The following is a 288,358-nucleotide window of genomic DNA, read 5'->3' as shown; positions in this document are numbered from 1 at the left end:
CGCTACCGATGACGTCCCCGTTATGTGGGTGGGAGATATAAACATGGGAGCATCATGGCTCAATGCGCCCTGTGGGTTGTTCTCCGCAATTGAACGGTTTGGGTCTGGGTCGGTGTGTTGCACAGACAAGGAGTTGCGTACGACTGGGCAGCGGAAAGGGCACCCACGTGTGTGTCCGCTAGAATAAAGGTATATGCCTTCGCTATGGGACGGACGCATGTCGTTCGCTCAGAGGAAGAAGAGCGGAAACTGAAAAAGCGTGAACCCGAACAGAAGCGTGAATGGGCGCAAAAACAACGCAAAGTTGCGGCCGCCGTCGTTGCGTCTCAAGTTCCAGCTGGTCCAGTAGCTGCGAATCCCTCCAGGATGAATAGCAACTGTCCCGCTCGAAATGCGGACCGGGGCCAATATCACTTGTTCAGCTGAACGGCTCCTGAGAGTGACAAGTTCGGCAGTGTCTTTCACTTTTAAATGCCCGCTCATGACGGGTTGCCGATTTATGTGTGCACGGGTTGGTTGGGGGTGGAGGGAGGGAGGGAGGGGGGCACGCGCAGCTAAAGGTTCCGTGCCATGACTGCGTCGTTGTGTTGGCGTGAGGTTTAAACGTGGCTGTCAAGCAGCCCAATGCGACCGTTCGGTTTCCTCAGTGGTAGAGTGGATTGTGTTGGCGTGTTACACAAACAGTAAGATGCCTACGACGCGGTAGGGAAATAGACAGCTTTCCAAATTTCATTCAAGTAGTTGGCTGAGAAGTATTCTCAGTCGTATATTACAAACAGACCTCCTTTGTTTCGTGTATTCCGTGGAGGGTATGCAGCTTTGCAGGCCATCCGTTATCGCAGAGCGGAAGGGCACTAATTTTTATCTCCCCGTATGAAGCAACTAGCTCGCTCAGCAACAAGTTCTGTGAAACAGTAGCTGATGGTCGGTGCACCGCTGCACTCCGAAGGCGACGTTTTCGTAGGCACGCTCAAAAACATTTCCAAGCTTTTCAAACGATTTATTATTTGAAATAATGGTAAAATAAAAATAATAAGTTTCCCCTAAATTTTAACATTGTTGTTAACCATCAGCTTGGTCTGCAGAATAATAGGCACAACAGTTCAGCGAAAATACGCTTTACGTCCTTTTTTCTTAGCTTTAAAACAGGCTGTTTTATTTTCCGGTTATATAATGACACACCATTCGCTGCAATTTTGTGGCACTGTGTTCGAATATACGGCCACTAAAACTTTTCCATCCAAGCCAATGACGAAACCAAGGCGAGCGCATGGTATAATGAAGGCCCATGATGACTCAGGCGGCCTTGATATGAGCCGCATAGACGCCACGGCCAGATTCCTCAGTAGTATATATTGTGAGAAACTATGGAGGCTGGTACGCCGAAAAAAAGCACCAGTTTTGGGTGGTGCCGCCTGCAAACTTGAGAGACTCGAGCTGAACGACGACCGGCCACAGCCTGTCCGAGATCCACGCACGCGCAATGGCAAGATATCTCTAGAGAACCCAGCAGCTATCAGCAGATGTCGCCAGCATGCTCCGAAGCCGCGCGCTTGCTGCCTGACGGGCACCGTGCGTTCAGTCGTTGCGTACACCTGATTAGCCTCCAATGCCTAGCTGGGGAAGAAGCAATGGATTGCGCCTTTTCGGACTCTTGAAGGCCATACTTAGGCTTAACTGGCGCTCCCATCGATGATTGACATCGGACAAGCGTTTAGAATTGAGACGCCTCTATGTACTCGTCTTTTACGTGCTTCGCCTCCGTTCGGGGGCTGTAGCTCAGTGGTAGAGCGCTCGCTTCGCATGTGAGAGGCCCCGGGTTCGAACCCCGGCAGCTCCATTTCTTTTAATTTACTCAGTTGTTAGACAAACGAGCACACATCATCCCATGTTGTCTTTTGCCTTTCATGCAACGCATTCTTTGTTTCAGAACGGAGTATTTCGCTCTTTTACCACTCGATCTCTAACTCAGTTGTTAGACAAACGAGCACACGTCATCCCATGTTGTCTTTTGCCTCTCATGCAACGCATTCTTTGTTTCAGAACGGAGTATTTCGCTCTTTTACCACTCGATCGTTCCATTTGAGCTTCTAAGGGGCTGATTTCTGAGGCGGCGCCCGTATCTGCACTTGTGCTTACCCTCAGTGTAAGCACAGGGTAGTATTTTGAGATGAAATTACTTTATCCAGCATGCAAAGTCCGGTCTTTACTACGAGTTTTCATACAGGGTGCGCCCGATAATGAACTAACATAAAGTACGCGTCCCTCATCAAATAACGGTGACGTTTTTCCCGGTGTACATAGGCCAGAATGCTGTACAGCGCAACCTTATATTTTGCGACCTTTCCGACAGACTGTTGCAAAAACCGTAATTTTCCTTGCCACCGTCCCTCTTGTCGCATCTCCCTCGACTCTAGGTAACATGAAGCTACGGCCCTGCACGAGCATTGCTGTCGAGGCTAAACAAATGCTACTGAACATTTGTAACTAAGGTGACGCAGGGGGCGGAGGGGTTGCTAGTAGCATTGAAAAACAAAGCGAACAATACAGAATGTTAGGGAAATAGTGATAAATGCGTAACACGCGGCACACCTTGAAGGTTCCTTTGGTAGCAAAACCTTGCATAATTTTAGATGCGAAGCATCTGATGCTCGGGGCTGTGTCCCTCCCTCCCTCGTTGTACGCAATCCGCACTCTACTGCGCATGCGCGTCTCTTCAGCCCCGCCAGCGTTTGGACTTACGTCAGCGCAGTCCACTATAAAAAGAAATAGTTAGGCGGTGCCCGGTTTCGATCCCACGACTGTCTGGCCGCAACGGGAAGTACGTGGCGCTCTTTCCACTGCGCTACAAAACGAGACGGGGGCATGTGCTACGAACGCGCCTTATGTCCTTCACTCATTCAAACTACGTCAAGAAGCTACTGAAGCAACGAACCCACGTAAAGCTGAACGTCAACGGAAACAACGAACTGAAAACAAATGGGAACTTCAGTCGACCCCATTGCTGCTTCGCATACTACTCAGGGTTCCCCTACGGGAAGATGGTGTATTTTTTTTTTATCAACTGCTGGCGTGAAATATCGTCTTCATTAGTTCTTAAGATATATATTCTTCACTCGATCGTGCCTTACCCGATAAATGATGTCTTCTTCCTGCCCCGGTGAACCGAAGCCGTCCATGCGCAGTTGCTGCAGGCAGTAACAACAAAGTGAAGAAATCGGGATTAGTATTCGATAGGACTGGACGCCGATTAAACTATTCCGGTGTCACGTCGGCGACGGCCCAGGAGGGTTGACAGAACATGCGTGCGCTCAGGTTGAAGACAAAAGCCAAAGAGTAATTTATTCAGGCTGACGCCACATATACAACCCTGGGGTTAGCCCCCTGGTGGTAGAACACCCGAAATCGAACCCGAAACTGAAAGCGAAATCCCAGATACTACAATGGTCGTCCACCGATAGTACTAGATAAAAACACTTGTTCATGGTATATTAATACGCTCCGTACACACGGCTCTCAATACGCATAAAATCGTACATTTTCACATATGCAGTCGGCTTCAGTTTCCTGGACGAGAACGGCCAGGCAGCAGCAGACTGCTGCGCAGGGCAATTGAACCTCAAGTTCAGTGTCGAAGAGGGCACCTGTGAGGAAGACTCCATCCGCCTTCTAAGGGAACCCAACTTCAAATTTTACAAGCACCAAAGAGATGGAACTCACCTGAACAAGTCTGCTCAGCGGTGAATGGCATCCGCCATCGTTCTCTCGGACGGTGTCAAGAGCTTCGTATTTTACGGAGCACACCACTTCGGCTCCCTTCTGAAAGTGCTGCCGGGGAAGGGCATGCCGCAGAAGGAGTATGAATGCTTCGAGCGGCTTGGAATGCATTTCGCAGCCATGTGCGGTATAAAGTGCATCATGAACTTCCCCGGTCTCTGGCAAGGCCTGTAAATTCTGGCGAACACCTTGGAAGTTGACAGATTCCTTAGCCAGCAACAAACACACAGTGACAGGATGCTTTTTTGTGCGGTCCTCTTCATCGTGCGACAAATGTTTTTCAGGCGTAATGGAGGACAAATACTTCGGGCAGGTATACGGCCCTGTTGACGTCAATTGTGGGCTGCACGGAAGCCGCATGTATGCGGCACTCCCCAATTGAGTGGCCTGGACTTGGGTTGGCCGCTAGGAGGCCGGCGAGTGCGGACGCGCTTCACGTCGGCTCCCGCTAATATGCCAATTATCGCCGCGCTAATTATCCTATACCGAAGTTTCATTGTTACCACAGTGGGCGGTACCATCTCCGGCACCGACTGACACCACAGTCGACCAAGTGGTACGTGAATTACTCGAGTTACGAACGATTTTCTTGTGCACAGCGTGGACGCCCCGTTAAGCCTAGCCGAGGCCTAGCGCGAGTACGGCCCCCGGGAGCGCCGGCACCGGCCGTTAGGCCTAACCGCTGCTCGGTATGGCCCACGCGGACACGGCGATGGATATTAGCACGGCACCGAAGGAAGATAGGAGCTCGGATCTGCAGCTCGGCAGCCACGACGGCCGCACGAGCATCGGAGTTCAAGGCAGCGACATAACTCCCAGAGATACGGCGGGATGGACGACAGTGGGCAAGCGCACAAAGCCCGCCGCTGCCGCCGACGACGCTTCGAAAGCCGGTGAGTCCCCATCGATTGAACATACGTCGAGAGCGCGAGAGCGAGCTAGTTACGCCAGGAGAGCCACGGCAGCGGCCACGAAAGCAGCACGCATGCCACCGATACTGCCAAAGGACGATATCAAGATAATAGTGCGGCCACGTGGAGGCCTGAACATAGCGAGGACCGAGGCGACGATTATCATGTCCGCCGTAGTCTCAGCGGCAGGAATCCCGAAACAAGAAGCAAACGCGGACACAATCTGCACTAACGTGGCCCAAAATATCATCGTGGTGAGCACCCCCGATCCCCGCCGAGCGGGGCTATATGTCAGCATGCAAGGCCTCTTCATAGGAGGCAGGAATTACAAGGTCAGCGCGTATCAAGCGGCACACGAAGACACCGTGAAGGGTGTGATCAGAGGAATCGCGATCGAGGACTCCCCCGCCGAGATCAATGCCAATATCCTAAATGAGGCGAACCCTCTGGCATTACAAGCACACAGAATCGGCAACACGACAGCGGTAATCGTCCTGTTTGAGGGGCCCAAGGTCCCCAACTATGTGAAATACGGCCCGATTCTCCTGCGGTGCGGCCTATATAGGAAGCACTTCGATGTATGCAGACAATGCGGAAAAGTCGGCCATCGAAGCGACGTATGCCCCTTCCCTGACACCCGAGTATGCATTGCATGCGGCGAGGCTACCCCTAACGCGGACCACGACCGCCATTGCACGCCTAAATGCAAGCTGTGCGGCGGCCGTCACGTGACCGGAGCTCGCGAGTGCACAAACAAGTTCAAGGTGCCCTATGTTGTCAAGCGCCGGCAGTGGAACCGCAAGATGGATGCTCTAGGCAGCCAACGCTTCCCGGAATACAACACAGCTGCCGATTTCCCGCCATTGCGTCCTGCATCGCCCGAGAACACACGAAGAAGATCGCGGTCGCAAACGCGTGGCAACAGTGGACACCGCTCTACCAGCAAGCGCAGCACAAGTCGCGCCCGACAGCCGTCCGTAACCCGTGAACGAGTCGCCTGGGCCGATACCCTCAAAACACCCAAGACGCCTGTACGACCATCCCAAACGGAGGACACCGCAATGAAGGCTCTCCAGAACGAAAACGCCCAACTACGCCAGAAGATCACTGAACTTGAACGCATGAACGCGGACATCAACACGAAGCTGGACCGACTCCTCGCCCTACAGCAGCAAGCGCCCTCCGAACGGCACTCATCACCATCGGGCAACCCGCCGCCCGCAGAGGCAGCCACCTTGGAGGCACGACCAGAACAGGACCCACGAAGTCAACAGCGGGAAGCGGAGCCGACACCTAAGCGCAGGGCACTCGAGGCCGCCAAGGAACGGAAGCTACTAGTACGGCTTGAGAACTTGGAGGAACGCACCGACGCCTTCATTAAAATGTCAAACGAGCGCAGCGCGCAGTTAGAACAAACGTGCTGTAACATGCAAACCATGATCATGCAAATGCAAACCCAACTCCAAATGCTAATGTCGCACCTAGGCTTAGGTGGGGACCCTCAGCAGTTCCAGCCGGTTAATCAGCAACAAACGCACGGGCACTTTTCGCAATGAGCTCACCCGCACGAGACTTCTTGGTATGGCACTGGAACTGCAATGGATACGTTGGCAAGAAAGCCATACTACAGCAATACCTCCGACATCTCAACCGTAAGCCCGATGTTATTATGCTACAGGAAACGCTCAGCGAGTCCCCGCCGCAGCTCTCTGGGTATCGGGCGCACGCGCGTCCACCCAGTGCGCGTGCGACGTCCTCGGGGGCCGGCCGAGGGGTGTGCATTCTCGTGCGCAAAGACCTCATGTTCATAGAACACAGTCTCATCGAAAGCAGTGCGATCGAACACTGCGCGCTGGAAGTGATTGTTGGCAAGAAACGCAAAGAACGCATCCTTCTCGTCACGGTGTACAGCAATCCGACCCATCGCAAGCAGCGGTTTCGGGCGCTCCTCCATCGAGCGAACCGACTAGCCGCGGGTAGTACACTTCTGATCGGGGGAGACTTCAACGCGCCACACCAAGACTGGGGTTACCCGAAAACGACCGTCAAAGGCCGTAACTTGCTGGAGGACGCAACTGAGGCCGGGCTGCAGCTGCTCACGGACCCGGCGTACCCCACGCGTATCGGTACATCAGTCACCCGTGATACTACCACGGATCTCACCTTCATTAAGACGGCAGCGCCCACCCCGGGGGCGCGGTGGCAGAACACGGGCGAGGAACTCGGGAGCGACCACTACGTTCTCGAAGTGCGCGTTCCACTCCTGAACCCCAAGAGTGTGCAGAGCACCCGCACACATGAGCTCACGGACTGGAATAAGCTCAGGCGATGTCTACCTGAGGAAAGTGCGGAAATCGAAGACATCGAGGCGTGGACGGCAGCAGTCATGCAGGCCACGGCCGAGGCGACCCGAATGATCGAGACTGACGAAAGCGTTAGCCAAATGGACAGCCGACTCGCCCACTTGCTCGAGGCCAAGCGTTCCATACAAGCGCGCTGGAGGAAGCAACGCACCAACAGGCGCCTCCGCAAGAAAGTCGCCATTCTCAACCAAGAGATCCAGGCGCATTGCAAATCGCTCAGCGCTCAACAGTGGCACGAGGTATGCAGCGAAGCCGATGGCCAGATACATAAGGGTAGGACATGGCGACTGCTCCGGCACTTGCTCGATGAGACTAAGACAAAAGGCTACCAACAGAACACCCTCGCTCGCATCCTTCACAAAGCCATCGCAGAGCGGGGCGAGTCCGAGGTGAGCAAACACCTAGAGGACAAATATCTCCCCGATTCCCCTATTGATCAGCACCCCGAATATGGCGGCGCTGCCAACGACGTCCTAGACCGGGACATCGAGGTCTGGGAAGTGCGGGCAGCCCTGCAAACTCTCAACTGCAAATCGGCGGCGGGCCCCGACCGAGTGACGAACAAGGCCCTTAAGAACCTCAATGATCAGGCTATCGTTGCGCTAACGCGCTATTATAACAAGTGCTGGCATGCAGGTCGCCTCCCGAGACAGTGGAAGACGGCCAGAACAGTCCTAATTCCGAAGCCGGGCAAACCGCCAAGTATCGACCATCTCCGGCCGATTTCGCTCACTTCGTGTGTGGGCAAAGTCTTAGAACATGTCCTCCTCAACCGATGGCAGCGCTATCTCGAAGACAACGAACTCTACCCCGACTCACTCATAGGGTTTCGGAGTCACCTGAGTACTCAAGATGCCATGCTCCTCCTTAAGCACGAGGTCATCGACGACATGGTCAACGCCCGGGACAACAAGGCGGTGTTGGGCCTCGACCTCCAAAGTGCCTTCGATAGGGTGCGGCACTCTGCGATTCTGGCGCAAGTCTCTCACTTGAACATGGGGCGGCGGACGTACGCATACATACGGGACTTCCTCACAGGCCGCTACACGCAAATGTGCGCCGGTGAGCTCCAATTACCCGAGAAGCAACTTGGCAGCAGAGGTACCCCCCAGGGATCCGTGGTATCGCCGCTGCTTTTCAACCTGGTTATGATTGGCGTCGCCAACCGCCTCGGGTAGGTGCCGGACGTTCGGCACACCATCTATGCCGACGACATTACACTGTGGGTCACCGGAGGGAGCGACGGCCACATCGAAGATACTCTCCAAGCAGCAGTCGACGCTATCGAAGACCAGCTTGATGGCACGGGCCTCATATGCTCCCCCTCTAAATCAGAGCTGCTCATCCTCCCCCCGAGGGGCAGGCGCAAGCCGCAATCACCAATTCCCATTACGGTGTGTACGACAGGGGGCCAGGCGATTCCAGAAGTCGCACAGATACGGGTTTTGGGCCTCCTGATCGAGCGGAACCGAACCAACGGGTCCACGGTCAGCAAGATAGCAACGAAGGCGGCAGCGGCGGTCCATCTCATCCGGCGCATCTCCACGCGACATGCGGGCATGAAAGAATCAATCCTCACTCGACTGGTACAATCGTTTGCCGTCAGCCACATCGCATATGTGGCCGCCTTCCACAACTGGCGGCAGTGCGACCGGGAAAAGGTGGACGCCACTATCCGCAAGACCTACAAGACAGCTTTGGGACTTCTCCAGAGTACCAGCACTGCAAAGTTGCTCGCTCTAGGTGTCCATAATACCCTGGATGAGATTTCCGAAGCCCAGCGCACCGCCCAAATAGAACGCCTATCTAGAACACGGACGGGCCGCTACATCCTCCACCAAGTGGGCCTCCTCCCCCGAGGCGGCCTGCAGGGGTCCAAGGAGCAGATACCGGCAGACGTACGCAACCGTCTCATCGTATGTCCTATCCCCAGGAACATGAACCCCGAGCACAACCACGACCGCAGAGTTGCTAGAGCGCGAGCTCTGGTGGACTTACATGCACAAGACACCGGCGCAGTCTTCGTCGACGCGGCCGAGCATCAGAGTCAGCACGCCACCTTTGCGGCCACAGTGGTGACGGCTACAACGGGCGAAATCAGGTCTTCCACATGCTTCCGGGCTAGCAAGGCCTCACACGCCGAAGAGGTGGCCATTGCCCTGGCCATAGTGAATCCCCAGTGGACTACGGTGCTCAGCGATTCAAGAACAGCAGTGCTAAACTACGCTCAGAACAGGGTGTGCAGTGTCGCGGCGCGTGTCCTCCGTACAGCAGGAGTGCGTGACAGTGCGGTGTGTGTGAAGTGGTTCCCGGCACATATGGGCCCCAGTGTATCCCGCCGGGGCAATGACAACCACAACGAGACGGCCCATGCCGCCGCGCGAGGACTGGCCGACCGCGCGGTGGCTAGTGGTGTCGAAATCTCGGAGTGGCAACCCCCAGAAGGTAACCAGGACCCCCTGACCACCTACAACGAAGTGCTACAGTGGTACCGATTCAACAGGAGGACTATGCCGCCCCCGCATCCGGGACTTACTCGAGCGGAGGCGGTGCTATATAGACAGCTGCAAACTGATTCAATACTGACTCCAGTGCTAGCCAGACATGTGTGCCCGGAGGTATATGAAAGTGACATTTGTAGACTGTGCGAGCGGGAGCGAGCCACTACGGCTCATCTCCTCTGGAACTGTCAACTACGACCGCGTGAGGCCAGCGAGACCACTACGCTCCCACCGCAGTACAATGCGGCGAAGAAGAGCAAGGACTACAACACCCAGCTACAGGCCGTCCAGCAGGTTGCGGCGGCCCTCGAACGGCAGCGGCCGGAGTGCGACGCGCGGAAGGGGGTACGATCCCCCCGACCTCGTAGAGCGCGCCCGGGTGCGGCTCAAGAGGTGCTATCGTAACGACGTCGCGGCCGCGTCACGGCACCTGGGCCCCTGTTAAGGGCGCCCCACCGTCTGCAGGCCCAAATAAAGTTTATTCTCTCTCTCTCTCTGGCCTGGACTTGCCACAGGGACCCGACCGTGAGAAGTTACACTAACCAGATCATCACTGGGACGGCGAGCCCAATTGTAATGACTGTTCGCAGTAATAGTACCTTTCCCTCTCGGAGCATCTGCGCCACAATTGTGAGGTTCAAACTGTGTGCTCGGTCAGTGGTGCACTCTGCAACTGTATCTCCTAAAAACAGCAACTTTTTTTTTGTCTTCATTGAAAGTTTCCTTCCTCGTTTAGCGTTCTCTTTAGGGGACATTCGTTTTGCAGTATTTTTAGATGCGGAGCAGCTTATGGTCGCACCTGTTCCACCGCTCTTGTGCGGCCGCCGTTGTGCGGCGTCCACACCCCCACTGCGCATGCACATCCTCCACCCCCTCCTCTCCTCTCCTTGTCTCATCTCCTCTCTTCTCCGACGCTTCTCTCCTCTCCGGGATTGAGCAACGAATGGCAACATCTGCGGCTCCGCGCGCGATAATGCGAAGCAGCTTAGGGTTAGAGGCGCGATGGTAGCCGCTGCATACTCCGCTGGGGGAGCCACTGTAGCTCCGCGCTAGAAGTGACGCGCGCGCGCTCCGCTTCCCTCATTCTCCTCCCTCCCCACCCCTCATTCTCGGCGACCCCATGGCTACTTCGCATACTACTCAGGGCTATTGTCTGGAATCCTACATATTTACTTTCCCCCGGGCGAAGGCCTGTTGAAGGTCCCACGCGAAGAGATCTTATTTAAGCATTCGCGCAAGGATGCCGCCGTGTGTTATCTTTAGGTTTTTGGGCAAAACGAGTCACTATGACACGGCCGGGTTCAAGTAAGTTTCCACTCGCCTCAGCTGTCATTTGCGCTATTCCGGACAAAGCGGATGATCCCGCCCCAAAACTGCACGCGGGGTAACGAACAGAGCGGCAGTTGCGAGAATTTTTTTTCGCTCGTATCTTTTCTCTTTTTTGTTTTTTCTTTCTGTTTTTTTTTTCTCAGGGAGCCGAATAGTGGTCGATTGCCTCTCCCTCTGAATCAGAGGAAGCGGTTGTATAGGTTCCTTGAAAATGGGGCGAGTTCAATTGATTATACGAGTTTTATGATTTTGTATTCTTTACGGCGACGATTCCGGTCCCTCTTTGTATGCGGAAAGGCTAAATTAACTTTACATAAAAAGCTAAAACATTACTTCATACATTACAACCCTTTTTTATTAAGAATTACTTAGCACGAACGGCTTAGTTGGTGCCGGCGCTCTGTTATGCTATGAGGTTTTTGGGAGGGGATAGATGGATGGAAAGGTCCGAAATTGTCTGACGCCGTCACTTACTTAACAGGCTGACTCTCCCCCACCCCCTCCATAATGTCTCCTCCGGCATCGGTCTGTCACGTTCCACACAAGTTATGGTCTACTACATAACTTCCTACACTGCTTCCCACCACCCCGTCTTGATTTCGGCGGACACAAATGTTCAGCGCAAGCTTTGGCTGTGGGAAGCCGCACCATAAGCCAATGTGTTTCCCGCGTGGTCGACGCAGACATGAATTTGAGACAGAGATATAAAAGCAGAAAAAGATGAACCTCATGTCGTAACACGATGTGTCCAAGTGGTGTCAAAACAGGCATATCAGGGTCAAGCTCAAAAGGCAGACTTCTACGCGTGTTAGACTTCATGAGGGTTTGGGGGCAGGTGTAGCAAGATTGTTACGCGCGGTCAGAATCTCTGATCGTTCTCAGGGTGTGACCTTCACCTCTTGTAAACCACAAGTGAAGTAGATAGACATCTTTATAAGGCTCAATTTTGTGTAAAAGGTAGCTTGTAAGACTTGGGAACGCGCTTTTATGTCGTGGTTTTCGCTGTTCATGTGAAGTTATCTTCAATGCATAAACTGCAGGTAAGTGTGACCGCTCAGGCAAACTTTGCAGTGCAAGCTATCTTAAATTCCTCAGTGAAGTTTCGAAATATGCTCAATAGTGTGTGAAACTTAACGTTGCTAAGAAAAACGGAACTACAAAGTTTTGTATACAATGTTTTGTGTACTATTCTTTACAGCTTCGAGATATCGGAGCCGGCATCGTACTGTTTTACCACCCTTCCACAGCTCTAGGAGTAATCGGCAAGACCACTTGCAGCACTCGCCTCTTCGACAGAGTGGCATTCACGAAGCAAGAGTCCCCCATTTGAAACAAACGGGACACACAAAGTTGTGTTCATGCACAACCATTTTCAGAGTTTCGTAACTCTTTGTTGGCACGCTAATGAGGGCCCTGCAGATAACGTAACGACAAAAAAAGAGCAGAGAAGAGCGAAAACACCGGAAACGAAAGGGATATTACTGGATTACATCCTCTGAACAAGTTCGAGCACATCTCAAATTTTGCGGATAATACATTCTTTTCTCATAGGGGGTTGTAACGCAACATAGGCTCACATGGCTCACCACACGAATTTACATCGCCGTACAAAAATTCGCGTATTATGTATTGTGAAAATATAAATCTGCACAGAAATTCGAATTTTCTCGCGGGAAAGACACGCCACGCGTCTTCTCGGCGGCCCCACTGCCTCCGTTCAGCGGCTGGCCGTCGGTCGGTTGTCCCACCGGGAGGGAAACCGCTGGTGGGCTGGTGTCGGGTACAGCAGAACTGCGAACTGCAAATAAAATTCACTGTACTTAATCAGAACACAGTGACGTAAACTGGAACGCAAAAACAAAAGAAAAACAGGAGGGTTGCAATAAAGCGTGCTGTTTCCAGGCGCATAGGCGCTCAGATGGGCCATGAAGACACACCATCGTTATGTTAAAAAGGCTAGCCTTGGGTGACACGTCCACCATTGTTCCAAATGGTCTCGTTATCTATGTCATCGGTGGGGTACCAAAAACGGAGCCATCATGCTGTTTATTCCAGGCAAGCGTTAAACAGTGCGATCAAACGGAACCTGAATGACAACAACAATTACGCAAACGTGCTTACAGGCAGTAGTTGTTGGCGGCGGCGAATCGCTCAGCGTCCCATGGCGAGTGAGAAAAAGTGGCTTGTGAGTCGTCACTTCTTTATCTGTTTTCTTTGTTGTTTAGATTCATTGTTCCAAGTTCTTCTTAAAATTGATGTAACCGTCGCTCCCACGTTGCGAAATTTCGAATAAAGAGACCTGCGTTTCGTCCCGATGGCTGATTTACGTGAACATTGACACTGAGTATGCACACGTTTGTTTTCACTTGGTTATGGCATTATTTCTCACTTCACTTACAAAAATAATACAGTAGATGGAAAGCGCACAAAGTAAACAGGCAAGGTATGTCATGCTGAGGGGTCAAACTGCGGATGTACTTCTTCGAACTGCTGATTGATTAAATATGAAGTTTAACACGCCGACGCTACACCGGCGATGACGCGCCCCCTAGTGGAGGGCTCCGCATTAATCTTGACCACCTGGGGATCCTTAACGCACGTGCAACAAAATCTCGAACGTACGATGACAAAGGCGCAAGGTAAATCTGAGGCTGGCTTAACTCCGATTCCTAGAATCATCTACCAATTCCAGCTGACCGATCTCTCACACCTTTTCATGCACCAATGCAAGGTGCATGAAAAGCAGTTGCAAGGTGCACAGATAAATTAAAAACACCAAGCATATCCAGTACTACGGCCAATCGTCACCTCGGAGTAAACGCTTCGTTGGCTAATGCAGCGAAAGGAGAACATCCTTCCGGCGCATTGGCGCAGAATTTCTCATGTCCTTGCGGGACTACATGGTGACAGTGCAGCAATACCGGCTCGTTACTCTGATCCCTTTATTGGACCCAGAAGCCGTAGGCATGACCAAGACTCTCCAGTTTTTTCACGCCCACTTGCCTTGCGTTCTCTCCCGCTAACATAAACTCAGACCTGCCCATTGTCACAGCCTTCGATAACCCAACCCATCAGTCAATCTTCAGTCACTCATCAACTGAAACCTAACACCATTTCGCTTGCAAACACGTGCCGGGACATTCAATTAACCAATGACGTCGTATGGAATTTGTATGATATGGTATGGTATAGTATGGTATGGTATGGTCTGGTATGGTATGGTATGGTATGGTATAGTATGGCAAGATGTTCACAGGTGAAAAGCACCTTCTAGTAATGAACAGCTTGTCACTTCTGCTATTAAATAAAACCGATGAGCATTTCGGGTGCAACTTAAGTAGGGCCCCTGTACTTGGGGCCATCCCGGATTAACACGCAGAGTAAGATGACAGGTGCAGGCTGATGACGAATGGCGACAGCAAGAAGGATGATGGGGGTAAGATGATGATTCTGATAACGATGATGATGGCAGCGGACATGCCCATCAGTGGAGCTGTCCACGTATCCATCCGCAGCCACGAGACTCGGCGAGAGCGCGCACGGGAGGCTGCGCTGGTTGCGCAGCTCAGACAACCGTGTCAGCTCACCAGGTTCACTCGCTCCCACCCTCGTCACGGTCAACGAGCCGGGCATCTGCTGGCCACGGCGCAGCAGCGCCCACGTGGGCTTCTCGTGCACAACAATGGCACCGGGGGCTGGTGCGGGGTCGCAGTAGCGTATGTCCCCGAAGTACAGCTCGTCGCCCTCCAAGCCGTGCCTTCTAAGGCACACGTCAAGCGGCACCTGCCTGAGCATGAACCCAGTTAGGACAACAGCTGACACACGAAATGTACAAAAGCAATCAGCATAAAACATATGCACAATGTTCATCGCTTAGGGGGCAATGAATAGCATGTTCCTGGAACTTAATGGGGAAGTGGTGGCTCAGTTATTGCCAACGAGTCAATTTATGTACAAAAACGCATATAGACCTTTTGGAAACGCTGCTTAGAGAACGTTTGGTGCATGTTAGTTATTTCACCGGCTAAAAACACTGAACTGAATAAACGTTCCACTTGCGCAATATTTAATCCTCACCATGTTAGATAAAGCCGAGAGATTTGATACTATAACCATGTTAGATAAAGCCGACAGATAGTTGTTCCAAATGGCACGTAATGGTAACATTAGAAAGTAGTGAGACAAACCGACAATTGGTGGAATATGAAGGTAAGAGAGTCAATACCAAGAGTTGGGTCTGAAAGAAGGGGAAGGCCAATGAGATGATGGAGGGATGAAACAGGTGAATTCGGTGGCCAACAGTTGACGCGAGAGGAGACAGGAGTGAAGTCAATGGGAGAGACCTTCGCTCTGCAGTGGACCTGTATAGGCTGTTGATGATGACGATGACGATGACGATGACGATGACGATGATGAGATACAACACTTGCCAGATTGAACACTCGGAGGAAGACGTGCCGGTGGAGATAATTCACCCGCATCTCTGATTCTGGAACCAGAGCATCATTTTTCAGGTAACAAGCACGACGGCACAGTCTCTGTATCTTCTTGTTCCTACCTCCGTTCAGAGCCCGGAATCACCGCACGAGCCCCAGCGCTGTCTTCTTCTGGAGTTAGAACAATTTTAACTAGCGTAGGAAAGGGGGGGGGGGGTAGAGGTGGCCCCTTATAATGAACGATATTTTTCATCCACATACTTTTATCTACATCCGGCGTGGCAATTCAGGCGGCTGGTATGGTTGACTTCCCCGGTGCATCAAAGAGTTTGCACCCCCGCTTCCCAAAATATTGCGGGGTAAAATAATGGCAACACGTATAAATCTCCCACGCTCGCTAACCAACTTGGGACTCCAGTTTCTACCGGCAAGGTCGTCAGTTTCCGGTGCTATTTTTACCCCCCTTTTCCACTTTGAGTAATTTTTTTTTCTCTTTTCATTTTTTTTGCTCGGCCGCAAACGATCGCCGAACAGAGAAAAATACTCGTGTTGCCTTTAAAGATAAAATCAACTTGAAGTAAGGGTAAGTTGGTTTGTTTATCCCCTCTACACAACCTCCTCTACTTAGGGAAAGAATCACCCCGACACCTGCTCATTCATCTAGTGAAAGGTACGAGGCGGTTAATCATGCAGCCTGTGCTCGTGCATTCCGGGTGTATCCTTCAGACATAGCAGCAGCACTCCCATGAAACATCGCCGTCTTCCATTAAATTTATTCTTTCTCTCTTTCTCTCTCTCCCTGATGAGCCCGCAACACGAAGTTATCCCCAAAAGACACTGCGACATCATGGCCCGTTACCGCTTGGAACGTACGAAGAACATTTCGACTTTCATATCTCAACATGACTTGCGAAGACATGGTCATCTAGCGAAAGGTCTAGAAAAACTTTTAAGTGCGAATGCACTTCTTAAGCGACCCTGAATCAAGCGTCCACCGCCGTCCGTCCATCCGCACCACATACCCACTTAGGGCGCTTGGCCAAGAAGAGTTTTTAAGTGCGAAAGCGACCCCACCACATACCCACTTAGGGCGATTGGCCAAGAAGAGTTCCTTCGCTACCCATTCGGCATATCTTGGTGATACTAACCACTTCCTACGGGAAATTAACAACATAAAAATCCCTGATGGCGCCTTCCTTGTAACTATAGATGTAACTTCTCTGTACACAAATATACCTCACCGAGATGGGATTGAAGCCCTGGTTGAATCCTATAGCATACATCGGGATCACGAGGCGCCAAGCCCACAAGTCATTGAAACTTTGACCAGGCTAGTGGGGAATTAAATAGCTTTTAATTCCACAATCAGTATTATCTTAAGCGACCCTGAATCACGCGTCCACCGCCGTCCGTCCGTCCGCACCACATACCCACTTAGGGCGATTGGCCAAGAAGAGTTTTTAAGTGCGAAAGCGACCCCACCACATACCCACTTAGGGCGATTGGCCAAGAAGAGTTCCTTCGCATCACCCGTGCATTCGCACTTCCCCATGCTCGCCTTCGGGGAAATGCGGGTGAATTTTTTCCCGCATGCCACTGCCATGATCGAGTTAATAATATATAATAAGCGTGTTTTTGTTGCCAGCGACCGATTCGGCTTGTGACGTAGACGACGTCTTATTCATTCAAGGCAGAATACGCGCTATTGAAGAGAGTTCGTCTACCATGCGTCAATCCTGCACCTGCAACTGTCTGAATGAAAGACCACGGGCAGCGTAGTAAAGAAGGTAACTTCCCCAGCGCTGACCGTGGAATGGGTAATCGTCGAGATACATGTCTCAAACACTCAGGTGTGCCCCGCGCTCGGACAAAACTGTCTTCACGTCGGAGAGGTGCCAACACCTTCTCGTCCTCATTGTCATGTGGGCAAGCATCCAGGACTATTTCGAGCATGGTCGGGGCCTATGTGTCTTGAAGTGTGGGTTCCGGATTGAACCAGACTTTTGTAGCTGAATTCCATAGGGTAACTTTATAGTTCATTCCAGAAGATGCATCCACCACTGTGTAGGCTACAGTGTTCTTAACATTCCGCCCACCGAGCACGCCTAACTCATCATAAAGGGGCCCTTGAAAGGACCTTTCCTTCTCCCCTTTCGACAGGTGGAACCGCAAGACCCCGGCGCCTTTCGTCGCTTCCCTCACGGTAAGTTGGGCGCCCTCAAAGGGCGGACTGTTGACAAAAATGTAGCCTCTACAGTGCGGCACGTAGCTTGTGGAATGTACAACAGGGAGTTTGCTGTGAAGAAAAAGGCTATGTTGTGCGGCGCCGAGTGTTGCTCGTTGAGCCATTCCATTCTATACTCGGCCTTCACACCTGTATATTCAGCACGTAAATAATTGTATAAAGTTTTCTCCTTCATCAGCACGCTTCAGTCCCCTCATTACATTTCGGAACACGAGTTACGCTCCTGAAATGGAATCCCGATCACGGATACACAACACTACATTACTACGCCCCATATTCCCGGTTTTGCGACATTCCGTTCCCAAATGGGAGATAGCATTCCCGAGTGAGTACACGCCCTTGGATACAAACCGGGCCCTTTTTTTATACACACCCGGTTCCATCTACGGCTTTGCGTTGACCACTCCTATTGTTATGAGCAAATGCCTAAACAGCCCCGCTGTTCGGCCTCATCAGCCTGGGGATTAATTGTGGGTTTGGTGGTGGTTGTGGTTTGAGACGGGAAAAGGAAAGGAATTCTTTGGAGCGAACTATCTGAGGTCGAGCCACAGGAGGGCTGAAATTTTCGCAAGACCCGTGATTTTATTTTAGTTACTGCAAAATGTTATTTTGGCTCAGTTCTGCACATTCTTTTCGCAATCGAGGATGGTTTGATAGCTATTAGGTCGACGCGCGGTATGTCGCTACGTATAATTAACTTTCTCCATCGTATACCGGAAGTGTCTGGCTCGTATCTATCTCGCAATGCAACACCCCACCTCGTCTACATGACACATACCACATGTCCACGCGGGGAGTGACCAAAAACTGCACGGCTATTTGTGACACCAAGAGGCCAGACCCACAAGTACACACATTGAAAATGCCGAGACTGGAGATTTCTCCCCAGATTAAAAATGACCATTATTAAGCGCGCCGTAAGAGATATCGTCGATTGGAGGATCAATATAACCACATAGCGGTACACCAGCTGGAGCTGGAAGGTACATCACCGTGGAGTCCTTTTATTTTTTGCTTTTCGCTGCATCGAGGACGCTGTGCTTATGGCGAGTGCTGCTATAAAGCAGAAACACCGCCATTACGCATCTGCTGTTTGCTTTATGAGTTTTTGTATGTCTATGAATTCGCGTTCTCACCTGCGATGTAGGAAACTGTCAAATTAAAGAGGCCAAGTCGAAGAGAAAGACGACGGTGCTATTTGCACGCACGGAAAACCGCTGCCTGGCGTTCGCTGACGCTGACGTGTCTTTGGCTACTCGCCCCTGTTCTCTGCTTCCCCTTGCGGGTTTTGGCCAAGATTTTTAGATTTAGGATTGCTTTTCATTTCGTTTAGAGTGCACATTCTAACGCTGGAGCATTTCCTAAATTGTAGGTTCGGGAAGCAGGCGAGCTGATATCGTTCAGCTCTCCCCGCCAGGGGCCATCGCCCTGGTCAACTTCCCTTTCTGCGCAGGAGCTGCCTCTGAATTTATTCTCCAGTGGTGGCGTGAACAGGGATCCTGTGGCTCTAGTTCCGGCTAATGGGGCGTCCATTCGCATCAACCAACCCGAGGCAGTCCAGTCGGCCCTGCTGGGTGCCACACAGCACTACCCGTCGGTGACCGAGGTACGGCCATTCGGCAAGGGTGGCATAGTGTGTAGGTCCTCAGATCTGTTCTGCATTTCGGACCTGCTAAACTGTCGCATTTTCGGCTCCATTCCGGTGAGTGCGTTCATCCCTCATCATTTTGCGTGCTCAAAGGGCGTCATACGGGGTGTTAGCGCAGAGTTCAGTGCCACGGGAGTGCTCCACAAATTTGCAGACACTGGGGTGATTGCGGTGGATCGCTGTAGCCGAGAGGCCAACAACACCAGGGTCCCCACTGAATCAGTCATCGCCACATTTGAAGGTCTCACTTGCCCCTCCGGAATTAAGGTCTGGCCACTCGTTTTCAGAGTTGGTCGTTTAAATCCGCGTCCTCTGCAGTGCAAACGGTGCTGGTGATTTGGGCACTCTTTGAGGGGATGCAAATCATCCCTTCGTTGCTGCTCGTGTGGGAGCGCGCACTCAGCTTGCGAATGCAACGCAGATGAGGTAAAGTGGTGCCTCTGTAAGTAAGGACACCCAGTGGATTACTCAAACTGTCCTGCACGAGCTCAGGAAGTCAGTGTGCTCGAAGTTCCAGAAAAACGTCGCTGTTCACGGGCGGAAGCCGCAGCCATTGTCAAAGAGTGGGCTTTCGGATACGCGAGTGTTGCCTCTCGTCAGGTGGCTTCTACGGACCCTTCTTTGCTTTCGCTTGTAGATGCTGCTATCGCAAAAGCCATCTCTGCAGCGGTTGAACGTATGTCAGGTATATTTTCAGAAGGCTTCCAGCAAATGCAAGTGCAAATGCAGATGATGTCGTCGCAGTTTTGTCAACTGCTCCAAGCATTCCAGGGCATGCTCGCTTTCATGCAGCAGTTCAACTCCAACTCCACTAATACATTGTTCAGTCTTCCTGAGGCCGTCACAGCCCTTCCTCAGAGCTCCCCAGTAGCCCCACCAATGACAACTTCCTTGGTAAACCCACTCTGCACCAACACCTTGGCAAATAATGCAACAGTGCTTGCACCAGCGCAGTCTCAGAGCGCTGCATCTGTACCTGCTGTTTTGCGTTCTTCTACAAACCAGATCACACCGAACAGCTTCCCAGTCCGCTTGTCACCCACCAATTGATTGCTCCACAGTCCCGCTACCTCTAGATTCATGTGACGAAACATCGACTGAGGACATGATTGTTACCTTTTCCAACAAGAGAGGCACATCCCCTCCTCCCGCTCCCTCTGCGAAGTCAAAAAATAGGAACGCCCAGTTACGCAACACCACGCCAGAGGATATCCTAACCAAAGCGGTGACTGAGGCTAACATAAAACTAATCATGGCGTCTCTTAAAGTGTTACAATGGAATTGCCACTCGATTCGATCCTCTTCTTCCTACCTTTACTCTTTAATTGCTAAATTTCCCCCTGAAATTATCATTCTACAAGAAACTTGGTTGGACCCCGGCACATTTTTTACGTTTCATAACTACAAAGCTTTTCGACCGGACCTTCAAGGTCGCGGGGGGGGGGGGGTTTAGTAATAATAATATCTAATAATTCCTGCCGTAATGCCTTTAGGACTTTTAACTTCTTGTCCTCTCAATGTGAGATTCTCGATATTAATTTGCTTCTGCCGGGTTGCAAGCCTTTTTCATTGGTAAACGTGTATTTCCCCCCTGGAGTTTTCGAAGTGAGACCTTTAGATTCGGCTACCGCGGTGTGCCAGAAAGCTGTGGTAGTGGCGGGAGACTTCAACTCGCATCATGTATCTTGGGGATTTAGGACAGACACCTCAGGGAAACGTCTGCGGGAATGGGCAGGCGATAATGACCTTCACTGTCTAAATGTAGGCAATGCTATTTTTATTAGTGGTCCGTCGCGGTCTGTCCTTGGCCTCACTTTTGCAACATCAGGACTGGTATCCTCGTGGTCAAGAGTTGATTGTGAGACGAACAGTGATCATATCCCTAATCTTTTCGAAATAGGTTGCTCCGCGAAAATACCTAGCTACCGAGTACATTCATTCATCAATATAACTAAATTTTCCTGGGCGTTGGGCAATGCACTCTCTACTTTTCTACCTATGGAACAAACCTGCAGGGCTGAAAGCGTGATCACAGCTATTAATGATTCCATACGTAAAGCAAAATTTACTGTTGCATCAGTCCACAACACCTCGTGTTGTCCTTGGTGGAATGAGGAATTTACCAGAGATTTACGACTTAGAAAAGCCGCTTGGAAGCAGTTTCTAAACAATCAGAGTCCGGCTAACTGGGTTAATTTTAAATTTTACCGCGCAAATGTCAAGCGAACTGTATTACGTGCAAAGGAATCCTTTACATTGGCCGATTTTCAGCCCTATGAGAACCACATCGTAAAAAAGCATTATTCAAGTTTATGAGGTCTAGGAAATCCTCTCGCCCCTCTCTGAACGCACCCTCACTCGTTCGTACGCCGGAAAAAATCGTAGACTTCCTAAAGAATATTGCTGGTGACCTACAGCTGCGATTTGCGAAGAGGATTCCTCCTACAAGCCGTCGTACTGTAGGCTCAGATGAGTTTGAAGAGGTCACTATAGGCGAACTGGGTAAAGTGATTTCTTGCCTCCCAGCGTCTGCGCCAGGCCCGGATGGTATTACCTCCGCAATGATCAAATTGTTGTATAATGAAGCTCCGAGAGATTTGCTCAATGTAGTTAACGTTTCACTTAGAAACGCATCTATACTACCTGAATGGCGTTTGGCCAAGATTTTGGCTTTCCCCAAGAAGCCGGAGCTCAGTTATTCGATTGATAACATTAGGCCGATAGCTGTAACATTTACTCTAGTTAAAGTGATTGAGCGCGTTTTGCTTCCCCGGATTAACAAGTTTGTGATTGATAAGAACATCTTAAACTGCTGAGAAATTGGTTTTAGAGAAGGATGCAAGCTTTGGTGGGCACATATAGACTTAGAAAGTTGCGTCCATATGGCACGACGGATTAAGCAGGTTGCAGCGTTGGTCACTCTGGATATCTCAAAAGCTTACGACAGCGAGGAATATGGCGTCCTCCTAGATTCCTGGCTTATTATTCGTCCCCGGAGAACATCACTGCGTGGATAGCGGCTTTTCTAAAAAACAGAGAGTTCTTTTGTTACCAACATGGCTACGCCTCTTCTGGTTATAAGAAGACGCGTGGAGTCCCCCAGGGGTCTGTCTTCTCCCCAGTGTTATTTAATGTGCTCTTGAGCTCCATACTATAGTCAACCTGATGTACAAACGTACGTTTATGCAGATGACATTGCCTTTTTCTCTTCTTCACAGGATGTTCATTCCCTGTTTCATTCTCTTCAGTCGTATCTGAACGCTCTGGAATTAAGGCTGGACACTCTGCAATTTTCGTTAAATATTAACAAGTGTGCCATTCTTGTGTTCGCCCTTACGGACCCAATATCGATTTCGTTATCCTATCGCCAACAATCCCTTCGGCAGGTTGATTCACTAGAATACCTTGGAGTTATATATGACAGTAAATTGAATTGGTGCCTCCACATTAAATTTCGCCTCTCCACCTTCTTGGTGACTGGTTAAGACGAAATAATGAGGTTCTTGAAGAAGCTCGAGCCGATATGACGATCTCGACTCGCACCGATGACCGACGTCCGATGCTTGAAGCAGGGGACGGATGAAGACTGCCTTTCTTGCTGGATATTAGGTTTATTTACACTATATACATTACTCCAAGTATTTACATCAGGACAGAATGACGGTTACATTCTCACTCTGCCCGCAGCAGCCTGTTGGGCTAACATCTATACTGAACTAGATCCCTCTCGACGGACCCCCGACAAAACCCGACACTCTGGTTTTGATCCCAAAATCCACGCCTCTAAAGAGGGCGTTCATGGAAGAGTGAAAACCTCTTTCAAACTTAATAATATGAACCATTGATTGGCCACAAGAACCAACCAATCCTACACATGTCCCCACCTAAAGTCACGTGACCCAACACTATCTCATGCACTCATAGTACGTTTCCCGCGCACGTTATTGTAACCGACAAGCAAGTACAAGACATCTGCTACCTAAAATCACTGACAGCGCGGAGTGGTAGAACCATTACATTAATCGGGTGGCGCCTGCTCAAAGTTAAAGCCGAATGCTTAGAGCGGTCTTCGCGCGGCTACCATCTTACAGCGTCCTCGCCTTGCCGCCTTGCACTTGTCCGCGCGCGCGCCGGCACAAAGAGAGTCGCAAGCTAATCCCTTCTTCAGACTAAGGGACCGTGGCCCGCCGTCTGACTACCGGGAAGCGCTCCTTCAGCCCCACGCGAATATTCCCGAGGCAAATTACCCATCAACGAACAGCGCCGACGCCGGCTTCGCAAATCATCAAAAACTACGCCGCGGAGACACCATCCTTTCGCTTCACGTCAGCTCGTCAACAAACGACCGCATACCAACAGAGGTACTTGGGCTAAGTACCCCCGTCTTTTGCCACACAAAAGCAAGGGACACAAAGCATGCACTCAGTGGCCCCCAACTTCACGTCCCTGCGGTTGCACGGAAGGAACCCAGCATGACAGCTACAAGCGGAGGCGACGCTGATACATGACACACCGGCGGCTTTCATTATTTAAATTAGGAGCCCGAACTTAACGCGGTGGGTGGAGGGCGAGGATCGCTGACGTGGCCTTGGCTGAACTGCGCAACTATCTGACCTTTCACTACATGGTACCTTCACGTAAATTGTACTTTTGGAGTACGTCGACGTACGCTTGCGGTCGACCCCGAGCCAGAGGCATCTCACCTTTTTATCATCTTCTAACATCGGTCGACCGATCACTATCGGGCCACACTTAAACTGAACTGGTGCCGTTTCAAGGATATTCAGTTTCAACTCCGGCCTTCATGGAAGACATGTCAACTGCGTGCGTCTTCTCACTTGTCCCTCTTCCCCCTCATCCCTACACACGTCAAAAACTGGTGATGCGGTGACCAAGGGCATTGAGACTGAACATTCATCGTTACGTCTCGTATCTCTCGACAAACTTGCCATACTATCGTTTTGCGCTGGTTCCCACCTGTGCCCGGGATACGTCATTTTTATATTCTGTACATTAGCCCATTCCGGGATGTGTCGCACAAGACTTGTAAGCTGGAATGAGGACGCCTTTCTCAAGCATTTTCTGGATTAATTAAAGTTTATTCTCTCTCTTTCTGCTTATGGACAGGGGATCCACCTGTAGAGGGTGTCAACTGTAGCCTCGCTAGCACAGTTCTAGAGGAAAGCTGCTCCTGGAACTCCTGTTCACCACATTTTTCTAGCGGGCTACGCAATTGGTGTTCGAAATGGATTATGCGATTGACGGAGCTTGCCTATAGTTGCAAGACGGCTGCGCGGTGGAGAGGCGACAACGGGCAATTGAAGTCGACGCATCTCAACCCGCAGTTATACCTCGGCGTTGTCGAAGCGGTACTCGAGACGCTGCTTGCTCCAGGGTGAGTTGAACGTAGTGAAGGCCACGTGCGAGTCGAGCCGCGAGCCCGTCCAACCCGGGAACAGTGCCTTGGCCAGGGGCGTCACGTAGCGATCGCGTAGAGGGGCCACGAACCCCTCGTCGAAGCCCAGGCGGCTGAGAACCGTCTGCGTAGAAACGCGTGGACCGTTCCTCATGACGGCAAGAACTTACGCCGGCATGCGGTCGGATGAATCGAGGAGTTCACTTGTCCTGTCCTCGCAGCACTTTTATTTAGAAAAATATAATTTGACCAGACCATTACACAGTCAAAATAAGCAATTATTGGCCGTTGTTGGCAGTGCAGCCTGCTCTGCAGTAAATGCATCCGTCAGCGCAGTTTGATATACGTTCCCGGCTCAAAACAACAAAACCAATATGGCTCTCATGGTGAGAATCTTTATTGTCTGTGAAGGTCTTAGGGTGTGGCCAGGGAACTGCCCGCAACGTGTGGGGCATGGATTACTTTATCATAAATTGTTATGAGTCAATACTGGCATAGTGAACAGCCGACAGCTTCCCCACAACAGCGTATACGCTGCAGTAATCTGCTTGCTCCACGGGGTGGTCCGTTCACGCGTATTGAGACTTCCGGAAGTTTAGGGACTATATTGTTGAGATGGTATGCAGAGATGCCGCCATATGCTACCTTAATCAACAGTTCTTCGTAAATAACGCTTCACTTCTTTATTTAACTGGGAATTTAAGCTTTCATTATATTCTACGTTGTAGTCGTCCGTGTCTACTGCAGGACAAAGTCCTCTTTTGAAGATGTTTCAGACGAATACTCATCCAGAGTGGGCAAATCCAGTAGAGGATATTGTGCACTGTTTGTGTCCCACTAAACGTTCCTAGTATGGTTACATCTGCCTAGTTTAGCTTCACTGCAAACGTGAAAACATTTTCTTTTATGTGTGAATACAAAGGAACGATTAAGAAGAACATTTAGGGCAAACACTAGCTCTTAAGTTAAATCCTTCATTCACATGTTTCAGCCAATTTCAGACATGTTCCTTGCCAGCACAGTTGGGATGGGTGCACTGAGAAACAATTTTTCAATTATGCAGCATAGGGGTTAAAACTCGCTCATATATATAAAGTAAAATACCACCACTGTGTCGGCCCTCACAGCCATAATAGCCCTACGTTTAATCAGGCTCTGATACCACAGCTGAGAGTGCACGTCATGCTAAAACGCAAGATAGCCATAGACGCACCTGTGTGAATGTATACCCCGTGAATGTACATGGATGAAAGAGGCTATACTATGGTGTGTACCTCGTAGTTGCTGAGGACGTTCGGCCTGATCCTGGGCATGTCGGAGCGCTCGAAGTGGTCCAGTTCGCGCAGAAGCTTGTCGGCGAACTCTTGGGTCAGCAGGGGGATCTGATAAACCTCCTTCTCTGGACGCCGGGCAATTGAATAATCAATTAGGAAATAATACAATAACTACAATCAATAACTACAATACAATCACTAAATATTCTTTCTTGCCAGGATAACTCTATGCTTACCTTTCGAAAAAACGCACGAAGCAGGCAGCTCGTCCTGTGTAGAGACCTTCTACACCATATCCAGGAAGTCGGGATGCAGATAGGCGTCCTGCATGGACAACGAAAAAAATGATATCTCGATGGCTTGCTTCCAGATCCCGGGCATATTTCGCTTTACAGTAATATATATGTTCATAAGTCGGCATACACATACATACGCAAACATACACATACATACGTACATACACTGTTGCAACCTTGAGGACGCACCCGAGCCGGGCTCTGTCGCTTCCGGCATACGTGTGGTAGCGTGTTGTAGAGCGAGCGGCCAGCCGCTGTTTGAGCCGTGAAGAAGTCCAGAAGCCGTAGGCTAACGTACCTGTTTACTTCATAGTGAGAGGTGAGCCGAAGCCAAAGAACAATGCCTTGACGGCCGTAGTAACAGTACAGGACTCGAGCAGAGTGACAGCATACTGCTCTAACAGGAATGGGTTACAGCGCTTGGGCAGCTCTATTTATACCCAAAAGCGGTAACGGTCAAAACGTCAACAAGCGGCAACACGCCACGAACGTCACAGACACCCACAACGCTCTTTCCAGAGTTCGTGAGCAGCCGGTAGCATCGGCGCACGTTGTGTCAGGGAGAGGGGGAGAGGAGGACTCCGCTGTGATTGCGGGGCCTCTCTGTCCTTGAAGAGCGTCGAAACGAGCCTCGCCGGCAGCCGCCGAAGATTTGAAACGGGTCGAAAGCGAAGCGTCTGGCCCAGTCTTGTCGAGGCATGAAAATATGAATCACTGACAAGAAGGGACCTGTTTCAAAGGCGCACGCAGTGGCTTCGCCGCACAGCCGAGGAGTGAAGCGGGAAACTATGGCGGCAGGCCGATTCGTAACAACATACATACATACATACATACATACATAAATACATACATACATACGTACATACATACATACATACATACATACATACATACATACATACATACATACATACATACATACATACATACATACATACATACATACATACATACATACGTGTATACATGCATGCTTGCTATATGTGTGTGCGTATTGAAGCGAGAACGCACGAGAATGCATACCTTGACGTCGTAGACGTGCGTGTCGAGGGGACTGTTACACCTGTTGTCGTCCTCCTCTTTGCATTTGGTCGCATCTGTCAGTTCCCTGTTTCGAGAGTTCACGACAGCCTTGATCTGCCCAGGAGATGCATGCAGGTGAGGGGACGGAATTTACGCACAGGGGATAAACCTGTGCCCAGGTGCTAACGTGAGCAGGCATACAATACCTCCCGCGATGGAGAATACCTTTAGCTACACAGCTGTGATTACAGCATTATCCGATTACTATTCTTGAACAGTTAACATGGCAGTTTTAGGGTTGTTCGCGTGCGGTGCACGTTTGGAAAAATTATTCTACTACTCAAGCTACAGTGGAGACAAAAAGACACACAAGGAAAAGAAAGGGACATACGCAGCGCCGACAGCCAAATTAATGTTTACACGGAAAACCTTAATACACATCTAAGATATGGAACAACCTAGTCCGCTTTAGTAATTTCTCTGGTTGTCCTATAGACACTCCTGCCCAACACAGTGCGTTGTTCAAACTTCGTGCGTACCCATGCTGCTTACAGTGAGCTGCCAAATGCCCTGTCCGCCCCCCTCTCACATTGCAATCATCTTCCCGCAAGTGATCTTCTATGCTGCATTCTGGTACATTCTAGAAGGACATAGAAACCAAGTTTTAAAGGCAACCGCCTAAACATGTGCCGCGCTAGTTTGTACATCTGTTTTTTTTTCTAGCTCCCTTCTTTGCGTTGGACTTTCTTCTATTACAGCAAAGCTGTATACTTGTACAGTCAAAAGGTTCCATCTCCGATGGCAAAAACGCCAAGGCGCCAAGGCCTAAGACGCCGAGCGCATGTGTCAGGCTAATCAGGCATACAACATTTAGCTAATTCATTTTAGGAAACCACAAAACAAGCATCGAAACAGCATTATGGATCATACGGCACTTGTGAAAAATGCGTCCCCCCCCCCACCATATGTTCCTGGTAAATATTATGTTTGCCGATTATCTTTGAAGGCTAGGCAGGACTGGTGTCAATAAATAAAGCAGTTTTTGCGCCACACGCCGAGCGCATGGCATGACCCATCTTTTGCCACCAGAGAAGCCGAGCATAGTGTCAGTAGATAAGGTGTTATAGTAGCGCTTCCGAGGCACACAAATTAGCAACGGCGGCCAGTATCAGTGTTGCGTGATTGCCGCTTCTACTGCCTCGCCGTAGAGTTCGACGGGGTCGTTTGTTAACAACGCTACTGAAGATGCAGCAAAACGGCATCTTAGTACCCACTTCTGCTGCTTAAATGCTGTTGTACGCGTTATCTTTGATTCGCATGCGGAACGACGGCAGTCGCGCTCAGCCGCAGAGCTGCAGGGAGGACAAGCAAAGTCTACCAGAGTTGACTGAAAAAAAACGCATAAACAAAATGGCGACGCCCATGAACCGCCACAGTGTGAACAAATGTCACGTAAAGCGAACTGACCTATGATCACGGCGGCGGCACGGGAAAATAGGAAAAAAGAGTGCGGATATTCTGTACGCTTATCTAGTGACACTAGCCGAGCGCAAGCGAAAAGCCCGTCGAGACGACGAGAAACATTACGTACCCTCCTCCAGCACTATTTGTACTGATTGACAACAGGTTTTCTGGAAAGCCACTTTCGCAGGGCGGGGTGGCGAACAATTTTCTTTGCCTTCATTTATCCCTGTCTTTCTTTCTTTACATGTTTGTTCATTTCCATCTTGATTCATTCCTTCCGTCCTGTATTTATCGCGCATTTAAAGCCCTTAATCAATGAAGCACAAAAAGAACCACAGAAAAATCGCGCGACCCTACAAGAATCACCACTCAATTTTCGTCTATCTGTGACGCATAAGCAGTCAAAAAACTCCTCTTAGCACCTTCGAGCACCCTTCGTCCTCACAGAGCTTCGTCCTCACATAATGCAATCGTCCTTACCGAAACTTGGCTATCCTCAGAAATTCCGTCATGCGATTATTTTAGGGATAATTATGTTGTTTTCCGAAGTGACCGTACTGGCCCCACTTCTAAAAGTTGCGGTGGTGGAGTGCTCATTGCGGTGGACAAGTCGTTGAACTGCCGTCGTCGCTCAGACCTCGAAACTGCTGCAGAATCAGTCTGGGTGGAGCTTCTCGGCGGTAGAAAAAATAGTATCCTAATTACCACCTTTTATATACGTCCATCCATAAACTCCGCCAAATTTCAGCCCTGTGTCACATCAATAGATATGTTGTTAATGCGTACCCAGACATTAAATTTCTTATATACGGGGACTTCAACGTTCCCGGTGTAGACTGGGATGATGGCACGGTCAGACACGATCATCATTACATTTCCCAGAAGGGCTACTGTCTGTTATACTTTATTTCTTTCACTGGTCTGGAACAAAGTAATAGGTGCAAAAACATTTGTGGTAATGTTTTAGACCTTTGCTTTTCCAACCAGGCGAGCATTACCATTTCTCTGTCGGATACCTTGCTGGTCCGTCCCGACAAATTTCATTCTGTCCTTCATATCTCACTGCCGTATGTGTCGGGGCAATCGAGGTGCTCCGGCCATTCTGCACATCCGACGTACAATTATGCTGCTGGAGATTACGTTGCTTTTTATAACTACTTATGTAACACTGACTGGTCTCTCCTCGTCAAACTTCCCTCTGTTGATGACCAAGTCGAGAAACGTTCTACAATTATTCATCAAGGAATGCAAATGTTTATACCAAGAACGTACGGAAAGAAATCTAAATTTCCCAACTGGTTTTCTGCGGAACTGCGAAAGGCTTTAAAATGTGAAGCCCGTGCTCACAAGAAAATTCGCGGGCTACAATCCGAAGCTTGGAAAAAGGAGTTTAAGTATTTGAGAGCCCTGTGAAAAGAGCTGTATGATCGCGATCGGTCAGACTACATAGCCAAGGTAGAAATCAGTGTGTTCGCTATCGACCTGCTGGCAAGGTTGTCGAAATCGTTAACCTTCTAGACGACAATGGAAACCCGATTGGAGACGTTGGTAATGCCTTTGCGGATCATTTCAGCTCAGTATTTCCAAAGGGTGAAGTTAACATGTTGTCCAACTCTTCCTCTGCCTCGTCTAATTTCTGCGTTCCCAGAATAAGTGAGGGCGACGTTCGGAAAGCCCTGAAGCGCCTCAAACCGTCATTTTCCTGTGGCCCTGACGGCATTCCTCCCCCAATATTAAAAACCTATGGGGAGCTTCTGATTCCCATACTAACCGCTATATTTAATAATTCAATTCAGTCTGCTACTTTTCCAGCAGCCTGGAAGTTAGCACGCTTGGTCCCTGTCTTCAAAACTGGTGCTAAAGGTAGTGCTAGAAACTATCGGCCTATTTTGCTACTGTGTGCGGCGTCTAAGCTTTTTGAGACTGTGTTGCACGATGTTTTAACTTCCAGTGTTAAGGGCATACTAATTTCCGAACAGCACGGGTTTATGTCCGGACGTTCCACAACCACTAACCTCGTTTCTTTCATGCAGCGAGCGTCCGAAGCGGTTCATCATAGGAGGCAGCTTGATACTGCGTACTTTGACCTGAGCAAGGCTTTTGATGTGGTCAGTCACCCATTGTTAATTTCTAAACTGTCACTCCTAAACATAGATAATTTGATTCTTGACCTCCTAATTAGTTACTTGCGTGGGCGGACCTGCTACGTAAATGTTAACGGCCAGCAATCCTATCGTTACTGCGTTTGAAGTGGTGTGCCACAGGGGTCTGTTCTAGGCCCTCTTTTGTTTTCTTTATTTGTCAATGATGTTTCAGCTGCTATAAGGCATTCTTCTTTTTTACTTTATGCTGATGACATCAAGATTTTTATGAAAGTTTCGTCTCTTAGCGGCTGCGGGCATTTGCAAAGAAACGTGGATGCATTTACACTCTGGTGTAAAGAGAACGAACTGATAGTGAACGCCGCGAAAACCAAAGTGTTGTCATACACGCGTAAAACAGACTGCCGGCTTTATCACTACTTAGTTCACGATGTTACTTTGCCTCGAATCTCGACGACAACTGATCTTGGTGTGCAATTTGATAACCAGCTGACTTTTATACCGCACGTTCGATTCAACAAACAGCGAGCTCTCCGCCGCTTGGGCATGGTCTGCCGGATGTCTAAAGAATTCCGTAGTGCAAAGTCCTTCCTGAAACTGTACTCCACTGTCTGTCGTGCCGTGCTGGAATATGCCTCGGTTGTCTGGAATGGTACATGCAAATCGAACAGCAGGGCCATTGATAAAGTGCAGAATAAGCTGCTGTCCATACTTAGACATCGCTTCCCTCACGAGTATCACCGTCTTGACTCTGGACCACGGTGCTTGCAAGTGCTGCCTGAGCTAAAGGCTAGGCGCAATACAGCTGACCTCTTATTTCTTTTTAAGCTCATACATGGACAAATTAGCAGTGCGGAAGTGCTTTCGGAGCTCCAGCTAACAGTGCCTATTAAAACCACAACAAAATGTCATCCTTTTCGTACTCTCAGCTCCTGTAACCGACATTGCCCGCTGTTCAGGCTGCAGAGCACGTGTAACTTCTACTTTGCAGACGTAGATATTTTTAACAGCTCCCTCAATCAGTTCAGTTCAGACACATACAGAATTGTCATTCGCTAATATGCTCCCTCTTATTCTCTTACATGGAACTATATGGAATATTCCTTTGCTCCGTCATACTGAATGGATCTTGTTCTTGTTATAGTAACTTCTTTTTACCTGCTTACCTTACTGTATAGAGAGTATGCTGTTTATATGACTCTTTTGTTGTTTTCCATTTTATGGATTGCTGTTATAAGGTTATACGATTATCTGTAGTGTGCAGATGTTCTGTTTCATCGGTACGATGTAATTACGAATTCTGTTGTATCCTGTCAGTTTTGTTTGTGTTCATTGCATGTAGTGTATACGCTATCTACGTTTTGTAGTGGTTTGTACGGTATACTTTGTAATATACATTCTAAAAGTTATTTTTTTCCTACTCTATTTTAACGCTGTCAAAGTGTTCGTTGCTTTCACTTTTTGTTTTCCTTTTTTTTCAGCTTTATCCATTTGTGTACCAGCACCAAGCCCTCACGGCTGTTCCTGGGCACAATAAAGATACATGATTGATTGATTGATTATTATTATTATTATTATTATTATTATTATTATTATTATTATTATTATTATTTCAAGATGGCGCCTAGCAAGGATTGTTGTGTTCTTTGCTCTTGCGTTTTTTATGGCAAACAAAAGTTTTTCCGCTGCATTGCCTGTAAAAAACGCGTGCACGCGAAGTGTGTTGTGTGGCCGGACGCTGAGCTTCAACTCCTGAGATCTGGCGCTCGGCCGTTCAAATGCAACATCTGTCAAACGGTTGAGGTGGCGGCTAGGCCTAGTGGAGCCAGCGACGACTTCGGCGCGCCCGCAAGCAGGGCTTCTTCCCCCTGCTCCCTTCGTCAAGACTCACCGACAGTCGTCAAGAAGGCACCGGCGCCCCCGCTCCAACCGGGTGACCTTGGTGCCGAACCTGCCGGTCTTCGCGCGCTCCTCGCTGACGTGCTGGAGGGAATTTCCTTTCTCAGCGACCAAGTGGCCGGGCTGCGCGAGGACAACGACCTTCTGCGCCGGGAAAACGCGCGGGCTTTTGCCTGCCTCCGTCAGGAGAGGGAGGGAGACCGCGCCCATTATGCGAAGTTGGTCACTTCCCTGCGTGCAGAGGTTTGCTCCCTGCGAGCTGAATTGCTTCGCCGTCCCGCTGCTTTGCAGAATGGAATGCGCGGCAGCTCGGGGAAGCCTTCTTTCACCCAAGCTGTTTACAATGAAGTGCCATCCTCGTCGGCTACGTCGGCTCCGCTGCAGGCGGTGTCTCCGGCGTCTCCTACACTGCACACAACTCCGTCCACCCCTTTCCCAGTGCTTTCCGTGTCTGTGCCTGACTGTCACCCTCCCAGTTTTGAGAAGAAGCGCCGAAGCCGGGCATGTGTGGGTGCGTCAGACACATCTGGACTGGTCGTCGTTTCGCAGCCGAAGCGCCCCAAAGCTATGTTTGTTTCCAAGCTTTCTCCGACCACCACCCCTGCCAGTCTCAATGCTCATCTGTCAACTTTAGGTGTCTCGCCCTTGAGCTGCCGACGACTGAAGACTAAATTCGACACCTATGCATCCTTTTATATTTCCTTGAATGAAGAGTGTCTCGAGCGCCTAAATGACCCCGCTGTTTGGCCGAAAGACTGCCTCTTTAAGGAGTTTCGAGGCATGTTTCGCGAAGGCATGCTTCACAGCTCTGAGCGCATCACGTAAGAAAAACAACCATGACTAGTTTAGATGTTTTTTATCAGAATGTGCGAGGTCTTCGAACTAAGGCGACTGAATTTTTTGGTAACGTTCTGGCATCTTGCTTTCCGTTAATAGCTATATCTGAAACTTGGTTGTGCCCTGATATCCTATCCAGAGATTATTTTCCTCAAAATTACCATGTATATCGTAATGATCGTGCTTTAACGGGATGCAAACAAAAAGGGGGCGGGGTCCTTCTCGCCGTTGACAAATCTCTCCCGTGTGTGCTACGTAGCGATATTGATAACGCAGATGAGTCTTTATGGGTCGAAATTCATTTCTCTAAAACTGAAAAACTTCTATTTGGTGTTTTTTACATTCCTCCTGATGTAGCTCCTGAGGCGTTCAATAAGTTAATCTCCTCCATTGAACAGGTGCTTATCACTCATGGCAACCGCAAAGTCCTCCTGCTTGGAGATTTTAATGCTCCTGGCGTGGAGTGGAGCCAGCTAACTTGTTCCCACTACAACCACCACATTGAACAGAAGGGTAATAGGTTGCTAGATTTTTTGGCTTTCACTTCTATGGCACAGTGTAATCGCATAAAAAATTGCAGTGGAAATATTCTGGACCTGTGCTTTTCGAACTTTGATGGCGTTAGTGTGTTGCACTCTGATTGTTCTTTAGTAATACCGGACAGATTTCATCCTCCTCTTTCTATTTCCTGTTGCCTCCCTTCATTGCTCCACCGTTCCGTAAATTCCAACAACACGCAACCTCATTACGCTGTCGCCAGGGGAGATTATGCTGGGCTGTATGGCTATTTTTCCGCTGCCCCTTGGTCGACCGTCATTGACCACACTGATGTCAATGAACAAGTCGACCGTTTCACAGAGATTGTGCTTTCGGGTATGAAGGAATACATCCCGCAATATTTACCGAGGAGGTTCAAGTTTCCACACTGGTTTTCTTCTGAATTGCGGGATGCCCTGAAACTCAAGGAACGTGCGCACAGAAAGATGAAGCGCTCTGGTGCCAACCAGTTTGCTCAGGAATTCCGGCGCCTACGTGCCCTATGTAAAATATTGCACAAACGTGATCATACTTCGTACCTGGCGTCGGTAGAAACTAAAGCAACTCACCAACCGGGAGCCTTCTGGAAATACATTCATTCTAGATCTAGTACAACTAAAGATTCTATTCGTCTTCTAGACTCCAACGGCGATGAGGTTGTCAAGGTGGCCGACTGCATTGCTCGTCAATTTTCTTCTTTTTTTGGGATTAGCGGTGGTAGTGACAACAGCAGCGCCCCTTGTCACCAGGGCGAGAACTCCGGTTGTTTACAACTGGACGAGAACATCATTCGGACCAGCATCAAGCGGCTCAAGCCCTCGCTTTCTTGTGGGCCAGATGGTATTCCTGCTGCAATCCTAAAAACATATGCAAATATATTCGTTCCTGTGTTCACTTCAATATTTAATAACTGTCTCCGGTCGGGAACGTTTCCTCGCTCATGGAAAATCTCTCGCGTATTCCCTGTTTTCAAGTCAGGCCTAAAAACTGATGCTATAAACTATAGGCCTGTCTCGCTGCTTTGTTCTGACTCTAAAATTTTCGAGTTATCTCTTCATACGGTCTTGTCTTTCTCATTTAAACATGTCCTCATTCCTAATCAACATGGATTTATGCGTGGTCGTTCAACTTCCACGAACCTTGTATGCTTCATGGAGAAGGCTGTCCCAGCAATCGTTGGTAGAAGCCAACTGGATGTGGTCTACTGTGACATGAGCAAAGCCTTTGATGTTGTCAACCACTCGTTATTGCTTGCAAAGCTCACTCTGTTAGATGTACACGCTTCTTTGGTGGGTCTTATACGTTGTTATCTCAAGGAGCGATATGTAAGTGTTAACGGTCAAACATCATTTAGGTACAAAGCAACCAGTGGTGTACCCCAAGGCTCCGTCCTGGGTCCCCTTCTTTTTTCCATTTTCATTAACGATGTTGCTTCTGCCATTCAAAATTCTTCTTTTTTGTTGTACGCTGATGATATAAAAATCTTTAGAGAAGTGCGTAGTGTTCAGGACTGTAATTCTCTTCAGGTTGATATTGTGTCATTCCATCGTTGGTGCACCAAAAACGACCTTATTTTGAACCCTTCAAAAACTAAAGTTGTCTCCTATAGTAGAAAAACTCAACAACTGCAATACCCTTATGAAATTGCAGGCACCACACTGCCGAGGGTGACCGAAATTCGGGACTTGGGAGTACTGTTTGATTCTTCTCTGACTTTCTCTTCCCACATTGCACAAATTACCCGTCGGTCTCTTCGTTGTCTGGGTGCTGTTTGCAGGTATTCTAGAGAGTTTAAAGGTCCGCTTCCTTTCTTAAAGTTGTATTCGGCTCTCTGCTTACCTCTTCTTGAATACGGGTCTGTTGTCTGGAATGGAACTTGCAAGTCCAATAGTGACCGTATCGAAAGGGTTCAAAATAAGTTCCTTTCTATCTTTAAGCACCGCTTCCGTCATGTGCAAGACGACGCAAACGGCATCATGTCTCTTCTGAAAAGCATTCCTTCCCTTCGGTGTCGACGAATGCGAGCTGATATTATCTTTCTCTATAAACTTCTTCATGGTAATATTTTGTGTGACGATTTGGTTACACTTATCAATGTCAATTTGCCAAATAAACTTTTCAGAAAATTTCCAGCTTTCAGACCAGTTGCTTTAAATAGCCGACGCTCGTCCATCTGCCGAATACAATGCGCATATAATGAATATTCCGTTCGGCTTGATATATTCCAGAGCTCCTTTACTTTGTTCTCTAATGAGTTGAAAACTGTTGTAGCTTAAGTCCTTTATGTCATTCCAAATTTATGTACCCTATGTATTATGTGCAAACTGTTCTTGCTTGCTTTTCACTTTTTCTTGTTTTGTGTTGCTTGAATATTTGTACGTTTTTAGTGTCAGTGTTGGTAATGCTGAAGCTTTTCCCCCTTTTTTTTTGGAACTTTCTAATATGTTGTTAGAAAACCTTGGCTATATACGTATACTCTATGTCATGTTGATTGAATATTTGCTTGTATAGTTCCTATTTTTCACATCTACTGAACGTTTTGCTGGCCGAGTGGCATGGCTTGCAACACTAAGCCTGCCTTTTCTTTTTTGACTGTCTGTTCTTTTTTTTCCTTTTTTGCTTTCTAAGATTTCTGTAACTATTTTTACTTTATTGTTTATGTCATACATATAGTTTGTGTATGTTGTCTTGTCTTAATTGTAGTGTTTTTTTTTTTTTGTATGGTATACCAGTACCAAGACCCTAGGGTTGTTCCTGGGCACCGAAAATAAAGGTTGATTGATTGATTGATTGATTATTATTATTACGCAAGGGTATTGATGATGACGGCAAGTAAGAGCTTTGATTCCTTTTGTCAGAATCTCCATGGACTTCGCACTAAGCGAGCGGAATTTTCTTAAATGTCATTTCTTTTTTCTTGCCTGTTATTATTCTGACCGCAATGTGGTTGTGTCCGGACATAATTTCTAATTCTTTGTTCCATCCGCTCAAACCATGTAAAAAAACGCAAGCATTGGAAGTTTTTCCAACAGATTACCCGTAGTATGCCCCACATATGTTTGAGGATTTCACCTCCCGTTACCCTACCTGTGCATCGTATTTATTCCTTTCGTGAGATAGGGCGCACGTTAGAGGCGCTCGAAATGTGACGAAAACCCGCTTTTTGGGATTGTTGTTAGCTTCAGTCATCGATAACGTCCTTTAGTATTTATTTGAAAATTTTAAAATCCCTGCAGTAGTTATTTTTGCCAAAAAAACTTGGCAAATACTTGAAGCCTCCCGCACTAGTATTTTTCAAACTCACGTAAACGCCTCACATCCTTTACAACTTCGAAGTCTAATCTGTGCCGCATTTAGTTTTCTTAGGTTAGCGGCAGCTAAGCACTGCATGTGCTTCACATAACGCGCCAAAATCGAGCGAGAGCGCACATTATTTCCTCGCAGAGCCGCAACATGTTCAGTCGTCAATACTATTAACAACAAAGAAGCCGGTGCCAGTCTACGCAGAGCCGCAGCTTCCGGTACCACCGGCGCATTTTCGCGGGCTGTGTCCACGAGGCTGTCGCTGTGTGCGTAGAGTGGCACGTACACGCGAGGTGGAAAAACAAGACAAAGTACACAAGGGAGCCCCTGTGTACGTTAAGATTGTTACCACGTCCGGCTTTATCTATGAAACCGGTGGTGGTAGTACATTTGATAAGGCTCCCATACCTTCGCTGGGAAACAAGCGATCGATTGCGACTTCCTGGACTCTGGAAGGTCATATTTAGGTTTAATTGGCGCTCCTTAGAATGATTAACACCGTACAAGTGTGTAGAATCGAGACGCCTCTATGTAGTCGGCTTTTACATGGCAGGTCGCCGTCCTGGGGGTGTAGCTCAGTGGTAGAGCGCTCGCTTCGCATGTGAGAGGCCCCGGGTTCGAACCCCGGCACCTCCAGTTTCTTTTTTGTAGTTACTACGTTGTTATAAAAAGGAGCACACGTAGTCTCATGTTGTCTTTTGTATTTCCCGTAACGTATTCTTAGTTTCAGAACGGAGTACTTCGCTCTTTTACCACTCGATCGTTCCCTTTGAAGGGACGGCACGGACCCACTCCAAAACCTATTTTAATATGAGTGGGATGGCGCCCATACTGGCACTTGGGCTTATCGTCTGTGTAGACTCTTGCACGATATTTTGGAATGAAATTATTGTGTCCAGCCTGCACAGTCTGGTCTTAACTACGACTTTTCCTACAGGGCGCGCCCTGTTAATAATGGACGACTACGCGAAGGACGCGTCGCTCAGCACATAATGGTGATGTTTTTTGCGGTGTATACGTATATGACGGAATGCTTTACAGCGCCACCTGATATTTTGCCACCTTCAGCGATCGATCGCTGCAAAAAGCCATAATTTTCGTTTTCACAGTCACTGTTGTCGCGTCTTCGGTAACTCTCGGTAAATACACCGATGATGATGATGATTATGATGATTGCTATTGGTTTCCCCTTTGAAGCGGGGTGATGACATGTCATCTCCCCAAAAAGGACTAATATAACCATGTTTTACACTCTTGGTTTAATACTAGCGCTGCTTAGGGCAGGCACTAAAGTTTATTAGGCCCGAAATACTTTCTTTTCCCTGTTACAGGTGGTAACTGTCCTAGGCAATATTCCCCTATTTGCTTTTCGTCCACCAGCATTCTAATCTTCTTTTCGTCCCCACGAAAGCCTTGAAGTTAACTTCCTCTCTGATACCCTTAAATCCTAGGGCTTATGGAAGCCCAATATTCCCTTCATGTAGATTTGGATGGGTACCCTCACATTCTAACACTATGTGCCGCATAGTTTCTGTTTCTTTTCCGCAGACCACACATACCCCATCATTTTGTGAATACTTCCCCACAAAACTCTTAGTTCGCAGGCAACCTGCTCTAGCCTCAAAAAGCAAAGCACTGCCCTGGGAATTATCGTAGAAATTTTCCTTTCTGATGTTCATTTTCTCAGCCTTGTGCATCTCGAACGACGTTTTAGCTTCCATTTTTTCCCTCCATTTATTCGTTTCAATCTGCCTTGCTTTTTTTTGGTTAACTTGGCTGTTTTCGATTCTCCACTGTTGTTTCCGTATTTAATCGTTAGCCTTCTAGTCTTTCTTAACCACTGCGTGTCCACGTTTTTCAAGTATAGGTACCTAAAAACCTTAGCTGCCCACCTTCGTTGATTCATTGCCCTCAACCTCATCTCAAAGCATATTTTACTCTGAGCTTCTCTAACTTCAAACGACGCCCAGCCCGTATCTCCCTGAACTGCTTCGTTAGTGCTTTTTCCATGCGCGCCTAAGACCAAACGTCCTACCGTTCTCTGGTTTACTTCAAGGCCTGATAGAACGTCTGATTTTAAGCACAGTACAGCATTCGCAAACGTGAGACCCGGAACCATTACTCCTTTCCACATTCCTCTTACTATTTCATATTTGTTATACCGCCACAGAGCTCTATGCTTCATTATAGCTGCGTTTTGCTTTCCCTTAACCTTAAGTTGCTCCTCGTGAGTACTTAAGTAGTTATCTCCTGCGTTTATCCACACTCCCAAATATTTATATCCCTTCACTCTAGGTAATTCGCCTTGCTGGATAGACACTACGTCGGTAGTAGCGTCGTTGAAAACCATTATTCCTGATTTTTCTGCACTGAAATTTAACTCGTGGTCAGTGGCTTCCTGGCCGCTAATATTTATTAGCCGCTGCACACATCCCACGACCCCCCCCCCCCTCCCCGAAAAATAGACTCCCCAACCACGAGAACCTTTCCCGGGATTCAGTGGTTTATACAAAATTTCGATTTTGTGGCGGTGTCGAAATCCTTCTGGGGTTGTGTGTGTGTGTGTGTGTGTGGGGGGGGGGGTGTATAAATCTCTGCCGGGATTTATGCACCAGGAGAATTTCAGCACCCCTCCAGAATAGAAATCCTAGATAATCCCCTGACATGAAGCTACGGCGGTACGCGAGCATTAATCAATTGCTGTCAACACTGCGGCATTGCTTGACGCTAAATCCAGTAATCTCAAGTTAACTCGAACTCCGATATGTCGAAGTATAGGTTACGTCAAAACTTTTTTTTTTTGATGTACATTTACCTCCAATAGGTGTCATGCACGTATTTTCCCCACTTTATCTAGAAACGGTTTCGGGGGGACTACGGATATTTCGAAATGTTGATACAGATTACACAAGGCAAGGTCCTCTACAGGCAGCTGACATACGGTCTCTGTTCAAACGCTGCTCCCACTGTATACGCACCGAACGCGGCCGTGAATGGCAAATTTGAAATTCACGATGCACAGGGCCGATGTTCCCATTACCGGAATGCTGACCGACGCCTACATCATTGAGAGAGCTGTGGGCGATGCAGCTGATTATGAGGACGAAGAGCTAGGAGCCTGGGGAAAGTGCCTATAATGACAGAAACAACAAAGATGCTGCTGCTGCTTCGCAACAAGGTAGAATGTAGCGGTGGCTGCCAACAATTGATGCGATGCATTGAGCAGCTGGTGGACGCTTTTCTTGGACCGGAGGCGAACACGAAAACAGGCGAGCATAACGCAGTTCTTTCTACCGCAATAATGAACACTCGTTTTCCCCGCGAACTTTTTTGCCTTTGTTACGAAAGCTCCCGTGCGCAATTGAGTTTTACCAGCATTAGCTCTTATTTCAATTACGTGCCGCAAATTTCCGGCGTTTCGCTTAACTCGAAACTCCACCTGTCTAGAAATTTTCAGCGTATTTTACGACGCCGAGGTAACGAGGGATTACAGTAAATGTGACGTGCATAAGGCGATGGTCGGGAGGGGGGTGCGACTAGTCAGAAGCATTGAAAAACAAATCCAACAATAAACAAACACAAACACCGTCTAGGAAAATAGTGATAAATGCGTAAAACTCTGTGCAGCTTGAAGGTTTAGTAACAAAACTTCGCATATTTTTTTCAAGAACTGCAGTCATCAAAGCTCGTCTTCAGCGGTTCAGTCGATCGTGCCTTACCCCATCAAGGATGCCTTCTTTCTGCTCCGGGGAGCCGAAGCCGTACCAGCGCAGCTGCTGCAGGACGTAAAACAAAGCGAACAAATCATGCATTAGGGGTCTGCAGGGACGGGTGCCGATTATACAGTTTAACGGATTATTCGGCACGAATCAACCAATTCTCAAATTAATTCAACGTATTTATTCAAAGAAACAAAAAGCTTTCAACCCAGTCTCCAGCAAGACGGATGTTTTCACTGCAGCGTCTCTGTCATCAACACGCCGACACGGTGACGGCGAAATAATTTTAGACATAACCGAAAATATAGTAGAGCAGTTGAGGAAAGCAAAAACGTTTTCGGTTGGAGCGTGTTTCCAGCCCTCTACAATACCATTCCAGTTGCGCTAAACCTAACCCGCATGGCGCCGACGTTACCACGAGGCCAGCACGAGGCTTAACACGAAAGCACCATTACCGTAATGTATAAGCCTGGATCTTGCTACAATTGAAAGGGAACTCGCCACCATGGCCGTTTATCGGTTCTATAGGGTTTTTTTTGCATTACCACCGGTTATTTATACGTTTAAGATTAATTCGCGTATACCACACCGAAGGCAGCGCGCTTATGCGTGTGTGTAGTTATTTTCATGAAGTTTTACATGACGAAAAAAAAGACAGCTTCCACCTTTTTTTTTCGCTGAATTTGAATGACTTGTTTTCACGAATAAAACCTATGAGCACGCTGTAGTTTCGTGAAGTTATTTGAAGGCGGATTATTTGAACAAATGAATGATATACAACAAGCTCACGCAGAAGTTGGAGGGGAAACTGTTGAACCGAGTAACAGAAAATTCGCATAAAAATAATTTAAATTAGTGAAACGATTAGAATGCGGCGTAGGAAAAAATTTTGCACTTGTTAAAATATTGTAGCCCGGCCCGGGCTATAAATCAGCTAGCTGTTCCAAAGGACACGTAACCGATATCAGGGAGAGCTATTCCAAACGACACGTAGTTGATATTGCAGAGTAGATAGCCGTAGACTTACTGTGCTGAACTCCCGCAGGATGGCATCGCGGCCGACATAATTCACTCTCATGTCCAATTCTGGAACCACGGTGTCAATTTTCGGGTAACAGGCACAACGGTAGAACCTCTGCCGCTTCGTGCTCCTGCCTACGTGGTAGGGGTGGTAGTGCCAGGACGCGTATTCCCAAACCATATCCCGTAGGGGCCCAGGGCGACCACACCCCCTAAGCAGGGGCGCAGCCAAGGATATTAAAAAAAATTGCAATTTTTTAGCGTCCTTGGACGCAGCACCGTGACGTCTCTACCTATATGTGCGCGACTTCATGCGAGGTGGATTCTTCTTTTTTCCCCCTCCCCTCGTTTCGACTGCTTGGCAGGCAGCCGATGGTTTCGCTCCGTGGGCGGGGCTGGCCTGCGGCGCTGGGGAAGCTGACGCACATGTGGTAGAAGCTAACCTTTTGTACGTGAGCCCCTGATCTCTCCGCGCTCTTCTTGCGCACCTGCAAGTTGACGCTGACCTCCGATCGTGTTCCTAAATAGGCGCTCGACTCTGTGCTCGAAGTGCACGCGCGCGCGGATTGGCGCTTTCACGCGCATGTGGCAATTATACACGGTCCGGAAAGCAAACACCCTCATTGAAAGCTCATTCTACAGCACACAGAAGGGTATACAATTGAGTTGGGTGCTCTTTCAGTATATACACAGCTCAAAACACGATTCGGTGCTGTAGGCAAGGATTACAAGAAAGGCAGCCAATTACCCATGACTACATTTACAAACTGTCCTACTCTTGCGAAATATTACAGCTGCATGAGCTGCTACATTTTGGCACTTTCATAAGCACTATTACATTGAATTTCGTTAACATTAACTTCATTGCATTATTCTTTATCAGGAACAGTGCCACTAAGGAAAACATTGACATTTTGTTAACAGCAATGGAAGGTGTGAATCGTTCTTGCAAGGGTGATACATTGATAAGAAAGACACCAGCTCAAACGCACACGTTTCACACTCGGTCATCAATTCTGCATAATTTACAATGCTGGTCATAACAATTTAGGGAAACAATATCGAAAATATATACCAACCAAGGGCTAAGTAATAGTTGGATTGTACAGCAACTGAAGTACTCCAGGAGTTTGATATATGTCTTCTGTACAGGGCTATTGACCACAGTCCCTTCACTGAAGCCACCAAGCCGAGTTTGATATCAGTAATCATGCGTGCTACCACTCACGCCGTTGCCAATGTCGATTAGTTATTTTTAACAATTTCTGCTTCATGCACACAAGGATTTTGCTGTATAAGATACGTTATTTACAAATAGACAGCTCCAGCATGATCCGAATGGCGCTGATGCCTCCCCCTGTAATCGGGAAGGCACACCAAATCGTTACCACTAAATTTGGCTCTGTCCATTATTCGACCGTAATCGCCACCAGCTTTTAACTCTAGGTCCCGCCCCTGCGACTGAACAGGAACATGTTAGTCGGGTCCGTGACGATCCCACCGCAATAGAAGCAATTACCGAGTACGCCCTTGAAAACAGACTCTACAAATTGGTGTAGCAGCCTGGCCGACTTTCCCGTTCGGTATACAATGTGAACTGTCTGCAGCGTGCACTGTTTTCAGTGTGAACCGCATTGTCCACAGTGTGAACTGTGCGTTTTGCTGCCACTGACTGACTTTCATGTGTTCATTTTGCGATTAGGACCCCAAGACTGCAACTGTGTTCATTGTGCGAGTTGTGACCTTCCCCTTTTCTTCTCATCCTTGCTCCCCAGGGCCCCATGGCCTCTCACTTAATGCATTGTTACACTCACTGAGATACGTATATTCTTTTCGCTGGGACTAATGAGTAGTTGCCCGTGAGCTTGAAGTCACGGTAGTCGCAGCAGAGATAAAACTAAGTAAAAAAGTTATTTCCTACCGTTGTCAGATGGTTGGGGGATTGGCCCAACCAATGTGCCGCACCCCGGAGCAGCAAAACTCAACCAACCATCATCATTCAACTCCGATAACGCCACTCAGGGTAGGGTCTCCTTGGCGCACTATTTTTACGATAGTGATCTCGGAGTCCAAATAGCGGCAAAAAATTGTCACTTTTAGAGATTCACTGATGGGTATAGATGAGCAGTTTGTGTCTGTTTCCTGCGACGCATTTGTAGTTTCCACATATATTTCTGTAATGTCTGGCCTTTTAATTCGCCAGCATTGTGTAACAGCTCGTGCCTCAACTGTAAGCCACACACAGGCAAAAAAGTATACAAATGTATAAACAAGAAATAGCAGGAATAAAAATATAAATAGTACAACACAAGTTGCCAGCGGAGCGAAACCATCGGCCACCCGCAAAGCAGCCGAAACGAGGGGAGGGGGAAAAAAGAAAAAATCCACCTCGCATGAAGTCGCGCACATATAGGTAGAGACGTCACGGTGCTGCGTCAAAGGCGATTAAAAAATTGCAATTTTTTAACCTCATTGGCTGCGCCCCTGCTTAAGGGGTGTGGTCGGCCTGGGCCCCTACGGGATATGGTTTGGGAATACGCTGCCAGGACGTGCGCCTCCCGTGATCACAGCACGTGCGGTAGCGCTGTCTTTTTTTTCTTCAGTATGAGCCTGGGTGAGGGATTCAAAGGACACGAACACAGAAGACTAACGAATGCGCGGCGCTGACTTACGACATGTGCTTATTGCTCGAAAAGATTGTTACAAAAGTGAAAGTCCACAGAAACACGTTAAGGAAATGGTATTGGGGAAAAATAACAACTTAAAGGAACAGGAAGAAAAGAATGCGTGTATTGAATAGACGCCAAGGTCTTCTGCACAAGCGTAAAAGCAAGTTCTTAAAGTGGAAAACGGCGCAAGGAGGGTACCAATGCAATTTTTCGCCTCATTGAGCTTCATATTAGCAGATTCTTTCAATTGAAGGTGCCGAATATTAGTAAGAAGCTGTATGGTTCCCTCCTTGTACCGGTCTTGCGATGTTCAGAACTTAGAACCGAAACCGAAAAGAAGCACATTAAGACTTCAAGTGGTAAAGTATTACGCTTGAATACTTATTTTTTGGCTAATTATTTTAAGTAAAAACTACTGACATTATTATTGCGAAAACATAGTTCAGGTTTTGCTGAAGCCAGAGTCGCAGCTTTTGAAGCAACATGGCGGCGCTCAGTAGAGCACGGAAACATCTAGGGTCTCACCAGAAAATGCAGAAAATGTTGCTCGAAATTCTTGGATGGTAAGTACTATGTCGCGATAGAAGCTAAAGACACCATTTGTTGCTGTTAGAAATGATCCGGCTGTGCCTGCATGGCATGCAGAAGGAACGAAAAAAGCCGCGTGGCTCGACATGTGACCGCAGGTGATACGCATGTCGATCCGGTGCGGTCGGATGCTTTCCTGCTGATGTTTCTCTTCGTTTGTTTTGATATTCTTCTTCGTTCTGTGTACCCTGCCGTGGGGTTGCTTTCGTGGAATTTGAGCAAACGACGCAATACATTTCGTAATCGCTTTCCGCCCTACTGCATCACGCCCGTACGGTTGTTCCTTTTCGGGTGCAGGACGTTCGGTGCGGACGTTTCGGTGCACGGACATATCGGTGTACGGACATTTCGGAGCACGGACATTTCGGTCCGCCAACATTTAGGCTACTGAATTATCGGTGCTTGCTTGTTTGAAACAGCCGTTATATTTTTATTTCCGCATAACGTGAGTGCTGAAGCATATTATAGCACAGTGATTGCATCTTTACATTTATGGCGTGTTTGATTCTTGCTAGAAATTCACATTTGTATATTTTTGTTTACTACCTTGTTCATAGAATACTTGTTATGCAGCCAAGTGATTGAATTCTTTTGCACAAGTTTTTTTTTTTTTTTACGACAAGGAGTTAATTTATATTCCCTCTCTTCTGCGGCATACAAATCAGCCAAGACAATTAGCCGGTGTTTACGATGGTGTAATGCATTTTTATGACATTTTCTCTAAATGCAAGGCACACTCTCACTCAGTCATGGTCACGTTACCAGTAAAAAGTATGAGTGTTACAGTTACAGTTACCCACGCCGAGAAATAACTGTTATAGTTACAATTACAAAGTTTCCAAAAGCCACTTCCCAGGCAGCACAGGACTGTTCGGCCTAAAACAGGCCGGTGTACTTTGGCCGGTGATTTTCTGTCCGGCCGTTTTCCGGCAGCCATGTTCGGCCCATGTCCAAATGTGGGCCTTTTGGCCGTATACGGCCGTACTCCCATGGCTGTCCAACGGCCAGTGTCCGTCGGCCAGTCGACCGGCTTACGGTCATACGGCCAGATTCCAGCCGTAGGGCTCCGGCCATTCTAAAGCCACCCGTGTACGGCCGAAGTACGTCCGCCGGAGGACAGCCGAGATGCGGTCGTCGGACTCCAGCCGGACTACAGCTACCGGAAATACGGCCGTGCTACGGGCATTGGAATTCGGCCACAGTACGTTAGCTGTACTGGGGCCGGTCACTGCATGTCGCGCAAGGAGATGACTCATTCGCGCAGTGCAGAAGCAGCACAAACCCAGCATTTTGGGTCCAATGCTGCCACATCAAAGTGAGCTCACGCGCAACCACCAGCCGTCAAGCTTTCAGCCAAGCCTTGCTTAATTACCAGCCTCAGTTGACAGCAAAATTCATTTATTAAACAGTGCTCACAAATTGTCGTTCCTTTAATTGCTGTGCCTCATTTACTGCCGAACACAGAAAATATTCAGTTCTTTGTAGAGCTTGAATAGATGTATTGTCCAGGTCCTGATATCTTCTGTGGGGCGGCTTACCTGTAATAAACGGGGAAAGAGGAGGGGGGGGGGAGGCGGCGGAGGGCGCATACTTTAGTGGGTTGAATTTCAGAGAGATAAATTGCGCCGCTTTTAGCCAATTTCTTTTAGGGCAATATTCCGGAACACTTTCATGCTATGACTACATAACTATTTTTATAACAGTTGCTTGACCAATTTTGATGTATATAAAACCGGCGTGAATGCCTTTACGAAGCGTTTTGGTTCTCAACAAAACACTCAGGAGCATTTAATATAACTCCTTCACAAAAAAGTATGTCCAGTTTTTGCCTATTTTTCTTGCAAAGACATTTTCTACTCGATCAACTTTTCTGATGACCTTGCGCAGGGCTGATCCTAAGAAGGAGCGAACAGGTACTTTCATTTTCAATCTATTTTAATGTTGTTTTCATGAGTATACGTCCACACCACTTAATAGTCCAAAAGAGCTTAATTTTCTTCTGATGTCATACTACGTTAAAAAAATTCTAGACGCGTCGCGAATGACGCCCTGCTTCAGGTGGCTGCAGTTGTATCCCTTTGTGTTCACGCAAGGAAAGGCGTAAAATTAGAGTTACATAATTTGTTTCAAACCAATAACATAGCAATGGTAGCATGCATACAGGAAACCTTGCATACTGCAACGAATAGGGCAATCAATATTTTATTGGTGAAGGTTGAATGCGTAGGGTTCTCAACCCGTCGGAGGCAAACTTGCGCCTCTAGAAGTTTATTTATTTATTTATTTATTATCTATTTATTTATTTATTTATTTGATGCCTGCTTGCCTTTGCATGCATTACAGAAGGGAGATAAATAACACTAAGCATTAAATATGAGACAAAATAACAAAATAATTCTACAAAGCGCGCTGAAAATCGTCAATATAAACAGTTAATGGAATCATACGTCGAAGATAATTACACTGCAGTATTGATGTAAAATAAAATGAATCGCGCAAGGCGTCACCTTTAAAGGAAAGTTAATAGTAATTTGCTTTAAGCTAGCTGTCCCACTTTGCGATATGTAGAATGGAGCTTGGACATACTTCTCCCCTTCTACAACAGTTTTCGAATCATAGATATTACGAAAAAAGTTCAACCTGTGGTTTCGTCTGTGATCTTTCACGTCCTGCCATTTCAGTTTACTTTTACTTTCTCCCATGCTAAGTTCAGAGTGCCAAATACCTAATACGAATCGCACTGACATATTCTGTATGTTTTCGAGCGTATCAACGAGCTCTTTGGTGTAGGGATACACGAAAACACATGCGTACTCCAAGACTGAGCGCACATGAGTGAAATACGGTTGTTCTTTTCAGTTAGATGGAGGTTCACTGAAATTTCGTCTCAGAAAGCCAAAAACATACGCAGCCGTAATTTTTATGGTGTGAACCTGCCTATTTAACCTCTAACCACTCCATAAATAAACTCCTAGGTATTAATATTCCTCGGCCGTTGTCACAGCAGCATAATTTACGGTATACGTATCCAATTGGAATGAAGGTTTTCTTGTAAAAGTGATGTTAACACACTGTTTAACATCCAAAAACTTTTCTGAATCAGCACACCAGTATGTTATTAAATTCGAATAAAGCTGCAGGTATACGGAATCACGTTCATTCGCTATAGTCCGGTTAACTACACAGTACTTTTGAACAAAGCTATAGGGCCAATAGTAATAACAATTCAAAAACCGATTCATTCAGTTCATAGGATGAAATGTACTACGCAGAAGGTGATATGCAACACCATCATTTGCTTTTTTGCAGTCCAAGAATATACAGTCAACCACTTTAAGCTTATCTATTGCAAGAGCCAAATCGTGCGGGAACTCAACAATCAGCGTTGAGCAAGAAAATCCTGACAAAATGCGTGTTTGCTAAATTAACAGCTAGGCTTCGTCAGTGACAAGGCTCTGTTGTTATCGCAAATTTAAAATAATTTGTTTTTCTAAATAGGCAGTCTTAAAATCCCCTGAAGTAACATAGTGCAGGGCATGAAGTTGATCCTAACAATGCACGAGCGAGTCTCTTCTACGTTTATCACCAACAACATAGTGCAAAATTTCTTGTCGCAGTTTAATTGTAAGCAGAATAACTTGCGCTTTTGCTCGCACTTGCCTTTCTTTGGTGGGGAGTCCTTGACATGGTGGCGGTTTAGCTCCTGCGTGGTGGCCGCTTGCTCGACGCCCTTGAAGGCCAGTTATTTTGGTGAACCATCTCCATCTCGGATCGGACATCTCTGGCGGGTCGATGTCTCCAACGCTCTCCATTTCTTGAGCGGGCGAATAGCCTCGAGCTGATGCGTCGACGAAGCCGGCGGCAGAGGCGTGGTAGCGGCGATGACTGGCGAGGCTTAGCTCACCCATCGGTGTGGCACAGTCTTCTTGTGGCAATAAATGACATTTCGATGGCCTAAAAGGTTCCCTGCTAATGTCCAGTGAGTCCTTGCACCTTGCCCGTTCACCGAGAACACTCAATACTGTTTGACAAACGATGTTCGGTAATTTAAATAAAAAGTAGAAACACGGAGCGGATGAAAAACGCGTCCCCGTCGTTCGGCTCCCTAACGGCTTTTTGTCCCCCCAGGAAAAAACCGGTCGGCCTCCTTCCAAACACGTCTGTGCATGAATTCTCGGCGCCCAGGCGCGAGCCGTTGTTCGGCTGTATGCCGTTTGCCGAAAAAATGACGTATAACCAGATACCTTACGTAGGCCGGTCTCCTCTTGAACACCGGTTGCCAAATATTCTGTGGCCATTCGCTTGCCCTAATTCGGCCGAGGATAGCTAACCGAATGAAAAACGTATATTCTGGGGCCGTACGTCCGCCGGACGCGCGGTTCACCGTTGAAACAACGAATGCACGGCAGGCGCGCTCCGGCCGGTGTCCTTTCGAACACCAACTGCCGCAAGAATACGCATATTCTGTGGCCGGTCGCTTGCCGTGCTTCGGCCGATTACCGCTTCCCGAAGAAAAAACGGATGCCCTAAGGCCGTACTTCGGCCGTTCTCTTTCTCAACATCGGCAGCCGTAAGAGAACTGAATATCTGGCAGCCGCTTAGCTGCCGTTGTGCGTCCGGACACGGGCGGACGGAAAAATGCCGAAGCGCTGGTTGGCGAATGTTGGCCGTTCAACGCATGATCAGTGGCTGCCAGAACCTGGATGCTGGCCGGACATGCCAGAAAGCGGCCATAGACTGGCCGGTCTTGGGGCACACTTTCTGTGCCGCCTGGGTTGTTACAGTTACAGAGAGTTACTATAAAAAGTAACATAGTTACTTTTCCGTTATACTGTACAAAACTACTAGTGCAAACTAAACGACAGAATCAATTTGCTACAAGCGTACGAGGCAGGCGGGCGCTCAAAATTGCACGTGGTAAAACTCTAGACGAAGGGAACCTAAATAGGGGCACAGACAAGCCCAATGCTCACAATCGGTGTTTACGCCTCATTTTGTTACATTGACTTTTTTATTGATTCCCCCTTGATATAATTATGGGTGCCCCGTCATCGGTGTGCCCCTCTGCGGTGGTCTTTCTTTACAAGGATAGCCCAGCTTCCTTTTCGGCTGAGGTCTAATTGCCATTTTTTTCAAGATGAAGGAAAATTTTTAAGAAATCGCCTTAAAGCCCGACCGACACTCTCGGTCTTCTGGAAGACAGATGATCCGCTTAGTGACATTCTTTTCTGAACATGTGAAAAGTGAACAGCATATGGCGAAGAAGAAACTCCTAAAAAGTGCAAAGCCAGAACTGATCGGCCGCTAACCAGTGTTGCCGATGCATAATTCTTCAATAAAAAGGAAAGTAACTGCAATGGTATTTCCTCTTACGGGTACTGCATAAAAAAGTAACAGTGTTGCAGTTACAAGTTACTCTATGTTAAAGTAAGTAGTTACAGTTACAAGTTACTGACAAAAGGGACTAGTTACCAGTAACGCGTCAATAGGGACTAGTTACTACCCAAGACTGCTCTCACTATCCAAAGAAAGCACCTTTACTAAAATTCGGATGTCCCCCAAAATGCAGAAAACCCTATGAAAATTTTTATGTAGGCTTGGTGTCACGCCAAAATGAATTTGGAAACACTGTTGTCGCTAGCTTTTTTGCAGACAAGCCTATAGGATATTGTCGCCGAGGAAGGACGGGCCTTTCTGAAAACAGCTGTCGCTTCTATAGCCTCTGAATTAGTCAATGCTGATAAAGTTCGTATGGGTTTTGCGTACTAATACCACTCATTGCCGTATTTGGGCAAACATACCTTCGCTTTATGTTTGCACGTGTACTTAATCTCATTTTAATTCTTTGTCCAGCCTCCACCGATTCCCCCCACCCCCTTCTTTAGGTTTCAGGCTCCCCCAGATTTCTTTTTCAGTCATATTATTTCCGGTTTCCCTTGAAAACCTTATACAGGCCTCCGAAGCATCACAGCATTCATGCAAGAAAAAGCTATACATTCGCCATGAGCTCCCACAACATCTCTGACGTGCAAAAAATCCACGCGAAGAGCCCCTGAGGACACAATGACAAGTATCGTTGGTGCCTGTCACCCCCATCGGGGAACGAGCTTGCTGGCTACACCTTTCCGCGCGTTGTGGTCATACCAATGGTGTCCCCCTCCAGGAATCGCTCTTTCTTCGCCTTTGGTCGCCCCATCAGCAATTAACTCTTCAAGTTGCGCATATCATGGGCACCGCAGACATTATAAGAGAAAAAAAAATTGAATGGGCTGTTTTGGCGAGAGCTGTGACAGTCGTCTTCAAGTTTCCGACATACAGTTTGCACTGTGGAGAAGCACAAGTGCCACCCATCATGTATCTACCAGGGGGGCTGGTAGCCGGCGGTGCTCAGCCCTCCTCTCCCCCTCTTTAGTAACGCCACTGTAAGTGTGATCATGGGTTGGTTTTTCAGTACAACCGTCGCCGAATGCAACGAAGGCGGCATTGACAGAGACAATAATTAAACGGGAATGCATACGGGCTTAAACTAGTTCATTTCCTGTCTGTTTTTTGTGGCGGTTTCGCTGGCATTGGGGGGGGGGGGGGGTGGATTTGAGAGAGAGGAATGGACTAAAAGCAGCAGCGTCATGCAGCGTTGGGTGAAGTGAAATCGAAGGCTTCGGTAACCCTTAAAGTGTTAGGCTTGTTCACATGAATGTTATAATAAAAAAAAAGCTTGAATGGAAGTAAATTAACAACGTTAATTTTTGACATTTACTACCGAAATTGGGCTTTACGTGTTGGTGCTCCTCCTCAGCTTTGCGTTCGTTTCCGTGCGCTGCAGCGCAAACACAACTCTTGATCGTAAAATTATATTAACTGATGAAATTGCAATATTAAAGCTAAACTGTTAGAAGAATTCCAGGGACATTCCGTGCACCAAAGGTTCCGCACCGAGACATCCTGCACCAAAATGTCCGTGCACCGAAATGTCCGCACCGAAACGTCCTGCATGGAAGTGCCCTACACCGAAATACCGAAATCTCCGGATCCCATCTTGCCGGCATGCTGCTACAAGACGTTCTCCATGTCTGTAAATTTTATCCCTATTGGAAGGAAGACATACGAGTCAAGTTCGACACACTTTTCATAGCTTTGCAAGCTGAACAATTGGCTTGTTACGATCAAAGTCACTGAAAAAGAACTGAAGAGTAAAAAAATGAAATTGTGGCTGGGCTTTATGTACCTGTAGATATTGTAATGTGTATAAGCATTCTTCAGCCCCCCCAACACACACACATACACACACGCACACACACACGCACACACACGCACACACTCACACACTCACACTCACACACTCACACTCACACACGCACATGCACACGCACACGCGCGCGCACGCACGCACACGCACGCACACGCACACGCACACGCACACGCACACACACGCACACGCACACACACACACGCACACGCATACGCTTACGCATACGCTTACGCATACGCTTACGCACACGCACACACACACACGCACACGCACACGCGCGCGCGCACACGCACACGCACACGTACACACACACACACACACACGCGCGCGCACGCGCACGCACACGCACACGCACACGCGCACACACGCACACGCACACGCACACGCGCGCACACGCACACGCACGCACACACACACACGCACGCACGCGCGCACACACACACACAACACACACACACACGCACACGCACACACACACAACACGCACACACACGCGCACGCACGCACGCACGCACACGCACACACACCCACGCACCCACGCACGCATACGCACGCACGCACGCACGCTCACGCGCACGCACACGCACACGCACACACGCACACACACACACAAGATCCGTCCTTATGTCCGCAATGCGCGACATAGCTCCAGGGTCCTCCGAAACAAACAAACGGTTTCGTTTCCCCCTTCCCTCCCTGGTGTTATTTCCCCCCGCCCTCCCCTCCCCCCAAAAAAGCTTTGGATATGTGGCTTCCACCTGCTTCATAATTCGAACTGTTCGAATGACACCCTTCGTAATATGCACGCACTAATTCATGCACCGAGAACAAATAATGGTCGTTGTATCGAGGCTTGCGCTTTTCAAGAAACACAAGTGCTGGTCGCAGGCCCATTATGTTCTGTGTTACGTATCCTACTTTTCCTGAGTTTGCCGCACCATAATTTATATGCCTGGAGTTGATCCCACGCTTTGCCTTCGGAGTCGTGCCTTATAATTCTGTTGCATCTCTGCGTTTTGCTGCAGGTGAGGCCATGTGAATGGTACAGTGAAGAGCATTCTGACTGCAAAAGTGAGTATGAAGGCCTGTGGTGCGACTTTTGTCGCTCGTGATTTACTGTGTTCAGCAGTTAGTAATTTTGCTGCTTTGTTGACTTGCCTCCAAGGTATCAGGTGCTACTTACGTCCGTCAAAGAAGTGCTATATTCAAACTGAGAAAGGCTAATTTAAAGGACATGCTTTAAAGGCTCTTGTCATTGTTCATAATAACACGAACGAGTACTTTAAAGTGCTGCTGTCTTACTACCACATCGTAACCGATAGTATTCCTTAAAATTTCCAGTGTTTGGCATGTTTTGACTTACGCCCACTCATTTTCACTCTAGTATGCTTGAAGTTATGTGTATGCATTTTGTACGTAGAACGGCATGATGTATTAGTGCAGTGGATCCTGTGGTCCTTGCTTCCTTTGCAGTAGTCCCCTGCGTGGATTGGCCGGCCTTCAAGATAGGAAGCAGTAATGTTTTATCCTACTCCTCAGTATCTAGTAGCGGAAAGGGCCGGGAAGACAAAATACAAATTCGTTCAATTTGAAACAACTAGCGTTTATCTCACTCAGTTTCAATCCATCCACGGAAGACGGAAAAAAATGCATGAAATATAGAAAACCTTTTTTAACTTCGTAGATCAGTGATATAATACGGGCAGAATTCACGGAGGGGTCTATTTCCGGTCTGGGGCCACAAAAAATCAGGCATAGCTGCCTGCTGCCAAGTGCACGCTCAGGCTGGTAGGGTGTTTTTGAAGCAAATAACGTTTGCTGTAGAGTGGTATCATTGGAAGGGGAGTATGGATTTCGTCATTCAAATTCCACGCGCACTCAAAACACAAAATAAACACCAAAACTGTGCGCACAGGTTCAGGTATAGAAGAGCTTGGTACACCGCGCCGACGATGGCGGATCGTCATAGGAAATGCGAGAACTAAGCCGCGAAGTTGACCAGTGGCAGCCAATCCGACAGCTATGGCCTCAATGACATCGTTTAGGCCATGCCAGGAGTACGTAATGAGGAAAATTGAAAAGAGCGCGGTTGGTTTTTCCGCGTCTTTCACAACGATTTTCGCCCTCACCACTTCACGTGCGCGTGTAATATTTGGCTCAGGTATTGCTGGCAGTGTAATCTAAACGTCATGCAGGTTTACTTCCACTGCTCAAATAGGGTTGCAGGGCCCCTTTAACTGCACACTGGCATTCAAGTGATGCGGTCAAAAAGAACTAGAGGCCCTGCTACAATAGTCCAGTTGTGTTTCTTTACGGGGCCCTAGGTCGGCGTTCACCGATGGCGGAAATTAAGATGCTGTGACGTCGTAGAGAAATCGCCTGAAAGTGTCGGGGGAGTCACGACTGCTTCGTATGTCTTTAATATCATGGTTACTCGCTTCGAGTTTGTGGCAAAATTGTTGTCATCCTCATTGGGATAAACCAGAGTTTTTAATGAATCAAACTTGTATTTCGTCCTTCTTTAAAGGGGCCACGCAGACAAAATACAGGCTTGTTTTGTTCGAAAGATTTCGCGTTTTATAGTGCCGCCAGCGCTTGTCCAGCAGCAAACGATGCCGTATTCACCGAGAAGTTAATCAATTTTGGATAAAAGTTTGATTCTACCGCCAAATCGTGTGTTTTCGTGACGTCTGTCACGAAGTCATGACAGCGGGTATTCAAACGAAATTCCAGTGGTAATGGTGGTAACACGCATTTATTTTATGTACAAGGGATACAAAGACGCCATGTTACGCTTTAGCGAATTTTGATGTCTAGGGGAGAGGGATTAGGTAATGGGAGTTGGGGAAAAAGTAGGATACATCCAATGGTGCATCCAATTGGGTGTGGAATTAAAGGAAATGGTGAAGACCAGAGTCCTCAACGAAGTTTCGTAGAGCGACGAGCAGGCGCCGTTCTTGGCTCTTATTGGAACTGCCTGGATAAAGCCAATCATTCAAGTGAGTCATTTGGATCTGCAGCCTTGCTTACCGTCAGTACTCCCAGATGGTGCTACCGTAGTCAGCCACAGACCGTTGTCCGCCGTTCGTTCCTGACCGAATTTGCACGTGGCTTGTTTTTTTTACGGCAGAAAATAATTGTTTCGTGAAACATAGGGTATGCTCCACAAAGAAGGTAACTTAAGACAACGTCACTTGCGCCAATTGGCCAGTCTCGTGTAAAACAACTCCAAGGCGAAAGACTGGTGTGCAGCTAAAACTAACATAGTGCACCCAGTACCAACAGAAGGGCGCATCGATACTTCTGTGTTTACGTGTAGTTTCGTAACTTTCATTGTTACCTCACCATTCTTACTGCTGTAAAATGAATATGCATTACATTTAAGCACGAATAGCTCTTTCGGCAAGCTTATAATCCCTGACTAATTTGCGTTTGCTTTTGCCGCCCTCAGCCAATCGCACAGCTGAATGCATATGACATCATACGTTCTGTGGCGGGAAATGGGCTAGTGGGTCGCATGGCCATTTCCTTTTTTTCCTAATTATACAGCTCATTTGGGCAAAGTGTGCGTTAAAGGTGGTGTTAATATGATTCTAACGAGGCAATCTTTCGAACAAAACAAACTTGTGTTTTGTCTGCATGGCCCCCTTAAGGTGAAGGACTAAAGTAATTTTTATTTTTTTCCTGTTTTCTTTCGTTGGTCAACAGAGGGCCGTGGTTCAAAGCGAAGAGAAGCAAAAGGAAGACCGTCGTAAGTCCAGCCTCGAGAACAACGTGTGGGAATTGAGGGAGAAGCCACCCGAGAACTGGAACGCGCCCTTGCCCGACCGGCTGGCCAAGAAATTCGAGTACAGCTACATCTCCCAGGTGGCCAAGGCAGAGGCGGAAAGCGGCGGCAAGAGTTTCTGCTGCATTTCGTGACACATCCTATTTAAACTGTGAGTGATGAAAAAAAACTAAATTGGAAGCTCTCAAAATCTCGCATTTGAAGATGAAGTTCAAAATTACGAACCGCAAAGTGGGTGACGTCGTTCGTTACCCCTTGGTACACATTATTATGTGGTGTTTGTCCTTCCGATGAAACGTCCAGCTCAGTATTTGTGGTGAACTGTTCAAGCAAGAGCCCTTACACCTTCATCTCCTGGCCACTGATAGATAGAAAGTTTAAGTTTTTGGTGCTAATTGTGCCGGGCAAGAACGAGCGGGTCTTTAATAGTGAAGAGGCCTACTAATATTCGAGCCGCTCTCCTCTTCCCCATCCAACTACATTAGGCTCGTCTATGTGATATGTCGCTATGCACCTGAGGAAGGTCACTTCAAGGGACCTCAAGATGAGTACTGTTCCGTCGAAAGTGCCTGCGACCGCACTGCCCTTGGAATGCAGGCGCTCCAAACGACGATATCCGAAAGTCCGCCGCCTCGGAAATGTCCCGGAAGTCGTTCCGTTTGGGGCACAGCAAGGACTATTGCAAGTCATTTGTGTATCTCTTCATAAGTAAGATTTTCTAGAATGAGCCCATTGCGATGACAGCAGAAGACATATGGAGCTACGTTGCGACAGAGCTGATGAACTCAGAGTTCAGAGTTCGTGACCGGTGCAAGTTTGGGTCCTTCCTGTCTTGGACTCGTTACCAGGTCGGTGTGGAAGCAAAGACTCATGGTAAGGTGTTGAGTCAAACGTCAGGCGATGTAATGATAGGTGCGGGTGGACTGGCGCTTTGTGGGACAGGTTGCCTGTACACCTGGGCACGTAGTGTTGAAGAGCTTCCGCGAAGACTGTGCGACTCGCGGCCGGTGGATCGTCTTCTATTTATGGACGAAAGCAACTACAGGTGAGAGGGAGGATGGTCTTTTGCGCTAGACTTAGCTTGTAGAACACATCTTTTTTTTTTTTTTTGGGGGGGGGGGGGGGGGGGCTTTGTTTGTCTTGTTATGATCCCACCCTAAGCAAGAGGAGCTGAGTGTTAAAAGCCAGCTAGGTGTAGCAGGAAAGTAGGCCTGTAGTAAAAAAACGTTCTTGCAAGAAACTAAAAGACTTTGGCAGCTGTGAAGAGGGGCGCATATAGGGCATCGAATACCACCTTAAGTGGACTTATTAAACTAATTCATTTCCTTTATTGACCTTTTTTATTATGCATTGAAGCGAAATATTGATCTTTCTTTAGATAAAGATCAATGGTTTGCTCTAATGCATAATGCATCGTCAAGCATGGCGATACGAATATTGACATGCATGCTTGCAGACACAAACGCACCGAGTGACTTCCATTATACCATAAATAAACGTGGTCTAAGTAATTTAACAAAAATCTTCATACGATTTACGATAGGCCGATCTCTACTCGATGTGTTTTTGCTAAAATCCGAAACAACGTATGGCCGATGTGGTGCATACAGATATTAGTGGTCACCTTGAGGTAAAATGCTCACTGAAAAAATAATAACCTAATAAAAAGTCATGCCAACAAATTATCTACAGAATATTACCCCAGCAGATCTAGAAATTCAGAAACATCCTTCTGAAAAAATACACGTGTAGAGTCGATAGCATCGCGGAAAGCCGTAACATCTTCACTGCCAGAAAATAATTTGGCAGCGCGATTGCAGTAGGAACTTGGGAAACATAAGCATATTAAAACAAAACGCAAAAAAAATTTCATTCGTACCCGTGGAAGCGTAACTGAGACCTTTTGACTATCGCAGTCACCTGTCTACAGACAATGCACAAAAGCTTATCGCTTACATTGTTTTCGCGCACGCGCACACAAACGCATGCACGTGCGATAAAACCCTGAGCTTTTGAAACAACTTCAAAGACAAAAAAAGCATATTTTCGCGCTGTGATATTGCGCAAAAATACTGTAAATGCGAAAAAAGAATTCAGCACGCTGGCATTCACTCAGGCCGAAATGTGACAGAACATTTGGCTTTCAAACAAAGACCACTAAAGCTGCGTGCAAAGGCAATCGTGGCTGCTAAAACGTTAAACAACCTTGTACTTGTAGGAATGAGTCAAAACACATTTCGCGCATATTGAGAGTTTTGTGGCATGAAAACGTGACAATGAAGGCTGATTTACAACTAAAAGCGCAGGCAGAGTCGCCCAGACGAGCATGTCTTCATGATGATGATGATTAGAGCCCCCCCCCCCTTTGTTTCGGGAAGTCGGTTGTTACCATCCGGCTTGCCTCTGTTATTCTACTTATTTGCCTTACCTTAACAATCCTAATGGGTTAGCCCCCTTCCCCCCGGTTTTAAACTCCTATTACTTGCCCCTTCCCGCCTTTGCACACCTGTTTACCTCCCCCCCCTTCGGTTCTAAACTCTAATTCGGTATACTGCTCTTCCTACGTCCAACTCTCTTCCCTACTTTTCTTCCACCACCACTCCAGCGGCCTGTTCGTCACGTGTATGGCCCTGAAGTTGAGGCTCCCCCTCACACAAAATCCAAAGCCTCCGGGAACGTTGTTTCCCCATCGTTCTGCCGCGCTCGTATCTCTGTGCAGTCTATGAAAGTATGCTCTACGGTCTCCCGATTCCTGACGCAGCATACACAAGTTTCGTCGTGTTGCCTGTAGTTAGCCGTGTATTCCCGTGTTCTCAGACATCCCGCCCGTGCTTCAAAGAGCAATGCACTGCCTCGCGTGTTGCCATGGAAACCTTCCTTCCTCATTTCTAGTTTCTCGGTTCTTTAATTCTCCAGGGTTTTTTACCTTTCATTCTCTGAACCCAATTCGTAATCTGTGCTTCTTTTACCTGCTTTTAGATGCGACGGCATCTCATTCACTCGCCTTGTCCCTCCATACGGCATTGTCGTTGTCCGTCCACACCCGTCCCCCATTCTACTCGCCGCGCGAGATGCGCTCTCTGCCGCTCACCCCCTCTCCTTTCCGATAGTGAACACTCTCTCGCGAGGGGCATTGGATTGGATTGGATTCGATTCGATTCGATTGGCTTGAATTGGATTGGATTTGGATTGGATTGCATTAAAGTGGATTGTGTTGGATTGTGTTGCGTCATAGCCGCGCCACGTTGCGTCATAGCTGCGGCAGGGGGTTCACGGTACGTTTCACGCGATGGGAGAATCAACCTAACGGAAACAACAACGGAACCCCCTATGCGTCGCATCTACACAGGGGTTCCCTCGAGGGGAGGTGGGAGTAATTTTTAACTGTTGTGCATGCCCCACCTGTTGTGGATGCCCCACTCCACGGACTGTCCATGCTCCTCATATACAGGTACCTAAACACACTCGCGGCACATTTTTATTCTTCCATGTCCCGTAGTCTCTACTCAAATTGTATCTTGCTCTGCGCCTCCCTTGACTCAAAAGACGCCCAGCCCATATCCCCCTGTACCGCTTCATTCGTAGATCTGCTATGGGCCCCTAGGGCCAGCCTGCCTACCACCCTCTTATTTACCTCCAAACCCGCTTGGGTCTCTGACTTCAAGCATAAAGCCGGATTTCGGAAAGTCAATCCTGGTACCATGACCCCCTTCCAGACTGCCCTCACCACCTCGTATTTGTTGTAGCCCAACAGTGCTCTATGTTTCCTTATAGCCGCGTTCCGGCTCCGTATTCTTTTAAGGTGGGCCTCATGTGCATGCGCGTAATCTGCGCCGTCATTAAGCCACACTCCTAAATATTTATACTCCTTTACCCTTGGTATTTTCGCTTGTTGAACTGATACCGATTTGTGCTCCGTGTCGTCGTAGAAGACCATGATGCTCGATTTTTTTCTGCTGAAGGACAGCCCAAGGGGAGTTACTTCCTCTCCGCAGATACCCATCAGACCCTGCATGCCTATCCGGTCATCCTCCATCAGCAATATGTCGTCTGCATAGATTAATCCTTTGATTCGCTGTTCCACCACCTGCCCGTTTTTAATGTATGATAAATCGAATCCCATCCTACTGCCCTCTAGCGTCCTTTTTAAACCCGCCTTGTAGATCATGAACAGCAGTGGAGATAGAGGACATCCTTGTTTAAAACCCTTGCAGGTGTATACATGCCTATTGTATGTTGTCGTTTTCTATTGTGTCTGCTGGTAACATGTATTGCAGAAAAATGTTTTTACGCATATTGTATAACTTTGGGTTCTCATTATTGGAAATTAAGAGGCAAATACACCAACCAGGGGCGTTTATTCAAAGCGGTCCCAACCAAGGGCGCTTATTCAAAGCGGTCCCAACGTTTCGGAGCCAACTCGGCTCCTTCATCAGGGGTGACTATGTACGACAAGAAGCAGCGGTTATATAGGTGTCTTCTTCTTTTTCTTTTTTCTTACTGGATTCTTGCCCTTGCGCGTCGGAGGCCGTGGGCGTAGATGGTGGGAAGGGCTCCGAGGGATCTGTTGAGGCCTTGCCGGTTCCCTTGTATGTGCCAGGTCTCAAGCAGTAATCTTTGTGAGTAATTGGCTTCGGTGCCAATCACTTGCTCGCCGTCAAAGTTAATCCTGTGGTCAGCTTTTTCGCAGTGCTCGGCCAATGCACTGCGCTGAGTGTCGGCCTTGCGAACGCCGTTGCGAACACTCAGCGCAGTGCATTGGCCGAGCACTGCGAAAAAGCTGACCACAGGATTAACTTTGACGGCGCGCAGGTGGTTGGCACCAAAAGCAATTACTCACAAAGATTACTGCTTGAGTCCTGGCACATACAAGGGAACCGGCAAGGCCTGAACAGATCCCTCGGAGCCCTTCCCACCATCTACGCCCATGGCCTCCGACGCGCAAGGGCAAAAGTCCAGTAAGAAAAAAGAAAAAGAAGAAGACACCTATATAACCGCTGTTCTTGTCGTACATAGTCACCCCTGATGAAGGAGCCGAGTTGGCTCCGAAACGTTGGGACCGCTTTGAATAAACGCCCTTTGTTGGGACCGCTTTGAATAGACGCCCTTGGTTGGTGTATTTGCCTCTTACATTTAACTCAACCAGACAGAGTTCTGTCGAAGATGTTCACATTAATTATTGGAAATGTACATTTTTTTGCATTTTTCCTAATTTTCTTATTTTTTTCTCTCTGTATTGCTGGATCTTATTTCTAAGCACGCATATTTAATTTGAACATGTCCTCTGCTGTGAACTCCTCTGTTGTGAACTCCACAGGGTCAGGAGCCCTCGTCAGGCACTCAATGCCTTTAGCTCCTGCCCCTTCAACAGGAATTGTAACAACGTTGGTTGGTTGGTTGGTTGGTTCCTTATGTTATGGCGCGTACTCACGCGGGGGATTGGCCAAGAAGCTGCCAGTAATAATTAGGCTGTGACCCGGTTTATTTTAGAGAAGAAAAAAAAAGAAGTACGAGAAAAAACATTGAGAGTAGAAAAAAAAAAATCTTTGGATTGAACAGGATTGTCTGCTGAAAAATAAAGCCTTCTTCTTCTTCGTCTTCTTCTTCTTCTTCTTCTTCTTATCCCCTCCCACACTATTTTCATTTGGTTCTCCCGGTATAGCTCTCTGAGTAAGTTAATAAATTCTGCCGCTACCCCCTCGTGCTCCAGCACCAAGGAGAAGTGCAAACGTATGCCTTTAGTTTTATTAAGAGTGCATTAGTATATTTCATAAACACGTATCGGTAACATTTTGATTGTTCGTCGTAGCGTTTACTTAGTGCTTCAAAATGTTTGAGCTTCATGTTTGTGCTTCATGTGCAATTTGGGTCTTTGAAGGTTTGCGATCGATTAGACACACTTTAGGAGTAGATTGGACGCCCTTTTAGGGAAGGTTTTCATGTACTTCTGACGCAGTTTTGATCTTAGAAAGCTTTTGTGCGTCTCTCAACTTTTTGTAGGAAGGGAGGGTAAATTTTTTCAACTGTTTTCGATCGGTTTATTTAGTTTTTCACAGGGTCTCTGCCATGTAATATTGTGCTGCAGTAAGCAGGTAATTCTGAGTCCCTAGGACCCTTCTGAAGCCTACTATCTTGGTAATGGCAGCAACGTTTCCTGTCGAATAGAGTTGCAGTGAGATGTGGTCTGCCCAAGCTTTTGAATAATGCAAACTTGCATGTTGGGTTCCTGGTTTCTTTATGGAATTGCAGCCGTGGAGTTGCTAGCATTCTCATACCCCATGACAGTGAGTCTTGAGACATATAGCAACAACTGGACTTTCCAGTTAACAGAGTGGGTGTCTAGATTATATATTTAAGGTCACTGTATTCGTTGTGGCTTTTCCTCAAAATTATATCCTTCCTGTCCACTGGTGGCTGGTAAATCTTCCCTTGGGCACACTGTCGGCATTCTACTCGAGCAGCCTGGGAGGCGTGCTCCACGAAATGGGCCACACCTTTGGCTTGGGTCACACGGCCGAGGGCATCATGGGGCACGGGTTCCACGACATCGCCCACGTCTACATGGTCTCTGACCGTAACGTGGAAGACGTAAGTGGGCCTCAACTTTTTCAGAGCCCTCTGTATCCATGTCTGAGTGGAAACCGTATTTTGGCTAAGGTAGAGCTTATTATGACATTGTCTCAGACGGTTGCCATTCTTGGAATATAACACTGCCTGAAGTGTTTGTGGGAGTCAGGCATAAACCTGAGGTTTATGCGGAAAAGAGCTTAATAGAGTGGCTTCAAGTTGCCCCATGAAAATGTTGGCATAGGTCGGCGGGAATGGAGTACCCATGCTGGTTCCAAAAACTTGCAAAAAGTAAGAAGAGTCGAATTTAAAATATTTGAGAGTTAAAACTAGTTTTAACAAAGTTATGTACACTTCTGGCACATGTTGGTGCGGGTTCTCTGATAGAGATTTTGAAATAGCTTCAATTCCTTCGACGAAAGGGATGTTTGTATACAATGCGGCAACGTCAAGAGTAACAAGGAGGGTTCGACTGGGTAGGCGCCCACCCTTATTTATCTCTTCTATTATGCGGAGGAAGTGGGGGGTGTCCTGAACGAATGAAGGAAGAAGAGTCGGAATGTCAGATAGGTATTGATTCAGAAACAGGTAATGCTTCTGTTGGGGTATTGTTATTCGAGACTATGGGTCTGCCGGGAATGTCGGCAGTGAACAATAATTCTATGGAGACTTTGTGGACTTTTGGGAGCAGGTAAAAACGGTCTGCATGCTTATTATTCAGTTTCATGAAATTTAAGTCCGTGGTCGCTATTAATTCTCTAGATCGCAGATCTGTGAGGCTCTGATGGATTTTTAGGCTGTATTCCTGGCTCGGATCGTTATGTAAGGGCTTGTAGTAGCAAGGGTTATTGAGCTGCCTATAAGCTTCATCTTTGTATTTTCCCATAGGTAAAACAACTACGCTACCACCTTTGTCGGCTGGCTTTATGACTATGTCGGTTCTGGCTGATAGGCTATTCAGGGTAACTTCTTCCGACGGAGTTAGGTTCTTGCGCTTGTTTGATCGCTTGGTTGTTGCCAATATTTCTCTTGATACTGATTTTATGTACAGATCTAATTCTGGAAATTGATCTACATCTGGAGTCCAAGTGCTAGGAGGGTGGAGGGTGCATTCGTTAATGTCAGGTTGGTCCTTTTTTTCCGAAAAAAACTCGCTTAGTCTCATTCTCCGAGAAAAACCAGTGAGATCTTTATGTTACTCGTATTCATTCACACGGTTATCTGTGGGACAGAAAGTTAGACCTCGTTCTAGGATACCTTTTTCGTCGGCCGGAAGTGGTTTGGAAATGTCAATGACGTTGCTGGGGCCGGTAGTGAGGGAGCTCGTTTTTTATATAGGATTATTGGCTGGGGAATGAGGTTCTACTAAAGCAATCTCTGTAGCGGGGGCAACATTGCATGACCTAATACTTCATTGTCAGGGCTATCGAGATGCTGATTTTCTATAGTGCAAGCTGTAATTCGCGAGGGAAGCTGGTCACGTTGAAACTTAACCGCTTGCCTATTACTAAGATCATTTTCCTTACGATTTATAAAAATATTGAGATGTATTTTTTCCTGCTCAGTTAGCGAAAGAGCTTCAATCTGGTCGTTGAAGAGGCTGAGTTGGCTAGTACAGTGATCTCTAAGAATTTCTAGGAGGGAAAGCGAAGCATTATTGAGAATGCCTTACCACCAGGCAGCTAGTTCAGGAGGGAGCAAAATGCAGATTTTGCGGAATTTACATCTTGAATCGTTATTATAGCATAAATGGAGATAATTCATCGAACAGAATGTTGAAAACAAAAAAAAGAAAAAATATAAAAAGATAGCGAAAATGGCGAACCGTGTTACGCCCTTCATTTATTCAAAAATGAAGAGTTAGCGGAAGTAACTCCTGCAATTGTTATAATAGTGTAAATAAAGATAATGGATCACACAATGTTTAGAAATAAAAAAAAATTGGATTAAAGAACTCAAACTCTAGACAAGCAGCATAAGTTGCTACTCATTAGTAGACAATTCTCGGACTTTCTGCAGATTTTTTTCAAGATAATTTATTTGTTTTTTGGTAATGTTTTTTATACTTCATTCACCATTTTGGCACTTTAACGTCCTTTGCCCCACGAGTGAGTTCCCAGAACGCGTGCTGATTGACACTGACGCGCTTGCGAGTTCTCGTTGGCGTGGTGTTGCCGTATGCACCGACTGCTTGCGGGCACCGTCCCCAATCAGCCGACCCTTGGCCTTGTGCGAACGCGCCTTTTACTATACGGGCACGAGCCAGACAAGCTCCAAATATGGGGGGAAAGCGCATCGCATTTGAGCTTATATAGGGACGCGGAGGGCGTGCATTCACTGCGTACGCGCCGGCTAGTTATTGTTACGATTCCAAGCCGAGCTGGTAGGCCTATCTGACGCATTGCAGCCGACAACATGACAGGTATGGTGATTACTGAGATATCGAGAATGCCCATCCAACAATAACGTCGGATGCCAAGCACGTTGTTTCACAGAACCGAAACCAAAACTGGTCTGAATTCTGATCTTCGACATCGTCCAATCACAGTAGCAGCTCGTATGGGCGCACAGCTCTAGTTGGTGCGGCCACTGGAGACCGTGCATGGTACTTTTTCTTCTTTCAGGTTTTATAACGTAGATATCACCTTGTCGACCGGATAAACTATGAAAAGTATGTCTATTTGTGCCGCTCTACGCAATGCAAGCAAAAACCGAATCTTGACAAATTCACTTCAGTGTTCTAAACAAGCGTCTTTCGCGGGTGGGAGGGAGCTGAATAAGTTACGAAAAGCTAGTTCTTTCAACTTTAACAAAGTTTTTTTTTGTATTCATGGCCCCTTTGAGATAACATGATTAAAACTCGAAGCTGTATCCCACGCACCTAAGTGAAAGTCCGTAATGTAAGGTACATCGACCATGTCGGAATGGCGCCTTGCGTGCATATCGCGAGACACCCAGGTTTCTATTCCGATCACGGGAAGCGTTTTTTTCTCAAGGTACCTGATGTGCCTGTGTGGAATCCCATTGTGTAAGTCGGTTTTCCTGAGGTGCGTTTTGGTCGTCACGATTTGGATTTTTGACTGTTGCTTTGGACGTTCAAGACATTCGCTTTCCGCAATAGAAACCTTCGCGTTTCAACCATTTTTCACTTCACTCCGCACTGATCATCATCGTCAATGAAAGTTGGCTTTTCTGCGGTGCGTTTTTCAGGAACGTCGCCATGCGCGAGCCATTGAAACATCGTTTTAATAAATGGGCACGCTGCTTCGCCAGAACGAGTTTACAGCGCATTGGTTGGCCAATTGGCCAGCCCGTCGGTCGGTCAGTCGGTGGCTCAGTCAGCTGCTTGGTAGGTAGTTGGGTCAGTCGGTTACTCAGTCAGTCCGCCAGTCAGTCGGTTGGTTGGTGGGTCAGTCAGTCAGTTTATTTCTTGATACACAGAGATCGCGAGTTTTCCTGATTCGATTTCAACGAAACATTAAAGTGCCTACGCTTGTACTAAAGAATGCATTCACAATGTACATCACACTAATGCAGACGATAAGTGTGAAATTTCAAATAATATTTTACTCTCCATCCACGTCACCACCTTTTCTATAGTCAGAGTTTGCGTAAAGGCGGTCGCCGTCTCTTCGCACACCCATGATCACTGAGAACCTCGCTGTTTTGTTGGTTACATTATGACCCATGCTCCTCAGTTGTTCCGTTTCGTTCTGTAAATTGAACAAAAAAGATAGTATTATTGATGTGTCTGGGTTGTCATTCTAATATGTCAAATTAAAACACAGGGAAATTTGCACCGCTTCAGCATGGTCTGTTTCATTCCAGCATAGATGCTTGGAATTTCGCCGACAACTGGCCAGTGATAATCTATGGGCAGTAAGGCCACCTTTCAAGACACTTGCAAGAGCAGGACGTAGATTATACCGTGAAAGGAAACGAGCAGTTGAGGCAGTTCTGGCAGCAGCACTGAGCACCCCTTCCAGCTATTTGGTTCGTTCTTCTAGTAGCTTGTGGAAACTTGATTGCAGAAGAAGCAACATTCGTACACATTTAACATGTAATACGTCAACAAATGTTCTTCAGGGGCAGTTAAGTGCGCGTGGTATTATGACGCAAGCTATACAGCAGCCCGAGATCATAATAGTCGAACAAGTGCACAGGGGTGTATATGATGTGCTTGACAACCTTTACGCAAATTATGCCTTCGTTTGAAGTACCATTTGTTTGCTTCATGATGTTGTATTTTCCTGCACGGTAAAAGTGGGGAGCCGACAAGTAAGGCGGAGGCCTGGAAGCGCTACAGTTTTAAAGCAAAGCTTTCTACCTCTAACAGCCGACCGCTCTTTCGTGGCGTGCGGAACAACAAACTCCCAACGCCGAGGAGGCGTAGGCGGGGGGAGGGAGGGGGAGGGAGAGGGTTTCACTAACGGAGCACACTGTAGATGGCACGGCGAATTTACCCAGCGTTCCCCGCGCGGTACGGCTTCGTCGTCTGCTTTAGTGACGGTTGCTTTGGGCCTGTTTTGGGACAGCTTCGCGTTCATTGCGCGCTGCCTTCCCATGGCTTGATTAACTTGTTCGACCGAACCGCCAGGTTAACCTGCACCCGACGTAATTAAGTGGTCGTAGGGCAAACCTACGTTAAGGATTGATTTGCAGGGCGGGAAAACAAAATGTACAAACCACATACAAATGATACCTTTTTTTTACGTACTGCTTGCCACGACTGGCAAGCAATGTGCAATGGCAAGCAGCTGCTTCCCCATCGAAACACGCTATTGCACTTGCTTGAGGTCATCTTATCCTTTATTTAAAATGTACCCTACTCAGTATGCCACATGTGAATTCTATCCATATTTGGGAAGCCAGGGATAGCATTCCTCTTTGGTGGCGTAAGGAAAAGCACAATAACTGCCTACAGGGATGTATTCCGACGTATTGCAGCCCAAGACTGCTCAAAAACTTTACAGAGACAGTACTTTTTATCTTTCTGCAAGCAGCTTCAAGGTACGCTAAGCACAAAGAAAACATGGCACGTATTGCGCTCTCTAATGGGCAAAGAACAGACGCGCACCGTTACTTCCAACCAAATTTACCGACTGATACAAACCTCAGACTTGTTCCCTGAGGAACTTGTACAGTCAGTTAGGCGGAAAATATTTGGTCACGTATCCCAATACCCACCACCAAATGGTTCTAAGCATGATACTGCAGACCACAATACATAGCTAGACTCCCCATCCACCACTGAAGAACTTCATCGGGTGCTATAAATGTAAAAACGGAACAGCGTCATAGGACACGGTCGAATAAGCAACCGACTGTTCAACCTTTCTGCGTGCTGCCTATCACGACCACGAAAACGACGATACAGTAGCGCATAACGGGATCGAGTTCATCGAGCCCGTCAGGCCGCTGTTCGCAAGCTGGCTGCATCACCATTAAATAGTTATCTTCCTCCTTGAGTTTGGCTTTTCGGCATTCGTTGCTCAACAATTTTGGTGCCGAAACCCGGGAAAATGGCCGGGGTCTGCTCAGGGCTTCGAGGAGATCGAGCGTCATGGAAAAAGCAAGTGGAAGCGTGCATCTTGTCGGGCAGGGCGCTGTTCGGTCTGGTCGCCATGCCAATACATAGTTTTCTTCCGCCTTGAGTTGCGTCTTTCGGCACTTGTTGCTCAACACGACTACTACGCCGCCTCGACGACAAAACGATACACACCCTGCTTGACCTGTTCGATCAACACTGAGAAGTCAGACTTCTGCCTGAACACTAGAAAAGAGCAGCATGTCAAACGCATACCGAAACGCCCCCACCCCTAGGGCTAAAAAATATCTTGTGTTGGCTAACTTTTTGAGCACATGGTACATAGACGTCTTACCAAGCACCTCGAAACAACCGCACAGTATCCCAACAGCGTGTTTTGGTTTCGTACCAGACTTTCCACTCAAGACGTGCTGTTACAACTAAAAGAGTAAGTAATCCAAACCCTCAGCCGCAGTCATCAGAAATGATCATGACTCTCAATTTGCAGGGAGCTTTCGATAACGTTTATCATTCTGCAAACCTGGAGAATCTTGCCTCTACACACTGCGGCCATCGAAAGTTCAACTACGTCAAGGCTTTCCTCTTCAACCGAACGGCCACACTTCCACTCGGCCCTCACTCGACCCCCCTCACTCTACTGGGCCCTCACTTTACCCTAAGCCTCGGTTTCCTCTTTAATAGTGCTTTTCTTCATCTACCCGTAGAACTCGACTACATCCCACACCCTTACAATGCTTTCTACACCGACGGCATCACGTTGTGGAGAACTCAAGGGTCAGTTGAAGCCCAACGAGACACCCTGCAACAAGCCATAAACACCATTAATACTTATCTCATACCGCAAGGGCTACGCTGTCAAGCCGAGAAGTCTGCAGTACTGATGTGTCGACCGCGCACACGTGTGACCCCCTAGGCCCCCATTGAATCCTAATCTGAAGATAAAAAAAAATCAGGGAAACTCGCACTCACGCGCAAGGCTTGAATGTGGAATCTGTTGTAGGTTATCACTGACGGACACGAAGTTGACATTTAGTATCGTTGTGGTGGCGTGGTTGACGTCGGCTGCATGACATTTTAATGGACGTTTGTTGAGCAAGGCCAGAGTGAGCTCATCTTTGTCGCACGCCGCTCTGCATGCGCGACTTATCGTCTCTAGTGAAGGCTTCGCACACCGAGCCCCTCGAAGCGCGGCTTTTTCCTCGGCCGTCCGAACTATCCGACGCCCGGCCATGTGGACAGACTGATTGATCACCTGCAGCAGCTTTGACATTCAAGTCGCGGTTCGTCTACGGTACGCAGCGCATTCAAACAACACGAGGACGAACGTACGACGGGCCTACGTTATGACGTGTCTTTCTCGTTCCGAGCAAGTGTTGCCATGATACGACGAACGCTAGTTTGTTTGTGGCCAACACTGGCCAATCTCCCTAAGTGGGTATGCTTGGCTTGATGAACGCGAGCACCTTCTACTAGACGCAGGGGAGGCCAGAAATCTTAGGAAAATCCAGAACAATACCTACCCAGATAAGTCCAGATTAGCATTGATGTTTCCGGATAAGTATAACTAAGAATACCATAAATGCCATCAGAAGGCAGACCTCTTCCACACTATGTGAAGCTGCCCGACCATATGGCAGCTTAGCACGAGGGACGTGTGCTTGAGGCACGCGTCCACAAACGCTTGGCCTTTTCTTAGTATTTTTAACTGGGGACACCATACACAAATGGTTTGCTCAACAGCTTCGCTGTGAAAACACTCTTATCCCACAAGTGCATACTTTACGTATTCTTGGCGTGCCTTTCCATCATCGGGGCTCGGAAGCTGCCTTTATCCTTCAACTGAACAGAACATGCGTCCATCTTACTCATGTGATACAAACTGTAATCACCCAACACGGGGGGTGGGGGGGAAGAGAGAATGAATTCTGCAAGCTCAGACAAATACTGCTACTTAGTCGCATTACCTACGGACGCCGTATGCTGCAGCCAAACCCACCGAGTTGACAAAACGTGACATTGTAGGGAAAGCTTATAAAACAGCCCTTGATCTTCCCACCTTCATGCACACACAAAACGTCCTTGAACTGGGTACTCGCAAAACCGTTATGGGGCTTCTTGAAGCACAACACACGACTGAAATCTATCGCCTGAAACTTACTCCAATAGGATGACACCTGATCGGTCCTCTGGGACATGACACCCCGAACATTTACTACATGCCCCCAAGATCCCCATTTTCATGCATCAACGAATTCACATCGCCCCTATCCCGAGGCACATGCACCCAACTCACAACAGGGGCCGAAGGCTAGCTCGTGTGGGAACGCTACAAAGAAGACAACAGAAACTCAAGCTTCCGATATACAGACATTGCGCGCACTGAACATGATCGGCGCACCACAATTGTGGCTCTCGACTTCATGGGTACCACGATGACTACTCCCACGTACCGCGGAATCTCTCCCGCTACCCGCTGAATCCCTCGCCATAGCTCACAACGCTACCACGCCTCGCAGTCAACCTCCCCCCTTCCGATTGTTACCAAATCTCCCTAGGCGCGCCTTCACTACTGTCATGGAAAGCTCTTCTCGTAGCAATTTACGTTCTACATGAACTTCTCATCAACTATTCATCACAATATAAACCCCTGCTCACACCGGCCTGCTTGGGAATGAAGCAGCCCATGCTGCAGCCCGCGAGATACACAACCGGGTATCCTCAGCATCCGAATCGGCAGCCACGGAAGACATCGCCATCAATCTATGACAACCCCTGAAGTCATTCTCACCAACTACAAGTACCTCCACTACAAATATCCTCCATCACACCGGTGCCTCACTCACTCCGAAGCGTACACCATGGGAAGCCTACAAACAGATAACTACCGCTAAGTTCCGAGAGAACGCCCTCCTCTAACAAATCGCCGCTCCCTTTTAGGGGTGAAATATTCAATTTACTTAACGATCCCAAAGATCGCCCACACACTACAATTGGTGGCTTTATCGCCGAGTGAGTGAGGGAAAAACATTTTATTGAGCCGGTGAAGTGGGAGTGGTTCCTTATTCCAGGAAGCCATTTGACGAGCGGGCAGCCTTCGCTCTGGAGGCCAAACGTGTCTGGACGTCCAGATCGCTGCTGGTCACCAAGTTCTCCCATAGCTCAGGGGTGTGAAGGGGGATGGAAGAGGAAGGAGGTTGGGATTGTACTTGCACTCTAATATGATGTGAGTAAGAGTACCGGGTTGTAAGCAAAATTTGCATTCGGCCGGCAATTTCGTTGGAAATATAGGATGGAGGCGGGCTGGGTGAGGGAAGGTATTGCTCTGCAGTCGGCGAAGTAGGGATTCTTCTTCTTGTGAGAGTTTAGGATGTGGAGGAGGGAAGTGCTGTCGTTCGAACCGGTAATATTGAGTGATATTTTGAAAATGAGTGAACAAAATAAACACGAATCATATATTCATTTGTTGATACGGTCACTTGTTTGGCTTACCGCACTTGACCCGAAAGTTTGTCCTTATCGTATTTTTTCTTAATATCTCCGCAGTTGGGGTTGGCGGTGCGGCCACTTTTTTGTAGTTTCTCTCACCTGACCCGAAAGTTCTCTCATCCACTATTTTTCACTTTATATCACTGCATAATGGGTGGACGTTCTTTCGGAACTTTACGGCACTACGACTGTACACGGCTTCCGCACACTGCTCCTACGCTCTACCCGAACACCTATCAGCCATGTAATGCCCCACTGAAAACTTTCCACCTTGTCCTTGAATGTCCGCACTGTACAACTTTACCTCTCCTACCTCCCCGACTGAACCCTACCCCTTCCCATGAGCAGTGGGGGAGGCTGCTGGTTAGTTCCGACCGGGAACATCGAGCTATGCTGCTCGCCCGGCGGTGACGGCGGCGTCCTCACGCAGCCTCCTGAGCACACCCCTTTCCCTTACCCCTTTTCTCTATAATAAGCCTTTGTTTATCATCGCCCCCCATGTACCCTAATCAATATTATCTTCGTGTGCGCATATATTGCCGCCCTCTCGCCTACGTATACACACTCCCTTCACGTTCTCGGGCTGTGGAAGACCTTTCCCCCGGACTCCCTTCCTGGTACACGACATCCACTCTTAGCGAGAAATATCATGCCCACACGTGCGTTGTATAAATCCTCGAAGAGTCCCATGTTCCTCTGCTCCAGAGTTTCTAAAACTGTCTCGCTTCCAGTAACGAGAGAGGCTCACCGCTGTCTTCTTACGGTGTTGGTGTTTACTGACGTTGTGTCCTCATCATGCCTGACCACCTTTCTAACAGGAAATTTCTAAGCCTTTTTACCAAGCGTTGTCGTTCTAGTACATTATCTGCATATGTCATCCCACTCCGTTTTCTAACGCCTTGGAGGCGAAAAGCAAAAACGCCCGTGTGTGCGAGATTTCGGTGCATGTTAAACATCGCCAGGTGGTCAAAATTAATCCGGAACCCTCCACTGCGGTGCGCCTCATCGCCTTCGTTGCATGGGTGCGTTAAACCCTAAAACCAATCAATCAATCAATCAATCAATCAATCAATCAATCAATCAATCAATCAATCAATCAATCAATCAATCAATCAATCAATCAATCAATCAATCAATCAATCAATCAATCAACTTATAATGCTTTAAAACTAGTTCTGAATAAAAGGCTTTTTTCGGGACATTTATATGCCACCACGTAGCGAGGTCTACTGTACCACCCAGATTTCTGCATTACAGTGTTGATGGACTGAGTGTGATCCACTGCTGAGTTCCCTTTCCTAAGTAGAGCCTGTTCCCTCGGTTGTTTAATATCTAGGGTGCCATTCATACTGTTAAATCATATTTGGTAAACAGCTTGTATAGAACAGCTTGTATAGGCTGACAGGTATATTTAGGTTGACAGATTTATTTGGCTAACGTATAATATTGCCATAGCATTTTTCCCGAAATAGAATTACGCTGGAATTTTCCTAGTACAGTGGCTCCTACAACTTTTACCTGCTACCTGCTACTTAAACATCAACTTTTGGCGTTGCCAGTGGCCTGGCGAGCATGATTTAGTGGGCGTCTACCTCCCTCCCTATTCCCCCTCTTCCCCCTCCAGCGACCTTCGGTCCTCCCCTTCCTAATAAAAGAATTTATCATCATCATCATCTATCACAAAATTTGTGTTTATTCTATCTTCAGCTGAGGCTTTCCCCTTCATTCCGCGAAGGGCCATTTCAAGCGCTTCTATTGTTCGAACTTCGATAGAACCTCATGAGCCAAGCTAGCCTTCTCATGACTGATTCCTCGTACCATGTTTATAGAGTATAGCTAGCCGTTCATAAGTTCCACTACTTCCACTTCCATTATCTCGTCCACGTTGTTCCTAAAGTTTTCAGTTTGATCTCTTAGTGCGTACGTTTTCTTTCTGCCAATAACATGTTTCTCTGCTTCCCTTATATAGGGACCACGAAGACAAATTGCAAATTTGGTTCTTTCGAAAGATTGTCTCGTTAGAGTAACACTGACAACACGTTTAACACAAACTTCACTAAAATAAGCGATATAATTGAGAGAAAGGGAATGGCCATTCAATGCACTACTTCATTTGCCGCCCTAGAAACTATGACGTACTCTGGGCAGCTGTGTGGTCGGCTGAGGCCAGCAAGAGTGAACGCAAGCTACTCAGGGCTTACAGGTTTACAGAATGCCCTATTTGCGCTTAAATTTAATGCATATTCTTTCCATAGGAGTAAGAACGCAAAGATTAACAATGAAAGTAACGAACGCGCACGTAAGCAGCGAAGCACCATTTCGTACTGCGCGCACTGTGTTTGTTATGGCAGCATAGAATTCCGGCGCTTTGAGGTTGTCTGACATGATACTGGCCAATTGGTATAAGCAGCTTGGTATTAGGTGCCGCCCTTTTTCGATCACACCCAACGTTTCACAAAATTATTACTCTCAACAGTAGCAAAAATAAGCCAGATGCAAATCCGGTCAAAACCAAAGTGAGTGCGGGCAACGGGAGAGGGTAGTACAGTAAATTCTCGTTGATACGATTCGGCATATCACGTTTCTCGGTCAAATGCGCTTTTTTTTCGTTCCCGGCCAACGTTCCTTAGAAATGCATTTTTGTACGTTTATTACAATCACATTTTTTTTGGAAAATTGGATAATACGATCGTGAAAGAGGATCTCGATCGACATTTCTAGTAATCTTACGTTTATTTTTCGGCATACTCTCTCAAACCGCATTGCAACAAGTCACGACCTGCCCCTTCCAGAGACATCGAGGGGGCGGAAGCGCCGGTTCTGCGGCAAAAACATCACTGCAATGTGTTGCCATTCCGTGCAAAGCTTACGATAAGTATGGCGATGCACCCCGCCATGTAGCAAATCGTATCATAATCAAGGAAGAAGGCGCGCAATGCTTGCGGCACGTGCGACTATCGTTCCCTAATTCTCCCATGGACCGTGCTTCCGGCGCAGTGATTTGTCCTTTTTGCCTTGTTGCTATGCGCAGCCGTGTTTCCGTGCTTGTGACAACGTCAAAGAAATGCACGGCGCAAGTGGAAATTGTGCGTTAATTAGAAGAGAACCCGAAGAGGAAGTGCGTGGAATTGGCAAGCGAGCTCACTTTACCAGTGTCAACGCTCAACACTATTGCCGGTCACCAAGAGTAACTTCTAAAGAAGCTGCAAGTTTTTGGCCCTTGTAAAAACAAACGTGGGTTGCGAAGCATGAGTAAAAGGAAAGCATACTGTTTACATGGCTCAAGGAAGTTGGGCGACAGGAGTGAACTTCGACGGGTCAGTCCTACTGAAACAGTTGAGAACGTCGCGCTCTCCTTGGGTATTCAAAATTTTGAAGCATCCGGAGGCTGCCTTCACCGATTTACGGCATGACACGGATCGTCGTACAAGGCAGTGTCCGCTAAAGCAACAAATAACGGCAGCTTCTTTTTGAACCGTTTTAGAAGAATTTTTAAGGGTAACCCAAATTGAGCAGTTACATCAATACTGCTCCATAAAAGTGGCTTGCTGACGGAGCATGCATATTTCGCATCTTTTTTAAAAATTTATTTGTATAATTTATACGTTTTATTTTCCGGTTCCCGTAAAAAACGTCTCAACAAGATTTCACTATATTGTGGCGCTATCTAGGGGAAGGACAGTTAACGAAGCAACAAAAGACGTTTTTTGTTCTCTGCAGCCTAGTAAACGTACTTAACATTCGTTTAAAATACCTCCCCTGGATACGTCATCACTGAAGTAACGAAACACACGACGTAGGGGTGAATTGAAATGTTGGCTTAAATTATGTAGTTCTCAGTCAGTAAAGCATTGTTTGCTGCCGTACAATACTTGAGAGCACTATAAAACCCCTAATCTATGGAATATAACAAACTTGTATGTTGCGTTCACGGCCCTTACAAACTGCCTCCTTTTATTAATATTTCTTCAACACTTGCAGCATTGTACACAGGGATAACTCTGTTCTAGCTCTGTAAACCAATTTTGACAACTCCGCGAATCCCATTCGGTCTTTCATTCTTGACTTTTTAGTGTGTTTTTTTTTTGCTTTTCAATAAGCTCCTTAATTTTCTAAGACGTTTTACCATGTTTGTTGTCCAGCTTGCTGTCCTCCTACGGCTACTTCTGAATCTTTCATTATCTCGCTGAATTCTTTCTCGTTGGTTAGAAGCACGAATTCATTGCGTTCTGGTGTGTTGTGCGAAACTTCCGAGCAATGCCTTTTGTGGGTCGAACGCTTGGTTTCATTCTTTTTTTTAATTTCGTCATTTCTCTGCTTAAACAGAGCCCCATTCTGCGTCTATCTAGCCTGTAATTATTGCACTTGGCTTTGTCTGGCACCTCAACAATCTGCACAAGTCTTCGGTTGACGCTCTTGGTGGAATGAGGAAAATTTATTTTCTCTTCATGACTCCTCTTCTGCCGTGAATCCCCTTCAAGTGCACAGCTAAACTATCATCGCTTGGCAGAGTCATAGTATTAAGCACTTCCAGGGGCTAGTTCGAGAGGCGGGTTGCCCGGATCTTGAGATTCTTACTGCTATATCGAAGACCTGACCGCCACTTGGGTAAGGAAGTATAGAGGATAATATAACCTAAACAAAATACATCCCCTGAAAATAGTCTCTTTCCTTTTTCTGAAAAGCGAGCCTTGTCAGCTGTAACCTCTAGCACTCTGGACTGAAGCAAAGGTTGACGCATTTGGACTGAAACTCTCCCGCGACCAGTTTCCAGCTGTAATTATTGCAGGTTCCGGATGACACGCTTGCGGACCGTTTTGTGTCGGGTTACTGGAATGGGTTCTATATCATATCTTCCGGCGAAAATTTCGGAATAGCTCTCACTGCTCAGTCTCAATGTGTTTTTTTTGTTTCTTTTGGTATTAGAGGCAGTGTAGTGGCTGCCTCCCTTCAGTTTATATTATTGAATTTTTGGTAGACGCCAGTTTTTCATTAGATGTAAACATGAGTACAGTATAACTTGGAGCTTATTTCTTGTCAGAACTCTGTCATAAATTGTCAACCTCAAGTTGCACTGTTTTCTATAATAAAACTCTTTGAAGGTTGCAAGCAATAACGAAACGTTGTGTTGCCTATTGTATTTGAGAAATTTTAGGGTAGGCAAATGAGGTACAGGCAGTGATGTTCCATGGAGCACGTTCTTTCTTTTGGATGAATTTCCGTCACTCTGACCTGACAAAAAACTCTGTGCTTAATATTTTGTAGAAGAGCTCTAGTGAATTGGCTAGACTATTTCCAATGAGCCTACTCAAAGCTTTCTTGTTTCTTACACTTCTCCGTGTGTACCGACGTGGAGAAATGTTTTTCGCAGAGAGTAACCGCCATCCACAAAAAATGAAACTTTCCAAGCTAAAAGTCCCTCTTTTTGCCCATTTGTGTTTTTTGAAGACATGTGCTCGAAAGTTTTTATGCAGCTGCACTCCAATTGTCCGAAATGTCTGGTGTCTTGGGTCTTATATTGCCTTAAAGCCAAGTATTCTAAATTTCTTCGTAGAATTTATTAATGTGAAAGTTATGGTTCATTGAAATTGTATTATATTAATTCAGAGCTTATAATCGTAGTTATTCGTCCGCTATTTTTTCTGCAGTCCAAAAATGACAAGTTAGCCTGTTTCCAACTCAGCTAAAATGTGTCATCAATATTTTTGTTACTATTTTCTCCCCTAGAAGCGTAGGTTTAGGAAATTTTTCAGCTATGTGGGGGCTCACACCCAGTTGTGATGATCGGGTTGCGGGCCCAAAACAGCCAAGCGCGGGCGCAGGTGCTAATTAGCGCGTTTTCGTCGGCGGTCCCATTATCGCCATTGGCTTCGTCGTTATGGGCTTGCGCAACGTGCGACTCCTCATGGAAGACGGGGGCTCATCAACCCTGTGTCATCCGCCCACTTTTAACTCTCTAAATGGCGAAAACCGTGTGACGAAAGAGGCGACTTCAGAAACTCGGACCATGAAAAGGGTAATTTGGCGAGCGTCGGAACTCCGGCACTCAGGTGCGCATCGCGCTTGGACAAAAGATCTGCCCGCCTGGGCGGCGCAACGCATTCTCTCGCTCTTGCTCACGTGGGCAAGCAACCAGAACAGCCTCAAATGTGGGCGGAGCTTATGTGTCCAAATTTGTTGGTCCGTGATTGGACCAGACTTTTGGGAGTTGAATTCTCTAGGGACGTTTGCTTGAACAAAAAGGTGGTGTTGCGAACCACCGAGTGTTGCTGGCTGTGCGATTTGTTCAAGGCACAGCATCCAAACTCTCCTCCACCATGTAAATACTTGTACAAAGTTTTTTCTTCTTCATCAGCAGGCCTCAGTCTCCTGATCGACTTCTCCGGAAACCAGTCAGGCTACCAAGATGGACTTCTGAACCCGATTGCAGACCACAGTATAGCCAATAATCTGACGCCTGTTGATCAGTTGACCAAAATATTAAGCGGAGTGTTTTCGTGTTTTTGCGTTCATTCAATTTTACAGTGCAGCTTTGAATAGCGCTGTCGTTTTACTTTTTTCCTTATTTTATGTGCCACCGAATGCCCGGGTTTCTGCACCACTGGCGGGGCATACTGCAAGTAGGCCAGTTATTATCCTCTTATGCATATATAAAAAGGTCGTAGTTGATACGTCGTCATTGACTATAAGCTGCCGACCATTTGAAACACTGCGTTCACAAATGCTCCAGCTATGATCTGTGGATATAATAATGTTTCACATACAAAAAGCCTGCCAATGTACGCTGCGGTGTTTTCATTACTTCTGGCCAGGTAGGCCCCATGTATTCGCATCATATTTCAGCAATGTCGGGAATACCACCGCCTCTAACGCGATCGTGAAAATGCCTTGCATAATACAGGCTGTGCTACTGTGGTCCACCTCGACTACATCCTGCGTTTTCCGGGTGAGCGTAATTCCTCCCGAATTACCTCCTGCTTACTTCGCCAACAGGCCGCAACGTGATGTTCGCCCACCAGTACGAAGAAAGTAAAGCCGAACTGGGTCCACCACCCTTAGTCGCCGCCACTTCATTGTCTAGAGCCACACCGAACTACTACGAGCACCGCAGCTCTACAAAAGCCGCCTTCACCCGGTTGTCAGTTCGGGCATGCCACCGCATAGAACGAGGTCATAAAAATGCCCTTCTTGATGCAGGTTAGTTACGTGCAGCACGCAAATTCTTTCCGTTCAAGTAGTTGACATTTACTTGTGGTCTCGTGCCCCCTGACATTTTTGATTGCTGGCTTAGGTTGTCGTGTCAATCGCTGTGTTTTTTCGCCGTCAATGCCCATTTTTGTTTGCCTTCTGCTCATGCTCGCGGGAGGCATTGAATCAAACCCTGGTCCTCGCCCGCAACTTTAAAGTATTGCTCAAGGCATCGCACGCGTTCAAAAGTTGCAAGACTCAGTGCTCTCAGAATTGGCCCTAATCAGTGCAACACAATCAAACATGGAAGGCTTGGACAATCGCCTTTTTTTCCCGTGTTGACGCCCTAGCGCTAATTATTGTCGGCTGTGCCGCAGCTCTCCTATTACCGAGGATGGTAACATTCTGTGGAAATTTTGATCTGGCATTAAAGCACTAGCCGAAAAATTCGATGACTCAGAGAATCACCTTCGCCGGTGCAGCCTACTATTTCTTGAAATAATCGATGTCAGTAACGAAAGATAGACAAAATCACAAGCACGTATAATGTCGTTCTCCTCCAAAAACTTTCAACTGCCAAATACCTCCGCAGATTTTGAAAGACCTCACAGGCTAGTTTGCTTACAGGCCAATAAAAACCGTCCATTCATAGTCAATCTGTCCAGATTCAGAACTGCGTTCTCAGTAAGGCATTCAAGGTAGCATAGTGGGAAAACACAAAATGGCAGGTGATCAATTTTTGTCAGCGTTCATTAGTAGGAGAAGACAATGTCTTCGGGAAACGCTAGTAATACGTCTTGCACACTCGCCTCTTTTGTGCTGTGACTTCTAGCAACCCATTAGCACACGCAGAGAGATCAATATTCCCAGAGAACGGCATATAGGGAGTTTTACCTCGGTAACATTTGGCTCCACCACGAGTAGGTCGGGGATGAGTTGGTGGTGTAGCCTCGGGGCGTCAATCGCCTCTTTTATAGTCTGTGCCATCCATAGTGTGCGTATTGTCACCTGAAGCAAAAGAAATGATTTAGCACATGTAATTTCTTTCTGCAGTACAAAAATCACTGCTGTGCACCAAATTCAACAGTATTTGAGTATTTGAAGCTGCGGGTACCTGTTGCCGTCGTAAAAACTCAATGTGTGACGTCAGGCCTACGTTTCGCCCCTCCGCTGCATGCCCAAAACATGCTGCCAATATTTTAGAAAAGTTATACATACCCACAAAGTGGCACATTTATATGCGCAGCCGGGAATTAGTACTCTCGTTATAATAAGAAATGTGTGCTACTGCAGCCTACGTCGCTACGGTGGCTGCATTTGGGCATGCAGAAATAAACACATGAACCAATTATTCAATTACGTTAACCGCACGCTCTGGGAGTGTTGACCACAAGGAGAATGAGTGCACGCCTTGAATCCTGTACACGAACTTCCGAAGCCTAACGCTGGGTTAAGACCAACAGAGGAGCACGTACCCGGAAAGGGGTATTCGGCAACGTTTTGTAAGCATGAATATACGCTACTTTCGTTCAAAAATTCCTGGATTATTCAAGCCAAAAGGCCTGACCTTTTTGTGTATTTTGTTGTTCAGTATTCTTGTCATCGCTGGAAGAGTACAGTGGAACCCCGGTTATACGCCCACGGGTTTTAGGACAACCCGAGTTTTACGACGGACTAGTCGAGTGCCGGCGAAGTACCCGTAGAAACAATGCATTACACACTTCTATTATGCGACGCCATTTCATGCCTGAGCCGCGTTATGCGACGACCCAAGCGAAGCGCGGGACCGACCGGCGGACGAAATGAAAGTGCCGCGTACCTTGAGCTAAATCGCGGATCTTAATCGGTTATGTCCTGCATAGCTCTCTTCCCCGTCTCATCTCTCGTTTCTCTCTCCAGCAGCCACCCGCTCCTCTGCACAATCTGTTTCCCCTCTCCTCCCTGGCGCCTCCCTTGGTTGCCCAGAGGTCGGAGGGGCAGTGTGCCGCTGTTGACTTTTCCCACTCAGCAGCGAATCACCACCGTCTTCCACACGTGGTTGTCGTGATCGGTGAACATGTGTGCCAAGACTCGCACTGGCTGGCGGGAATAATATTTATTTTCGGCGGTACAATATTTCTTTTAATAGGGCGTAACTGCCCCATGCACTGCAATATTCTTTTTGCATTTACTTTTTGTAGTGATTTGGGTTTCCCAGCCCTGCAAAGCATTAGTTTGTAGTTTACATTAAAGTTTTTTGTATATCCGTCGTGCTAAACTGTATTTGTTGGTGTAATTATTGTTGTTCGGATTTTATGACACCCTAATTATACGACGCTTTTTCATGGTCCCAAGAAAGTCGTGTAAGCGGGGTTCTACTGTGCATATTTTCTCCTTCAACGAATCCTTGCCCCTCTTCATCGACAGTACTCTTACCGAAGCAGCGAATACATTCGGTCCAGTGCGCACTTTTTGATCACGTTACCTTTATCGCATTACAATAGTGTACTACAAGATAGAGGTAAGTTGTTGGCGGTCGGTAGAACGGGTTCGTTGGCGATGATATTTTTTTAATTACGAATACCGACGGCGAGCAACGCCCTTGGTGACTGCTGCTCACCAGCCGGATTTGCGAGTTTCGGCTATTGCAATCCATATTATTTTTTGACGGGGAGTCTAATTTTTCAATTTTGTGTCGCCCTATTTTAAAAACATTTTAACTAACTGCGGTATTTGAAATCTTGGGCGAAAAAAATTGCCGGTGGCTCCGGCCGAAACAGCAGTTCACCGGAGAACTCCTGTTGCAACCAGCGCCACGTAAAACTTTTGCACTGGAAAAAGAACCCGCCTTTAGCGTGTGAATTCGCTCCTCGGATGACACACCTCTAGTTTGTAGTATCGTTTTAATAGCGAAAATCGTTGCGTTGGAAAGTGAGAGGTATCGTCCGCGATGGTGATTCAGGGAACGACGCAAGCTCTGTAAACGTTATTTTAAATGCGAATGCATTTCTTAGTCGCAGGTTGTCTTGCGTCGTTGAGCGGCGTGCGCCTAGCAACAGTTGTGGTGCGCGCCTAGCAACCGGAGCAGGTGCGGAGTAGCGGAGGGCAAGGGGAGAGGAGGAGCGCGCTCGGCGTGTGAGGGCGCTCGCATCGCGGAGCTCGGGCGGAGTAGCAGAGAGTGAGTAGAGAGGAGGAGCGCGCTCGGCGTGTGAGGGCGCTCGCATCGCGGAGCTCGGGGCGGAGAGAGAGCTCGCGCGCGGGCTGGCGCGGGTCTCTCTCTCCTCCGCGCGTACCCCTCTCCGCTCGCTGCGCATATAAATGCAGGGAGCGCGCGCCTCTCTCCGTGACTGCTTGCCGACTGGCGCCTTGATAGCGATGGAAGTCGGTGAAGTCTAATCCCTCGCGGCAACGATACCGCAAAGAATAATTCGGTGCACCCAATGCATTCGCATTTCCGCATGATCCCCTTCGGGGAGGGGGGGGGGGATTTTTTTTGTTTAGCTGCAGATCATGGAAGAGACAATTTATGCTGCGACAACTCGTGTGTGCTTTACGAAATGACCTTTGCGCTACGTAGAAACTACAATGAACAGAATTTTTACTCTTGTTTTCAATAATATGAATAATAACAGATATTTTCGTTTTTAACAAATAATAAACCGATAATGGTACAAAAATATAAAGAAACGGACAGAACGCCGAACTTAAGTGCGGCGGTTTTTACCAAAAATAATCCCCCCGAGTGTTCCCCCTCCCCCTGAAAACACCTGCTTCTGGTATTTTGTGAAGGCATGGGGAAACGCATCGCACTGGTGTGCACCAGGCAAGCAAGCATGATGTCGGAGACGCATGACGTTAGAATTTATGTGTGCTATAATTTCATTTTACTGGTAACGCTACCCGATTATTATTTATCAAAATTTAGTACCACTATAAACGCAAGTGGCCTTTCTGCTCTTAAAGCTTGCTCGCGGAACAGGGTGCATTTTTTTTTCAAATTTCGCTAGCTTCGCGACTTAGCCATTATACGCTATATGTTAGGCTCTATGAAAAAGACATTGTCTTCACGTTGACTCTGCTATAATTTGTGCTCGCTTTCTGCTTCGCGAATTTCTCATTGTAATGATAAATTGTGGTGAACAAAACCCGCAGCAGAACAAGCTTGATCATCTGGCGCTGCTTTTCTCTTTCATCAATGGGAGTCCTTGAACGGACTGCAGCTTAGCTCTGCGGCTATCACTGGCATCATCAGGTAGTTTTATGTAATCATTTTGATGGCAATACAGAATCAGAATAATCGTTCAATGATTCAAAAACGCTTTCTCAATTTAAAAAATACCTCCATGAGAATAAAGAAGGAAAGTTTGAAAGACAACCTTTGCCGCAAAAATGCGTAACACTTTCACCTGCATAGAACGATTAAAAAAATAGCGCGACGTGGAAACATGAACTACCTATTCGACAGCAAATACAAATTATAGACACCGGGATGCGGTAGCGGGAGCTACGATGATCAGTTTTCGGGGTGAGGGCGGTGATAAAATAGTTGGAGAATCTAATGGAGCAACGGCAATGGTCAATTAGCTTATGGAAAGCGCACTCATTATGCACTACAGATCAGAGCACTGCACGGGCCCGGGCTCACCCAAATGCCAAGGCACGGCCGAAGCGGTTTTCGGCGGGCGCGGGCCTGGCTCCTAATCGCAGCCGTGGGCCCGGGCCGAGCTCAGGCTTGAAGCCATGGGCCTGGGCCTTTATTATTTCAAATTTGAAATTTGAAGTGAAGAGCATTAAAAAGAATTTTCTTCGTTGCTTCCACACGCTTCTTGAGTGATTGATTGATTTGTGGATTAATTATGAAGTTTAACGCACCGAAACGCCGCAGGTTATAAGGCGCGCCGTGTGTAGGCCTCCGGAATAATTTTGACCCCCTTAGGACCTTTAACCCGTGCCGAAATCTCGAGCATACGGGCGTTTTAAAGCGAAGCTTCAGTGTCCTCGCTGATGCCGTTGTACGCCAACACGCGCTGCAGAAAAGCCAACTTTCCCTGGCCATAATGGTGAATTTGTGGGTGAAGTGAAAGAAAAAAATGATTCGCTTGGCGGGAATCGAACACGAGTCCCTCGCGTTATGAAGTCGGCGTCTATCTCATTGCTCCATTTTGAAATTTTTTTTCTTTACTGCATGGAAAACTGCCCTTAATATAGCCTACAAAAGTTATGAGTCATCCAAGAAGATGCACATAACTGCAGCTAAAATAAGCCGTCCGTTAAAACTCTGGCAAGCAGACGCACGCGTCCAACAGATGCAGCCATTCTGGTGGGTCACTTTGCGCCGCATAAATACCCCGCACCAACGCAGCTTCCTCCCGAAAAATGGACTTCGTTGGGCGAGGGGGTTCCGAGTGCCTGTCCGTCATGCGGCACCTCCACAAGCTATACAATTCGATCACAACAAATATATCGTAGGGCACTCCAGTAACATCTCTAAAAGGCAAGAACCGAATTGTATAAGGGGTAATGTCCATGTCCTTTTTAAGAGTTCGTTGTAACACATCCCAGAAAAACACCGCATCCCGGCACAAAACAAAACAATGATCAATGGTTTCAGGTTGATTGCATAAACGGAAATTGTCAGATCAAGGAATAGACATTCCTTTCTCGCGAAACCATGTTTTCACTGGGAGTGTTGATGTATGCAGCTTAAAGAAAAACGTTTTTGCATTTGGAGGAAGACACATACGTGTGACCCGCTTCAAAATACTGTCCTTATGGTGGCCAATGTAAGGCTGGCGATAAACGGGCACTGGGAACAGACTCTCTAATAAAGTGTTCGTCAAAGCCTTCCTGGAAAGGGTAAACAGATATTGCAGGGAAAACCTCGCAGTAAGGAAATTGAAGGTGTCGACCACCTCTTTTAAAAACCCCCATGGCGGCTTCGTACTGACTTCACCAGTGGAGACAAGCAAAAACGGTCAATACAAAATTATGCGCTGTTGAATAACGTTGAGCAGAAGTGGATGATGCGTCACCTTATAGAAGAAAAACGAGATACAAGCTGGTGTACAAACAAATGTATCAGCCCAGCACCCCCAGACACTAATGGAAGAAACAAATTGTCCCTACGCATAGGTTCCTATTGGGACCCCCACACAAATGTTGCAAAACCTCTATGTAGAGCTTGTACTTTAGAACGCGCACAGTGGAGTACTTGCAGCACACAAACAAGCTTTGCGACAAGGAAGACAATACAAACGTGCGCACGCGCAAACACAGAAAGTTCTCGCCCCATCCATGCCTGAGAGGCTCGCTTGACTTTTTGGAGTGCCCATGACCAATGAGGCCCGGTGTTTCGTATTTGGTGCAAACGTACACCTAAGTATTGAAGTGCGTCCTTATCCCAAGTAATGCCACCAAATAAGGACGGTTTCGCACCCCATTCACCAAACCAAAATCCCTTTGTTTTTTCCATATTCACAGCTGCTCCAGACGCGCCACAAAACTGCCTGGTGAGATTAAGGGCTTCTTGAACGCTTTTTTTATCAGCACAAAAATAGGCAATGTCATCCGCGTAAGCAAGGACCTTAACCTCACAGGATAACGATGAGAAGCCCCGTACTTTTTCACTCTACTGAATACTAAGGCACAGAGGTTCGAGGTATAAGGCAAACAACAAGGGTGAAAGGGGGCAGCCCTGTCTAACAGACGACTTAATCGAAACTGGCTTAGACAGAACGCGGTTGACGACCAGTTGTGTGGTGCACTGTTTGTAACAAAGCTGAATGCCTTTTAACAACACATCCCCTAAATTTACCGCTGCCAATAGTGCGAATAGAAAATCATGAGAAACGCGATGTCCATGAGTGAAACTTAAGCGCAAAAATTTTTCACAGGGACGAAAAAGGGAACGACACAGGCGCTTACTATCAACTGAAAGTTTTAATGAAAACGAATACACATTTATACCACCCCCAGACCCAGACCCCCAGAAACGCGATGGTTGACGCGAACGCCAAGAAGGAGGTAGCGATTCGCGCCGTGCACCCCAAACCCAAACGGTAGGCTTACGGAGTGCACACTCGATAGATGACGGGGTATTCTAGAAAACCTGTTCGTACCTCAAGAGTAGAGGTACTCGCAGTGTGGGATTGGCCAACCAAAGAATTCATCACGAGAAAGCTTAGGGTTGAACCATTCTCGTCGTTAGATTGAGCAGAGTATGATCTTTGGCTTTTCGTCTCTATAAAAAAAGTGGCCACTCCGGCCAGGAATCGAACACGTGCCCTTGGTCTGAGCACCCCAACGCCTTGGGCACTGAGCCACCGCTGCCGGCACACAATGTTTGATGTTCTTTGTACGCGCCGTTCAAAAATGTTTGTTTGCAATTTATGGTACTTATTTTGCTCCTGTTTTATGGTAATTTTATGCACGGCCTCAAAATTTTGTATTTTGAGTATAACGCACCAAAAAATACGATTGTAAGGGACGCCCAGGGCGAAAGGACAAATTCAGGCGACTTGCATCTATGTCGCAATTCCATACGTCCGGACCCACAAGTTCTTGGGAGTCACATTTGATAGTAATCTCACCTGGTCGCCACATGTTCGCCACCTCAAGGACAAGATTACTTCCTTCGCCCGCATATTCCGCATGCTCTCCACCAACACTTGCGGTTGGTGGAGTTACCTGATGAGTTACAGCATCCCTGCTTTGGTCCCTCTATCAAAAAGAACTGTCAAAGCGCTAGAGAGCATGCAAGCACAAGTCCTGCGGGTCTGCATTGGCGTTCCAAAGACAACCTCTACCATCGGAACGCTGACAGAATGCAGGCAGCTCTCACCACTGGCTCTAAGCACGCAGGAGTTGCTTCGTGCGCGTATGCGGATTGTGGCAAGACAGCGGGGCCATCCTCTAGCGACAAGCTGGGCCAATGAAGTGCGTGAATTTCTGCCGAAGGTGTATCAAGAGCCTTCTCCTCCTGAGCACCCGCACTGGATGTTCCCGCCCATACAAGTCACGACTACTGTGCCCGGTATCACGAGGAAGGAGTATATTCCGGCTCCCGCACTAAAGTTCCTCGCCCTGGACTACATGTCGCGGATATACAGAGACCACACTCATGTGTACACTGATGGGTCGGTGTCGTCAACATCATCCACTATCGGGGTGTGGATACCGTCATCCCGTACTACCATCAGTGTCATGCTCATCCCCAGAACGTCAACTACGGCTACCAAACTTGCAGCTCTGAGGGTGGCTTTCGCTCATATCGTCAAGCAACCCGCTCGAGAGTGGGCCATCTTCACAGACTCAAGGGCTGCCCTTCAATGTCTAGCATCTTTTCCAAAAGTCCAGCTTGTGTGTGACATATACGCTTTACATCTCCAAGCTCTCCAAGCGCACCATCACATTGCACTTCAGTGGATTCCAGCCCATTGTGGGATAACTGGCAATGTGAAGTTGGACATTGCTGCATCCGTTGCGCATAAGCATAATGGATCGGCAATAGCTATACCATTCGCCAGGAAAGATGCATCTATACTTGCATCTCTTCACCTCTTCAAGATAAAACAGGCTACGTCGCCACTCTGCCCACACTGTGATGTGCGAGAAACCCTGCAGCACCTGCTCTGTGAATGTCCTCGATTCAGTGCTCAAAGAGTATCCCTCGCAGTGACTTTGGGACTGCCGCTTTCCGTGGACATGCAGCTAAAGGACGTTTTAGGACCATGGGCTTGTCCCAAACGTGCTTTACGGGCTACGAAAGCTCTGATAGAGTACCTGCAACACACAGGTCTAGACCAGTCGTTGTTAATAACTCGCCGTATCTGTACGCATCAACTTCTTGAACATCATCACCATCATCTTCATCCCGTCATCAACTGGCGTAGCAAGTTAGGCATTTTAGCCCAGCTAACATCGCTAGACTTCATTAAAGATCGCTCTCTCTCTCTCTCTGTCGCACCCATCGAAATGCGGCGGCCGTGTCCGGGAATCAAACTATCATGCTAAAATACCACCGCGCGCTGAGGAGCCGCTGCAGGTAAAACATTTTAACGCACGTAGAGTACTTGTGCATTCAAACGCGTCATTAAATTTCAGCTTCTCAACTTGTGGCCGAGACTTTCAGCCCGGGCCCTCTCACACAAACGCGGGATCTTCCTATGCTTAAAAATAAATGACCGCGCCCGCACCGGACCTGGGCTTTAGACGACGGGTCCGGGTAGGGCCCGGGCTGGCCTCACTTATAGATGCACGGGCCTGGGTCGGGCTCGAGCTTCAAAGAGCGGAATCTGGTCTGACCCGGGGCTTGAAATCAGGCAATGCAGTGGTTTACTAAAGATCCTAGATATCTGTCGCGGCTGCCATTCGGTTCCTTTGGAGTATGTGGCAAAAACATCTGAATTTTGTCCGGTGTCACCTACAAAGGCCTCCTCTAGGTGGGAACACTAAAAACATAGTGACTCTACTGTACTCAACTATAGCGACTCTACTTACTCCTTTCACAAACTTTACAAATTCAGGTTATCACCATTGTAGAATAACGTAGTCGCATTAAGTGCTAACACCATTAAATACAATTCCTTTTAATATTACACGAAAGCCCTGAATGTGCTGTAGCCAACGCATTGCAAAACCGTAGCATGTCTAATTGGGATCCATGGAGTTCTACCTTGTGTCTTCATTTTTCCGGTAGCTGAACCAGATAGATTTCCTCAACCAATGTCGAATTCGACAAATCTATTTCCGATAGATTTCAAAAACCTCTACGGGTCTGAAAAACGCGAGCAGATTTTAGGGTCTAATGATTAGTTTTTCCACAAGCATTTAAACCATCACATAAGAGCCATAACTACAACTTTGGCTATATGTACAGAGCCAATGATGTTCGACATTACGCAACTCTGGCAGCTCCAAAAAGATATACAACTTGTTTTCACGGAGCAATAAATTAAATCATACACACCTGTGCAACGCCAGTCGTAATTTTGGAACCTCCAGTTCCACCTATTGCAAGTAGAGGCTTCCCTTCTTCGTCCAAAAACACCGTTGGTGCCATGGAGGACATTGGACGTTTTCTTGGCTCGATGTAGTTGGCCTTGGAGGGTGGTACATCATAGAGGTTTGACTTCCCTGGTATTGAGAAGTCGTCCATTTGATTGTTTAAAATAACCCCAGAGTTGGTGCGCACCCCACTGCCGAAGCTGTAGAAAAAAGTATAATTTGAATGTAGCAGTGCACACTTTCGGTGTTATTTTTTTAAACCTAATTTATAGTTTTTGGTTGTATACAACGGAGATAAAAAAAGGCCGCAAGAAACTCTAGTTTGTGCTCCAAAAGTGTGAGCGCAACCTCAGTACTGTTTTTACGTTGTTGTGAAGTGGAAAACAGATTTGAAGAAACGTACTAGCCGTTGATGGAGCTGGAAACTGCTATCACGACACCATCTTCGCCCCAAAAAGATGCGTGTGCAGTGCCGTTGTTTATCTCCAGCGATTCATTGACATAGCCGTAGTGAACAGGATCTGCGAATGTGTGACTGTCGTTGATCTTGGCCTTCGCCTTAGCAGCCTCATCCTCAGACGTCAGAAACCTTATTGTCTGGAACGAAGAAATCAGGATGTCAAGAGGGGTAACCGCGTCTTAACATTCCTCAAAAATAAATTGTTGCAACGCAAGTCCTCCAGCATGGAGCACTGTAACACCAATTTACAGCCACTGACATAGAACATTTCTTGCTGAATTATCGCGTTGACCAAATACGGTGGACAGTCTCTTGAGTGAAGGTGTGAACAGAACGCTACTTACTCGGTTGTCGTGGTATCTGGAATAGCTCCTTACTGTGCGCCCCCTGCCGGAGTTTTATGCAGAGTGCAGCATGCCCGGCACTATGCTGATAGTCTAGGAGAAACGTTCCTCCATTGACCTCGTAACAGATTTTACACGCCTTAGCTCAGCAAGCAACGAGCTTCAAACGCCTTCCGGATGCTCTCTTCCCGTTTTTGTTTTTAAATTTTCTCTGAATGCGTGGAACCGGCTACAATTTTTTGCGCCACGTAATTTAGAGGTGTTAGATTCCGAGTTTGCTTGTTGCATGTCGAAAGTGATTCCCTTTGCTAGTACTGCTTCTGGTGCAATGCTGAACAATAGTTAATATTAATGAGAGACCACATTGACGAAATAAGTACTAACGTAGCATTTAGAAACCCCATATTTAAACCCCTATTATACGTGTAGTGTGAAGGAGTATGTCCAAAAAAGGCGCCAAATATCTGGTATGCTCATGGCATTTCAAACACTTCTAATTCATGAAATATACCTGTATTTTATTTTTCGGTGTAAGCACTCCTAACCAGGTGGGGTTAGAAGATTTTGGTTCTCACAGAAGCGCACTCTTATTTTTACTTAGATCCGTTCTCGCTTTTCTCTGTTCTGAACATTGCATAAACTTGAAGGGGTGAACCTCATACGCACGTCATAGCTCCCTTTGCACCAGCTATACGTTGGTTTTTACTGCCTGCGAGGGCCATTCAAAGTAAACGGGGCTCACCGAGAGGTCGACATATCTGTCGCCATCGGATGAGGCAGAGCGCCGTCACCCGTCCCTTATTGGGCTGTTGCCACTAGGAAAGTGAAATAGCAGAGAAAGAAGCGAGTTTAACGCATGTAAATTGCATGACCGACGGTCCGCGCGCCGCACATTTCACTAGAGTTACCGGGATAGTGGTGAGAATTAGCTCTTTACCTGGGCGCGAAATTGCGCTCGGAAGACACAGCCTTTTCAACCAATTCACGATTAACGTAGTGCGAAAGCAAAGAAAACGGGGAAAAGGGCGTCCCTAGGCGCTACGTCTGCGTGACTTTATTCTAGTCACTCAGTAGGCAATACGAGTGGTAAAACACTCGAGTGGTAAAACATTCGAGTGGTAAAACCCTCGTATCGTAAGCGGGAGGTACCAGGTTCGAATCCTGAGCCGCCGGGTAACCACCGCTTTCTTTAAAGGGTACAAGCGTCCCCGGAGCACCTGGTTGCCTTGGACTTGGGAATAAACACTTTGAGCTTGACCACAAGCAGCCGTTGGAGGCCACGTGGGAAGTCCCTCGCACCCCTTCGGGCGGAGTCAGGGACCGCTGGACACCCACCTGTCAAAATGGTACAAGCGCCCCCTGCACTGCCTCGGCAGCAGATAAAGGGCTTGGACACGCTCTCCCACTGCGGCATATGTGGGATGCTGCTGCTCCCCGACTTCAGCCGCTGGTCACTTACCAGAATAAAAATGGGTACAGGCGCATACCTTGCGGGGAATCTTGGAAACTATAATTCCACGTCGGACCGTATCATTGGTTACAATAAAGTGGTAGGTATTTCGGTACCGCTGGGCACCAACTAGCAACAAAATTCGTACACGCTACAACCAGGGAATCTCGTGCTTGGTGAGTTACCCGTCTTTGTCGGGAAATGCCCCAGTGGAAGGGGTCATAACTTTCAACCGCAGCGATGGCTCAAAGGTACTGCCCTCGCCTCGTATGCGGATAGTACCGGGTTCGAATCTGCGTACCGCAGGGAACCCACCGGTTTCTTTAATGGGTACAGGAGTCCTTGTCGAGTGTGGACCCTTGAAAGGGTAATCCACGACTGGAAAGGTCCCAATACCCTTGCCAGGGGCCCCTGACCCTCGTCCTTCGTGGCCATCACGCCTCGTTGCTGCATTGCCGGGGGTGAAAGAGACTGGCGGCAGGTCCTATCACAGGCGGTTGCGAGTTGAGCGTTCACCACGGCTACGGAAGCCACCATGTGCATTCGTGTGCATTGGTGGCACCGACCAAATACCAGTAAATTGGTCTAAGCGACACCCCGGCCTGGCGCTCGGCCCTTGTGTGGGCTACAACACTGGGGAAGTTCACCCGGCTTGCACGGAAAATCGCTCCTATGGGATGGGGCGGCTACAAAAACGCAGGCACTTTGGGTTCTTTAGGACTCCTGCCTCGGAATTAAGCAGGACGGTGCAGCTTTGCAAAGGCGCACAGTTTTAGCGTCATGTACAAATCGCCCGCCACTCACACCATCGTATGCACCGGCATGGTGGAGACTTCGGTGCCTCCACAAAATGATACTAGTGAGGAGGACGACGGCGGCCTAGGACACGTTTGTGTGGCGGCTTGGGTTGGCCCCACCCATCGCGTCACAAATGCAGATCTCCTCCCCAGTACCACCGGCGTCGACACAACGCACCGTTAACTACTTGCCCTCCTCCATTCCCAAAATGGGTGAGAAACACTTTCGAACCAAGAGACGTACCACACAAGCTTTTGCTCTTCACTGATTCGGCTCGCCAATACAACATCTGCAGTCAAGTGAGTGGAGTTTCGTCATCATATCTGGGAATCCTCGGCAATTTGGTCGTACTTTTCCTGGATTAGCTTTCTCCTTAAAGGGACACTGAAGTGATTTGTAAACAATGCGGGATTACGAGCGCAAATTGCAGTCCGGAGTCCCCAGGCCCTGTTTCGACCACTCTGAGCGCGTTTACGCGAATTTATTTAGTAGAAAAAGTATTTCGAAAATGCTGTCCTCCTCTCTGCACTCTCGCCCATTTTCTTTGGCGTTTTCGTGTGACGTCAGCAGGATAGGAGCTGGCAATGGGCTGCGCTACTGCACGGCTCGCCGACCTTCCGCGACCGAGTCAGTCGGCCCAACGTTTAGTCCGCCGGCCGCCGACGGGTCATGGCAATTCGCTCGATCAGTTGAAACTAAGCCACAACACGTTTGTGAATGGAAGAATGTGCCTTTCTTTACTTCGTTAGTTTGTACTCGGTATCTAGCTCCAAGTCAAGGCCGCTTCACACAAGCGCTGCACAAGCGCACATGCGACGCTTCGCTGACTGGTACGCCAGTAGGAAAATATAAGGCCTCTTGAAGGGGTAGAAGAGTCAGCGAATTCAATATAGGTACTAAGGAAATAAAATCAACTGATATTTTTACCGTACAGCGTAAACTAGGGTGCGGGAAGCACTTTTTTGCGCTGGGCGAACAAGCACAGCGGTCAGCAGCACGACTACGCATCTGCGAACGCTTTTCCGTCTAAGAAATGCAATTGCTAGACGTGAGCTATTGTGGAAACTCGGGGGCGCTTACTGCACGAGCGCAATACAACAAATAGTCACCTAAGCTGCTTGAAATACTCAAACTAAATAAAAGTGTAACATGGTTATACATTATATACCTTATATTTCCACTGTCGGCAACGCTCTCCCCCGTGGCCGCTCCCCCGTGGCCGTGTCTCTCCCCAGCCCTCGTCGGGGAAGGTCATGTCCAGCGAGAGCTCCCCACAGGCGACCGGCGCAGCCGCGCCGGACCGGTTTCCCCATGACCCGCCGTCACCGTCCGCCGGCCCGTCCGCCTACCGCACCCTTCTGCCCACGCTCCCCACCGGAAAGCTCAGCGAGAACGCGTTGTTCCTACACGGAGATCCGTCGGCGCGGCCCTACGGGGTCGAAGACTTCGCATCTGCCCTCGAGAACATCACAGACTTGAGGGCGATCGAGTGTCTCGGCCCCTTTCAGTTCAACCATGTATGGATGGTCACCTTCAGAGCAGAAAACGAGATGGAAGCCTTGGCAACACGGACCGAGATTGTGGTGAAGGGAAGGCGATGCCTCGTCATCAACCCGAACCAACGTGAAGTCGCCGTTAAGGTGCATTGGCTTCCACCAAGGGTGCCTGACGAACTGATCGTGCGGCAGCTGGAGCGCTTCGGCCGTGTGCAACGAGTTGAGCGTGATGGCTGGAGAAAACCCGGGCTCGCGCACAAGACCGGCACGAGCAGGGTGTATCACATCATCCCGTCCAGCCCCACGTCGCTGGAGGACGTACCGCACCAGGCGACCGTGCAGGGGTGCCCCATACTGATAGAGGTAGCTGGTAGGCCAGCACTGTGCCTTCGATGCTACCACACCGGACACTATCGTAGGAGCTGCAGGACGCCGTGGTGCCGTTCGTGTCGCTCCTTCGGCCACGACCACGCAAACTGCACGGTCTCGTACGCCGCCAGAGTCAAGCAGCGAGCGTCCGCACGGCCTCAGTTGGAGGAATACATGGACGCGGACGACATGGCGGCCATGATGAGCAGCGCAGATCAAGAAACAGCAGAATCCAATGCAACGCCAACCGACGAGCCCAGCCCGCCCCCCTCTACATCTCTCCCGCCGGCTTCCGAAGTCCCCGCAGCAGAGGAATGCAGCAACCCCGAGGAGGTCAAGGAGGCCACGGGAGAGGAGCGAGAGGGAAAGGAGGAGCAGCCACCGCCGGAGGACCCTTTGGCGTGCGTGGACACAATCCAACCAACGCCCCCTTCACCGGAGGGTCCCGGTGCCGTGGACTCCCAGGAAGACAGCAAAGAACCTGAAAGCAAAATTGTGACGCGCCGAAAGGCACGCGGCGGGGCTGGAAACAACACCGGCCAGGGAGAAAGCGGGTCAAGGAACCCCGAGGGACCGAGATAAAAGCAGTCGAGGTGAGCGCCTTTCCCACAATGAGCCTCCCCCAAACCTTTTTAAAACTAGCCACGCTTAACGTAGTCAGCCTCATCTCCGCAAAACGGAGACTTTGGCTATTAGAACTTCTGAATCAGGAAAAAATTGATGTAGCCTTTCTTCAGGAAACAAAAATCGGAAACCCAGACGATGCAAAAAATTTTGTACGCCTGCTCGGCAATCAGTTCTGGTGCTTTCACACTCTGACCGAGACCCGAGCAGGCGGCGCAGCCATTCTCGTTAGGAAAAATGATTCGGTCAAAATCGTCGACTGCGAATTGGGCAAAGATGGCCGTTTCAGCCTAGTGGACGCATTTGTGGGAGGGGAACTCACCCGTTTCCTGTGCATTTACGCTCCCAATGACCCACCATCACGAAGTGAGCTCTTCACCGCCACCCGCCCTCTTTTGAATGTCCCATGCACCGTGATATTCGGAGGTGACTTTAATTGTGTGACGGAAAAAAAGTGACAGAGCTGGTGGGTGCAGCAGCACCGATGCCTCGTCGCGAATTTTAAAGTCAGTGTTCGTGACTGTGACCTGACCGACGCGGCCTCGGGACGGAAGTGGGCCACCCCACGATACACCAGATGGAGTGGTGCGTCTCAGGCCCGGCTGGACCGGTTTTATGGCTCAGGAGACTTACTTTCACGAATACAAGACTACGCCGTGACACCCGTCCCACTGTCTGACCACGGCTTAGTGACATGTGAAATTAGGTACGATGTAAACCCAAAGCATGGCAAACTAAATCCCCGTTGGATAATGAACGCATCGATCACGCAAAACCCAGAATTCGTAGAACGCGTGCGGGAAGAAATAAAATGCTTGGGATCCCGCTCGATAGGGGCTAGCGAGTGGGAATCTTTCAAAACTAAAATCAAAGAAGTTGCAACCACCATAGGCAGGCGAGAGACCGCGCGTGGAAGAGCTACCCAAAACCGCCTCATGTCAACGCTCCGAGACCTCATCGAGGCGGATGAAGAGAGGCCTGGGGAATTTCGCGAGGACATCCGCGTAACTAAAAAAGAGCTTTTCAGTGAACTGGAACATCGCTACTGGGGTGCCTTGGTCCGCAGCAGGGAGCAGAGAGTTGAGCAGGAGGCACAGCCCTCAAAAATCTTCCGCACGCTCGAGAGAGAGAACGCTACCCGGAAAAACATCACCGAGGTTCAACACCAAGGGCAGCTCGCGCGGGGACAGCGTTAAGTGGCAAGCGCCTTTGAGGACTTTTACTCCAGACTGTTTAATTTGCAGACCGGATTGGACCCCGTCCCCGAGGAAGTCCTTAGCGAGCTCCCAAAGGTATCGGAGGATTTTAGAGAAATAATTAACTCTCCAATAACTGCAGCGGAGGTAGAATCCGTAATTAAACAGCTACCCAGAAACAAGTCCCCAGGTCCAGACGGGATTGTCTCAGAATTTTAGATGACTTTTCAAAAAGTATTAAGTCCGGTACTCGCCTCAGTTTTCGAGGACACAATGCACAAAAAGCTACTTCCTCATTCCATGCGAAATAGCCACCTGGTCCTCCTGCCGAAAACACCACAATCCGGTCCAATTCCAAGCACATCCGATTTCCGCCCGATTTCCCTTTTGTCGTCAGACTACAAAATCCTGGCTCGGATACTGGCTCATCGACTCGAAACGGCCCTTAGTACGGTGGTGGGCCCACACCAGACTTGCGGCTTTAAAGGGCGAACAATAAATTCCAACCTTCACTAGATGAGGACCGCTTGTGAGGCGGGAGAGCTAGGGTTAGCACCACTGGCTGTGCTACAGCTCGACCTTAGGAAGGCATTCGACAGGGTACAACGGCCTTTCCTGTTCACACTCCTCAGACACTGCGGAGTAGGAGACACCATGATGGAGTGGATCCAGATATGCTACACTCAAATCTCAACGAGCATAATCGTTAATGGGCAAGTAGGAACACCCATCATGGTACAAAACTCTGTCCGCCAGGGCTGTCCAATGTCTCCACTACTTTTTGCTCTTTACCTGGAGCCGCTGTGTCGCATGGTTGCTGCGTCCACCAAAATCGAAGGACTCGTTATGGGCGGACGGGAACTCCGAGTGTTGGCATATGCCGACGACGTTGCCCTTATCTGCACAACAGCTGCCCAAGCCGGAGAAGTACTCCGACTGGCACATCAGTTCTGCGGTTTCTCCGGTGCAGAGCTCAACCTTGAAAAATCCGAGGGAGCCTGGTTGGGGTGCTGGGAAAGAAAGCCGCGCAAGTGCTACAACATGCGGTGGTCGGACCGCGTTGAGACATATCTAGGGGTAAAGGTCGAAGTGGGCCAGGCGGTGGCGCCTCGATGGAAATCAAAAGTTGACGCGGCCGAATGGAAGCTTCACCCCTGGAGGAACCGTAACATATCCATTTACGCAAGGGCCCTCTTGTGCAACATGGTATCCTACCCCGCAATTCTGTACGCAGCGCGCATTACCACCATCGATGCCGGCTCGACACAGAGGCTACACCGGTCGTGGGCAGTGTTCGTTTGGCGGTCGCAATACGAGCCCATGCGCCGCACCAATCTCTTCTGGAGCGTGGAGGGGGGTGGAATTGGACTGATAAACGCAGAAATCAAGCTCGTAGTCCAGCGCTTCCTTTTCTTCCGCGACCAGGTCGACCCGTTTCTTCAGGCGGCCATCCAATGCCTAGGCTCCTTTCACTTGCGGCCGTGGCTTGCCACATCAGCGCCTGTCGATCACGGCTCTCGCATCACCGGGTTCTACAGGGAGATAGCCAGCGCGGTGGCTTCACTTCAGACGTGTTTTTCTTGGGAATACCTGCTCGCTGTGAAGCCGCGAAAGTTATACTGGGACCTAGTTGCTCAGACACTGCCACCACCCCTGTACCGTCAGCTACCGGTCCCTCAGGGTGGAGGCGATGTGCTGAAGCGGGTCAGGCAATCCCCCATCCCAGTCGGCACAAAAGATTTTTTCTTCCGTTTCCACGCGGCAGTGTTACCAGTCATGGCGCGTCAGCAGGAGCGGGGCTTCTTCCTCCCCTGGGGCACCGGATGCCTCCTGTGTGGCAAACCGGAAACCGCGGAACATGCATTCCTTGACTGCAACACGGCGATGTATTTCTGGCACGAAATACAATCGTGCTTCAGAACGTCGTGGAACATCACTTGGCCGGGCCTCAAGTTCCTGTGCGTGGACACAGAGCACCCCGCTTTCCGTGATTGTGTCATAGCCATCGGACTACACGCGCTCTGGAAAGCGAGGGTAGAAGCAGTGGAATGCGCCCTCCACCCACAACCCGCATGGCGACACTTTCTGCGGGAGGCCCAATGGACGGTCAGCGCATTGGGCACATCTGACTGCGACCTGGAACTGCGAAGAAAGCTCGCCCGAGGCAGCCATGCGCTAAAGCGCTACAGAACAAATGAGGAAAGGCGCAGGCAGGGAAACGCCTAAGCCATTAAAAAAAAGGGGGGGGGGGCTGGAGCGTTTAACGGGCCAGCGTATCCACGTTGACCAAGTCCTCTTTTGAGAAACAGGAGAGATAGCGCCGGCCAATAGGACGCACACAATTCCTTCAGCCTTTGTTTTTGTAGAGCCTGTGTTGCTGTTCTCATTGCCCTTGTATTTTTGTTTTCGTGCCTCTTTGCCCTTTTTTTCTTCTCTTGGTTTCACGTTCGTTGTCATCTTACCCCCCAAACATGGAACCGACACATCCACTGTCAGAGCTGCTCCGGAACCATGTGTAACACTCGGCATGACGTGTATATTTATGTGTAATAAAGTTATTGTTTTAAGAAAAAAAAAGAATCTCCCCCGTGGCCGTGTGGTCTGGAGCGCTAGGTATATCATCACAACTGTTTCGCCCGTCACAAGTTCGAATCCCCGCGGGTACAACCTTTTTTTTTTTCCTAAGGCAACTTTTTTGTTTTTCGGCGATGTTTTCTATATTGAGTTCAGCTTTTTTGGGCTGCAACGCTCCACGAACTAGTCCGCAGAACTCGCGCAGCCTGGCACTGGCGTGGTAGCGAGTTCTCGTTGGCGTGCTGTTGCCATAGCACCGACTGCTTGCGGGCAGTGGGCACAGGCCAGAATCAACAGACCCTTGGCCTGGTGCGAACACGCTTTTTACGATAGAGGCATGAGTGAGGAAAGCTCCAAATATGGGGGAAAAGCGCATGCATTTGTGCGTCTGCGGGGACGCAGAGGGCGTTCGTGCACTGCGTAGGCCTCGGTTAGTGAATGCTACGATTCCAAGCCGTCCTGGGAGGCTTATTTTATGCATTTTACAGCCGAAAACATGGCAGAAGCGCGGTACTACGATTACTGGAATATTGAGAATGCCCATCCAACGACGGCATCGAATGTCAAACATGTTGTTTTACAGAACCGAAACCGAAACTTGTTTGATTGCTAACCTTGGGCATTGTCCAATCACGGTGCCCCCTCGTCGCAACGTCACAGCTGTTGGTGCGGCCGCCGCAAACCGCTCATGGTAGTTTTTCTTCTTTCGCGTTTTGTAAAATAATTACCGATTTGTCAACCGAATAAACGATGAAAAGTGTGCTAATTTGAGCCAGTCTACACAGTGCAAGCAAAAACGGGAGCTTTAGTGTCCCTTTAATATAACCGCGTCTAATGCTTGGTTACCCCCCATTCCGGTATTGAGGGCAATGAGTGGGCTCACACCTAGTGGCGAGCTACGGCTAGACAACCGATCGCGCTGATAGAATTTCCCACCAGTAATGCGAGCCTGCCCGATGTCACTGCTAGAAAAGCACTCGCACAACAGAGACGGCGACAGGTACTTCGGCGCCTTCGTGAGGATAGGGAAGACCGCACCGAACAGCATGAGCGTCCTATTCCTACCACGCCGGCGGGTCTACCGCGGGGCACACAGACATTGGTTCGCCATCTTGCCACCAACACCGCCTCCTCCCCCGTGCTTCTCCACAAATTGTACGGTGATGACCCCGCCAAAGGCCTCTAAATGCAGTGTCGTGTGCCTGCAACTGCCACATATTTGGTTTGGGATTGTGAATGCTACGCTCTCTTCCGTGATCGATAGGTCCAAACGCTCCCCGAAGACATTCATCCGACGGCGTCTTCGAGCGGGTGCTATCTTTCCCGCGGGACATCACCACGCTCACTTTGTTTTGGACCTCTCTAGCCGCGTTTGTGTATGCCGACGGGGGTCCGAGGGGCGTATAGCATAACTACCGGACATACTCCCACCATTCCACCCGCTCTGCCTGACGAACCTTCCCCCCTGACAGGCCAGCGGACAGCAAAAGTGCTTTCGTTTATGTGACACGTAAAGAACGTATTTCTCTCTCTCTCTCTCTCTCTCTCTCTCTCTCTCTCTCTCTCTCTCTCTCTCTCTCTCTCTCCTCTCTCTCTCTCTCTCTCTCTCTCTCTCTCTCTCTCTCTCTCCCTCTCTCTCTCTCTCTCTCTCTCCCTCTGCACGGATGCTGTACCCGCTGGCCCAGTTGTCTTCCTTTTGCTCTTCACTCGCAGCCCACGGAGCTACGAAGCAGATTTTTTCTGCGCGCCTTCACCGGTGCGCACTCCTCAAGGCCTGCGGATCGTAATTCATTTACATGCAGGAGCCGAGAGACTTGAAGTCGCTAATCATGGGCGCAGTGTGAAATTGAATGCGCAGGCTTGGTTTCATGAGGAACACACGCAATGTTTCAGGCTAAAATTGTTTTCTGCACTGATGAAAGGCACGATTAAAATTGCGACAAAGCGTGTTTCATTTGTTTAAGACTCGACTCCATTTGTAACAAAAAAAAAACTATATAGTTCCACCCAGTGTGAAATCTGCTGAAACAGGAAAGGTGTGATTGTCTTGTGTCGGCTCGAACGTCAACCGGCTCTCGCCTGAGAACGGCAACGCCGTCGCCAAAACGAATTCTACTGTTCGCGCAAAATCATCATCATCATCATCACCAGCCTATCTACGCCCACTGCAGGGCAAAGGCCTCTCCCATTATTCTCCAATTACCTCGGTCCTGTGCCAACTGTGACCAATTTATCCCCGCAAACTTCTTGATCTCATCTGCCCATCTAACCTTCTGCCGCCCCCTGCAACGCTTGCCTTCTCTAGGGATCCACTCTGTTACCCTTAATGACCAGCGGTTATCTTGCCTTCGCATTACATGCCCTGCCCATGTCCATTTCTTCTTCTTAATTTCTACTAATATGTCTTTAACACCAGTTTGCTCCCTGATCCACTCCGCTCTCTTCTTGTCCCTTAATGTTACACCTATCATTTTCCGCTCCATTGCCCGCTGAGTCGTTCTCAATTTAAGTTGAACCCTCTTATTGAGCCTCCAAGTTTCTGCCCCGTAGGTGAGTACCGGTAAGATGCAGCTGTCATACACTTTCTTTTTCAGCGACAATGGTAGGCTGCTATTCATTATCTGAGAATGTCTGCCATATGCACCCCACCCCATTCTGATCCTTCTAATTATCTCTGCCTCATGGTTGGGATCTGGGGTCACGACTTGGCCTAAGTAGATATATTCGCTTACCACTTCCACTGCCTCGCCGCCTATCTCAAACTGCTGTGCTGTCCCGAGGTTATTGATCATTACTTTAGTTTTCTGCATATTAATTTTCAGGCCCACGGTTCTACTCTGTTCGCCCAGTGCGGAAAGCATGCTTTGCAATTCGTCCCCCGAGTTACTTAGCAAGGCAACGTCATCAGCAAATCTGAGGTTACTGAGGTATTCTCCATTAACCCTTACTCCCACCTGTTCCCAATCCAACGTTCTGAATACTTCTTGCAAGCATGCTGTGAATAACATTGGAGAGATTGTGTCTCCTTGTCTGACACCCTTCCTTATAGGTATTTTACTGCTCTCCCTATGGAGGATGATGGTAGCTGTAGACCCATTGTAGATATCCTCTAGTATTCTTATATAATGCTCATCTACCCCCTGGTTCCGTAATGCCTGAATGACTGCTAGGGTTTCGACCGAGTCAAATGCTTTCTCATAATCTATGAAGGCTATATATAGGGGTTCAGTATTGTCAGGTTCGGTGGGACAATAATAATTACAAGAGAAGAACTTTGGAAACGAGACTAGGTTTTATAATACCCGGAACTTACATAAGGACACACATAAAAAGAGACCACTAAAGAATAAGAGGGAACAAAACAAAGCTAGAGAACAAGGTAGAAATTAGCGAGAATGCGGCATAGCAAACGGGAAAGAGTTCAAGAAGCGCGAAACAGTCAAGGTCCGGGAATGCAGGGGGAGCACACAGTAATGGTTCGCTGCGGGGACGGCGTTCTCCTACCTCACGTCCCAGTAGTGGTGTTGCGGTTTTGAAACGTCCAGGTGATGTCGTGGCGGCGGTAGTAAAGCGCGCTCCCAGCTCCCGTCACCGTTGTGGCGAACGCAGCTGTCTTGGGGTGTCGCTGTCTCCCACCGAGCACGGGGAGACACGTTCCTGGCGGAGGAGAAGTCTTGGAGGCTGCAGTGGTGGATGACCTCCTGGGGCACGGCACGGGTCCGGTCGCCCGACCGCCGCGTATCCCGGTCACGCTCCACTCGCGGTGTTCCTCTTCGGCCGCTTCTGCCGCCAGCTGCTGTCGTTCGCCGCTTCCGATTGGCTGACCCGTGAGTGCGGGATAGCTGTCCCCGGAAGACGATGATGATGGTGCCGTCGGGATGTTTGGAACGCACCCCGTATAGCACATCGTCGTTATCGTCTTCATTTTCCAGTTCACTTCGTGACACCCTTCTTTCTCCAGCGGGATTTAGAGGAACCCGTCCGTCCGAGACCACTGCGCCGTCTATCGGAAACTCTGGGAACTGGTTTTTTCGAGGCCGCCGGCGGGTCTGGAAACTTGTCCCTACCCTTGAATGATGCACGACCTTTAGCAGCAGCGCTTTTAAAAAAACTATTTCAGCTTGACTTACCCGTTCTTTCGGTGTTAATCGCCAGCGGGCGCTGTGTTTTGTGCTGGGTGGAATGTTTAGACCGAAGAATTGCGGCACTATACGGGTACGGCGTGACAACGAAGAGATTCCAACTCTCTCACTGTGCGAATAACACGCGACTACGTTGGACCCATTACAGTACAGCGCGCACAACTGTTAACAGTTTCTTCACGAGGTGCCCACAAATACCGTGCGAAAGGCGCCCGAACGTGTGTGGTTGTAGTCTAGCCGAAAGCGGATGTTGCCTAACCTTAGGCAATACCAATGGGCGCGGCATGTAGGCGAATAAAACTTCTTCAAGGATGGTATGGGTCTGTTTATTTATTGATTTTATTATTTGTTTATTCACTTACTCATTTTACTATTTGTTGATTTATTTTTTAATTAACTTAAAAATAATTATATAAGGTATCCTCATGGTCCTAGGGAAATTATTGAGGAGTGGTGCATGGCAGTACAACTTGAATAAAAATAACAAACGTAAGATAACCTATAAATGCGTCTACAAAGCAAAAATAAAACTGAAAAGGAAAGTAACAAATACAGCAGGAAATTCACCGCTTTCGACATTACGCCCAGCTCCCCTCGCGGAAACCCTGGTGTGATGCGACGCTGAGTGGGGTTCAAGCGCAAGCGGAGGGCAACCGTCAACTGAAAGGCCGCTGGAGAGCGGCACACCGGTTATATGCGCAGCGCGCCCCAAAGAGAGGAGACCGCGGAGAGAGAGAGTACTGCACATGCGCAGCCCCGCGCGCAGCGCCGCCCACCGGCGGAGTGAGAGCGCGCTGGGCCCCACACCCGCAGATATTGAGAGAGAGTGTTCGCTTTCACCTGGGCACGCACCGGCGCCAGTGCGTCTGCCGCGGCTATGACGCAACACAATCCGTGCACGTGTTCTGGTACCCGTATGAAAGTGGTGAATTTCCTGCTTTATTTGTTACTTTGCTTTTTTTTAGATGCGACGCTGAGAGCATCTCTTGTCGGCAGCCCCGTCCTTCCTGCGTTCGTCCGCCGTCGTCGTCGTCGGCGTCCGTACTCTCCTCCGCTCACCCCCTCTCCTCTCCGATAGCGAACACTCTCTCGCGAGGGGCATTGGATTGGATTCGATTGGCTTGGCTTGGCTTGGCTTGGCTTGCCCAATGAAGTCCCTGTAATTTGAAGGTAACGCGTGCGGAACCTTCCAAGCGACACCATGTTTCCCATGTTTGGCGATTTTGAATCTGTGCTCTGAATTTCGTCGTCTTTATTGGGTGCAACGTGTCAGGCTTTGACAAAGGCTTGGGGAATGTATTCCGTCATCCCGAGTCTATTGTGTTTTGTTGCACGAACCATATAGCGCGTGCATTCTCGTAGTGTGTGATGAAGTTTGGGAGTTCAAACTGCATTGTGGTCGAGTGAAAATATTCATCCTGAATTGATCGAAGGATTTCTGACTTCTCTCTCAATTTTCTCAGGTGAATGTGCTTAGGTCAACAGCAGGTACTTTACCACAAATGCGCTTCACATGCAGCCAATAATGTGGTAACGGGGAAATGGACTGTACAAAGAACACGTACCTCGGAGCAATTTACGAACTTCGGGTCACCAAGAAGCGCTCTCTTGGCATAGGAAAACTTGCACGATTCAACAAACCTGAAAAAAAAAGTAGACGTAGGACAGAGTGTGCACTGAGAAGCTTAAAGTATCACTTTCTAGAAAACGTTAGCTTGAACTGATGTGATTCCTGAATTTTTATGCATCATCAAGTGCAGCTACCCCCCAAATGTCTATCAGTAGCAGAACGAAACAAGCTATTGTCTTAATTTTGCTTCTTTCTTCCGTGAATTGACATCACGTGTTTCTGCCTGGTTGAGTTGCGTCAATGCACTGCGGCGCCTCTACCGTGGCTGCTTCGAAACGCTCTGTGGATCCTGCCACCCCGAGGCGGTTGGCTTAATCTTGCTATTAACAATCCTCGCTTTCAGAAGGGACTTGTATGACTCTTACGAGTGCAGTGATAGATATCATTATTAAATTTTTTGACGCACATGGAACTATGTTCTCGTTAAGCGTTCTGTACTGGCGAGTGGTGATGGGCTACATTTGCCGCCCGGTTGCATCCAAGGGTGACAAAGAGAGTCTGATTTCAAAATTTACCAAATTAAAGAAAATTGGTGGAGTAGCAGAACGCTCGAACATTTTTCTAGAATATGTGGGAAAATATATTTTGTAATATTTTGTAGTGATTACCTGAATCTTGACTTATCATCTTGGCCGCGGACCATTCTTCGTAGAGCACATTCCCTACTCTAGATGTCATCTGGAATGCTCACATGTCCAAGTGTACATTATCATGAACCGGCCACTTCTTCAGCGCAGTTTTCTTGGTTTTAAAACATTCTTTCTTACTTTTTGCCCTCATTCGAGCTTCCTGCAAAGCAGCCATCGCTAAGATATCTCCTATATCTTGTTGGGAAAGGTTTGTTAGAACGCGCTTGTTGCGGCGCTTAAACGTGATGAGGAAGAAGCGCTCCGCTCGTGCCGAGGTCGGAGGAAGAGAGAGAGAGACAGCCTTTAATAGAAAAGGATGACCACTGGTCACGATGGGGGAAAGGAATGGGGAGGGAGGGTAAGAGAATAAAAAACAAATAAATGCTGGTCGTTCTCAGTAGACTCAATAACTGGGCCAGTTCTTAGAACCTGCAATTCATGGGCCAGTTCATGGTGATCGCAATACACCAGTTCGTTCGGGGGAGGACCCGCTCAAACAACTCGTGCCAGACCGCTTTTAAATGAATAAACCGCTATTTCACATAATAGTTGTACATCAGTTTGTTGTGGATCGGGATGGGGTTGGGGAGATTTAAATGTACGGTGCGTGGCGAAAGCTGGGCACCACCAAACTAGGTGTGTGAGGTCTGATGGAGTGGTGGTACGGCAGTAAGGACATCGAGGGGGCAGCTGAGGGGTGTACCACTTGCGAAGTGTTTCAGGTGTGTATGCTGAATTTGCAATATATTTGTTAATAAAAATTTCGCCTGAGCGGGGAATAGGAGGTAGGCGGCTGAGGTAGCCAGCTGGAGTTAGGGCTTTTAGACGTGTGCGTCGGTCCTTCTTGTGCTGATGAATACGCATCGCTGGGGAGGGAGAGGGGGACCGCGACGGCCTTACCCCAGGCACCAGTGGAGGATAAGAGGGGGAACTCTCCTGAGCGGCCACATGAGCCGCCTGGTTGCCTGAAGAAAATGGTTCGTGGCCAGGTACCCAGTCGACGCGGATGTTGGTGTTGTTCCGTTTGAGGAGTTGAATTTGAAACAGAATTTCGTGGACGACAGGGTGGGTCGAATCATACGATCGCAAAGCTGTGAGGGCCTCGTACGAATCTGTGAGTATGCGTATGGAGGGCGGTAGAGGTGGGTCACAGTCAAAAGCGATAGCTGACACTGCGTTGTTAATAGCGTACAGCTCCGCATCGAGGCTGGAAAGTTCTTTGCCAAGTATGGTAGTGTACCCTGAGAGAACCGGTGCCTCAGGGCATGTCCAAGCAAGGCCCGCGCCGTACTGGTTTACGCTTGCGTCCGTGAAAATGTCCAGTTCGTTCTGAAGGCGATACCTTTGGAGGCGTCGGATTCGTCGCTGTCGCAATAGAGTATTAGTACGCTCTATAGGTCTGCTGTGCGTAGAAGTATCAATTGCTGGTCGCTGCCAGGGTGCTATGGGGACTGGGTAATCTGACAATACTGGTGGTCTTCTGGCGTCCCACGCTACTAAGGCGTGTCCCTGGTGTGTAAGGGGTCTTTTGAAGTCCGCCTGGGCTTTGGCCTCCTGAATGATGGCTTCAATAGGAGGAAGAGGTACAGCTTGCTCCAGTTTATCAATGGGTGTGTGCTTTGGTAAGCCAGTGACTGTCCTGAGGGTCGCCCGATGTAGCACCTGAATGGTTTTGGTGTTCGTCTTGTTGAGGTCGTAAGCCGTTGCACCGTACGTGAGGGTGCTCACAGTGACAGCCCTGGCCATATTCAAGATGGCTTTCTGCGATGCTCCACCATATTTATTCGACAATCGACGAATGGAGTGCAGTATGGCATTCCTTTTCTGTTTTAATCTTTTGAGCCAAATGCCAGGACTGTTTTTTGTTCCAATTGGAAGGCCTAGGAGTGTAATGGGCTCAGTTGAAGCAGATACATCGCAGTTGACTAGGTTGACTACAATTTCTTGGGGCGGGTCAGGTGGCTTACAGCCATATACTGCCAAAAATTCGGTTTTTTCAGGTGCGAGTTCTAGACCTAGCTGAGCCAGAGTGAGCTCAAGGCTATTAGCCGCGGCCTGTAGCTCAACAACCTGGCCCTCTAAAGAATCAAAGTCGGCCGATTCAGTCCAGACCGTGATATCATCGGCGTATATGGTGAAGCGGGCGCCTGTGTCAATTTCAAGTTGTCGAGCTACTCTGGTCATGGCCAGGTTGAAAAGTAGAGGGCTGTTACGAATGGGCCTGCGCCGCAGTACTTCCCCGCATCACTCCTCGGCTGTGCGGCGAAGCCACTCGTGCGCCTTCGAAAACAGGCGCAATCATGTCGGCAACAAGTTGCAACAAAGCCTCGTCAGACGCTTCGCTCTCTGCGCATTCGGCGGCTGGCTGCGGCGGCTGAACTTCGGCGGCTGCCTGCACGGCTCGTCTCCACGCTCTTCAAGGACACCGAGGCCCCGTCGATCGCAACGGAGTCCTCTCTCCCCTCTCTCGGACTCAACGTGCCCGAGGCTATGAACGGCTTACGAACTCTGGAAAGAGTGTTGTGCGTGTTCCAGCCTGTTGAGTTGGACCGTTACCGCTTTCGGGTATAAATAGAGCTCCCATGCGTTGTAAACCATTCCTGTTAGAGCAGCGAATCGATGTTGTCGCTCTGCTCGAGTCCTGTATTGTAACCTCGCCCGTCGGGGCATTGTTCTTTGGCTTCGGCTCACCTCTCGCTATGAAGTAAACAGTTTACGTTGGCCTATCAGCTCTGAACATCTTCCCGGCTGCAGTCGGCCTTCACGGTCGCAACAACTGGTTGGCAGCGGTCGGATGGCAACTTCGTAACACCTGAAGCCAGCGGTGCGAGACCCAACACCACGGACGTCAAGGCGGCTTCGGGCTTCGCAGAATTCACGGCGGTCAAGGGTGACTGCGGGACTTTTCTTCACTGAGTTTTACCAGGCTGCTGAGGATAGCTGGTAGGGCGTGTTTTTGTCGCGTGGGTTATTCGCGCAAAACATTTTTGGAGCAGTGGGAAAGCAGTACTCTAGACCGGCCATGAATTTGAAAGCGTTGAAAAAACCGCAGTTGTTGGAGCTTGCAAAAGAGTTGCGCTTGGATGTTACGGACGCACTGAGAAAGCCAGAGCTGATACAGGCTATACTCGCTGTTGGCGCTGACGATGACGAGCTGTCTGATTGCATTGAGACCATCAATGGCAGGGAGACCGCTAAACGTCAGGCCGCCGAGGCAGAGGCTAACCGTCAGGCCGCCGAGGCAGAGGCTAACCGTCAGGCCGCCGAGGCAGAGGCTAAACGTCTGGCTGCAGAGGAGGAACTCGAGGAAAGGAAACGAGAGCAGGAACACGAGGAAAAGATGCGAGGGTACGACCTCGAGCTCAAGCAAATCCAACAGGACAGAAGGGAGCGCGAGCGAGAGAGACTCCAACGGAAGAACAAGCACCTAGAGCATGAAATTCAACTCGAGCAGGAAGTGAAGCCCGAGTTGGAATTGTTGCTCGGAAAAGACTTCGTTGTCGTGGATAGAGAAACTGGCCACGGTAACGAAAAGAAAGTAGCAGACGCTCGGGAGCGGGAGTCGGAAGCGACCGTTGCTGCCCCGCAGCGCGTCAAGGTTGCTGAGAGAGATAACGACGGCGCATTAGCTCAGACTGTCGGCAGAGGCGGCAGAGGGCAGTGTGTGTCCACTGAGTGCGATAATGTGTCGGCGTTTGTTTCGGAGATCTCGGCGGAGTGTTCGGACGGTTCAAATTCGCGGGAGTCCTTGGGAATGGCTACCGACTTGAACGTGAACCTTTCGCGAGATAGCGACATTTCGCAGGAATGCGTAAACGATGAGGCTACCGAAAGGCAACACGAGTCCGCCGAAACGGAGGTTGTTCCTTCGGACGGTAGCACAGAAACGAGCGACGTGGTGGGAAAGCCTGCTGTCGAGGCTGCGAGCGGTTTGCACAGCTCAGTTGGGAGTCATGACGATCTCGCCACTGAGCAAGCCGATTCCGTTCTGCCACCAGCTCAGGTAGCTGACCTCGAGCAACGGCCAGCCGAGCTCGTAGAGATTCAGGTGTCGCGGGCGGCTGAGCCGTCTAAGACAGGGCAGTCTGGTTGTAGTGTAGCCTTGACAGCCGCAAAACAGAACGACAACACCCTTCGGTGTTCGCTTACTGAGGGTGTTGCGGAAAAGGCGAGGGACGCCGAGATAGGGTCCGTTGGATGCTACCAGGTGTCTAGTGAGCACGTCGTGCCCTTTTCACTCCAAGCTGATGCTCCCGATGATAGGCCAACATCGGCGGAGCTAGTTGAGGTTGCGGTGTCGACTGCGGCTGAGCCGAAGTCGGGAACCGATCAGCCTAGAGGAGAGAACGTAAACACGTTCCGATGTTCGCTTGCCGAACGCGTTCGCGAAAAGGCGAGCAAGAAGGATAGAGGGAAAACTTCCGCGCGTGCTTGCGGCGCGTGTTTCAGTGCAGGCACGCGAAGGGGCAAAGCCGTGAGCTCGCATCGCGCCAGGGGGACGCCGCCTCCAAAAAGGAGTGCGCGCCTCTCGTGTGAACGATGGAAAATCCTTCTCGCTCCTCCGCGCGCTCGACCTTTGTCGAACAAGACGACCGGTGTCCTTTCACGCGGTCGCAGCAGTCTCTTTCAGAGAACGGGCGCACCTTAAGTGCGATACAAGATGGGGAAAACTCGGAGCAATGATGAGAGCTCGAATCGCAGCTCTCAGGGCGAGAAGTGGCTTGTAGACGCCTGACTTTCTCAATTTCATTGTTTTTCCTGGAGCAGGTTTCGCCCTTTACGATTACATTTCTTCTTGTGTGGGACATTTCCAATCACGCGAAATGTCACCTTTCAGGTTTGTCACTTGTCTAAAGTACTGCTGGGCAAAAATATAACTAGAGTAGTTAGTTATTAGCGTATTTTATCGCAACTAAAAGCCTGGTAGATCTTCAGTGTGGATTTGTCTTCGCACTTGCCGGCGATGCGGTTGTGTCTTCCTGTGTTGTTCTGTTGCTTGCCTGACCAAACCAGAGACGTTCTTGGGGAGCCACTACTCGTCCAGTGACCCGCCCGGTGAAGCTCCAGCACGGTGTCGTACAGCCAAGGCCTGGAGTCGAGCGTCTGCCGAACACTTCACTTCGACAGCATCCCTCCGGACAACGGTTGCAGACCCTTATCCATCGGGATCTCGGACCCCCGGCGGAGAAGCTGTTACGAATGGGCCTGCGCCGCAGTACTTCCCCACATCACTCCTCGGCTGTGCGGCGAAGCCACTCGTGCGCCTTCGAAAACAGGCGCAATCATGTCGGCAACAAGTTGCAACAAAGCCTCGTCAGACGCTTCGCTCTCTGCGCATTCGGCGGCTGGCTGCGGCGGCTGAACTTCGGCGGCTGCCTGCACGGCTCGTCTCCACGCTCTTCAAGGACACCGAGGCCCCGTCGATCGCAACGGAGTCCTCTCTCCCCTCTCTCGGACTCAACGTGCCCGAGGCTATGAACGGCTTACGAACTCTGGAAAGAGTGTTGTGCGTGTTCCAGCCTGTTGCGTTGGACCGTTACCGCTTTCGGGTATAAATAGAGCTCCCAAGCGTTGTAAACCATTCCTGTTAGAGCAGCGAATCGATGTTGTCGCTCTGCTCGAGTCCTGTATTGTAACCTCGCCCGTCGGGGCATTGTTCTTTGGCTTCGGCTCACCTCTCGCTATGAAGTAAACAGTTACGTTAGCCTACGGCTTCTGGACTTCTTCACGGCTGCAACAGCGGCTGGCCGCTCGCATCATACACGCTACCACTCGTATGTCGGAGGCCACGGAGATCGGATCGGGTGCCCCCGCCCGGTCGCAACAGGGCCTAAAATCGACCCTTGGGGAACACCGCGGTCGAGGTAGTAAGTCGTAGGTTCCCATCCAGGGTGCGAACCGTAAAGGCGTACAGGCCGGCTTTGGAGAAATGCTCGAATCCAATTTTGCGTGCGGGCACTGGGGTAGGCACGAGCAAGTTCCTCTAGAATGACCGGGTGGCTAACGTTGTCGAACGCCTTTCGCAGATCAACCGCCATGATCAGGTCAGGAGTGCCGCGATGGTAGTGGGGGCGGTTAATTACCCTACGCAGAAGCCAGAGGCTATCATGCGTACCAACATTGGGCCGGAAACCTGTTTGGGCTGGGTGAAAATACGGTTGGACATATTCCAAATAATGTGTGAGCCGATTGTTGATGAGGCGCTCAATCAATTTGCAAATAACGGGCGTGAGGGATATCGGCCTAAGGTTCTTGATTTCACTGGAATGCTTGTTGGGTTTGGGGATAGGGAAAATAAGCGTTAGTTTAAGGTGTTCTGGCACTTGTCCGTGCTCCCAGAGGTCATTGATCTGACGTAAAAGGTGTTCCAAGGCCTCAGACGGGAGGTTTCGGAGGTGCTGGCACGTGACACCGTCATGACCGGGCGCAGAATGAAGCCGTCCCTGGCGGATTGCGATACGTAACTCGGCCATTGTAAAAGGTAGCTCCAAGTCAGGGTCAGGCTGAGGAATATCAATAATTGGAAGTGGAGAGGGGGAGAGGTGGAAGCATGGGGAAAGAAGGTACTTATAAGTCGCCGCTCCACTGTTGACGGGTCTGCGCTGAGGGTTAGGTTAGCGAAAAGAGGCGTTCGTTTGGCAGTCTTCTGAGTGAGGCTGCGGTGCAGACGCCAAAGCGCCGGTAAGCCTCTCGCGTGACTGAGGGTGTCACATAGATTTGTCCAGTAATATTGGTTTAGCTCTTTTTGATAAGCGGTAATAAGTTGGTACTGTTTCCGAATCTTTTGGAGATCTTTCTGACATTTTCCATTAGATCTATAGGTGCGAGTGAGCTTATGTACTTTTTTCCAAAGGTTAGCCATGTGGTTGTCCATGTGCGGTGTTTCCATAGCACATTCGATGTCCTCCTGTGCCCGGGTAGATGTTGTGGTGATTAAGGAGCAGAAGTCCCGTAATGAGGCTGGTGGGGATGCACTAATTATAGCCTCCAGAAAGGCATCCCAATCAATTCGCTTCATGGTCTTCCGTCGGCGGATCTTCTTCCCACGGAGATGGATAAGTATTGGGAGATGATCACTGCCCCAAGTTGTAGAGAACGGTAACCATTTGCGAGTAAGGCCAGGAGTAGCCCAGGTTAGGTCAGGGGTCGTATCTTGCTGCGAGGAACGAAGGCCAACTCGAGTGGTCATGCCTGGTTCATTAATTAAAATGAGATTTGAGGCCTCGGCGGCGTCTTCTAGCGCTTGTCCACGAGAATGAGTGTGGGCATAGCCCCATGTGGTGCTCTGTGCATTGAAGTCACCACCGAGAAGGATTGGGGTACCGGGAAATTGGGCCATGAGAGCAGGAAGCCAGGCGAAAGAGGCGTTAGTTTTTGTTGAATTGACAGGTTTGTAATAGGCAGTGGCCACGATAATAGCCTTACCGCTAGGTAAGCGGGTGTGCACCACGACGACTTCATGGTTGTTGGAGTTAAATTCGCTAGAAAAAATTTGCTGGGTACCTACGGAGGAACGCACCAGAACTGCAGCGTAACCGGGGAGAACAGAAGTGGTAAGAGAACCACGGCGGATGTGATGAGGTATAGAGGGGTTAGAAAACGTAACATACCCAGCTACGTGAGGGGTACAGCGCGTTTCTTGGAGGAGAATATAGAGTGGTTGAATTTGTTTTATTTTCTGTTTGAGGATAGTTTCTTGTTGACAGAAGCTTCTGCAGTTCCACTGTAGGGCAGTCGCGGGTGTACCTATTGTGGCTGTTTGGTGGGTCACGATGGGACTTTGCGAGGGGGTTCTTTGGGGGGCTCTTGCTTGGGCAGTTTCTGAATAACAGATTCAATTAGGGTTCTGATCTGGCTGAGTTGGTTGTCAAAGTTTTCCTGGTCTTTTTTTCGATCTGCCTGGCGCGCGAGACGCTCATAATGAATGTCCGTGCGGACAGCCTGGAGGGCAAGTTGAAGAGGGGAGTCGTGGGACGACTTGGAGGTTGGTGTGCGCTTGGTGCTGGGGCTACGGCTGGGTCGGTTTTGGGAGGTCAGGCGGAGCTTGGAGTTAGACTTCGCGGGAGGCTTTGTTCTGTCAAGGAGGCGGCTTCTGAGCTCTTGGTTCTCTGTGCGGAGTTGGCGATTTTCAGTTCGCAGCTGTTGAATGTCGGAACGCAATGCAGCCAGTTGCGAAAGTATGGAGGCCAAAGTTGCATCCTGGGCCTTAAGTGATATTTGTACAATCCTTACTGGACACGTTACGTGTGGTACTCATGTCTGTTGCCGTACCTAATCGTTATGTCTCATCCTTAGATATAGCTTTTGATGAAAGTTTTCTCAGGGATGCTAAATTGCTCCCTACCAATCTCTTCTCCAGCCTTTTGCAGGATCACCTCGCAGGTTTCCCCACCCATGTCATTATTGCAACTGATGGCTCTGTGCGGAATGCGAAGGCAGCCGTGGGTATTTTTTCTCCCTGTTTATATTGGGCCTTTTCACTCGCATTGCCTGATTTCACTAGCTCTTTTCATGCAGAATATTTTGCAATTATCCTAGCCCGTCGAAAGTTAGACTCTGCTAAGCAATATGTAATAGTACTTACTAGCTCTCTGTTTTCACTGCTATTTCGTCCCCAAATACATCTCTACGTCGAGCCCTTAATTATTGATTGCCTACATTATTACGGGAACTTAGTTTGGTGTGGGTGCCTGGACACGCTGGTACCTAGCTTAACGAATCGGCAGACACTCGGCGGGCCTTGCATTGAATGGCCCAGTGGTGGAAATCCTCGCTCCCATGCATTTCCTCACCTCGGCACGTTTTCGTAGATTATAACTCCTACAATGCATGGCTGAACCTGCGTGCGTAGGCTCAGAGTCTTAGCACCTCCGGTGCTCAAGGAATGGCAGGATTAGACAATCACGGGAATGTGAAGTTAGCCTAACTAACTTTCGCTGTAGCGTACCAAATTTAAATTATTATTTACACCGCTGTGATCTGACCCCCTCACTCCTTTGTGAATTTTGTAATGAGTTAGAGACAATAAAACGTTTAGTCTTGTTCTTCCGACGCTTCACCTCTATACGAAAACGATACTGGGAAAACACTTTTAATCAGTTGGCCCACCTATTGTCTTTTCCTCTAATATTATCATTCGGGGGGAAAGATTTGGGTTTTTGCCGCGGCGACCTTTGCCGTGCTGTACACTCATTCATTTCTGAATCTCGCGGTCTGCCGTACTAGCCCCTACACTGCGATGGCGGGAGTCTCTATAAAACCCGCCAGCGCCTGCACTCCCTACCTCCTCGCTCACGGCCTCTCCTTCATTGCCGTATCTTCTTGCTTTATTACAGACGATAGTCTTTCTTGGGCTACTTAAACCCCGAAAATTTTGGTCTGTCTTTCTGTGACTCGATTCAGCCACCAGGCCAAAGCAAAACAATGCCTGCGCAATAGTCTTATATAGTCACAGCTAAATCTACCCGTCTATGTCCGGTGTAAGGTTCATACTTGTCAACATTGTTGAAGAAGAACAAGACATTACGCAAATATGAGACAAAAAATCAATACAGAAGTGATATTTGCAGTGTTCCTTTATAAAAAAATGAAACATGCTTGACTTTTGCGAAATTAATTACTTCATCAACTGCAGATAAAGAATTCACTCCGCCGTCGCCTGCTGTCGCCCGCGCCCCTATAGCTTCTGGCGCCATTTTAAGAAATCAACCGGCAACAGTTACGCAAGGTTCCACTACATAGGTTCCACGTTCTGCTTGCAACGCACGTGGAGTAGGGAAACGCGGTTCTATAAACGTTGAAGTAGGGCGCCTCGATTAACGCGCGTCTTCGCCGTACGGCAGCGTTCGCATCGAGACACCCGGTTTGGAGCAGTGGAACACGGGAAATTTAAAATGATTTAAACAAACCTTTGGCGTCTTTACCTTGGGAGGAGCGCGACGAAAGAGGAACAACATCAGAGGTGAGTGTGAAAGCGAAGGGAGGCATTTACTCCGCAAAAGCCGATAAAGACTATCGTCTTTTGACGACATTTGCAACGAAAGGAGCAGATACGCGGCCAATTTTTTCTTTACGTACCTTTCACGGCTCTCATTCTTTCAATGCTTTCCTTATTCATTAGCGTTGAATTTATAGTTGGTGTGTTCACTCTCATGCTATACCTAATTTTCGGGCATTCTGCTTATCTTTTTATTCCCGTTTATATTCACTTTTTGTACCTAAACGCATACTTCAAGGGCATTCTTTATATTTCTTTTAATCCCGACCCCAGTTTCTTTCTCTCAGTTCGCGCCGATTTCCCGGCCATTCCCTCTGAGTGGGTATGAATCATTCTCCTGGCACTAACCATACAACAAAGTACGTGGCGAGGAAGGAAGAAGACGCGGCCAGTAGAGGGCAAGAGGTGCATAGTTCTCGGCGAGTTCTGTACTGGCCGCGAACACCCAGGAGACTTCAACGCCGAGCCACATCTCCCTCTTGCTCTTGAACAGATAGACAGACGTCTACTTGACGACACCAGACAGAAAGACGACTACTTGAAAGTGTCGAAATACCCCAAGGCGTCTTAAAACCGCAAGATCCCGGCCTAAACGCCACGTTATAGGCGAACCGCCACTGCGACAACGGCAAGCCACCGACGACTTCTACCCGCCTCAGAGCTCGACTGAATCGATAGGGACTGAATCGATTAGATTACCTTCGATTTTTAATTATGTATAGTCAAAGCTCGATGTAACTAATCACGCGGGACCGCCCAAAATCGTCCGTTATTTTGAAATATCGTTGTAAGGAAAAACGTGCTGTTATTGACCCGTACCTAGGAGTGAAAATGGCGCACCTTGGCAGCATACGCGTGTGCAGACAAGCAAACTCTAAAATCAACGTTGCACTCACTTCGAAGCAGCGTTATTTGAAGAAATCGGTTATTTTCTCCTGTCGAGGGCAGCAATCAGTACGATGGATTCCACTCTATGCAATACCTCACCGGGTATATCATCGCGATGAGCGTTGAAAGTGTGGACTTCATTCATATACAACAAAAGATCAATTTTCGACACTATCTCATCTTCTCTGTTCAGTGACCCACAGGCGTTCTCGTTTGCTTCGGGACGATGACTGCCATCGCGTCTTTTTGGCTGTGTCGCTAGCTCCGTACATCGTTGGGCTTTGCACAAACTTCGCAGCACGACCACTCACAACAAAGAAATACCTTCCCGTACACGTGAATAGCGCGGAAAACCACCTAACCACCAACCGGACACCGATTGGCACCCAAACCAACAAGAGACAAAAGGGGAAAAGGCGGCTAGGCTCGCTAGACTACTGCAACTTAAACTACAGCTTTGTGGTGGAGCTGGCAATTTGCACTTGACGTGGTGATGGTGAGAGCTACTCCACTTGGGTGAATACAGAGAAAAAGCGGTTTCTGTTTCACGCGAGTGTTGCGGGGCTGTTACTTTACCCGAATTCATAATACTCATGTTATGCGACTGTAAAGAAGAAAATAAATGCCGTGCGTTATTCTGAAATATGTGATATACTGAAAATCGTAGTCGGGAAATATTTTTATATTGATAATATAGGTAATCTGGCTGGGGTTTAATGTGAAAAATTCATACCCCGTAGTAATGAGATTTGACTGTAGTTGGTTTTGTAATCGTCTTGTGAATACACTTGGGCATTGCCTGACCTCATCCGCATCATTTCTTCTCAGCCAGTTCGACTTTAACCTTTTCATCTATCAAACAGCCTGAATTACAACATTCTGAATTTTGGGACGATAGAGAATAAAACAGACATGCAGAAACACCTGAAGGACCGTTCGAATTCAATTAGAGCAATGGATTCCGAATGGATTGCCTAAAATCACAGACATCACTCGCACACACAGTTGGTCTTTACGGAGGTGTAAATGAGTGAAGGGAAGTCAGTTTACCTATGCCATGTTCGCACGTTGTCCTCTAAACACTCGTGGCCTGAGTCGCGATATTGGTCCATTATACCCAAAATGTGGGCAAGCACTGCTCCGCTGCCTGGTGGTGGCGCCGAAAGCATGGTCAGCGTTTTCTTGAAAGAAACGTTCAATGCTTCTACCCAGGTTGCATTGTAGTCGGCCAGGTCTTCTTTCGTAATTATGCCCCGTACAGGAACTGAAGGAAAAAGGCAGTAAACTGATTACGACGAGACTCTTCGTCGCACAATGTTTATGCAACAACGCAAATCCACCTTCTGAAAACGTTTCTGTAGATCTGATGCTGATGTTTAGAGAAGTGAACCAAACTGAAAAGCCGGGCTTGTTGAAAATGGTTCATGACTGGAACTGCGCACAAAAAACTGGACCAAGGGAAGAGAAAACACACAACGCAGTGTGTGTGTTGTGTGTTGTGTGCGTTGTGTGTGCTCTCTTCCCTTGGTCCAGTTTTTTGTGCGCAGTTCCAGTCATGAGTTTAGAGAACGCCATCACAATGAAAGCTCATGCAATAAAACACGGTCCCAAGTAGTATTTTATATACAACGGCTTCAGAGCAGTGGTCAGCTTGGGACAAATAGTTCGGTGCGGTTCCCACAATGTTTTAATAAAACAGAAATTACAGGTTTGTCTTCCCGTGTCATGCAGCGTTTGGTTCATGTTAATTTTCATACTATTTCTTATCCTTGCCGCAAAGACAGGACGGATAAGGTTATTGTTATTCGAAACAGTTTCATTAATTAAGGCTATTTCAAGAACGGCTTAGTCGTTTGTGACTGTGATTAGAACTTGGCGTAGTTTATTTTTTTTTATTGTCTGCAACGAGGTCATTTGAGACGTAAGACGTAAAAAAACTGTTCAAAGCTGCAATCTCCCGGGCAAAGACGCCACCGGCTCCAAGCGCATAGACGTGATAGACGCATAAAGTCGGGTTTGGGCCTTCGTAGCAAAACCTGGATGACCTTAACTGAGTTACTAATAGTGCGGGAAGCAAGGACACGAAGGGCACACAGCCACGGCTCCGTGGCAGTGCACGCTTCCTTCCGTCTTGCTTCCCGCGCTGTTTGTATCTCAGTTATGTAACAACTGGCCCGCCTTCAATCCGTGTATGATAACCTTTGTCTCGGGGTCAAAACAGCTTACCGCTGCCTCCTAATGCATGGAGGAATTGACTCGAGAGCGGAAATTTATATGGACTGATACACATGCGATGATGTACCGCGTACTTGTCTCCGCATATTGGCAAAACAGAGGAGGATATAATGAGGGATGACTAAATGTTATTCACATGAACGTTTAGTGGCCCAGTTGTACTCTTAGAAACACTGAAAACCAGCCTACAGCACCTGGCGTCCCTGCGCACGCGTCCGAATCTCGCAGAAAAAAAAAGGCACCGGCGTCTGTCGTCTGTGCCGTTACTATCCGACTGCCCGCCGTGGAATCAACAGATAGGAATAATCGCAGTAACATTTTGTGGTGATGCTTTACTTGCCCTTGAGAATTCCGCATCAAAAACGGTGCATGGAGTCGCTGTTGCGAAAGAAAGTGGCTCGACACACTAAATGCCTACGCAGCAGCGCAGTTGCCTGCAAACATGGATATCGACACAAGTGCGCCCGCACCTTCCCCACAGCAGAGGCGTTCAGTACAAAAACCAAATATATTTCCATAAACTTATGTGGTACACCCGACCGCCGACTGAGATGCGATGGCAGCGTACTATTAAGTGCACTGTTAGCTGGCAGACTAGTGACATCTATCGGCAAGTGGCCGAGCGTCCGAAAAGGAAGGAGATCGCCGTGAGCGGTGAAATTTGTGGCCGAGGGCCCTATTTTCGACTGCACAAATTTCCGGGGAATTCGCCATGTTTTTTTGCGTAAGCATGACGTAAGCAATCAGTGACGTGATGCACCTATATCTATGATGACATGCAGTGTAATTTGACGCTTCACTGAAAAGATAACAACCAAGGTATCAAATATTGCGAATAAATGATATAAAAAACACTTGGCATGCACTATGAAAATTAAGACGGTAGCTGAGGCTGGCAAGAGAAACACATTTCTGCAGGTCAAACTTTGCGTCAAGACCAAAAGGCGATCGAGTAATGTTGATCCAAAAGCGAGCGAAAGGCGGATGTCGAGCTAAGGACATCACAAATTTTTTTACCGTATCTATTTATTCATTTCAATCGCTTTTGGTAACACAGTTGGGCTCTCTCCTTCAATGCAACCTTTGTTGCGTTATCACCTTCCCGGCCGCCCCCGCCGCCACGCGATCGTCTGCTGCTGTGTTACAGGTTTATGGAGTGATCACAGAAAAAGACGGCCGCGACCATCACTTGCATGACACATAAGAGCAACGAAGCGCTACGCCTGATAACCGCGGAGCGCACCGATATCGCCGATTCACTCATTCGTCAAGCTCGAATTCAATTAGCGCTGTAATGAACAAAAGAGTCACTTTTCGTTGTTATTTTTCTCTTGAGTTCGATCATGTGACCCGGCAGCTTACTAGGAGGAGCGTGGACAAATACCATGCATTGGGTTTTTTTTTTGTCATGGAGAGGCTTGTACTGCCCTCTTGTGTTGCGGTTACGCCCTACATTTTTGCCCTATTTCGCGGCAACAGCCGCCGCCATTTTCAAGCTCTTGCGTAACGTTACTTTAGTTTTAAGCAGACTGAAGTTGCCAATGCGTGACGTGATCGTTCCCGCCAACTGTTTAAATTACGTCATGCCTTCTCAGCGAATAACAGAGGGCGTGTATTGCAAGCAGTATTGTTGAATAGCAAAGACAGGCTTACGTTGTCATGTCCGGTGCGTTTAGTCTAGTGTTTCATTGCGGGCCAAGAATTGTGCATAACACGTAGAGAGAAATAAGGCAAACTTTAGAACTGTTGACATAAACGTCCTGAAACGTCAAAATGACGAAAGCGCACACACAACCGCTTCGTCTACCGGAAGCACGTGACCAAAATTGAAAGCCGATCAGAAAAGACTTCCGTCAAATTACCCAATTCCCTGGGAATTTGTGCAGTCGAGAATAGGGCCCCGATTCCTAAACACAGCAGTTGACAACCAGCTGATCTGTGCCGACGACTTCTCTCTCATGTCTTGCAACACGTACGCTGCAGGGCGCTGCAGAAATTACTTTTTGGCGTTTAGGTAATGCATTTGAGCTCGGTGTAACGCAATACTGCCGCTGCGGCTGCCCGCACAAACCTTGCCGCACAACAGCGCTTCAATAGCAGCGCTGTTTTACAAAGTGAGCGCTGAATACGGCGCTTACTTTGCTGCCTTTGAGCTACGACCAACTTGTACTGGCTTGTAAGGAAGTTTGGGTTAAATTGAGGGGTGGCCAAGGAGCCCTCAAGCCGTCGCATAACGGCTTTTACCCTGGCCACCTCCCACTTTTGTGAAGACAAATCAAAAAAGAAAGAAAGAAAAAAAAAAGAAAGAAAGAAAGAAAGAAAGAAAGAAAGGAAGAAAGAAAGAAAGAAAGGAAAAAGAACGAGAGAAACAAGTGCAACACAAGGTTGTCCCACCGATGAACCGAACAGTCCTTCTGTTCGTGTAACCGTCGCTAACGCATCACATGCTGTTACAGAATCCCGCGAACACGCTTTGTACAAAAAAAATGAGTGGGGCGTAGCTCAGCTAACCTTGGACATGCAAGGCAAAAGCTTAGCTTAGTCTGTTTGAGTCTTGAATTCGCTTGGTTAATCTTTGATGTTGCTGCATTTCCGACCTCAGCGAAACAACGTTCGGTCCCGTGCAACGCTCAAAGAAGGGCCGCCTCGCTTTCCTTCGCGGCGAATGCGGTGTTCCTCTTCGGCGGGCGCAAGAAGAGTCACGAGCCCGAGACGACCCAGCGGCGCATGCGTGGGAGGCGGCGGGGTTGGTCGGCTGCCGATCTTCTGTGCGCCCGCAACCGCGCGCCACTCAGCTGGTCAGTTGAGCAGAACGACCGAAAACGGGCCCTTGTGCACAGCGCCGAAAGCCGGCACGGGGAATCACGCACTGCGCTTCGAAATGTGTGTCGCAGGGGTTGTGTCTGAGGTAAAAGATTTCCGCATCCGTGGTGAAACCGATGGACGAAAGTAGTAAAGCTCTGGTTTGCTCTGGCTTTGTGAGAGGATACAGAGGTCAGACGCGCCCAAAATGTGAGTTGCGGTGTGTGCCGCCTCTTGCCCCCCCAGGCATGTATTGCGGGTACGGGTCCCAATCAGCTCACCTTGGGTAGTATGTGAGTTTTTCACGAGGCGTTTTATAGCCTGGTGTGAGGTGGTACGCGCCGCAAAATTTCGCACGGCTGTTTCCTAATCAGACATTTTATTGAAGGAGGTGGCAGACTTGTTGGGGCTATTGTTATTGGCGCCCCTTTCAATGTGGCTGGTTCTGCGGTGCGGGTATAGAGGGAAGTGAGTGGGAGATGGTATTGCGTATTGATGATTTATAGCGCGAATGCATTGTAGCATTGGTAATCAGCTACCCGCAATGAACTGTGTGCAGCACCTAGGGTGGTCTTGCGACCACTTTGGCTCTCTGCTCCAACCGCCCCCGGTGTGCACTAGGGTGATGTTTTCACGAAGGTGGCGCATTTTTATCTTGGCGTAAATTTCTAGCAGACAGGGTTTGTGGAATTTGTGATGATTCGTGCCTGCAGCTGGAGGCGTGGAGCTGTGCGGAGCTGGTTACGGTCTTTAGGACAAACCGCTTGGTGTCGGTTGCCTTGTCCAAAAAGGTAAAAAAATGTTCTAAGGGTTGTAGATCGCGGGTTTCTGTTTGTTTTGACCAACCCAATCCCAGAACTTTCGACCGAGACCCAGTTCTCTCTTTCCGTAGAAAGGCATGAGCTTCGTTAGAGTCGAACACCTTCTGTAGTTGCTTGCTGCTTGTGCTCCATTTTCGTAAAGGCATCCACGCGCTGTTAAATCACCTCTCTTGTGCAGTTATAATAAATAGCCGCTCCTTCCATGTCATCGGCGCCGAAGAAGAGGTCGTCTTCGTAGAATGACTTCAGAAGCAGTTGTGCTACGTTCCTTTTGCCAGGATCAACTTGCCTCTTCAAGTGATGTTGTATAGTAGCCGTAAGCATGAATTAACTAGCTTTAGATCCAAAAGGACCTCTCGTCATCCGCCAAACCTCTACCGCTTCTTCGCCGAAAGGAGCAGCAGGCGTTTCAGTAAACCATAAAGATCTGAACAGGTACCGGTCCTCTTTCCGGATCTCTGCCTGCAAGAACGCCTATTTGATGTCTGCTGTCATGTGTACTAAGTACGATCTCAAGCGAAGGAGAACTTTAACTAGGCTGGGGTTCAGGTTCGGGCCGGCTTCCAGACAGCAGTTCATTTATTTCTCTCCTTTTGCGTGAGAAGACGCATCGAAGACTACCCGTAGCTTAGTTGTGAGTGAATCCTCGCGGATGACTTCTGTATGTGGCATGTAGTACGCAAATCCCTCTACCGGTACCTTGTCAAGCACAACTCCAACGTGGCCGGAAACAATGTACTCACGAATCGTCGCATCGCATCTCTCGAGCAGTCCTTCGGTCTTTAAGATGCGTCGCCTCAGATTGCGTAAACATTTGGGCGCGATGCCGTAGTTATCTTGCAGAAGCTCGATATCCGCTTCCTTATAAGGCACGGCTGCTTGGTACCGGGTCCCAATCTTGGTGATTTTGCCATTTAAAAGCGACAATGTGTCTGCCGGCCCACGAGTGTCTTCATTTGGCGCTATAACAATGGCATCCAACGACCAAAAGGCCTCCAGCAAACCGTGCTCTGATACTTTTTAGATGCAAAGCATCTCTTGCTCGGGGCTATGTCCGACGTCCGTCCGTTGTCCGCACCTCTTCCCCTACACTATAAAAAAAAAGAAATAGTTAGCGGCGCCCGGTTTCGATCCCACGACTCTCTGGCCGCAACGGGAGGTACGCGGTGCTCTTCCCACTACGCTAACAATCCGGGACAGGAGCAAGTGCTACGAACGCGCCTCATGTCCTTGACTCATCCAAACTACGTCAAGAAGCTACTGATACAAGGAAGGCACGCGAAGCTGAACGTCAATAGTGTTACGAGGCGGTAGGACACAGGAAATAAACCATGGAGGATGCAAGTGATGTATGTACACTATTTACACGATGTCGGCTATGAGGTAGCACCCCAGCAGGTCATCTTCTTCTTCAGAGGTTGGGCCGATAGCTCTCGTCTTCTTCCCGTGACACATCCCCCTCGTCGAAAGCGACCGTCCCGGTCGAGCCCTTAGTACATGTGCAGATGCGGTGACGATGCGAGATGAGAGGAAAAAGGGAGCCCTCGCTGCCACGGATGAGGATGATTCGTCGTGGTGAGCACTGGCCCAAACCAGCAATGTCCGCCGGTGCAGTGAAGCAACGTCCAAAGGCCTCGGAGGCACGCCGGAGTTCAGGGCAGGGGAACGGTGTCGTCTTCTGTTCAGATCGCGTCTGGTCACGTCGTTTGGTCTTGGCAAGTCACAGGCTGGGGACACGGGGCTCGGTAATAGTGCGTCCATGGCTCACCGGGGCTGGGGCGAGCCGACGCGATCCAAGACCCATGAGCAATGTTCAGCAGCTGAGACGAAGCGATGCTGGGGACAGGATGGGGATGATCTCCGCAACCGCCACCAAAACATGTTACGAAGCAGTAGGACACAGGAAATAAACCATGGAGGAAGCGAGTGATGTGTTTACACTATTTACACGATGTCGGCTATGAGGTAGCACCCCAGCTGGGTCTTCTTCTTCTTCAGAGGTTGGGCCGATAGCTCTCGTCTTCTTCCTCCCGTGACTATAGAAACGACGAACTGAAAATTTTAGAGGAGGATGTTAGCGTCACTTGCTCGGGGGGATGTCCCGCGTCCGTGCCCCGTCCGCAGAGCCTCTGATTATGATTGTGGCTGGATGCCCCTAGGGACTGGCCAACCAAAGAATCCATCACGAGATAGCTTCGTGTTCAACCACCGTCGTTATCTTCCCGTAGGGGAACCGTTGAAGATGAAGAAGGAGACGAAGACAAAGCTGCGAAGAGGAGGGCGTGTACGCTGCTCTCGCCCCGTCCGCAGCGTTTCTGATGATGATTTTGGCAGGATGCCCCTAGGAATTGGCCACCAAAGTATCCATCACGAGATAGCTTCGCGTTCAACCACCGTCGTCATTTTCCCGTAGGGGAACCGCTGAAGAAGAAGAAGGAGAAGAAGACAAAGCTGCGAAGCCGAGGGCGTGTACGTTGCTCTCAGCCGGTGCACCAACGTCAACAACCTTTACCTCACCAACGCTGACGGAGACTACCGATTCTACCCCAGAGACGATAACATCGACAAGAAAATTATGGAAGAGTTTAAGCGCCTCGAGCACCACCGCCTACTCACCGTAACACAACAGTACTTGCGTGGCTTTGCCACCGGTGTGGACCCAGAGGTGGAAGTCCCTCTGGCGCTACTAAACACCAGATCACTCTACATAACGGCAACACGCAAGCTGCGCGACCAGCGCGCATGCGCGTCTCCTCTCTCATCTCCTCCTCACCACTCCATCTGCTCTATATAATACACCCGGTCCGCACGCCGCTTCCTCAGTTGCTGCTTCGGTTGAGACACGCTGCACCGTCCGATGAGCTGAATGAACGCCAACAATTCTGCTTTGCATCGCCACATAGTTCCCTTAAGGGATATGGTGCAATTTTTTTCCTCTGCTTGTACGCGCATAACACAGACCTTAACTTCGGACGTTCCATTCACGAAACTTTTTTCTTCGCATGGAATTGTAGCGTTCTTCCCAGACTGCTCTTGACCGCGGCCAATCCTTACACCGCCACGCTGTGTATATGTCGCCACTCACGAACTTCCACATGTGGTCAGATCCTATTAGTAGGCTGATGCCTTTCTCGCCACATCCTCGAAGTACAGTCCGTTGGTTTGCCGGGCCATATCTTGCTTCCCTCACTATGCTGAAAAAACGCATTCCATGTCAATAGCGGGCATGTCGTGGAGATTGTTGGCATGGCTATCCCTTCGATGGTGTGTTCGTTCGCGTCGAACTGGCTACGTTGACGATCCTCTACGACCTTGCAATTCCTCCCGGGAGAAAGAGCATCGGACGCGAGTGTTAACTGCGAGGCGTGTCTCTGAAGATTTTCGGTCCTGCAGTACGTCATGCATGTACGTTGACTGCCTCCGTCGAAAATGCCTCTGACATAGGACGTCTCATTTGTCCCGGCGATCCAGCAACAAAAGGTCTGGAAATTCCGAGATCGTCCAGTGGGCAGCTTATAACCGAAGTCGACTGCGCGCGGTTCTCTTTGTCTTTGTAGCATGAGAGACTTTCATGCTCAGCTTCTCGCAATACTTTTCTTGAAAATTCGGATGACATAACTGCTGAAGCAAGCCTGCCTTTGCATGTCTCGCATACCAACTTCCGCCGGCACTCGTTTACACGATGGCTTGTCATAGTGACTTGGAAGCATCGCCTAGCACCAGCTAGCCGTTTCTTCTTCTCTGCTATTGTCACTGTAGGGCTGCATGCTTCAGCCGCACATTTTCGAGAGTTGCAGAAGAATCACTCGCTGGGGGTTTCTTCTTATTGGGATGTATGCAGGACTGATGACGATGGCGCGTGTTTCGTGCGGTAACCGCGGCCATTGGAGGAAGACGTCGTCGGAACATACTGCTATCTTGCTTTGAGCTCTATGCGTATATAACGCAATAGCTGGTCGAGTTTCTGGCAAGACGTTGTGGTTACCTCCTCTGAAGCAGAAGCTGCCGCTCCCGCTGTATCACCTTGAAGACGTCCGTATCGGTGGAACGCCAAGACAATTTCTTTCAGCATAGCGTGCAGCGAAATCGTACAGGAGTCGTACAGCACTGGCGAGTAGCTGCTCGTCGGAACGCCGAGAATGTTGAGGCAGCGCACATTCAGCTGAAGAAGCCGTAAAGCCTGCGCAACTCTTTTGCCTCCAATAGAGACGTCACGTGCGGCAGCTCACGGAGGGTTCCAAAATGCCGTTGTATAATACAGCTCTTGTCTCCGAACCTCTCCTTGAGCAGCTATATGGCACTGTCACAGCGTGGCTCTGTGTTTGGAAATACGGCAATGGCAGCTGCGGCTTCACCTTCCAGGTAGTTGCGAAGGTACTGAAACTTGTCAGTTGTGCTGAGAGTCAGGTTCGTGTGGACCATAAAAAGGCTGTATAATAAGCGTTGGGTGACGAGGTCTAGAGTTATGGAACGCAGCTGTCGTTGGGGCAGGTGGCGTTATAATTGCAGCCGGGGAGGCAGCCCGCACACGGCTGCCAACACTGAGTTCTCCGAGCCGGCACAGAAGGCGAGTCAGAGTATCGGGCCTGGTCGTCGTGGTGCACCGCAGACTCGTACTCCCTTTTTCTTACCTGAGCATCGATCTCGCAAAGCTCCTCGCGGCTGGCTACAAGTTTGTACATGACTTTTTTGATCGCCGTTCTTTCAGTGCCACTGCTCTCGATGAGCGTCGTCGCCTCGGTCACGATTTTTGTTACTTAGGCTCGCCTGGCAGCACGTTTGGCTTTCAGCCGGTCCAAAACTGCAGTAAAATTCCCTGCGTACTTACTCTGCAGGCAGTCAGTTCCGCGCGGTGTCTCCGTGGGTGCAGTTTCGAGGAGGACGAAGTTCCTCCGGTGATTTTTTCCAGAAGAAATTCGTCTTCGCCATCGCTCGTTCTACACGTATTTGGGAGCCGCTCGTTACCCTTGAGTTTCGGCACCAAAAGTTGCGAAGCGACCACCTCGTTGTATTTGAGCCACCAGGAAGGCGAGCTTGCAGACACCCTGATGCAACGCTTTAATGGCGATGGCGGACAAATTTTCAATGACTATGATAGTGGTGTACGCTCTGCTGGCCGCGATCTGCGGATGCACAAGCGCACGGTCTCTTCTTGCCAGTGGTCATCCTTTTCTATTAAAGGTTGTCTCTCTCTCTCTTGCTTGCTCCTCGTCGCCTGCTATTAGACACAACTCTAAAAACTCGACCAGTCTTTAAAATCTGCTTTTCGAAAAAATTATGACACTCAATGTACACCTGGATATTGGGACTCAACCACTGAGTTTTCTTACGAAGTAGAAGCAATAGCTCCGTTTTTATGGGGAAGCATTGCGGTACACATACAGCAGTGCCCTCTATTCCATCTGTCAAATATGGCTTGGAAGATTTATTTTATTTGCGCATCATTGCCCTGTTTGGTTTAAAGTGTGATACCATCATCATAGAGACTGTGATGAAGATTTGGGATTTATACTGGTGCTTGGAAAATTATAAGTATGGTGAAGTTAAGCAATAGCCACGAAACACTGCTTCTTATAGCTTTAATATTGATGGTATGCGAAATTCTTCTGATTTTTTACACAAAGCTGGAGTATTGCTGTTCACAAGTCGAGTAAGGATTAAGGTGTACAATTTCACGTCATAGAATATCGTTTAAAAACCCTGTAGAACTGTCGCATCTGTGACTTTTATCTGGTAAGGTCTAGGCTGTAACTTCAGCTGTGTCGGCATGTTGTGGTGCGGCTGTGATGTCCTGATTATGGTAGAGATTTACATCATTGGTTGAAAGCTCAGTAAGAATGCCAAACATTGTGGGTGGGGGAGAATTAGTTTGATTTATGTGTTCGATGATGTAAGTTCATACGATGTGCTCTACGAGCTTTTCCCTATAAGATGTAGGTTATATTGGTCCCAAGTGAACACTGCTTGAGTTTTGCCAGGGCTGCTTGAGTGTTTGCGAGGGTTAAAAATTAAAAAGCCGTTTGAGAGAATCCATGTCTCCGGCAAGGGGCCGATGTTCCAATGTTAATTGAAGGAACGAGTTTATATGGTAACGCAGTTGTCGCCTATGTTACGGAGCGCTTTGTTAGTGACCTAATAATTACCCGGGGCAGAGGTGGTGTCGCTATTAGCAAGTGCTGCTGTGAATTGTGCCTCCGCGATGTCTGCATCTAGGAGCTCATTGGGAACTTCCCGATATTCTGAATGAGGGGAGGGGGGGGTTACTCACAAGTAAGAATTTATTCACTTTGAGAGTTATAAACAGCTGTTCTGTACGAGGGTAGCTGCATATTTACTTTCATGTGATTTTCTGTGCTGTTCTGGACAGGCACGAACCAAGATGGCGTCTAAGAAGGGACATGTGTGTATCATACTAAGCGTTTCACTTTGCAAATTTGTACCAACCCAATGGCTTCCATTCCAGTCACATATTTTCTGGCCTTTTCGATCGGTCCTGGAATTTTATATCGTTGGCGTTTGTTGTGCGTATTGCCTTACAATAGCGAAGAGCGTTCTCATCCTCAAGAGGAAAGAGGCGATGTTAGGGAAGAGAGGGATGACTGCTACTTGCGTCCCATCTTCTTCGTCGTTGTAGCATGGCCGGATACTAACTAGCCCAGCTGTCGATTCTGCTGACTGCTACTACCTTTCGTTATTTATAGATTGAGTTCCAACTGTTATAATAAATCAAGTTCACTTGACCGCAAGTTTTCTTTCCCTCCCTTTTTCCCATACCATGTTATTTCAATTGCGTTTGTTTTTTTCCACTCCGCCCTTTTCGTCCCTTATCGCCCTTTCCCTGTCCTCTTGCCGTTGCACACTCTTTATCACTCCCAGTGCTATTACTTGCCATCTGCGACTTTCCTTTCTCCCCTTCCCGCGAATACACTCTTTTTTCTCTCACCAATAACCCACCGATTACCAGTGTGTCACCCAGTAGTGAGCACTCTGATCAGTAACATTTATGGTTATTTGAGAGAAAAAAAATCGCTTTTTGCTAACCCAACGAAAGCGACCGCATTGTAACCAGTGGCCCATTCGCTCACAACTTCGCATGCCTGACTACTTGTTTGACACAAATAAATCCACTGCATTCGTAATTTGAGATGTAAGAGGAGAATATATCCAGGAATGGGAGGGAAAGAGGGTGGAGGGAGGTATGGGGCAGAGGTAACAGAAAATGATCGTCTTTCGGCATCTATTGCAGTGACCGAAGCAACTACGAAGCGAATTTCTTTTTTTTTCTCAGAGCCGATGTAGAACATTTTGACAGTATTTTTTCTGGAATATCTATAAATCTTTTCGATAAACTCCACACTCTGCAAACATTAGAAGTATCGTACAGAAAGCAGCACCGGGACTGCCGCCACCGTTGAAACGGCTACTAACAGCATGAAAAATTATTTTTTAATGCGGGCTATGACTAGAGACATCCTGTTGTAGCATAAGTGTACGGTAATACTTATTTCGGCCAATTTAAAGCCTTCGTTACCGCTTTCACCTCCTATTTCTTTATTAATTCAAAACAACTCTTCAATCTGAGTGCCCTTCTTCGTTCACCTAAGTGCGAAAATTTTGCCTGCTTGCCTGCCTGCTCGACTGTCGACTTCTGCCTGCCTGCTACTGCCTGCTAGCATCTGTCTGCCTCTGCCTCTCCCTACCTGCCTCTTCATGCCGGCCGCTGCCTCGCTGCCTCTGCTGCCTGTGCCTACATGCCTCTGCCTCCTTGCCTGCCGGCCTCTGCCTGCCTGGTTACCTGCTTCTGTGCTTGCCTACTGGTCTGCCTGCCTGCCTGCCAGCTTATCTGTCGGTCTGTTTGTCGGACAGTCCGGCCCCCCGATAAAAAGTTAGATTTTTTTTTATTTCGGGATATGGGATCTGCAAGCAACAGCGCCCTCCAGACATGTAAATTGTGTGACGCTTCCTAGTGTGGTGAGGAGAATCCGCCCTAAAATAAGGCAACTAATGTTTGAGGAAAGCATCTCATGTTTAAGGAACTCATGTATAAGAAAAGTATCCATTCTTTTCAAGGTTTTATGGTGCGTGCAAGTGATAATCTGTAAAGCACGTAGTGGTAGCGCCATCACGCCAAACATTATAGATTGGTGGCAACGGATACGATGATCTGGCAAATAAAGACAGGACGGCAAACTACGCAAATAACCACACTTCCAACGATGCACTCTATGCAGTCCCAACGATGAACGCCTGATATAGGATTGCGGCAAGCTTGGCGGAAAAAGTGAACTCAAACCACGCTACGTCAGGTACAAAACTTGACTTAAACAAAAAAGTGAAAAGAAACATACATGTTCCTCAGACTCCCTACCGTCTTTCGCAAAATATGTGAACCTTCCTCAGTTCATTTTTAGATACATTTAGCGCTCTTGGAAGCTACTTTTACCCGACATGACTTGAATGACGAAGTTCGTGTGTGGAATGGATCTATAAAGTGGTCGTATACCACCAGCGAGCAGGTTTTAAACATGAGTCGTTAGGTTAAATTAATTATTTCAACCAACAAGCCATTATATAGGGAAAACCTTTCCGAACTATAAAATCTGGTACCACATATCTTGTCAAACAGCTCAGCAAAAACAACACATTAAGAATATTTCAAACCAAACAAAAATGTATATAATACCAGGAGTGTTTTTCCAAATAAGAATAGAAGTGGGCCTGATTTCTTCGACCGCAAGCCAAAAAAGGCGTTAAAAAAATGTCTTAACCAAACATTACTAAAAGAGCTCGCACTCCAAGCTTGAAACTCAGGTTACAATTCAAAGATAAAAAGTAACGAAAGGTTCCGACAGATGGGAAGCGAGCAGTGCGAGTGTGTAAATATAACAGTATTCAACAATTTTTCTTTCTGTTTGTAAAGGCAGGAACTGGAGACGAGAGAAGGAGAGTGAGAGGTGGGCGGGGCAGAAAGGAGAGCTAATCGCAGGGAGCGGAAAGAGAAGAAGACAAGTCTTTCGGAGAAATTTGCACCGAAGAAATTACGTAGGCGGCCGTTTTCTTCTTTAGGTACCAGCACGTTTAACTGTTAGTCACTCACTGTCAACAGTTCAACTAATGATCGCGATCGTGACAAAGGTAACAAAAGTTGCTGACAAAAGTAACTTCGTGTTTCTTTTTCTGTGTTCTTCGTCAACTCTGCAAGTACAAAAGTAGAATTAAACACTGCAACGCTAAGCGAATGGTACGTACCACTTTTCTGGATTTCCATTGCGAGCTTCTCTGCGAAATCTCCTTTGTAAAAATAATCGGCTCCTCCGCTGTTGGCCACAGCCTCTAGAGTCTCGCCCAGGTCTTTCTGAATCACTTTTTCTCCTTCTTTCAGCAGCTTACCAGTGTGATTAAAGATTCGACTGCAAAGAAAATGTTTTACTTGATGACACAAATGCAGCACAACGCTACAGGGAAGAACAACAACAGTTGGCACCCTTGCTTTTTCGTAACTACCCTTTATTAACCCCGAAAGCACGACTTCCTGATGTATGTATGTATGTATGTATGTATGTATGTATGTTGTATGTATGTATGTATGTATGTATATATGTATGTACGTACGTATGTATGTATGTATGTATGTATGTATGTATGTATGTATGTATGTATGTATGTATGTATGTATGTATGTATGTATGTATCATCATCATCATCACCAGCCTATCTACGCCCACTGCAGGGCAAAGGCCTCTCCCATTATTCTCCAATTACCTCGGTCCTGTGCCAACTGTGACCAATTTATCCCCGCAAACTTCTTGATCTCATCTGCCCATCTAACCTTCTGCCGCCCCCTGCAACGCTTGCCTTCTCTAGGGATCCACCCTGTTACCCTTAATGACCAGCGGTTATCTTGCCTTCGCATTACATGGCCTGCCCACGTCCATTTCTTCTTCTTAATTTCTACTAATATGTCTTTAACGCCAGTTTGCTCCCTGACCCACTCCGCTCTCTTCTTGTCCCTTAATGTTACACCTATCATTTTCCGCTCCATTGCCCGCTGAGTCGTTCTCAATTTAAGTTGAACCCTCTTAGTGAGCCTCCAAGTTTCTGCCTCGTAGGTGAGTACCGGAAGATGCAGCTGTCATACACTTTCTTTTTCAGCGACAATGGTAGGCTGCTATTCATTATCTGAGAATGTCTGCCATATGCACCCCACCCCATTCTGATCCTTCTAATTATCTCTGCCTCATGGTTGGGATCTGGGGTCACAACTTGGCCTAAGTAGATATATTCGCTTACCACTTCCACTGCCTCGCCGCCTATCTCAAACTGCTGTGCTGTCCCGAGGTTATTGATCATTACTTTAGTTTTCTGCATATTAATTTTCAGGCCCACGGTTCTACTCTGTTCGCCCAGTGCGGAAAGCATGCTTTGCAATTCATCCCCCGAGTTACTTAGCAAGGCAACGTCATCAGCAAATCTGAGGTTACTGAGGTATTCTCCATTAACCCTTACTCCCACCTGTTCCCAATCCAACGTTCTGAATACTTCTTGTAAGCATGCTGTGAATAACATTGGAGTTAGATTGGAGTTAGAATAACATTGGAGTTACATGGCAGCGATGGCGTAGAGGTACAACACCCGCCTCGCGTGCAGAAGGGCCGTGGTTCGAATCCCGGTGCCGGACAATTCCCACCGGATTAAAAAAAAAAATCCGCGTATTGATGGAATTGCACAAAGGGGCTTGGGGTGCGGCCTGACCCCGGCGACCATTGCCGGTAATGCACTCCCTCACCAGAGCAGGACTGGCCACCCTGGTGTAGTAATGGCCACAACCTCCCATGAATACGCGAAGTATGTATGTATGTATGTATATATGTATGTAATTTATATGTGTATGTTTGTATATATGTGTGGGTGTGTGTGTGCGTGCGTGTGTGTATATGTAGGTATGCATGTAGCGTATCAGAATAGGAAATGAGGGGTTCGTTGTAATAAGGCAGAAATAAATGTTGGCAGTCAAGGAAACCTCGGGAAGCGAAGGGAGGATGTGGTAGGTTATTGAAACAGATAAAGAATTTGGAAAGAAAGAACGTGGAGAAAAACTGCCCGCCAAATGGGATCCGAACCCACGACCTCCAGCATACCGGTCTGGTGCGATAACCGCTACGCTACCAGCGGGGCGATTTTCCCTCCACTTTCTGGGGTATTTATGTGGATGTAATTTTTTCCTGTGCTTGGGGGTGGTAGCCAGCACCACTCGGACTACTCGGGGTGAAGGGTACCTTCTTTTTAACCCCCGGGCCGTGACTCGAGTGTCTCATCATCATCATCATCACCAGCCTATCTACGCCCAATGCAGGGCAAAGGCCTCTCCCATTATTGTCCAATTACCTCGGACTCGAGTGTCTACGACATGTCAAGTGCTCGACCAGCGTTGAACCCTCGTAAGCTACCTATGGCACCAAGACTGCCAGAACAGAGGCCCTCGCTATGCATGTAGCGAATCAGAATAGGAAATGAGGGGCTCGTTGTAATAAGACAGAAATAAGGGTTGGCACTCAAGAAAACGTCGGAAAGCAAAGGGGAGGATGTGGTAGGTTATTGAAACAGATAAAGAATTTGGAAAAAAAGAAAGTGGAGAAAAAAGCCCGCCAGGTGGGATCCGAACACTGAAGATGGTTGTGGTTCGTTTCCCCGAAGTCCGGTGTCGATCAGGAACCCAATCGCCCGGGCTCCGATTGATTTGGCAGGGGGCTGACAGGGCGATGGTGTTGAAGTTCTTGGAGACGGCGGTAGAATTGACGAACTCGAGTCGTTGGAGTTGATTAAATGAAACGAAGAGTTTACATACAGCTATATACAGTAGGAAAACTAGGTACATGAGTAATAAAGATCAAAACTTCAAGCTGCAGTTAGACGCTACCTCTAAGTGCATACAAATCAATGTAGGTTCTCAAACTTCGTTTAACTCTCCTATCCTTGGAGCGTACACAAACCGCTCGAGAAACAACGGCCGAGACCCTGTCTCGCCGCAGAATGCGTCTACAGGTTTTCCCGCTCAATTTAATCCAATCGCCATACAATTTAATCCAAGCGCCAGTCAATTTAATCCAAGTGCCTTCTAATTTAATCCTAACGCCATCTAATTTAATCCAGGTGCCAGCGAATTTAATCCAAGTGCCAACGAATTTAATCCAGCTGTTGCAGGGTTGTTCAGGGGTGTTTTGTGCGGCATTAGACGAGCTTTGCGGGCTTTCATACACGGGGTGTGAAGAAAACGTGGTGTGCCTTGATGTCTTACGTGCGAAATATTATATGAGCGTACCTTAATGGACATTTACCAACATCCGCAGATCAGGAGAGCGGTCTCGTTCAATCCGTAGGTGGCGTGGGGTGATCGTCTGCGAGATCGTCAGAAGTGTCGTCTGCTCGCGTATTGTTACCCCAGCAGATTTGCCACCGCATTTTTACGCCAGCAGACGACGCTTCTGTCGCCAGCAGGCGATATTTCTGACCATCTCGCAGACGAAATTATAATTCGGAAATATTGCTTAACACTACATAAAAGCATTAATGAGTTTTTACCAACGAAATGTGTTAAAGCATTGTTACGCAAGGAGCAGACGATAATTCTTACGCGAGTTACACTACGCTGGCAAATCGGGTGGCGTAACAATACCGGAATAGACAATACGTCTAAGAAACTCGCAGACGATCACCACACGGCACCGATGGAGTAAAAAAACCGCGGTCCTGGCCTGCGGGTGTTAGAAAATGTCCCGAGGAAGACCGAAGAAAGCGCCGGGTGAAGGAAAAAACAACAACTCAGTTTCAAATGTCGACAGAGCCCGGATAGTTGAGGTTTATCGGCGTGGCGGCGACTTAAAACTTCTTGCTGAGACGCTTGGCATAAACGTCAAGACGGCTAGATCCATTGCATCAACGGACCGAAGCACCGCAAGAAAACGTGGTGGTTCGTCAAAGAAGTTCGACGTGACCGTCGTACACGCGCTGACCGAGATCGTTGACAATAACCCAACTTTCACGCTTTCTCATATTCGGTCTGCCCTCCTCGAAACCATGCCAGACTTTGAGATTAGTTTCTCCAGCATCGACCGGTTGTTAGATGGCCACGGCTATTCCCTGAAGTTGGCCACGCTCAGACCGGTAGAGAGAAACAGCCCGGAAGTCAAGTCGAAGCGTCGGGAGTACGCAGAATGGCTTAAAAACGATGGCACGACGGTGTAACGCTACTACATTGATGAGACCAATTTTAATGTGTGGTGTGCGCGGAGTTTTGGAGGAGGGAAGAGAGGTGCTCCGGCCGTAAAACTTGTGACGGGCACCAGAGGGGTAAATGTAAAAATCCTGCTCTGTATGTCGGCCTACGGCATCGTCCATTGGAGTATCACCGACAAAGTACACTGGGCAGGCTTCAACGAATTCTTGAAGAAGCGTCACAGCAAGCACATGAACAGGACCCCGGCGGCGAGGCGGTCTTTATTTTTGACAATGCTCCAGCCCATCGACGGGCGGAAGTGGCGGCTTTGGCCGTGAGCCAACACACGATCTAAAAACTGCCGCCCTACAGCCCTTTCTTCAATCCAACTGAAGAGGTGTTTTCGGAGTTCAAGTTCAATGCCGAGGCCTACTTAGAGGAACATCGACAGGCGCTCCTGAACGCACCAGCAGGTGTGACAAAAAAACAACACCGGTGCTCCATGCTTGTCAACGCCGCGAATGTGCAGCGTATGACAGACACAACTTTTCGTTGGTTCGCGCTGCCATTAACATGGATAATATGTAACCACATTCCGTACGATCGCTACATATTACACCTCGAGATATCGCGAGGTGTCGTAAGACTGCATTGTTCCTTGTGTGCTGTAATGTGAAGGACCCACTAAATAAAGAATTTCACATGGTCGAGTCATATAGCCGTTATGACCCTATGGAATTTTAGAATTTTAGAAGGTGCGCGGATCGTATGTCATGAAAACGAGTAAATCAAAGGGGCTTATTTCATATTCGTTAGGCCATCACCGGGTAACGGCAGAATCGGCTGGGGTGGAGGAGGGTGTAAAAGTGATGATATGTCTAAGTGATCATTTACCGCTCTCAAGTGTGACTGCAAATACAGGTTTTCCGGCTCAGGTTAATCCAAATGTCCATAGAATATTTAATTCAAGCGTCTACCACTTTAATTCCTGCGCCATGAAAATTAATCCAGGTACCACAAAAATGTTCAGGAGAGTTTCGGGCGAAATCGGGCACAGCTTTGCGGACTTTGTGGTGAGTGGTGTCATGAAAACGTGGTGTTTCTTCATCCATTATGGGCACAATGTCTTATGCGAACAGCTCAATATACATTTACCAACACGCGCAGACCGTTGCTGTGAGCTGGTCGCCTGCAAGAGTGCCGTCGATAACACACGTCAGAAGTACCGTCTCATCTTCGCGTAACAATGCCTTCACAACTTCCTTGATAAAGACACATTACATAAATGTCCTCTGCATTTTCATTTTCAAGAATTCAATGCTTTTATGCAGTGTTAAGCAATATTTCCGAATTATAATTTTGTCTGCGAGATCGTCAGAAATATCGCCTGCTGGTGACAGAAGCGTCGTCTGCTGGCGTAAAAATGCGCTGGCAAATCTGCTGGGGTAACAATACGCGAGCAGACGAAAGTTCTGAGGATCTTGCAGACGATCACCACACGCCACCTACGGATCGAACGAGACCGCTCTCTTGATCTGCGGATGTTAGTAAATGTCCATTAAGAACACCACGTTTTCATCCCACCACGCCCATCAAAGCCCGCAAAGCTCGCCTAATTCCGCACAAAACACCCCTGAACAACCTTCCAACAGCTGAATTAAATTGGTTTGCACTTGGACTAAATTGGTTGGCACTAGGATTAAATTCGTTGGCACCTGGATTAAATTCGATGGCGTTTGGATTAAATTAGATGGCACTTGGATTAAAGTGGCTGGCGCTTGGATTAAATTGTATGGCGATTGGATTAAATTGAGCGGGAAAACCTATAGTTGTCCGGTACGGCGCTGTACCCTAAACTTCCGACGCGATCCTAACTTCTACCCTAGGGATCTCACAAATCCCAACCTAGCTTTAACGGTCGAGACTCCTTGTCCCACCGGGAACTGCCCAGCTCAGCGCTCGGACAAAAAAATTCCCCGCATTTCCCCGCGGGGAAGAATGTGAAAGTGCGAATGCAGGAGTTGAATTTGCGCGGTTCGGTAATGTTCGCGAAAGAGAGATCACACACACACACACAACTACAAAGAAAGAAAGATGCATTTATTCACAGACACCTATTTGTGTTGTCGTTGTACTTGATTGCTAGAGCGGATCTCAGCTTTGAAATTTCGTGTCAGTACTCCTTTAAGCGGGTGCATTAGCCCTTCTCACGCCCGATTCCTGGCCAATCCCCCACGTGGGTATGTGCCATGTCAGCGGCCAGGCAGCGCGCGCCCATCTCCCCCCGTTGCCAAGGAAGACGAGGAGAATCCTGGCCAATCCCCCACGTGGGTATGTGCCATGTCAGCGGCCAGGCAGCGCGCGCCCATCTCCCCCCGTTGCCAAGGAAGACGAGGAGCGCGCGCACCCGCTGCTGTTGCTATGCGGACGGCGGCGGAATGCGGACGGCGGCGGACGCTTCAGGCTCGCTTAAGAAGTTCATTCGCACTTAAAACCATTTCTAACGCCCAAGTTCGGCCTTATAACACCTCGAGCTCACGCTCTCTGGGGAACGCCCCTGTAGCATTCGTACACGCGAAAGAGAGTGCCCAAATTCACGTAGACAGCTGTCACTCAGTGCTATACGGAATATTCAATGAAGCGCCACCATCTTTGGGTCAACGGCCCGCTCGCGGACAAGCAAGCGCGCGCGACCCCGCGGGGTGAGGGCGAAAGGCGGCGACAGTGCACTATGCCGACCGGAGCGCGTTAAGAATGGAGGCTCGCGCGGCGCACGCTCCAACGTCGGCAATTACACCTCCCCGGCGCACCACGCCGACGATTCTCGGAACCCGGCGGCGCCGTCTGCGTTTTCAATGGGGTATTATCCCTGTGGTATTCGGTCGGCCAGACAATCCGTCTCCCGTGCGTGCTGTGACAAATTGGCGTCTACTGCTCTGCAGTGTTGGCAGTGCTACTTCGCCAGACAGAGTGGCGAGTTCTCATGCGCCGCCCGGGCGCCTGGAGGCTTACCTCACGAGTGGGCCTTACAACTCCGTCGACACCGACTGCGTCCTAAATGGGGGATCATCCCAGCGGAATTCCGTTGGCCGGACTATCCGGCGCCCATACATGCAGTGACGAATTGGCGACGGCTGCCGCGTAGAGTCCCCAGTGTTGAGCCACCAGACAGAGTGGCGGGTTCTCACACGCAGCCTCCGCGCCTGGCCACTGACCTCATAAGTGGACCTTACAACTCCCCCCTTTATGAGGGTTACTGGATCTCTTGGTTCAATCAATCCGAAAAGAATTCAAAAGGGCCACTCGTTTCATCTCTCCGTCAGCAATAACAACGGAACAAAAAAAGCACGTGGAAGGAGCTAGGTATAACCACAGATGAGCCCCCTTCTATTTCTGCAGCTTATCCGAACCCTCTGTCACCTAAACTACAAACACAACCTATTCACTAGCCGTTCAACAGGGACGGAATACTCTAGCGAACCGGAAACATACCAAAAAATGCTAAAAACACTAAGTGCGAGTAAAAAGAAATTGGGTCGTGTCATCGGGGCGCGTAAACGCCACAAACAACCATACAACTCAACCTATAACACTGATGCGCGCTATACCTGCAAACACTCACAAGCATTCCGGCACTCGACAAGAACAAAAGGAATAAGGACAGGCACACAACACGGGCAATTTTGCAGTCAACAAAAATAAAACGTTAAGAAAGTTTGCATTGCCGTTATGCGCACGGGTGCAAATGTCCCCCTTGACGGCGTAGCCTGATAACGTTCCTTCAAGAACGTTCGGCTGTGCTTTCGTTCACTTGCGGTGCACAGAAAGGGCGGTTCGGTGCTCGGATCGATCAATTCTGTACACGGATCGAGCACCCAAGGCATATCGTCACGTACAACCACGGCACACCCACACACACACAACCGACGAAAAAGGACGGGTGAATGGGAATGTTCATGTCCGTCGTGGCGGCATTAAGGCTGGGAGGCAATTCAATAATGGCCTCCCCAAGCAACATTCCAAAAACAGGGTAGTGCATTCGAGTATTTGCAAACCTTCTGCAGATTATCCGGACCGTGTAGCGTTGTAATGTCAACGGAAGTCTCGACAATTTAGCCCCATGAGGCGAACACAACTTTGGGGAAGACGGAGTGGTATCATAAAATGAGACACCGTTTCCTGCCGCCATAGGCCGCGCGGCCATGCCTCTCCAATGCCCCAACGTACGCCAATGACACGTGCTGGCAGCGTGAGCGAAGGTTTGATGCTGGAGCGGAACGTCGGCCCGCAAACGAGACGACCGTCTCGGGGTCATTCTTTCCCTTACGTATAGAGTGCCCCGCTGCAACCACCTCACCAACATCTGTTATTACCAAAAACCGCTCGGACGCGCTAAGTGCATTCTGAGCAGCGGCCTGACCAAGACAGTTTTTTAGCTTTCCCGGCATGCACTCGTACTGGCACAACTCAGAACTCGGGCCTGTGACACACGGCCAGGTCGCAGAACTTAGTGCGTCAGCCCTTCCAGCGCGGCTCCCGACTGAATCTCGGTAACGGCCGCAACCGACAGTAATGCTATGAAGCCCTATCGCAGACACCGCTTTTGTGAGACCGCTGATTGCGTCTCGTTGCTCTTTCCCCTCGGCATCTGTCTCCTCACATGGTTTTTCTCTCTCCTTCCTAACCTCGTCGGGACCTCTCATTCTTTGTTCCGCAGTCTCCAAGCATGCGTTTTGGTGTTTTCCATCAGGCTCCTCGGGCACGCTCTCACCATCAAGACTACCTAACCCACACAACCTCCCTGTATCATTCCTACCCTCGTCACATGCTTTCTCGTCTTCTATCTCCTTTCTCTTCTGGGCGAGCTCCTGAACGCCTGACACGGAGTTCACTTTCTCGTGCAACTTTCGAGCGGCATTTTGAGCGCGGCGGGCCCCAAGACTTTCCTGCGTGACGCCAATCTCCTCCGGTCCACCGATTAGAGTTTGGGTACTGCCCGTGCTAGCAAGTTCAGCATGCATTAGCTCAGTGTGTGGTGTAAACGCAACTTGAGGCCCTACACTCGCAACAACAAGACTACCCCTTGACTCTGCTCTTATACCGGACGCGCTCGCTGGAACGCTCCTCATGCTCGCTTCCCTTTCCGTGCAGGTGTTCCCGGCTGAGCCGCTCGCTTCCTGTGCGCAGCCACGGCCGCTTATCTCGTTCTCGCGCGACTTAAAATTGAAAAACGGGCTGCTCCCATTCAACTTTGCTGTCAGTGCATAACTGGGCCTGCTCGAAGGGTTCTGCCTTATGCGCTGCAGCTCCACCCCCAAACTTTGCCTGCGAGGCTGCCCGTCACGTTCAAGCATCGCCTCATTACACCGCTGTACGATATCACCGGACGCGCTTACCTCGTCACTCCTCATCCCAATGTCCATCTCCACGCGTTGGACACCAGCGGAAATGCTAGCCTCATGTAGGGAGTCACGGTTGCTTAATTTGTCATCGCAATGTTCAACTTCCAAACGCTGGCCGGAATCGTTCAACGTCGCTGTCGCTATACAACTAGCTGGCTCTGTGCCCCATTGTTTTTGCTCGCGGGTGTCCGAGCGCAAGGACGTCTGCCTTCTCCGTTCCAGCTCCAACTCACACCTTCGCAACCGCTTTTCAGATTCGAGCTTCAGTTTTTGTATGCATTCTTCCGATTCTCGCGCCTCTCTTCTCTGTCGCTCCGCTGCTTCGCGCGCTGTTTCCTCCGCTTCGCGTGCTTTTTTTCTCTCTCGCTCCGCCGCTTCACGCGCTTATTTTCTCTCCCGCTCCTCTGTTTCGAGCTTCGCTTTTTGAAACTCTAACTCCATTAGTTTAGGAATTATTGTTTCAGACTCCGCTTGGAGCACCCCTCCTGCCGCCGGACTGAGCCTACACCGCCACAACGAAGCGTAAGAAATCCCACTCACCCGCACCGTCGGTGGTCGGCTGCCGCGTCATTGGCCCCATGCGCTGGCTTGGCTCTGCCGCTCCTCTCCGGGCGGAGCTAGGCTGCTGCCGATGAAGGCGGGCTGGCGTCCGTTTGCTGCCCCTGGCTGTGGACTGGTGATTTCTTCTGCCAAATCTTGCCGACTGCGCCAGCAAAAAAGGTTATGGTTCGTTTCCCCGAAGTCCGGTGTCGATCAGGAACCCAATCGCCCGGGCTCTGGTTAATTTGGCAGGCGGCTGGCAGGGCGATGCTGTTAAAGTTCTTAGAGACAGCAGTCGAATTGACGACCTCGAGGTGTTGGGTTGATTAAATGAAACAAAGAGTTTATATACAGCTATTGACAGTAGTAAAACTGGGTACATGACTAATAAAGAGCAAAACATCAAACTCCAGTAAGACGCTAGCTCTAAGTAAGTACAAATCCCTGGAGCTTCAGAAACTTCGTCTAACTCTCCTATCCTCGGAGCGTATACAGACCGCTCGAGAAACGGTGGCCGAGACCCTGTCTCGCCGCAGGATCTGTCTAGTTGCCCTGTACGGCGCTGTACCCTAAACTTCCGACGCGATCCTAACCTCTCGCCTAGGGGACTCACAATGCCCAACCTAGCTTTAACGGTCGAGACTCCTTGTCCCGCCGAGAACTACCAGCTCAGCGCTCAGACAAGAACCATTTCTAACGGCCAAGTTCGGCCTTATAACACCTCGAGCACATGCTCTCTCGGGAACACCCCTGTAACATTCATACACGCTGAAGGGAGTGCCCAAATTCACGTAGACACCTGTCACTCAGTGCGCTACGGAATATTCAATGAGGCGCCACCATCTTTGTGGCAACGGCCCGCTCGCGGACGAGCAAGTGCTTGCGACCCCGTGGGGTGAGGGGTAAAGGCGGCGACGGTGCCCTATGCCGACCGGAGCGGGTTAACAATGGAGGCTCGCGCGGTGCATGCTCCGACGTCGGCAATTACACCTCCCCAGCACACCACCTCCACCATTCAAGGAACCCGGCAGCGCCGTCGACGTTTTCAGTGGGTGATTATCCCCGTGGTATTCGGTCGGCCAGACAATCCGTCTCCCGTTCGTGCCGTGACAAGCTGGCGTCGACTGCTCTGCAGTGTTGGCAGTGCTACGTCGCCAGACAGAGTGGCGAGTTCTCCAGCGCCGCCCGGGTGCCTGGCGGCTGACCTCACGAGTGGGTCTTACAACTCCGTCGACACCGACTGCGTCCGGAATGGGGGATCATCCCAGCGGAATTCTGTTGGCCGGACTATCCGGCACCCATACGTGCCGTCACGAATTGGCGACGGCTGCCGCGTAGAGTTCCCAGGTTGAGCCACCAGACAGAGTGGCGGTTCTCACGCGCAGCCTACGCGACTGGCCACTGACCTCATAAGTGGACCTTACACGAACCCACGACCTCCAGAATACCGGTCTGGTGCCATAACCACTACGCTTCCGGCGGGGCGATTTTACCCTCCACTTTCTCGGGTATTTATGTCAATGTAATTCTTTCCTGTGCTTGAGGGTGGTAGCCAGCGCCACTCGGACTACTCGGGGTGAAGGGTACCTTCTTTTTAACCCCCAAAAACAGCAGCACCAGCTGAAGTTCAGGCACCCGAGAAAGTCCCGGCCGGGCCGTGACTCGAGTGTCTACAACATGTCAAACTGGCTACCTCCCCCAAGCGAAGGAAAAAATTACATTGACATAAATAGCCCATAAAGTAGAGGGGAAAATCGCCCCGCCGGTAGCGTAATGGTTATCGCACCAGACCGCTATTCTGGAGGTCGTGGGTTCGGATCCCACCTGGCGGGCATTTTTTCTCCACTTTCTTTCCAAATTCTTTATCTGTTTCAATAACCTACCACATCTTCCCCTTTGCTTTCCGAGGTTTTGTTGACTGCCAATCCTTATTTCTGTCTTATTACAATGAGCCCCTCATTTCCTATTCTGATTTGCTACATGCATAGCGAGGGCCTCTGTTCTGGCAGTCTTGGTGCCATAGGAAGCTTACGAGGGTTCAACGCTGGTCGACCCCTTGACATGTCTTAGACACTCGAGTCACGGCCCGGGGGTTAAAAGGAAGGTACCAGTTATCTTCGTGATGTTCTTTTCCCTGTGGCTTCTCCTACAAGCCGCAGTAGCGCTGAGGATCTCCCCCAGGGTATCCTCAACCGACAAACTCAGCCTCCGATACAAAACTGTACACATTTATTTACAGCCCGGCGGGCGGCTAAAAAAACAGTGCTCGGCCGGAGCCCAAAGACGGCGGGCCGAGCTCTCCTGCGCCCGGACCGCGTCTCCCGACGTCGTCTCCATCCTCCCTCCACCCTGCCGCTGGGGCCCAGGGAAGAGGGAAAAGCGAGCCCTTCGTGGGGGTCCAACCCCATGTGGTGGCAATTAGCGCATCCGGTGTGAGCAGGCGCAACGTTCCTCGTAATGCGCGGCGTTTCAAGGCGCCGCGCGACACTTGCGTTTCATTTGTGCGCTGCTCGTCCCACGGCCCGCGCCAGTTGGTGCGTCGAAGCGCCCGACGCCTCCACACCACTGTGAAACATACCTTCAGGAATGTTTCACACACGAAACACACACCACACACACTTTTGGCACGTGCCCCATCGTTCCTTCAGTTCACGACACAACAATAACACGGCCAGTGCCCCTTGACCCTGGCTACAGGTCACCATGACAAATAGCCACAATCCTCATCCAGCTTATTCAGAGCGAGCGGCCTTTAGCAGGTGGTACGCACCGGCCGTCGTCGTCTGAAAACCCCCTTGCCATGCGGCGCACCCCGTCGCACAACAGTAACAGGGGCCCCTCTCCTCCCCGCTTTCTCGCTCGAGAAGGAACCGCTTCTGCATCGCCCGCCTGCGTTGCAGTCACGCTGCACTGCGGTGAAGCTGGCTGACACTTCCTCCCTCCTTTGTCCGAACACCCCACTTCAGCCAATCCTTAGCTCGGAGCGCCGTGCTGCACTACGCGCTGTTTGTCAGCGTAATCAGCAGACGGCTGCTTAGCGGTCACATCAACGCTGACATGCAATGCTGGAGAGGCTATTTCTTCAGCCACTCCTGCAGTCCTACCTGCAATTGCCTGGGGCTGCACAACACGAGCGGCCGTACCCTGATTTGCACTTTCCTCTCTCACTTCGCTGGACCTTCCCATGGCAATCGCATTCTCACGACTCGACATTTGGGCATCTCCAGAAGCACAGGATGCACTTTGCACAACACCAACTGCATCCTACTCGCGCGATTCCCGGGCTGCTGCATCCTGCAAAGCTCTTGGCCGTTTGGCCACGCTCCCGGAATATTCTGCGTCTCCGCACGCTGCGACAACGGGCTCACGCTCACCTGAAGCCAGCCTCAGTCCCTTCAGTACTGCTGCCTTAAGAACTGCGTAGCTCTTGCGCTGCTACCCCGAGAGTCCAGCTAGGCACCCTCTAGCCCTCACGCTCAAGTAGGGAATAATTACTCCTGCTCGCCATTTTGGCGGAACACAGTAGGAGTCTAGCCTGGCCTCGGCGTCAGCGAACCAATCATGCACAAGCGCTTCCTGGGAGGGCATATCTACGAGCACTCCTTGCAGCATGCTCATGCAATCTAATCTCCCATCCATCTCGCTGCACCCTTGTGCTCGCTGCCCGATCGGTGAGGCGGTAGCGTTGTTAGCGCTTCTCAAACGCTCACTCCTTAGGCATTCCGCTGCTAACTCCGCCTCAGCGATCTTCAATTTCACCTGCAGTAGCGCCTTCTGCTCAGCGAACGACATGGCTGACCTAATCCTGACGCTTGCTGCCTCGTCAGCCCTCACACTCAGCTCCATCTCACCGTGCCTAGCTAACCGGCCCCCATTATCTCAGGGCTGCTCATGAAGCACCCCCTTCATGTCATAGTGAGCCACGCACCCAGGATCAAGAGAGGCACTGACCTGCATAGCTCAATGCCTGTAGAGATGCCGCACTGGGGCAGATGGGGTATCCATTTAGGCGCGGCTCCGTCAACCGAGGTGTCTACGAAACAATGGCCAGCTTACTTCTCGCCTGCCGACAGCTCGCTGCTCCTGCCGCTCCACGCTCACTTGGCTGCTGATGCCTCCACTGACCGCTCGCCAAGCTGCTTCTCCCCTGCTCAGCAGGCCGCAGAGATTGCCTCGGTCTCCGTTGAGACGTCCGTTGAGCGCCGATCAAGCCGCTTCTCCGCCAAGCTAGCGAGCTCGCTGCTCCCGCCGATCTCGTTCAGCAGACCACGATTTCTCCGCGAGCTCTGTCCGTGGAGGGGCTCGTCTCGCCCGCCGGCAGGCTGAGTCGTCGCTGTTGAAGATCCTGTCGACTACGCCAGTTATCTTCGTGATGTTCTTTTCCCCGGGGCTTCTCCTACAAGCCGCAGTAGCGCTGAGGATCTCACCCCGGGTATCCTCAACCGACAAACTCAGCCTCCGATACAAAACTGTACACATTTATTTACAGCCCGGCGGGCGGCTAAAAAAACAGTGCTCGGCCGGAGCCCAAAGACGGCGGGCCGAGCTCTCCTGCGCCCGGACCGCGTCTCCCGATGTCGTCTCCATCCTCCCTCAACCCTGCCGCTGGGGCCCATGGAAGAGGGAAAAGCGAGCCCTTCGTGGGGGTCCAACCCCATGTGATGGCAATTAGCGCATCCGGTGTGAACAGGCGCAACGTTCCTCGTAATGCGCGGCGTTTCAAGGCGCCGCGCGACACCTGCGTTTAATTTGTGCGCTGATCGTCCCACGGCCCGCGCCAGTTGGTGCGTCGAAGCGCCCGACAGTACCCTTCCCCGCGAGTAGTCCGAGTGGCGCTGGCTACCACCCCCAAGCACAGGAAAAAATTACATTGACATAAATACCCCAGAAAGTGGAGGGGAAAATCGCCCCGCCGGTAGCGTAGTGGTTATCACACCAAACCGTTATTCTGGAGGTCGTGGGTTCGGATCCCACCTGGCAGGCATTTTTTCTCCACTTTCTTTCCAAATTCTTTATCTGTTTCAATAACCTTCCACATCCTCCCCTTTGCTTTCCGAGGTTTTCTTGAATGCCAACCCTTATTTCTGTATGTATGTATGTATGTATGTATGTATGTATGTATGTACGTATGTATGTATGCATGCATGTATGTATGTATGTATGTATGTATGTATGTATGTATGTATGTATGTATGTGTTAGATGGGGCGGAATCCGCCCTCCATAACTCCATAACTTACATAACTACAGGACATTGCTCCGCCTGGTCGTCCCATATATTGTAACAGAGACACGTCACCACGTCTCACATAGTCATGTGGACTGGAAAAATTCCATCTGGAGACGAGACACCTCTTTTCGCACAACCTATGCCCCAAGGGAAAAATAACTTCCTCCGAACTAGCATGGGGCACTCCTATCTTCCGGAGATCACGGGAAAAGATCGACCACTCACGTTTAGTTTTGCAGCAGTTCATACCGTAGATCAATGTCACCAGTCAAACTGCACAAGCGGCGCAAAGGGGATGAGATAATGCTTAGTTTGTGTAGCCAAGCTGGTGTACTGGCTGAGTCTGTTCTTACTTGGTGGATCGGTCAGGCTTCGCCTCGGTTAAGGCTTTTCGTCACTTCATGTCGATGACTTGAGGACGCCACAGCGGCCTCAAGTGCTCGCGAGTGGTCTGTTTCTGTATTTGTTGCAAGCCGCACCGCGCTCGCCCAATTCTAGTAGATCATAAGGATGTCTCCCTAGGATGTCAGCACAGCTTGTTTTGCGTTTGTCCAATGCATGGAAGAGTAATAATAACAAAAACTGTAGCGTTTCCGCTAAACGACATACTAGGTTCTCTATATCTGCGGCAGATTCATAGAGCACCAGGAATACGTAGCTCCCTATGTGATGAATATACACTTGTTGTAACGTAATTATGATCACGCCAATCATTCCATCATGAGTTCTCGTGCTGTCGTGATCAGCACAGCACGCCAGTCCCCCGCTTTTTCCCCTTGTTTTAAAAAAGCTTGCAGCCTACCAGTCGGAGTTTGTGTATTTTATCTAAGCAAAAGTGAGAACTCCCATTTTGACAACTAGAAGTGTGCCCGAGCACAAAATGGCCTAATAAAAAACAGATGGGCGCCAGTTTCTTACTCCTTGCCTCGCCGTCAAGGAGAGAAGAGCCCGTTGGTTCTTGCTTTTTAGCGTGTAGTCCCTTCGACGGTGTCATACAAACGATACTAATCGCGTCCTGCGTATTTTCGCGGAAGAAGACCAAATATGCCAGGGTCTTAAAATAGGCATCGTCCCACTACGGCGTACAGTACCGTTAAGGCGAAGAGTGCATTACGGCTGAGCGTCGCAACACGGCGGAGAGTCTCACTACGGCGCAAAGTGAGTTACGGCTGAATGTCGCCACATGGCGGAATGGGGACAGTTTCGGCCGTTCAGCCGTTCAAATGATCTGCAGCTAGTTTCATGCAACATTGTTGCAGCTGTGCGTTAAGTGCAAGAGCCTGCATATATCCTCGGTATTCAATTGCGTGGAATGCATGCAGGCAACCAAGTGTGCGCCGCCATATCTGTGGCCAAACGTCTGTTGCTTAGCGACGTTGTGCGCACGGCCCGCAGATCAGGCACCCCTCTTCTCCTCCATGCAACCATGTGAGTGCGCCGTCACTCGTTACGTCGGGCTCCGCGGGATGGCGGCACTTGTCCAGCTAAGCACGACTGTGAAACACATGACTGTATTTCACGTTACGAACTCTTCGCCGAACACAAAGTATTGCGTCGAGTTCACTGTGAGTGCTATTAATAACATCTCTGTTGGCGCCAGAGTTTAGAATCGAATTGGAACGGAGCAGATGACGTCCGCCGGTGTCTTTTTTTTCTTCGGCGTGCGGCCGCAGTGGCTCAGGCTGCGCCGTGTCCGTGGCGCATCGGCCATGTCTGTGGCCGTTTCCAGTGTTCCCAAGTGAAGAAATTGGCCGCTAAACTTTTCAACGAATACCGTCTGCTGAGAAATAAAAAAGAGCAGGCAGGGGCGACAGCAGGAGAAGAGGAAGAGGGGGATTGGGGTGCTCGCGGCCTGGGTAATCGACTTGATCACCACATCGGAAGCCAGACGCTGGTCCTCTTTCGTTACACCGTCTATATGTTGACGCGTCTTTCCCGCATTTTCATTGTTTTGGAAGGCTTGTTTTGTTTTTCAGTATTAATTGATAGCCCTCAAGCATGTCTATTCAACGTTTCTGTATTACAATAACACCCGCTATGCCCTCAACCATAACCCCGCACGCAACATCCCTTAGTTGTGTTCAGCGTATTTAGATTGCTATTGTTAAATATACACTTGGTGGCAACCAGAACAATGTGCAGCGAGTCCGGTGCTATTGTGTGGTACACCTAGAACCATCCCAGTTTCCTCCTCCGGCACAAAAAATGCCTTGAAATAAGTGGAATCAAAATAAATTTAGAAGGAATAAGGTCAAAAGAACAGGAGGGTACTATAGCTATCTATTGTAACCTTGACTTTAGTCTTGTATTTAAAACAGTCTCTGAAATCCCTGTTCTGACTAGGCGTGTGCTGGCGACGGCACTATGAATACAGATATTACAGAAAGGGAAAAAATGCACGCCAATCGACTCTCTGAATATTGTTGGAAAGCAAAGCTGTAAACGACACCCACAACGATTACCCACGCGACATCACTGAAATTCACTCGCGTGGCTCTAAAAATAGGGAAACCAGAGACAAGTGAAAGGCACTTAACTACACCCTTTATTACTGCTAGCTCCACCACCACCTCCACGTTATACTTTTCCCTCCAACACGTTAACCATTCCTTTTTCCCGTACTGACCCAACAAAATACAATTGCAGGGAAAGGTAGTCTTGCAGCGCGAAGCCACTGTCTGTCGCATCTTTTATGATGGCAGACGCATGCCGTAAAGAGAAGACGCTCTGTGGAACAATCTGGTGAAGTGTTAGAGTACAAAATAAAAACAAATATTTCTCCGTTAAAACAAAAGCTGCTCCGATTAAAATTTCTCAAATAAACTTTCATGGTTTGTTCCATTGGATGCCTTCTGTTTGATATTTTTACAATGAGCACAGAAATCAGCTCTTGAAGTGTGAAAATGGACCGGACAGGAGATTTCTTGAAATTTGACAAATGTTTCATCGCACATTTCTCGATTTTTGATTGTCAGTATATGCCTTTCTCGTATTCTCTACATTGATGAAATTCGAAAAATATTGCTTCTTTAGCTCAGAAGTGTACTTGTATTTTCTAAAATTGTTTGAAACTGTTCCACATCGTGCATTTCTGAATGGCGTAACGAGAGCGAAGAAAAATTTGAAAAATGTTGAGTAAAGCTGTTCAGAGCATCAACATGGTGTTCCCAAAAAAATGGTGGCGATTAAAATAAAAATGGCTTTTCAGTAATGTTTACAGACTCAAGTTTGCTTTAAACTCTCGAGATAAAAGGGAAGCTACAAAAAGAAATATTTTTGGGGGGCGAAAAAACTCGCAGTGAGCGTTGTGGGCCATGCAAGCATGAGCCACAATTTTTACTGAAGAAATTCGTGATGGTTGACTTTAAGCCCGAAACGTTTGCCATTGACTGACCCAGCAGTGAGTATAACAAGGAAAGTTTCAATTTGGAGCCCCTTCAAATTAGCGGAAGAGTATGTCGTCCGTAATTTGGGAGTGAACCGGGAGTGAACCGAAATAAGACCCGCAAAAAGCGTTCCATGTGATGCGCTCCAGAATCTTGATGGTAGGGTTAAACATAAAAATTGTGAGGCCGTAATATGGAGGCCGAAGGATCGTTGTTTCCCATCTCCTTTATTCGGGGGTGACTAACCAGGAATGCAAGATGACCACCGAAAGTGAACACTTAGGAGTTTCCGCCGCTGGAGCGGCGGAAACTCCTAAGCGGGTATGTACAATGAATGAAGACGAGATGGCCGCACGCCGGTGGTGGTTATTGTTAGCCATTGCTGCAAAAGGTGTCAGGCAAGATTTAGCAATAAACTAGGCTCCTACTAATGCCGCATCCGAGAAAGAGCGTCCGCATGTCCGTGGGTTAAGACGGATCAAGGCGATTGAAGGCCTTGTGTCGGGACACGTGCACAATCTCTGTGCCGCGATGAACGTGTTCCGAAGTTCTGCAAACTCGGGTGGCGAGATAATCTACGGGTGAGGTTGCCTCAAGAACTTTGTGAGGGACAAGGAAGCAATAAAACATTCTCAGAAAGGGCTGGCAGGCCAACTGGTGTCAAGACCAAGAAGTCGTCACCAGGGTGAAAATGGACGGATCGATGAGCGGCGTCATAGCTGTTTGCGGGCCTGTTGCCTGGCATAGTACGCCTGCGGTCAAGCTGGCGGCAATGTTCGATGCGAGAAACTAATTGTTCCGGATACAATGCAGAAGCTGGGACAGAGTGGTGAAGAGGCAGATACAGGATGTGTGCCAAGGTGACGACCGTTTACAAGGTAGAACGGGGTGTATCCTGTATTGCAAGGCATATGTAACAGAAGGTAGGAGAGCGTCTCAATTTCTGTGGTCAGGCTATACATACATCGAGAGGGCTGTGCATACATCGAGAGATGTATATGCATCGAATTATTGCCATGAAAGTATTCCGTAAGGCACTTAGCTTGAATTACGTTGGAAATGATCTGCAACATGCGACAGGAAGGTCTTTCCACGGAAACTTATTTGGACGCGAGGTGCTCCATGGCGTAGCAGAATATTGTGTAAGAAAAGTGAGGGACGTTAGCAGAGCTCATCTGGTCATCTGCAATGACTCCAAACCGTCGAAGCAATCATCAACAAGTGGCGCCGGTTCGAGCAGGCGAAGAAACGCTGCATCACATTGCATTTCACCCGGCTCCAAAATACGGCCCCCACATTGTCTTGCGAAGACCTTTGTCAATAAACCTGTCCACCTTCAGCCTCATCTGGGATGACCACTGCTTCGCCTGAAGGTTTGCCGAGACGTGTACGTAGAGGGCCGGAGGCCATAGCCTCGGCAGTTCTTTCCAAATACGTAACTGAAGAGAACAGGCTGCCTGTAAGATTAATTCAAGTTGTCGTGCGAAAACTTTCCAAGCTGGGCCATCAGTCAGTTTGTTCCGTCAGCCGTCCTAATTTCCAACCTAGTCCTTTTCCACCTGTTAGCGATGGGCATGGGCGACCGACCTATAAGTCTCCACGGCCATCGTGCCGGCCACGTGGCGCGGTACGGCCAGAGCAATCGATATCTGCCTCCTCTACCACGATTTTCCAGCTTAGAATGAGGTCCTGGTCGCTTTCCCCCTCGTCTTCAGCCGCCCTCTTGAGATAACAACACCCTAACCGGCCGAGACATACGCTCGCCGTCGCCGCAAGGCCGCCGATCCCGTTCGCTGCATCCCCGCAGCTTCCCATCGCCGGCCCCTTATGACCCCTCCTCTCCGAAAAACTGATTGCAACTTCGGGAAATGACGCAGAATTCACGACCCGACCACGAAACCCTTTATGGATGCTCACTAGTGGGCACAGTTTTACTAGACGTTTATGTGACGCCGGACCCGCTAGCGCATTCATCGACACTTATCGGTTATCAGTTTCACGCATCGTCGACACCTCCGGAGAGTACGTACGTCGCCCCCCTCACATGTCGTACGAGTCGCCAACGGAGGAACGCCTACAGTCGCCGGAATGTGTACAGCCCAAGTTAACCTCTCTCGCCGTAAAACTGTTGTATTGTTCACAGTGTTAGAGCAATGCCCCCATGTCGTTATTCTCAGGGTTGATTTTCTGACTGAAAATTGTGCTTCTGCTCTCATCGATTGTTCGGCAAGAATTTTACAACGTGCCTTACCCTGCCCCTTGAGCAATGAAGCCTAAACCACAAGCTGCTTTGATTGCCGCCACAAGCCGCCTCCTGGGTGCCGCTAAAATTGTGTCCTCCGGTTCCGCATGGCGATTATGTCATTTTGCTTTTAGTTTCCACGCTGCTCACGCCTAATGTGACACTACCCTATGCAGTTGTGAGCATGGCAGCTAATCACATTGGAATTCCGTTTCTACATTTCGGTTTTCGTACCACGTCTTTCCACAGTGTATGTCCCTGGCTCTTCAGCCTATTGCTAAATTCGAAGTTTCGGCACTGCTCATTGATCAAGGAGAGCTACTTCGCCATGTGACAGAGCTTTTGTTCCCACCCGCCGCGAAATTTGCATCAATTATTGCACCTGATTTACCAGCCGCCCACAAAGCCCAAGCCCTTCAAGATCTGTTCTGTTCTTTTACCGACATTTTTATTTTGAAGACCATCCGTTGGGCGAGGCTTCTCGTGTATGTATCCTATAAACACCTGCAGCGCCTGGCTCATGCGTACACGGCCCTACCTTGTGTCACAAACTGAGCGTCAGATCACCCAGAAAGAATTAGATAAAATGCTCCACAAGGACATTTTTGGACCGTCCTGCAGACCCTGGGCATCATCTGTGGTGCTGGTCCAAAAGAACTGCGCCACCTGGCACTTCTGTGTCAACTATCGTCAGCTGAACAAGGTCACCAAACGAGGCCTATACCGTTTACGCCGTATTGATAACGTACTCGACTGTCTCCTTGGAAAACACGTTTAGTCAATCGATCTCAAATCTGGGTTCTGGCAAGTTGCTGACGACACGTTAGACCTTGAAAAGACCACATTTTGAACTGGAGACGGCCTCTATCAATTCAAGGTAAGGTTTTACGTCTGTGCAATGCGCCCGCCAACTTCCAGTGAAGGAAGGACTCTCCTCTGCATGACCTTAAGTCGACCATATGTCTGTGTTACTTAGACGTCGTTATTTCCTTCTCATCGACACTTTAAAGCCACATTGCACGCCTATCGACCATTGTCGGTGTTTGTAGGCGCGCAGGCCTGCAGCTCAACTCCCAGAAATGTCGCTTCAGCCCCCGCCAAGTCGCCGTCTTTGGCCACATCGTGAGTGCGGCTGGAGTGCAACCTGTTCCCGCTGATGTTAGTGCGGTGAAGTACTTCCCTACGCCTCGATTGACAAAGGGCGTGCGCAGTTTTATAGAGCTGTACTCTTCCTACCACTGGTTTATCCAAAGTTTTGCAGACACCGCTCAGCCTTCACGAACCTGCTCCGCTCATATGTGTCGTTTTCGTGGGACCCTTCCCAGGCCGACGCCTTCAATACGCCAATTGCCTTGTTCACCACCTCAGCCGTTTTAGCCAAGTTTCACCCGACAGCCACAAACGAAGTCCGTACAGACTCCAGTGGCCACTGAATAGGCGCTGTCCAGGCCGAACGTGAAGCAGGCTCTGACAATCCATTGCCTACGCGAACCACCCCATCAGAGCACAACTATTTCATCACTAAGTGCAAGTTCCTTGCACTGGTTTGAGCAATCGCGAAGTTACACTCCTACCAATATTTCCACGCTCTCTCAGTCGTCACAGATAAACACGTGTTATCTTTATTCTTTGAGAAACCGCACGGGCAGGCAGGGTATGTGGGCTTTGAGGTGCCAGGAGCATGCCTTTTCAGTCCCCCATGAGTATGTCCGTTTGCACCAGGATGCCGACTGCCTCTCCCGAAATCCTTTCAACCCACTCGACCTTGCTGAGAGATGATTTTGACTCTTGCGTTCTTGCCATTTCTCACGTCCTAAGACTGGCGATGAAGACCGGCGCGACGCTTCCCTGCTTCCCCGCCAGATCCTTGAGCTGTTCATGCCTACGTACTTCATAGTGGCGGGCTATAGCGTCACAAATTCTCTTCAGGTGGCCCTCCATTACTCCTAGTGATCCCCGAACATCCGCATTCCACGGTGCTCGACCAACTCCATGACGTGACCACGGCTGGTCATATGGGGCTTACCCACACTTATGGTCGAATATGCCGTCGTTTTCATTGGCCAAAACTTTATCGTTACGTACGACCTTACGCCAACACCTGCGACGCCTGCCGAGGCAAACAGTCGACAGAACCACAGCTGGTCCTCTTCAGCCGCTTGACGTGCCTCTTGAACGGTTTTTCTACGTGTAATGGGAGCTTCTTTGCCCTAAATCCTACTTCCGCATCCGGAAACAAGCGGATAGCTGTTGCCAGACATTATACTGCTCGGTATGCAATTACACGTGCAATTCCAATAAGTTATGCCACTGAGCGTAGAGATTTTCTCTAACACACAAAAAAATTTCCCCCATGGCACTCATCGGCAACTACTCATGGAGAAAGGCCTCTAAGTTTTCCCCGAGATTATTCGCTCCTTCTCTACTCAGGACAATCTCACCACTGCATACCACCTGACTGACATGCTCTTCATGTACGTGTTTAGCCGGTCATCACGATTGGGACATCACGTTGCCCTGTGTCACCTCCATATTATTGATCTCGTCAAGACACCGCCGGATATTCGCCCTTTTATCCTATGTGTGGACGTGAGCCAACCATTCGAATGGAGACCATGCTGTCGTCGCTTACTTCGCCATCCGTCGTGTGACCGATGCCACCTATGAAATCAGCCCTGTCATCCCTTCTACTTCACCACATCGACCTTCAACTGACGTAGTGCATATCACACGGATCAAGCCATACCACTCCTCTCTGACATATCCTGTTTCCTAGCTATTACCGGGTCGTTGATTTGCACCCCTATGTTTCGAGGGGCTATGCAGCTAGACAATCACTCCAGTCACTGGGTCATGTACCACGCTGGCGGCGAGCCAAGACAAAGGGACTGGCCATCGTATCCGGCGCTGCGTAAGGAAAAGAGAAAGAAGATGAGAATCGGAGCCTGATCGCCTATCGCAAGCCTCGGTCTGCGAAGGCTTATGGGGTTTCCGCAAATACATTAGCATTTAAGTCAGCTTCCCCGTAACACCTCACAACGAAGCACCAGGAGCGTTGAAGAAGAGGTACAGCTCGAGATCGAGTTGCAACTCCACCACTTGTGAGGCCGCAGTTACGGGGCGACAGGGCCGTTGCTTCCCACCTCCTCCATGCGGAGGCAAGTCAGGAGGAACCCAAGATCGCAACCGAAACGGAACACTAATGATGATCCGCCGATGAAACGGGATCGTGGGTGATTATGACTTTGCACAGTAAACGAAGGAGTGATGACTGCAAGCCGGTGGTGGTGCTGGTTAGAAATTGCTGCCAACGGTGACAGGCAAGCCTTTGCCGTAAACAAGGCTCACAATATAATTTGAAAGATTGTTAACCAGCCATGCGAAAACTTCCCTTCTTATTCAAAAAATACAGGATCGAGTGGATATACTGGCTTCCTAGCATAAGTAAGTCCTGATCGAAACCTGGGTAAGGAGATCACCTGTAGAATTTGTGTTCTGAAGCGTTTTCGGCAAAGACTATTAAATAACCAGTTGGCTACCTCTGTCACCAGAAGGAAAGGTGTACGACAATGCCATACTCCCGGTGATAACTTATGGGTAGCTTGGTAGCTTGGGCTTTAATAACATTGGTAGCTTGGACACCTACTATATGGCTAAATAATTAGGTTGCCCCAACGAAATACGGAAAAAAACCAAATATAAGTAATGCTCAAAGATGGGACATGAGGCGCTTGGATTAGGAAGCAAACATTGGTAGCAGACATCCTAACCTACATAACACAGGAAAATGTATAACTGTCACGTCAATTCATCCAGCGGACAGGATGCACAGAAAAAATGGTTTAATCGATGGCGACGGTATTAGAGCACAAGACAAAAACGGCAATGAGTCATGGAAGCGTTCTGGCGGTTTGAGTCGCGTTTAAATCTTCAAGTGTGATGTAGCCTCACGTTCCAGTCAATGCGTCTCGTCACGTCTCGTAGAGGCTTGCAGGACGTGGGCCCAGCCGACGCTGCCAACAGCCAAGGGAGCGTAGCCCTAGTTGCGTTGTGGAGCTGGCGTCGCAGCGTAGCCCGGCCATCCCCGCCTGTAGCTTAGTTGGTAACCCGGAGCCGCCGACGGTGCGCTGCCGCGGGGTCTCCCTCCAGGATCGCACCCTGGAGCTCCAGTCAGTATGCCTGAGGCGTCGTCAGGCCCCGATCACGCTGGGGTCGGTTCCAGGAGCGTCGCCTGGTCTTCTTCCTTGTCCCCGCGCTCGCCTCGTTCCTCCTCTTCTTCTCGTATCTATGCTCTTACCCCAACGGGAGGTTGCTCATGACATTACCTCCCCCGTTTAAGCGTTTTTTTCTAAAAAACGGCTCAGTCACTCCACAAAGACTGTCCACCTGGTTGATCGTGAAGAATCCATGCGCTTGACTGGCACACTACCTTCTCACACTCGTGGTTGCACCACAAAGTCCTAATAGACTAAGAAACACAGTTCACAAACAATGTTCACCGTAGCGTTCTGAAGTTCGCACGTGTTCACAGTTCTGAGGCCTTAAAAACAATGTAGCTCAATACTGAAGTAACAGTCATTGCAACACGACGAACCACAAGTAATCCCACTCATAATTCCATTTTACGAAATCCACCGCACGTGCAATACAGCACCTGTACGATCTTTTCATTTGATGTTCTCTGCCGAAATCTTCCATGCGGCATTCTCACTCTTCTTAACAACTATTTCCTGCCGTAGTTCCGTAGTTCTCGTTCTGGTATACTAGTGTCCCTATTGTAACGCCGGCTGAACTTGGATAGTCTCCTGGGGAACACCTCTCGTTCCTCGTTAATTCGTTGCCATTGAACAGCTCGGGCAACCTTTCTTTTGAAGAGTGCCATAACCTTTGGCTCTGCTTTAAGGGGAGGATTGCCCTTATGTAAAGCTGGCTTGCAAACTTGGCAGGATTTTACTAGCGCCTTGTGTCACTTTGTATGTTGGGCCAAAAGAACTCTTCGGTGATTCTTGTAAGAGTTGGATTTAACCTTCGATGACCCGCCACCACGTTTTCATGTGCTGTCGCCGAAATTGCATGTCGTAGCTTTCGCGGTACAACCAGCTGCATGGCTTCTCTACCAGAATTGAATTGGCACCTCCTGTACAGTAGTCCATTTACTACTTGGAACTCGTATAGTGTATGATTCCGTCTCCACTGAGTTCCTACTTGCACATAGCAGCCCTGTAGAGATGGATCTTGCTTTTGCCGTTCTTTCAATTCACTAGGAGTTATTGCTAATTGTCGGACGGATGGAATCCGGAGCATCGACTTTTCCTCCTCCAGTTGCTCAATCGTTGAACACACTACTCTTACTTCAGCCTTATCTTCTTCGCTTCCCTCATAATTCGGCTGCTCACCGGCTGGTCGAATCTGCGTACACACATTACTCCCCGCCTTCTCTTTCGAGCTAAAACTGCAGTCTTCAGTCCTGTGTTCCGTCTTGTAGCAAACGCTGCAGATAACGTCTGCTTCGCCACCTACATTATTAGTGCGACAATCTTCTGGCAAATGTCCAACGCCATCAAATGAGAAACATTTTCTAGGAAGGTGGGAACCTGTAGGACAATCTCTTGTTTCTGGACTGTTTGCAATGAGTTCCCGCTTCTTGTCTGGCTTGACTTTCATTTCACCCAAATTTTCCAAGCCCTCCATTTCGATGTATGCGTCTGTCGACTCGGCCAGGTCGTCGAGAGACTGAAGTCGCCTACCTTCTACAAACTCCACTAAATCGGCATTACAACAATCCAGAAATTGCTCCACGATGATCCTATTTCGGATTGCCTCGTAGGTCCTTTCTGTGCAAGAGAGCTCCATCCATCTGTCGAAGTAGTTGCTAAGCCGGGCAGCAAATTGTTGGCCTGTCTCTATCTTCTACCTTCCACTTTCTGAACTTTTGTCTGAAGCCTTCTGCACTTGGGCGAAACCTTTGGAGGAGAGCAATCTTTACTATGTCGTAGTCATTAGAGTCTGACGCTGGCAGTGGCTCGAGTACAATCAATGCCTCTCCTTCCAATAGCAAGCTCAACATTGTAGCCCATTCTGACCTTTCCCAGCACTGGCATGTGGCCATTCTTTCGAATCGTTGAAGGTGCTCGTCTATATTGTCCCAGCTCTCGTCGAATGTAGACATCAAAGTCATAGGACTGGTTTTTATGGCTCGGGGTGACACAGAGCCTGTCCTCTCGCTTCTCTCTATTACTGGTCCTTGCGAAGCGTATTCAGCAAGCTGCATTTGAAGTTCTTGTATTTTCCGCTTTGTCTTTTCCTTCTGCCGTTTTCGTTCATCTCTCTTCTGCTTCTCCCGGGCTGCCCTTTTCGACATAGCCAATGCCTCCTCCTTCGTCAATCCTAGTGCCTCGGTAAGGGCTAACAGTTTTTCTGGATCCATAATCCACTTGGGTGAATTGACAGTGACAATACAAAATTATGAATCCTGGCAGGCTCGCCAAAATTGCCACGTCAATTCATCCAGCGGACAGGATGCACAGATAAAATGGTTTAATCGATGGCGACGGTATTAGAGCACAAGACAAAAACGGTAAAGAGTCATGGAAGCGTTCTGGCGGTTTGAGTCGCGTTTAAATCTTCAAGTGTGACGTAGCCTTACGTTCCAGTCAATGCGTCTCGTCACGTCTCGTAGAGGCTTGCAGGACGTGGGCCCAGCCGACGCTGCCAACAGCCAAGGGAGCGTAGTCCTAGTTGCGTTGTGGAGCTGGCGTCGCAGCGTAGCCCGGCCGTCCCCGCCTGTAGCTTAGTTTGTAACCCGGAGCCGCCGACGGTGCGCTGCCGCGGGGTCTCCCTCCAGGATCGCAGCCTGGAGCTCCAGTCAGTATGCCTGAGGCGTCGTCAGGCCCCGATCACGCTGGGGTCGGTTGGTTGGTTGGTTGCCTCCCACAATGGCACATACCCACGCGGGGGATTGGCCAAGAAGTTTTGTGCCTAATGAGGATGTGACCTATATTATTTTAGATCCCAAAATTTAGAAAAGAAAATACCCAACAGAATTTTTTAAATATGTATAATATGAAAGTAGATTCAGGAAGAAAAATGAGGTATGTGTGAATGTTTAGCTGGCTAGCAGGAAAACCTGCCTGTCGCCACAACATAAGAATGGAGGGCAGACACAACATCCCTGTGGCAGACTCCTAGGGCGGAAGCGCCTAGTGACAGGACCTCGTAACTAGATAGCGGAAGGTTAAGGCGTCTAAAGGTTGACTCCAGATGCGTGCGTCGCATTGGGGAGAAGCTGCGGCAATTAAATAGAAAATGATCTAAATTTTCCAGTTCGTCGCAGAAAGGACATTGCGGAGATGGAGCCAGACGAGATTTATAAAGATAAAAATTTAGTGGGGGAATTTTGCACCGAAGTTTAGTGATTGCTACCTCGCATATCCTTGTTTCACAAAACATTGGCTTCCATGCATGACGAAGGTGGCTATAATCTCTAGAGGATAGAAGGGCGTCTTGCTTATAAGCCTGGAGTAGCTGTAGACGTTTAAATCTCGCCCCCAATAGAAAACTGTCATTTGGACATTGCACGACCACAGGGCCACCAAGAGACATGCTGGCTAATTGATCAGCCACTTCATTGTATGAGATTCCTGCATGTCCTGGAACCCACACTAGCCGAACCTCACAAAGCTGATGCGGAACAAATGATCGGAATGTGCGGATAATTGGAGAATCTTTTTCGGATGTTAATGCGGAACACACAGAGAGGGAGTCAGAAAGTATAACTACATGGGAAAATCTATGCTGAAGTTTTTGAAGAGCCAAAATTATTGCCAATAATTCCGCCTGGAAAATAGGTGTGAAATCAGGTAACCTGATCGAAAAGGACCAATCGAGGTACTGGGAGAATATCCCGACTCCAGCTTTTTCATCAACTTGTGAGGCATCGGTAGCAATGACGATATGGGAATGAAGGGTTGACAAATGATCCTCCAGCAATCCATTTAGAATTCGGGCTGGCAACATCTTGGCATTCGGGGGGAAGATATTATCAAACATTATTTCAACAGATGACACACTAATACAAGTAGAGGGGAGCCGGAAAAGGTCTGCGTGAAGTGGCTGGAGCCATGACTGTACTAGATCCATCTGGGGTCTCTGGAACCGCGTCCACTGAATGCCTTGAAAAAGATCAGGCCTCAGACGGAAAATGAACTGGGCGTCATGCAGTGGGGGTTCAAACAATTTGACAAAGGTTAGTACGGTCAATAATTGGAATCTAAACTTCAGTGGAGGAAACCGTGCCTCAAGGTGTAAAATAGGGTTAGCGACATATTTTGGCAGTCCCAAGCATAGTCGCAAAGCCATTCTCTCGACGATAAATAGGGGATTTAATTTGTACGCCGCACAACCAGAAAATAGGACGCAGCCAAACTGTTCCAGGAGCGTCGCCTGATCTTCTTCCTTGTCCCCACGCTCGCCTCGTTCCTCCTCTTCTTCTCGTATCTATGCTCTTACCCCAACGGGAGGTTGCTCATGACAGTAACCAAGCCGTGTGTGTCATGCGGACACGTGTCAACCTATGGGTCATCAGGACACAGAAGTGATATTGGGAAACACAATACAATTACAGGAAAACGTACAACTTAATGGAGGGGTGAGATTGGAAAATTATAGTGCAAACAATGGGGTTCGGAGAGACCAACAGAAGCGCGGTTAGAAATCTATAATGAAAGGTCTCCGTCCTGGAACGAAAAATTTACTAAGCTTATGATTATTATCAGGAAGATGGCGATCGTCAGAATATAAACGTGGCCCCACTGGTGCAGTATTCATTTTATTTCACTACAGTAAGGCCTGCGATGGGCATTACATAGGCCCGCCAAAAAAGGGCACAACACAGATAAAACAATTCACGAACAGTGATTTTCAAAGCACAAGTTCCCTTATTCAAATGCACCATTTCATCTCCGTCTCTTGTTTTATTGGAGGAAAATGGAACAGAACTGGAAATTTCATGGTGACATGGGAGAACTGACAAGTGCTAACACGTGTAAAGCATGTGCTATGCTTCATACGGAACGGTGCAAGAAAAACGTCAGTGGACAGATCGAACATCTTCCGGTATTCCTCTACATCATCTCAACTAGGTGAGACAACTTACATATATATACTCTATGAATACCAAAAAAAAAACAAGTCAAAGAAAGAGAAAAGGAACCTACTGCTGCTCACAACATTTCTAGCAGCACATTATTCAAGGTTACTCGCACTTATAGTCGAATTCCCCGGAGTTTCTATAGGCCAGGAGTTTATCGCTACGTACAACTTTACGCTATTACCTGGGACGCCTGCCAAAGATTGAAACGATCGACCAGAGCCACGGCTGGTCCTCTTCAGCCACGTAACTGCTTCTTGAACCGTTTTTCTACGTGGGATGGGAGTTTTTTGACCTTTGGGTTACAAACTTTCGGGGTATCAAATGATTGGGATGCAGTTTTGAAGATAGATAAGTCAATAAGGGAATCAATAGTTCGCCGCCCAGCTGGTGAATTTTGCTGATACGAGAAACTAAGCAATAAAACGGCACTAAATGAGACGACGTACCATGCAGCGCTGTGTCGTCTCTTCAGTCCAATGATTTGTGCAGTGTTTCCGTCTCAACAAAATGAACCGGCTCACCCGCATTTACTCTCTAACCGCCATCACCCACATTTTCATATTCCTTTGCATAAACTCGGGGAATATGGGTCAGACGAATGCTGCAGCTGTAACGCGCACTTTTTTTGTGTCTTGTGTACCATGCAGATTGCCCGCAATATTCAATACATGTTCACTAACCTTCGGGCAATGCAGAGCATCCCCGTGCAGGCTCTGCGTACGTGTCTCGGTTTAACGTGATGTTCGTCATCAGTCAAAAACATTTGCGTTGCTGAACGCCACTCTATAGCCACTTACGTGGCTAATGAGACACTATGCCAGCACATGAGGCTCATCATGAGGCTACCACCTCAGCAACTTGCCCAGCAACCTCGGAGTTAACTACGGTGTCCATTTTCAGCCATTGTAACAGCACACAGGGCTGAAGTACCGTCGTGGTACACGCTTGCGGTCACACCGTGCTCCCTGTTTTGGCGCAAGGTAACAGCCGGGGCTCGTATTTATATTTAGGGCACTGGGGAAAAAGTGGACGTGCCACGACCGGCTCAGGTATAGCTTGTAATGCTGGGACTGCGAAAGCGACACAATGACCGGAAACATACATACAGATGATTCTGTAACGTATTCGAGCTCGGCAGCTCCGGTGGTCATACCACTCTATTTGAAGGGACCCTGCAATACTCTTTGTGCGGTGCAAGTAGACCTGCGCGACGTTCAGATTACACTGCCAGGAATACCTGAGCCAAATATTACACGTGCACGTGAAGCGGTAAGCGCGCAAATCGCCGTGAAAGACACGGAAAAACCAACCGCGCTCTCTTCAAGTCTTCTCATAATGCAGTCCGGTCATTGCCTAAACGACGTCATTTGGGTCGTGACTGTCCTATTGGCTGTCGCTGGTCAACTTTGAGGCTTATTTCTCGCATTTCCTATGACGATACGATGTCGTCGGCGCTCTGTACGCATACTTTTAGTGTTTCTTTTGTCTTTGTGCGCGCGGAGTTTGAGTGACGGACTCAATTCTTCCCTTTCGACGAGACAACCAACGTTTATTGCTTCAAAAACGCCATACCAGCCAGAGCGCTTGCTAGCGGGCAGGCAGCGATGCCCACTTTTTTGTGGCACCAGACCGGAAATAGACCCTCCACGTTGCGGAAAAAAAGGAGAAAACACCCCGAAGGCCGCCGAACAGAACGCCGCGAGCCGCCCCCCTCTCAGGGAGAGAGCACCCAGCTTTCGTCGCGTTGTCCGCGGTTGAGTTGAGAGGGAACAATTTGCGCGAGTTCCCACCGCACGTAGTTTCGGTGATAGTGAACGGATTTTCATTATACTTGCGGAAGGAGATTGCTGGGACAATACACTTTACCCCGAAATGCATTTCGAGTAGTTGATGATAAGTGTTGCAGGTTCTCTTTAAATGAAATTCGAGTCTGTAATAGTCATACGTTGAGCTCCACGGCTAATAAACTTCCAGCCATTCGTGGTGCTCTTCATGGCACTAACAATGCTGCTCCCAAACAAGGACACTGCAACGAATGCGAGGAGCACGGCGCTGCCCTCCTTTCCGCATAAGGTGACAGCATTTCTAGAAGCATTTCACAAGGCCGTCATTTATGGCCAGATATTGTATTTCTGGCCGATAAGTTACTGGAATAATTAGCAACGTTTTGACTCATTCAGCTGACCGGACAGATCATTACAATGAAAGCACCAGCTCGCCTCTGGGTTCATTCAGAGATGCCGCTAGGATGCTTCGTTTTTGGGCATAAGTCTACCATTTAATAAACGAAATACGCCAGGCTTTGTGCATTCCCGACTCTACAATTCGGACCCGCTACGTCAGCGCCATCTCCCGCTTGTACTCTGTCGGCCTTACTTCGCTTAACTTCGTAGACTGCGGTTAGAAGTGGATATAACGAAAGTTTACTCCTTCCTCATCAGGATGGCCAGAAGCGCCCACTGTGGCGCCAGTGGTCTGGAACAGATAATGGACCATGTGCTTTGTCGTTGCCCCTATATTCGTCGGAAAGGAGCGTGCTGGCCACACAGCTTAGCCGATTTCATCATTCCCAGTGGAGACAATCTTTGGACTTTGATCCCTACCATCAACTGCACAGAAGGTGACAAAAGCCCCTCAACGCTTTACAGATGACACAAGCCCACACGAACGGCAATATCGCCTCAACAGGGACTACTGTGCGCGCGCGTTCTGTGTCCTAGCTCCTGCTTTTCGCCTGCCCTGTCTTGTGTCCCGTGAATACCCCTCTCCCAGGGCCAAGTAGCAAACGGGAATCTAAGCCCGGTTAAGGTTTCGGGCTTTCCTTTTCTTGTGTTCCTGTGCACTTTATACCACAAAATCAAATTATTTCAACAGGCGCTTGAACATTAACGAAATGAGCAGGCGCTATCATAGGCTAACCATCTGCATTTATTTTTCAATCAAGGGCGGACGAAATATAATATCTGCTCGGTTTGTTTTGTTGGTTTAGCAATGGGTGATGGTTCGTATGCAACGCCGTTTTCTCTTTGGTTACATGATGCATTGTATCTCTACGCTTTTATTGTAGTCTTCAGGATCAGTTTTTCCTATTGGTCATTACGTTTCCCACTATATGGATATGGGAAAACCAATTAAGAGCCTATTTGTAGGAATGGGACAATTTTCATTTCTCCTCTCCGCTAATAGGAACGCACACCTGTATTAAATAAAGAAATGCGGAGTGCAACTATTTCAGTTTGCGGTGTTTGGTAATACAAGGTAGGTAGGTAGGTATGCCCGACTTTCTTCGAAAAGAGAATAACGTTGCCTCCAATTCGGGGAAACATTGTTTGCATGCCGTAAATCACATAGGTGAGCTAAGGAATAAAGCAAAGCATTTAAAGGGCATCACACTGCCGTGTGATTTCGTGAATGTTTACTTTTGATTGTTTTTGTGCCGCCATCTGAAGAGCATTGCACTGTGGCATGTTTAATTCATAAAAAACCGTATAAGCAAAAGCTGTTAACATTTGATACATCCCCACTACAAGTGCCTGCGAGCAAGTGAGCTTATCACTTTACCAATATATCCAGCTCCCTATTCAATGCGAAAATCGACAAATGACACCTGCTAAGTGCATATAAAACTCTTACTTCAATGTTTCCGGAAGGGTCATGTTCATCTTCTCGAGCATCGATACTCCGTATTGCAAAGCATCGGCAAGGTGTTTACCCATGGGAAAGCCGCACTTCGCCATTCGAACAGCGTCCTCGAAGAGCTCGTTCCAACAGAGTGCGCCTTCCAGTTTCCTATACATCTCCTCGTAACCGCGCAGCTCCCCCGGCACTGCTATGGCACGGCCACCTGCGTATTTCATCAAAAGTTTAAACCATATAGATTCCATCAGCTACAAGTTGTATTTTAAATGGAAAGCCTTACATGTTTCCTAACGAGAAAAGGTGGTGATGTGACAAGAGATTTATAATCATAAAAATACGTTATCAAACGTTCGGCGCCTGCGCCGAACGAGGGAGAACTTAGGTGTAAAAAGAGGACGTTGTTTGCAACGCCTGCGCAGTGGGGGAGGGCGAAGGGAAGCGAAGGAACGAATGCTGCGTTCGCATCCGCTGCGGAAAGTAAAAAGTGTGCTACAATGCCACGAAATCGCGTTCTCAAGCAAGAAAAAAATTCCCCGCATTTCCCCGAGGGGAAGAATGTGAAAGTGCGAATGCAGGAGTTGAATTTGCGCGGTTCGGTAATGTTCGCGAAAGAGAGATCACACACACACACACACACACACAACTACAAAGAAAGAAAGATGCATTTATTCACAGACACCTATTTGTGTTGTCGTTGTACTTGATTGCTAGAGCGGATCTCAGCTTTGAAATTTCGTGTCAGTACTCCTTTCAGCGGGTGCATTAGCCCTTCTCACGCCCGATTCCTGGCCAATCCCCCACGTGGGTATGTGCCATGCACAGACACCTATTTGTGTTGTCGTTGTACTTGATTGCTAGAGCGGATCTCAGCTTTGAAATTTCGTGTCAGTACTCCTTTAAGCGCGTGCATTAGCCCTTCTCACGCCCGATTCCTGGCCAATCCCCCACGTGGGTATGTGCCATTTCAGCGGCCAGGCAGCGCGCGCCCATCTCCCCCCGTTGCCAAGGAAGACGAGGAGATTCCTGGCCAATCCCCCACGTGGGTATGTACCATGTCAGCGGCCAGGCAGCGCGCGCCCATCTCCCCCCGTTGCCAAGGAAGACGAGGAGCGCGCGCACCCGCTGCTGTTGCTATGCGGACGGCGGCGGAATGCGGACGGCGGAGGACGCTTCAGGCTCGCTTAAGAAGTGCATTCGCACTTTAAAAAATTTACCATTCCTGCCTCAAGAAACGTGACAGAACCGCAATAGCTTCGTCCAATCGAAGGAAAATGCGTCCCGTCGATCGCTAAATTTTCAGACTCAAATCGCAAACGAGCGTCGATTTTTCGCGAACTAAGTAAACGCATTTACGAACTAAATGCATAACGAAAAGTGTATAACGATAACAATCTATAACGTTCTAAATGTACAACGACACGGGGTATATGAGAAAAAGGCATACTATTAAAGTTCTCCTTCACGATCGAATCGTGTATTGTCTTATCAAGAACCGTTCCTTTCTCGCCGTTTTCAAGTGACGATTTTCACACAATGGAAGTCCGGTTTCACGCACGCACACTGCGTTCGGAGATCTTATCAAAGCTTTTCGGTCGACCAACTGGTCTAGAACTAAGAAAACGTTGGCTTTAAAAATAAGAAAAATCTGAACAATACCTCCGTTGAAGTAACGAGAAAGTTATCCAACGTTACGCTGCGCTGAGTACTGCAAAGGGGACGTCAACCACAGCTAAACATAGTGGTCGACGATCATCATAGGCAGGCCAAACACGGAGTTTGAACCAAGGGTACCGTTAAGTAAGTATTTAGAATTCACTTCGTTCACGACTACTGTGGCAGGGGTGTAACTTGTGTAGTCGCGCATGGTTCATGTCGAACGTGCCGCGGTTTGTAACGCCCGCCAAAGTTGACCTTGTGTTTGCGGCGGAGCTCACTATGTGGCACTCCTTCTCTGGTTGCTTTACAAAACGGTAAGCAATGCCATAAAATCGTGCTGCAGTTGTAATCAATTTTTTTAAAAGGGATACTCGGCCTAAATGAACCTGAACACTTAAGCTTACGGCTGCGCGCGTATATGATCATGCTCAAAGCCGGATGCTGTACTACTTTAAAACCACTACGGCGTGGTTCATGAGTATTCTATCAAAAATACCGGGAGAGTTAAAGCGTGCCATGGAGCGGTTGACAGGGAGCGTAACCGTGATCCGACCACCGCATCTTGAACAGTAGAATTGTTGGATCTGCGTCAAAGTCCGGCAGTGCACTACAATATCTAAGGAGGGAGCCCGGTATCACAGACAGAAAGGATGCCCCGTAACCGGTACTTTTTCCGTGGTAGTTGTAGGGCCATTTTTTTGGCGCTCTTTTGTATTTGTATGATATATTGTGGTTTTCGTAGTGGGTGTTGCCCTGGCAATCCAGTGCAATGCCTGTAAAATGTAATGATAGTCGTAAAATAATTCGTAGACACCCTCCGCAAAAAAAATACTGGCATATTATGTCATTGCCGCTCCGTTGACTGATCCTGGTATTACGTGTGCCGGCTCACCCACAGAATATTATTACAACGTCATTCCAGTTTACGGTTCCACACTGTTTTAAGGATTATTGTAATCTGCAGGCCTTTTTACTGCAAGTGCTGAAACATATTTCACTTACCAAACTTGCTTAACTTTTCCTTTCCTTTAAACATATCTTTCGTGGCATTGCCTGGCGCCACCTCTCGAGCTACTAATACCTCTGCTTTTGATGTGTTCCTGAAAAAAAGAGTTGGACTTCAGAAGGCGCTGTCAATTCTACATTTAGACGCACTGAACTATTCACAATTGCGGCGTGCATATGTGTTGGAAACAATCAGCGCGTAACCAAGAAAATAATATGATGATGTTCCTTTAAGGGACCATTCATGAACCAAAATAAGCTTGCCTGCGTGGCTGTTGTGTACCGTGCTGAAGCACAGCCTATCTTCATGACTCTGTTGGACAGGTGCTCACTAATAATTATCTGGGGAGATTTGTGCAGAGCCCTCAAACAAAATGTAATTTACTCGGCTCTTACAGTAACAACAGGTTGTAGAACAAATCTGCTGAGCAGACAAAGAGGCACCAGAGCCACAATTAGGTGCTCGGAAGGCAATATATGAAAATGCTACTTGCTTTGAATAAATCGTCGCTATGAAACCGCCGCCTATCCCCATCGAGTGGGGAATCACAACTCCCATGCACAGTAGCGTCGCAATTGCCGCGTCCACGGTCTTGCCGCCCTTGTCGTAAATCCTCCTGGGTGAACATATATGTCTCACAGTTAGAGCACAAATCCCTATCAACGTGTGAACGTTCTTTGGCCAGTACATATCCGAAAAACATGACCCATTATATCGGCAAACTCAAATAATAGCTGCCTAAGTTAACAATGCAGTGTGTAGTAGGGCAAATATAAATGTTTGCTACGCCCAGAATAAGTAGTGAAGATCACAAAACACGTAAACAATGCACAAGCAATGCAGTTGTGTATAGCCAGCTCTACAGGTACTTGATTTATAACAGTCCATAAAAATACCTGGGCACACAAACTGAGCAACTGTTCACTTGCAGTTAACGAATGCTTTCCCAGCAGTGCCTTTGCATATAGTAGTGCAGCCAACCTTAAAAGAGCCCGTAATATAGCAGATAGGCAGGAATGCTTAGGCATTAGTTGGTATTTATGATAACTCTGTACAACTTTTTTATCTACCAATCGCAGGTGCGGGGCTTGCAGTTAAGCGCCTTATCTCTTCAGAATAAGTGCCGTCAAATAAAAATAAAGGTGGTTCTAAAACTCTTTCAAAACGGCTCAATTTTTTTGTTATGGTGTTAGTTGTTTGCCTATTCTTTCACATTGCTGTACCATCTGCTGATATATCCAAATGTTCCCACGATTAGCCCACAATTTTGGAATTTTCAAGCATTAGAAGTCACAATCGTACCGGCAGACGTTTTCACCACTGTGGCCGGTGAAATCATCCAATGTGGCCTTCTGAGCCTTACTGAAACTTTAAGTCGGACGCCCCTTCACGCAAAGCTTCTTCATATAAACTTGTCCTGTCAACTCTGTTCACGAGGACGCTGTTTCAGCGCGGTGCTATTGCCGAAGGCATTTTATAGAATTTTTCCTATGTGTCACCAAGAGACTAGAGTTATTTATTGCATCGTTCTTTGATAATCTGGTCAAAACTTCCAAACTGGAGTCCCCTGTTTGCTAACACCTGACTCACTCAGCGGTACATGACACCCGGCCCGGGCGTCCGGGTACAGGAAGCGTCGTTACAAATGCCTATCAGGTAATATTAGGAGCCCTTTGGTAAATTTATTGAAGGACAAAAGAGGAGAAAATGTTTGATGTCTCGCCGTGCGTTCTAGGCCACCTTCTGGCCAGTTACATGACTGTAAGATGCCTCAACCGAAGTGGTATAGCTCCCAAAGATCTAACAAATTTTGTTTGCTTCGCCTGGATTGAAGCAATAAGGCACATTTCACGCAAAACACGTACGCTTTGATACAAATGCGAATTTGCTCGTCAGCTTTGCACCTTGTTTGTAGTTAAAAAACGTAAACATTTTAAAGTTTGAAGATATTTTTGCACTTTCTTTGGGCAATGCGAATATCGGTAAATACCAATAAAGAAAGTATCAAAAAGAGAATTTATTATTCTTTTTTTACTTGTAAAGTTTAAAGGATCAGAGCTGCATATCAGGTGCAAGGCGCGCCGTAGTGGAGGGCTACGGATTAAGTTAGACCCCGGGGATCATTAAGTGCGCCTATAACTCCACCCGAGGGCGTTTTTTGTTTCTCTCTTTCATTTTAAAATTTCCACCGCAGTCGGGAATAAACTCTAGGCATCCTGCGATCCATATAGTGTTTACAAACATAACGTCAGTTTTATTGAATTACTCGCTGCCTTTCTCCTTCAGTGTTGCGAATACCCCTTGACGGGCCATTTTATAGCCGCGAGTGTTCTGGCGTATTCGACTATTTCAGTGCATATATTTGTCACACGGCAGACTCTTATAATTCAATTCTATTTAATAACAAACAAAATTTTGTTCTGTGGAATGGGGGGTAATTTGAAAGGACGAACCTATATTCAAGCGAGAGCCTCATCGTCACTGGCCAGTTCTCTCAAGTGCGCATAATAAATTGTTGGTGGGTATGTTGAAGCCGAGTTATTGGGAAGCTGCGAACCGGCATTGAGCTAATGACGGCACCTGTCATCGTAACTGACACTGACCAATCTGTTTGAATTCGTATGTGGGAATTCTGGGTTGGTATGGCAATGTCACAGCCAGATGAAATTTTATGAATCGGTTGTGAGCCTCTGATCACCGGTGTCATCGTCACTGGCTAATGCAGCTGAGCGGGAAGTGAGAATTGCTGGCGAATATGTTGCCGCCGCAGGCAATTGCATAAGGCCAATTGCTGAGTAAATTCACGTCTCAGATAATAAGAATCTTGGTTGTACTGAAGGCGCAACACCGGCCAACGACACTCATTTCAGTAAGACAGGCCATGTAAGGCTATCGCCTAATTATTAACTATGAAATATTGCTGGTTGGTATGGCCCATATGCGATGAAAAAGTGTCCACGAGAAACACAAAGTGAACCTCGTCGTTGCCTCACGTCACGTTAGCTAACCCGTGAATTGATCAGCACTCTATTTCTCCTAAATATAAACGATGCTTTAGAGGGACTTGGTTTAAATTTACAGGGGCTTGATTTAAATTTAAATCAGTACGTCGCAGCGTCTCACTTCACAACCTCGCTACCACATTTTAATTCATTTTATTGGAGGCTAAGGGTAACTCCCACAGGTTGCACAAAACAAGTAGCAATTGAAGCTTATTCTTGTTTGGAGTACAGGGTAATTTTTTAGAGGAAAGTGTTTGCTAGGCGGCATACTTGAGGTTAGAGGCCCAAAACAAAAAATGCATGGGGGCCAGGGAAAAGAACGTTTCGGGAATTTAAAAAAGTGTGCAATAAATTTGAAAATAAAAGAAGCTCACACTAACGCGTAAGACTTGGAGGTAGCGAAGCTGTACGCAACCTTCACTACCATCACGAAGGTTTTAAGTCCAGGCTTGCGGCCGATTTGCTTGTTCTTCGTTGCCGCAACGATCATTGTTGTAATGAGTGTGAGCTCCTTCCATTTTTTTCTTTTTGAAGTGATGATCATTAGACGTCACCTTGGAAGGGCGTATGCTACGACGGATCTTTCTCGTTCTGAGCAAGTGTTTCCGCGATTACGGCGCACACTGGAGAATTTCTAGTTACCAGCAAATGTGGCCACAATCACGGCCAACGCTGGAGTTTTTGAGGGGGCCAATCTTGGCCAATCTCCCTAAGTGGGTATGTTTAGTTCGACAAACGTGCGGAGGGGACGCTGGGCGGTCATCGCAAGGCACGCACACACGAGCGCATGGCATCTCCTTCGTTTTGTGAACTTCTGGGCGGTCGCCGTCAGGCCCCCGCTTACACGGTCGCACTCACTTGCACGCGCTCGGGAATTTCTTGGTATTTTTGATTGCGGAGACAAAAAATTGCGATTTGCTAAACAGCTTCGCTGTAAAAAACAAATTGAAGCCGTATCGCAATGATTGTCATGATTTAAACACCCACATGCTGTATTTTAGTACCTTGCATTAAACACACATTCTACCTCATGACGCTGTTGTTTCTCTTGCGTACTTTGTACTTATAGCGAAACCAGTACTCTAGAAGCGATCTCACGTTTATGAATGGTCATTTTATTCGTGCAGAATTTGTATGCCGAAGGCTACACCGGAGATTTACGTTTTCTCGCGAAAACATCAAAAGACGCATGACGATAGCAATGGCAAGAAAGACGCTCGCTCGAACCGTTCAAAGGATGCTTGAAAAAGGCTTGGCGGTTAAAGTATGATGGTTAAATCATATACTGGGATGACACGTGAAAAGCTGGAAACAATCTCGACTTGTTCTAAATTCGTGTTCCGAGTTTCGCTTCTTGCAAAAGAATCTGAGCCCTTCTAATTTTGGTTTTTCATAAGCAAAGTAAAATTTCAATTAATAGCTCATTCTTACCTGGAAACGTTTGCACAAGGAGCAGCGTCAATGCTAACTGCCCAGCGAGTGTAGTTTCCCAGGCGGGACGTCGAAGTAGGCTTTTGTTCTTCACCTGATGTTGTTTCGTGTTGTCCGCGTGGAGTATCCTCACATGTTATATTGAGATTGCTGGGGCAACCATCGCGTTGTGGTTGTGTAGAGGTTGCTAGAGCTACACAGACAAGGAATACACAGCTGAGAAGAGGGGATCCAGCGGCTTCCGTTCTCCTGCAAGGTCAAAACAGAAAATGTAGGCGAAAATAGTTGAGGCCGTGTTGTGTTCCCCCCCCCCCCCTTGCAGGATACTTAAAATGATGCATCAAGTACACTTAAAAGGGCTCACCATTATATTCTTATATCAGTACAGCCACAAGCGTTCATGGTATTATAACAGAAGAAAAAAACACCGGCCATAATTGCTGCAGAGTCCAAGAGAGATGTTCATTCAGATTAAGCGGAATTCAATTTAAGAGCTTTGGAAGGTTACCGTCAGAGAAAAGGTCCGGAAAGGTCCCTGTATCTTCCACAGGTGTGCTGTTCTGCTGTAGAAACAGTGGCGTCATTAACTTTAGCAGAACAGCTTTACAGCCACGTCTGTCAGCGGCGTGTGTACGGAGGCTGAGAGCAGGATCCCGATGGAGTACTTCCGGCTTGGCGGGGATCAATTTCAACAAGAAAATAAGTGCACCTGTCGGGAGCTGCGGAGGTCGATCTAGGCACGCCTTTGTTGGCCGGCCCATGCCGTCATTTGCACGTGCAAGAATCTATCGAACACGAAACTGCGCACAAGGACGGGAAAGTGAAAAAGGATTGACACGACGAGCGCAGTCGTACTCGCTTGTTTTTCACTGTCTCGTCCTAATCCGCCCTTTTACGCTTAAATATGCATCCCCCGCCCAGCTCCCAAGTGACCCATGGGCCACAAGAATGGCTGCAAAGGAGGATCTTCGACGCCGAACGCGTGCTCTCATACCTCCGTGTTCGGTTTCCTCCCCCTAAATCTTACCAGGATGGAGGAGGTTGTACTACGAAGGATTCGACTGGGCGTGGCTCTTACTTCTGCCCGCACGAGTGGATGGAAAGGGGACTACCGAGGACATGTGACATGTCCAACCTGCTGTGAGGAAACGGTTCCGGCAGACCTTCACCACCTACTATAGACATGCCCTGGAACTAAGGACAATCGAAGAAAATGTTTGAAGGCAGCAGGCCTAAATTTGCAGCAAGACAGGCATTACGATCGGTGGCTCCATGGTCCTGCCTACCGTTCCCTACTGGACTATATCCGGGAGGCTAACCTTGTTCCCTGGATATGGATCGGACCCGCTTGGTGTCTACTATGCCTTGAGGCTATTAAATAAACGAATAAACAACAACAACAAAACCAACCAGCCCAACAACATGCTTTACTGCCGCCATCTGATGTGGTAGCGCCGTGTAATCTAGGCTTCGATGGATGCTGCATGATGGCCCTACATATTTTAAACTAGCACATACCTACGCTCGCATTGTCAGTCAAAGAGTACATATAGAGGGAATGTACATTTCTACGTATTAGTAAGCATTGTTTTTAGTAATTAGCATAGGTGAGGTTTTCATATTGGCCCCACCACATGTTTCTCACACACGTTTCAAAGTCGAAGGCCACAACGCATACACTAGGACATCCTTTCAGAGAGCCAGATTCGTCGAGCTATGGTGGTACTGGGTATATGTGCTCATCTCGCATTCCGCAGGCCTGGGGTTGGTTTGATTTTTATCCGGGCCCAAAGTGATCCAATGAATTTGTTTACACAACTGTACATTTATTCTATTCTGCAGTGGGCCATTTTATCGACCGTTTCTCGCTCAGGCTGATGTTTGGACCCGATAACTGATCTGAAAACTTGGACCCGTGCTTCGGTCGCACTTCAATCTTTGGCTTCACTTAACGCTTTTAACGTCTGAGTGGCCAGGCCAAAACTTTTATTCAGTAGTCGGGGTGCATTCGGGCAAGTGGATTTGCCTTGCACATGCCCCTTCCCTCTGTCTACGCATATGTGCATGAGCCTATACACTCAAGCCCATTGGCAATAAGAACGAAAATAGCCAAATAGGGCCATTGAAATGTGCAGTCACTTCGACTCCTGTTGCATGTAAGGCTGGTCGTAGTTCAATATTTATCTGCCGCCCCTGAAGTCTGACGACCTCGGAGCCATGGAGACTAATTGCCTGAAGTGGGAACTGCCGCTAGGTGACCTCCTACAAAATGTTTAAAAGCTTTCAATGATTGAGAATTTGCTTCTTGTACTTGCAAACAGCAGTCCCAGACTGCTCTCTGAAACTTTGCCAAGTCCCCAGCGCACGCCTGCAAGGGGGCAGACACAGTGGTACGCAAGTACACGCATGAAGCTAGCTTGGACATCCAACTCGGCCTGTATTGTTGTTGCAATAGTATATGCATCCATCCCTATACTGTGTCATTTGACATAGCACTGTAAGTACATTAGGGATGATTTTGAGTCACTTTTGGAACTAGATTTCCTGCTGCAGGCGACGAAGGACATCTGCAACGGGTTCGTACTGGCAGGTTATTGTTACAGGAATTAAGTGAACACACCATAACCAGATCACCTAGACTGGCTACCGTGATAACCGCCCTCGTGAAACCATTCTTGTGCATCTTGCATCTGTTTTTCAGCACAACCCATAAATCTTAAATGACCCGTAGCAGTCTAAAAGATTTGCGATTTATTTGCGAACCTTTCATATGTCATAGTGCAAGCTAGCTATAAGCCTGCAGTGTGACATGTTTGCATCATCCGTCCCTCTTGTTTCGTATCATGCCCCCAGGTAAACTAAAGCCTCTCTCTCCCTCTCTCTCTCTCATCGATTCGGAGAAAACTGCCTCTGGGGTACCTCTTCACTGTTCGCCAGCTGACGCAGAAAACGAAAACTTCGAACCTTGCTTATAAGGCCATCAGCGCCGTGAAGACTGAATTCTGCGTGCTACGCCCGGTAGGCAGTTCATTTTTTTTTAAATCTAGTCGCATTGTAGGCTTATCGCCTGCACGGTCTGAAAAAAGTTCTAAGCATCCCCTTATTTTGCAGCTGCTGTTCTGCCTTGCAACACAAATAACACTCATCGTCAGTGTCTCGAACGGTCATGCTCTGACATTGCGCGCGTGAGCTATACTCAGCGTCAAAAGCTTCCAGGAAGCCATTACGACTGACAAAGTTAATTATTTGCTGCCCAATTGCTCAGCGCTTGATTTCTATTTGGAAGTGAAGCAACACGCTTCGTGGTATCACCGCCATATATGTATCTTGAGCTCGTTCACCAGGCATTGAGAAAATTGCCTTGGCAGTAGAAATTGCGTGCTAGAAACTTTAGACCACGGGCGTACATTGCACTACCAATGTCATTGGTAGAGACCCCAGCTTTCCCTGATTATGTGCCTGGCTATATGCATTAGTTCACCTTTACTGCACTATTTGATTACAATTCTACGGCCACAAACATTCTTTACAAAATGCGAGACCTCACGCACGATCGGTTCAGGGTACGCCTGCTGTGGACTCATGCTCACACCCATAAAGCGGAAAGAAACCAGTCGGCGCATAATGCTCCCCGGGCGGGTGTACCCAATCCTCCCATGGTACCCGAATCTATCTACGAACAACCTGATCATGAACAGGCACGCGCACTGCACTGGATGCACGAATACCATCGAATTATGAACCTCAGCCGAAAACGGCTCACCGAAGCCTCACCACCTGGTTTTCTTGCTTCACTGCAGTCCCTGCAGGAGCAGCAGTAATTTTTGCCAATAAGCTATACGCTGACATGGTCTACACTCACAACGTCATCTCTAAATGGACAACGCCCCGGTACCCTACTAGTCTTCGGTGCCCCTACTGTTGCTGTAATCACACACCCAACATTTTCCACTTAGTCTGGGCCTATTCAGCTAACTCAACTAAGCTAACTCAGCTAATTCATTGATTTGATTGATTGTGGGGTTTAACGCGCCGACGCAACGCAGGCGATGAGGCGCGCACTCAGCTAATTCAGCTAACTCAGCTAACTCCTGGCAACGCAAGTACTCCAAACGACTTCTGCAGAACACGTCCTGTATATCTGAAACAAACCCAAAATATTACAGCAAATTGCAGAATGCGGTATAAAAACCAGTTTCTATAAAGTAGCATGATAGCGGAGCCCACAGCTCCTTATGAATACCCGAATGACCATCGTCTCACAGTGTCCTCGCCACAACAACAAGCGTGCGTATCGTACCCTTATGGGTGAAACCCGACATAATGGCCTCGAAGTTAACGCTCGAAGTGCAGTGAAAGGCCTTTATAGTACCATTTTCCCCTTCCCTTGTTCCGATGTCCCGCAAAAGGGCCTCTTGGCCTCCTTCCTCCAATAAAGTCATCTCTACCATTCCATTTGCATGTAATATACTTGAAAGCACATTGTGCACAAATCCTTTTGGTTTTTTTTTTGTTTCCGAGTTAAAGGCAAATATTTTCTCCAGTTTTTTTGGAGGTCATACTGGACGCTCAGCGCGAAGTGAGATAGCCGTGATTTCTACTAGATTGTTCACGATACTGCGCTTGTTACCTGAAATGATTTAAGCACAAAAAAGCTCTGATAGAAAAACGTGTAAAAATTTCATGGTGACTTTTGTCGATTATCTTGACAAATGGTTCCCCGCCGCTTTTCATGTTCTGGGAAATGTATTGTTCACTGCCTTATCTATTTGCCCTTATATATGTCAGTTCCCTCCTACGTTGGACACATTTTGTTTTTACGCCAGGTGGCACAAGACGCTAAAGAAAGCATTTTAATCATTGGTTGTATTATGCATGGCACGGAGAAGACACGACATGCAAAATCGTTGATTTCTGATATTACTTTAAAGGCGTTCTCTATACTACTCTAAACTGATTTTCTTGTAGTCAGACCCATTTTTACCACACCATTTCCGTCCCAGTAAATTGCTCCAACTTTTTTTCTTACGTCTCGGTTTCACCCTCCGCACGCGATCACAGCCTTTTTCAGAATTTTTAACGTAACTTCTAATGCATTCCATTCAGTCTGCCTAATTATCAGTGCTTTATCAAAATCATGATATTACAGCTGGTGTTTGCTTACAGTTTCACATTCCCATTTACTCACGTCTCCGTCCTTTTAAAGCACCCGGATTTGGTCTTTAATTACTTTGGCGATCAATTAAGTGAATTGCAGATGTAAAGCTACAAAGCGTGTGGCAGGTTTGCATTGGCAAGCTCTAAAAAGTAAGCACGACATTGATTTCCCGGATCAGCTTGCAAAATGCTATTTATTGCTATGCAATGCTACTAAATCATGTTGAATCCAAGTGTTTGTAGTTGGTGAAGTCTATTTAGGCGTTCATAACGGTCACTTGGACAAAGTGAGCTTTGCAGGAACCACGCTTTGACGAGCATCGTTGTTATGATCACGCTACAGGTCTTCGTTCAATATGTCAGTGGTAAACCATAATTGGGAGAATGTTTAACAAAGGTAACATCATAATTAAACATAAAAATGGCTGTTAATCAACCTTTACGAAAGGGCAAGTCCTAACACTTTTAATTTCTTTCTTTGTAGCAACAGGGAATCTTCGAAAATTTTAAGGCTGTCACCGCAGTTAATCTTGACTATTGCTTGCTAACCACGCTACATTATTTAGGTTGCCTACTAATGGTTGGAACTGGTGGGCATCTCTAAGCGCACTTTTTCAGTATCCCGTCATTACAACTGCTTTTTCATATTTTTTGTATAAAATTGCTTATCGAACTACACGAAAGAAATGAAGAGCGAATTCCGAGTAGCCCCCACAAGGTTATGAATATTTATTTAATAAAAATCGCGCCCGTTATTCAACTTTGAACCCTTACCTTGAGTATACATTGAAAATGAAATCTCCAAGAAGCCCCATGGAGTGAAGGATAGTAGAACCCGTGCAAAGAGTGTCGCAATTGATGCGTCTACAGATTTTCCGCCGTTCTGAAAGATGATTCTGCATAAAAAGAATACCGTGCACATTTGTCACGATGAACCAAAATGGCCTCGATTGTCTATCACATGCGTTAGATGATCTTCATCATTCTCTCGCCAGCAGCAAGTGTACACTACCAACAGTAGGTACATTTATGCACCCAATAGCTCATTAATGTATGTGCTCAATGCTCACCGTACTGATGGGCCACTCTTCAAACCATTACCGTTTAATCCCCCAACCATGTCTGTTCGCGCTATCAAAGGCCGTACACTAACACTGTACCGCCCTCTCCAAGACGTTTTGTGCAGTGCAGCTGTTTAGGCCACACTTTAGAGATATCACCGTGCACGTCACCCGGTTGCCCAGTAGGCCCAAAATTACCAACAACAAAACTGTTTTCGTCAATGCAGGGGAGCGTAAAGGGAGCTATAACCCCTTTTAAATTCAGCGATGCCCAGTGCAAGGTACGCCTGGTTGACACCTCTGCCTTTTCCTTAGATTTTTTTTACCCTCGCGTCGCGATGCTTCCAAAGCTCCCAAAAACCATAAACTTTATTTCAAAAAACACTTTTTGCGGGCATAGCATGCAATGTTAAAGAATAAGCGACCCAAAAATTTAATGTTCCTTTTTAATTGCTTTTATTTGTTTTAATTGGCCTGCCGAACCCAAAACAGCACTTTAAATACTTGAACACGCGATAATTAGTCACATTGAACGGCCTGAAAACCATCCCTTGCAGTTCCCCGAGCTCCCAGACCGGAGGGCGAATGTGACAAAACTACGGTTTGAAATAACCGTTTTGTGCGGATGTAAAAACACTTCGGCTGGTGCCGGCGCTCTGTCGACCGCAGCGTCGCCAGATCTGAGCGGCTGAGCTGACTAAAATTGTTCAGGCCTACCATTGCGGCGGAAATTTGATGACCATTTTCACAAAAAGGCCTGACGGCGACTTCTATTGCGATTATTGGCTATATTACTGGCTCATTCCCCGTGTGTGGAACTTTATTTTTGGCAAAAGAGCGTTCCTGGGTAGTGGTTATGCCTGTAGCTCTGGCTACGTGCATCAGTTCGTGAACGCGCCAGCGCCCAGTCGCCACTCGCCGTGCGGGCCGCATGTGTGAAGTGACGTCCTGAATTTCTGACGAGCGTTGAGTGTTGGAGGGACACGACTACTCCACTTCTTTTCCCTGCCAAGGAGAGATGTCTCACCGATATCCATTCACTGAGCGCCGCTCCGTGTGCTGTTCTGTCGGCATGATAAATGAGATCAAATTAAAGTACGTTCCACGCGTCGCATACCGTAAATATTTCAGCCAGAGTATTCTCTTGAGTGAGGGAAGCGAACTGCCTAATAATACTAACACCCGGAACTGGTGTCAGTACTCTTTTAAAGCAAGTACCTAAAAAAATCGGAGTCCCAAAACCTCTCCTTTTCTTTCAGCAGAAAGAATTGAGTCGCCTGGAACAAAAGACGATCAATATAGAGCTTAAATCAGGTTATATAACTTCAGAACTCCAAACAGGTGGACTGATGAAGAGATGACAAGAGAGGCTTGATAAAAACCAGTAAAACCAATGTTTCATCAGTGCTGTTCCCTTTCGTTTCCGACATTTATAATAAATCATTGCCAATGTATCCCCCTTTTGTTCTAATTTCAGCAGCATCTTCTCCTCCCTTAGTTACCAAAGCTCGTAGCCGAGTGTCGGTAGCTACGGCCCGTACGCTATAGTTTCAGAGGATAGCTGGTGAAGAAGGGACATTTCCACCGTGAGAAGAAATTGTGCTGTTAGTTTGCGTCTCGTCGTCCGGCCAGCCTGTCACGTTTAGGGTTTTCTCAGTGCAGATTTTTTTATTTGTTTCGCTCGTCACCGCTACGTGAACTGCCCGACACAGGCAAGAACAGGGGAATAAAATAGTCTTTTTTAGCAGTAGATCCCTGCAACCATTGACAGGAAAATAGCATTAAAAAATCAAATAAGCTAAAAAATTGCGTAGCAATTTTTAGTCAGATATTTGTTAAATTTTTTCCAGGAGTTACTGCGATGGAGAAACTCTAAACGTAATCAGAGCTGGAATTTCAAATACAAGCGCTGATTGAGCTGAAAAAAATACGTGCCGTACCCACGTGAAAGAAACTGTTTGGTGCATATATAGGACGATAAAGCTAGTCAAAACTAGGAATTCTGTTTGTATAGGCGCGCATACAGCAAGAGCAGAAATATTTTTCCGCATGTTGATACAAATTCACATAACCCGAGTGTGTAACGCAGAATTATCATTTCGGGCGGATACCCCAAAACAGTCGTCCTCCCCCGGGCAAGCGGCTCGTACATTTTTCCGAGTAAATTGCACTTAAATTTTTTTAACACAGGTTTTCAGTTCGAAATATGACATCCACTGTTTCTCCAACAAATAAGAGTTAAAAATACGGCTTTTTTTTTTTTGGGGGGGGGGGGGGGGGAGGGGGCGAATGCTTTTTGAAGAGCGAGAGGTTCGACGACACCTGCCCCTTCTGCACAGCTCCGGCCGCACAAGCTGACGCGGACCATCTTATCTGGGCGTGTCCTTCACTAACCTCAGCCAGAAAGCGACACCTGAGAGAGGCCTCCATCCTGGAAGACCCCCCGACCTTCAGCGGTGGCTCTGGGGACCCCACCACCGCTCCCTTCTTGACTTCCTTCGAGAGACCGGGGCCCATGCATATTTGTAAATAAGTTATTTTTATGCCAACGGGCATTCTGTTGCAAAAAAAAAAGAGGTTCGAAGAATACAAAATGTGTTTCGCAAACTCCTTTCCTGATCGCGCGGCCAACGCCTGTGAGAATATTATGCTGTTCAGAGAGTAACGGGCACATTAAATCACCTCAGCATGTACAGCATGAGGCGAGGACGGATAACATTGAAATTCGCGGCGCAACGTTTCTAGGATGGCGGTCAGAATCAAAAGTGCGCGCCGTGAAGCTAGCTGCATGCGCCGTACTCACACCAACTAGTAGGATGGTGGACGTTAAGTAATGGCCGCGAGGGCAACCGCTGGAGAGGCTGGCGCTGCGATTGTTTTGACGTTCCTTATAGGATCCCCGTTCGTACCTGGCTGCGTGGTTGCCTTTCAGCGCGTGACGTTTCATTTAGACGCCCTTTCTAAGAGTATGTTCGTGCTTATTTTGGGCATTTGAAGTGAATCCTCAGGGTGTGAACTGCAATATAACTTCCTGCGGACTTTATAACCGTATCAACTGTGGTTGGCTTCCCAAAACCACCTGAGCATGGTAGCGTATGCAGACGTATGCGACCGAACCTGGTGGAAGAGAAAACTGCCGCTCGTTTTCCCGATCAACATTGTAGGCTATGACGATCATAGAGCTAAGTTTTTAGATTTCGCTCCTCGTTCGCAAGAAATGGATAAAAAAAGAAAACATGGCGCATTTACTACACGCAGAAATACTCCGCACACAAGCCGGCTGTTCCTGCCCGCACGCCCCACGAAGTGGCGCGGACCAACCAAGGCCACGGCAGTTCACCTCGTCGCCGCTTTTCAAAATCACACAGATCGCAAAACAAGTTCCACCAGGCGCGAAAGTGGATGTTATTGTGGTGAAAAATTGTGCTGCGTATTGTCATCAGTAGATATTTTCAAAGCGGTGATCAAATATCTGCCGTTATGCTAAGCCTTCATTCCTCTACGCGGAACGGCCGCGGAGGTCATTAGAGGGGTCGGGAGGAAAAATGCATTTGCCTTCGCTTAATTTTGTCTGCTTAAATGACCTTTTGAGAACAGAAACCCCAAGTATTCTCAGAATTCATTTCTTCTGGAATTTAGGAGACGCCTTTGAAATTCTTGTTTTGAGGCGCATCGCAAGCAACCATGCAGGCATCGTCGGGCAGCAGGGCAACTAGCAGTGATGTCACAGTAAATGCATTCTAGAAATAAACTAATTAAATGTTCTTTGTGAATATTGTCCTGTCCAGCTGAAAACCCGATATTTTTAAAATAATGCATCCTTTATTCGATTCCATAAGCAGTTTTCTATCGCCGTGACCGTCGTCACGACCACCTAAGTGGTCTGGCAACCATTGTAGCACAGCATAGCAGACCAATAACAATTACCGTAAACATGTACAGTTCGTTACCATCGAAACGACACATAAAAATCATGGTTCACGAAGTCGCTTCAACAAGTGCGTAATAGGAAAAGCGTCTGTACAAACAGGGAAACCACGTCGGTACACAGGAGACATGGCAGCAATACAAATGTTATCTATCAAAGTGCTGCGAAATAGTAGCTGCAGCAAAAAGTAAATGCTTTTCACACGACCTTCCATCTTTGCTTAAATGCAATCAAAAGCATTTTACAAGAGGGTATCCCCAGCTTGCGATACTAACAAAATCTTGTTAAAAATAGCGACCTTTGGTTCCAGGTAGAAAGTGCCCCATCGTATTTAACGGGTTTTTTTAGTTCTGTATTTACCACGGAATGTCCTTATAATATGCCTGCTACTCGTGGATGTGATTGGGATATGAACATCTTACAGAGGACCTTAAAGTGTCAACTTCCGCAGGCATCCGCAATATCAGCTCGAAAATACTAAAAGGAATGGTTGCAATCTCAAGCAAAATCTTATACCACATTTTCTGTCAGTCTTTATCATTAGGACAACTACCATGATACTGTAAAATAACTAAAATGGTACCAGTTCAAAACTCTGGTAATACTGACTCCACCCGCTCCCCCTCCCCCAACTATCCCCTGCTGAGCACAAGGACGCGGGCTCGATTCCCGGCCGCGGAGGCCGCTTTTCTGATGGAGACGAAAGCAAAACCGCCCGTGTGTCCGAGATTCCGCCGCGTATTAAAGACGCCCAGGTGGTGAAAATTAATCCGTAGCCCTCCACTACGAGGCGCCTCGTCGCCTGCGTTTCTTCGCCGCATTAAACCCTACAATCAATCAAAAAACAACAATCCCCCCATTTCATTAACGTTTTTTTGTTGTTGCAAAACGCTAGAACATTTCATTGCATCCCACGTGTTCAGTCATCTGGAATCTAATACGTTTTTTTTTTGCAAACCAAAATGGCTTCAGAAAAGGGTTGTTGTGCGACACGCAGCTATTCGAGTCCACTACTGATCTGCGTTCTAACGTAGACAATAGCTACAAATTGACTGCGTGCTTCTCGACTTCTCGAAATCATTTGATAGGGTAGCCAATTCGCGTTTAATATTAAGGTTATCAGCTATTTGCCTAGACTTGTTAACATTATCAAAATCGAAGCTTAACATTATCGAAGCTAAATGTTAACATTAAACATTATCGAAGCTTAATCAAGCTTCGTCAGCAATTCACATTTGTCAACAACTTTTCTTCTCCCTTTTCTGACATGACTTCCGGTGTGCCCCAAGGCAGCGTCCTAGGCCCTCTCCTTTTTTTAATATTTATCGATGACTTGGGAACACATTTAACGTCGCGCGTGCGGATGTTTGCTGACAACTGCATTATCTATTGCAAAATAACTTCTATTGATGGTCATCTTGCCCTTCCAAGCGATCTCAATATTCTTTCCAGCGGGCGTGACACATGGCTAATGAAACTAAACTTAAACGTCCTAACTGCGAGTTTGCCTACACCTTGAACAGTATATACGTATCTCATGCGGACGTCGACACACAACTAGCTAGGTCTGAGTACATCTCTAGCATTTGTAGAAAAGCATCTCAATCACTTGGTTACTTACGACGCAATTTAGGCCTTGCCCAATCAAATGTTTGCAAAGTAGCTTTTCAAACTTTTGTTTTCCCACAACTGGAATTTTCTTCGTCCATTTGGTCACCACATCAAAAACATTTAATAGACATGACTCAGTCCATCCAAAACAGAGCTCGTCGCTTCATAAATAACCGACATTACCGCATCACACAGATTAAACGTGACTGCTGTCTCAAGCAATTAACAGCCATCGCTCTCTCGCAGTTATTTGCCTTTTCCATCAGTATATTTCTTCTTCGACATCACCACTGTTTAATCTTCAATTCCCATCTATCAGGTCCCGTCTACTGCACAACCACTAGAGCTTATCACGCATTTACGATCCCACACACGCTTTTAACTCACATGCCCTGCAACGGGCTATACGCCTTTGGAACGATCTGCTCCATCGTATCACCTCTGTGTCATGTCATGTAACATTTCGGCGCCTCGTGTCTGATTATTGTGCGTCTTAACCTTTCACACGCATGCAGCGTGTTTATTTTTTACTTGTAATCTGTTTCTCAGCTTCGGCGACTGTCCTAAATTTCGAAGTTCGTTTAGAGGCTTATTGTGTTCTGTATTATTCAGATTCTATTTATTTTTCATTATATATATGTGTGCATATGTGCGATAATCAAACACAATTTCTGTTAACGCAACTGGATGTTTCGAGGCTCGCGCATTTGTTCGATTTTGAGTGTGTTGGTTTGATAGAGTGGAGTTATATTCTGCTGTTACTTTCTACTGTTGGTTATTTTTGTTACCGGTGTCTATAATTAGTGCGTTCGTTCTGTTGATATTATGTGCTACTTCTTACTCTATGCCCCCCATGGGCCTGTGAGGTATCTGGAATTAAGATATACATAAATATTACACGTAAACCTGTAAATAAATACAGTAGAGTCGTGATAATTCAAAGTGGGATAATTCAACCTTTAGGTTAGTTCAAACAAATTACAAAATTTAGGTTGGCCCGCTGTTTTCAATGTATTTTAGAGCCACTTATTTCAAACTGCTGCATTGCGTGTATTCGGCTAATTCGTACTTTTTGCTTGTCCCTGGTGGAAAATATCAGCTGCATTTGCCGCTTCTAGCTGCACATTTGCATCCATACATCGCATAGCCACAAACAAAGGTTATTTATTACCTTTATACACGCGTCAGAGTGAAACTATGCGCTCCAACAACCGCGTGTGGATTGAGGAAGAAAGCAAAAACTTTGTTTTGGACTCTTATTCAAATGCAAAGCAGTCAGCAATTCGAGATTATTTTTTCAAAGTGAGAATGGCACTTCACTATTCGTGTTTCATAGCAACACGAGTTGGTGTGTTGCCCCGACTCATGTTTATGAGAACGTATTGAAATTCAAAGTTCTGATAACTCAAACAAATCCCGGGGTCCCTTAGAGTTGGTATTATCGCGAGTTTATTCTAAATAAATAAATAAATAAATAAATAAATAAATAAATAAATAAATAAATAAATAAATAAATAAATAAATAAATAAATAAACAAACCAGCATTCACGCTCACGTTATCAAGGTGTGTAGATATCCGTATACAGGTCATTCTTCTATTTGAAAACTCCCCAGCAATCCGGTGCCCAGACATCAGCACCTAAAGCTCGCCGGAATAATATCTACTCCTCTTCCTTTTTCGCCTCCTCTTCTGTAGGATATGGGACGCCAAAGAACTCGGCAGAAAGTATTTCGCAAAATTCGGCAATTCTACAAGTTTATCGTGGCGCTCCTAAAGAATAGCGGGAGGAGTGTACTTCCAGTATGTGCACATGTGCTTAATGGTGCCTCGATGGGCGCGTGAATGGTGCGCATTTCGAACTCAATAAACAAAGGCATTTGGACGCAACTGTAAATTCTTCTTTTGTGTTCATCACGTTCCTGGCTTTATGGGGGCGGAACCCATAAATACCTACACAAAACTATCGCAGATACTGCGGCTGGGATGACTAAAAGAGAGAGTATCTACTTTTGTGGGCAAGAAATGATGAGGCCAGCGCTTGACAACAAGCCACTGCCGCCTTTACACGTTTAACTCAAATGATAACGCTTTTCAGTTTTCTTGTAAGGCCGGGTTCAGACTGTTGCCGCAACTGTCGTAATAACTTTAAAGAATGACGTCATTTCACGTCTCAGCCAACCGAACTGCGTCACACGCCATTTGCTTACGTCCGTACGTCACGACACGGTTTTTGCGTCTGCAGTCTGAACATAGCCTAACGATAACTATCCGCAAGTAAACCCCAACTCTAGTTCGTGCCTTACTACCAACTGTAGTGTTGCTCATTAAGCGGCTGTTTTCTAACAAACTAACCCAGAAAAACAAAAGTGTATTGGTACTAGTCCTCGAAACACCTTTCTGCCTGAGTGAATATTCCAAAGCTTGTAACTTATTAAATAGCTATGCACTTTTGATGCACGCTTAGTGTCGCAATGAAACTTGCTCGCTTCGGTGCATGCACTGAGTGCTATTCTGACTGCCAAAGCATTCTCTGGCATTAAGAATAAGGTTTGCACTCAATAAAACAGTGTCTCACAGTAGAATACCATACAAGGGTAACGCATTTGACGGCAAAGGAAAAATGTCTGCAAAAAATAATAGGCCTGGATAAAATAATACAGCCATACTGAGCTAAGCCAGCTTCCGTATAGGAGGGCGCGACATGTTAATCGAAAACGGGCTTACCTCTTAGCAACTGATGCCCTTGTGAGCGTGTATTTCTATGCTTACCAAACGAGGTTTAGTATTCGATTTCAACATGCATTGCCTCATTATTATACCTCTCGAAATGAAAAGTACCCACCTGCAGAAAGAAGGCTCCTCACTAAACTACAAAGCACGCTTTCATATAGCCGTGAATCGTGCGTCCCTCCACTTCCGATCTACTGCGCTGCACAGAAGTCGATGTTCGCACAGACTACGAAGCAGGGAATTGGAAAAGCCCGTACTAAATATATGCTGACTTTAAGCTGACCCTAGCAAACAGCTGATCTGGCAGAAAATCAAATCATATTTCCAAGAGTCAAATCTCAGCCGATGCTTACACATGCTGCTATTTTTTACAATGACGCGCTTCCAAAAACATCCGCTATGTTTCTGTTCGCAATATTTTTCTTTATAATTGGGACATTTAACTGGCATTTCTCACACTTCCATCTCGACATAAACACAAAACGATGCCAAAGGAAAATAGTCAGCTTCTATCGTTTGGCCCTTCCTATTTGACATTAATGAGTACAGAATTGAAAGCCTCAGATTTTGAGGCACAGAGGCCGAATGTGCTCCTAGGTGATCCCCCATTACTTAAGAGGAATGCATCAACAAAGGACAAAGAGCAGACGGGGCACAGTAACTTCGAACTGATATTTAACTGTAAACTCTTTTCATGAGAACATTGGAAGCCGTACTTTTAATGTATGTAGCGAAAAAACGCCGTAGTTTAATGTATTTTGAAGGCATTAAATACTTGTATTAACTTTGTATATAGTTTGCACTATGTTGCCCGCATTCCATATGCATTTTTAATTCGTTATAATGTAGTCCAAACGTGCAGCCTAAATACGTTAGAAGCGCAGCTGAAATGTATATTTAATGCTGTTCGTGTCCGGGTAAAACCAGATTTTACCCGATTTTTACACTCCGAACATGGATCAGCACCATTGGATCAGGAAAATCACTCCGAACACTCCGAACATGGATCAGGAAAATCGGGTTAAACCCGAATTCTCCCCGATGGACCTTTTCAAAGCAGAGATTTGCGCTACCATGCGCTCACGGTTCGCCGTTTTCAACCAGTACTTGCTGCAAGAAAGCTCCACAAACACAGCTTTCGAATTCACTTAGTATTGGCAAGACTCTACCATTCTCTCCCGCACGCTGGGAAATGACATTGTTGTGAATAGCTAATAGAAACTGTAATATCTAGAGAATTTTCTCTAAGCGGAGATACCTTGAACGATCGGGCAAATCTCGAATGGAGACCGACATGTTGCGCATACAGTTGATAATGTGCGTAAACAAGGATGTGTAAAAAATTGGTGACCAGCTTTTCGTGAACAGGATGTTTCATTTCTTAGAAGTTATGAATGGTCTTCAGCGTCATCATTATACTGATTCATTTCCAAACACCCATTTTGCCAGTATTTGCCAGAAAACCCTGATGTCCCCCGTAAAAGCGTTAGATTTAAGAAGCTCGTGATACCTTTTTACAAAATAAACTGAGTGCTTAACCCGAAAAAACCAAACTTCCGAATAGTTTTTCAAAAATACCTGATTTCTCCCCCATTATTAGTTTGAAAAATACACCCGATTTTTACCGCCCGATTCAAAAATTTAAATCCCGAAAACGAAGAAACCTATGTATATTAAGTAAAATTTCAATTTATTTATTTATTTATTTATTTATTTATTTATTTATTTATTTATTTATTTATTTATTTATTTATTTATTTCACTTACTCTCAATCACCGAAGCATTGTAGAGAGGAGTGGTTTACAGAGTAAACACACAAAAAAAGGACAGATGCGACAAATTACACAATATCTCTCACAAATTAGCTAATGATACTTGATCGCGACATAAATAGCATAATAAAGAACAAATAGTAAGATGAAATATATTCAAATAAAAAAGGGATAAAACAAAATATATGCACATTGCAAAGGAAGGGAAAAGAATAGGAACGGAAGGTGGCAATGTTGTGCGTCACAGAGAGAAGCATTGACAATGAGTGGTATATGCTGAAAGAAGCATAAAAATAAAGAGATAAATGCAAGTACATGTGGAACTGTGCGCTAAAACCAGAAGAAACAAATTATGGTTGGTCATCTGGAATCAAATACGCATATAACGAGCGCAGAAAAAGTGCATGATCTGTTATTGACGCTAGATCTGCAGGAAGGTGGTTCCGGTGATTTGATGTGCGGGGTAGGAATGAGCGAAAAAATATGTTAGTTTGACAATGAGTGATTCCAAATTTGTGCACGTGATCAACACGGGACGAGCGGTAGAATGGTGGCTGTACGAGAAAACTGCGAAGCATGTTGTGATTGTGTACTTTGTGGGACAGGCAAAGACGAAAGTATCTTCTACGTAGGGTCAGAAGAGGCAATGATACACTCGACTTCATTGATGTAACGCTGGCTGCTCGTTGATAGTTGAACAATATAAAACGTACTGCGTTGTTTTGCACTAGCTCTAGAGGCTGAATTAAGTTAGCTTGGCTCGGATCCCAAATTGATGCAGCTTATTCTAGTATCGTGCGTATTAAAGTGCGGTAGAGTGTTAACTTTAGGAAGACAGGAGCTTGGCTGAAATTTCGTCGTAAAAAGCCCAGCATGCGATTAGCGTTTTATGTGACGGAGTCAATGTGCAATTTCAGGTTAGGTCTGGTGATAAGGTGACGCCGAGATAACGACAGGATGACACGTTTTCTAGTGGCACATCAGTTAGAGTGTAAAATGCTGAACATACGTCACCCCGAGAAATACGCAAAACCTTGTATTTTAGTGCGTTAAGCTCCAGTTTTCATGTTTCGCACCACGGCACAATTTTATTCAAGTCAGACTGCAGTTCGCAATTGTCGTCGTCACTCCTGATTTCACGATAAATGACGCAATCGTCTGCGTATAGATTCATTTTAGACACATGGTTAGGAAGATCATTAATATATATTAAAAAGAGTAAGGGACCTACAACTGAATCTTGAGATACGCCAGCTGTTGTAAGGTGGAAGTCGAAACCATTTAGCGTGACATATTGAAAACGGTTATTAAAAATTAGCAATGCCAGGATATACGTAGCGTGAGCTAAAGTTCAGCTGGTTATTCTTCGGTTTCCTGGCTGTCTAGGATTAATGATTATCATGCTTACTGTTGCTAAAACGATTCGCACACCAATCCAATCCAATCCAGTCCAGTCACTGCTCCTCGCGCATGGCTCCTCCCGCAGCACGGCTCTCCAGGAGCCACGCAAAACGGCTATCAAGCGGCTCCGGACCAGCGTCAGGCTTGATTGATTGTTGAGTTTAACGCGCCGACGCAACGAAGGCGACGAGGCGCGCCGTAGTGGAGGTCTCCGGATTAATTCCGACCACCTGGGGATCTTTAACGTGCGCCGAAATCTCGTACACACGGGCGTTTTCGCTTTTCGACTCCACCAGAAAAGCGGCCGCCACGGCCGGGAATCGAACCTGCGACCTCGTGCTCAGCAGCGCAACCCCTTAGCCACTGAGCCACCACGTCGGGTGCAGCGTCAGACTTGGTTATTGCGTAAAGGAGGCGCACAGCTAGGCACGCGCCGACGCCAGTGCGTCTGCCGCGGCTATGACGTCACTCCTCTGGAGTTCGCAGACCGGCGAATGTGCAGACTCAATTCTCTACACACACCGTCTCCAATTGGATTGATTTCAATCCAACACAATCCAATTTAATCCAACCCAATCCAATCCAATCCAAGCCAAGCCAAGCGAAGCCAAGCCAAGCCAAGCCAAGCCAAGCCAAGCCAATCCAATCCAATCCGATCCGATCCAAACCAATCCAATGCTCCTTGCGATGGCGCAGAACAGCCGTTGACGGCACACGCGAAACTGCTCAACCTCGGTCAGTGTAGCTTACGCCACACAAAAGTTCTAACCCTAGCAGTAACTGGGGATCAATGTTGAGGGCGGCAGTTTTAGTCATTAGTAAAGCGCGGTTCACCTCATCAAAGGCCTTGGCAAAATACATGAAAATACAGTCAACCAAAGAATGGCTATCAAGATATGTATGGGGCGAGTGAGTAAAGTGCAGTAACTGCGTTTCGCATGAGAAAGAACGCCTAAATTCAAGTTGGGCGATATTGAAAAAACAATTAAACTCAAGATAATTATATACGTGCTAATACAGGACGTGCTCTATAATTTTGCAGTGAATGTTTGTGAGTAAAATTGGCCTGTAGTTTAGAGGTGCATGTCTGTTTCCTGACTTATGAAGCAAGACGACCTTCCCAATTTTTCAGTCTCGTGGTAAAACTCCGCTATTTAGGGACTGCCTGAAAATCCTTGCAAGGAAAATGGATGAGTAGTTTTCAGTTCCCTTCAGAAACTTTGAGTTGATGTCGTCTATTCAGCATGATGATGTCAATTTCAATGAATCAATGATTTTTACAATTCCAACAGACTCAAAAAAAAAAAAACAGGAAACATGGCACAAAAGCTACTCGGAACAACATCTGGTATAAGGCTAAGAATGGCTGAACAAAAATTATGAACGAAAATATTGTTTAATACAGACACACACTCCGCGGGAGGGACAGGCTCGCCTGTATCATCGACAATTGTACAATATCGTGGTTTTCTTTAGTATTTACAATGCTGCAAAACATTTTCGCTTTCGTACAAAGAATATCCGGCAAGGTGTTGTTCAAGAAGTGCCGCTTGGCGTCTTGTACTAAGCTAGTGTATTCTGTTTGAGCATAAAAATATGACACCCAGTGATCACTAGTGTTGTGAAATTTCGTTTTGCGGAATAGCGCTCCTTTTTGTTCAACCAACGAGTAAGTGTCCTATTGTACCACGGGGATCTTGCACCCGAGCGAACACGCCTCAGGGGAACGTGCGCATTGGTAAGCTCAGTTATTTTTTTTCAAGAAATAAGTTCCAGTTTTCATGCACGCTACGGTCACAAAACAGTTCTAGGTACATGTCCAGATAGAAGCCGAGATTCAGATTAATGACGGCAAAGTCAGCCTTACTATAATAACGAATCAGTTTATTAAGCTTTTGTTTAAGGAGTTTGAAGGAGAACTTAAGATTGAAATACAATACTGAGTGATCACTAATACCTGGAAGATGACTAATGCTAGATACAAAGTCAGGGTGAGTCGACACAATTAAATCACGAGTGTTTGCGGTATTGCCACTAAGCCAAGTTGGCTCTTCGACAAGTTAGGTAAAATTAAAGCAGGCGCAGAGGTCTAAGAAACTCTGAGATTTGGAAGAAAATGGTTTAAGTGTAGAGAAAGAATTTGACCGGTCAATGTTGGGAAAGTAAAATCTCCTAGCAAAATTACAGGTAACGAAGGGTATCGGCAAACGATAGCATTTAGTACGTCGTGCAATTCTTCCATGAAAGTAGAAGGAGCGGGGGGGGGGGGGGGGGAGGGGGTCGATAGCAGGCTGCCACAACTATTCTTGTATTGCCGAACGTGGTGTATACGCAGACAATCTTGAGATCGGTAACAAGGGGTATGGGGAAAGAAGGAATATTTTGCGACACTGCTATCCAGGTTCCATCACCATGCCAGCCATTGCGGTCGCAGCGGTAAAGGTTGTATCGTTTATCAACTTGGAAAATTTCTGCATTTCTTCTCTTTGCGTTATGCCAAGTCTCGGTTAGTATTATTAAATCAGCATCACTAGAAGATATTAGGGCATTCAGCTGATCCCGTTTATTCATGACGCTTCTTACGTTACAATAAATTAATGGAAGGTAATTGGAAGTTTCACGTTGACCACATCCTCTCGCTAATGTTATTTGATTGGTGGATGGTGTTTTCACGAAATGCCAGCTCATTTGCGCGTGCACGTGAGGTAGAGGCTGGGACATCGGAAGTATTGGTATTTCCGTTGGTAAACAATTCCACAGCAAATTCTTAAAAAATACAGGACCTAAGATACTATCCTGGGGTTCATCAAAGGAGGCGAAGGAAGGCCAGTTGTGCCATTCTGCTGATTTGCCGGTTTCGTTCCGACAAATCACCGAAAACCCACGCTTTGAGGAAAGAGGGGAGCCCGTGATAGGCAGCTTGTAAACCAAATTTTAATTAATAACTTGACCAAATGACAGATTGACCCAATAAGAGTAAGTCACCTGATCTGCACATGTTACTTTTATACTGACCTTATGAATCCCTCATCTATGCAGTTGTGGGAATCATGTAGTCAATGTGTAATTGTATTTTAAATCATTCTCACCAGGTTTCAAGCTATTGTTCAATATTAGCGAATATAATTTGGTGTTTTTGCAATCGGCATAATTAATTGCAAACTGCTTAAATTGACAACAAATGGCAACACAAAAAGGCATTTTTTGATGTACTGCCTGTGCAAGTTATTTTCTGATGATAACTAATTATACGGATAACGACCTTCATATAGTTACCCGAAACAAAAAATGCGTTGTTGTAGACCGCAAAGGATGTTGTAAAAGTCGGCATCGGGTATTAATATATTTAACACTGCGGCGCCAGTAGACGGAACGAATGGTGTTTTTTGAAGTTGCAGATGGTCGCTGGCTGCCGTAGTTGTGCCACGTTATTAAGAGGGCAGAGATATCTTAATCATAAAATAAAAACAACACAGAGAGCCTATAAAATGTACCTAAATGTGAACGGGTACACTTATGTTAGTGTATAGAACTATGCTGCCACTATCTTCGTACCGGAAAATATACTTGCAAGAATATAACATGCAAGCGGCTCGCTCTAATTCACGAACCAAATGCGCCGCTACAGGTGCAGACAACATACAAACGTCGATGCGCTAACGTAGAATAAAGCACAGTCGGGGACTTAATTTTGCAGACCACGCGAGCGCGTGGCAAAAGCCACCGATGCGCGCTCTGGAGGCCCGACGCCTGTTGTCGAGACCAGCGCGGCGCGCATGCGCGTCCGGTTTTACTCGCAGGCACGCCGATTTTCTCGCATCCTGCTGCGGTGCTGCAATGGTCACTCAAGCACCGCATAGCGACGCCTTTGTAGCATTCCTTTCTTCCCCGTGGCACATTTGGGGCCTAACGTGACGATTGCGGGGGCTTTGGCGCAAGTGCTCGTCGCGTCTTGATAAACACTTGCGCGTAATGTTTTATTTGTTTGTTTTGTGCCTTATCGTTTATAGACGATGAGACTAGCGGCTTGCGAACGGCGTACCCGAATGAAGCGCGTATGAAGCACAGTCTCGCGGTACGCGCTACGGACGACGAAATGCCAGCTATATGAATAGCGAACCTTTATGCACCTTGTTTATTGTGTAATTTGGCCACTGAACATATATTCCAGCTCACTCTCCGCTGCCCATAAAGTAGACGCGCATGCGCGCCGCGCCGGTCTCGACAACAAGCGCCGGGCCTCCCGAGCGCGCATCGGTGGCTTTTGCCACGCGCTCGCGTGGTCTGCAAAATAAGGTCCCCGACTGTACCTTTTCGTAATCATCGGGCGCTGCAACGTAGGCGCACGTTACGTCGCTACGGTCGTGTTTATGCCACAGAATAACAATGATCCGGCTAATGACGTGCGGGAAAGTGGGAAGGATCGAGTTTGTGCAGCCTCTTCTTCAAGACCCGATTGCCGGTGCAGTATCGCCGTGCGTGCGTTTATCTTTTGGCAGCGCTCGAATGCGCTTGCTTCTACACGGGCATTGTGGCTGCTGGCTGATCACGCCTGTCGAGACCGACATTCATGCCATTGCTGTATGGCAAATGCACATATTAAACCAATTTATTTTCTCGCATTTTCACACCAGCTGGTTGAAAGTAAACAAACAAGTACAATCACCCGATGAATCAATCACAACGCTCTATTTGGATGGCGTAGATGCTCGCATGCTGCTGCTGGAGGGCGGCTCCTGGATGCAAAAGAAAACGGTCGTCCGTAGCATTCCGCTTCGTGGACGAGGCCCTACGGAACAGGCTGTCCTGAGCGGAGCACTGCGAAGGGCTACAGAGCGAGAAGAAAACAGGCTTTACCGATTCCACGATTCGCGCAGAGGAAGTAGCCTCTTTTTGCTGCTGCGGTAGAGTTCTATTCAGAGTTGCAGGTGCGGGGCTCACGCAGGGTTGACGAACTGCCTTCATGAAGCGTCCTCTCTCTCTTCAGGGAGAAGTCGCACGCGGCACGGGCTGATTTGGGCGCTAGCGGTGAGAGGACGCAAATTAACGGCTTCGGTATGTCACGTCGGCAACCCTATCTTAACAGTGGTAAGCAAATTTCGACGACCCTTGCTCTCATATGGCCGCAGCGCGTGCTTCTCCGGCCCGCGTATTCACACTCCATACCTTGTAGGGACCAGAGCTTGCATGGGACCGCACGAGAGCCGGAATGTACCGGAAGCAAATGAAATAATAAAAAGCAAAGGAAACCTATTACCAGCGACACAACCGCAAATTTTTAAAACCAATAATGCACATGTGCTTTAGCGCAGCTAGCTGGACACGGGTGTGTTAAAAACGACCTAAATGGGACTAAACCACCCAAAATAAAAACAAATTCAGAACCAGAACCACCCACCACGGATCAAATCCGGCTACTGTCTAGAAATATTGAAGAAATGTAGCCGAAACAGGCATAAAAGAGACCGCACCACTGAAAAGTACAAAACAAGAGATGAAACTGACTAAAGGGACCAAACGAAGCAAAATTTTGTTTGTAAATCAGAAATGTGCCAAAATTAATATCATGCGTCATAAAAATGAATATGTTTGAACTAAAAAACATTTAAAACGCAAACAACAGAGCTGGAGCCTGGGGTGTTTGGGCCTGGTCCGTGCCATTGCTAGCCAGGAACAAAACCTTTGCAACAAAATCTCAACAAAACCAGCCTTCCCGTGGCCGTTTAACATGGATATATGTTCAATCGAGCCCATAGAACTTCTGCTGTTACTAATGTTCAACTTTAGACTTGATTTGATTTATGCCGCTCGCCGTCATGGGCCCCGGCTGGATATGGAATGGGAATGCGCTTCCACGCCCAAATAAGCTGTTGACGAGACCGCCGAACTATTTTTCCGCGTGATGTGAGTTCGCCACCTAAAGAGGCGATGTGTGGGGCACCATCAGAAGTTGTTTTATTCCCGCGAAGGAATTACTGGACACATTTATATACATAATAAGGAATTTAGTCGGAGTTTAATTGGGAACCTCGGGTATTAGCAAAAACAGAATATTATTCAGAGAAGAAAACAAAAGCATAAAGTTCATATTGCATACGTAGCATAACCCAAGGACAATCGGACAAAAGAATAAAACCAAGAACCGGAAACAAAAGCAAAATATACGTAGTCAAAAGCAAAGAGGTGATTTAAACTACATAACTTCAGTTTCAAGACGGTTACAAGGGATAACAACTTCAAAGAAAAACAGCAAATACATTAGAATTTTTTAACCTATTGAACGAAACACCAGGGATGTTCCCCGAAAATGTGCGGTAAAAACAGGCAATCTTTATACATCAACGGCTATCAAAAATACAGTAGACTTATACGTGTGCAGAGTGTGGCATGGTTGTAGGAAACATTTTGCCTTCCTTTCCTAAAATTGTTGCCGACGGGCTTAGCAAGCTGTTGACTTGCAGGGCTGCTTTGGCGTCTCTGCAAGAATTATTGGCGTAAAATTTCTGTTTTGGCTAAATTTGTGTCGTATTACCGAGACAAGAGGGGAGATGTAGGTATGACCCGTATATGACGCACCATAGTTATTAGGCGAAAAAATAAAATCTTGGTGTAAAAAGATGCGGGGCATAAATTATACGGTGTGCTTAACTATAAACGTACACCATTGGGCTTTTGGTTTTATTTTTGGCTATGCAGCGTGGATGGGAAATTTCACAGGACGGCCCGATCGACCCCCCAGAAATGGCTTCTTCTTGTGCTCCGATGAATTACTGGTCCCATCATATTTGCGGAAACGAATTTCTGCGCAATGGTTGAAGGAAAAAAAACGGTTTTGGTGTTCAGGGAAATTCATTTGTATTTTTTATGGCGGCGCCAAGCAATCATGTTTGCTGAGTTAGTGTTATTTGATATGCCAATATTTAGGGGGCGTTTATCAGCATTTGCAGTATTTGTATCATTAGCAAATAAGTGCATTTTGAAGTAGTAAGGTAACATGTCAGATACTCTTTGTTAATAGTGAAGAATGGTGAGCCGGAAACCTAACTTTCGATCACTGCTACACTATTCGCTTGTAGGTGCAAATTTAGAACCGGACACACCAACAATGGGACTTTGAGTAATTTATTAGTAACATTGTAAGACCAGCTACCCGTATTTCTCCGAGCTTCATACGGAATATCTGAAGGTTAATTTGTCAAAAGAGTTGTTTGTGGGGAAATGGTCGTGTCACACAATCAACAATGGCAGAATGACATTTGCATTCCCGTGCTTCAATAGTTTATTTCGGATGCACCGACGTATGGAAAAAAATGCCGCCTGATATTTACACTTTCGGTATTCTATATTTCGATTTTCATGCTCTCATTCTTCGAAAAACACGCCTTCTGCATTCCGGCAGAGAGATAACTTTGTTTAGAGCAGTGATGCTTTTGCTGGAAGTGCTTCCCGCTTCACGGGTGTCCACGCGCCGTCATGGCTTAAACCGCTTCCGCAACTAGCCGGAACTGGCCGGGTGACGGGAGCTAAACCAAGCGCCCCCTAGGGCATTCCAGGTGCCTATTCGGGGGGGGGGGGGGGTGGGGAGCGCAACTAATTGCAACATTTTGCAACATTTTGATGATGCAACATTTGATGATGCTGCGCCAACCATTCTGCACACGGACGCCAGTGGCCAAGGCAAAGGCGCGGTCTTGATACAGCTTGACTCTCACCAGAGGGAGCGAGTAGTCGCCTATGCCAGCCGGTGCCTCACCTCAGCAGAGCAGAACTACTCCATAACGGAGCAGGAATGCCTCGCTGTTGTGTGGGCCATTCAAAAGTTCCGCCCCTACTTATACAGCCGGCACTTCACAGTCGTCACGGACCACCACGCCTTATGCTGGTTGTCCACGCTCAAGAACCTTTCCGGACGCCTAGGTCGTTGGATTCTCCGTCTCCAGCAATATGATTCTACCGTTGCTTCAAGTCGGGAAAGAAACACACAGACGCGGACGCTCTTTCACGCTGCCCTTTGCCTCAATCTTCCGCATCTGCCTCCCTAGCACACCAAGGTGCTCTCCCGGTCGCGCCCATCCTCCCTGCAATGTTCCATATTCCAGACAACCTGCCGGCGATCCAGTGAAGCGACACTTATTGTCGTACCATAATGTACAGGATGGACGGCTCCACCCCACCTCCCAACAGCCATCTACGTCGCCAGCTAAAGAATTTCCGGCTCGTAGATGGAATTCTTCATCGTTGCAGCCATCATCCTGAAGGCAGCAGTTGGGTCCCAGTGGTACCTCAGCCACTACGGAGAGCCATCTTAGAGGCGTTTCACGATGAAGCTACAGCAGGACATCTTGGTTATGCAAAAACCTACGACCGCATTCGCAGTCGCTACGTCTGGCCTGGACTCTCCACAGACGTGCCCAAGAATGTTTCCTCTTGCGCCAAATGCCAACACCGGAAACGCAGTACGTCTCCCGCACCAGGTACGCTACAACCGCTTCCTTGCCCGTCGGTACCTTTCGAATCGGGGGGCATTGATCTCTACGGACCGCTTCCATGCACACCCGCCGGCTACCGCTGGATTGTGACTGCGGTTGATCAATTAACCCGGTACGCTGAGACGTCACCCCTGAGATCCGGATGCGCCCAAGAAATCGCAGATTTCGTCCTGCAGAGCATCATGTTGCGGCACGGTGCACCTCGCGTGCTTTTGAGCGACCGAGGCAAGGCCTTTTTATCGCAAGTTCTTGCGGAAGTGCTTCGAGCTACCAATATCGTTCATAAAACGACTAGCAGCTACCACCCACAGACTAACGGCCTCACCGAACGATTTCATAGAACTCTATCCGACATGCTCTCAATGTAGATTAGGCCGGACCATACCAAATGGGACCACGTTCTGCCTTTCGTAACATTCGCCTATAATTCGGCTGTTCAGCGCACCCGCGCTATTCACCTTTCTTCCTCGTTTTCGGCCGTTCCCCTTCCTTTGTTATGGACAATGCTTTCCTCTCTGCTCCGGGATCTCCTGCAACACCACTTTCCGACCAGTTCATCTCTCGGATCACTCACTGCCGTCAACTAGCCCGCATAAACACTGAAGCCGCGCAGCAACAACGGAAAACACGGTATGATGCCACTCACCGCGACGTTCATTTCCGCACGGGAGATCGAGTGTTACTCTGGACGCCAATTCGCTCACCTGGCTTGTGCTAGAAGTTTTTGCATCGGTATATTGGCCTCTACGTCGTCACTGAGCAAACTTCTCCGGTGAACTATCGAGTGTCGCCGACAACTGCTTCCACGGACCGCCGCAGACGCGGAAGTGAAATTGTGCACATTTCTCGCATGAAGCGTTTCATCGACCGTCAACCTTAAATACACGCGGCCAGGCGGCCGCTTCCAACTACGGGGGGGTGGGGGGGGATGTGAGCGCTTACTTGTGCATCTGTGAACTGCCCCACACCGTGCCCGTCCACCGTCCACCGGTGTGGTCAACCCCTCACCTGTCCATAACCATTACAATCATCATTTCTACATAATCATCATCTCAAGTCGCGGATGTGTGGAATAGCGATCTGGCAAGTAAGGGACGGAGCCCTTCGCTCTGCTGCCTCCCTGAGAGAAGCGTCCTGTCTCCCTTACAATATATATATATCCCGCCTGGCGGGCATTTTTTCTCCACTTTCATTCTTTCTGTCCAAATTCTTTATCTGTTTCAATGACCTACCACATCCTCCCCTTTGCTTTCCGAGGTTTTCTTGACTGCCAAATGTTATTTATATATATATATATATATATATATATATATATATATATATATATGCTTATGACAGCGGATTTTTTCTCAACTTTGATTTCTTCATTCTTCTGTCATACAAAAATGACAAAATGACAATCACCTCATTATGGCGCTATAAAGCACCTTCACGTAACCGAATAGCACTGGCACGTATCACCGCAATTTTGTTTGGCTAAATATAGTTGTTCTCTCTCTGTTTCTCTCTCTCTCTCTCTCTCTCTCTCTCTCTCTCTCTCTCTCTCTCTCTCTGACAACAAGGACTGTATCGTTCATGTATATATATTTTAGTGCGAAAGACGAGCAAGTGACACGCAGCCGCCATGCGAGCACTAACGAACGGATAAGCTACGCGGCCACAACAACATTCAGCATTGTTCTTGTGATTGGCGTACGCCCGCTCAAGGCATTGACCACCCGGATTGTACAGAAGACGACGAGGCAACAGGGTGAGCCACTGCAGCGGCATCGTCATCGGCGGGCATTCTGCCGGCTGGACCACCGTTCCGTTTGCCACTTCTGAGTGCCCCTCCTTCCTTCCGCTGTCGAGGCAATAAATAAACCCGCATTACAATATACATGTAACGCCCTTTGAGGTATAATAAATAAATAAATAAAAAATATGTATATATATATATATATATATATATATATATATATATATATATATATATATATATATATATATATATATATATATATATATATATTTGTTAGTGGTGGTTTGGGCGCTTGTGAAAGCTCTACGCACACTTCTGGCAGATGGGCATCTGGCAACTCGTTTCCATAGCGTTTCGTTTGAAACAGCGCGGAAGACGGGACTGAGCAAGTAATACACGACACAATTACTTGCTCAGTCCCGTCTTACGCGCTGTTTTCAAACGATATGATGTACCAACAAGCCCTTCAGTTCACCCTTTTCCATAGCGTTACCATATTGCGAGGGGAAAATTTAGTGTTGCACGCTGTTACCGCTTAAACCACGGTCAGGTCAGCTATGTCAGCTTGTAAGCAATATTTGCGTCACTTGCGCCAATTTGTCCCCGGGTGCTTGGTAGGCCAAACTGTCAAATCAAAACACACGGCCGGGCTAAAGCGGCGGCTCTAGCCCGGCCGTGACCAAAAAAAAAACTACAGAAAAATCACTGATGCTGGTATTGCAACGCTTCCGTTGACAGCGAAGAGGAAATGCCGTGCCGATTTGTCGTCTGCTATGGTCTGAACGAGCGCGACTGTCTTTTTGTGCCACAAGCGGGAACCAACACCGCTTGCATTTTTCTTTTAAAATTAGGTTGCAGCTGCACATATTGTTTTCGACAGCTTTTAGTTGCTATTATGCTTCGACCCTCAGCACGTGCACAAAACATTAGTTTGGCAATCTTTCCCAGTTCAATACGTGTGAGCCAGCCCGCCCTGAAGCGCGACAGTTTCTTTTGGACAAGAAAAAGAAAAGGGGGGGGGAGATGTGGTTTCTTCACTGATTTTGTTATCAACGTATCACAGACGAAGAAATTCAATACGTGCCACAACAGCATCTCTCGTATAACACGAACAAATGTTCGCATTATGTGTCGGTTACACAAACATGAGACAACTTCGTGCAATTCACTTTATAAAAAAGTTGCTTCATAGGTCACCAAGTTCGTTCGCTGTATACAACACAATTCTACAGAAATGATGTTTTATAATAACAAACGTTCAGGAATAATGAAAAAAGATTACGAAGTGCAGATGACCAGCACATTTCACGCACAAATAAAAACCATTTCTTGTTCTTATTCCTGTTAGCCCAACTTGCTAGCCCAAAATCATTCTATAGGTAGCGAATTTTCGGCGGTATTCAGCCACACGTCACACCCAGAAAAAGAAAGAAATGCCGCCTTTGATATCAATAAACAACACGTAAAAACGAAACAAATACTTAGAGTGCTAAGAATGTACAAAAAATGTGTCCTAGCACAGGTAGAAAAGCGAAGCGCAGCTCGACATTCGCGCAGAAAACTCGAACTTCTCGTAACACGGAATTCAAGCGGTCAGAAACTACGTAAATAATTTTGGGGTTTTCTTTCGTGTTCATAAATATTCGAAGGTGGTAATGTCACTAAAACTGCTCGTCGGAATGCTCTAAAGCCAAAGGAGGTCGTAAAATAAGCATTTAAGCACATTCGGCCCACATAATTTGAAAGCTTTCCTCTCGTGAAAACAAAAGCGAAGAGCAACCGATCACGAAACCGATAAAGAAGCGAGATTTCCTTTCCGTCTGCGCGTCCGCTTAATTCAATCGGCTTATGAGAAACTGTCGACAAGAAGCTTCACATGCTTACAACGTTACTGAAAAATGCCTTGTACCCAAAACAAAACAAATTCACTGTAAAGCAACAGCGGAAGATTTTTCGGATCGCCCCGCAGCTTTATTTATAAGGATAGCGCTTGCTTCTTCACAACTTCGATTAAATAAATGGTGTGCTTACCTACCGTCCGCCGGGAAGCGGAAAAATTTCTCTGTGCTATTCCTGCCCGAGTTGTCGCACCACACAGCAGCGCAAGGTGCGTTGTGTCCTTTTCTCAGTTTCTCTGACATTTTCAGACCGTTCGCACTCGCAGACACCAAACTTTTCACCTTCAAGGCATATTACAAAACTTCTACACTTGCACACACTCAAAGCCGCAGAGCTGACGAACAGGATTGCAGCAAAAGAGATAAGAGCAAAAGCGCTGGCCGTCGGCGCAACGAATGCAGCGACTAAATAAATAAATAAATAAATAAATAAATAAATAAATAAATAAATAAATAAATAAATAAATAAATAAATAAATAAATAAATAAATAAATAAATAAATAAATAAATAAATAAATAAATAAATAACGCGGGTGTCAAACATAGCAAACAGCAAAGAGCAGATTTTATTTCTACACATAATAGCATCACATTACTTTATAGGAGCGTAGGTTGGAGATAAAGCCACATATGCACAAGTTGCTGAATTTTCGCTTGGCTGGCAGCATCGAGGCGGCACTTTATTTTCAATACCGAAACTAGCCGAAATGTCCGGCCCCTGGTTAAACTAACAGATGCCGCCCCGTTATTAAGCCGAGTGCAACGAGGCGACTAAAGCCCGACTATTCACAATGAGAATACAAATCAAAAGACCGCCCTGTCGTCGTTGTTGTTGTGGTTCCGCTGCCCTCTAGTCGTTTGTCGGTAAAGTGAAAGGCCTCGCGGCACATTCACATTATTTAATAACCCCTATCTCAGGTCCCGTGTGGCCCCAGGATTGACGCACAGAGAGTGGCAGGCAATGGAAGTGTAGGCGGCAAGTTGTTTTGTCGTATGCGCCGAGTGCGAGGCTGCGGGTTCGATTCCAGGCCGCGGGGGCCGCTGATCTGATGGAGGCGAAAAGCAAAAACGCCCGTGTGTACGAGATTTCGGCGCACGTTAAAGATCCACAGGTGGTCAAAATTAATTCGGAGCCCTCTACTACGGCGCGCCTCATTGCCTGCGCTGCGTCGGCGCGTTAAACACTACAATCAATCAATCAATCAATCAATCAATCAATCAATCAATCAATCAATCAATCAATCAATCAATCAATCAATCAATCAATCGATCAATCAATCAATCAATCAATCAATCAATCAATCAATCAAAGTATGCGCCGAGTGCACGAGCAGTGGCTCCTGGGGCCACGATGGTTCGCTCGTTAGACTTTAGTTGTCCGGCTAGACCACATCACTCTCTCATACACTTCCGGAAACCGTTTACGTCACGTGAAACGTCATAAAATGGCGCGAGGAATGAAATGCGTTTTTTCAATTGGTAGTTTCACGGCAAGTAAACCATCTTTCGCCGCCGATTAAACGCTGAGGGGCCTTCGAGGCAGTTGAACTTTCGTCAGACGCAAACTTGCTTTTTGCCTTCAGTGTCCCTTTAAGCATTTCTTTCTCACAATGTACGATTCTTTATATCATTACCCACAAACTGTGGACACAAAAATTTCTGAGTAACCTCTCTTGCAGTAATTCATTTGGGCGTTCATTTTCATGTTCGCAGCGCGCTCGCATGAGCTATTTAGGGCTCGTGTTTTGCAAAAGTGAAAAATTTGTAAACCAGCTTTACAGAGTAACGTTGCTATTCTCGAGAAATAATATTTTCTCTGACGAACCTCGTGACATTTCAGTTGTTTAATCGTGGAAATTACTTCCTGTGGTTCCCAATTGTGATCATTGGCCATCCCCCACAAGGCCATAGAAGTCGACGCTGGAGAATGAGAGATTTGCAAGTGGAGCCATTTTTTTTTTGGTACCATCCAAGTGGGGAAAAAAAGAGGGTGTAGATGAAGAGGAGCTGGAAGCCGTCGATGAAACCGGACGCAATTCCTTAAAATATCTGGGAATGTTTTACGAATATACTCTCAATCGGCGTCCACACATAGATTACATTATGACTAAAGGGGTTCGGGCTGTATCATTCTTGAAGGGGCTAAGTCACAATTGACCAGGCATGTGTCGTGACACACTACTAACAATTTATAAAATTTATGTCCGGTCAGTTCTAGAATTTGGATGTGTGCTGTTCTCTGGAACTTTGTGCACTTAATCAAGTTCTACCTCGAGTCCTTGCTCATCAACCACAACGATGATGTGTATGTCCAGTCCGACGAACTTGGAAAAGGTTCATGTATAGCGCCGGTGCTTTCTGACATATTTTTGGCACAAGGCAACCGCATTTTGGAAAATGTATTACCAGATTTGCATTTTCAGAAATGCTTCCGGTATGTGGATGATTTTTTGGTTTGCTGAAAGCCAGGCACTCACATTGAAAGTAGCATCCCTCCAATCATTGCAGCATTTGAGTCTGCGCACCAGGGCCTTGATTTCACACATGAAAAACCCGTTAATAATGCCATTCAATTCCTTGACATTAACCTGAAGACGGGACTGTCACACACGTGTTGGTGCTATCGCACGAGAGGAGAGAAGGCGCTGCTGCCGTACGATTCGGCACACTCAAAGTTGATTAAGAGAACCATAGCCACTTCTTGCGTGTCGCAAGCCATCAAAAAATCCTGCGAACACAGAGTCACTGAAAGTCTGTCTTTTCAAATTGACCGTCTAACAAAAAGCGGGTTCACTAATCAAGTACTTGTCTCTGTTGCAGAAAAAGTGTTAAGAACAGTGGTAAAGGAGATAAACAAAGACAGCAAAAAACCAAAGAAGCGGCCAATCGTTCTGCTTTACATCCACAAATTTTCCCACAGGTTAAAGAAGGTTGGCACGAGGCATGATGTTCAGGTTGTTTTTTCTGCTCCCAAAAAACTAAAAATGCTGTGCAAGATGACTAACAAAAACAGAGATACTAAACAAACAGGATGTTGCATTAAGCACACGAGTAAGCTTGTCGCATGCTGCTCAGGGGTTGTCTATAGGACACCTTTGTCATGCAGGAAGGCTTACATAGGCCAAACTGGACGCTGCGTTAACGAACGACTGAGAGAACACAAAAATATGTGCAAGTAAGTCTCAGCCCCAGGGCACTTGGCTGCCCACTGCGCCAGACATGGGTGCTCTGCGAAATTCGAAAGCACCACGATCCTCTTTAAATCTTCAGAAATGATCACCCGCGAGATATGGGAAGCCTACGCCATCCGAAAAGAAAAAGACTGTATCAGTTCGCCATCGATTGCACTGTCGACAACTGAGATGGCACTACTTGACAGTTCGTAGGCAAGCGCATACGCATGACAAATATTGTATACATTTTCAGCGAGATTGATTAACTCCACCTTTCACGTCATCTGAATTTTTCCTTTATAAGTTGTGTTTGTTGGGATTAATAAGTCAGTTGGTAGTGTGCGCTTCATTTGTGTGTAATTCGTCGTACTTGTCCCGCCTAGCGCCAGCAATGTTCCGAGTTCTCCGGAAGTCTCCGCTACAATTTTCGCCTATTGATAATGCTCGAAAGGCAAGCTCTGAGGTTATGTCTGAGTCTTCCCCGTTAAGTGCCAATTAACGTTTTATACACGGAACTCTGAATTCCTCATTTAGTCTCCCGCACGCATGCCATCATCGTAGATGCATTTCTGTAACTTATGGAATCGCACATGTCCAGGCCGCAAACAGCCTCGCTTAGATGGCCTGCGTTGTTCTCCAGAAGTCCATGGCCATGGTTCAAACAACCACAGGCGGCCTTTGTACAATCTCTACTTGACCTATTAAATGCGGCCCTCTTGTCGGCTTCCGTGCGTAACAGTGTCCAGTACTTAGATATTTCATTTGAAATGTTTCCCTCTAACGCTAAATTACTCCCTCTGGGTCTTTTAACTGGCCTCCTACAGGATAATGTGAACGGTTTCCCTTTCCACGCCATTATTGCAACCGATGCCTGTGTCCCGAAGGAGAAGGCAGGCGTGGGTATTTTTTATCGCGGTCTAGATTGGCCCTTTTCCCATGGTTGCCTAATTTTACCACCTCTTTCTACGCATAATTTCTCGCAATAGTCGTGGGCCTTGGTAAACTTGGTTCTTCTGAAAAACAGGCAATTACTCTCACGGACTTATTTTCGGTTTGTTCAGGGCTTACCTCCACATCATCCCTCCCTACGTCGAGCACTTGTGTCTTTATCGCCTTCTTCCCTGTGAGAACTTGATTTGTTCTGGGTGCCTGGACATGCCGGCATCTGGAATGGGTGGATGCTCGGGTGGGTATAGCAATGGGCGCTCCAGTAGTGGAGGTTGTGCCGCCCATTTCCCTAATAACTTCGGCTCGCTTTCGTAGGCTGTGCCTAATTCAAAGTATGCCAGATTCTGTTTACGAAGACTCGGAGCTCCAGCGCCTCCGGTACTCATTTAAGTGCAGCATAAGCCAATCGCGAGCTTGTGAGGTCACCCTCACTTGTTTTTGCTGCCACGTGTCAAATTTAAATTTTTACTGGCACCGCTGTAACCTGGCCCTGTCACCGCTAGACGCATTCTCTGAAGAACCAGAAACGATCGACCATTTCTTCTCCTGCCAACGGTTCTCCTTATACGACGAAGGTACTTAGAAGGCACATGTAACCGGCTAAGCCTTCCAACTTCTGCTAGACTGATTTTATCATTCGTGGGGGAAGGTACTGAGATTGTGCCACAGGGATCTTTGCCATGCGTTATACTCATTCATTCTATAATCAGGCCGTCTGACGTGTTAGCTATCATTTGGCCCTGCTGGATTCGTCTTTCGAACCCACGCGCGTCTTGCCCATTGCTTCGTCTGTACCATATTCTGTCTTCGTTGTACTTTCTAAATGTTGTGCTATTGTGTTTTTTACCTTTTCTTACTTTGGTTTATTATCTCCTCACTTTTATTTCCCCAGTCATCCCATGCTAATGCAATCTAACATCAAAATATCTTTCGTTTTTCCCCAAGCCTACATAATTTCTTTCGGTAAAGCACCCATTTACTGGCCAATCACTGGGTAAGCGCCATCTAACTGGTACCACCACCACCACTATCTCGTTGGCGGATCCGAAAGGCCCGCCATCAGAGTGCGAAGCCTAGAACCAGCGAGGACCCCGTGGTCTTGGGAGGACAAGTGGACTCGCCATACCGTGCGGCTCCAGCCCTCCGTGGAACTACCAGGCTGCATTCCTTGTGGAAGGCCCGTCATTGCAGGGCGAAGGCCTAGCCACATCGCACTCCAAGCGCCTCAAGGGTGCCTGGACACGCCACTGCGTGCGGGCCCGGTCGGCACTACGAAGAACCAGCCACCTTGTGGTTCAAGAGTCGACGCTTCGACTCTAGGGCACAAACGCAACTCCACTGCCTGCTCGCTACGCTCCTGCGTCATCAGGGACTTCTCCTGTGCCGTATCGCAGGCATGCGACTGTGGTGACACCACGACCACTGGTGAGAGCGTTTATTTTTGTTTCCGTGGCACCGTGAGAGATTACCGGACTAGTTTATTCCGGTATATGCATCGAGAGCTGCTGAGTGCTGGAGGCGATCGCAGCTCAATTTTCTCAACGTAGCATCGTGCTGGTGTGAATATTGTTTCATAGTTCCCTTTTCGCTACGTTTTCTTTCAGTGTAAATACACTTGCGTTCTTTCCTCTCTGAGCCTTCAGTTCCGTGCAGTTTCGTTTCCATGGTCCTATCCACTGTGTGTTTTTCCCTCGTCACACACCAACAAGAACCTCCCTTCAGTCTTCAGACACATATATGCTCACATTTACATGAATGCTGCGTCTCTGATCTGACAAGTATTACATAACAAGAAACATAAGGTAATTAAGAGCAATAAATGTTAGCATACATTTTAACATTTAACTTTCGCTAACAGTAAACTCTCTAAACTTCCATTTCACATCGTAAGACAGGAGGCAACAACCAACTGTTTTCTTACTAGGGATAGAAAGGCTCCCGCTGCAGCCGCTTTTTGTGCTTTTGAAGGCCATGATAAAACTTGGAAGTCGTTGTGAAGTACGTATATTTGCATCTATCTCTCCATCACTCGTTTTCTATCTCCCCCTCCCGGTCTCTCCCTCAAACGTTCAACTCTGGAATTGTTGCCTGTAGATGACACCTTAAAGTTTCGGATGAAGGGGGTTTTGGGAGCAGCCATCACATGGTGTATGATTGCCCGTCGGGCAAAACAGAAAGAAACATCGCACTTTAAGCGTATTCGGCTATATATGTCGAGCCCAACCATCAGAGAGGGCACGCCAATAAAACGCAAACGTCAGTTTTTCGAAGTTGGAGATGATAGTGACCGCTAACATTTCGTGAAGGGCTTCTTTCTGGCAATCTAGTGGTGCGTTCTCGGGCATGACCCTCGAGGATCGTGGGTCATGCTGAGTTCACGTACGTCCTTTAATGATAAAATAAACAACATTTTATTATTGATATGGCCTTTGTGACTTTCTTGACGCAGAGAAAAACAGCGCTTACGCCCTCGCACCGGCCTCGAATTCCTAAATAACTCTTTTAGTTCTCATCAATGCCGCAGCTGTCATTTTCCTATTGTTTCAAGAGTGACAGCGACTTTTAAAGGCGTTCCCGAGTGCAACATTCGTGGTTAAAGACTACAGATAGGTGTCTGGCGACGGTCAGTGCTTCGTGACCCTGCTGAATGCCACGAATTTCGGAATGGAGTGTACAGTATATTAAACTATTGTTCCAGACCCACTTCACAAATCTTTTGTCGAACCCTAACTGGCTACAGGGTTAAAATGTCCCGAAAAAATAGCAGGTTTCTCGTATCTGGCTTGACAAATTCTTCCATACCATTTACTGGGTTATTTCTCAATCGAATAAAAAACAGTTTTTGTTGGTTTTGGGTGGCTATCACAATCATTATTTTCATTACCCTGCGCATAAAGGAGACAAAAACGTACTGCGACGAAAGCATCCTGCAAAGAATCTGGGAAGGGTTTCCCCAACAACGGTGCCTGCTTCCCCCCAAACTCTCCCCTTTATAGTTTTTTCTTTGCATCCCGAACTTTTCAACAACTTCTACGTTGTCCTTATACACCCTAATTCGTTTGTTGATCGACATTCAGTGCAAATTCGCTGCTTCTTCATTGTGCAGATGCATGTGTGAACAAATATTGGTGGTTCAGCGCCACAGGGAACTTATTTTGGGCAGCCTGTAAAAATAATGTCTCCTCAAAAAGTACCTCTTTTTGCCGATGAAAATTCAAACCAAAATCATCAGTTCCTTGGAATGTCGGTGGTCTTAAACAACACACCGAATGTGCTATGTTTCCTTTAAACACGGCTGCCCCAGGTGCCGACTATCTTTCGCGGCTGACCTGTTTCCCTAAAAGAGTAGTAGTTGTAGTAGAAGTAGTAGTAGTACTAGTACGAAACTTTAATGAGCCACAAAGTATAAGTGGTTCCCTAGTCCGGGAATCCAAGTTAGACCGGGTGACTGATGCCCTAGATGCCAGTAGTTGCTGGGCGTCCAGGTGGTCGCTGGTAATCAGGTTCTCCCACAGCTCATGGGGGGAGGGGGAAGGAAAGGTGGAGGGGGGTTATGCGCACACTTTCGTAAAATTTGGGCTAGTGCGCCAAGATTAGAGCAAAAATGGCATTTGGCGGCAAATTGGGTGGGAAACATGTGGTGTAAGCGAATTGTATGGACGAAGGTTTTCGTTTGTGTGCGACGGAGGGTTGCTTCTGATTCGGACAGCTTGGAGTGAAGTTGAGGGAAATTTTTCAGCCGAGTCGATAGTACTGTGTAATGTCCTGAAATGTGACCAATGGTGTGGACTCCGCTTGTCCTTATGACGCCTGTTGGAGAGTGCCTAGGCTTCCTGATTGGCAACATTATTGTTCGTCAACGCACAGGGGGCGGTGCCCAGACGATGGCGACAGCGACTGCTGTCATTTTTTTCACCCGTCTATTTTGTTCTTCAGGCTTCCAGTTACTGGGTATCCCCATAAGCTCTGAAACACCAGTATCTTACACAGCTGGGACCGTGTCACGCCCGGCATTATAACGAAAATTCAGATTTGGCGGGAGCAGCCCGTTTATAGTTGTAATACTGTAAATGGAGATACAGTAATCCCTCGTTATAACGAAGTCAGTGGGACGGCGAAATATTTCGTTATAAAGGGTATTTTGATGTAAGCGAACACTTGAAAAATGTTTAAGTAGTTGAGCTTTAATTGCCCCACAACTGCAAGGAATCAAAACACAGTGTATTCAGTGAAGAAAAGCTTTATTCAGGTTCAAAAAAGGCACCTAGCTGTGGCTGTTTCAGGTTCTTGCCAGGCGCGAGCATGCCCTGCTCCACTTTGACGAAGCATTGCAGGAGGCTGTGGTCGCGATCATAAAACTGGCAGTGGATGTGGCCAATTAACAGGGGGGCGTGCGGTCGCAAAATTCCCTCGCTCGAGTCTGAGGCTGGGTTCGTTGCGCTAAAAAACGATTAGCTGTTCATTTTGGGTGCACAGCGCAATCATGAAAACGGACCGGATTTCAATAGTGGCTTTGCATGATCTCTAGGAATTTTTTTCCACTGTTGTGCAGCAGTGAAGTTCGCAAAACAAAAATTTTCCGGCGCCCCGTTGTCGACGACACTGCAAATTCTACGGTTCGAGTGTGGGTGTTCGCGCAGCGTCGCGTCCACGTCATTGACCAATGACCTAACCACGCATTCGGACCGTTTGTGTAAAGTCGGATGGCGCAAATCGAGCATGATCGGCTCGAGAAAATCGCCGGGGAAAGACCAGCTTGCGTTGGTTCGCCATGTTTGAAGCATTACTCGCCGCTGGGTCGCCGCTACTCGGCTCTGCCTCCGCTCGCAACTTCGCGCTGAGCGGGTCAAGCTCTTCGTGTACTTCGAGTAATGCGGCTTAAAATGCATGCGTTTGGGTTGGGACCACAATAAATTTTCAATAAAGCGATATTTCCAGTAAAGTGAGTTCGTTATAAGGAGGGATTACTGTAATTTCAAGGACAGAACTTAAAAGTAAAAAATAGGAGAAATGAAAACAATTTGCAAAAATATTCATACAAAATCAAAAATAAATGTTAGTGCATCATATGCATCTTAAACACCCCTTCCTACCACCCCTTCCTAGACACCACTTCCTTCCCCCAAAAAAACGCGGAATAAGCGAGAAGAGTACTCATAACAACGCTGGAAATACGAATAAAAGTACCTAACATGAATTCGTAACGCCTCACATTCCCACAAAAATGTAGATTTGTCGGATGCAATCATTTTATTCGCGTGAATGCAGAAAACTGGTTGGACAGAAGTTTGAACTACCAAGAAATAAGAAAAATTAAAAAAATAACATTTGCTCAAAAATTAACTGAAAATAGAAAAAATATGTACCTGGTACGTCCCACAAAACCGAAGACTGGACAAAAACTCCGGTAAAGAACATTAAAGGAGTACTGATACGAAATTTTTGTGTTACGTTTTTTTTTTGCTGCTATGCGTGCCTACCAGCCCACTAATCATAGAAAGACCGATTAGACGGTCGAGCGCAGCGTAAACATTCATTTACGGTGTCGTTTATCCGTGTCAGTTTCGGTTTTGACAAAACGAACGCCGAGCGGCCGCCATGACAGGAGGTATCAAGTGACGTCACCATTCTTGCCGTATCGCTGCTGCTCCGGAAGCGCGCGCGAGCGAGCGCACGCGCCCAGACCGGCCGAGGTCTTCGCCGCCCCACCGGCCCGGGCAGCATGACGTCAGTCCCAAAACCATGCGTGCACACACGCCCCAGCAGCGTGCGCCAACCACAGCCAGTGCGTCGGCTTTGTCACGGGAGCCCCGACATCGGCAGTTTGGGGCAAGTAGCGGATGATGTTATGTCGGTCCGCTCTGGGGTTTCTCGTGCGGGCGAAGCTTATAATGAATTTTAAATATGTTTCGCTGAACGGTTGCTGTTGAAACTTGCTGGGAGATATCTCCTGATAAAAAGGCAGCGTTTTACATAGTTATCTCAACTTTGAAATTTCGTGTCAGTATTCCTTCAAAAATACGAATAACAAATGGTCCAGACAGACCAACCCTGCACCTGCCTTGCATCTTCAGAAAAAAAAACACATTTAGCTATGTGAAGGCACTTTATTACTGTGATGGTATAAATTTACATCATTAGCGAAAAGTAGCAAAAGAAAACTTGCAAAGAATAAAATATTCCAACGTATCTCGCTACTCATAGCCATATTTAAGTGTGAAGGAACCCCCTCTCCAGACAAGCGGTATAAGAATTCTGCTGATTAGTAGAGAGTTCTCGGAATTTCTGTAGATTTTTTGTTTTATGATTTTTGAGGAGAAAAGAATAATGTGTTCACATTTGTAGAACTGGCGAAGAGACTCAAATAGGCTGGCCCAGTTGACGTCAATAAACAGTAAGGCCACCGCCTAGCTCACAAGGATAGAAATCACGATCTTTGCACTGAAGCGCTGGCTACATGCTTTTGAAATGGTTGTTCGCTACTGAAAACAATGCTCACCAGCTGGCTGACCTAACTGCTGACCACGTACTCTTTGTTGTTGAGCGATCTAAAAAAATTTAAGGAAACTTCTAAGAGGAATTCTCTGGTATATAGCAAGTGCATTCTGGCCATATTCTGGCCCCTATCCTGACACATGTCTACAACCTATGCATTACGTCTGGAGTGTTTCCTAGTAAAATGCAGATAGCGAAAGTTCTTGCTCTTTTGCAGAAAGGTTCTAGAACAGACATGTCAAATTACAGGCCAGTATGCATACCGCCAATTTTTTCTAAACGCTTAGAAAAAGTAATTCACAACCATATCTCAGACTTTCTGGATCATAAGAGACTAATCAACGAATGCCAGTTTGCTTTTCATAAAAATATGTCCACTCAGCTTGCTCTACTCGAACAAAAAGAATTCATTCTGAACAACTTCGAACGTCATTTGTTGACACTCGGTGTGTTCGTGGATTTTAGTAAGGGTTTAGACTCCATCATTCATTCGACATGTTGTTGCAAAAACTTGACCAATTATGGTATCCGCGGCGTTGCGCATCACCCCTTGAAATTGTATCTGCAAAATAGAATCCAGTACCTCGAAGTAAATAGACCATTTCCTGAACTACGTAGAATAGTAGCTGGTGTTCCTCAGGGTAGCGTGTTAGGTCCCCTTATTTTAGCATATATGTGAACGACCTTGTTGGTATTGACTCAAATACGAAGTTCATTATTTACGCTTATAATACCAACCTATTTTCTTCTGATAACGCTGACAAATTAGTGTGCCTTGCAAATAGTGCACTTCCAAATTGCAGAAGTGGTCCGATGCAAACGCTCTAACCATTAACGCCAAAAAAACAAACGCATACTGTTTCATCCCATAAACGAGAAATGTTTGTTTGAAAAGTGATATTAAAATTGGTTGCCAAATCATTTAACTTTTAAATTCAATAAGAACACTTGGCATATTCCTTGATAAACACATGTCTTGGTCTAATCATGTTGACTTCCTTATAAGTAAACTTTCGACAATCATTGGTATTATTTATGCTCTGTCTCATATACCGTATCGTATTAAACTGCTAATTTACAATGCTCCATTCGCTAGCAACCTAAACTACTGTACCCTGGTGTGGGGTACTACTGCGGCCACCAGTATCAACCGAATCTATATCTTGCAGAAAAAGTTCATTCGCGCTGTTTTTAGGCTACCGTTCACTGCTCATACTGAACCATTTTTCCTAATGAGTCAGCAGTTGAAAATTCATAACCTGCTAAATTACCGGCTGGCAACTAGTTATCGAAAAGAACAAAGATCTGGGAGTCGTTTTCTTAGTCCGTTGGCGAACTTGAAGCCAAACATTGTGCCCTACTGAACTCGTTCACCTGATCACTGGAAAGTACCGCAGCCTAGAATCAACAATGGCCTGCAGTTGTTACGGTCCTGCTTGCCGCGGCTACTTAACAGTCTTGCTTCTCAAAACATTGATATAAGCCTGTGTTCCTCAACAAAATTGTATGGCCAATTTTACTGCTTGTGAAAAATAACATTGTGCAATGTTTCTGTGTTTTGTTCATATTGTGCCTTGTAATCCACTGTATTTATACTTGTGACACATTGCGATTGTAAGATGTAGTTGTTTGTTCTTTGTAGGTTGTAATTCGTTTTCTTCTCTCTTTTCTTTTTTTTCTCCCTCCACTTTCTCCTTTTTTGTTATTTGTGCGTTTGCTCTGCTGCTTCCTGTCAACCTGGATTTAGGGCTAGTCAAGGTGGCTACCCCTAACTTTTTTCCCTAAATATCCACCATAAATTGTACTTCTTTTATGGAAATAAAGTAATTTCATTTGAAAGTTATTTCATTTCGTCTTCGTCGTGCCTACGCCGAGTCCTCTGGCAATTTCCTGCGTGGCTTATTTACTGTCGGAATCATTACGTGCGGCTTTTAACAGAGGAGCTGATATAGGCTAGGTTCTGACCATGGTTGAGTGCATCCACAGGGTGTGTAGAAAAAAGCCGCCTCGACGACGTGTAGTCCTACGGCATAGCCATTTTTCTGGCAAACGCTCCGCTGTTCTCAACCTAATGTAGATGTCTTGACAAAAATAAAGAAATTCGCCCCTAACACGACTCTTTCAATGCACCAGTTTTAATGTTGCTGTCTGTGTTTGATGACTGTCACCTGCCTGGTCGAGCCAGCGCCGTTCTAGCGGAACGCTTTGTGAGTAACCTACCCGATAAAACTACTGCAGGGTTTCTTCAGCACACTCCCCTGTGAGACCAGTGCAATGTCGTCCAGCGCGGGCCGTGCGTCGAGAGTATGCCAAGTACACAAGAGTTTGTTCCCTTGTGGATACAAACCCGGCGCTTCCTGCGCGCCCCGAGCGACATCTCCGGCTTCGCTTGTAAGACTTTTTCTATTCCTTCATGCAACTACGAAAAAGGTTCCGTTGTTCTGCCTCTGTAGCCTAGGTGTAGAATCGTGGGTTTTGGAATGAAGGCACGAATTCGAGATCAGCAATGAAAATATTTTTCCCAAACTTGTGATATGTTTTACTGTAACATGTTCTTTTAGCTCCGTTCTCCGCATTGTTTTCGTAGTTATAAATAAGTATCGATTAAGATTGTTTTAGAGTGCGAATGCGTCGTATTAACGCGTTTAATTAAAGCTTTCAATCGCATTGGACCCTTCGTACAGCAATTCACCTCGTAAAGCTATTCAAGCTCTGACACCACGCAGCATCTTAAAACGACGTTGCCAAACACATCCGTACATTTTTCTTATCTAACCGCAAAGCCGCCCATCTATAAAAGTGACACGCTACGTCCGCGATGTTAACGTTCTGCTGACGAATAGATTTAGTGGTGCATTCGTCTTGTGTCTCCCCGAGCATAACTCATGCGGGTATAGCATGCTGCCCGCTTCGGTGGTAATCATCATCCCCGATACCGAAGAAGCGAAACTAGGTAGGCTCAATTCGGTATGAAGGCTTTTTCGCACAAAAAACTGCACTCTCTCACCAGAGAAGCATCTTCCACCCTGAAGCAATAGTTGACCCCACCTCCATGACTGACCAACTCAACCCTCGGCCCTCAGCAGCTGTAGATCACCCGCGCACGGCAAAGGTCAGGCCAGCAATACAGCAGGAGGTTCTAGGAATCTTTGGGTGCGGACAGGCCGCCTTTAGAAGCTCAGTCTGGCAACGTATCACATCCGAACCCTGTCTAGCGAGGGAAGCTTAGCTGTACTATTGAGGAGTTCTTGAACATTAAGTGTGACATTATATGGTAAAATTTACTGGACAGTACCGGAGAAACATCAGGAGAAAGCTTCGTGGAGCTGACTAGCGGGCATGTTCTGTGCTACTGAGGACTTCAAAAAAAAAGAGCACGGAGTGGGATCCTTGATACACAAAGAAATAGCAGGGACGTGGAGGAATTCTTCAGCATAGAGGAAAAAGTTGCAGTCGTTGTCATGAAGCGAAGCAAGCGATACAGGTCTAACATAGCCCAAGCCTATTCTCCAACAGCTAGCAGTTATGATAAAGCCATAGACAGTTTCTACGAGGACGATGACTCAGCAATGAAGAATGGAACAACACAGTTAACGATTCTGATGGGAGATTTTAAGAAAAAATTAGCGGAGAAGCAAATGGGTGAAAGTCATTGGGAAACTTTGGAATAGGCCCTCGCAACAGTTCAGGAGATAACCTCGTAGGATTTTCAGAGAGAAATAACCTGAGCGTAATGAATATATTCTTCTGCAAACGTAATCATAGCAAATTGACCTGGAAAAGCCCCAAAGATAATAAAAATAAAAGTAACTTTATTTTAAGTGACAACCCAGGTATTGTGCAGGAAGTGGACATGTCAGGCAAGATTCGGAGCAGCGATCATATGGTGGCCATCTGCAAAGGAAGGCTGAATCTCAAATAGAAAGAAGGAAACTCGTGAAAACTAAGAAATCCAGCATGGAGTCAGTCAGAGCCAGGACACTGGAATTCGAAAGAACTCTTCGAACCAAATTCGCTCTTGTAAACGAGGAGAACCAGGGCAGTGTAGACAGACAAAAGGACAACGCAACAGCAATCACAGAATCAGCAGAAGCTGTGGCCGTAGCCCTATGCGCGAAACAGATAGAAAAAGTAAGTCATAAAACAAGGGAAGTAATCTCGAAACGTGACAACATAAAAGTTTCGAGTCCGGCTGATCAAATTGAATTAGCAGAGTGGTCGAAATTGAATAACAGAAGTAAAACGATCGAACGTCGTGCGTACAGCATGAAAATGATCGAGAAAACGCTGCAAATAGGAGGAAGCTTAAAAGCAACTAAGAGGAAGCTAGCTATCGGCAAAGGCTGAATGTACGCACTCAGAGACGAGCATGGTAACATTACGCACAACATGGATGAGCTAATAAAAGTAGCATAACGATTCTACATGAGATTATACGCCAGCAATGTTAGACCAGCAGAAACTACTGAGGGTACAAGCTTAGCTTGGGATGTCAAACTAGTTACTAAAGAAAAAGTAGAAACGGGTTTCAAGAGCATCAGAAGAGGAAAAGCTGCAAGGGATGATGGTATAATCGAGCGTCTTTTAAAAGAGGGAGGAGATATTGTGCTGGAAAAATTGCTGCACTTTTTTCTGAATGCTTAACGATTCTGAAAGTGCCCGTAGCCTGAAAAAACGTCACCATGATACCGATCCTCGAGACCTAAGGAATTACAGACCCATCAGCCTACTCACAGTTGTATAGAAGCTGTTTACCAAAGTAATAGTTAAACGCGTATGTTACAGCCTAGAATCTTAACAACCCAGAGCCCAAGCTGGGTTTAGAAAAGGAGGCCCAACAATGGATCACATTCATGCCGTCGATGAAGTTACAGAAAAATTCGCCGGGATTTTTCTATTACAATTATTAAGAAAATCGAAACCTCTTTACATGGCATCTACAGACTATGAAAAGCGTTTGCCTTAATGCAAACCGCAGCCGTGGTAAAAGCCTTAAAGGACCGCAAAATGGAAGAGAGCGACATACGATTGCTAGACGACATATATAAGGAAAGTACGGGCAGTATAACACTTCGCAAGTAAAGCGAAAATTCTCCATCCAAAAAACGGTAAGACAAGGAGACACTAATTTGGCAAGACTGCTCTCAGCATGCCTGGAGGGGGTATTCAGCAAGCGTAACTGGGGAAACACAGGTTTACGTATAAGCTGAGAATACCTGAGTGATTTCAGGTTTGCAGACGACATGGTCTTTCTAAGTATGTCTGTAGAACACATGCAACAAAATGCTTGAAGAACCACACTCACAAAAAACAGCCGTGTGCTAAAAATAAATATGAATGAATCAAAAGTAATGGCCAATAAGCATGCCCAAAGCGCTCTATTCAGTATGTGTACCGAAATTCTAGAACAAGTAGAAGGTTAAAACTGGCTGCGACAGATGTTCAGTGCTGACCACAACCACGAAAGAGAAATTCGGTGGAGAATAGTTATGGGCTGCGGTGCACTCGCCAGGCACTCCCAAACAGTGACAACTACGCTACTTCTAAGGATCAGTCCGTTTGTGTTAGTGCTCTGCTCGTTATTTTCATCTGAAGTCTTGTTTCTAGGCTGGTTTTTCACCTCCAGTGACATGTAACGACGCTATAACATCCATGGCCCCTCTACGGTCCGACGGCAAGCAAAACGATGACCCTTCGGGGTTTCCTCTGCATGGAATCCCGCCCACCGGCCACTAGGCTTAACCACTCTGTGTCTCAATCACTGGAAGGTGCGACGCCACGCACCTATGTCACGCATGTCGTAAGAGCTCTGCGCAACGCAATCCACGCAACCTGGGACGACGCTCGCTGCATCTGACGTCGCTTCAAATTCGACACTGGACGACCGCTACCAATGGAGGTAACGCTACCAATCCCGCGACCCCCGGGTGACCCCTCTACTTTATCGAAGCGGCCATCGGACAAAGGTACGGCCCAGGTTACGACTGAGGTTTCACCCTCACCTGCGGCCAAACGGGTGTGTACATCTGTCGCAAACACATGCCTGCAAGGGACCGATGAACGGAATACAACACCGACACCTACTTCATCCCGTACAGCCGCCGCCACTTCCCAGGGCCCTACAACCAATGGGCAGAGTCCCTCGTTGTACAAAGTTGCCATCAAACCTCGAGAGCGATCAACATCCTCTCTCTTCCGGCAAAGACACTGAAGCAGACGCTCGACGGATGCCTAGGAACAGCCGCATTTGCTGGCTACGCATACCACACACGAACCAACACAGTGTCTGTCTGGATGTCGCCTCTTGAGGCTGTCCAGCGACTGTGCGCAGTGGACCATATTCTTCTGTCGGCAGAAAAACATCTACCTATACAAGCGTACCTGCGGTCCAGTACTGACATCCGACGCTAAGTTGTCTCGGGAGTAGATTCTGGAGAGAATCCCGAAGACCTGCAGGCCAGTATCCGGTGCTCCACGCACCAGGTTCTTCTTGTCTGCTACATAGGAGCTGGCCACACGTGTCTCATAACTCTTTGAGGCCCGTTAGAGCCACCGAATCGTCTTTTCTACAACGGCTGCGTTCTTCTCCCACGTCTATACAAGGATAGAGTGGGGCATTGTTATCAATGCTTTCGTCAGGGACACATGAGCACGTCGTGCCCATTCCCTGTCACAGAACGACCAGTGACAACGGCCTCGGAACCACCGGCATCTACGGCATCAGAGGCACTGGCTACGTCATGGTCCGTCTCACCGCAAGTTAAGTTTTGATGTGGTCTGTGTCGCACGGATGAACATGACATCATGGACAAAAAGTGCCCCATTAAGTGCAAAGCTACTCGTGCAAAGCAACGCGAGTTCCGACGCCACTCCAAGCCCAACAATATTCCTCTGTCCAACCGTTTCGGCTGTTTGGCGGAGGAAAGCGAAGAAGTAGTAGAAGACGCTCTCGAGCCTTTGGATTTCTACTAGCCACCGTATCGGGATGTGCTCCGTGACTCCCGCTGACAGAAGAAACAGCACAGTCAAACAGTGTAATTGTCTCCTGTTACGGAAGAGCTAGGAGAGATACACCAGCAGTTGGCTTTGCTGCAAACTGAGGTGACTAAGCTCACACAGCGCCGTGCCCGCTTAATTCATCGACCGCCCCGTCAGCCTCCACCGAAACAAGACCGGTCGAGTCAGCCCCGTTTCGCCCCATCAAGCATCACCCCATCAAATCTGTCCCTTCTGCTTTCACACACCATGATCTTCTACAGTTTGCGGTGCAGCAGCTGCAGAATTTGGTGAGAGTGCTAGCATCCCAACTAGGTTAAGTCCCAATTCACTATGCCTGTGCCACTATATACAGTACGATGTAACTGTCACGGACTCACAGCAAAGACTCGAGAGCTTCGGGAACGTGTTCACCTAGGCAAACTGCGAGCTTGGACTTTCCTACTACAAAAGACAAGCTCTCTATCTCGCCTCCCAAATTTCGAAGCTTACGATACGCCATTCATACATGATCGGCGTTGTGGCTCCAATGAGACCTCCGCCAGGCAAAGCCGCCATCGATGTGCTCACGGCTTATCCGCAGACTCAGATCCCCCTAGACGTGTGGTGTACGGAATGGCAAGAAGTAGTTGCAGTGAACGTTCAACTGCCCAAGTCGGCAATAATCTTGGTGTCATGTTATGTACGCCCACATAGCGGACGTGTTCCTTGTCTAAGATTGGGCAGGTTAACATCTCTAAGGCATTCCCATGCTGCCTACCCAATACTTGTGGCCGGGGACTTTAATGCCCCTCATTGCGACTGTGGTTATGCTACCACAAGTGCACGCGGACGGGTGCTACTTGACTACTTCAGCGAGGCGCACTTCACCATCCCTAACGATATCTCGTGCCCTACGCGCCGATGTACGCATACCCGGATGCCACCCTACTCGGCCGACTTAACCTGGAAGCTTGAAAATGATACGGTCTCCTGGCACCGAGAGGCCGACTGCTGGGACAGTGATCATTATCCCATCAGGATTGGCATTGTCCCAACCTCGACTCGTCGCTTACGACGGCGCTGCACTGTAACAAACTGGGATACTATGTTCCGGGACATCAACACAATGCTCACGGCGCCAAGTCCGGACCCCATCACTCTCGTTAAGGAAGCCCTGCGAAACGCCTGTGAGGACACATGGGTAGAGGAATCCCTGCCGAAGCCTGACTTTCGAATCTTACAGCTATGGGCCCAGCGCACACAAGCTGAAGTGGCTGCCTCCCGAGATCCCTCGTCTGTAGACGCCCGAATACGCTTACAACGTCTAACTGCGGCTGCCAGGCGTCATGGGAAGCGTCTGTCAAGGCAGCGATGGCTAGGCTGGTGTGAATCGCTCGGCCCATCGGCGAGTCGACTACGTCATCCATCTCGCGCACCTTTCGTGCGATGGAAAGTGGACGCCGCACTGCAGATGCGGCGGCTAGTGCATGTCTGGCACCGGACAAGGATCCCGCTCAATTTGCCGCCGATGTTGCCCGCGCCCTGTTCCCCGCCTTTGACATTCTTCTATCCAGCAACCCGTCCCCGTTTCCCCTGCCGAGTCACGTCGGTTTCTCAACTCCTCATGACGGCGTGCGTGGAATTCAATCACCTTTCACGATAGCCGAGTTCGTTGCTGTCATTGATCACGCAAACATTGGACCACTCCAGGGCCAGATGGCCTTACGTACGAGGTGTATAAAAACATCGACGATCCAGCCCCAGCAATCTCTTTGACTCAGTTAACGAGGTCTGGCTCTCTGGTCACATACTAGAATCTTGGCGCCTCGCTGATATCGTCCCCATACCAAAACCTGGTAAACCACCCGATCAGCTCCCTAATGTGCGTCCAATTGCCTTGACGTGCACCCTTCGCAAACTGTTAGAGCGCATGCTGGCAACCCGGCTTCAGTGGTGGATGGACACTTTCCGGTGCTATCCCCCGGCGCAGATCGGGTTTAGGCCCCGTCTGGGTATCGAGGATGTGCTTGACCACTTCTCGTCAATAGTGTTACTTGGCGGCCGGTCACACAAAATCCGCACAGTGATTGCCAGGGACATACAAAAGGCATACGACAACGTTTGCCACGGAGCCACCTTAGAAATTCTCCAAGGCCTTCTTCTCCCGGACAAGGTTTGCTCTTTCCTCCGGAACTTCCTCACAAAAAGATCATTTTCGGTTCGCACTGGTGGGACGAGTTACCGTCACTTTACGCCTGTCCGCGGAGTGCCCCAGGAATCGGTAATATCGTCCTTCCTTTTTAATATTAATATGTTACTGCTTGCCTGGCATCTCGGCTCTACGCCTGACATGCACTTTCTGATGTACGCGGACACATCACAGTGTGGACTGTACACTCAGACATACCTCGGCAAACCGTGTGCCTCGAACAGGCATTGTCTGACACGCAGAAATGGTGTGAATATGCTGGACTGACACTTTCCATCGAAAAGAGCTATTCTGTCGGTGGCCAGTGGTTGAAGCCGTCGCGGACTGGAAGTTTCTCCAGTCGCATTACAAATCTGTGGTCAACCTGTACGCACTGGCACCTCACTTCGCGTTCTGGGATTAGAAATTTATGCGTCTGGCTCAGCGTCTATGTGGCTACGTTCCGCTTGCCAAAAAGCGGGACAGATGCTTCACCTCATCTGACGCATCTCACAAAAGTCTGGTGGCTCCCGTTCCACAATGGCTCGTCTATTGGTGCGGTCCGTACTCCAGCCTCGGCTTGTTTACCAGGCACAATTCCAACACCTGAAACGGGTGCAGCGGGATCCACTTGAGGAAATTAGCCAAGCCGCAACGCGGGAAATTACCTGCCTCCCTATGATAACACCGGTCCCTGCTCTTCAGGCTGCCGCTCAAGTTAACACCTTGGGTGACCTTGTCGATCAGAGTCGGTCCGCCAGCATGCATAAACTCACCTTTGTTACTGAGGCAGCGGCGTTAGGAAACTACATGGGTCATTCACTACTCACATCTCTAGCCTGCGTCGTTACTAGGCCACCTTCACTATACCACCAGGTGACCGACAAAAGGCCACTAACGCGACTTCACAATCGATGCAAAGGACATACTGATACGCCTTTCGCGGTCGCAAAGAACTGGCGGCTGAGTCTCAACCCCCGGTGGTGCAGGCATTTGTGGACGCTGGGTCCAAGGACGACGTGGTGGCGACAACACTACAATGTCCTTCCCACCGAGAGGCCTGTCAAACGTGCTTCTACGAAACACACCGCACCCTGCCGTCTATGCTGGCTGAGCTTACGGCCATCCAGGAAGGCTTGCAAGCACTAACTCCTGCACTTCATCAATCCCTTGTAAGTACTACTTTACAAATTTATACAGACTCCACGGCGGCCATACGTGATTTACGTCGAGTGAATAACAACTCGGCTATCACGAGGGACATTCATGATATACTGGATACGTACCCTTGCCCTCTGCGGCTCCCATGGGCCCAGCGAAATACGCTTCCCGCTCACATTGCGGCGGATGGTGCCTGCCACACTGCATTTGTTCCACGACAATTTCCTTTAGTGACACTAGATACCCCAGGACAGTTTTCCAGAGGAAAGAAGATCTTCGTCGCGCCACACAAGCTCTAATTCCTCCCTAGCAGACTCGCTCGCTGGGAGGAGGTCTTGCTTCGAAGACTTCGTGTTGGTGTAGCCCTCTCTCCCGCTATTACCCGGGAGTGGCCACCACGCTACCATGCCCCGTTCGACCAGAACTGCCCCTTTTGCACGGTTCCTGCCGAAGATATGGACACAGAACATTTGCTATGGACGTGCCCTTCATTGCAAGCGGCTAGATCATGACACCATCGAGGCACTGGCCTCCACCCTGGCAGACCACCTGACCTGCATCGGTGGATATGGGGACCCCATCACCACTCCCTCCTTGCGTTTCTTCGTGAAACGGGAGTTACCCTATACTTGTAGCATAGTATTTATGCCAATGGGCATACTATCGCAATTTAAAAAATTACTAAAAGAATATACAGCCCGTGCATCCTGCTGGTGATGACATGTGGAGAGGAAACTTGGCGCCTTAGAACAACTAGAAAGCAAATTTAGGCCGGCTCAATGGGTCATTGAACGAATAATCATAGGAATAACACTCTGGGAGCGGAAACGAACTTCCTAGATGAGGGAAGAAACTCGATTTTACGAAAAGAGGACACACAACACATAGCACTGTCTTGTGTGTCCTTATTCTTGTCTTCGTTCTTTGCGCTATGAATTCGTCAAAATTGCCACACCAACTTGCCTAAGAATCCGTACTCGTGAATAAACTCGAGTAGATAACATTATAGTTCAAATAAAAAAAGAAATGAACTTGGACTGGTCATGTAGTGAGGTCGCATGAAAACAGGTAGACCACCAGGGTAACAGAGTGGATACCGAGGGACGGGTCTAGAAGTAGGAGGTAATAACTCGATAGAGGGATGAACAAAGGGAGTTCGGAAGAATGGACTCGAGCAACGCAGGACAGGAGCTGTTGAAGTTCAACGGGAGAGGCCTTCGTCCTGCAGTGGACCTGAGTAGGCCGTAGATGATAGGTCATGATGATGATGATGATGATGGTCTTACCGGAACTGCCTCGATTGTACTTATCTTGAAACGGAACATCGTTCCGAGGACATCCCATCAAGACGATTCCACCTCAAAATTGTTGATGATTCTTCTCCTTTGGAATCTCCATCCCCCGGCGGAGGAGCTGTTGCGAATTGACTGCGTTGCGTGTGTTGACCATAGGTCGGCGTACTCACTCGTGAGTACACTCATTTGTACTCATTTGTACTCAAACTCACGAGTGAGTATGATGATGAGTGAGTACACACCCAGAAAAAAAAGTGAGTATGATGACGAGTGAGTACAGGGGTAAGTCAACTACTCGTGAGTACAGTACTCATGAGTACACTACTCATGAGTATGAGTACTCATGAGTACAGCATTCATGAGTACGAGTACTCACGAGTTTGAGTACTAATGAGTATGAGTACTCATGAGTACACATTACTCATGAGTACACAGTACTCATGAGTACATAGTACTCATGAGTACATAGTACTCATGAGTACACAGTACTCATGAGTACACAGTACTCGTGAATACACAGTACTGATGAGTACATAGTACTCATGAGTACACAGTACTCATGAGTACAATACTCATGAATACTGGTTTTGCGAGCGCTTGCACTCTTGATTATGTGCACTCGTGAGTACAGTACTGCAAACAAGTTTTATCATGAGCTCAAGTTTGGACGCGCGTGTACGAGTCGCAAACATTAGCAGTGCCGCTGTGCAGCTTAACTGTCAAGGATGTCAAAATTAGACAACGAAAACTGCACCTCCCCCCTTTCCCGGTCCATGTTTGGCGCTGTAAGCGTTTCGCGGCGGTCGCTTGCAAAGGGGTCACGGTGAAGAGGGAAAAACGAGGGGGTGAGGGCCCGGCGGGAAACGCGGCCGCAGTTGCTCTTCTACGGCACTTGTTGACTGCCGCAGTTATTTTTGTTGACGCGGCCTGTGAACGCATGGCGGCTTCATTGCGCGTGCTCCCTTCCAGTTGTTTTAGGGGAGAGGTGGTGGAGGCTGCTAACAATGGACGCATTAGGCGTACTGAAATCCCTCTTTTTCGGTTTTCAGAAGTTTCCGTAGACGCATGTCGCGCTGTGTAGTCGTTTTGTGAACCGAACCGCTCATTTCAACAGTCGCAGTTAGTTTACGTAACTCGCGTCAAACCGACTACGTGGTTTGTAACGTTTGTCTCACCGAAATTGTCCGCACCATTTCGGTGTGTGTATTGAAGCGACAATTTGGCTGATGTACGTGCGCTCATATGGTTTTATTAGGTTCCCGTTTTGAAACATTTTGCTCAGGTTGGCTAGTAATATGGTCTCGTGTAGTGCCATTTACACGTGAGCATACAGCCCCACCGTGCAACCGCGGCGGTGGAATTTGCCCCAGCAATGGAAATAAAATATCCGGGTACACCTAAGTACGTTTGTGAGTTGTGAATTGGACATCATAATATCCAGTTGAACGCGTGAGACGCCTTGTTTAGCCTCACATATTTTGTCGCAGAGCTCTGGCATCTTGCCGCTGGAGGAGCGTTTTGCTTTCGAATGGCTTTACTTTCGAGTGGCAACCCCATTCGCCGCTTCTCGTTTATGCCACCGTGTAATGACGACGCTGACGATGATGATGAATTTCGGTGGTTGTTATTCCCCTACCCTTCACTACTGTTTACAGGCGGGCGCACACCCCTCGCTAGCAGCTACTGTCGAGTTTAAGCTCGCACTGTGGGAGGCCTCGTGAAGGAATCGTTTTGAAGTGATGAACGCCACACGTCTTGGAACATCTCGTAAAACATGTGGATTGCACATAACGACGCCACCGCTTTTTTTGATCGATCGCTGTCAGCTTCATCCGCACTGCTCGAGATAAGAGCTGCAGATTTCCACGGTGCAATCAACCAACCAACACGGCAATACAGTGACGTCAGTGCAAGCTATCACGCCTCCGAAAAACGCGTCTGCAAACTTTGTTCTCGAGTGCACGAAGCACGGCAGCGCAGTTCGACACTGCTGGAACGGCTGCCAAGCACCGGCAGCAACTGGGTGCCCTGCGGCCCTCGACTGCGAGCGATACCCCCTCCACGCCCCCCCTCCCCCCCCCCCCATGAACACACACGCACAATGTTTGGACTGGGCCATTCCTACTCAGTCACCACTGTTGCGACGTTGCCCTGCTCAGTCCGTCATCGACGCGGCGCAGAGCAGAGCGATGAAGTTGTCGAGCCGACAGCGATTTTAAGCTGCATTTATATACACTATATACAAAGGTAGCAAGAGTGTTACATGGCTCGCACAAAGGCGATAGCACTTCTCAACTCCGTGCCTCCAATGAAATGCCGCTGCACAGCCGCTGCTTCAGGGCTGGTTTTATCCCCCGGGGTTCCGCCGCAGCCGCGTGCAGTTCGAATCTTTCCAATCAGGACTATCACTGGCCGCAGTTTGAAAGCGAAGGGATTGCGTCAGCCGAGCCACGACAAGAAAGGGAAGGCTACTCAGCGGCGCCGTCTCCAGGGTCTACTTGCTGCATGTCTTTTTCGGGCCGGTCGTCCCAGGCATGATTTGGTGCGGCCGTCTCGATGGGAAAAGGAGAGTAGACTCGGCGGCGCTGTGTGCCGCCAAGTCGCGGCACGTCTGCCTCGAGCTGTTTGACCGAGGCGCGAATCTGGCCCACCGTCGGCGTGTCGCCAGGTGCAGCAAATTTGTGTCGGGCGCTCTGGTTAACCGCACACACACGCACACAAAAATTAGTGATTAAGGTCAGACCCGTGGGGGTTTTGACCGTGCTGTTAACGGAAATAGACACAACGACGCGTAGCGCCCCTGTCCTGTCCCTTTCTCGCGGCGGGACTTCCCTCTTTGGCTTTTCGCGCGGTAGCCGGTTTTCGTCTTTCTGTTTATCTGTTACATTGCGGGCTGGCGGCGCTTGCGAGGGGTACGGTGCGCAATGTTCGCTGAATGCGGAACAGTGGCGGCAGCGTCTCTCTCCAGCTGGTTTTAAAGACGATAGCCTTTCTTTGGCCACTTGAGCGGGACAATGTTGGCCTGTCAGTCTGTCTGTCTGTGTCTGTCATAAAGATAATTTATTATTGCAACTTGCAACTTAAAGGGCCCCTAAGATGGGGGTTTTTGGGGGGTCGATGGTATCGGAGCGCAACGGCTATTTCTTGAACTAATCGTGACGTGTTTGTGCGCTCTTGATTTAATCAATTTTTTACGAGCGTAAAAACATCAGAAAGCTACAAAAAACATCTTTTGTGTGTGGGTGCTTTTACACAGTCACACATATTTGTTTTATACGGGAGTGTAAAGCACTTACACACCGGGCCAAACCGGGCTTGACGCTCCTCCGTTCTCGGCGGAAGGATACAGTGAGCGCAGGAGCAACGACGCTTGCAGCCAGCATGGTCGCTTAGCGCTCCGTGTCTGGTGAGAGTATCATCAGTTTTCTTTGCATTTGCTTTCTTGGACGCTGTACCCGAAACGATTCTTTGCATCATCTGTGTTTCGAGCGTAGCCTCGACGTTGTTTCAGAGGTGGTAACGAACGGCGCGCCTAGGGAGCGCCGTGCCGACGACAAAAGAGGAGCTCCGCACTTAGCGCTTGGACGACGCCGGGCACTGCTCGTGATCACGAGGCGCACGCTGAAGTGCGCTCACGCGGGCTGAATAAATCAGTTCAAGCCCAAACGCTGTCGCAGCTGATTCTCTGCGGCGGTCGCGACAAGGGCAAGAGCATGCTCATCCCGTAACGACAACTGCCAAAGAGTTTCATTTCATTGCTTCCCATCAAGTCATGATCGCAGGAAAGTGTGGTTTGCTGCACCGGCCTTCTGAATGAACCTGTTGCCTAGTGTCCTTAGCGCGCTTTACCGTTTACCGTGTTAAATGAAGCAAGAGTAGCCGTTTGCCGCTGAAAACGAAAGGATTGCACTCTGCGGTTTCTGCATTCCGGCTTACCAGCTCTAGGGTGCCTCGATGCGCGCCCGCATCGAGGCACCCTAACCGGCTCTGCCGAGTAGCGACATCTGGCGAATTTGTCGCAAAGCAAATGAAACAAACGTTTGTTGCCCAGAACTGTTCGCTTACGCTTGAAATGGCTTGAATCTTAGACGTCTTAGATTGAACTCTCACAATACAATATTTTTTTTTAAAAGAGCCGTATACTTCTACTGTAGAGCTTAAAAAATCGAAAACATGACGTTGACGCCGCCATCTAGTGGGAAGAATTAGGACCAAGTATTGCATTAACCAGAACTCACGCCACCGCTAAATATTTCGATATAAAATGAGTAAGATATACTGTAATGATTCCGCAGTTACCTATATTACCTTGCGCAAGACGATTTTGAAAGCATAAAAGAGCTATGCTAGTTCATAAAGGCATCTGAACCATTGTAAGCGTGGGAAGCTGGAGTAGGGGCGGAAATTTTGCTCGCTCATTCTAAAAAAAATTGTCATTTATCGTGCTCCTGATCATCATTTAGCAAGAATGTAGTAAACAACATCAACTAAGATTGCGTGCATGAAGCGCAGAGCACAGCGCATTTGCTGTGCCGTAAAGTTCCGGAAGAACGCCCACCCAAATTTAAGTACAGTGATATCAAGTGAAAAATACGAGATGGGCGAAATTTCGGGTCAAGCGCGGAAAGGACGAATAAGTGACCGCATCTACACATGAAGAGATGATTCGGGTTTGTTTTGTTCACTCATCGGCGCTAAAGCCATGGATTTTACGGGGTGGGCGCGCGTCTTTCAGTAAATTGAATATTTCACCCGTAAAAGGGGGTGGGCGATGTTTCGGGGGAGGGCGTTCACTCGGAACTTTCCGGTAATCTGATCAAAACGCGAGCGTACATTTCGCCGGCGCAGGGGACTCGCTACTACAGTCGGTAGAAATTCTAGCATCGCTATGTAGCGACGGTAAAAATAAGTTACCGTTCACGGAAACTCTCGCGCGTGCAAGGTCGACTTCCGCAATCACCAGTATCTCCTGCTCAAAGTCCGTAAAGACTGAAAACGTAGCTTAAAAAATAAAAAGGACGTCGTCGTCTCATGTGCGACCCACTCGCTGAAGTAACCATGGTAACGACGACGCTCTAAACCAAACCGCCGCCGTCAAAAATCGCGGACATCCCGGCGGCCAACCATGAAATGAGTGCTTCGCCTCGGACGAGGTCGGACTATGTCGTCATCGCAAGCCGCCGAGCCAACAAATAGTTCTGTCTCGTCGGGGTAATAACTTTTGTTAGCGTGAGCGAATATGCTTACTATTTTTGGACTTGTTTCTACAAGAACTGTAGAGTAGATTTCTGACACAAACAAAAACACTTTGAAATCCATCTCAGGCCCCCTTTAATATCACGCCCCGCTGTATACATGGGAGCTACTGGGGTCACCGTTAAGTAGCTTTATGTACATAATGTGCCCTCTCTACAACTGGCCAACTGCCCCACCATTCAGCCGCTCGGCCAAAAGTTAAAAGAATCCTTAATCGAGGGCTTCATATTGGCAAAATATTCCCTCGCTACTAAAGCTGGTACCATGCTTCCTATTTATCAGCTTTGTTCAACAAAAATAAAACAGGGATATTTGAACCCAGACATAAATACGAAAGTGATATGAAAGTGAAAGTCTCAGGCTACAACCCCGCGCGCTTCGAAGACACATGGAGTCTCGGGAGTTCTTATTTACAGACATGAATTATACACGGAACCGTAGCCATACAAGCTTGGCTAACAGCCGTGCGCTTTCTGACGCTACGAGCGTCGACAGTGCATTATTTATATGTACAATGGAGCACACAACGACTAAACGTTGCCGCGCTTTCGAGCTATTACGGGAACTGTACGTCATGAAACTAAGAAAAAAAAAATAAACACCAGAGCACGGAGTCAGAAATGCATCTGAAGGGCGATTTTTTTTCCCTCTTCGCTGAGCCGCCTCGTTGGCGCGCCGGCACCGGGAGCGCGAGCGTGACAGTACAAAGAAAGAGTGTGCAACCGGTGGCACAAGGCGGCGAAAAATCCGCTTTTTTGTTTGTTTGTTTTGCTGACCTCGGTTAACCCACGCCATCGACCAATGAGAGGCATCCCATTGCCTGTTGCCCTCAGCTCCTTTCCTGGCACCGTGATAGCATCCCTGGAGAGAACGAAAGAAGCGACGCGCCACCCTGACGCCTTTCCCTGCGTCCCGAACACACAACGGACCGAGTCCGCCGTCCAATCGGTCACGTGATGAGACGTCACGGTCCGCCGCGGTCCGATCCAAAGCAGAGCGCATCCACACGGCAGGCCGGCTGAGCGGACTGCGAATGGCCGACCGTCTGAACTCACAAGCCAGAAGGGTGAACACAGGCGCCGTTTGGCCGCGACAACATGTTGTAAAGCACGAGCCTGCACGAAACCTTTCATCCCCACAATAACGGCCACCCGCATGCAAGCAGGGCGGGCGTGCTCACGCAGCCGCCGCCGTCGTTCGCATGAAGGCGACACGACGAGCGGCGACGGCGGGGCGATCCGGGCTGCATACGGCTCGTCACCGCTCGCTGGAACCGAACTCTTCCCTAAATTGAGGTCCACATGCGTGAAACAAAGTGATAATCATAGCTAACATCGCACTAGTAAGAGTCAGGACTCGCAAGAAAAAGCGCGAATGAAGTATGCGTCGCGATTGCAAGCCTAGCCCGTCGCTTGTCCAACCGCGGGTGATTGACAGGCTCCTTCGAGCGCTTCGAAACAGCCGCGCTGCCCGCGCTATTCTCTATTGGCGCAACTGGATGCGGCTCCGCCCACGCGACGCGGCCGCTGTTATGATGTCGTGGTCCGCCGTCGAGACTGCGGGCCGAAAAGCCTCGGCGAATATTTGGACCGCGAAGGCCGCGGTCCTGCGCGGTCCAACGGCGGCGCGTGAACTGGTGACGTCTTATCACGGGATGCGCGGACCGCGGTCCAAATAATCGTTTTGGTCCGCCGTGTGGATCGGCGAACACGCAAGCCTTAGCCAAGAGGTAAACACATCAGGGAGGGAGTACTTGTGGCGGTTGCGCCGTGAAACTTGCAACTTCGCGCTGCGTAGCGCAAGGTATTGCAGTGTCGTCCGTTCCTCTTTCGCCCGTTCCTCTTTCGTGCTGTCCCGGCGCCGGTCCACGCAACCAACGACATCGCATCCGGATTTTTAGATATGGCCCCGAAAAGCGACCAAGACGCACGGCGCCCGAAATGCACCATACGTGCCGAACGACCGCACACCAATTATAGTGGAGTGTCCTAGATAAAACGAGGCGCACAGCGCACGAAACGCACCAGAGGTGACGAACGACATTCAACTTGAACCAGTCGAGCTGACCACGGCGAACGAAATGCACAGCGCATGGAACGCCGCCAAGCCAGCACACACAGAAGAAACTGCTATTCACGACATCCTCCGCTCGTGCTGCTGCTATCCCGACTTGGCCAGCGAATGTTACAACCTCAGAAATCACATGGCCACAAGCAACAAAAGACCCAGCGCACGCGGTTCAACCCTACCGGAACGTACGAGCTCTCCGACACCCGCTGCTTCAGCCCGAGTCCAGCGGACGAACGACATCACACTCGTGCAGGTAGGTCCGTCGACGAGCAACGACACGGCCAGCGCATGCGGCATGTCCGAGCCAGAACGAACAAGATCCCCGGCATCCGCGCTCCGACCGAGACTCACACGATAAACACTATTTCGTACAAGAGGACGCAACCGCGAGCAAGCGGACTCGGGACGAACGGAGCCTGCTTGTATGGGAGAGATAGCGATTATAGCATTCTCGAAACAACGGGCAAAAGACGAGGGCTTGAGCGACGACACGGACACAACAAAAACGACAACGAATGAACCCGATCCAGACGAAGGCATCGAATGCCCTAACAATGAAGTCACGCTTGCGACGCCAAGGAATGTGGGACCGAACGGACGGCACGAACTACCCCCGCTTCCCCACCACAACGGTTTCACTTCCGAAACAACCACGGCAACTGCGAGCACGGAGCCGCAAAGACTTTGACGGATCAGCCATGCCACCCTACGAAAACGCCACGCTACCGCACACTAAACGAAAAGCCAATCGGCTCCCCCCGCATCATACGCAACGCACACGTCAATTCAAGCAACGTCCTCAACACGCCGAACTATGCCATCCCTACACAGCGCAGCTCGCCACCGGACGTCTACGCCCCCACATGCATCAAGCACGCGACGAGTTACACGAACACAATCGCCGACGGAAGCGGCGCGACTAACGCAACGCCGTAAACACTGTCAAGTTCAGCTTTGACGAAGTGAATCCCACGGCACAACATCAATAAAAGAAAGCAGATTTGAAATTCACCGAAGCTCAATGAGACGAACACCCTCCTAATGAAGTTTCTAGTATCCGGAACAACAAAAAACAAACGCCAGCATCGAGCATCTGTGAATAAGCGGACAGTGATCTCGATACGAACGGACGTTAATCTACAGAAACGCTTCATTGTGCCTGGGGGAAGGCACAATTCTGATTTGGAGCACGATTAGGAGAGTATCAGCGCGCCTGGAAACGAAAACGGACGACAAAAGCTGCCACCCGAAGACACGCAGAAAACAGCAGTTTACGGCCACGGCCGCACCGACAAGCCCCGAGCTCCCCTGAGCCCGATCCTGTGTTTTTCTAATCAATTAAACATTTTATTTTTTTCTATTTAGTCTTTCATTCGAGATACGACCTAGCTAACAGTGCAGATAAGTTGATTATTCGTGAGTAATACAAATTAAGTACTCATGAGTACAGATTGAGTACTATGAGTGCATAATGAGTAGTACTCATGATTGCAGAATGAGTAGTACTCGTGATTGCAGAATGAGTAGTACTCATGATTGCAGAATGAGTAGTACTCATGATTGCAGAATGAGTAGTACTCATGAGTACAGAAGATTGAGTACTCATGAGTACAGATTGAGTACTCATGAGTACTGGGTGAGTACTCATGAGTACAGATTGAGTACGAATACTCGTGAGGACAAATGAGTTTGAGTACAAGTGAGTATGATTACAAATGAGTATTTGATGAGTGAGTACGAGTGATTTTGTAAACAGACCAGCTTTTTGAGTCTGAGTTTGATTGAGTACAGCGTGAATGAAAAAAATTGTGATTGAGTTTGAGTGAGTTCTTTCTGTTTTGCCGACCTATGGTGTTGACGCGCCGCCCAAGGGGTGGCGTGTCTTCACGCAAAAAAGCAACCGCGAGCTTTCCTTCGCTATGAGGTGTGCGTTGTGTTACAATGCATTATTTGAAGTGTGAGCCGGCGCAGCTAAGTGAGGAGGCTTTTCTCTTACGCTGGGCTACTTGCTTGATGCGAGTACTATAGAAGCGTACTATAGAAGCGTACTGAGTTCTTATCTGGTTCTGTGCGGCCCCAGCAAAATCTTTCCTGGGACGTTTTTGAGCTTGAACTCCCGATGTCCGTCTTTAGTGTGTCGCTTGTAAGCCTTAATTATAATTATCGGTGCCTTGTTCATTAGGACAGTGCATTTAAACTCGCTAGTCATCGCGGCATGACTTGTGATATCTAATAAGTTGTATTCGAACGTTTTGCACCAAAATTTGCTTGCTTCCCTTGTTCCATCGTTCCGTTTCCTTATAATGTCAAAATCGACGCTTTTGCATGTAAGAGATAGTTAGCGCTCGGGCTAAGTTGCGTTTTCTGAGAAGCAACAACTGAAGCAATCGCGTAAATCCTTGATGCCCACCGCGATAAACATAAAGAAACATCTTTATATGAAAGTATTCCGTAGTATTCCGTAATCACTGTAATAACCCGCACATGTGGACCCTACGCGAAAAACTCGACTCACATGGCGCACCACTGCCTCGGTTCTAATAACTACGTCGGAAAATGCCCATTTCTGGGAATCTTGACTGGCGGAGCCTGCTCGAGCACTCCGTGTATGCCGTGGGTCATGCTTAGTTCAATTACCTCTGAAATGTCAAATGATTGACATTTGATTCTCATGTGGTCTTCGCGGCTTTCTTGTCTTTAAATCAAACAAAGTGTACGCAGTGCGTTGGCACCCGCGTTTTTAAATAGTCGTTTAGAAATGGCACTTGCCGACGCCATATCTTTTTTTCTCTTATTGTTTCATGCGTGAAATCGAGTTTGACAGCGTGTCTGTATGCAAGGCTGGTGCAAGCCTGCTCAGTAGATAATTGGTGCGGGTAATGGTGCTTTGGATATACAAAGTGTGGGAACATTATTTTAGATTCTTGTATAGCTTTTTTGTTGTTTGTGGGAAAGGAAAGGAAGGGAAGTGAAGTAGGGATATTTTTTAACTCGGCAGGGAGCTTACCTTTATACAACCCGTTGCGGGGGAAGGGAAGTTGATGGGGAGTGAAAGGATAAAGTAGGAGAGATACAGAAAAATGTAAAGAGAAAATAAAGAATAACAGATAGGGCTGTCAGTACGGGTGCATCAGTCAGTAACACTGCTCGCTTAGCGGCACTAATATTTGAAATGGCAAGGCAACTTCTTCTGCAATTCTTCGGACAAAGTTGGCCACAGCCCTTCCAGATAAGTTTCCTAATCAAAATGAAGAAGTATTTGTCTATAACAGCTGCTTTGCAGCATTGGCTTTATTATTCGCAGTGACCTGCGTGCGTGCGACCCAGAACAACGAATGCGCCGAAAGCACCCCAAACAAGCTACCGACGTTCCATATTAAAGCGAAGCTTTAGTGTCCTCAACGATGTTGTAATACGCCACTACGCCCTGCAGGAAAGCCATCTTTCTCTGACGATGATAATGAATGATCGTGGGTGAAGTGAAAGAAGAAAAGGATTCCCGTGGCCGGATTCGAACCTGGGCCCAAGTTCGTTATAGCCGGGTTTGACCGTACAGTCAAACCCGGCTATAACGAACCTGGATAAAGCGAATTATGCTATATATCGAACAAAAATAATTCAGTTACGGAAATACATGGGAAACACATTCCTTATAACGAAGTTCACGCCCGATATATCGAACTCTGCGCGCCTAGAATGGCCACCGAAATGCATGGTCTCGGAGCGGCGATTGAGATGTGGATTGGCCGCGACCACGGAGCAAAAGTTGCGACTTAGACATTGCGCCTCGCACGGAGCGACATGACGCCCGACACTTTCCGTAACTGTTTCCGACGCGCGGGACTCACGACGCAACCCGCGCAGTCAGCGAGTCCGGACCAAGACAGCAGCATCGGTGAACTGCGGGAAGAGCTCCCTCACATTCCCGATGATGTCGCAAGTTAAAGCCGTCCGACGCTTATAATGAAGCGCTTTCGGCAGTCAATGTGCTCTTCCAATGCTGCTTAGATTTTGGATGACGCGGACTCGAACTGGTGCAAATAATGTTTCGTGTAGAGAATGCTATGCTAGTTGAAGCCGCCAAAACGAAAGTGAAAACAAAAATCACCGCTTTTTTCTTTGAAAAGTAGGCATTTCAAGCGGAAAGTAGCTTTAATACTTGCAATAAATGAATTATTTTGGGTATGGTAACGGCTACTTTACTGTGTTCGTTTTTGCATGCGGGGATGGTGGAGTTGAGGAGGGGGAGGGGGGCTCCCGTGTATTGCGAACTTGTAACGATAAGTTCGTTAGAGGCGGGTTCGGCTATATCGAACTATTGGATATATCGAACTAATCGTGGTGCATATTGCAATTCTCTATAAACGTGTTTGACTGTATACCTGGCTTGTTTTTGTTCGTGGAGGACATAATTATTTCGTGAAACAGGGTGAACGCTCAACAAATATTGCCACCGTCACTGCGTAAGACACCGTCTGCTTGCGCCAATCGGCCAGTGTCGCCTGAGGCAACCCCAAAGCCCCGCAGTGCTGTGCACCTAAACGAAGCATAGTGCACGCAGTACCAAGAGCAGTACGCATCGGTATTTCCATGTTTACGTGTGGTTTCGTGACTTCCATTTTTCGTCCCACCATTCTTACTGAAATAAAAAGACTGTGCCCTAAATTTAGCGCAAATAGCTCGTTCGGCAAGCTTATAAGTTCTGCCAATTTGCGTTTGCTTTTTCCGGCCTCCGCCAATCGCAAATCTGGCTGGTATGACATCATAGGTTATTTTGGGGGAAATGAGCTAGTGGGTCGTATGACCATTCCCTTTTTTTCCTAGTTATACAGCTTATTTGAGCGAAGTTTACGTTAAAAGTGGTGTCAGCATGATTCTAATGAGGGAATCTTTTGGATGAACCAAACTTGCATTTTGTCTTCATGGCCCCTTTAAAGAGCGGCATCTTTGCGTTGCATTAACAGCAGACATGTACGCGGAAAAATGAAGCTGGAGATCTTAAAATCTGAAAATATTCTGTTAGGGAATCTTGCGTAAAATTAAAAGCAGCTTTCACGACGTTTAGACATTTCTAGCGGGGTCGATAGTGATGTGGGGATGATGGTACCGTTAGCGTCAGCAGAAAGAGTAAATCGTCGACATAGCGGAAGATACGATGACCTTTAATTTTTCTAAAAGCAGAGCAAATTTTTCCCAAGCTTTTAAAAAATAAGTCGATTATAATGAGGGCGATGCATGTCCCTATGCACACGCCTAACAAGTGAATGATGATGTCTTTGTCCCAAGTCTCGTGGTTAACTTGAGGTAAAACAAGATTTGCAGGAAACCCCGTGTCGTCAAACCTATTTTGTTTTGAAAGGACGCACTGTTCCAAAGGTGTCGGTGCACTCTTCAACGTTTATCATGACTTTTCCATGCGGTAGCACATATTATAAGCCTTTGTATTAATGCTAAGACAACATAAAATTCGTCTGCTTTGTTTTTCTTCTGTGCCCCTTACCACTGACGCATCGTTGACATTTTCATAGACTATTAAATTTATAAAATATAAACTATAGCCTATAACATAGGCTATAACTATAATAACTCACATAGGGGAATAAGGCAACAGTTTTCCGCCATGTACAGGTCCGCGCGGAAATAAACGTAGCACGAGAGCGGTGGCCGAACTGCCTCGCTGCACCGCGTGGGAGCGCCGAAGGGAACCAAGAAGCGGCTTTCTGCGAGCGCATTTGCACTGCCCCCGCCACCCTATCCGATATGCTTAATCACCGCTCTGCTGGCGCGTCAATCCGGACGTAAGAGTTTCCAAAGGGAAGCGCTGAACTATACGGTGGCGTTCAATACGTTGCCGTTCGCAGCCGGCAGCAGTGACCGAATCCGCCGCTTTTGGTTTAGAGGTAACCACGCACGCTCGGACACATGCCTCGTTGCCCACCGTAAAGTGCAATTATTAAAGTCTTATTCACGGATGGCATAGTATTCCCTATGTTTCCGGTTTCTCGCGGTGTGCTTATGCGACACAATACAATAAAGCGCGACAACAAAATATGCCTTAGGGGTATAAAAAACACCAAGGGGTTATATGGTCTTGCATCGCATAGGCACGCCGTGAGAAAGCGGAAAAACAGGCAATACTATGCCGCCGGCGAACAAGACTTTTACATAGAGTTTCTTACAATATACACAAGAGAGGAATCTGGCGCTAGCGTCTATGCGGCTCACATCAACGCCATCTGTGTCGTCATGGACCGCCATTATATCATGCGCTCGCCCTAGTTTCATCGTTGGCTTGGATTGAAACGTTTTAGTGACCGCAAATTTACACAAAGTGCCACGAAAACGCAAAGAATAGTGTGCGATTATGTAAGTGAATAAAAACAGGCTGTTTTAAAACTAAGAAAAAAGGAAGCAAAGCGTATTTTTGCCGGAACGGTTGTGTCTGCTATTACACAGGCCAAGGTTGTAGTTACGAACGATGTTAATATTTTTTTGGGGGGAAACTCATTTTAATAATTTTACCATTATTTCAAACAAAAAGTTCTTTGAGGAGTTTGGAAAGCTTTTTGAGCGCGGCTTAAAAACGTTGTCTTCGTGGTGAACCGGTGCACCGACCGCCAACTAATTTAACAAGAAAAACGAAAACGTGGCGTAAAACAGTCGTGGACCATGACAAGATCGGACGCATAGAAGCTCCCGTATCTGAAGTTCGCAATGCCTGGAAATGTCGTCTACATGGCCTGCGAACGTCGCGATTTTCGCACTTCACAAACACATTCTTTGCAGACTGAATTAGGTCTGCCGCGAGCAAAGCTTGTTGCGATGTTAAAAAAGAAGTTTTATTGTACTTTCTGGGGAAGTTGTTTCAGAATGTTTTGCAGTAAACATGCGTTTATTAGTGGTTTGATTACCAATCGCCAATTTTTAAATATACGCAGATATAGCAGAGAAGACAAACACAGCAAGCAACCCTGGATTCGCTTGTTGTGCGTGCCTAGCACATTTTGGTGTACCTCGGACGGGACTTCTTCGGTTCTTATGTACTTCTTCCGAACTGCTGTGATGTCCGCGACATGCCTGGACACCGATTAAGCATTCGTTGAAAACGGCGCGCGAAATCGTGTTTTGAACACGCGTACGTTTGTATTGGTGCGCCAGCGCTTACGCCACGCGAATGCAAGCAACGCCATCTGGTTGCTAAGCGTGCAAATGGTGATCGTGACGTTGCCGTGACGTTCACCTAGCTGTATTCCTATTGGCCGCAAGTTCCGGCCCCTCTACTGCGTCCACGCCGCACGAGCGGCGTTCGCCGGGGGTGCTCGATCGTTCCAAACATTTGGCACTTTGTCGCAGCAACAAAAAAAGGTCGTTTTGTCGCTAGAGCGGCGCCGCATGTGCGAATTCGCAGGGAAAATCGCACCATGCAGAACGGGCTTCAGTCATGCGTCCTTCGACGGCGGCATGAGCAACGTCAGGTGCGATCACGTGCTGCCTGCTGTTTCACCGAACACGGCTACCACAGAAGAGGAAGGATTTCGGCTTCCTTGTAGCTCGTAAACGTGTTAATGCATAGTGAAGAAACCAAAACCCCAAAACCGCTTAAAGGAGCCATGAGGACAAAACACAAGTTCGGTTCATTCAAAAGATTGCCTCAATAGAATAATACTGACACCACTGTTACGCACACTTCACTCAAATAAGCTACATAACCAGGAAAAAACGGAATGGCCATACGACCCACTAGCTCATTTCCCGCAACAGAACGTATGTTGTCATATGAGCCCAGCTGTGGGATTGGCTGAGGACGGAAAAAGCAAACGCAAATTAGGCACGGCTTATGGACTTTCCGAACCAACTATTTGCGCATAAGTGTAATGCATATTCATTGTACAGCAGTAAGAATGGTACGGTAAACAATGAAAATTGCGAAAACGCACGTAAGCATAGAAGTACCGATGCGCACGTCTGTTTGTACCGGCGCACTATGCTTGTTTTAGCTGCAGAGCACTTCACCGCTTTGAGGTTGTTTTACAGGGCACTGGCCGATTGGCGTAAGCGGCGTTGTCTTACATGACCTTGTTTGTCGAGGATGCCCCAGGTTTCACGAGACGATCACTTTTTACAGTGACAAAAACAAGCCAGATGCAAATACGCTCAAAAACAAAGCAACGGCGGACAACGGTTCGTGGATGACTATAGCAGCGCCATCTGGGAGGGCTGACGGACAGCAACGCCGCAATCCCAAATGACGCAGTGGAAGTTCGCTTGAATAAACGCGCTTCTGACGTCATTGCTGACATAACGAAAACCCACGATCTGGCGGGAGAATCATAATTTCAATTTAATTGATCCATTTCTCTGTGAAAACGGCATCATTTGCTGCCGGGCAAGTGCTGGGCGTACCATGAAACGCGAAATCTTTCGAATAAAACAAACTTGTATTCTGTCTTCATGGCTCCTTTAAGAATCCAATTGTCATGCCAAGCCCAAGCCAAAAAAATTCCCCCGCACCTCCCCGAGGGGGATTGTGAGGATGCAGAAATGCATTGGGTGCACCGATGAGTGTGATGCGATTAATGGCGAAGAGAGAGGCGAGAGTGGGAGCGTAATCATTTATTTTTTTCTTTTCCCACACCCGTCATTTCCGCTTCGTTATAGAGAAGCGTCTTCGAGACCGCGTTGAGCGCAACCGCCAACTGCAGAGGATCGTTCACGTCAAAGTCGTCAGGAATCGTTTCGAACTCACCGTCAGCATCATCGACGTCGTCTTCCTGTGGTTCCTCTTGTTCGCCGCCGTCATCGAAGTGATCGAGCCGACTCCAATCGACCCGAACGTTGATGGCGCGATACAGCGGGGTGTGTTCCAGGTGCTTGAGCCAAGCCAGGATGTTGCCGCGCTTCACCAATTCGCGCTTGTACGTTGCCGGACTCATCAGCCTCCGCTTGATGTGAACGTCGAACGCAACGTCCTCGGGTACCATGCGAGGAAGGCACCGCACTACCTTCGATACGTCGATGGGCACGTTCACCGCCTGTCGCTTGATTCCAAACTGCCCGTTGCCTCGAGTCAGCCGCCTGATGCTCATGAAGGGGAGTCGAGGCGCGATGAGCCGCTCTTCGACCGGGTTCAGATCGGGAAGATGCGCCGGCCGAGGAGGATAACGGTAGCCAAAACTCACGCAGCCCTCCTCTTCGCAGCTTTGTCTTCTTCTTCGTCTTCTTCTTCTTCTTCTTCTTCAGCGGTTCCCCTACGGGAAGATGACGATGGTGGTTGAACGCGAAGCTATCTCGTGATGGATTGTTTGGTTGGCCAATCCCTAGGGGCATCATGCCACAATCATCATCAGATGCGCTGCGGACGCCGGCCAAGGGACGCACGACAACCCCCGACTATAATGCATTTCTGCATAAAAGGGGGATCTTCCCGTGAACCCCCACGACGACATGGCTTACGAGGCGCAGTTTCCTCTCTAGTATACTTACTAAGAAACTCTATGGACTTTTATTGGCACTTTACGGAGCACAACACGGCAAGTTTCCGAGCGTGCGTAGTTTGTGCGGACCCAAAGGTGGTGGATTCGGTCACTGCTGCCGGCTGCGAGCGGCAATGTAACCAGCGCCACCTTATAAGCCCAGCGCCGCCCTTTGGAAACTCTTGCGCCCGGCGTGACGCGCCAGCACATAGGCGATTAAGCATATCAAAAAGGGTGGCGGGGCCAGTGTGAATGCGCTTGCAGAACGCCGCTCCTTGTATCCCGTCGGCGCTCCTACGCGGCGCAGCGATGCAATTCGGCCACCGCTCCCGTGTTCCCTTTACTTCTGCGCGGACATGTACAACCCTCCGAGACGGTAGTCCGCAGCCACGTCTCTGGTTTTGATATGTTTTGACTGCAAATACATTTGCAAACTGCATGCCTCAGGTTTGCTAAGCCTCTGTGGAACCTTTAATGCGAAGCTTTATATGTGTAGGCGAAAGAGAAATCCGGCGATCCCATGTACGCGGAAAACTTTTCTGGCGCAACCCTGTGCGCATTCGCGAAAAGACAGGTTGGAGAGGAGTTATAAGTAAAAGTAGGAAGTGCGACTGTGTTTAACGATGCTCTAGCTACTCTCTTGCATCTCTCTCGCGCCACAGTGCACATAGCGAGGTCCTGCGTGACGCACAGCTCACGTGACAACGGCGGGGAGGAGCGATGGCGGGGCGGGCGAAGCAGCTTCAACGTGGCAATGCCCAACACCGACGGCACGTTGCAACTTTGTTCGTTACCCATCTGTGCAGAGTACATGGGCGCATTTTGTTGTTCTAAATTTAGCCACACGCACAAAATTTGACCCTTACCCTCAAGCAGATCGGAGCGAGCATCATCGTGAAAGTGGTGTTTGCCGCCGCCGAGAAGCTCTCAGTGTTTGGCGAAGCAAGATGCCTGTGCTGGAAACGGAAAGTGAGCTGGAAGACAAACAACGTGAACGGTACTGTTTTGTGGGTGGAAAAGGTGCTGTAGCTTATTCCACTGCCCTGTGGTCGTAATTGCGCAAGCCAGACTTGGGGATGTTTGAACGTCACTGGGAGCCAGCACCTTTGGAATTTAGAAATGTGGAAAAACGAGGCACCTCAGTGCACATTGCCGAAATTGCGCATGCGCATCTGTTCCTGGTGAAACTGTTGTAATTGTTCCTGACGAAACTGTCGCAACATGGAAAACAGCTTATGGAGAAGGTTACTGAGGCTCCCAAAATAGCGCTCCCCGGGGACGCAATCCTAAAGAGACACAAGGCAATCAGCAAGTTACTTTCCCGTAGCCATGTTGGCGTTGATTCAGTACCGAATGATACCTGAATTTCCAAGAAATGGCTAATTCAACGCTGATCAAATGTGACGGAAACAGCGGCTCCAGTCGTTGTTCCGGAAGCAAGCGAGGCAGCGGTGATGGATAGCAGTATCAAAGGAACCGAACCAAACCCTACCCCATATCAAGCGGTTTCATCAGTTTAGATCAAATCCGTCGCGTTTTCCCGAACTCCAACCTCCTTTTCAGCTCCTGACCACTAAACAAAATATTCGTTCATGGGACCCGTGATCAGTATTGACGCTTTGTTGAAGAAAACATTATCTTGCGATTACGATACTCCCTAATGCGATATTTGGGTGTAGCAGCAGTTCGCTGAGGCAGCACTCACTCGTGGGTTCTATCGACAGCAGCAATGATGAGCCACGAAGTCAGCGGCACGAAGTGCGTCTCAGGAAGAGACCGCAACCCGCGTTTAGGCAGGGAACGCACCCCATCGTCACGCGCACTCCCCCATCATGTTTTCGCCGGCGGCGCGCAGACCAGCGTCTCGTGCGGGAAAAGCGTACTGCCTCCCCCTCCTCCCCCCTTCCCAATCCGCAACCGCACACTTTCGGAGACCGCTGGTGCCTCCACGGCGAAACGCCCTCCCCTCACAATTTCGCAACACTCTCCTCCTTTGTTTTCTTTCACTATTCGCTCTTGCCATCGTTCACTCGGTTACGCCGATGACCCAGCTCAACCCAGAGACGGCCGTCCAAGGGCTGCGCCCTAAAACACGCTGTCCTTTAGAGGCCCCGCGAACGTTGGTGTCTTATCAACCGCTCTTGCGTAGATCGTGCGCTTCCTCGAAAGGCGCTACCGGTGCCCCAAGTATGGGCGAGTAGCCCCATCCTGCGGCAGCCAGGAAAGACGGTGCGCCCGACAGGCGTTTTAATCACTTCCGGTTCAAGTCGCGTAATATAGCCAGGTGCGGCGACACGTGTTTGCGTGTTTTCGCTAATTTCTATCCTTAAAAAACCTACGCGTAAGAGGGGCATATTCGCCTTCTCCGTGAGCTAATCAATCGTTCTATAGCAAATTGCACTTTGACTTCAGTGTCCCTTTGAGGTTGTTGTGCTTGTGTTTGTGGCCGAGAAAATTTTTTCTTGTCAAAGGTAATTAGACATCGTAGCTTCGTTGAATGATAGGAAATTCGACAGGAGCAGGCTAAAATCATGTTACACAGTTCCAGAATTAGGTGAAAGCCAATTTATAATCTGAACACATAATGACGCCGTACCTAAATTTCTATGCACCGTGACTTGGCAACCTGTGAATGAAAAAATATTCTTTGTCAAAGAAAAAATCTTAGGGACTACATTGTTTCCAGAATGTCGGCCTTTGAATCCAGCTTTCTGCCTTGTGAAAGTAACCATAAAACAAAAGACAAACTCGCCTTTTCTATTTTACAAAGTGTACTGTTGGGCGACCTGGTAGTTCATTTTAAAATAGCAATTAGTGCCCTTCTACTCTGTGAAAAAGGCTGACATGCGAAGCTGGACGCAGTAAACGAAAAGCACGAAACAAAGCACGTTTGTTTGTAGTTTGCGATCGCGAAATTAGCGCTTAGCCCAATGAAACTTTGAAGCAGGCGATATTTATTGCGTGGGTGAACATGGAGCTGTCTGTTTCCCTTTCGCGTATTCGGCATCTTAGTGTCTGAGTAACGTACCAACCCAATCCGCTTGACCGCTGAGGACACCCGAAGGTTCGCATTGGGGCGGCGGACGTACACACTTAAGCATCCCGCCAGCACGACAGGCATGTCATCACTGAGGGCATGAAACCTATACCTGTGCGTGCACCCCCCTTTTCCTCTACTCCTAGCTCGTGCCTGATAAACTGGCAACCATTTATGTGCGTGTGCTTAGAAGTGAAAGGCACCGCCAAAATTGTCGCTCTGAAAGCCCTTCAAGCTGAAGAAAATATATTAGCCCATGCCGACGTTGCGTTCATCCGTGAAATTTCAAGCTACCCGGCGAGGCGGAACCTGCGGTGGGAACGGCGGCGGCAGTGGCTTTCTGTTGTTTTCGCACCCATTCGCGCTTCTGTTCTGGCAAACGCTCCTTCAACTCCCGCTGTTCTCCGCTGTCCTCCGAGCGAACGACAGCGTTTGTCCCTAGACAGTTAAAATCTGGAAGGACTCGAACTTGATTCTAGTGGACGAACATTTGGCTGTCAGTTTCCTCCCCGGTTCGTAGGCATCTCACTGTCTGTGCAGTACACCAACCCAAACCCAAACCACTCGACCATTGAAGACAGCTGACAGGCCGCATGGAGCCGCGAGACTTTCACGTTTAAATTTTCCGCCGGTACAACACGCATGTCATCGGTAGCGGCGTGAAGACTAGCTGTGCATGCACGCCCCCCTGCTCCCACCCCCAACCAGTGCACGCATAAACCGACAACCGGCGATGCCCGCTTGCTTAGGCGTGCAATGCACGTGCGAATATGTCTCGCGGAATGCCTTTCATGCTGAAAAAGAATATTGGGCTCACGTCGGCTTTCAAAGCGGGCAGGTTGCTCTGGTAATGCCTGATAAGGGCGCTACCGCCGTTTTTAGCCGATTGCGCAGCTTGTGAAAAAGGCATTGGGGGGGGGAGGCGAAGGGTATAATAGTTGTGAAGGCGGTGTCGGTGGTAGCGAGGAGGAGCGCCGCTGCGGAGCCGAGTACATCGGCCTCACCGGAACGAAAACAGGGGTGGGGGTAGACATATTCTGATTCGCAGTAATAGCTACAGCGTGAACAGAAACAAGGGCACAGAAAGACCACAGAACGAGCGCTGAATTCCAACGGAATGTAATATGAGAAACCTTGCACCTTTTACCCGCACTCTGCATGCTTCGCGGAGGCAGTGACGCGGATGCGTCCGCAACGCATAGAGTGCGTATGCGTCTAGGACGCCCTAAGCAAGTAGTGCCCCGATTCAGTGCAAACTGCCTTCGAAGAACAAGTCAGTCAGATCGAAGCGGCTGGCGACCCAATCCACCTGGTCGTATGGGTATAGTAGTATGAATGACGGAAGGTATTCACAGGAACCTGAAATCTTGCCATCGTAAAGATGGGCATCATGAGTCTGCTCAGGAGAGGGAGATGGAAAATGTTGCCGTTGTCCCGTGCATTCACGGCTTGTCTCACAGTTTAAAAAAGATTGCCAGCCATGTACACGTAAAGATAGCGCGTAGTGCTCCCCACGAGGTCGTGATAGTTGCCAAAGACACTACAAGGCAGGTTGCGAAGAACCTTGGGTTCCACGTAAAGCAGCATGTGCACTACGTCCCATGTGTGGAGCCTGCTGCTTAACTCATTCTCCTGAAGAAATGTGGGTCAGTTTACCCCGGTCAAACTGGCAGATATCTTAAAGTGGTCATGTCGAGAGAATACAAGTTGGTTTTATTCGAAAGATTTAGTGTTTTATAGGGCCCCAAACGCTTTTTGTGCAGCAAACGATGCTTTATTCCTAGTAAATAAATATTTTCAGTCAAAATTTCACTCCCGCTAGATCATGTTTTTCGCGACGTCGACAATGACATATTAAGAGCAGGGCCTTCGAACTAAAGATAGCCGGCTGACCACGGCTGCTACCATCTCACAGGCGCCCGTTTGATTATCTTGTTTATTGCCCACTTTCATTGATGGCGCTGCAATACTGCTGAAGTTCCAGTGCTCTCATTCTGCTTGTGGCCGGACTCCTACACCTGCCGCATTTTTATTACAGTTCATACTAATCGCCTCCTAAAACTTCAGCTATGACTCAACAAATATTGTAAGCAACAAACTGGCAAGCAACCGTGCCGCTCGTGCCAGTTGGTCAAAGTCCAGCGCGTGCGCTCGTTGTATTGGCTGTGACAGCCAGCAAAGTGCCGCACTAACTGTTTCGGTGTTTAGTTGTTCGTTCGTAACTTTAATTGTCCGCCCCACAATTTTTACTGCTGTAAAACGAATGTGCCCTACATTTAGGCGCAAATAGCTTGTTCAGAAAGCTTACAAGCCCTGCCTAATTGGCATTTGCTTTTGCCGGCCTCCGCCAACCGCACAGCAGGGCTTACGGCATCATGGGTTCTGTTGCGGGAAATGAGCGCATGGTCATTCACTTTTTTCGTAATTATGCAGCTTATTTGAGCGTAGCTTACGTTAAAAATGGTGCCAGTATGATTATAACGAGACAATCTTTCCAATGAACCAAACTTGTGTTTTGTCTGCATGGCTCCTTTAATGACCTATTGAGGGAGCACGGCAACAACGTTAACAAGGGAATGAAGGCTTCTCAGCCTTGCATTGTGTATCTTGCGGGTGCGAAGTTCAGTTTGACGTGTGCGATGTGATAGGAAGAAGAGGAAGCCAAACTACGCGAGAAATAATTGAAACACACGAAATTCAAAGGCAGGGTATACGGAATGTGTCAGCCGGGCGTCAATCGCGTTGTCCCAAAACGAGATAGATTTCCTTTCCAACACGGGCTGTACATCGGGTATAACTTAACTTGGTATCTGTGTCGATTGTGCCAAGTGCGTTAACGCGTGTTGATGTGGTGGTGTGCTATCTGAGGTTCTAAAGAGTGCGTATAAAAGGTGCAATGTTTCTCCCATTAAATTCTGTTGGAAGTCAGCGCTCGTCCCGTCGTCTTTCTATGCCCTTGTTTCTGTTCGCGCTGTAGCTATTTTGTAGCGAAAGCTACAGTACGCTACCTGGGGCAGTCTTCGCGGGGTGACCAGTTTTGACCTTGAGAGCTAGAGGTCAAACCACACCCCTTTCCGCAAGCGCCCGGGTTAGAGCAGCGCTCGATGGCGGGGAGAGATAGGCGAGGAGGGAACAGAGAAGCGCTCGGCACATGTGCCGCCACCTGGCGGAGGAAGGCGAGGACGACGACGCCGAAGCGATCAGTGCGCGCGACGAAGAAAGGCGGCGTACGCGCAGAGCCATGTGCGATGGAGTAGGACGAACATTGAACTGTGGTCGCTGGTACAGCGGTGACGCTTAAACAACTCCGTGAAACGAAAAACGCCACTGTTGCGTCCAGCTTCGCTACATTCAAGTCTTGCGCGTTAGTGTGAGCTTCCTTCATTTATTCTCTATTTTACATTACGCAGCCCACCCTAGGTTTTAATGCTATGCAATTGCCTTGCGGCTGTGCACTCTTGCACCTTCCAACTTAAGCACAGAAAGTCGCGTTTCCAGTGAATCCACATGCTGGCTGGTATTGTGCACATTTATGCATAATGTGCACACTTTGCACATTATGATACTGTAATGCGCGAAAACAAATTAGTGATAGCGAAACCATAAGTGAGGCTCACACAAACCAAACACAGCGCAATAAGACAGTCTTCTTAAATTTTTCGGTGTTCCTTTAGCATGTTTCAGAATGAATAAATAAAAGAAACCAGGGCTTGAGCAGAACTAGACTTTTTTCCTCAGACACAACCTCTAAACTGGCACGCTCTGTTGAAACTTATTTGTGATGAAGTTTTGCAAGTCCATGCATGGTGCTTGATCTTTCATGAACATAATGATGTTGATGACGTCTTGTCTGGTTCAAAACTTGTTGAAGTCCCCAGAGCACACACTTGCTTGAGACACCTTGTGGCCTGACGCACAGTGGCACGAGCAACAGGATCGGGGATACACGAAATCCATGAAACAGTCACATCTATTACGTGGTAGTGTCTCAGTTTCAGTGTCCGTCAACCGTGCCGCCTTTTCTGAAATCAGAGTTGGCGAGCAAGCGACCGCCACTGGATTGCACGCCCATCATAATGGAGAACCTCCCCTCGGGATGGGTGACGATGTGACCCCGTCTTCGCAGTTCGTCTTCGTATGTCTGGAAATTAAAGACCGGTGAGTTTCAGCGTACAACTGCAGCTCATTTTGCGAGTGCGTATTTTAATGCGTAGCATTCTTTGCCGTGTACCCCTCCAGCCGGGACCGTGCAACGCCCTGCACTTCCACAAAAATATAGTTTTGGTAGAAGTAACAACTTTAATCACTATAATAGCATGAATGGGGTAATTGGTCAGACAGAATCTTTAAAAACAAAAAAAAACAATAGAAAAATAGAAAAAAATACTTTTGAATAATGATCTGACAAAATAAAACATTATATCTTATACATATCACCAAAAACCGATAAATAAACGAAAGATGTCCTCGAAAGGACTTTGGAAAAACAAAAAAATCGCGCAAACGGACGAAATCTGCAGTACGCGTTGCATCTTCGAAAAATAAACATTATTAGGAAAGTAAGGCTATGATCGTATAAATTTATATAAATTTAAAATCGTATAATCGTATATAAAATCGCTATAATCGTATAAATTAACATCATTAGCAAAAATAAAAAAAGAAATCTCACAAAGGATGAAATAATCCAACGTCTTTCGCTACTGATAGCCATATTTGGCTCTAAAGAACTCACACTCTGGACAAGCGGTATAAGAATGCTACGCATCAGTAGACAGTTGTCTGAACTCCTGCAAATTTTTAAACAAAGCACTACTACGTACGCAAAAGGCATTCTTTTCGTCTCAACTGTCCGCCTCCCACGTGTCTTAAATTGGAGGCTTCGTACTATTCCAGTGACGTATTCAATAAAATGTCTACTTATGATGGTTTAGGACGGCTTTCTATGCGTTTTACTTAAAAATAACGAGCTCCTCCGGTTCATTATTATTCCAGGTTAAGTAACGCGTAAATTGAAATGCCGGGGATAGTAATCTCACACGTATGTCCTGTTCCGCACCCGCAGCTGTCAGTTATTGCATGGCAAGGAGCACTTGACAGAAAATGTTTCACTAATGCCTGTGCTATACGCCCGTTTGAAAGGCCTTCACGACGCCTTTGAACCAATTGCCTACTGAGCGCCATATTGTAAATACATAAGGCGAACCTGTGAGTGAGCGTTCAATCGTCAATCGAAAGTTCCCGTACAGACATGGGTATTGCATTCTTTCTCTGGACATCCAGCGAGAGATGAAGCGTCATTCTGATGAGAAACTTTGGTGCTATGACAACGTTTTCCTTTACAAAAATATCTAATCGATCCCTAGGCTAAAGAAACTAATTAGTACCGTCCCAAAATAGAACAAAATAAACCACCGTCACCCGTGGCGCGCCGAACACCGCTATATGGACGGAAACGTATCATGCTAAACGTATACCGATACGCGTTATTGCTTCTACACAGAACAGAAGGAAGTCGACGATATTCTGCTCAGCAAAAGACAGAGGATATTGATTGGGAAGGGTGACATATTTAAGGAAGCAACAGCTCGACAGCACCTTTCACAGCTAGGGTTCCGATAAATGCAGATGCAATTTGAAAAAAAGTCATCTGCAGGGGGGAGCTACGAGATAAAATAGAAAAAGAAATATGGTTTCTTCTCCCGGTGGGCATTGCGTACCCCTGTGGCTACAAGTCAAGCAGTTCCCGTGCGCACCAAGAGGAATATACATATTCGCTAGGAACATTCCTTCAGTGGTTCACCAACTGCTAAGAACTCCACTTTTCGGCTTGAGTAGCCTAAGGGTAAATCGGAGGCTTTGGAGTAAACGTCCTAGGTTCGAGCCCCAGCAGTGCTAACTTTTTTTCAAAGACCCGGCATTTTTGGTACTGTGATGCACTCCTAGGTCAATTATACTTACTGTTTTCGTAAGTAAGGGTGGTTTGGTATCTTTTAGGTAGGTTTAGGATTAGGGAATAGCATATCAACACGTTTGCTTAACGTTTTGCGTGTTACCGGAAGTACCGGGCTTGTACCTGTCTCGGAAAGGAATATTGCTGTCGATGGATACAGGCAGATATAGGTCATGGGGAGGGGCCTTCGTCCTGTAGAGAACTTTAAACGCAGTTTCTAGTGTTAGGGATGATAATTACTGTAGTGACGACGGTGACAATTATGATGATGACGATTAAGAAGGTTATTATGGTGATGAGGATGGTGGTACGTTGGGTGGGGGCGGTGGTACTGGTAGCCATTAAAATTTTGTTAGAATAACCAGTATAGCAGGTCGGTTCTTACCTTCGGGAAAAATGACTCTGCCATGAGTTTATTTGGTATCAGCTGGTGGTGGATCCTCGGAAAGTCAATGGCCTGCTTGATGTTATTGCCCATCCACAAGACCCGCATTGCTACCTGCGAAGTAAATAAATAAGGTAGCCAGGGGATCAGACAAACGCAATGCGAGTATTCAGCGCTGGCATACCGTCACATATGGATAGTACTCGACACATCCATCAGCTGAACGAACATTTAAAGTTTGTTTGAAATTTGTTTAGCTCTGCCTGCAAACTTCGGCCATTTTACACTCTATTCTGCATTCTTCGTTGATTTTATGTTTCCGCCTATTGCAAAATGTGAAACACTAACAGCCTATGTCAGTCTGGGGTTCATTGCGCCTTGACAATATCTCCTCCCGTAGTTTTTACACCATAGGAGAGCAGTTTCCCTCCTACAGTCCCCACGGAAACGAAGTACTGAGCTTGAAAGCTCTTAGAAACTTGCGCCGCTAATTACGCAGCATTGATAATTGGTGGCCGCAAATTATTCAGTATTCGCGCACGGCATAGAACGCGTGTGATGTTGCAGCCAAGAAAGCGTGTTTCCTGAGCAATAAAAACAGTATTAACTCGAGCTTACCACTGCTTTAAAAACATTTTACGTGTGCTGTCATGAACAAATGAAACGCGAACACGAAAATAAAAACCCGAAGACGCAAAATTCAAAAACACTGTTGCTAGAAGTCGTATAATGGCGCGCTATTTGTATGTTTGGAAGGCCACATTTTTATGTTGCAAGAGCAAATGAGTACGTACCAAAGCAACGCCCGACGTGATCTTTGACCCACCGCTACCTCCCAAGGCGAGCACGCAGTTTCCGTTTCTGTCGAGAACCACCACGGGCGCCATGGAAGACATCGGTCGCTTTCTAGGAGCGATGAAGTTGGCCTTAGACGGCGCCACTCCGTAGACGTTTGCACTGCCGGGGGTCGAGAAGTCGTCCATCTGGTTGTTCAGGACCACGCCGGACGACGTGCGTATCTGACTTCCAAAGCTATTGGGGGAGAAGAGAGGTTGTTGTAGCCCGTGCTCGGTGCGCCATGATTTGAAGTAGCTGTGCTATCTGGCTGTGCCTCCTGCACAAACTTTTCTCCGTCCTTCTCTATTTTGAAGCCTTGATTGAATCCTTATAAACACATTCTCGAAATATATTTAGTTTGATCGAGAAATTTTCAATTTAGGAGTAAAGTACCAAGGGTGACTGCGCACCCAGGTCTGCTCGCATGCAAACTCCCGCCTAGTAAGACGACATGCCTAATTATTTACAGGCTACAGTATGTTGATTGTGCTAATGAAGACACCAGCGCGAAACGCGACGAAGAATAAAAATAAGAGAAAATTATTCTTAGTCTCCGTTTGCTTTTGCACTGTGGCCGCCACGAACACCCACCAGTTTCCCAGTCTGCCGAAAGTGTACATGTTGATTGTACGTTATAAAGGCTGCGGCCCATACTCGTGCCCGAAGACACACCAGGTGATTGAGTTACGGATGTGTGGTATAAGAAAATTATATAATCGTATTATGGAATAAACGCAATATAGTTGCACTAACCTCTGTTACGGGCCAGATATCTGTAATAGAAGGTCCGCCAACCTTTCGCCGCCTAACCAACGCTAATACAACACTCTAGGATGCTTAGTCACTTCGTTAGCAAAATAGAGCTTCGCGCATTAATGTCGACCTGTCATAGAAACTTAGTTAGGTATCAGCTGGTGCATAAATTTCAAACTCTTTCCTACAGATAATTTAACCGGACGGGCAGTAAATTGTGAAGACGTGCCCGATGGTTCATATAAGACTGGGTGATGAAACATCGCACCGAGACATGACAACAAAAAAAAGGAACAGCGCCAATCTTTTTCTTTGTGCTATCAAGTCTTCATTCACTTTATTCCCAGCCATGAGCCTCACATTTCAAAGCCTGCCTTCCCTACCGCGCATTTTCTCCTGACGCTACTATCTGAATTGTTTTTGTATAACTTTTTGTGTAAACATAGGCACTTTTTTGGACGTTCTATATTAGGGGGTAGACATTTGTTCCTTACTATTTCCCTAAATAATCATTTTATTAAAAGCCCAACATTATATGTCCCGTTAAATGAGGAGGGAAAAGCAGAACGCCCGAACATCGTCACTTCCCTTGACGGGTTTTTCTTGTGACAGTTTGATTTAACCTCTCCCTAAAAAATGAACCCGACAAATAACCCGCGTTTTGACACACTGGTTTTGCTCTTTGCACAACATTTCTATGAATAAATGGTTTTTAGGTAACAACTGGTACCTCTCGAAATTGAAAAGTGATAAGCATATAAAATTCATTCCAGTAAAGGATTATTTGCGTGAAACGAACAGTGAAGGAAGCAACAAAGGAACCCTCAGAAACTCTAGGCGCAGGAAAATATAATGGCAACTTCGACGATTTCGGGGGACATTCAACGGCGCGCTCATAAACAAACACGACGCGGACTTTTTCAATAAAGTATTCCCCCTCTGAGGAATTCTGTCGCCGGCGAGAATTCTGTCGCCGTATTGCGACCCCCATTGATGTGCAAGGGATGACGGGGCCCACACAAAATGGAAGATGCTTGAATTATAATAACTGCAACATCTTTTGCAAATACACGCAGAGTTTTCTCTCCGATATATGGTCGTTCAACGAAGCATGCCGGCATCTACTGATAGTCGGTGCAGTAGGCATTTTGGTAAGGTCACAGGAAATTCACGAATGAGCTTTCTTGTACTCAGATGCCGACAGAAATCGGCCTGCTCTCCACTTCGTTTTTGAACTCACCGCTGCACATTTGAACGAATGAAAGAATTTGTACTTCGTATCCCCTACGTTACTGCAGCTTTGATTAGTTCACTGCTGGGGGACGAGTTCAAGGTAATTACAGCCTGAGTTTGGGTGTAGAAGCGTTGCTTTGGGATGTTTATCGCGGAATGTTTACCGCGCGGTTGCAGAGCACATCAGGCGTAATAGCAGATTGTGATCACTCATACAGCCTCATAAAGATCATGCCTGTAGCACTTCTAGCGCATATTTAGGATTTTGGAGAGGTAACTGGCCGAATAGTTCCAAGTTCATGAGTGCATAAGATGTCCAGCGCAACAGTATAGTCGGGCTATAGCTTTTCGCTTACTCCGCCTACGGACCAAAGAAAGGAAACGATGAAGCTTACTAGTAGTTCACCGTGGTAGAGACAGCGATGACGTCACCATCAGGGCCCCAGAATGTAGCGTGGGCAGTGCCGTGGTCAGGCGGCTGGGACTCGTTGACAAATCCGTAGCGTGCTGGGTCAGCAAAGGTTTCTTCGTCATTGATACTGGCGCTAGCTTTTGCGGCAAATTCCTGGGATGTGAGGTTGCCCACTAGCTGAAAGAACGGAAGGTACGTGACTGGAATCTCTCGGGGAAGCGTACACAAAATATTTTCTGTTGGTTGTTTAAGCCAGCCTGAGATTTTAACGGTCGGTTGAAGGTCTCTCTCTCTCTCTCTCTCTCTCTCTCTCTTGTGTTCTCCACATTGTATCATTTCATGGCTACATTGCGGTACTTGCTACAAAAGACCTTTGCTTCCAAATCAAATATTCAAGAACGCTGCAAGACTATGCAGGATTAGCAAAACTTGGCGTCAGGTAATTTTAGCGTAGGCAAACCAAGAGGTAGGTAAAGATGCTTTTCCAAGATTGAAGGTGTCCGAAATGCCTGGAAAGGTTTTGTCCTGATGCAGCAGCTTTGGGTCTTTTTTCAGCAGCGCACTTCCATTTCAACCGACAGGGCAGGGATCTGAAGGCACCTTAAGAGCCACCAGCTTTCGTCGTATGAAGTGGGCTACCAGCACGTTTTATGAAAAGTGACCTCCACTATTCTGTGGTTATTTGCCAGCATCAACACAGTTCCCTCGATGAAAAACAATTGAAAATCTGAAAGGTTATTCCTGAAAGTGCAATGCGACGAGCAACATTGTGCAGGTGTACAAGAGTAGATCCCAACGTAGGAAACCGCAAATCTGTAATAAATTATTAACAATACTGAACGTGTTTTTGATGACCTCACAAGTGTTTTGACGTGTGTTTCTGCGCCTGCACCTGCGTGTGCGGCTTAGTTCCGAACGATATAAAACATTATTGTCGTTCATGAGGAGAAGTATGTGCGTGAAGGTTGGAGAGCAGTGCACCGTGATCAAGAACTATAGCACTTCTTGTTAGCACGAGCAGACACATGAAGCACACTGCCTCGCACCTGATAACCTGCCTAGAAAATGCTCACCTGATAACCGCCTAGGAAATGCTTCCTATTGTGCTTAGCCATGTTACTCAGAGGGAGGTAAATGGCAATGTTTCTAGAAACTATACCGGAACGTAACAGACCATGCACATGAGGGTTCCTTGGCGCAGAGGGAAATGAACGCAATGTGAATATTTCGACTTGCAAACCCGTCATTCAGCAGGTCAGTGACTGTAAGAAGGGCCGCATGCCGTGTACAACCGAAGTTCAATTGTGACTGAATTCATATGAAAACTAAATTTAATTCCCGAACCACTCCACTAGGCCTTGATACGCTGATTTCGTACATGCGTGCATTTTTTTTGTGCAGTAGAAGCCTGATTATACCAATTTCTCGTGACCGTGAAAAAGCATCGTATGATACAAGCGTCGTAAAATCTGAACAACGATGACGCCTATAACTAGAGTTTCATGCGATGCATTTGCAAAAAAACTGCAATGTAAACTACAAACTAATGCTCCGCAGGTCTAGGAAATCAAGATCACAAAAATTGGCTCCAATCCACGCTGTGATGGTGGTTGGAGAGCAAAGCTGTAAACGGCACCCACAACTATTCCCCGTGCAAGGTCACTTGAATTCACACACGTGGCTCTACAAAGAGTGGAACGAGAGATTCTACAAGCCATTACTTGGAATTCGCAAGGGCGGTGTCCCGAACGCTGCAGCGCCGGCCACGGCCGGGCTAGAGCGGTGGACACCACCGCTCTAGCCAGGACGTGCGTCGGCAGAAAGAAAACGACGAGGAGCATCATTCGAATGGCGACACAGCAGAGCACTGATGTGCTAGCTCGGGGCTACATCACCGCGCGAAACAAGCGTGGACACCGAAACAATTCGGCATGTGAGCTCAGTGATTCCCATTTATACCGATTTAAACTAGTTCGTTTAGTAAGTTTGAGAATTGCGAGAAAGCTGAGAGAACTCTTATAATAGCTATTTGCCAGAACCAGTTCCTACTTTCGCCTTTTGTAATACCCGTTAAAACACAACCGAATTGGTATTCACATATTTAGAAAACGGAGTCCCATTTGTGGCAAGCAGTGCGCAAAATGTAGCGTTTGTTTAGCAGCCACATATCTGCATGCGGTCTCTACATTTTGTTTTCGTGCCCTGCAAACCAATTCTTAACGTATCTTTGCCGTACGACCACTTAATTCCATCGTGTTAGGGTACCTAGGAGGTGCTGCTGAACAATTTATTCGAGCCGTGCGAAGGAAGCGCGCAATGAACCAGAAGCTGCGCGTAAACAGCCTGATGTGCCGAGGGCCCGGCCTAAATTCGTTGCACGGGGCCACGCGCCGACAGCGGGGCCGATTCACGCCTCGACCAAATCAGACCAAACCGCCCGCGGCCGACAGGCCCAAACTTACATTGCTGCAGAGTCGCCTCGCCTTTTTCCGTCGTGGCGCCTAGGCCGAATATACATCGGGCGAACGACCGGAGTCCGACATGTATCTACTTGTTTGGAGACGGCTCCGCTGAGACGGCGCCGGCATCGCCCTCCCTTTCCCCGTCGTGGCGGCTCGACTGACGCAACCACTTCGCCTCCATTCGCCGGATTTCAAACTTCGACCAGCGAAAGTCCTGATTGGAGAGATTCAAGCCGCTCGCGGCTGCAACGGACTTCCGGGGTATAAAAGCCCGCCCGGAGGCACAGCGAGGGCAGCACTTTTCGGAGGCACCGAGTGGAGAGGTACTGTCGCCTTTGTGCGAGCCATGTGACGCTGTTGTTGCCTTTGTACATACTGTATATAAACGTTGCTTTAACTTTTCGTCGGCTCGAGAACTTCATCGCTCTGCTCTGCGCCGCATCGACAGCGGACGAAGCAAGGCAACGCCGTTACACCGGTGACTGCGCTCGGATGGCCAGTCGCAACAGTAGAGACAGCGTCGGTATCGCCCAGTCTCAACAGTGGCGGCAGCGCTGGGATAGCTGATTCCCAACAGTGGTGACAGCGCTGGGAAGGACAGTCCCAACGACCCCCAAAACAACCGTTGCTAAAGCAGACGACAAAACCGGGCTGCCGCCGGCGTGAGCGCGCAGGGAACGCTGGGTAACTTCGCTGCAACCATCTACAGTGTGCTCCCTTCCCATTGCAGCCGCGTTGGGTGTTTATTGTCCCGCACGCCACGAAAGCCCCGTTGGCTGGTAGAGGTAGAAATATTTGGTTTAAAAAGTAAACGCGAAAAGAATAGTGCTGTTCAGCAGCGAAACACGCTCTATTAAAACAAACCTTGTACCGCAGTACACTGCCACGACTCCCTCCAGCCAGTGTGAATCATAGCACACAAGAGCACGACAAACACATATGCAGTAACCTAAGCCTGTCAGCCAACCTCGTTATCAATTCACTGCTGAGTGGGAGAAAGGAACACCTGCACACTTACCCTACGAACAATGCGCAACAATAGGGACCGGGCAGCTTGACGGGTGGCGCCACCACTCGGCGCTCCCCTCGTCAGTGGAATGAGCCGGTGCATTGGACTACACAGCCTCCCGTTGTTTTTGTCGTGTTTTCTTCGGTGCTTTGAATGTTTTGGTGGTGTTGTGAGCAGACATGTGAAATGAAACGAGGTCTGGACAGAGGTGTTGTGTTCTATGATGCAGTAACGACTACGTAAACGCTTCTAAAGTTGGGTATCGGCTGCAATGCCATGAGCGCTTTTTGCAGCGATTTGCGCTTGGCTACACCCGTTCTGAGTACGAATAAAACTATTATTATTAGTGTTCATTTCTTAAATGCACTAACGGCTACGCAAACTTATTGGATGCTTCTAAGGTTGGGAATGGGCTGATCGCTTTTTGCAGCGCTCTTCGCCATGGCTACGCGCGATCTGAGTAGGAATAAAACTATTAGGAATATTAGTATTCATTTCTACCACTTTAAATTATCTTCACTGGTTTCAATGACTACGGTTTCCGCGCCAGCCTTAGCGCTGGGATACCTCCATACGTGTGCTTTGTAGAGAAAGACACTTGCGTACGATGTGGATTACCGTATAGCCGTAGAAACGTTGCGGTAGTTCACACTTTCTGAAACCGTGAGCTTTGTGCCTTCGGTTTTGGTGAGCGACACTGTGACAGCATGGGAGCCTGAAAACCGAAGTGTAACTCCCACGTTTGTGGTGGTCATTTTATCAAGTGCCAAAGTTATTCACCCAACCAACAGCACAAGCCACAAACCATCCCTCCTCCCTTTCCCGTTTTACCACCTTCGTGGAATAAAGGCTGGCACCGATAGTTAAAAAATGTGGCAGTGTTAACGTCAGCCGGTGTTTTTTAATGCTTAAGTACTCTTTACAGAGTACCTAACAAATCTTGTAATGCCTTGTGAAGACACTAAAAACGCGCGATTAGTTACCTCAAATATGGGTGCATCAGCCCGAGTCCTCCAGCACAGACACATTTCCGACACGCTGGAAAAAGTTTAGATTTGGAGAGGGGTGCATGGAAGTTAAAAATTAAACAGCAAAATCATCTAGCCCCTCGTCTAATGATTACGATGGTTGAACGCAAAGCTTTCTTCGTGCGAAATGAATGGGAAATGGTCAAAGACGCTGCGATCAAAAGACCAAACTGCGTGCTGGTCAAAAGCGAAACTCAACTAGTCAAAGTTTAAATCCAGAAGGCAACCAAGGAAACTCATACCAGAAAGCATTCCAATAAATCATCATCGTCGTTAGACGGAGGAGTGCATGATTTTTCAAGCGTAGGAGGCAGCTTGTAACCGCAGCATTCAGTAGTGAAACTGAGTACAGGCTTCGGGCACCCTCCTGTATTGCGTCCTTCAGCCACGCGGGAATTGGTTTTTGAAAAAACCATTTACCAACTAGCCAGCAACCATTGCAATTCTTATAAATCAATGCTTCTCCACGACAAGCAATAACGTTCTACTATCATGCGGTATTTATTCTATCAACGATTCCCGATGACTGTAGTAAGAGCATTTCTGTGAAATTAAGCACGTTTCAGCCGTATGTAATAAAGTTACGGAAGCGTCGTCCATCACAATTTCTGTTTTGAGGTAAATCTTAGAAGGCACCCCCCAACTTTGTCTTTCGCTTGTGCACGACATCGACGCCGTTTTGTCATCAGCTGCCAAAGGCCAGCGCTGCAGCATTCCTGGATCGGTTGCACACACCGGCTTTGTGGGAGCATTTAGCTGCAATATACTCCTCGATACGCGAAACTGCATGCAGGCATGAAGAAATTACACGAAGGAACGGACTTTCACTTCCAGCTTGACTTCCAGCTTGGCGCATTGAGCGTCGTCTGCTATTTGTAAATACTGAGTATGGGCGTAAATCAGACACATGGCATGCCTTGTAAAGGTCACATCCGCGCTCCAGATTTACCGATCTGAAAAAAGTCATTGTGGTTATGCACGCTTTGCAAGGCAGAAAGCCATGCACAATAACGCTGCGCTGACCGCCACCTGCATTCCACTGACGAGCGGTTCGCCATGGGCGGCGTTGTTCGCTGAAGCGACGGTGGTGCCATACAACGGCCGCCCTGTACCTATAGTAAACGCAAGCGAGATGGGGAAACCGGTTGTGCATAGGAGAGGGCGGCTTCTGGAGAGGGGAGAAACGAAAGATGAGACGGAGACGAAAGGTATGCATGACAGAACCGATTGAGCGGGCTCAAGGTCGGCGGAACAGGCCCGCGGCACTTTCACTTCCTCCGCCAGTTGGTCGCGCGCTTCGCGTGGGGGGTCGTCGGATAACGCGTATCAGGTATGAAATCGCGTCGGATAACCTAGCTTTTAAAGACGATAGTCTTTCTTGGGCTACATAAACCCAGAAATTTTGGCCTGTCCGTATGTCTGTTTGTCTGCCTGTCTCTCTGTCTGTGACTCGATTCAGCCACTCGGCCAAAGTAAAACAAGGCATGCGCAGTAGTCTTATAGGGTGTATTCACAGGGCTTTGGGCCGCGCGGCGGCGCTACCTGCGCGGCGGCGACGACGCCATATTTGAGGTTGCACTCCGCCGCGCGGGCAGAGCGTTTCCCGACGCGAAACGTGGTTTGCAGCGTGCTGCTGGCAAGAACGTTCGTGTGGAACGTGTTTTTTCTGCGTGATCCGTGGGTTTGCGAATGCCTCGTCCTACCGAGTAGCTAGCATTGTTCTCGCTTCGAAATTCCGGATTCGCTGTTCACGTCTACAACCCAGACCCGAAGCAGGCCGCACGACAAAATAAAAAAAGCGCGCCCTGTATTTTTTTTTCCTTTCGCTGTTTCGAAGCGACGGCTAGGGCAGTGCTTCAAGGCTGTCTGTCTTCATTCGACGAATTCCCAAAGAAGTTATCGATAATATGGCTAATCAGTATAGAATCTGTTGGAACCCGTTTCATCCAGGTGGGCCCGGGGACGATGGGCGTCGGAGCTTTCACATCGCACGTCGTCACATGTTTGAAACATTCGCATACTTAAAATGTTGACAAATTAAGGTAGCCGGCTTACTTTATGGATGAGACGAACCATACTGGGCTCCCAGCCTCAACATGGGCTACTTCGAGTGTTGAGGGGAACGCACGCGTACATGCAATATCGACCCGCCGCGGTGGCTCAGTGGCTAAGGCGTTGCGCTGCTGAGCACGAGGTCGCGGGTTCGATTCCCAGCCGCGGCGGCCGCTTTTCTGATGGAGGCGAAAAGCAAAAACACCCGTGTGTACGAGATTTCGGCGCACGTTAAAGATCCCCAGGTGGTCGAAATTAATCCGGAGCCCTCCACTACGGCGCGCCTCATCGCCTGCGCTGCGTCGGCGCGTTAAACCCTACAATCAATCAAATCAACATGCAATATCGCTTCCCAGGTAATTGCGGGCATCCAAATTGATCCAATTTTTCTTCGTCGCCTTCGACTGTTCTCTGATGACCAAGCGTGTTACGTGATCAGACACTAAAGCTTGACGCTGGGTACACAGTTTGACTACTTCAAAAAAAGCGCAGAGACTAAAACGTTAACGTATGCAGGGACAAACTAGAGCAGCCTTTGTCACTTGTCTCTGCGCTGCTTTCGAAGTAGGCAAAGCATACGTGTTCCATAATCTTGTTCTGCTTATAATTTTCGCTTCGTCTTTACCGAAAGGAAAAGACTTGAAAATCGTAGCCACCATACCTAATTTTATCACGTACTTACCTCGCGATGGTTTCCACCCAGACCCTTTGCGTAATTGTTCCGCTTCATTAGGAGCTGAAATGGACGACCTTCGTGCGTTCAACGCACAGAACACTGTCGCCAGAGCACCTCCCCATCTCTCATACTCCTGAAGAAGCGCGCAACATGCCTGGGTGGTGCACGGTAAAACCAGCTCCTCTCTCACACGCCACCACCACATCAAATATCCTCGCAGCCTTCGGTGAAGAAATTTTCTCAACTCGCGCCACGGTCGCTTCAAGCAACGGAGGAAATAAGGAAATCGGTGCACGGGGTTGACACCGAGATAGCGCGAAATCGCCAAAACGGATCGGTTTATGCACGCCGCTGGTCGCGCCTGTCAAACCATCGGACAGTTGCATTCGTCGCGCGAAATCATACTGTCTTCACGCACTGCCCTGGCCTTCGCTTCGAAACAAAACAAAGCAAACAAACAAAAAAAACCAGCGCGCTTGCTTTCGTCGTTCGGCCTGCTTCGGGTCTGCGGTTGTAGACGTGATGAGCGCATCCGGGAATTTCGCAGCAAAAACAATACTGACTACTCGTTACGACCAGGCATTCTCAAACACACGAATCACACAGAGGAAAACACCGTCCACACGAACGTTCTTGCCAGCACCACGCCGCAAACAACGCTTCGCGTCGGGAAACGCGCTGCCCGCGCGGCGGAGTGCAACCTCAAATATGGCGTCGCCGCCACCCCGCACGCCGCCGCGCGGTCCAAGGCCCTGTGAATACTCCCTATATAGTCACAGCTAAATCTGCCCGTCTAAGTCCGGTGTAATGTTCATATTTGTCAACATTGTTGAAGAAGAACAAGACATTATGCAAATATAAGACAACAAATTAATAAAGAAGTGATATTTGCAGTGTTCCTTCATAAAAAATCATGTATGCTTGATTTTTGCGAAATTAAATACTTCATCAACTGCAGAAAAAGAATTCATTCCGCCGTCGCCTGCTGTCACCCGCGCCACTGTAGCTTCTGGCGCCATTTTAAGAAATCAACTGGCAACAGTTACGAAAGGTTCCACTGGATAGGTTCCGCGTTCTGCTTGGAACGCAAGTGGAGTAAGGCAACGTGCTTCTATCAACGTTGAAGTAGGGCGCCTCGATTCACACGCGTCTCCGCCGTACGGCAGCGTTGGCATCGAGACACCGGGCCTGGAGCAGTGGAACACGGTAAATTTAAGATGATTTAAGCAAACCTTTGGCGTCTTTACCTTTGGAGTAGCGCGACGCAAGAGGAACAACATGAGAGGTGAGCGGGAAAGCGAAGGGAGACATTTAGTTGGCAAAAGTCGACAAAGACTATCTTTTTTTTTCGACATATGCAACGAAAGGAGCAGATACGCGGCCAATTTTTAAGGCGTTGTTCCTACGGGGACTTCGCGGTACTCGACTAGTTCGTCGTAAAACCCGGGTTGTCGTCAAACCTGGTGACGTATGCGCGGGATTACACTGTATCTTCACTTCATACACCTGTGCTATGCGACGTAATGTTGGTGGTGCACTGCACTTTGATCCATGTTGCTTTAATGAACTTCCGCTAACAGCATAATTTTACAGGATCCTACGGTCATTGTACATTGGTTCAAGCCGGGAACAAAATGAGAATTTCCGCAATCAGCCACGACCAGATAAATTGCATTTGAAATGGACTTGTATAAGTTTTGAGTGGGATTGGCAGAATCGTCAATGCTCAGCAAGGGTGCATATATGGCTAGAGTAAATATGCTTTTGCTATTTACATCACCCCTTTATCGTCATTGTAACAGTTCGTAAGTCTCCGGCTGCCTCATTTAAAACCAAGCTTTATTATTCTCACTGATGTCGTTGTACGTCAATACTCCCCACAGGAAAGCGAACTTCCTCTGACGGTGATGATGAATGACCGTGGGTGAAGTGAAAGAAAACAATCAACTACCCCTCTGATTAATGACAAAGATAGGAAAATGTGAAGCATTAGTCGTTGAATTTGCCCTTTGATCGTTGAGTTAAATCCCTAAGATGGTTGAAGGTAAAACTTTCTCTTGATCGATTCTTTGGTTGTCCAGTCCCAACCAAAGTGGTGCGTACCTCCAGAGTAGCACATATTCGCAGTGTGGGATTGGCTACCGTAATGGTTAAACCACGCGTGGTTCATTCAGAGGAAGAGCAGGCTGCCTTTAAGCAATGTCAGCGCGCCCGTGCTCGTCGGGAGGATTTGCAGCTTCGTCCCGCCGAAACGGTAGAAGGCCAAGCGATGTCGAGAAAATCCTGAGGTTCGCAAGCGGGATAATGAGCTTCAGCAGACATACTCTGCTTCTTGGAAACATGGTCGGACTGCACAGTCGACCTTAAGGAGTGCCAATCCATAACCCTGCTGTCCGGCCTACACCACCTTCTTGACCACAAATTTCTGCAAGGCACCCAGCGTCAAGGGGAATGGGTGTGCGGTCGTCGCGCCGAATGGGCTCGTGGTCTCCACCGTATACGTAAGACCGAACACATTCCAGAGCATTGTTCAGAGTTCCCTGGTCGACGTAATGCAAACACTTCAGGTACCGACAGAAGATACCCCAATCTTACTCTGGGGAAACTTCAACGTGGACGTGACCAAGCAGACGGATAACGGATCGAGAGCTTCATGCTAGACCAATACTCGTTGCATCTAAAGTCTAAAACCCCCCCTTCAAACCATCAGCCAAAACCATTCCTGCATAGATCTCACGCTTGCAAACTCACTGTGTCGAGTCACGACGACAAAATCCTGACGGTCTACCACAGTGATCACGAGGCGATACTGTGTAAACGCAAAGTCATTCGTTACTAAGTGATCGAAATAAAGTCAAGCCTGCCAGACTTATGAAACTTGTCTTCATCAATTATCTCACCTTACTTCAAACAAATCAACTACCCCTCTGTCTAACGGCAACGATGGGAAAACGCGAAGGTTCAGTGCGTCTATCCGCGTCGAACCCGCCGACCCAGCGCTAACTCCGAGCTAAGCAAACCATCAAAGTCAACGATCAAACTACACACTCAATGACTAACGTACGACAACGACAGAGGGGTGGTTTATTTTTGCAAATTCACATACAGTGAATTGCGAAGTGTAGCCCAATCATACTCACCTCCTCTAACTCCTGACCTTTGTTATCGCCTAGAAGAGCTCTCTTCGCGTACGCAAACTTGCACGCTTCCGCGAACCTGTGATACACAAGCAGAATAAAAAGTATTCATATGATTTCTTTATAGTGTCCGTAACTCGCACGCATATGTCAGAGCATCAACGAGATTTTAGAAAAATTGACTGCCTGCGCATGAAACAGGCCGTCAGAAAGCCATTACACATTAAGCCCATATTTCACTAATAGGGGCGGAAAGCACAGTTAAATCTCGAAAAACTGTCTCAGAATGAACTAGCACAATGACAATCAAATTAAGTCGCACAGTGCTATCCCTTCATGGCACTTCGTATTTATGACTTTCTCTTTCGAATAGAAAAGTGTCGACTTTTTTTAAAGAAGGCATTTCGAAACAACTGAACAGAACAAACCGACGCATTAAATCAAGGCACAATATTTGTCGACTAATTACATGATATACATTTAAAGTTCTACACAATATTCAGAAGAGTTCTTATCAGAAGGTAAAAAGTCACTTCATTAAACACATGTTAACAGCGCAAGGTTTTGTTAGGTTTTGTCTGGCACAAAACTTCGCAAGGTACACGTGCCGCCTACACTTTGCCCTGCATTCGCATCTGGCTTTGCTGGTGACCACTGGGTACAACAAAGTCGCTGGTCACAGAAGCACGCGCTATAAAACCGTGAGTGAACTTTTTCCCTGTGAGAAAGTGATGGACCCCGGTACCGCCTTTCAGTAAGAATATTTTTAATGAATATGATCACAATAAAAGTAAATCAAGTAAAGTATTCACGTCGCTCGAACTCATTGTAGAAAACAAAGCGACAAACAGTAGAAAGGGACAGGCAAGAAACGGAAAAGGCGATTTGTTTGTTTCATTTGCATCCTTCATTTCAGTCTTCAGCCCGCTCGGTTTTTCTCGGTCCAATGCTCTTTCATTCCCTATCTGGGAAAGAGATAATAGTGGACAATGTTCTCTTTTTCCTCTTTTCCTCTGTCTCTCTGCCTGTATGTATGTCTGCACACCGTGCCCTTTAACACGGTGAAGTCAAACTGTACCTGTGCAACGTAAGCACATCGTCCAGTAGCGCCCCTCCTTTCATAGCGCGAAAGGCGTCCATGATTCCCAGAATGTAAGCAAGCACGGCTCCGCTCGCAGGTGGCGGCACCGAGAACAGTGTTAAGCCATCCTGGAATTGTGCGCTAACCGGCTTCCTCCAGTCCACCGAGTAGTCCATCAAATCCTTCTCTGTGATCAAGCCACCTGCACACAAAACACGCTTTATTCAGCCTGACTAATTGGCTTAGGCTCAGAAATCATTCATCAACCCCGCGGAGTTGTTACCTTCCTTTTGCTTTGAAAACCCCAGATACATAAACCATCTTTCACAGCACAGCAATATGTGTAGTCGCTTACATGCTGCAACCAGCACTCGCCGTGCGAGCGTATCCGTAAGAGACTCAGAGCGCGCAGCACTTGGATTCTCCTACAGGCCTTCATGGAGCATAACCACACGTACGCGGATCGGGCCAACAATGCTCTGTGGATTTTTTATCAGCATGGCGTGGGCCCCATGCAATGCTTGAACAGCTAACAAAGAAATACGAACCAGTCCCAGGCGAGCCACGGGACTACATTCGCGGCTTCGTTGCAGGAAATTTCTGTGAGAACCGCTTATATCTGGGAATTAGAATCCGCTCCGCTTAGATATTGGACGTTATCCCTGACGACGTGACTGAGACTGAACACAGAACTTAGCCGGGTGACAAAGAAATCGAAACAGACATCATGGTAGTGGAAGTACAGGTGGCGTTGCGGCAGCTCCGGTGCAATACTACCCTGTACTCAGACAAAATTACTAATAAACTACTCCGCAATCTAATGGCTGAGGGCTGAAAAATGCTTACAGAGCCCAACAATGTCGCATGGAAGACAAGCCTACTTCTACAGGCCCAGATAACAGCAAGGGGGGTCCTCATTCAGAAGCCCTGGAAAAGACTCAGATTAGATCATCTCATACCGATATACCTCCCGTCTTACCTTCCCAAACTGGTGGAGGAGGTTTCGCTAACCAGTATCTAGAACTCGCACCTTCATCGGATGTCAAACTCATATCTACTCAAGGCTGTACCTTACGGCTGTGTTTTTGGACAACCCTAGACCAGGGCAGCTGCAGCAGGTCATGCACACGTATCTAAAGCATTTGATAACGTTGAACAAGGGCTCATCACTTGCAGTCTCGAAAGCCCGAACTGGGGCGACAGAATGTACAAATTCCAGGTTTTCATCGCTACCGCACCAAAACTCTCACTGTAGGACCGCTTGAATTGAGCATCTGTGAACATCCTCCAAATACGGCACGCAATGCGGCCCCACCTCGTCTCCCGCACGCTTCAACTCGGCCACGAAAGCGGCCTTAAACACGCCATTTAGGTGAATGCCATCTTCACATGGACAGGAAGGGGATCCAGGCCGAAACAGAGCAGGCATTACAACACCCTGATGATGAACACGGCGTGTCAGTAACAACAACTGTACATCACCGTAGAATGCGGATCGATTCCTCAAGTATATCACCTGAAGGTTATCAGCCTTATCTAAGAGAGCAGTGCCAAAGCAACCATCCCCGCACAGGCGCTACCAGGTCAAAGTACACAGGTGCCTCAACATTTACGACGCACAGCCAGCCGTAGCTGCGGCATGCAAGAAGGCGACCTCGTGCGACTCAGGCACTCATCGAATCCGTCATACCCAACCTCGCTCGCTTACAGCTCGGTGGTATTCGCTGGTAACAGACAAAAATGAGATTAGAAGAATAAAAAAATTAAGTGATCGGCAAAAACTTGAGAAATAGAGTGAACCTATCTTTCGTGTGATCATGCTTAGGCTCATTTCTGTTGTAATTGTTCGTTAAATTTTTCTCCTATTGTTTATCTCTGGAGTGAACCCCTCTTTCATGTGATCGTACTTAGTCTAATTTCTATTCGCATTGTTCATTACATTATTCTCATTTTGTTTATTTAATTGCTGCTATTACTGTTTTCTTCTTCCTCCTATTTTCAGCCCACTTCAAGCCAGCACAATTACATGCATTGTTCCGCGGCGACAGCTGCGCCGCTGACCTCCTCCTGGCGGTGAACCAACTTTTATCGCCGGGCTTCATACGCCAGCCGAGACACAAATCTTCAAGGGGATCGCATTTTCGCTCACGGGCAAGGCTAAAAGGCTTTGTACAGAAGTGAATGCGAGTGGTAGCGCTCGAGAGGGAGAGCGTTGCAGACGACATGCTTCGAACGCCCCCGCCTACAGCGCTATACACCCACTATCGTGGGTGTTGCCTAGCAACGTGTTTCCTTGCTCGCAAGGCATACTTTCCCTCTTATGGTCTTGACTGAGAGGTTTCCCCCCACCGGCAGAGCTACGACACCTAGCAACGCTCGGCGCCCGGCAAAGCCGCTCTCGCCAACGAAGCAACGGGCGCGAGAGATCAGCAAGCCGCGGCCGCAGCGCACGCCGCTCTGCGTCGCGAGCAGGCAACCGAAACGGACTGACAAATACTATCAGCTGGGCGGATGCGGCCCGACCACAGGCCACGACGCCACAGCAGAGGCAGGACACTCCCCGCACAAGCCCAGAGGTGAACCAGCTACGCTCGGAAAATGTGCAGCTCAAACGCCGCATCGAAGAACGAGACGCGAAGATCACAGCACAGGCAGCCACCATCGACGCCATAAATGCCAAACTCGCCCAGCTGCTCTCGCTGCAACAACGGCCCCCAACAAGCCACCACGAGCCCGGGGACACCTCCCGCACTGACGCCGTAATCGCCGAGGCAGACAATGCACTGGAACCCATAAGTGAGGACAACGACGTGGACAGGCCACAGCCGGATCGCAACCCCACCGCTAGTAGGACCGCTGAGCCTTTCCCGAAGCGAAGAGCGTTGGAGAACACCAAAGACAGAAGAATCCAGGCGCGCCTCGATCATCAACAAGACCGCCAAGACAGACTAGAAGCCCCAATGAAGTCGAATACCGACCGCCTCACAACCCTGGAAAGCATGTGCCAACAAATGATGCACACCATGCAGAGTATCCAGGCGATGATGCTACAAATCCGGGCACAACTTCAACCAGAGTACGCCCCACCACCGCCACCACCACCACCGCCGCAACCAGAGCAACAACCGCCATATATCCCCGCAACAGCCCAATCATGGACAGCAGCCCCGGCTCCCAACATACAGCCATAAGGGCGTCGAAAGCCCGTAGCCCACTGCGACACCTCACGGTGTGGCAATGGAACGCCAATGGTGTCCAACAAAAGAAGGCCACGCTACAACAGTACATACAAGCACCTCACAGAAGCCCCGATGTCCTACTCATCCAAGAAACACACAGCGAGACCCCCCTCACTCTACCGGGCTACAGAACGCACGCCAGCCCACCAAGCGCCAGGGCCGCCGGAAAAGGTTCGGCGCAAGGAGTGTGCACCCTCGTGCGGAAAGGCCTCACATACGTTGACCACGCCGCCCTTCCCAACTGCGCCATCGAACACTGCGTTGTGGAGGTGATCATCGGAAAGAAGAAGAAGGAGAGCGTCTACCTGGTCAACGTATACAGCAACCCCAAACACTACCAGCAGAAATTCCGAACACTCATCCACAAGACCTGCCAGCTAGCCCAAACCGACGCGGCGCTCCTATGCGGAGACTTCAACGCCCAGCATCAGAACTGGGGATACCCCAAGACAACCACTAAAGGCCGGCAGCTCCTCGACGAGGCAACAGACGCTGGCTTCTACCTGCTCAACGACCCCACGGCGTGCACACGAATCGGAACGTCGGCGCAGAGGGACACCAACCCAGACCTCACCTTCCATAAGCCGACGCCCAACCTCCCACCCGCACAATGGCGCAACACTGAGGAAACACTGGGCAGCGACCACTGCATCCTAGAAATTCTGGTGCCGCTCCGCTACGGGGGGCGCCGCCCCTACGCTCCTCAGAACACACACGCCGTCACGGAATGGAGCGAGTTCAGAGCCAAGCTCGAAGAATACGGCGAGGAAGACACGGCAGAGAACGACATCGAAACGTGGACCCAGAGAATCATCGAAGCGAGGAAGGGCGCAACCACGTCGATCGAAGCCGATGAACACCTCCCCCAAGTCGACAGTCACCTCGCACACATGCTCGAGGCAAAGCAGTCCCTGCAACGGCGATGGAGGGCCCAGAAGCACAACTGTAAGCTACGCAAACGCATCGCCCTACTCAATATCGCCATCGACCGCCACAGCGCCGCCCTCTCACGCCAGCAGTGGAATGCAGTGTGCCAACAGGCGGACGGGCAGCTACACAAAGGCCGCACCTGGAACCTCTTACGCCACCTACTAGACGAGTCCAAGAGCAAGGGGACGCAGCGACACTCGCTCCACAGAACACTGCACAAAGCAATCAAAGATCAGGGTGAGGCCGAGTTGCGTAAAAGCCTTGACGCCAGATACCTGCCGTCCACGCCACGGACCCCACTCCCTGACTACACCGGTGCGGACAACCCCCAACTCGACGCCGACATCGAGGAATGGGAAATCAGATCCGTATTACAAACGCTCAACTGCAGCTCTGCAGCCGGCCCAGACCGCGTCACCAACAAGGAACTCCGCAACCTGCCGGACACGACAATCGCAGCCCTCGCCAAGCACTACAATGCCTGCTGGCGCGCAGGCACCTTACCTAAGGCCTGGAAGACAGCGAAAACAGTCCTCATACCTAAGCCCGGCAAGCCCCCACACACCGACAACCTCCGACCCATCTCGCTCACGTCATGCGTCGGCAAAGTACTCGAGCACGTGCTGATGAACCGATGGAAGAGATACCTAGAGGACAACGAGCTCTACCCCCACACCATGATCGGATTCCGGGAAAAGCTGAGTACACAAGACGCCATGCTCCTCCTGAAGCGAGACATTTTGGATCGCCCGCCGGGGTGCCGGGACACCTTCGCTGTGCTGGGCCTAGATCTCCAAAGCGCATTCGACAAGATACACCACAAGGCCATCCTGGTGCAAGTATCGGCACTCCACATGGGCACGCGAGCATTCGCCTACATAAATGACTTCCTAACAGAACGCACCGTTACCATCCACGCCGGCGACATCGAGCTCGCCCCCAAGACCCTCGGCTCTGAAGGCACTCCCCAAGGCTCGGTTATCTCGCCACTCTTGTTCAACTTGATCATGATACGGGTAGCCACGGCCCTGCACACTGTTCCCGACATCCGGCACACCATATATGCCGATGACATTACCATTTGGACAAGAGGCGGCAGCGACGGTCAGACCGAAAATGCACTTCAGCAAGCAATAGAGGCGGTCGAGTTCAGCCTCGAGGGCACAGGACTCAAGTGCTCTCCTGCGAAGTCTGAGCTGCTTATCCTACCACCAGGACCAAACCGGAAAGATGGCAACGCCGCAGCCAACATAGCACTACATACACGCGACGGCGGAAGCATACCCCAAGTCCCTAAAATCCGCGTCCTCGGCATGCACATCGAAGCGCACAGACGCAACGGATTCACAGTCAACAAGCTCCTCACCAAGATCACCGCGGCCACGCAGCTGATCCGCCGGGTCTCATCGAGACACGCCGGCATGAAAGAAGCACATGTACTGAGACTCCTGCAGTCTTTCGCTATCAGCCACGTCGCCTACATAGCCCCGTACCACAACTGGAGCAAGGCCGAGCGTGATAAAATTGACGCGGCAATACGCAAAGCCTACCGAACAGCGATCGGCCTCTACCAGCACTCACGCACAGACCGGCTTCTCGACCTCGGCGTCCACAACACTCTGGCAGAAATAGCAGAAGCCCAAAACACGTCCGAGATAGCCCGGCTGTCGACCACACGCTCTGGACGACACATCCTGCAACAAGTGAATATCAGGCCCCGCAACCAGCCCGCCGAGGGCACGACCACCCTATCCGAACCCATGCTCAGACTCCTCCGAGTCCGCCCACTTCCCAAGAATACGAACCCGGAACACCATCCAGAACGCCGGCTGGCTAGAGCCCGATCGCTAGCCTCCACGTACGCCGCGGATGACACCGCATACTACGTCGACGCGGCGGAAGACCGCGCCCGGCCCAACTACTACACGGCAGTCGCAATCGCAGCATCCGATGGAACAATCCGCACGGCCGGCAGCTTCAAGGCCACGGACTCGCATCACGCAGAAGAGCTCGCGATCGCCCTCGCCGCGACCGACTTTCGATGTAGAACGATACTCAGCGACCCCACGAACAGCGATCCTCCGCTTTGCGAACAACACAACAAGCACCACTACGGCCCGCTTCCTCCACAGGACGGGCCAAACCCGCCAGCACCCGATCTTTATCAGTTGGTATCCTGCACACGTGGGACCGCTCGACCCGGAGGGGCGGATCCGTAACCGGAACGAGGAGGCTGACCGCGCAGCGCGAGGACTTACGTACCGCGCGACGCACACCAGCCAACACTCGGACCGCAATCGGAACAGCCAACTGCGAGCCGAAGAGAGCGAACCAGTACCACTGGAGACGTACGGAGACATCCTGAGATGGTACCGCCACAGCAGGCAGCGACTCCCTGCCCCACGCCCGCAACTAACGCGCCGCGAAGGCGTGCTATACCGCCAGCTACAGACGGACTCAATCCTGACACCCGTGCTCGCCAGATACATCTGCCCAACGCTATACAACACCGACCGTTGCATCATCTGCAAGACCACCCCCGCTACGACAGCGCACATCCTCAACGATTGCACTCACCTACAAACACACTCTGAAGCACAAGAATTGCCACCAAAAGTGCGTGAAGCCATCACCTCCTCAGACTACAATACACAACTCCAGGCCGTCCGGCAGGTGGAGGAAGCCCTGACCCGACAGCGGGAAGGACCTGCGGTGGCGCAAACCATTACGGGCTCGACCCGCCCGGGATCGGGGCCCACCCCCACGGCCTAATTCACTCTGCCGGACACGCAATAAAGTTTCTCTCTCTCTCTCTCTCTCTCTCTCTCTAGTAACTGCCACCAGCGCATGCTGATGACTTGAAACACCGACGCGATCATTTTTTGATCGCACGGGCCGTTAAAATTGATTGATTGATTGATGGATTGATTGATTGATTGATTGATTGATTGATTGATTGATTGATTGATTGATTGATTGATTGATTGATTGATTGATTGATTGATTGATTGATTGATTGATTGATTGATTGATTGATGTGAAATTGTCTGCCTTTTTTTCATTACTACTCGAATAAACAAACCAACAAAAAAACTCAAAACAGAGTGAAGAAACAGAAAACACATGTACACTCACTAGTTTATTGACTGATGGATTGATTGATTGAACATGCCGACTGACTGAAATGCTAGAGTTGATTAGCCGTTGTATAAAGCTTTGTACAACGCCCGTGTGCGAGTACCCGCTACTATTTAAGTAACACGGTGCTAACCTTTAAAAAAAAACAGCATATTAGTTTGTTGCTGGCTCGTGCCCTTGCTTGCCATAGTTCGTAAACCCGGGCCGGAATCTTCAAGGCTAGGAATATAGGCTCCCGTGTAAAAGGCCTATGGTTACAAACGCCACTCGACGCTTACCCTTGCTCTGGATTTCTGTGACGAGCTCCTTGGCAAAGTTTCCCTTGTAGAAGTACTCGGCTCCGTTCTCAGCGACAGCTTCCAGGGTTTCTGCTAGGTCCTCCTGTTTCACCAGCTCTCCCTCTTGCAGCAGCTCGCCAGTCTCCGGGTTCGTGAAGGCTCGCCTGAGGGCATAGATGGGGTCATTACTGCTCTAGGTTTCTTGTTAGGCTGAATGATCGAATATGTTTAAGACATGAAGCTTCTAAAGGCTTCACATGCTTGGTCATTTAGCTCTAGGGAGATAAACCAGCTGTTTCTGTCTGCGCACTTCACGAAATCTTCACACACGGGAAGATGTACGTTATGTACTCAAATTTCGCGCGCACGTTTGCTGGCTATGTTTTGGTGAGGAAAGTAAAAAAAAAAAACACTGAGAACGACGTTTTTAAAAGTTACACAGGTCAAACAACGTTTCTAAAAGGAAAAGTTTGTTATCAGCATCTCGTCTTATGAAATACGCTGTGTCTATAGTGCTGTCCGAAGGTAGTACGGGCACTTTACTAAAGCGACATACATCGGAGTTCCGATAAAAAAATGCCGCGTCTGGAGCCACTTCGACCTCCATTACGTAACGTATTGCAAACTGACCTACCATAACCTATCAAACAGAAAAAAGTCATTGAAAACACCGGAACTTCGCTAAACCGTGGAAACATAATTAAAAATTAACATGTAAAAAATAGAGGAGGCAAGAGCCGTACTCGAACGACCGCCGTAAGTGACAGGGTGCCAAAGCGGAACCTCTACACCACCACGGTAGACGCTCTAGCCTGCGTCAGCCCTGTTTTAAATATTCGAATGTCGTCGGACGGCACTCTAGCAATGGCTGTAGCGCCTGACGGCAGGCACTCTACACACTGCGTATAAAATACGTCGTAATGACGTAGCTATAATCGTAGCTTCGCTTTTTTGTTAAAAATGAGCCCTTTTACTGTCGCTGGGGTCGGCCATTTTATTCGGAAATTTAATCCATAAACTCCAAATATGTGATCATCAACTTCCCATTTCTGGTCTGATTTCAATTCAAAGCACACATATTGCGATAAGGGGGTTGAATCACTGTGCCTACAAATATCGTGCGTTAACTTGACGATTGTCGCTGACCTGGACACCCAGAAACTATAAGAAAAGACCGTTAAGTCTTCACTTGGGCTTCTTCGTGGCCTAGAAACAACATTCGCGTATCTGCTAACGCACTTTACTACTGTTACTCGCCTAGGGGCGCTAAAACATATCCACACACTAACATTACAAATAATCAGGGATGCATCCATATTCCAAGAAACTCATAAAAAATGGAAACGCGATTACAGCGGCGTGGTGCATATTGACAGCGTCAGGTGTTGGATAACACATATGACATTATTGCGGGTGACGAAGCCGTGGGTTTTATTTACAGTAGTGGCCACGACACACCAGGGTAAGCAATGGCCGCTCAGTGTTCGTTCGTCCACCTTCTCTTCTTCTGGCTGATCTCTACCCCGCTGACTGTAATTGCAATCATCGCTATTCAAGCCCGGAAATCACTATTCAAGGTCTCGGTCAAACATGGGCGTAGCAATATTACGCCGACAATTGCCGCGTGCGACGACACCGAAGGGACTGAAAAACGTGTACGACATCAGCTCTCGCTTTCTTCATCCTCGTCTTCGCGCTGTTTTGTAGCGTGAGCTACACTGGCCGAGGTTGAGCAGGTTCGCGTGGCTCCTGGAGAGCCGTGCTGCGCGTGCGCGAGGAGCAGTGACGTCACACGACGCACAGAACGTTGCTCGCTGCCCGGCGTCTCTCCAACACCCCACGCGTCCAACGTCTTCGCCGACCTCCGTTCCGCACGTGGCGGCCCGGTCCACTTGATGATTATGCGAGGGGTGGCCGGGTGTGGAACCGATGGATCGTGCGTCGCAGCAACACCGGCGTGCCCCTGTGGAACCAGCTTAGCTCTGGGGCGATTGGTGAAGCTTCGCCGTGTCACATAATGCGTATACCGTGTGTGTGCCATTGGAGCAGCAGTAAGCATGATAATCAAGCTACCAGGAAAGCTATGAATAACCAGCTGAACCTTAGTTCACGCTACGTATATCCTGGCATAGCGGAGAATTCACTGCTAAATTTTTTCCTGGAAATGAGAAAAACACAATTAACTAGCCCATAATTAAACCTTAGTTCGATTCGAACCTTTATTTGATTTGACATTGCACTGATACTGCGTCTTTACCTTATTTGCTGAATCTTTTAGCGTTGTTATAACGTTTCAGTAAGACTGCAGTTTATGTGGTATTGCCTCAGTAATGGAGATCACGTACTGCGCGCAAATGCCCCCCTGAAAATTATTGAAAAAAAGACCCGGACGCTGGCATACTGTACACGGACGCCAGTTTCTCAAAAGGAACAGGTGTCATAACAGTTGTCAACAGAGACCTGTAACTTATCACAGCAGTCACAGAAAAAAATACTGCATAAAGCTGCCGATCTTGAGCCAAGAGCACTAGCAAGATCCATTGAAAGCTGCACACAGAACGGCAGTGCATATCCTCGGCGACTCACAAGCGGCATGTCGTCAGCTCATTCAAAACGAGCTGAACACAACTACGGAAGAGATAATCGAGAAAGCAATGCAGTGAAGCTCAACTCGTTTCAGGCTGCTCTGGGTTCGTGGGCATGAATGCATTCCTGGAAATGAGCGCGCTAATACGCTCGCCCGCAAACTAAACACCCCGGCATCAGCGGATGGTCATCCGACAGCAATGCCCTACTCACGCAACCGCTGTATTGACACAAGAGAAGCTCTTCGGGAGGCACGCCTTTCCAGACAGCTGTTCCCGGTATTTCACAGTGCCCTAACACGACGGCACTTAAATATACTTCGACAAATACAGACCCGGTCCTTTCCCACTCCTTACATAATACACAAATTACGAAAAATGGAGGGTGCCCCGCCATGCCCACACGGCGGGGAATACCCGGACATACATCACACACTTCGCGCTTTCACCCTGAGTCATACCTCACGCCACCTTCGCCAAGTGGGAAGAGTGGCTGCTAAATTCAAGCGCTCACGGCCAGCGACAGCTGACGGAACGGGCAGAGCTGGCCCTCAGTTGCATACCCGGAGCCCCGGACTACGGGCACGTTATCTTAGTATATATATATATATATTTCTCATTACTCTTTTTCGCGTCACCCTTATCGTCTTGCTAGTTTCTTTGTCTATTGCCTTCCCGTTGTTCAGATGTGCACATATGAACAACAGCCTGCGGTGCGGCTTGCAGGCTCGATGGTGTTCTCGACTGTGCACGTATGCCCGGAACATCACTTTTAATTTTATATAGCATGAGACCTACCCGTGTTAAAGGGGCACTGATGTGAATTTGTCAAGTTCCCGGTTTTGTTTGCACTGCGTAGACTGGCTCAAATTACCACACTTTTCATCGTTTATCCGGTTGATAAGCCGGTAATTATTTTATAAAGCGGGATGGAAGAAAAACTACCATGCGCAGTCTGTGGCTGCGCACCAACTAAAGGCTGTGACTTCGGTAGGGTAGGTAGGTAGTGGTTCGTTTGAAAAGGAAAAGAAATGGACTGGGGATAATTTTGAGCCCATCTGGGGGCTCCCCGGGATACAACCCAGTCAGGGGGGTAGGGAATATAGAAGGGGGTGAATATGATAGGGTAGAGAAAAAGGAGAGAGGTAAAGAGAGAAAAGGGAAAAAGTTAAGGCGCCGCCGAAGAAAAGAAGCGTTGCCACAGTCACTGGGGGCCACCGAGCACAAAACACACCACAAACACAGGTCCTGGCGTCATGCTGCGTCCGGGAGGAGTCCTCGACGGGAGCGGTGAAGCGTAGAGGCGAGGCTGTGCTGCGATGAGTCGTGCACGGCGGTCCCAAGTGAGGGGAGCTTGCTGGGTGAAAATCCAGCCAGACGAGCGATTACTGGCGAGTGCGAGAAGGCGCTCGACGGCCCCACGCAGCAGAGCGCGCGCCGCCCGAAACAATCACCCATGGCTCGCGACGCGTGGCTGGCGTTATCGCGATACCGCCCCGGCCACGCAGGAGCGAACGGAAACACGTCCGCACACCACGACGACCGAGGCCAAATTCCTCTGTGACGTCGGGAGCAGGGGACACCGTGATTGGACGATGTCCAAGGTTAGCAGTCAAACAAGTTTCGGTTTCAGTTCTGTAAAACAACATATGCTTGACATCCGACAGCATCGTTGGATGGGCATTCTCGATATCTCAGTAATCGTCGTACCGCGCTACTGCCATGTTTTCGGCTGTAATATGCCTAAGATAAGCCTCCCAGGACGGCTTGGCATCGTAGAAATCACTAGCCGAGGCCTACGCAGTGCATGAACCCCCTCCGCGTCACCGCAGACGCTCAAATATCATGCGCTTTTTCCGCCTGTTCGGAGCTTGCCTCACTCATTCCCGTATCGTAAAAAGCGTGTTCGCACCATGCCAAGGGTCTCCTGATTCTGGCCTGTGCTCACTGCCGGCAAGCCGTCGGTGCTTGTGGCAACAGCACGTACGCCAACAAGAACTGGCTAGGGCGTCAGTGTCAGTCTGCGCGTGTTCTGCGAACTCGCTCGTGGAGCAGTGAACGTTACGGCCCAGAAATGGTGAACTCAGGATAGAAAACATGGGCCGCAAACTAAAAAATCAACCTACAAAAAAAAGCATGCACCCTCGGGTATTCGAACTTGCGACTTGCAAAACAAAAATTCAAGCGCTTTAGACCACTCGCCCAACCTTTTTTTTTTTTTTTATTGCCTGACTTGGCATAACGCAAAAGTTACATGCTCAACCAACAGGTTGATGTAATAACACCCTGCCATACTTTAAGCAGGCAGTTAACATTTGTGCACTTTCATCACACATAAATCGTTCATGATTCTCGCTACATCATCATCACACCCCTGTGCTGCGTGCACTTCTCTAAGCTTACACACATTTTCAATGAAATAATTTACCACAGTCATAGCGTCCATGTCATTGTTACGTACTGCCATTCTGCTCCTCCATATGGCGTGAAGGCCGAGCAGGAAAAAAACATCGTATGGTATGACATCGTCTTTTATGTCCAGGTAACGTATTCCATCTAGTGTTAGTGGCAGATCTTTGTGGAAGGTTCGTTGGAGGACATCCCAAAAAAAAACACCGCGTCCCAGCAATCCACAAAGACATGCTGTACATTTTCTGGCTTTTTACAAAGCCTACAAACTCGTCCACCAACCAGCCTTGCCGAATAGGTATATATAAGGTATATACTGTAAAACCAGTTTACACTTTTATTTAGTTTTAGCATTTCAAGTATTTTAGGTGACTATTTGTTGTATAGCGCTCCTGCAGTAAGCGTCCCCAAAACTTCCAGAATATCTCACGTCTAGCAATTGCATTTCTTAGATGGAAAAGTGTTCGCAGATGTGTGGTCGTGTTGCTGACCGCTGTGCTTGTCCACCCCGCGCAAAAAAGTGCTTCCGGCTGTCTAGTTTTGCGCTGTACTGTAAAAGTTTCAGTTGATTTTATTTCCTTATTACCTATATTGACTTCGCTGATTCTTCTCCCGCCTTCAAGTGGCATTAAATTTTCCTAGTGGCGTAAAGTCAGCGAACCGTCGCATGTGCAGTTGGGCAGCGCTTCTGTGGAGCGACCCGGACTCGGAGCTTGATACAGTGTACAAAATAACAAAGTAAAAAAAGGCACATTCTTTCATTCACAAATGTGTTGTGGCTTAGTTTCAACTCATCGAGCGAATTGCGACGACCCGTCGGCAGCCGGCGGACTAAACGTTGGGCCGACTGACTCGGTCGCTGAAGGTCAGCGAGCCGTGCAGTAGCGCAGCCAATTGCCAGCTCATCTCCTGCTGACGTCACACGAAAACGCCACAGAAAATGGGCGAGGGTGCAGAGAGGAGGACAGCATTTTCGAATTGATTTTTCTACTAAATAAATTCGCCTAAACGCGGTCAGAGTGGTCGAAACATGGCCTATGGACTCTGGACTACAATTTGCGCTAGTAATCCCGCAATGTTTACAAATAACTTCAGTGTCCCTTTAATTCACGTCCCGGCGCCGTTACTGCGCCTACATTTTTTGTGCTGTTATCACAAAATCGCCATGTCGACATGAAACGCGGACAAATCGGCTACATAACTCAAGGCAAGTTATAAAATGACAATGTGATGATAAGTAACACGTGTATCAAGCGTGCGCGCTCACACACACGCACACACACACGCACACACGCACACGCACAACACGCACGCACACACCTACACACACATGCGCAGACCTAAATGAATGGTGACTGAAATTGCTGCGTTACGTTTTTATTCGTTTTTTGCTCCTATAGGTGCCTATCACCCAGTAAGCATAGAAGGGCACATTGGATAGTCGGGCGCAGCGTCGATAATTACTTACAGCCGCGTTTATCAGTGTCAGGTTCAGTTTCGCCTAGAACCTTTTCCATCCCTCCCGAACAATACCTGGGTATATCTCAATACAGCTCTTGTGGCGCTCCTGTAGACCGAGCACATACATGTCCGACGCAATCCTGTTATGTGGTCATTTTATTTTGATCATTGTTCTGTACCGTGAACTGTACTGTGTTACGTCGCTGCAAGTGTGCAAATATGCATCACTCCTGCCTTGTCCCGGTGGCTGGCAGTTTGTATTAAACAAATTAAATAAAATAAACAATAAATAAAGCTGAGAGAAGCGCGAAAGCTCTAATTGCAAACATCCAAACTGCGTCACAAGTCCGTCGGAACCTTCGCTAAAAGTGCGTACAATTGATCATCAAACCTGCAAAGACCCGGATCGCAAACGAAGAACGAACCAATGCGATGATTTTTCGCGCACTATGTAAACCCATCGACAAGCCATCTAAATGTATACCGATACGTGATTTATGAGATGAAGGTATGCTATTGCACTCTTTCTTCGCGATCTATGCGTGCGCGGGCTTATCTAGAACGGTTCCTTTTTCGCCATTTTGAAGTAACCGCTTTCCTCACTGGAAGTCCGGTTTCACGCGCGCGCTGTTCGGAGATCTTATAAGAGCTTTTCGTCGACCAACAGATCAATGAGGGAATGCATTAGTCTTTTTACAAGACGTCCATAGTCGTACTAAAAAACCTTTCGCTTTAAAAACGACCGAAAGTGGCCGCCATGACAAGAGGGCGCTCATGACATCACTGTTTTCGTCGCATCACCACCGGTCTAAAGCGCGCGCGAGCTCGCGCGCGTCTATTCACGCCGTGATTACACGCGCCCGGGCAGCATGAAGACAGTCCCAAAACTGCGACGTGCTGCCCAATGCGGAGCAGCACGGTCCAACAGCAGCCAGCGCATTGGCTACGTCACGGGAGCCCGGACGTCGGCCATTTGGCCGAGGCGCTCCTCGCGTAATGCTGATGCCGATGTCGGAAGGGTATCCGATTTGGGCTTTCTCGTGCATGTAAAGATAAAAATTGATTTAAAATATGGTATACTCAACGCTTAGATTTGAAACATACTGAAAGACGTCTCCGTATACAAAGGAAGCTTTTCACATAGATATCCCATCTTTGATATTTCGTTTAGGTACTTCTCAAAATCTGCCTATCACCAACAGTACGAGTTGCTGAAATGCCTTTGCTCTTCTTCAAGAGAGTGATCATCCAGCCAGCAAGAGGGGTCAGTCCACTGGATGACACACACCATTGTCCATCATGAGAAGAGGAATCATGGCACCACTCCTCAGAATAGACTATTGCATGTCATTGTAAACTAAGCGTGTACTGCACCTCATGTGCAGAGGGCTGGCGCTCCCGTCCAACATTGGGTTACTGACGGCGGCCCGTTACTGCCTTTTATGCCGAACCTGATTTAGGTCGGAGTCATCGTTTCGCTCCTAACATAAAGAAACCCCTATCATGATGATGGTATTATCGATGCGCTTTGATGTATGCTCCCACATTCAGGACAATGTTTTCGCTCGCAGAAGCCACACCTCACATTCTAAGGTGAGTGGTAAGGGCATGAATAGTCGCCGAAAATGTACAGCAGTCACACAACACATTCTGATCCTGTCGTGTCCTTCAGTGGGGAGCGCACTCCAGTGTACCACGCAACACGCATCAAAGGACGAATGAGTGCGATGTAGAGATGTAATCGGGGATTGAACACGGTGGCTACTTTAAGCCTTGCTGTGTTTTTGCGAGCTTCTGGGGCTAACGCCGCACATCTATTGCTAACCGAATTTTCGCGATTATCCGCTGCTATCTCACTTTAAAGTTATTCGAGTTTTTTGGGAGAAATAAAAATGAGTAGCTGTACAAAAGCAATATTGTGCGTTTCTTCTTTTTTTTTTTTTTTGTTCCAGCGTGGTATCATTAATTTCCGCTGTCATCATAACTGTCTACAACTACAGGCACTGCACTGCACTGTCGGCACTACACACTACAGTTAAGCTTGGCCCTCACGCATCTGCACCCACCTGATGTTATCCGAGAGGTGGTCCGTCTTGATTTCCATCTGTTCTCGCAAGGCGTTGGCAAGATGAGCACCCATTGGGAAGCCGTGCCTGGCGAGCCGGATGGCGTCCGCGAAGAGCGCCTTCCAAGGTAGCGAACCATTCAGGCGCCGGTGCAGGGCTTCGTAGCCGCGAAGCTCGCCTGGTACGCCTACCGCCAGCCCACCTGCATGGTCGAAGCAACATTGTTCGTATCGTTGCGAAAATTCACACAATCACTTTGAGGAGTGCAAAGAAGGCGTAACGCGTAGCAACGAACCCAGGGAACACCCGGTAGTATCCCTCTCACCTTCAAAACTCTTCCAACGTTCATATTGGTTTAAATTGATTTATATCGGTTTATGTGTTCTGTGTTCTGTACAGGAAAATTTCTAGTAAAAATGATCAGCTCCTTCTTCAAAACGACCTAATCCACTTAGAAAACTGGTGCTCGCTATGGATGATGCAACTAAACGTTTCGAAGTGTAAATGCATGCACGTCACCCGCAAACACTCTCCCGATCGCTTTACATACTCGGTTACCTCAACTGACTTATCACGGTTGGAGACCTACCGGTACCTCGGTGTCCTTTTAAACAGCAAACTAACCTTGTCTGACCACATACAAAAACGTGCAGCAGATGCCTATAAGATCCTCGGGTACATCCGGAGATCGCTATCATGCTCACCTGCTCGAGTACGCCAATTGGCATACACTACCTTTGTACGCGCAAAGCTTGATTATGCTTCAGCAATTTGGAACCCCCATCAAACTTATTTAATAAATTCTGTTGAGTCTATTCAAAATCGTGCAGCCCGTTTTAAATGCAGAGCATTTCAGTAACTCAAGATGCCACCCGCGTTGACGTCCGTAGTCCGCACCGCACCCCTCCCTACTATATAAAAAAAAATACTATCCGGCGCCCGGTTTCGATCCCTCGACCCTGCAGGCGGAACGCAATGTACATGGTGCTCTACCCACTGCGCCACAAAGCCGACACAGAATGGGAAGCTACGGACGCGCCTTATATTGTTGACTCATTCACATTACTGCTGACGAGCGCTCTCTCGTCAGCAGTTGCCACAAGTGCAACAACATTAACGTAACGCAAACTACTTAACGGCGTGCGCCCCCGGAAATGCTCTACATTTGATCGTGCCCCTCGCGAGGGGGATGTTTCACTGCGTCTTCTCTCGGTCGCGGGACCCATGGCGCCATCTGGCGTAGGCGCGGCACAACTCGTAGCACTTTCTTTGAAAAAGCGCCTCGAAAGCGCGGCAAATATGAAATAGGGATGACGCGCTTTCGAGGCAATCCGCCGACGCGGCTGCTTTGTGTACAGACTCGGCGGCGAGCGTCCCGGGATTCTGGTGCCGACCGAACCCCATTTGATAGAGCGCCTCGCGGGTAGGGGCAGCTGTTATTTCTTCTGCGTACGGCTTTCCTTTGAGCATCTCAGCTATAAAGTCGTCCCTCGGTCTCCCCACACTTGTTTCTAGGCGGAAAATAGCAAGGCTCTGTCTTTTTCATAAACTATATTATACATTTCCCGACATTCACACTTCATTATTGCTACCCCCACTGCGCACCTCACGCCGCCTACATAACTCAATGAGCAAGCAGCGCCTGTATGGCTCCACAAATGCGTTCAACAAATCTTTTCTTCCTATCGCCATAGAGGAGGGGAATAACCTGCCTGAATCTATAGCAACTGAACGCGACCCTAACAAATTCAAGTTGTCATTAACAGTACACGTATACAACTAGACCCCATGTCCGAACAGCATGTAGTACGACCACACCCAGATGTTAGTGTATAGTTTCCATGTATGGTGTTCTCCTTGCTCTTTTTTTATCGCTGTTACCTCATGCGCTAATGTGATTCTTGTTGACACATCCTCCTCCTATTGGCGCCCCATGTGTCGTGTCCTTATTTCCTCTTGTGACTACATGTGCTCAAACTACTGAAGGGATCACTACAAGCCTGTTGTGCGCCAACTTTGCTTGTGTGCCCTCCATACTTCTGGCTCACCTTTTCATGAATGATGTTAAATCTGTTGTATTTTCTCCCTCATTTATTTTTCTTAAGCCATTGTTACCCCATTGTTACCTCGTTTTATTTTTCTTAAGCCATTGTTACCCCATGCAGTCAAACGGCTGCTGGAATGAGTCCCTTCTTGTTTCTCCCCCCAAACGGCTTCCCTGCTTTAAATGTTGCCCGATCTTTCTCTTTGGTGTTCCATTTGTTTTTCCTCCTGTCTTGTTTTTTCTTTTGTTTCTCCGAACATGTATACGCTTTCATTTTTTTCGCTTCCCCTCATTTGTGCAATCCTCCTGTTATTGCTGTTGTCATGTTTATGTAGTCTTATTGTTCTTGCTGTTGTCGTGTTTACGGGGCTTTGATATTGCCCCTGTGTTTTCCCCTTGTTTTATCATGGCCATCGGAAGCTCTCGTTCCTGCCCCCCCCCCTTATGTAATGCCCAAGACAGGGACTTTAAGGGTAATTAAATGATGATGATGATATTGTGTGCGCCGGGCATTGCTGTGTAATCTTCTTTTAGCGGTGTGTGTTGTTCCGATGCGTGTATCGGTTTCTTTTTTCTTTTTTTTTCCTTTGATAGATGTTATCCGCGCGCCACTCTGAATTCGCAATGACTTCAATCTTGTTTCTTTTTTTGCTTGTGTTATGCGCGCTTTTTGTCTGTATAATTGTAATTATATTACACTTTTCTTTCCGCCCTGCTACGACCCCTTCACTGGGGTCAGCAGTATTATAAATAAATAAATAAAGAAATAAATAGGCAAGCAAGCGCCTCGTGACGTTTCGCAGCGCCGACGGAAGCGTCTCGTAGTCTTGGGGGAGCAGCGCCACTCGTTAGTAGTCGCAGAGAATAAGGTAAACTTTACCATCCTTTTCATAACAAAGTTGAGAGAAGCGCGAAAGCTTTCTCAGAAAAAAATTCCCTCAGAAAGCCGTCACAACCTTCGCTAAAACTGCTTCCAACCCTCGCTGAAAGTATCTCCAATCGATCGTGCAGCCTACTAAGGCCCAAATAGCAAACGAAGAACGAACCCATGCGACGATTTTTCGTGCACTAGGTAAACGCATCTACCATAAATGCAAATTATATAGCGATACGTTGTTTACGCGATAAAGGCACATTATTGCAATCATTCTTGATGATCGAGAGAGAGAGAGAGAGAGAGAGAGAGAGAGAGAGAGAGAGAGAGAGAGAGAGAGAGAGAGAGAGAACAATTTTTAACGAAGTCTGGTAATATTAGCCGGGCTAAAATGCCTAACTTCCTACGCCAGTTGATAACGTGATGAAGATGATGGCGCTGATTTCAAGAACTTTATGCGCACAGAAACTTTGCGTTATTCACATAAACTGGTATAGACCTGTGTGTTGCAGGTACTCTATCAGAATTTTCGTAGCCCATAAAGGAGGTTTGGCACATGCCCACGGTGCTAAAACGTCCTTTATCTGAATATCCACGGAAAGCGACACTATTTGAGCACTGAATCGAGCACGGTCAAAGAGCAGGTGATGGAGGATTTCTCACACATCACAGTGTGGGCAGAGGGGCGACGTCGCTCGTTTCATCTTAAAGAGGAAGTTGCGTGTGTATACGACATTCAACCTCATGCGATGTAGAATTGCTTCTACCCGCTGGGAGACTCCTGGTGGTATTATAAATTTGCAGCTGGTATCAATGAAAGATAGCCGAGCGTAATGACATGATACGTCATCCCAGGCTCCGCACTGCATGTTCCATGCCACGCCGGATGCAAGGACAGATGCATATCTCCTGGAGAATGGTATGCATATGCATACTGCCGATCCATGATGGTTATGCGCAAACATGGAGCAATGTCAGCCTTCACATAGCCTGTTATCCCACAATGGGCTGAAATCCACTGAACTGCTTTGTGATGGTGCGCTTCTAGAGCTTGGAGATGTAAAGCGTGTATGTCAGACCCAAGCTGGTCTTTTGGAAAAGACGCTAGACATTGAAACGCAGCCATTAAGTCTGTGAAGATAGCCCAATCTCGTGAGGGTTGCTTGCTGACATGAGCGAAAGGCACCCTCAGAGCTGCAAGTTTGGTAGCCGTAGTTGACGTTTTGACTGAACATGGCGCTGATGGTGGTGCGTGATAACGGTATCCCCACCCCTATAGTCTTATCCAGAACTGGTCCTTTTTCGCGATTTTCAAGTAACCGTTTTGATACAATAGAAGCCCGATTTCACATACGCGCCGTGTGTCCGGAGATCTTATCAGAGCTATTAGGTCGACAAACCGGCCTATGGGAAATTGCATTAGTCCTCTGAGAGGTCGCCATCTCTCCCACTAAGAGAGCTTTCGCTTTAAAATTCAGTGTTCTTCCACTTTGTGAAGAGGATGACCGGCGAAGCTGCGCACAGTCCAAGTAGTGGACGACACGAAACACGCTTGTTTTAATTTGCGACTAAACATACTTCCGAGCAAATTTGCTGAAAGTTGAAAAAACTACAGATATATCCCAGCGCACAATCGTGAGGCTGTCCGTTTCACTCCCACGTCGTAGGCATCTTACTCTCTGTGTACCACAGCAACCCAAACCGCTCGACCACGAAGGGCAACAGTCAGGTCGCACCGGGCGGTTGCGCGTCAGTAAATTTCACGACTTCTTGTTCTCCAGGAACGCGCCGCCGTGTCTCGTGTCGCCGTGATGGACGAGACAGACGCCGATGTCCAACTATGTACAGTTTATGTACAGGAATATTTACAGAGCGTATACAAGGCAACAGAACGTAGCCTGCAGCGGGGCTTACAAGCTTGCCGGGGTCTAGCCGGCACCGCGGGTTAATACCGGCGACCAGCAGTGAGTTAGGTAGCAAATGGCCTCCTTCCACTCGAAGGGCGCTGCATAAATCCTCTCGGTGAGGGAAGGGTAAACGTTAAAAAAAACAAGAAACAGCAAGGCCGGGTACAGCACTTTCCGACGAACAAGGTGCGTTCGGAGAGCGTACATACATGGTGGTCGCCACACAACAGTCAAAGAAAGCCACTACTTTTTGTTCCAAGCCGGACACGGGCTTATTCGTTCCCGCGTGCGCCGCGCGTCGAGCCGGCCCCGCAGGAGTGTGACGGCCGACTCCTCCACGTCTGCGTCGGGGGGCAAGGGGGGAAGGGGGGCGCAGTCCAAAGATATCCACGGTCGAACCTCACAAGTTCTTGTTGAAATCTCCCACCAGCAGAACTGGCCCGACGTCGGTGATCGCATCAAGCCTCGCTGCGCGTGCACGTCCCTCCCTCCCTCCTCCGCTGCCCCCCACCAAGCTTGTACACGGATAACCAGCTGCCGGTGATGTTCGCGTCTTTAAACGTCAAAGACACTGGCAAAAGTGCCGCTTCGGTGGTGGTGGTGAAAAACTCCCACCTCCCCTCGCGGGAACCCCTGTGTAGATGCGACGCATAGGCGGAGCGGCGAAGGGACCGCGTTTTATAGCGCGCATAACGTTGAGGGGACTGCGTAAGCCGGTCCCAGTCGATGACGACGTTGGCGTACTTGTAAAGCGGCGTGGACTCTAGGTGTTTGAGCCAAGCGTGGATGTTGCTTCGCCGGAGAACGGCACACCGGTTATATGCGCAGCGCGCCCGAAGGAGAGGAAACCGCGGAACAGAGAGTACTGCACATGCGCCGGCCCCAGCGCGTCTGCCGCGGCTATGACGCAACGTGCCGCGGCTATGACGCAACACAATCCAACACAATCCACTTTAATTCAAACCAATCCAAATCCAATCCAATTCAAGCCAAGCCAAGCCAAGCCAATCCAAGCCAAGCCAATCCAATCCAATCCAGTGCCCCTCGCGAGAGAGTGTTCGCTATCAGAGAGGAGAAAGGGTGAGTGGCGGAGAGCGCAGCTGGCGCGGCGAGGAGAATGGGGGAGGGGCGGACAACGCCGACGACGACGCCGGAGGGACAAGGTGAGTGAATCAGATGCTCTGCATCTAAAAATATTTGTTTAGCTATTTACAAAAGAGAGATAGGGACGGCCTGAAGGACCGACCCTTTACAATGTCTAGGAGGGGTCCCTAGTCCGGGACTCCTGTGGCTTCCGCGGCGGCACGGGTCCTAGCCACGAGAGCACGTTGGCTCTCTAGGGTTGAGCAGCGGAGCAGGGCAGCCTCCCTGCTCTCTCGAGAAGGGGGGGGGGGAGGAAAAGGAGGGTAAGCCGGGTTAGAGGGGCACGCCGAAACCATGTGAAACACGTCCGAAAACGTGCACGCACAGTGGAGCCCTTCAATCTGGACGAGAAAAGACCGGCCAAATCGTCATAGCCGGGGCCCTTCAACAAGTCAACACAGTACATCAGCTAGTGGTACCCGTCCATTTTACAGTGAAGCTGTTGCCCTCTCTGGTTGGTCGGAACACTTCGTGTCGTAAACAAAACACCTCGGTAGGACGCAGCAGTTCTACCCTAAAACGCCGAGCTCATGCGCGAGGCTAATAAGGTATACAGCATAGAGCTCAGTATGCCATTAAAACACCCCAAAATAACTAATGAAAACGTGTTATGGGGCCATATTCTCGACTGCAGAAATTCCCGGGCAATTCGCCATGTTTTTTTTTTTTGCGTAAGCACAACGTAAGCAATCAGTGACGTATTGCACGTATAGCTATGACGACATGCACTGTAATTTGACGCTCCACTCATAAAGATCACAACTAAGGTATCAAATATTGCCCATAAATGATACAAAAACCCTTGGCATGTATGATAAAAGTTTAGGCGGTAGCTGAGATTGGCAAGGGAAACACATTTCTGCAGTTCAAAATTGGCGTCAACACCACAAGGCGATAGAATAACGTCGATCCAAAAGTGCGCGAAAGAGGAATGTTGACCTAAAGAACATCACACAATCTTCTTTACCGTATCTATTTATTTCTTTCAATCGCTTTTAGTAACATAGCTGGGATCTCTGCTTCAATGCAAGCTTTGTTGCGTTATCACCTTCCCTGCCGCCACCACCGCCACGCCATCGTCTGTTGCTATGTTACAAGTTTATGGCGTGATCACATAAAAAGACGGCCGCGACCATCGCTTGTATGACACATAAGAGCATAAGAGCAGCGAAGCGCTACGCCTGATAACCGCGGAGCGTACCGATGTCGCTGATTCGCTCATTCGTGAAGTTCAACTTAAAACAGCGCTGTAATGAACAAAAGAGTCATTTTTCTTTGTTATTTTTCTCTTGAGTTCGATCATGTGACCCATCAGTTTACTATACTAGGAGGCATAGAGTTTCTTACAATATACACTACAGAGGAATCTGGCGCTAGCGTCAACGCGGCTCACATCAAGGCCGTCTGGGTCGTCATGGGCCGCCATTATATTATGCGCTCGCATCAGTTTCATAGTTGGCTTGGATTGTAACGTTTTAGTGACCGCCAATTTAAACAAAGTGCCGCAAAAACGCGAAGAATAGTGTGCAATATTGTAAGTGGAAAATAAAAATAGGCTGTTTTAAAACTAAGGAAAAATGAAGTAAAGCGTATTTCTGCGGGAACGGTTGTGCCTGCTATTTATTCCGCAGGCCAAGGTTGTAGTTACGAACAATGTTAAGGGGGGGGGGGGGGGACTCATTACAGACTTATTTTAATTTTACCGTTATTTCAAATTATAAGTTGTTTGAAGAGTTTGGAAAGTATTTTGAGCGTGCCTATGAAAACGTTACCTTCGTGCTGAACCCGTTCAACAACCGTCAGTTACAGGTGAACAAGAAAAAAGAAAAAGTGGCGTTAAACACTCATGGAAGATGACAAGATAGGAAGCATACAGGCGCCC

The 288,358-nt window shown here is 48.1% G+C and overlaps 3 protein-coding genes, 1 long non-coding RNA gene, 3 other non-coding genes and 1 pseudogene across 12 annotated transcripts in view; 4 read left to right on the top strand and 4 right to left on the bottom strand.

The window, feature by feature from the left end:
* The first annotated feature begins 1,768 nt into the window (after positions 1–1,768).
* On the top strand, positions 1,769–1,840 carry Trnaa-cgc (transfer RNA alanine (anticodon CGC)). Its single transcript has one exon. It is a non-coding gene; the product is annotated as a tRNA-Ala (tRNA).
* Positions 1,841–24,555: 22,715 nt separating this feature from the next.
* On the bottom strand, positions 24,556–42,281 carry LOC144148127 (2-oxoglutarate and iron-dependent oxygenase domain-containing protein 2-like). Its single transcript, XM_077679713.1, has 6 exons — positions 42,108–42,281; positions 41,081–41,137; positions 27,220–27,333; positions 26,137–26,185; positions 25,901–26,025; positions 24,556–24,750 (listed from the first exon to the last, which is right to left on the bottom strand). Exons 1-6 carry the CDS (start codon positions 42,279–42,281, stop codon positions 24,556–24,558), a joined length of 714 nt encoding a protein of 237 aa, XP_077535839.1.
* Trnaa-cgc (transfer RNA alanine (anticodon CGC)) lies at positions 37,926–37,997 on the top strand. Its single transcript has one exon. It is a non-coding gene; the product is annotated as a tRNA-Ala (tRNA).
* Positions 42,282–56,597: 14,316 nt separating the features above from the next.
* Positions 56,598–65,593, top strand: LOC144148126 (uncharacterized; annotated as a pseudogene).
* Positions 65,594–66,505: 912 nt separating this feature from the next.
* Positions 66,506–167,173, bottom strand: LOC144148132 (scoloptoxin SSD14-like). The gene is made up of 9 exons (XM_077679724.1): positions 167,082–167,173; positions 164,418–164,628; positions 130,871–131,031; positions 116,814–117,027; positions 104,185–104,260; positions 89,570–89,763; positions 89,129–89,366; positions 80,077–80,190; positions 66,506–66,673 (listed from the first exon to the last, which is right to left on the bottom strand). The coding sequence occupies exons 1-9, from the start codon at positions 167,113–167,115 to the stop codon at positions 66,527–66,529; spliced, it is 1,389 nt and encodes a 462-aa protein (XP_077535850.1). The 5' UTR covers positions 167,116–167,173; the 3' UTR covers positions 66,506–66,526.
* Trnas-gcu (transfer RNA serine (anticodon GCU)) lies at positions 142,536–142,608 on the top strand. The gene has a single exon. It is a non-coding gene; the product is annotated as a tRNA-Ser (tRNA).
* A 404-nt stretch (positions 167,174–167,577) lies between the features above and the next one.
* LOC144148133 (uncharacterized) lies at positions 167,578–186,342 on the bottom strand. Its single transcript, XR_013317980.1, has 4 exons — positions 186,120–186,342; positions 177,450–177,571; positions 171,519–171,767; positions 167,578–167,701 (listed from the first exon to the last, which is right to left on the bottom strand). It is a non-coding gene; the product is annotated as an uncharacterized LOC144148133 (long non-coding RNA).
* Positions 186,343–246,794: 60,452 nt separating this feature from the next.
* Positions 246,795–288,358, bottom strand: part of LOC144148131 (scoloptoxin SSD14-like) — a 65,332-nt gene continuing 23,768 nt past the window's right edge. For 2 of the 6 annotated variants that reach the window (XM_077679719.1, XM_077679721.1), the window contains exons 5-12: positions 280,509–280,710; positions 271,988–272,151; positions 264,400–264,604; positions 263,325–263,400; positions 252,941–253,134; positions 250,517–250,754; positions 249,723–249,836; positions 246,803–247,525 (exon numbers count right to left, since the gene is read on the bottom strand). In XM_077679719.1, coding sequence (XP_077535845.1) covers positions 247,379–247,525; positions 249,723–249,836; positions 250,517–250,754; positions 252,941–253,134; positions 263,325–263,400; positions 264,400–264,604; positions 271,988–272,151; positions 280,509–280,710 — 1,340 coding nt within the window. In that variant the 3' untranslated portion in view covers positions 246,803–247,378. Of the gene's footprint in view, positions 247,526–249,722; positions 249,837–250,516; positions 250,755–252,940; positions 253,135–263,324; positions 263,401–264,399; positions 264,605–271,987; positions 272,152–280,508; positions 280,711–288,358 lie in introns of all 6 variants that reach the window. The other 4 variants (XM_077679722.1, XM_077679718.1, XM_077679720.1 and 1 more) reach the window with 3 other exon arrangements.

This window comes from Haemaphysalis longicornis, unplaced genomic scaffold (genome assembly GCF_048455015.1).
Source record: "Haemaphysalis longicornis isolate Haplotype H1 unplaced genomic scaffold, Haemaphysalis longicornis Haplotype H1 scaffold_78, whole genome shotgun sequence".
NCBI classification, from domain to species: Eukaryota; Metazoa; Arthropoda; class Arachnida; order Ixodida; family Ixodidae; genus Haemaphysalis; species Haemaphysalis longicornis.
The sequence above is the reverse complement of the archived record's forward strand: the minus strand, read 5'-3'. Positions and strand labels throughout refer to the sequence as shown.

What these genes read in the sequence shown, in the direction of transcription:
- LOC144148127 (XM_077679713.1), bottom strand. Translation starts at nt 42,281, where the DNA reads ATGGTTTGGGAATACGCGTCCTGGCACTACCACCCCTACCACGTAGGC. An exon ending in CGCACGTCTACGACGTCAAG is followed by an intron (nt 26,186 to 27,219) that starts GTATGCATTCTC and finishes GATATGGTGTAG; the next exon opens with AAGGTCTCTACACAGGACGA. An exon ending in TTCGTGCGTTTTTTCGAAAG is followed by an intron (nt 26,026 to 26,136) that starts GTAAGCATAGAG and finishes CCCGGCGTCCAG; the next exon opens with AGAAGGAGGTTTATCAGATC.
- LOC144148132 (XM_077679724.1), bottom strand. Translation starts at nt 167,115, where the DNA reads ATGTTTAAAGGAAAGGAAAAGTTAAGCAAGTTTG. An exon ending in GGAAAAGTTAAGCAAGTTTG is followed by an intron (nt 164,629 to 167,081) that starts GTAAGTGAAATA and finishes TGAAATACGCAG; the next exon opens with GTGGCCGTGCCATAGCAGTG. An exon ending in ACCCTTCCGGAAACATTGAA is followed by an intron (nt 131,032 to 164,417) that starts GTAAGAGTTTTA and finishes TTTTCTTTGCAG; the next exon opens with TCGAATCTTTAATCACACTG.